Source organism: Nomascus leucogenys, chromosome 17 (genome assembly GCF_006542625.1).
Source record: "Nomascus leucogenys isolate Asia chromosome 17, Asia_NLE_v1, whole genome shotgun sequence".
NCBI lineage: Eukaryota > Metazoa > Chordata > Mammalia > Primates > Hylobatidae > Nomascus > Nomascus leucogenys.
Window position 1 is genome coordinate 59,650,873 of NC_044397.1, and position 288,358 is coordinate 59,939,230.

The 288,358-nt window shown below is 45.7% G+C and overlaps 3 protein-coding genes across 4 annotated transcripts; 1 reads left to right on the forward strand and 2 right to left on the reverse strand.

Annotated features, from left to right (window-relative positions):
• Positions 1 to 20,875: 20,875 nt before the first annotated feature.
• On the forward strand, positions 20,876 to 29,850 carry IGFBP3 (insulin like growth factor binding protein 3). 2 transcript variants are annotated; one of them, XM_030796189.1, is made up of 5 exons: positions 20,876 to 21,413; positions 24,729 to 24,955; positions 25,498 to 25,617; positions 27,229 to 27,369; positions 28,363 to 29,850. In XM_030796189.1, exons 1-4 carry the CDS (start codon positions 21,011 to 21,013, stop codon positions 27,352 to 27,354), a joined length of 876 nt encoding a protein of 291 aa, XP_030652049.1. In that variant the 5' UTR covers positions 20,876 to 21,010; the 3' UTR covers positions 27,355 to 27,369; positions 28,363 to 29,850. The 2 variants fall into 2 exon arrangements, with proteins under 2 accessions (XP_030652049.1, XP_030652050.1); XM_030796190.1 differs by lacking the exon at positions 27,229 to 27,369.
• A 17,730-nt stretch (positions 29,851 to 47,580) lies between these two features.
• IGFBP1 (insulin like growth factor binding protein 1) lies at positions 47,581 to 52,729 on the reverse strand. Its single transcript, XM_003268908.3, has 4 exons — positions 52,216 to 52,729; positions 50,509 to 50,678; positions 49,162 to 49,290; positions 47,581 to 48,265 (listed from the first exon to the last, which is right to left on the reverse strand). Exons 1-4 carry the CDS (start codon positions 52,562 to 52,564, stop codon positions 48,134 to 48,136), a joined length of 780 nt encoding a protein of 259 aa, XP_003268956.1. The 5' UTR covers positions 52,565 to 52,729; the 3' UTR covers positions 47,581 to 48,133.
• A 32,590-nt stretch (positions 52,730 to 85,319) lies between these two features.
• On the reverse strand, positions 85,320 to 232,711 carry ADCY1 (adenylate cyclase 1). Its single transcript, XM_030796191.1, has 20 exons — positions 232,073 to 232,711; positions 215,163 to 215,312; positions 197,610 to 197,728; positions 184,871 to 184,982; positions 158,488 to 158,615; positions 149,381 to 149,539; positions 147,079 to 147,220; positions 145,075 to 145,230; positions 128,646 to 128,840; positions 128,446 to 128,543; positions 126,916 to 127,000; positions 121,565 to 121,654; positions 120,463 to 120,716; positions 120,009 to 120,135; positions 104,240 to 104,356; positions 103,987 to 104,133; positions 103,123 to 103,221; positions 99,427 to 99,541; positions 97,236 to 97,360; positions 85,320 to 94,777 (listed from the first exon to the last, which is right to left on the reverse strand). Exons 1-20 carry the CDS (start codon positions 232,709 to 232,711, stop codon positions 94,475 to 94,477), a joined length of 3,360 nt encoding a protein of 1,119 aa, XP_030652051.1. The 3' UTR covers positions 85,320 to 94,474.
• Positions 232,712 to 288,358: the final 55,647 nt, after the last annotated feature.

The following is a 288,358-nucleotide window of genomic DNA, read 5'->3' on the forward strand; positions in this document are numbered from 1 at the left end:
AAGTCTTGCTCTATCACCCAGGCTGGAATGCAGTGGCGCAATGTCAGCTCACTGCAACCTCTCCCTCCCGGGTTCAAGCGATTCTCCTGCCTCAGCCTCTCAAGTAGCTGCGATTACAGGCGCACATCACCATGCCCAGCTAATTTTTGTATTTTTAGTAGAGACGGGGTTTCACCACGTTGGCCAGGCTGGTCTCGAACTCCTGACCTCAGGTGATCCACCCGCCTTAGCCTCCCAAAGTTCTGGGATTACAGGCGTGAGCCACCATGCCTGGCCAATTTCGTAATCTTAAAGTACCATGGTCATGTCAGATGAATGAGGGGAAGCTGAGTGAAGAGTATGTGAGAATTCTCTGTACTATCTTTATAACTCTTCTAGAAATCTAACATTATTTCAAAATTAAACGTTTTTAAAGAGTCAAGAGCAGTACAAGAAAGAAAAGTATGTAAACCCAAAAATCGTACACTAAATAATTAGCAAAGTTAGTGTAGTAATATTCAAAGAAGAAAGAAGAAAAGAAGAAGGATGAGAAGCAGCAGGAGCAGGAAAAGGAAAAGAAGGAGAAGAAGAAAAAAGATCAGGTTTGATAATAATCAGGAACCCAGATTGGTTAAACATTAGGAGCAAAATCAATGTCATTCACAACATTAATAAACCAATGGTGAGTTCATTTGGTCATCTTTGTAGGTGCAGAGAGAAGTATGTGATACATTTCAACGGTCATGCTTTTTTTAACTTAGCAAAATAGTAATAGATAATAATTTTATTAACCAGATAAAGGGTATCTATAGCCACAGAAAAAAATAACATCTATAGCAAATATCAGACTTCAGGAAGAAATATTGAAAGCATCTATTCAGTAACAAGATCTGTCCACAGTTAGAGAGACGGCTTCTGGCAGAGAAAGAAGCAAAACTTCCAACCCAGGGTTCTGACTGCAGTGAGCTCCAGTTCCACTCCCTGCCCCAGTCCACTTGCTTTCAACTCCTTGCTTTCTACCTATGCCTTGTAAAACAATAAAAATGTAGCCTCGTGGTGTAATTAAAAATAAACAATTCAACTGTCTGTTGGTTTGGGGTCATGTATAGGATGGAATGGCAACCGGAGGGTGTAAGAATATAAGCATAATTAAAATTAGGTTTAAATTCATTTTCATAAACTCCCACATCAGGAAATAAAATTTTACATACAATTGTGTCCGGAATTGGTTTCTTCCGGTGGGTTCTTGGTCTGGCTGACTTCAAGCATGAAGCCACAGATCCTCGCGGTGAGTGTTACAGTTCTTTTCTTTTCTTTTTCTTTTTTTTTGAGACGGAGTCTCGCTCTCTCACCCAGGCTGGAGTGCAGTGGCGCGATCTCTGCTCACTGCAAGCTCCGCCTCCCGGGTTCACGCCATTCTCCTGCCTCGAGTGTTACAGTTCTTAAAGATGGTATGTCTGGAGCTCGTTTCTTCCGATGTTTAGATGTGTCTGGAATTTCTTCCTTCCAGTAGGTTTGTGGTCCCACTGACTTCAGGAGTGAAGCCGCAGACTTTTGCAGTGAGTGTTACAGCTCTTAAAGGTGGTGCGTCTGGAGTTGTTTCTTCCTTCCGGTGGGTTCGTGGTCTCTCTGACTTCAGGAGTGAAGCCGAAGACCTTCACAGTGATACTGCTCATAAAGCTAGTGCGGACCCAAAGAGTAAGCAGCAGCAAGATTTATTGTGAAGAGTGAAAGAACAAAGCTTCCACACTGTGGACAGGGAGCTGAGCACATTGCCACTGCTTGCCCACGTGGCCAGCTTTTATTCCCTTATTTGGCCCCGCCCACATCCTGCTGATTGGTCCATTTTACAGAGTGCTGATTGCTCTGTTTTACAGAGTGCTGACTGGTCCATTTTTACAGAGTGCTGATTGGTGCATTACAAACCTTTAGCTAGACACAGAGCGCTGATTGGTGTGTTTTTACAGAGAGCTGATTGGTGCATTTACAATCCTTTAGCTAGACACAGAGTGCTGATTGGTGCGTTTACAATCCTTTAGCTAGACAGAAATGTTCTCCAAGTCCCCACCTGACCCAGAATCCCAGCCGGCTTCACCTCTCACAATCATATGACCTTTCTGCTAAAAAAAAATAGTCATCTTATTTATTGCAGTAACCCTCTCAGAGCATAATACTAAGAAAACTCTGATCCCACAAATAGCAAAACCCAGTGCCAACAAATGGGGGAGACCATGCTCCAATAAATCTTTATTTACAAAAACGGGTAGCTGGGTGTGGCCCCTGAGCAGCAGTTTGCTGACTCCTACTCTGAAGGGGATCAGTCCCCCCAGAGAGCGCTGCTGCCTCTCCACTGTAATTTGTTTTGCCCCGGCTCCTGCACCCCTCGACCTGCAGAGGACACAGTTGCACTCCTGTTTCTCGCTGACAGTTGCTCCTGGCTGAACCGCTCTTGTGTTAGTGGAGTCCTTCACCCATTACTGCTCATTGCTGCATGCTCTGCCGTCCCCCAGGGCCACTCCCCTTCTTTCCTGGGTGATTCTAGCTCCAGTGCCTCTGTCATTTTCTCCAAAACTCTGGCTACCTTAATTCTTGTCTACAAGCCTGTCCTATCTGACCTCCTTTTCTTCTTAACCTTCTTTTCTCCCAGGACCTTGTCCTACACCCACCTCGGCCTTCCACTCCCAGACTTCCATGAGCAATAACTCCAGCACTGCTCTGACAGGGTCTCATCATGGACCCCACTCTCTGATTACCATGCCCTGGCTTTCCAGATCATTCTTTCAGCCCCATCAGCATATATGACACATTCATCTTACCACAGTCCATTGCCCTGGACTTTTTGGTATCTTCCCTTTTCTCTGAGTGGAGCTTAAATTTCCTTTGCTTTCTGACATTTCCATTGCCAGAAGGAGCAGCGGCGAGGTTCTCGGGTTCCAAAAGGTGTAGTATGAAGAGGAAGTAGGAGAAGCCTGGTCATAGCCTCACACCCAGGGCCTGTTACACTTGAGAACTAGCCTAGGTTTGGGAAGAGAAAGTCCTGCTTTCTGACGTCCACAGGGCACAGGGGATCTGAAATCCGTCTCCTCCCGACACCCCGCCCCCTGCTCCTCTCAGGCTGCAGGTGCACCCAGTGCCTGGGCGGGTCTCGGAAGCAATCCTGTACCCCAGCCTTCTCACCGCTTTCCGCCCTCCCAGCATCTGCTCTGCCCTGGCAGCTGTTCTGCACTTTCCCTTCCTCTGTTTAAACACCTTTCACTCCCCTAGCATTCTGTGCAGACAATAACAAACAGCAACATTGTCCACTCATTCTTTTTCCTCTGAGCTGAGAACTGAATGGTGCCTCCACTCAAAGAAATAAGTCCACCCGAGCTGACCGAGCTGACGGAGCCGGCCTCGGTGATGCACCGGCCGGCTGCTCTGTGGCTAGCAATGGCGAGACTGTGCCTCTTCCTTCCTGGAAAAGACCAAGCTTGAGATGGAAATGATTTACTTAGGCCCATCACTGTCTTCCAGGTGATTACGAATTGCTCTACCGTGTGAGGATTTGCCTACACACTTGGGGGCTCGCTTGGCAAGTGGACTTCTCTCACCTCTCGTTGCCCAGCCCTTTACCCACGCATGCATGTCTGGCGACACTGACTGGGCAGCAAGACTGAGCACAGTGAACTGTGTCTCCCAAATGATGTAGGGCAGTGTTCCTCCTACTGAACCTACAGCATAGACTTCTGTAGGGCGGAGCATCCAGAATCAATCCCCAGCTGGGTGCTGCCACTGTGGATTTTTAGGAACTCTTAGGTTTATTCTCAGTGAAGCTTCCTCTCACCCCAAGCCTTTTGCATCTTCAACTTTCACAAAAGACCTTTGAATTAATCAGACACTTCCCTTCCTCTGGTATCCAGCAACCAGGTTTGAGATCCAGAAGGCACTTCCTGTTGTGTGCAAGTTTTACAAATATTCACCACACACAGCTCCCAATACACATACCACACAACACAACACACACCAAAACACACACACCTCACACATACAACATATATACAACACACAAAACACGGCACACAAACCACACACAGTTCACAACATACACCTCACACCCCTCAACACAACAAAACACACATACAACACATACACACAACATACAACATACACCACAACACACACATTCTACGCATCCCATCCACACAACACCCATAGACCACCACAGCACACACAGCTCACAACCACATACCATGCACACACGGTACACACAAAACACACACACCACAACACACGCACACACCACCTTCCGCTGTGCTTCCTGCTTGCTAATAACCTTTCTTCCTTGCTTGCTCCTCACCATAAAATACTGAAGGTGGTAGAGACACAAGAGTCTGCTGACTGCACTCATTCATTACACAAAGAAACCAGAGCATTTTAAGAGGGAATGATTGTCCAGCGTGGCGCACCAGTTGCTAGGGGACCGGACATGAATCGGGCCCTCAGATCCTGGGGAGAACACAGAGGTTGGAGGCCATGTGGGCAGTGGGGGACATCACAAGGCTCCCAGTTTTTGTGGCAGGTCTGCACCAAGTGCCACCGAGGCTAGGGACTGATTCTCTGAGCTGCCCTGGCAGGTTTGTCCAGAGGGGCTTCTCATGGTTCAGCCTGATGCTGGGCTTTGGCTGACATGAGTAAGCTCATCTTAAAAGCTCCTCTTAAAAGAGGAATCAAGATCATGTTGCACAACAGCCAGAGGCAAACGCCCTGCTGCTCTGTAGCAGACGCACGCCTGGGACTGAGAAAACAGCACAGCCCCATTCAGGGGATGGCAGTGCCTGCTGTTAACCACTCACCCTGGTTAGACAATCCCAGAGGGCTGGCCATGAGAGGGACTGATGTCACCCATTATTTGGTCCCTCAGCCTCAGGAGCATCCCAAGAACCTGTGGACCAGAGTGGTGCTGAGGGTCCCACTCTGGCTTCAGAGAGACGTGGGTCATATCTGGTTTTGCCTGTGACAACCTTAGACCCTCCACACAACCCCGCAGTGCTCCAGTCTCTCGTCTGTGAAATCATAAACTTCTAGGAGGTCTGGGAAGATGCAGTGAGCAGGTCAAGTTCAATGGGAGCTTCATGTGCTGGGACCAGGACTAAGTGCTTGACATGGAGCCCTTCAGTTCATTGCTTAGTTTTGTTTTTTAATGTTCCCCAAAAAAAAAAAGTTAAAAAAAAGAGTAATACAACAAGTGCCTGTGTGACCAGAACCCAGCCTGCAACTCATCAAACCTTCTGCCATGATGTCATTGTTTCATTGCATTGTGTGGCACGCCAGTTATATTCCTGGATGCCCTACATGACCCATTCCTCTTCTACCCTCCACAAAGGTGACCACCTTCCCAAAATTACTTTGCAGCTTTGACATGCATGTTCCCCTTCTTTGAAGACTTTGCATCTCTCCATAACAATATAGACTATTGTTTTCCACCCCTACTGTCTTGGATATAATGAACATATTCAATAACTTGCTTTTCTTGCTTATTTGATGTTTCTCAAATGTACCCATTGTGATACCTGTGCTGGTTCATTCCTCTTGTTTGTGGCACAGTCTGCCAGTGTCTGACGAGAGCTCTCTGCTCACTGAGGGACGCGTGCTCTTGCAGACCATGCTGTACTGTGCATTCACTTGTGTGTCTCCTTACGTGTCTGCACTGGAACTTCCCTCAGTGTAGACTGAGTAGTGGGGTGGGTAGATCACAGCAGCTTGGGAATCTGCAGCTTCACTAGGTTTTGCCTACTTGTTTATCAGTGTACTTGGGTCAGCCCAGGCCATTACTCCTTCACCTGCAATGTGGCACCACACACAATGCCACGAAGGCGCAGCAGAAAGAGAAATCAACCAGAAGGCAGAAAACACAGGTCCATGGAGACATGGAGACGCAGAGTGGGAAGGCACTTTGGAGGAGATTTAGAGTGACACTCCCAGCCTTTTACACTTTAAATTATAAATAGGAAATGCTAATATTTGTGAGAACACAAGAATAAACAAACAAGGATGACTGCAGCTGAAGGCAACTGGTCTCAGAATTCTGGTCCCCTGACAGCCTGCACAAATAGAGCAAGGGTGAATATACGAAAACACACTATATTGTACTGAACTGTACACTATAAAAGGATAAATTTTATAGTTTGTGAATTACATCTCAATTAAACAAACTGTAAAAATCTAGGCACACAAAATGAATCAATAGATAAGCTGAATTTCATATACATATATTTTAATTTGTAATTGAAAACCATCTCGGCCAGGCGCGGTGGCTCATGCCTGTAATCCCAACACTTTGGGAGGCCGAGGCAGGTGGATCACCTGAGGTCAGGAGTTCAAGATAAGCCTGGCCAACATGGCGAAACCCCATCTCTAATAAAAATATAGAAATTAGCCAGGTGTGGTGACACATGCCTGTAGTCCCAGCTACTCGGAAGGCTGAGGCAGGAGAATAGTTTGAACCTGGGAGGTGGAAGCTGCAGTGAGCCAAGATCACGCTATGCACTCCAGCCTGGGCGACAGAGCGAGACTCCGTCTCTCAAAAAAAAGAAAGAAAGAAAACATCTCCATGTGATAATCAAGGCATGGGTGGTCACTGGTTTCCAAGACCATGTCAGAAAAGAAAAAATGAGCTTAGTTCCAGGGAAGGGCTGCACAAGCTGCTTTGCACTTTAAGTACAAGTGCAAATGGTGTGCCTTTAACTCACAGAGGGCCAATCTTGCCCACATCCCTTCATAAAATTCAATGACCAGTGTAGTAGCAACAGCCACCTATGCTTCAATGCAGCCAGCACTATACTTCCACACATGCAAGGGGGCTGTGAGCATGAAAAGAATGGTCTGGTTCCAGGTAATATGGAGCAAGAACACTCCACCCTGTCTTTCCCATGGAATACAGCAATAAAACCAGCATGAAATGCATGGAGCAGATATGTGAGAACTCTAATAAGGAAATAGTAGTAAGCAAATTGGGAAGGAAGACCAGAATTCTAAATCCTAAACTATATAAGTGGTGAATTTCCCAATTTCCTCTGGTATATCTCCTGACCCAGAGCCAAGGCATCCCCAAATCTAGAATTGGGCCCTGGAGGTCAGAGAAATTTCTAGGATAAATCCTCTGGTTCTAGCTTGAGAAACAAGAAAGGAGCTAATCCTTCAGAGACAGTAGAGGAAACCCCCCACTTTTTCTTTTTGTTGTCTCATATCCGTGTCTTCAGATAACCCCATAGTAACAGACTCAGGGACAATTGCAGGGGCAGGTACCTAAAACCCTGAGTCGGTGAAAGCTTCCCTTGCAATCAGAGCAGTGGTGATCCAAAAAAAATTAGGACAAACTCCCATTGCTTTTTTCCCCCATCAGTCTCCTGCTGCTTGCCTAGACATGGGCACAATTGTGGGACGTATACAGTAGTAATACCCTTCCACCCAGAGTGAATAAAGCCACAGCTTTCCAGTTAGAAGACAAAAAATAGGGAGCTCAGCAAACTGGAGAGCTTGTGAGACATCATGAAGAAGGAGGACACTGAGAAGTCAACCCCATAAAGTCGTTTATGAACTCCTGAGCTCACACTGAAGCTGCACTGGCCACTTAGTGATGCATATGCAGGACAAATCCCAACTGTACTGCAAAGGCTTGGAAAATGGAAAGGGCATTAAAACCATAGCCTAAAGGAGGCTGGCCAGAGCTGGCCTAAACTCAACTGAGTAAATGGCCTGCTAGAATAAAAATAAGAACATTTTTAAAAATTTAAACAAGACGCGGAGTCTCATAACAAAATATTTAAAATGTCCAGGGAAGAATCCAAAATTATTTACAATACCAAAAAAGTCAACTCAGGTGGGAAACATCAGTCAACAGACACCAATGTAGAGATGACAGAGGTATTAGAATAATAAGAGAAAGGCTTTCTGTAGCTATTAGGAAAGTGCTCTGAAAAGTATGGAATAATAATCATGAAACAAATACAAAAATATAAAGTCTCACAGTGGGAGAAAATCCTCACAATCTGTACATACAGCAAAGGTCTAATATCCAGAATCTACAACAAACTCAAACAAATCAGCAAGAAAAAAACAAACAATCCCATCAAAAAGTGGGCTAAGGACATGAATAGACAATTCTCAACAGAAGATATACAAATGGCCAACAAACATGAAAAAATTCTCAACATCACTAACGATCAGGGAAATGAAAATCAAAACCACAATGCAATACCACCTTACTCCTGCAAGAATGGCCATAATCAAAAAATCAAAAACAGTAGATGTTGGCATGGATGTGGTGAGCAGGGAACACTTTCCACACTGCTAGTGGGAATGTAAACTACTACAGCCACTATGGAAAACAGTGTGGAGATTACTTAAAGAACTAAAAGTAGAACTACCATTTGATCCAGCAATCCCACTACTAGATATCTACTCATAGGAAAAGAAGTCATTACATGAAAAAGCAAGTTGCACACACATGTTTATAGCAGCACAGTTCACAATTACAAAATCACGGAACCAACCCAAATACCCATCAATCAACAAGCAGGTAAAGAAACTGTGGTATATATATATACGATGGAATACTACTCAGCCATAAAAAGGAATGAATTAATGGCATTTGCAGCAACCTGGATGAGATTGGAGACTATTATTTTAAGTGAAGTAACTCAGGAATGGAAAAACAAACATCATATGTTCTCGCTAATGTGTGAGAGCTAAGCTATGAGGACGCAAAAGCATAAGAATGATACAATGGACTTTGGGGACTTAAGTGGAAGGGTAGGAGGAGGGCAAGGAATAAAAGACTACAAACAGGGTATAGTGTACACTGCTCGGGTGATGGATGAACCAAAATCTCACAAATCACATTATAGAACTTACTTGTATAACCAAACACCACCTGTACCCCAATAAACCATGGAAACATTTTAAAAACTTTTTGCATGAAAAGCAAATTATAAAAATTATAAAGAAGGACTAAATAAAAAGTTTAGAACTTCAAAATACAATAACCAGAGTAAAAATTTCTCTAGATGTGCTTAGTAGCAAAATGGAGATGAATGAGTGTGGGTGGCAAGCCGCCCAGGTGCCAAGGCAAGAGACTGGGAATGAGGAAAGAGTCAGTGAACTGGATGATAAATAAATATTATTTAATCAGAAAAAAGAGGGAAAAGATAAAGAAAATGTTGACAGAGACTCAGAGACCTGTAGGTGATACAAAAGTCTAACACTCTCCAGATGAAAAGAGAAGGAATGTGGACTAGAAAAAAAAACTTGAAGAGATATTGCCCAGAAATGTCTCAAATTTAATCAAAGACATAGACTTGTGTAATAAAGTAGCCTAACAAGCCCCAAAGAAAAAAAAATAAAGAAAATAATAGTCAACTCAGAGTTGTGTTTCTAGGAAAAATATCATTCAGAAATAAAGGTGAAATTAATACATTCTCAAGTGAAGAAAAACAAAGAGGATCTTGTCCGCACATCTACTTTAAACAATTACTAAAGGAAGTCATTCAAACAGAATGGAAGTGTTATCAGAGGGAAACCTGGAATAAGCCTAAGTAAATAATGATAAATAAATGAAGCTCAACAGAAATAGTACACATCTAGGTAAATACAACAGACTATTCACACCCTGAGTTCTTTAAAATAAATGTAATACTCGAAAGCAAAAACACTCGGGTTTTTTATGCCTATGGATATAATCCATAAAACAACTACAACATAAAAAGGGGAGGGTAAAGGGACCTATAAGATGAAAAGATTGTACCTTCCTCTTTAAGTGGTAAAAATACTGATTCTAACTAGACTACCAAAGGTTAATTACATCTTTTGCAATTTTTTAAAAAAAACAACTAAGAAGAAATTATGCAAAAAGATAAAGTCAAAAATAGATCAGAAAATTAAAATGTTATATTTAAACAAAAGGCTCAAATAACCCTGCAGAAGGCTGAAGAAAGAAAGCAGACACACACACACACACACACACACACACACACACACAGGACAGGACAAAAAGACTGACCTAAACATGCAATGAAAATAGCAATAAGATTTTTTTTAAATCTAAAAAGCCTCTAGAAAGACTGACAAACAAAAGAGAGAGAACATACAAATTGCCAATGACAAAAATAGAATAGGAGATATCACCATAGATCTTGCAGATAGTAAAAGAATAATAAGTGAATACTACAACAACTCTACGCACATAAATTCAACATCTTAAAAAAATAGATCAGTACCTTGAAACCACAAAATACTAAAACTCACCCAAGATTAAATAGAAAACCCATACTAACTGTCATTATTTATACATGGAATTAATAGTTTAAAACCTTTCAAAAAAAGAAATCTCCAAGTTTCATGAGTGAATTCTAAAGAGAAGAAAATTATACAAATTATACATATGGTTTTCTAGAAAATAAGGGAATACATCCCATTTTATTCTACAAGGCCAGGATAGGCTTTATAACAAGCTAAAAAATTATACAATTTATATATATAGTAAAATATTACACTGTACCCCATAAATATGTAATTGTTTTATTTCTATTACAAACAAAATAAAACCAAAAAGGAAAAATATAGACCAATATCCCTCATGAGTATACCAACAAAAATCCTAAACAAATTCTTAGCAAATCAAAAATAGCAATATGTATTTTTTAGATTCCACCATAACCAAGGGGGTTAATCCTAGGAAAGTAGGGCTGGTTCAACATTATAAATAAATTAATGTCATTTATTATATTAAGACTTGAAATAAAAAATATTATCATATTAATCGATACAAGAAAAAAATCAATAAAATTCAACATCTGAACATGATAAAACTTCTCATCAAATTAGAAACAGTAGGGAACATCCTCAATTTAATAAAAGCATCAATAAAAATTCTACAGCTAGCATCATACTTAATAGTGTAAGAATGAATGCTTTATCACTAAGATCAGGAAGAAGGCAAGGTTGTCCTTTCTCACAGCTTCTATTAAACATTGTATTAGAATTTCTAGCCACTGCAATAAAGCAAGGAAAATAAATGAGTCAGAATGATTAGAAAGGAAGAAATAAAAGTGTTTATATTTGCAGATGGTATGACACTCCATGTAGAGTATCTCAAAGAATCTACAAAAAATATAGAATAAATAGATAAGTGTAGCAAGGGCATAGGATACAATGTCAACACAAAGAAAACTCCATCATATTTCTGTATACCAGAATGAGCAATTGAATTTTTAACTAAAAAAAATCATTCAAAATAGCTCCAAAACATAAAATATTTACGTATGAATGTAATGAAATACATACAAAATTTTTATGCTAAAAACTATAAACCCTAATGAAATAAACTTTAAAATATCTAAATATATAAAGATATACACCATGTTCATGGATTGGAAGACTGATAAAGATGTCAATTCTCTCCAAATCTATATAAAGACTTTACCCAATTCCAATTAAAATCTCAACAGAAAACTTGTAGATTAAAGTTTATATAAAAAGGCTAAAAAAAACTAAAATAATTTTTAAAAGGAAGAATAAACTTAGAGGAATCACAGTAAACAATTTTAAAACTTACTGTACAGTAATCTTGATTACTGTAGTAATTGAGACAGTGAGATATTGATAAGAGGACAGATAAATAAATCACTGGAACAGAATAGAGTCCAGAAATGAACTCATACAAATACAATAATTTTATTATTGATGAAAGGCTCAAAAGAAGTTGAATGGTGAATGACAGTCTTTCAATAAATTATGTTGGAACAAATAGACATCTATATGCAAAAAACAACCCTGACAAAAATTTTATACCTTATAATAGTTAACTCAAAATGGATCCTAGGTCTAAATATAAAATGTAAAACTATAAAACTATTAGAAGAAAATATAGGAGGCAAATTCTGTGATCTGAACTTAGAGACAACACCAAAAGCATGATCCATAAAAGAAAATAATGTTAAATTATATCAAATTCAAAAGTTTTGCTTCTTAAAAGACACTGTTAAGAGCCTGAAAAGACAAGCTACAGACTGAAAGTATTTGCAAACCACAGATGTGACAAAGAATTTGTATGCAGAATATATAACTAACTCAAATAAAAGAGTAAAGGGGAAAATGTTTGATTAAAATCAGTTAAAATATATAAACAGATACTTCACCAAAGAGAATATACAAATGGCAAATAAGCACATGAAAATTGTTAAAATTAATTACCATTACAGTAATGAAAACTGAAACTGCAGTGAGATGCCACTACATACTTATCAGAATGGCTAAAAAACAAACAAAAAATTTGACAATACTAAGTGCTGAGGAAAATACAGAGCAACTAAAACTCCCATATATTCCTGTGAATGCAAATGGCACATATTCTGAAATGATTTGGTGGTTTCTTATAAAGCTAAACAGACACTCACCATACAACCCAGCAATTGCATTCCTAGATATTTACCTTGGAAAGTGGAACCTTATGTTTGCACACACAAAAAAATCTGTACACAAATGTTTATAGTAGCTTTTCCATAATTACTGAACACTGAAAATAACCCAAATGTTCTTCAATGGGTGAATGGATAAACAAACTATGGTATTTTTATAAAATAGAATACTAGTCAGCCATAAAAAGGAATTAATTACTGATATTTCTATCCATGTGATGAATCTCAAAGGCATTACACAGTATCAAAATAGTCTCAAAGGTACTGTATGATTCTATTTTCATGATGGTATGATTCCATTTTCATGACATTTTAAGACTGTCATGAAACTATGGTGAGACAGAACAGATCACTAGTTAATAAGACTCAGGGGAGAGGTAGAGATGTGATTGAAATGGGTCAGCATAAGAGAGGTTTTGGGGGTGATGGAACTATTTTGTATCTTGATTGTGGTGATAATTACCACATGCACTAAGTTCTTAGGGCAGTCATAACAAATTACCACAAACTGGGTGACTTAACAGAAATGTATTCTCTCACAGTTCTGGAGGATATAGGTCTGAAATCCAGGTGTTGGCAGGGCTGTGCTTCTTTTGACAGTTCTAGGGAAGAATCCATCCTTGACTCTTCCTGGCTTTGGGGGATTGTTGGAAGTCTTTGGCTTTCCTCGGCTTGTAACTGCAACATCCCAACTTCTGCCTCCATCTTCACATCTTCTTCCTTCTGTGTCTGTGTGTCTGCAAACTCTTCTTTCCCTGTAAGGAGACTAGTCATTAAATTTAAGACCTACTATAATCTAGTATCACTTCATCTTAACTAATTACATCTCCAAAGATCCTAGTCCAAATAAGGTCACATTCAACATATCTTTTGGGGTACCATTCAATCCACTATGGTCTACCCTTGGAAGTCCCCCAAAATTGACATGTGTCTTACATGTGCAATATATTCACCCCACCCCAACAACCCTAGAACCTACTATGACATCAACTCTTAAAGTCTCATTTAAGTATCATCACTTCAAAATTCCCAAATCTCATCATGTAATTGTCTAAGTAGCCCAGATGGGTGATATTCTGGGTATGATCCAACCTGGGGCAAAATTCCTCTCCACCTGTGGACTTTCTAAACTAGAAAACATGTTATCTGCTTCCAAAACACAATAGTGGGACAGGCATAGCATAGGGAGTCCCATTCCAAAGGGATAAATTGGAAGGAATAAAAGATTTATGTGTTCCATGAAAATTCAGAACCTAACAAGGAAGATCACATTAGGTTTCGAGACATAGCGACACTCCTCTGTTGCTTAATGTTCCACCCTCTGGGTCTGCAGAGGCAAAATCGAAACAAAACAAAAGCAAGCACAAAAATCAAAATTTCCTACAAAGAAAACTGTAGTCCAAAATGGCTTCACTGGTGAATTCTACCAACCATGTAAAGGAAAAAATAAGAATTCTGCATATCTCTTCAAGAAAAAGACATTACAAGAAAATTACAGATCAGTGTCATTCATGAACACCGATGCAAAACTTTTTTTAGAATTTTTTTAAGTCTAAAAAACTAAGTTCAGCAATATATTTTTTAAAAGAATAGAATGATACATCCTGATCCAGGTGTGTGTAGTCACTCTATCTCAGGAATATAGGAAGGTTTAACATTCAAAAAATTAATCTGTGTAATTCACCAAATTAATAACCTTAAAAGCAAAACTTATGATCATTTTATCTATTCAGTAAAAGCATTTGACATATATCAACATCCTTTCCTGATCAACAGCTCTACCTGCAAAATAGAAAGAGAAAGTAACTTTCTTATCCTGCTAAATGTCATCTGTGACAAACCTACGGCTAACATCATGCTTGATAGTAAAAGACCAAATGCATTCCCCCTAAGGTCAGAAACAAGACAAGGATGTCTTCATCACTGTTCCTCTGAAACATTATACTAGAAGTCCTAATCAGTGTAATAAGGTAAGAAAACGAAATAAAGGTACCCATATTAGAAAGAAAGAAGTAAAGCTGTCTTTATTCACAGAGGACAAAACCCACAATAAAACTACAAAAACTAATGAGTGAGTTTTGCATGTTTTCAGGCTACAAGATCAGTATCCCACAATCAACTGTGCTCTTATATACTAGCAATGCAAACTTAGAAGTTTAAATCTTTAAGAAATAGTATTTACAACAGCACCAAAAATATGAAATACTTAGGAATATGTCTGACAAAAGAAGTATAAGACTTGTACACTGAAAACTACAAAACATCGCAGAGAGAAATGAAAGATGTCCTAAATAAATGAACACACATGTCATGCTCATGGGTATGAAGACTCGGTATAGTTAAGGGTCAATTCTCTCTAAATTCATTTTTAGAATCAATACAATCCCAATCAAAATTTCAGTGGCCTTTTCTGTAGAAATTTAAAAACTGATTCTAAAACCCATACGGAAATTCAAAGACCTAAAAGAGCCAAAACAAATTTGAAAAAGAACAAATGTGCAAGAGTAGCACTACCTGATTTTAAGATTTATAATAAAGCTATCATAATGAAAATTGTAACCGTGGCATAAAAACAGATAGCATAATAAATAGATCAGAACAGGGTAGAATGGAATGGAATGGAATGGAATGGAATGGAATGAATAGAATAGAATAGAATAGAATAGAATAGAATAGAATAGAATAGAATACCAAAAGCATGATTCATAAAAGAAAAAAATGACAAATTGCACCATATCGAAATTAAAATCTTCACTTTTCAAAGGCCTCATTAAAAACTGAAATGACCAGCCACAGAGCAGGAGAAAATATTTGCAATTTACATGTCTAGTAAAGAAGGACTTATATCCAAGATGTACAAAGCATTCTCAAAATTCAATAAGAAAGCAAATGTCTTAATTTTTTAAGTGGGCAAAAATTTTAACAGACATTTCACCAAAGAAAATATACAGGTAAAAAAATAGCATATGACAGCTGCTCAACATGCTTTGTCATGAGGCCAGTGACAAATTAAAACCAAGATGAGATGCCACTACCCATCTAATAGAATGGATAAAATTAATAACACTGTCCATTTCAAGTATTGCCAAGAATGTGGGAGAACTGGAACTCTGATATACTGCTGATGAGGATGCAAAATGGTACAATACACTTTGAACATTTTTGAAAACATCAAACACACACACACATATATATAACACATATTTCAAATAAAGCATATATATGTGCTTTTTATTTATATATTAAAAAATCCAGACATTCCACCAGCAGGTATTTACCCAAGAAAACTGAAAGCATACATCCATGCAGAGATTTCCACAACAATATTCAAGAGATTTCTACCCAAATATTCATAGCAGCTTATTTCTGTTTAATAGCCAAAAAAAATGAAAACAACCCAAATGTCCATTAACAGATGAATGGATAAACACACCGTGATATATCCATCCAATAGAATTCAACTCAACAAAAAGGAATGACCTATTTACACATGCCACAACAGGGATGAATCTCAAAATAATTATGCTGATTAAAAGAAACCAGGAGAAAAAAAGTAGATGCCATATTATCTCACTTACATAAAATTCTGGAAAATACAAACTAACCTAGTGTGACAGAAAGGAGATCAGCAGCTTCCAGGAGGTAAGAATGGAGAAAAGGAGGGTTCAAGATTATTAAAGGTCAAGAAGTTTTTGAGGATGGAAAGGTTTATTTGTATGTTAGCGATTTCCTAAATGTATACATATGTCAAAACCTATCAAATCATACACTTCCAATCTGTGTGTGTATTGTATGTTAATTATACATCAATGAAAAAGAAAAATCTATCTCTCTGTCTATCAAATTGGAGAGGCACCATGGAATCTGTGGATTATGATCTAGGAAATCCAGCAAAAAGGGTCTGCCTCTGTCTCTCCATCTCCAGTGAAAGGGATAGATAAGGGACTCTCAGGACTCTTCTAGCTATGATAGGAGAGCTACTGGGAATCTTCTCCTTTCTACCTGGACTTGCAAAGCTGGAAAAGGAGCTTGAAGTGGCACCAAAGATGCCCTTGGGTAAAGACACAGGAATGACACTGGTGCCAGGGACAAACCAGCTGAATGAAAAGTGCTCATAAAATCTTTCCTGTCCCCTTTTAAGACCTCACTGGGCAGGGAAAGACCATATTAGACTCTTGGCGAGTTTGAAGACTGTATGTCATGCCCACAGGTAGACTCAATTGTTAGCATGTTGACATTTGAACTGAGACAAGGTATGTGGGCTGTGTGCTAGGACCCATTTGAGAATAAAACCTCTAATTTAAGATTGTTCAGGTGGCTATGTGAACACAAGGATGAACTTTTATTTCCCATACACCAGGCAACACTGTGTCTAAGAGTTCATCCTTCCATCAGTGCTGTAAGATAGGTACTAGTGCCCTTACCTGGTCCTAGAATTGAGTTGCAGAACTTGCCCAATGTCAGAAAGCTATTGAGAGGAGAACTGAGCAAGCAGTTAAGAATAAACTATAGTCTACTGTGATCAAAGTCCCCAGTCTCTCTCATTGTTCTGAAGTTTCGACCTTGAAGAAAAGTTGGATGCTAGACATTCTGTTTGAATGACCAGGAGACAGAGAGGTAGCTCTTATCATGTAAATGACTAACTGTGTAGACAAGGGTGTGGGTGCCCACATGTAGAAGGTAGCACTATTGTGAGTGAAAGCCATGACAGGAGTATCACTGTCCTGAGCAGAAACCTCCCTTCCATGGGGTGGGGTCCCAATGTCCAGGCCCCTTCTCTGGAGGCCTTTCATCTATCTCCAGATTGTCTGACAACACGAGACAGCACTAACTCTGAGGAGCCCCTGTCTCTGGACCACGGATTTCCAGTGCCACAGGTACACTGTCCCCATCCAGTATATCCAGTTACCTTCTCTTCCAAATCTCGGAATTATGCCTTCCACAGGTCAGATGCACGATGCCAACACCATCCCCTCTGAGCCCTCCCCCTCATCCCTCCAGGCACACAGAATGACTCTCCGTGGATACCCATAATTTCTTCTTGCCTGCCTCTCTCAGCTGGACTCTCCCACATTGTTTAAGACTCAATTCAAATGCCACCACCTCTCAGAAGTTTTTTCTGACCACACGGACAGGTTTGCCATCCTTCCAGCAGGGTTATAAATGCACTCTGTGAACCTCTCTGTTCTCTCTGCTGTCACACTGCCTACCATTGTCTGGACTCTGGTGAGTCACTCCAGCCAGCCTGTGAAACCCTGCAGCTGGCACATGGAGGTGCTTGGTAATCACTTATGGACTAAGTGGACAGATGAACTCTTAATGATGTTATTTGTGAGTAAAAGTCATTTGCAGTGTTGTTAGCCACCGTGATGTTGGCAGTTGATGGTCCCCAATGCATCCCCAAGCCCAGTATACGTAATTCTGGGAGGCGCACCCAGTAGGCAATCTGATGGAGAGAAAATTAGGTTTCCTGTCCCCACCAATACTTCCCCTAAAGGGAAAAAAACCCTGAAGCTTATAGGGTGAGAGCCACTGAGTCCTAGCAACTGGGTCCCCAACATTGCTTGCCTTTGGAAGTTTGGCTGTTTCTGTTCTAAAGTCTATTGGTGGTCAGTAAGCCTGATAGCCACACCCCAGAGGACACTGAGAAACAGTAGTGCTGTCAGAAGGAGAGAGACCCTAGGTGGCTTGTCCAGCCGGGGCCTGAGCAGAAGAAAAGCAAGGGAGCCAGTATCACGCAGCGACAAGGTGCCCTTTAGCAGCAGGAGTGGGCTCAAAGAAATGAGTGGTTTAGGTCGCCTGGTGAAAATAACGAGCCTGACCCCAGGAAACACTAATTATAATCAGGTCAGCTGGACTCCGTTAGTGAAAAGAGATCCGTGCCGCCTCCTGACCTCTATTTGCAATGATCAGCAATTGTATGCCAAGCACCTTCACAGGGGGTAAAACATCTTTCTCACTAAACACTAGTTTATGTTAAAAACTACAAACACCAGATGAATTGGAAGTTTAACAGAATTAACGAGCATATCACAAAATTAAGTTTTATCCAGTCCAAATCCTTCCTGCAACAATTATGTTCCGGGAGGGGCAGGGAGCTTGCAGTTATCAAATAAAACTGGCTAAATAACAAAACACAATTCTCCCCGTGTCACTGCCTCAAATTTACTCTGCTGTTGCAAGATGTCATGATAAAGGAGATGGCAATCTATATAAAACATTGTTATCGGAATAGCCTTTGAAAGTTGCAGTGTGACTTAGTCTTTGCGTGTGTCCCGTGGTGCCTGAGGCCGGGCTGGACGCCTGGCGCTTTGGCGCCCCCTAGCCATTCGGCACTGAACAAGTTTCTCCAAGGGCAATGCGAGGGAAAAAAGAAGAGAACCAAGAATAAAACATATTTTTTTAATCCTTTCCAAAAAGACATTCTTTCTGATCTTCCCCTGTCCACTCTCCAGATGATAAAGCTGAATAAAAAGTGCTACACTAACCAGCGGTCAGTCCAGGCTCCGCTGTAACATTGCACTAACCAGAACTGCAGACCTGGGACCTCGAGAATTGCATCTGATGCCGAACCCAGCTCTAATTTCAGAGTCAAGGTCTCTGCGAGTATTTAAGGAACGGGTGTAAACCTGGGGGATTCGTTTTGTTTCCTTCAATTTTCCAATGAAATCAGAGATCCTGTTCTTGCGTGTCAGCGCAGATACTAGAAGGAGGTGATACAGGAGAAAGGAAACAGCAAGCGACGATTATGGCACGGTTTCCTGTAAACCAGGTTGAGTGTAGCCACAGCCTGAGCACTGTGGGAGAAGAGCTCATAAGAAAATGACGGTGCTGGGCCTTCGTCACCCCAGGGCCCTCCATTGTTCTTGTCTTTGGTCTCTTTTTCTTTGTAGAGGTCCAATTATTTATTTCTCTAGTACAAGAGGGAACGAAATTGATCTTTCCATTCTTAAAGGAGAGAATATACGTATAAAAGGAAGATGTATAGATATGGGGGAAGAGGTGGACGGGGGAAAAGGGGAGAGGACGAGAGAGAGAAAGGGAGGGAGAGGGACAAGGAGAGACACTGGGCGAGAGATCGATTAGAAGAGACAGAAATGATGAATGAAGATTAACTTCACCAAAGGCTTCGTGCTGGAGGGGAATGGAGGAGCTCCTGATTTGCTATTACTACCCCAAACTGCAAAGGGCTCCTTCAAGTCACCTATCCACCTCCTAAGGCAAGCGTCCAATTTCAACAGCGTTCAGGAAAGTCTCCTCCCGCGGAGGTCTCACCGCTTCCCACTCCACCCCCACAAACTCTGGAAAAGCGCCTTGAAAAATTTAATCCTCAATCCAATCCTGGACCACCAGCGTCCTCTGTTGGTCACCGAAGGGAGGGGGTGCGCAGACAAAATTGAAGACGCTCGACTGCCAGAGAAGGCTGACAGGAGTTACAGCGACCTCAGCGCGCAATTGCGCCCCCGAACTTTACTGGAAAGTGTTTAGATTGCAGACATAAGCGAGAATCCCAACGCATCAAGGAGAATACAGTAATGTGAAGTCGTCTTCAAAAAATGACAATGAAAATTGCCTATTAAAGGACTATTTGGTTAATTACGTTTCAGCAGTGCCCAGTTAATTGTCTTCATTATTCTTTTGTCGGGGGTGTAAACTCTATTTGAAAACATAATCAGGGAGAATACCCAAAACAAGAAGAACAGTTGTCATTTAAAATATTTGAAAAGCCTTGCCTTAAGGACTCATTCGCTTGCCGGTCCACTCTTAATTGGGGACTTGCGGTGTAGCAACACGTGTGAGTCTTCTTGCGCTGAGAAGCAAGCCTGGAAAGGGGCGAAGGCCCCGGGCGCATCTTCAGATGCGTATTTGTGGGCCCCTGGGGATGTAAACAGCCCAGCGGGTGTAAATTAAACCCCGCAGAGCCTTGGCTCCCTGAGACCCTAATGTAAGTCAGAAATGTCCCAAGACTTCCCCTGCCAACGGAATTAAATTTTAGAAAGCTCCACAAGGTACACACGAATGCGGAGCGGTGCAAGCCAGTTTCCCCGACACCCGCTCGCCGCAGGGCGACCTCACCCCGAGAACGGAAGGGGGAAGGGCAGCGGGGTCAGGGAGATCGGGGGTGCTGAGTTGGCCAGGAGTGACTGGGGTGACCGGGGGTGCTGAGGTGGCCTGGAGTGCCGGGGTGGCCGGGCACATCTTGGTTCTTGTAGACTACAAGGTGACCCGGGCTCCGGGCGTGCGCACGAGGAGCAGGTGCCCGGGCGAGTCGCGAGCTGCACGCCCCCGAGCTCGGCCCCGGCCGCTCAGGGCGAGGCACGCGCCCCCGCAGCCGTGCCTGCGCCGACCCGCCCCCCTCCCAACCCCCACTCCTGGGCGCGCCGTTCCGGGGCGTGTCCTGGGCCACCCCGGCTTCTATATAGCGGCCGGCGCGCCCGGGCCGCCCAGATGCGAGCGCTGCGGCTGGGCGCTAAGGATCGGCCTCTTCCTTCCTGGATTCCACAGCCTCGTGCCGCGTACTGTCGCCCCATCCCTGCGCGCCCCAGCCTGCCAAGCAGCGTGCCCCGGTTGCAGGCGTCATGCAGCGGGCGCGACCCACGCTCTGGGCCGCTGCGCTGACTGTGCTGGTGCTGCTCCGCGGGCTGCCGGTGGCGCGGGCTGGCGCGAGCTCGGCGGGCTTGGGTCCCGTGGTGCGCTGCGAGCCGTGCGACGCGCGTGCACTGGCCCAGTGCGCGCCTCCGCCCACCGTGTGCGCCGAGCTGGTGCGCGAGCCGGGCTGCGGCTGCTGCCTGACGTGCGCACTGAGCGAGGGCCAGCCGTGCGGCATCTACACCGAGCGCTGTGGCTCCGGCCTTCGCTGCCAGCCGTCGCCCGACGAGGCGCGCCCGCTGCAGGCGCTGCTGGACGGCCGCGGGCTCTGCGTCAACGCTAGTGCCGTCAGCCGCCTGCGCGCCTACCTGCTGCCAGCGCCGCCAGCTCCAGGTGAGCCGCCCGCGCCAGGTGCGCTGCGTGCAGCACCCGGCGCACTGGCGCCGGAAGGGCCTGGGGGTTGCTGGGTGCCGCTGCGGGAGACTCCGGTTTTCTTCTCACTGGAGATAGTATGTGGGGAAACTGAAGGCGCTTAGGGAAAGGTGAAGGCGCTCGCTCGAGGGACCCTCCCCAGCCGGCCCTCTACTTGCTCGATTCTGTGAGTGCAGAGTACTTGTAAATTGCAAAGCGCTTTCAGTGAAAATGGGTTAAAGGTTTTCGGAGCTGAGGGGAGCGGTACCGATGTTTAGCTGTTGGAAAGATCCTGGACACAGGAGATTATCCTCGCCCCGCACGGGGGTGTACACGGACTGCAATCCCAGGGATGCTTGGGGATGGGGGATATAGGCGGATTTGGACCAAGGAAGGTGGGCAGAGCACGTTGTAGGAAATAGTACCTCTCTTTTAAAATACTGACTTTGCACAGCCTTTTGGTTTGCAAAGCAATGTCTAGTCCCGGTGTGTCCAAAAACAAGTAAAGTGGATTCGGGTTTTGATATCTTCTGCGGTTGGAAAACCTGAAGCTGAAAAAGAAGTAACTTCTTAAGGTTACCCAGAGGCCGCAACAGAGTGTAGGTTTGAACTCCACGTGCCACTTTCAGTACCATACCATTCTCACAACTCGGGCCACCCCTGCACCTGTGCCGACCTCAAACAAACTTCCAGGTGCGTGGTGGGTGCGAGCAATGTGGACTAAGTCAATTTCAATGACACGGAAGGGAATTGGAATCAGTCCTAGGGCTGTCTCCCTTCTTAATCTGAAATGGGGGGAATGAGATGTTGTTAAGGGGAGCCCCAGAAGAGGAAAAATGCAAACATTTGGCAGAGTTACCCTCTTGGCTTAGCCACTATCAGTATCAGACAGGCAGCGACTCTGGTAAGGGCATCACATTGTTCCCTTAAAAAAAAGGAGCGGGGGTTGTTTAAATGGATTTGGCAGCTGTTCTTTCAAGCATTCTTAGCCAGCCTCACTTAGTTATATGAGAAATAAAGTTCCTGCCTTGTACAGCTGAAGGCTGGGAGAATTCTCCCCATCCTAATCCCCCCAACTCCCCAACGATCACGTTGGACAGATGTCACTGAGCAGGCCCCCATCTAGATCTAGGAGGATGAACAGTCCCTTTCTAATTTATGTAGCTGTAGAGTTCCACACCCGGGTGAAGTTATTTTCTGGCTAGGCAAGGCTGGCTCTGTTCACCCCTGAGAAACGCTGGATTCATGGAAAGGCAAGATGCCTGAAACATACACTGGCTCTGGTCAGCTGTTAAAGCTGCTGGAGGCATTTGTCTCTCGGGGCAAAGTTATGTCATTTGCCAAGTGTTGTACATTATTGTGCATTTTGGGATATTCAAAAAGTGATCTTAGAAATACTGATACACATAGTCATTCTTAGGCTTTAGCAATCATTATGATTACCACCTTAGTAGCTCTGTAGTGTAGGTTGGTGTGAGTTATAAGATTATAAAAAGATCTAAGTGACTTCTAGAATCCATTTGACAAAAAAAGGTAAATTTATGACAGTCAAAAGTCACAATTATCTGTTGCTTAAATAGAACTGTTTTCTCTTCATGCCCTAGACTGCAGCCCAGGCATTAAGAAGAAACCAAGGAAATTTAAGAAATTACTCAAGGTTCTTAGAAAAGAAGTATAAATATGTTTATTTACATGTTCTTAGAATATTTACATTCTTAGTATCTCTTTTATCTCAGTATTTCCTTGAAAAAGAAAGCAAGCTAAGATTAAAAGAAATTGAAACCAAATCCTCTCAGGTAGGGACCTCCTCTGTGAGGCTCTGGGCTGGACCCTGGGAATGTGTACTTCCCAAGGTATGAAACCCCTTGGGGAATTTTACAGCAGGACCTCAGTGAGCTGTTTGGCAGGTGAGGAAACTAAGACCCAGAGAGGAGAGGGACTTTCCTAAGGGCCTGGTGAGTGACCTGCCAGTAGCCACTTCAGGGGAGAGCAGAGCATCTGCAGCCAAATCATTGCAGCCCCTGGTAGCTTTCTAGAATAGATTGTGGACCAGATGGGCCACCTGAGCTCCCTGCTAGGGTTACACATTATAGCCCTGTTTGTTGTAGTAGAGAAATTTCATGACTGTCAATTGTGGACTTAAGCTGAAGCCCTTCAGAGGTCTGTGCTGGGCTGAGCTTGGCATGGTCCACAGGCCCTGGGAGCATGGGCTCTGAATGTAGCCTTTGATCCCCATAAGGGTCTTACAGCCCCTCCAAGTTCCTTCTGAAGAAGGAATGGAGTGAGAATCCTGGCCACAGATCCAGTCTTGAATTTAGTCATATACTTAAAATTCCAATTCAACTGTTAACATTCCAGCATCCATTTTAAGCATCAGACTTTCTTCATTTAGCACTTTGTATTATAAAAGGGAGACCTGCTGGAAGGGGATTTCTCCTACCCCACCCCCACCCAGGGAAGGAAAAGCTCTTTGGCACTTAGAAGTCTGAGCCATGAGTGGGACTTGGCATTGTCTGCATCTGTGCGCTCCTGTGCTCACCAGGGGTGAAGAGGACTCACTTAGGCAGGCACCAGCAAGATGCACAGGGTCTGTGTAGACCTTGAGTTTTAGAGATGTAAGGGGACCTAGAAAACAAGCCACCAACATGCTTGCATGATTCTGAGCTCCTGAGGCAAAACACTTTGCAGGTAATAATTCAGTTTTCCCACCTGAGCTGGACACCAAGCTCTTATAAGCCTGTTTACCTGGTAGCATTGAGGACGGTACTGGTCAACCTTGGAATTCCCATAACGGCTTGTTACAACTCAGACTGCTGCCGCCACTCCAGCGTTTCCGGAATGGAGAATGTGCATTTCTTCCAAGTCCCCGGGCTGCCGCTGCTCCCACGGGTGGGAGGACCACACTTGGAGTTGACTGCAAAATTTCTGAGCCAGTGCTGCAGCAGCCTCCCGTGGCTCTGGTCTGCCCCCTGCCGGTGGAAGATGAAGCATACTGCCTTCACCTTCTACTGAGGGGCACTTAAGCATTTGTCTGCCTTCTTTAGTTGCAGCTACTTAGGAAGAGCACCTGTCAGATTGACTTTCAAACAGATAACTTCTTGAGGTAGAGCAACCACCATGTAGTGAGTAGTATTATGGAATACTACTTCATAGAGGTATTGAAAAAAAAAAAACTTACTTGGATTGTCAACTAATACTGTCATTTACATGTGACCTGGTTGCAACGTTAAGATTTTTAAAAGACTGTGATAGATGTTGATGACTTTCATGTGTTTGTCTCTCTTGGGCGTTTTAAAGGAAATGCTAGTGAGTCGGAGGAAGACCGCAGCGCCAGCAGTGTGGAAAGCCCGTCCGTCTCCAGCACGCACCGGGTGTCTGATCCCAAGTTCCACCCCCTTCATTCAAAGATAATCGTCATCAAGAAAGGGCATGCTAAAGACAGCCAGCGCTACAAAGTTGACTATGAATCTCAGAGCACAGATACCCAGAACTTCTCCTCCGAGTCCAAGCGGGAGACAGAATACGTGAGAGCTTTTCCTCTTGTTAAAGGAGGAGGGCAAGACCTGCCAAGCCTGGGTACTCAGAGCCTCTTGAGGGCAATTCTTACTCAACAAACCCCAGCGTCTGGCTGATGGGTGGACAACCCCTAGCCGCTCTGTGCCTTACCTCTCCCCTCTCCTTACATAAAGAATATTGACCCTTTTGGAGAATCTTATGAGGATCATGCTGAAATAACACTCTTAAAAGCATATGAGATGTCATAAAGACCTCTGCAGATGAAAAATATTCTCATAAAGATAGTTTTATTTACTTCATCCTCTATGCTTGTTGACCTGCTATTGGTTCCATACCAGCTTCTGTGCCTTACTCTGGGAAGAGCAAAAGGGAGACAGGGAGTGATGGTTATCTTATTCGAGGGACTTTCATGCTACATCAGACATAAGGTATCTGAGGAGCAAATTACAGGTCCCACTTTTGGTAGTTGTGTGGCATCGTAAGATTTTTAAAGCACACATTCTAGAGTAATAACCATGACTCTGTTGCTCTGGACCTTCCTGATCCCCAGGGTCCCTGCCGTAGAGAAATGGAAGACACACTGAATCACCTGAAGTTCCTCAACGTGCTGAGTCCCAGGGGTGTACACATTCCCAACTGTGACAAGAAGGGATTTTATAAGAAAAAGCAGGTAAGTGAGGTCCTCGGTGTGTTTTCTTCCTCTTCTGGTTCTGTTGACACAGAGGAGAAACCCAGCTCACCAGCCCCCAGGCTCTTCTGGCCATAGCTCTAACTCGGAGCCTGTGCAGCACCAGTGCCCAGGACTTGGTGCCAGTCTCAGGAGGTGAGACCAAGGGCTGCTTTGACTTGTTGCTCTGAGTGCTGCTATATTGGCCATAATCCTCAACCCTAGTGCCTTTCCACCACCCATTTCCCACTCCTGCCCTTTCAATGGTTCACCCACAGAGCGGACAAGATGCTGCCCAGGGGCATGCTTTATAAACTGCAAGTGGACATGTTGACACATTTGTTAATGCTGCGTCAGGGAGTGACATTTCAAACAACTATTATAGTCAGTTTCCAAGAAGTGTGACATGAGGTCGTACCACAAAAAGCTTACCCTGAAATCCCACAATCGTCCCCTTTCCTACTGATGCCTTCCTGATAGTGAGCAGGTTGCAATATTAAGATTTTGAAAAGGCTGTTGCTAGATGTTGATGACTCCTGTGTCTCTGTCTCTCTTGGGCTTTTCAAGGAAATGCTAGTGAGTAGGGGGAAGACTGCAGCATGGCCAGCTTGGAGAGCCCAGCCATCCCCAGCACACACCAGGTGTCTGTCTTGGCATGGAGGGGATGGAACTTGAAATCAGACACTCGGTCCATGCTGGGGACAGCCAGGCTTTCCAAACTGGCCATGTTGTGGTCTTCCTCCGACTCACTGGCATTTCCCTAGAAAGCCCAAGTGAGAAGAAGGCATGAGAGTCATCAACATCAAACAACAGTCTTTTCAAAATCTTTATATTGCAACATAGTCCCATTCCTGGAAAAGGAATGGAGTGAGAATCCTGGCTACACATCAGCCCCAAATGTAGTCATATGCCTAAAATCCCAATTAAAGCTGAAAATGATCAAACAAATTTAAGATGTAGTAATATTAAGCTGTAATAAATATGCTTCTATAGACTTTGTGTTATGTGATGGCACTATTTCAATTGGCTTTCTAATTGGACAATTGATACTATGGTATCTACAGATTTGGCCTTCGGAGACCTAAGTGAGCCACAGTGGCCTCAGGGTGACCATATACTGGAATTCATAGTAGTGGCCACAGTCAGAAAGCCTAAGCTTTCCTCCATTGCCATTGCTTATTTATACCCACATTTTCTATCAGTCATTCATTCAACAAAGTCATACTGAGAAGGTGTCATGTGAGGCTGGATGTGGGCTCCAAAGGCACAGCTGTGACATTCCCAGGCAGCGGGGATGTTCTCAGTCCCACATTTGGCAGAGAAGTCGGCAGGCCCAAGAGGTTCTACAAGGGCTGGTGTCCACCTTACACTCCTAGAAACACAAAACTGCCCACACCTCTGCTTTCTGGGAGAAGGAAGTTACACCCACATGCATGCACGGGCGCACACTCAGCGGGCCTAGGCATGCGTGGCTCTTATGTTGCCTTAGCTGAAATTTCTGTCGTGCTTTCTCAGCATAGCAGAGTCACGCTGGCAAACCATCATGGGCCCTGCCCACCGACCTGACACCAGACCCAGGGCCATTCACTTCTGTCTTCTGTTTCTCTCCACCAGTGTCGCCCTTCCAAAGGCAGGAAGCGGGGCTTCTGCTGGTGTGTGGATAAGTACGGGCAGCCTCTCCCAGGCTACACCACTAAGGGGAAGGAGGACGTGCACTGCTACAGCATGCAGAGCAAGTAGACGCCTGCCGCAAGGGTGAGCACTCAGGAGGGGCAGCCTGGGGCTCCAGGGCCTCACTGTCCTTGGACCAGCCTCGGGCTGGGCGTGGCCACTGGCCCTTCCCCAGGCTTACAGACCCAGGAGCTGCAGCTCGGGGCCAGAAAGAGCAAAGCAAATAGGACAGAGCCCTCAAAAGGGTACAGGGAGAGGGAGACCCCATCAACCCAACCAAACAAGTGTGGGGAAGGAGGCCGGCCAGTGCGCCTCGGGGACGCTCTGCTTTATTTCAGATACCTCACAGCACCTAAGCTATCATTCATCCACACACGAAGTGAAGATTTTCAAAGTTAGCCTTTACCCATGAGGTCTGGAGGTCCATTTGTCTTCACAGGGAAACTGTTTTAATCCGCAAGAACCTGCTAAAGATACGTGCTTCTAAATTAAAGATGTGAATGTGAGACAGCTGAAATAGCTCAGCTGGGAGAGCATCAGTCTGAAGATGTGGCTTTTTTGTTTTCTGTAAAATATATAGTGAATAGTCTGTTAGTCTGTAGCTAATATGATTTTAATAAAGTTAATTTAAATCTGATAGAAAAATGAAATTTTAAACGATCATTTTAGAGAATGCTATTATATCCAGGATTCTTATTTCTTTTAATAAATGAGGGAACTATTGGGGGAAAGGAATAAATACATTTCTTTCATTTTATTAAGACAAATTTAGTAAGCAGAAATTTGCATGTTTAGTTATAAGGGTTTCTTTTTTCCTTACAAGTTGGAAAAAATAATTCTAATTTGAGGGTAACTCTTTGACAGTGAACACTCTGAGCAGCATATGGTACTCGTTGCCTTGTTTAAAAACATGGGTTGAGACCCCAGCCCTGCACTTGCAGGCCTAGTGCCATTAGCCTGCAGGCCGTGCTGGATATCTCAGGGCAAGAGTCAAGCCCTTTTGATTTTGGGGGCTTGATTTTTTGATTTCTGGGGGCTTTGATTTTTTATTTCAATATATTTTTCTTTTTGTTTTAGTTAATGTGGAGCTCAAATATGCCTTATTTTGCACAAAAGACTGCCAAGGACATGACCAGCAGCTGGCTACAGCCTCGATTTATATTTCTGTTTGTGGTGAACTGATATTTTTTTAAACCAAAGTTTAGAAAGAGGTTTTTGAAATGCCTATGGTTTCTTCGAATGATAAACTTGAGCATCTTTTCACTTTCCAGTAGTCAGCAAAAAGCAGTTTGAATTTTCTTGTCGCTTCCTATCAAAATATTCAGAGACTCGAGCACAGCACCCAGACTTCATGCCCCCGTGGAATGCTCACCACATGTTGGTCAAAGCGGCCGACCACTGACTTTGTGACTTAGGCAGCTGTGTTGCCTATGTAGAGAACACGCTTCACCCCCACTCCCTGTACAGTGCGCACAGGCTTTATCGAGAATAGGAAAACCTGTAAACCCCGGTCATCCGGACATCCCGACGCATGCTCCTGGAGCTCACAGCCTTCTGTGGTGTCATTTTTGAAACAAGGGCCTGGGTTCCTCAACCAAGAAGAATGTTTATGTCTTCAAGTGACCTGTACTGCTTGGGGACTATTGGAGAAAATAAGGCGGAGTCCTACTTGTTTAAAATACATATATCTAAGAATGTTCTAGGGCACGCTGGGAACCTATAAAGGCAGGTATTTCGGGCCCTCCTCTTCAGGAACCTTCTTGAAGACATGGCCCAGTTGAAGGCCCAGGATGGCTTTTGCTGTGGCCCCATGGGGTAGGAGGGACAGAGAGACAGGGAGAGTCAGCCTCCACATTCAGAGGCATCACAAGTAATGGCACAATTCTTCGGATGACTGCAGAAAATAGTGTTTTGTAGTTCAACAACTCTAAGACGAAGCTTATTTCTGAGGATAAGCTCTTTAAAGGCAAAGCTTTATTTTCATCTCTCATCTTTTGTCCTCCTTAGCACAATGTAAAAAAGAATAGTAATATCAGAACAGGAAGGAGGAATGGCTTGCTGGGGAGCCCATCCAGGACACTGGGAGCACATAGAGATTCACCCATGTTTGTTGAACTTAGAGTCATTCTCATGCTTTTCTTTATAATTCACACATATATGCAGAGAAGATATGTTCTTGTTAACATTGTATACAACATAGCCCCAAATATAATAAGATCTATACTAGATAATCCTAGATGAAATGTTAGAGATGCTATATGATACAACTGTGGCCATGACTGAGGAAAGGAGCTCATGCCCAGAGGCTGGGCTGCTCTCCCGGAGGCCAAACCCAAGAAGGTCTGGCAAAGTCAGGCTCAGGGAGACTCTGCCCTGCTGCAGCCCTCGGTGTGGACACACGCTGCACAGAGCTCTCCTTGAAAACAGAGGGGTCTCAAGACATTCTGCCTACCTATTAGCTTTTCTTTATTTTTTTAATTTTTTGGGGGGGGAAAAGTATTTTTGAGAAGTTTGTCTTGCAATGTATTTATAAATAGTAAATAAAGTTTTTACCATTAAAAAAAATCTCTTTCCCTTTGTTATTGACCATCTCTGGGCTTTGTATCACTAATAAAATAATCCTGAAAGGGGAAAATATTTTAGCTGTAGTGGAAAACTTCATAAACACAAACGTTTCCCTGCTTTCCCTTTTAGCAAAAGGACCCAAGTCAGTTTCCATGGCTTCGTGTGCAGCCTATGGAGGCATTGGGTCATATCTGCAAGACGGTCCAATTCTAGGAGGTTGTGTTGTTGGGACAGTCTGTGGCCCAGGTTTGATCAGGTCAGCAACGTGCACCTATGTGACTGGTCCTTGCCTTTTTTGGGTTGTGTCCTGTATTGTCCCATCTAACACTAGCAGCCATCCACAGACAAGCAGGGAAGGACCAGAACAGACACTCAGCAATTCAGTCTCGTGTCCTTTACCGCTTTGTCCCCTTCTCAACTCCAAGCAGAGAGTGGCCCTTCTCTGCTCCAAGCAGAAGGGGTTCTGGGATCTAAGTCCCCTATCTGTAGCCTTGGAACAATTGTTAACTTGTCAAAACCACATTAGACAAAACACTGAGCCTGTGGCTTCAGGGCATCCAAGGATAAACTGCAGTCGAAGAGTTACCTCCTGTCTAGCACCATGTCTGATTTGTTGATGAAACATCTAAAACGATACCCTTATCACATGTGTTGTATGTGATGAGCAGCAAGTTGGTTCTGCAAGTGTTCAGAGGACTGGTATTGTGGGGTGTGGTCTCAGGCTGATCACGTGAGAAACCAGGAAAAATGAGAAAGCAGGCCCCTTGGGGGTGTTGTGACTGCAAAGCTGTGAGGAGGGAGGGAGACAGTGAGCAGAGGGAGCCTATTGCAGGGAGCAGGCACCAAGCACCATGGAAAGTTGTGTGGCAGAATCCTGGAGCACCTGGGAAGCGAGGCCAAGTGTCTGGAAATCCAGGACCGGAACATGGCAACCCCTTGGGAGCTGTTGAAGAGCTATGAGCTACAAAATAATGCTTGCCTTCTAAGCCCACTGGGTTTGTTTTCCTGGGAGCCACCAACTCATGTGCCCTTTCTTGTCTTCATTTCTTAACCTCTAAATTCTGCTGCTTCCCACACTTCATGATGATTAATTCTATGTGTCAACTTGACTGGGCCATGGGGTGCCCAGATACAGCATCTGTGAGGGTGATACTGTGAGCATAGTATCTGTGAAGGTGTTTCCAGATGAGATTAGCATTTAAATCAGTGGACTCAATAAAGTAGATTGCCCTCCCCAGTGTGGGCAGGCATCCACCGATCCATTAAGGTTCTGAATAGAACAAAAGGCAGAGGAAAAAAGAATTTGTGCCATTTTTCTGTCTGCCTGAGCAGAATTGCACCACCAGCATTCCTGGTTCTCCAGCTTGCAGATTACAGACGATGAGACTTAGCCTCCATACTTATATGAGCCAATTTTTTGTAATAAATCTTTTTTGGTGGGTGATTAGAGATAGGTAGGTAGGTAGATAGACTAAATAGATGATAATTTGATAGATTCAATAGATAGGTGGGTAGATTAGACGGATAGAGATTAGATAGATAGATAATAGATGGATAGATAATAGATGATAGATGATAGATAGATGATAGATAGATAGATAGATAGATAGATAGATAGATAATAGATAGATAGACAGACAGATAGATAGATATAACCTGTTGGTTCTGTTTCTCTGGGAAACCCTGACACAATACCTATGATCAACTATTCCCTCTAAATGCTCTCCTGCCACTTCCAGTAAATACCTTAAAATTGCATACTCTCATTCTCCTCTGGACCCTCCAGTTCTTCTACCTCCCTGCCTTGGCCTCCCAGGTAGACTCATGGGGCCTCTTCTGATCCTCTGCCATCTTCCTCAGCCAACTTCTGCTCCCTCGGGCTTTTGCTTCCACTAACCCCTAAGGTCACATGTACCCAAGCAACCTGCACACACACACACAGAGAAATGAACAAGTAAGGGTGGTCTCCTCCATGGGAGTCAAGGCGATGCAGGTGCTACAACAACAGCTTCCTAAGATTAAGTTATCAAATCAACACACTTTAGGAAAAATAACAATCACCATTGTTGATGAGGGTACCCTAATGGGATTCCAGGTTCTCTGCTGTGGCAGCCTGTCTAGAGGGACATTTCTGATCTGATCAAACTCCTTGAACCAGTCATCCCACTGCAGAAACAAATCCCACAGGCATCATCAGAGATGTGCACAGACAGTTAAGGGCATTGTACACTGAAATGCATTGGTACAAAGGAATATTATGACACCACTAAAAATGTTTTTTTAATAAGAGTTACAATAAGAAAAATGTCTGTGGTGGGCTAAAAGAAAAGCAGAATGCAATTATATTGTGTACACACACACATAAAACCAAAATAAAATACACCAAAATATGAACCCTGGCTATGTGAGTGTAGATAATGTCCTTGCTTTATTTCTATTTTGATACAATCTCAACAATTTCCACAGTGGACATGATTTGTTTCTTTTCATTCAGAAAAACTTGCTGCATTTTTTATGCCCCTGCCTCTACTTCATGAATGAGCAATGAGCCTACATTTCCATCATGCCACTGGTCATCTCCAAGAAGTATGGAGCCCTGACCTCCTGGTCCAGCCACCTTCCCAAACCTTGGACATTGTCTCTCCTTGTCCCACATTCAGACATAATTGTTTATCTACTTTTTATGTTCTAGAAGGGCACACAGCAGTGAACAAGCCATATAAAATCACTGCCCTTGTAAATAAAGACAATAAACAAGATTAGTCAGTGGGATAGGTAGGGTGCTCAATAGTGTTAAGTGCTATGGGGAAAAATAAAGGGAAATGTGAAGTGTCAAGTATTGTTAATACAGGTTTTTTTTTCATCTTCTCCCTCCCTCCCTTCCTTCCTTCCTTCCGTCCTTCCTTCCTTCCTTCCTTCCTTCCTTCCTTCCTTCCGTTCTTTCCTTCTTTTCTTTCATTTTTAGAAAAGCTAGCCAAGGAAGCCCTCATTGAGAAGGTTACTCTTTTGTTTGTTTTTAATTGACAAATGATTATTTGTACATATCTATGGGGTACAGTGTGCATGTATATATTGTATAATAATCAAGTCAGGGTTATTAGTCTATCCATCATCTCAAACATTTATCATTTCTTTGTGGTGAGAGCATCCAAAATCCTCTCTTAGAACTATTTTGATATATGCATTATTGAGGAGCTCTCATGACCTAATCACTCTTAAAGGCCCCACCTCTTACCATCACATTGGCCTTTAAGTTTCAACACCCAAATTTTGGAGGGGACACATTCAAGCCATAGCAGTATGAAATATCTAATAGTTGAAATGAGAAATAAAGCAGATGGAATTTTTAAAAAATGATATAGCTAGGCTAGGCACAGTGGCACACATCTGTAATCTCAGAACTTTGGGAGGCCAAGGTTGGAAGATCACTTGAGCCTATGAGTTTGAGACAAGCTTGGGCAACATGGTGAGAACCTAGCTCTACAAAAAATAAAAATAAAGAGCCAGGCATGATGGTGTGCACCTGTGGTCCCAGCTGCTTGGAAGGCTGATGTGGGAGGATTGTTTGAGCCCACCATGTTTGTGCCACTGCACTCTTGCCAGAGTGACAAAGCAAAACCCTATCTCAAAAAAAAAAAAAAAAAAAGAATGGCTACAGCTAAAGACAATTTAGTGAAGGGGAAGAACAAGTTGAGGAACTCTCTTAGAAGGAAGCAGAAAGAATAATAACTGGGAAATACAAAAGATCAGTTGAGAGAAATGAAGAACAGAAACAGATATAGATAACAGAATTCCTAAGAAATACCTAAAGAAATCACAGAGATAATTTTCTCTAGGATTGAAAAAAGGGAAGACTTTTTATTGAAAGGCCCCATGGAATGTAAAAAGGGATAATTTCAAAAGCACTGCTTGGCAAATTACGGTGAAATCTTAAAATAGCAAAGTTTCAGCACAGAAAGAACATATCACAGATAAAGAAATGAGTATCCATTGACACCACATTTTTAAAGAGTGACTCTAGACACAGGAAGATGAGGGAAATAATTTAGAAGCTAGAGTTTTATACCCAGCTAAACTGTCTTTAAAAGTGAGGGCATGGTCAACTAGTTTAAACATTCTCACAAAGAAAACACCAAATTATTTAAGTTCTACCAAGTGCTTGAGAAACAGATCGTCCAATTCAATAAAAACTTTTTAAGAAGCTGTAAAAGGAAAGAATATACCTCGAGTTATTCTACAAAACCAATATGTATAACCCCAAAGCCAAAATCAATCAAAGACAAATACAGGCCTATTTTGCTCATTAATGAAAAACCCCAAGGAAATAATTAATAAAGCAAACTCCATAGTCCCTATTAAAAGCATTACATTATTTCCAACTTCAGTTTACTCCAGGCATATAAAATAATTTAATATTAGAAAACATATAAATACATATATCACAATATATTAAAGAGAGAAGTGATATTTAATGGAAACAGTAAAAGCAGTTTACAAAATTCAACCCAACAAAAACTGTTAATAAATTAAGAATATAGGGGAATGCCCATTATCTGATGCTGTGTATATATTGAAGAACAAAACCCAGCAAGCACTACTGTAAACGGAGCAACATTAGAAACAATCTCTTTAAAATAATAAATCAGCCGGGTGCAGTGGCTCACACCTGTAATCCCAGCACCTTGGGAGGCCGAGGCGGGCAGATCACAAGGTCAGGAGTTCAAGACCAGCCTGGCCAATATGGTGAAACCCTGTCTCTACTAAAAATACAAAAATTAGCCGGGAGAGCTGGCGGACACCTGTAGTCCCAGCTACTCAGGAGGCTGAGGCAGGAGAATCGCTTGAACCCAGGAGGCAGAGGTTGTAGTGAGCTGAGATCAAGATCAGGCCACTGCACTCCAGCCTGGGAGACAGAGTGATACTCTGTCTCAAAAAATAAAAAATAAAAATAAAAAAATAAATCAGACGAGGATATTCACTCTTACCATTTCCATTCAATACAGTATGAGAGAACTGAGCTTGTACAGTAAGACAAAAAAGAGACTTGACAGTTGAAAAATACTGTCACTACTTGCAGATATTTACATGGAAATAATAACAGAATCTACAAATTATTATAAATAATAAGAGTATTTAGCAGTATGGCCGGGTATAAAAATATACAAACGAATTTTATTTCTATTTACCAGCAACAACCAACATAAAAAAAGACAATGTAAAATCATCTCAGAGAACACGAAATACCAGCTCCCTTTGCCCTGCCTGGGCCACTCTGAGGTGTGACCCTCCCTATCTTGATGGATTGAACTTCTGTGGAGTTCAGTGTGGCTTGGCCTAGATTGGCCTTCCCACCTTCTGGGTCCCATTTCCTCATAACCATACTGATTTTTCATGAGAACGCTTCCTAGTAAGTTGCTTCCATGAGTTTCTCTTAGTATCTGCCTTCTGGGGATCTAATCTAAGAAATACACATACACACATGTACAAGAATATTTTTGCAGCACCATAGACAATTTTTTAAAACCTGAGGATAACCTAGTTCCCATCAGCAGCAGCCTGGGTCAACAAAGTGTGGTGTATTTTCAAGAGAGAGGACCCTGTAAAAGCCTAAATAAACAAACAGCAGGTGCATAAAACAATTAAAAGACTCATAGCTTTACAGCATCAGTTTAAAAGCCAAGTCCCTAAAGATCATTTTCTGCATGGTACACTTTTTATGATGTTAAAAAAGTAGCTGAAATCATCTAAAATAAAAATATATGTTTTAAAAATAGATATAGATAACACATATGCAAAGAAAAGCAGTGAGTGATTAATTCCATATAGGTTGTCAGAATTCTAGTTAAGTTGGATGGGTAGTTGATGGATCCTTATTGCACTATTAAAAAATAGAACAAATAAACAAGAGAGGACCAGGCGTGGCTCAATGAGAGTGTGTTATAAACCAATTATGATCATCTCTTGCAGTTGATTAGGAAGTGTTCAAAAGAGAATAGGAGAGAAGGTGGACTTAGCGAGTACAGGTGATTCTTTCCAGAGGTTGATTCTCCGTCCCTTGTGTACCCCAGTCTGCTTCCTTCTACTTTGATCTTCAGCATTTGCAACATAAATAAGTTTCACCAACTTCTATCTGGCTTTCCAATCTCCTTTATCTTCTCAAATCCCATGACAATCATTGCTCCCTGAGTCTTCTTTCTAAATCTCGACACTGACAGAGTTGCTCCTACTGAAAAATCCTTCATTTTAACAAATATATTGAGACAGAATTAACGTATCATAAAATTCACCCATGTTATGGCTTTTAGTATAGATTTAAATGTACAGCCATCACCACAGGCAAGTATGGAACATTTTCATCACTTCAACAAGAAACCCTAAACTCCTTTGCAGTCATCCTCCATCCTCCCTCCTCAGCCCTAAGCAACCATTAATCTACTTTGTCTCTATAGATTTCCCTATTCTGCACTTTCATGTAAATGGAATTATAATGTGTAATTGCATGTGACTAGCTTCTTTCACTTAGCATGTTTCCAAGGTTCATCCGTGTTGTAGCATTATCAGTACTTCATTCGTTTTGATGGTTGAATAATATTTCATTGTCTAGATATACCACAATTGACAAATGTTTATCCGTTTCTCCATTGATGGACATTTGGTTTATTTCCACCTTTTGGCTATTGTGAATAATGCCTCTATGATTATTTATATATAAGTTTTTGAATGGACATACATTTTCATTTATCTTGTGCATATACCTAGAAGTGGCATTCACCCAGGAGTAGAATTGTTGGGTCATATGGTAGCTCTATGTTTAATCATTTGGAAAACTTCCAGACTATTTTTCAAAGCAGTTGCACCATTTTACAATCCCACCAGTACTCTAGGAGCGTTCTGATGTATCCAGATCCTCATAAACACTTATTGTTATCTGACTTTTTGGTTCCAGTTATCCTAGTGGATATGAAGTGATAACTTTGATTTGTACTTCCTTCATGGCTAATAATGCCAAAGACTTTTTCATGTGCTTATAGGCCATTTAATACATCTTTTTTGAAGACATGTCTGTTCAGTCCCTTCGCCTATTTTTAACTGGGCTATTTGTCTTAATATTGTTGAGTTGTAATTATTTCTTATATATTTTAAATGCCAGTCCCTTATGAGATATATGATTTACAAATATTTTTGAGCATTCAGTGGATGTCTTTCACTTTCCTAGTGCTGTCACTTGAGGCACACAAGGCTTAAAGTTGAGCAAGTCCAATTTATCTATTAGACTCTTGTTGCTCATGCTGGTGGTATCATATCTAAGAATCTTTGCCGAGTTCAGAGTATTGAAGACTTACCCCTATATTTTCTTCCAATAATTTTTTAGTTTTAGGTCTTACATTTAGGTCTTTGACAGATTTTTGAGTTAATTGTTGTTATGGTATATGATAGGGGACCTCCTTCACTCTTTTGCCTATGGATCATTTGTTGAAAAGATTATTGATTACTTTTGGCACCCTTGTTGAAAATCAGTTAATTATTAATGTATGGGCTTATCAAGGGACTCTCAACTTGTCTATTTTTGTGCCAACACCACATTGTGTTCATTACCATTACTTTGTAGTAATTTTTGAAAACAGAAAGTATGAGTCCTACTTTGTTTTTTTCTTTTCAGGATTGCTTTGGCTTTTCTGTGTTCGTTGCATGCATTATGAATTTTAAAGTCAGATTGTCAAAGAAGTCAGCTGAGATTCTGATAGAGACAACACTTAATTTGTAGATCATTTTGGGGTATTTTGCCATCTTGACAATGCTAAGTCTTCTAATCCATGAACATGAAATATTTTCCCATTTAGTTAGAGCCTCTTTAGTTTCTTGTGGCAGTTGTTTTATAGCTTTCAGAATATAAATTTTACACTCTTTTTTCAATTTATTTTTAAATATTTTATTCTTTTTGATGTTGTTATGAATAAAATTGGTTAATTTTATTTTTGAATTATTTATTGCAAGCATATAGAAATACAAATGATTTTTTAATCTTGATTTCATATCCTGTAATGTTGCTGTACTCATTTATTAGTTCTAATGGACTTTTAGTATATTCCTTAGGAATTTCTAAATAGCAGATGGTGTTATCTTCAAATAGAGATTCTTTTACTTCTTCCTTTCCAATCTGAATGCCATTTATTTATTTTTCTTGCCTAACTGCCCTGAATATATCCTCCAGTACAGGTAGAATAGAAGTGGCAAGAGCAAACATCTTTGTCTTGTTCCAGATCTTAGGCAAAAAGCCTAAGTTTCTGAAGCCAGAGTTTGATATTTGTTCTGATCCCAGAGTCTAATATTTGTTCTGGAGCCAAGAGGACTCCTCCCAGCTGTCATCCCTCAGTACTCTCCTGCTATAGTCTAGGCTGTATCTTCATTAGATCTATAAATCCCCTTCCAATTGCCTGTCACTACAATCTCCACTTTCTTGAGAGTGCCCATAGATTTAAACTTCTCCAGGTTCTCCTGCAAGTGATGTTAGATTTCATGAGAAGAGAAAGGAGCTACCTGTTTCATGTCCTGCATCTCCCTTCAGGCAAAAATCTCAGAGTCAAGGCTCTGTACTGGGGGTAGGGACAATGACAATCTTCTCTCTAAATGATTCCCCTGCTCTAAGAGCTAAGTACTTCCTGGAGGGGGGATCACATCCTTTGGCTTGCCTCTTCTGGTGTGAAACCAGAGCCAAGGCAAGGGAAATAAGAGCCCTAGTGTTCTCAGCATGCCACATCCAAGGTAGAGACTCCATTCCATGACTTGGGGCTGGGCAGAAGTGAGCCCCCTTCCACTTCCCCTCTCCTCTTTTCTCCCCTTCCCCTTCCTTAGACTCCCCACCTCCTTGCTCTTGACTGCACTTGTCTGGAGCTTACCTTAGCAACAGGTAGCTGGGGGCAGGATGAGACACACTGAAGTCCTGACCCTCCTGGAAAGACAGCCCACTGACTGGCAGCTGGGAGGAGAGGAAGCTCTGTGTTCTTAGCTGCACCAGTCTGGAGTGTAATCCCTACCCACAGAGCTTAGAGGGGAAGGGAACAAGGGATTTTGGTTCATATACTACACTCTTATCTTTCTTAATGAACTTTCATAGATTTTCTTGGATAGATGTTTTTTCACTTGTTTGCCTTTAGAACCATTTTAGGACTCTTTGAATGGTTTTGTTTTGTTTTTTAATATTTTTCACCAGTTTTACTAGGGAGCAGGTTGGTGAAGCATCTCACACTGTCATGCTGCCCCCAAATCTCAAAAGTTCCCCATTGCCTTCCAACTAAATCAAAACTCTGAGCCTGACATTTACAGCCTATAGTGGAAATTCCTAGCACACCTCACCTCTCATTAATGCCCATAAACATACCCTGTGTTCTCACTACACCAAACAGCTTACTAAACCCAGCATGCGCAATGTACTCTCTGGTTCTTGTATTTTCCTTTGTTGAAACTAGTCCTTCCTCCATCTTGCTCAGGCGAGCCATCCTAACTGCCCATCCTCCAAAGTCATGGCCAGAAGGCCATTCCTCTGGGAGGCCCTCTTATCCACTGCATACAGAGTAGTTTCTCTCTCTCCTCTGAAAACCCCAGCACTATCTCAGTATATTTTAATGGACTTGACTCACTTTTGTTGTTGTTATTATCTTCCCCACTTCCTTCCCCTACAACTACCAAATCCTTTAGAAGAAAGATTCTTCCCTGTTTGATGTTGTCACCTCCCTAGCACCTATGTCATGAATAACATTCATTAATTATTTTTAAATGAATGCATGCATGCATAAATGAGATTGGGTATATACAGGGCAAACCAAGAAGGAACTGCTGCAACAGCCCAGTTGTGACATGGTAAGAGTTCAAATCAGAGGATAAAAAGACAAAGTAGGAGTCATTAAAGAGCAAAATCAGCAAGATTTTGTCTCAGTTTTAGAGTAGAGGGAGACTACAAGGAAACATTAAGGCCAGGGATGTACTATGGATAATTTTTCACTCCCTCTATAGCCATGATGTGTGGATAATTCTGGATTTGAACACATTTAACTCACCCAAAAGCTTGCCAATGTCTGTCCATTCTACTTGCTGTCTTGCAAAACAACACTATACTTCAACATCTTCTCACACAGAAAAAGGGTTGTGCTGAAGACATGAAGTATGGAAATTTGGAGAAGAAGCTGGTTAGGGGGCCAGGAGTTCAGATTTGACAAGCTGAGTTTCAAGAGAACAATGACCACGTGGAATATCATGTGGGGAAAAAAGAAATTTGAGGTAAGAGTGAGGTAAGAGTGCTGAAAGCTAGGTGAAAGCTTTGAGAGTCCAGAGTAGAACACCAGTGCAGGAGAGGGTTAGTATGTCCCACTGTGAAGGAGCACTTCTTTCAAGGAGAGAATGAGTTTTTTTATTTGTTTGTTTTTTGTTTGTTTGTTTTTAGTATTTCAGCTAATGTATGTGTCCTGTAAGCATTTCCTGACATTCCTACCATTCTAATAGGACAATAGAGTAATGACACTAACGAGATCTTTCAGACTAAATATTGGTCCTCCATCATCTCCGGACTAGAGTGGCAGTGACTCACAGAAGCTCCCACACTTTCCAAGATGCCACAGGGGCAGTCTATATTATTTCTCCTAGATCTCCCAGAGAATCCTGCTCTGTCCTCTTGTCTTACATCTCTGGTGGAAATCCTTTGTGCCAACAGTACCCAGATGAAGGACAGCCAACCATTTTGTCTAGAAAAGTGGCTCTAACTCCAAGTCACTGTTCTCAGACCAAGCCAGTATCTCTTCATTCTCTTTCCAAGGCCCCTTCCAGATGGAGAGACAGAAGCTGACAGCATCCTTCCTACTCAGCGGTGGTACTCAGCCCCTGTACCATGCTGGGGACACAACTCACATTGTAGTCCCTGTGAATGCCCTGTCCTGGAGCCCATAGAACACAACATGAAAGATGCCCCCTGGAGTTGTGCAAAATCTACTGTCTTGGCCAAAGAAGCAGTAAGAGAAAGGCAAGGTATGAGTGCACATGCTTCCTGGGGAAGCCAAAGAATTATTAAGGGAAGTAGAGCAATGGTTTTCAAAGTAGCCTCGGTAAAGTCTAAAGCTTTCGACCAAAGGCCTTAAGGAAAATTGTTAACGTGAGTCTCTGAGTTTCACTATGATTTTTTAAACATTTAGTCAAGTATTCTTAAGTACAATATAACAAGACTGGTGAAATTAATTTTATTTTCTAAAACTTTTCTTTCTTCTTCTCATGACATTTTAAAATATCATATATAAATACACATATTCAGTATCTATGTAACGACTGTCTATGAGAAATTCTTTGTTTTCTATTCCTACTGTAAATCTATTTTTCTCATATAAGAGTACTGTAACTAAAAGATAATTTTTTTTTTTTTTTTTTTTTTTTGAGACGGAGTCTCGCTCTGTCGCCCAGGCTGGAGTGCAGTGGCGCAATCTCGGCTCACTGCAAGCTCCGCCTCCCGGGTTCACGCCATTCTCCTGCCTCAGCCTCTCCGAGTAGCTGGGACTACAGGCGCCCGCCACCACGCCCAGCTAATTTTTTGTATTTTTAGTAGAGACTGGGTTTCACCGTGGTCTCGATCTCCTGACCTCGTGATCCGCCCGCCTCGGCCTCCCAAAGTGCTGGGATTACAAGCGTGAGCCACCACGCCCGGCCTAAAAGATAATTTTTATAGAAGGAAGGAAGAGAGGGAAACAAGGAAGAAGAGAAGAAAGAGGAAATGCCACCACAGCCCTAATGCTCCTACACAACCAAAGCTAAAATCTGAATGTTTTTCAGCCTGTTGTTTTTCCACTGCAGAACCAGTGTAAAACTACTAGCAATCTTACTACAACCTGGATCTTAGCATTATATCTTGGTGATATAGTATTCTTTTTATACATTGTTGGATATGATTAGATAACATTTACTCGAGAATTTTTGCATCTATGTTGATGAGAGATATTGATCTGTAGTTTTCACTTCTTTTAATGTCTCTATCTGGTTTTCATATTAAGATAATACCGACCTCATACAATTTGTTAAGTTTTAATTTGTATATATTTTGAGAAAGAGATTGTGGAGCATTGGTGTCATTTCTCCCTTAAATGTTTGGTAGAATTCACCAGTGAAACAATCTGGGGTTAATGCTTTATTTTTGGAAGGCTAATTATTGATTTAATTTTTAATAAATATCATTCTATTTAGTTATTTATTTCTCTTTGTGTGAGTTTTGGTAGTTTGTGTTCTCAAGGAATTAGTCCATTACATCTATGTTATCAAATTTGTGGGTGTAAGGTTTTCATAGCATTTCTTTATTATCCTTCTAATGCTCATGGTACTAGAACTGATGGCCTCTCTTTTATTTCTGATGTAGGTAAAATGTGCCTTTTATTTTTCTTGGTTAGTCTAGCTACTGGTTTATCAATTTTATTAATGTCTTCAAATAACCATATTGGGTTTCATTGATTTTCTCTATTGTTTTCCTGGTTTGGATTTTATTGATGTTTGCTTTATTTCATTCTTTATGCATGCCTTAGGCTTAAATTGCTCTTCATTGTCTAGTTTCCTAAGGTGGAGGTTTAAATGATTGATTTTAGATCTTTCTTAATTTCTATATGTATTTAATGCTATAAATTTCCCTGTAAGCACTACTTTAGCTGCATCCCACAGGTTTTGATAAATTGTATTTTAATTTTCATTTAGCTAAAAATAGTTTTTAATTTCCCTTGAGACTTCTTTTTTTAACCCATGTGTTACTTAAAAATGTATTGTTTAATCTCCAAATATTTTGTGATTTTCTAGCTATCTTTCTGTTATTGATTTCTAGTTTAATTCCATTGTGATCTGAGAGCAGACATTGTATTATTTCTATTTTTTTAAATGTGTTGAGATGTGTTTTACAGCCCAGGATGTGGTCTATCTTGATGACTATTCCATGCAATCTCGAGAAGAATGTGTATTCTACTGTTGTTGGATTAAGTCATCCAAAGATGTTCATTATATCCTTGATTGATGATGCTGTTGAGTTCAACAATGCCCTTGCTGATTTTCTGCCTACTAGATCTGTCCATTTTTGATAGAAGGGTGTTGAAGTCTCCAACTATGGTAGCAGATTTATCTATTTCTTCTTGCAGTTCTACTTGTTTTAGCCTCACATATTTTGATGTTCTGTTATTAGACATACACACATTAAGGGCGATTGTGTCTTTTGGATAATTGACATCTGTTTCATTATGCAATGCCCCTCCTTAATGCTGATAATTGTCTATGTTCTGAAGTTTTCTTTGTAATTAACATAGCTAATTCTAGTGTTGTAATTAGAGTTAGGGTAATATATATTTCTCCATATCTTTACTCTTAACCTATAGCGTCATTATATTTTAAGTAGGAATCTTATGAACAATATGTATGTTGATTTTGTTTTTCATTTTTTAAAGCATACTGACAACCTCTTTATTTCAGTTGAGACATCTAGTATGTTTAAAGGGAGTACTGATATATTTTGTTAAAGCCAACCACATTTGTAAATGTCTTCTATTCGTTGAATTATTATTTGTTTATTTTTCTTCCTCTTTTTCTACCAACTGTGGTTTTAATTGAGCATTTCATATAATTTTATTTTCTGCCTTCTCTTACATATCAATTGTATTTATTTAGTAGAAATTATAACTTGTTGTGATAGTTAATTTTATGTGTCAACTTGGTTGCCCCACAATGACAAAAATGGGGTCAAACATTATTCTGGATGTTTCTGTGAGGGTGTTCTTGGGTGAGGGTAACATTCAGATTGGTGGACTTTGAGTAAGACAGATGGCCCTCCATAATGGGGGTGGTCATCATCCAATCAATTGGAGTCCTAAATAGAACAAAAGACTGACCAAGCAAGAAGGAATTCTGCTGGCAAACTGCCTTTGCATTCTAATCGCAGCAGTGGCTCCCTGCTAGGTCTCCAGCCTGCTGATTTACCCTGTAGATTTTGGACTTTCCAGCTCCATAATTGCATGAGCCAATTCTTTAAAATAAATCTCTCTATATCCACATCTCATTGGTTCAGTTTCTCCAGAAAATCCTGACTAATACAGATTTTAGTACCTGGAATGGTTCTAAAAGAATTCAATCTTTTTTTAGATTTCAAAGTATTTATTTATTTATTTATTTATTATTTCAATAGATTTTTGGGGAACAGATGGTGTTTGTTTACATGAATAAGTTATTTAGTAGTGATTTCTGAGATTTTGGTGCACCCATCACCTGAGCAGTATACCCTGTACCCAATGTGTAGTCTTTTATCCCTTGCTCCCCTCCTGCCCTTTCCCCTAAGTTTCTAAAGTCCATTATATCATTCTTATGCCTTTGTGTCCTCATAGCTTAGTTCCCACTTATAAGTGAGAACATACAATATTTGGTTCTCCATTCCTGAGTTACTTCATTTATAATAATGATCTCCAATTTCATCTAAGTTATAGCAGCACAATTCGCAATTGCAAAAATATGGAACCAGCCCAAATGACGAGTCTGAGTGCTGAGTTTACAGCACTTCAGTCAATGAGTAGATAAAGAAAATGTGGTATATGTATGCATGAAATACTGCTCAACAACAAAAAAGGATGAAATAATGGCATTTGCAGGAACTCAATCTTAAGGGTGAGTTTTCTGAATTGGTTCTGGGATTTCTGGAATTGGCTACCTGTTTTGATTATATTTAAAGACACTAATAACTCTATTTCCAGTAACAAAGAGAATACTGATAGTCCATGGCATAATGTTGCATCAGAGATACGCAAAATATTACCATTGGATATTCTCAAGCACTTGTAAGAGGCAAGGATCAGGGTAACTATATATGTAGTATCTTCAAACATTTTTGTCTAACTAACAAGCATAATGACATTAGCTGGTTGTTTCTATTTAAGCTGGATAAAGCGGGGAAAGGAAAGGATGAGCTCAGGGATTCAAATTCCCAGCTCAAGCACTATACAAATGACCTGAAAGCTTAGATATCTACTCTGAGGGAGTCCCTTGTCTCCTGTAGCTCCAAGACTAGGATTGGTAAAAACGAAACCCTGTGAGTGACTGACTTACAACAAAAATTGAATTCCCAGCCTCCACTTTAACAGTGCTTTCTGTGAAAGTGAGGGCATTGATAGGGAAAGATGGGATCCTGAAAGTTGGAATAGATATGCATGGGAAGACCCTGATGAAGGTGGAGACATTGAGACACTAATTTCTGCTGAGTTTTCTTTTCCAGTAGAAGAAGGTTCTCCACCCCCATCTGAGGGGATTAACTTTGTATTGCCCAAGGATACTGTAATGGCCTCCCCTGAGGCAGTTGCCATGCAAGACAATATTGCTTCTCCTCAGGACTCACCCCTACCATCCTTCTTTGGTTCTAGACCAGGTCCCATAAGACCCCTAAAAGTGAGGTACAAAATGTAACCCACGAGGAGGCGCACCACATTCCGGAAGAACTACTTGAGTTTTCTAATATATGTAGAGAGAAATCCAGGGAACATGTGTGGGAATTGATATTAGAGGTGTGGGGTAGTAGTGAAAGGAACAAATTCAGGCTGAATTTATTGATATAGGCTTACTAAGCAGAGATTCTGTGTTTAAGTTTGCAATTCAGGAAGCTAGAAACGGCTCCAACAGTTTATTTAGTTAATTGGCTGAAACATAGACCAAAAGGTAGCATAGACCAACAGATCTTGAACTGCAAGATCTGCCTTGATTTACAGTAGAAATGAACTCAAGGGCTTAGGGACACTAGAATGTTAGAGGGAATTTGTCATTTAAGACCTTCTTACCCACGATGGGCAGGTCCAAAGGGCACACCTTGCACCTTGACCATGAGGAATACATTTGTGAGGGGAGCCTCAGCATACTAGAAGAGATCTGGCATTGCTCTTCTCTGTAGGCCAGACCATACAGTGGGAAGTGCAGCTGCTGAAATGGGAAACATAAATGCAATGGAAATAATGAGATCCCAAGGATGGCAGGGACCAAGTGGAGGCACTCAACCAACAAAGGCAAGGTGGGTGCAGCTACTCTAACGGACAGCAGAGCCAAGGCAGCACTCAGAATAGTCAGACTCCTGTGGATCTATGGCGTTGGCTACTTGATCATGACATTCCTAGAAGTGAAACTGATAGGAAGCCTACTAAATTGTTATTGACTTGTATAAGCAGGAAAGTTCAAGGACAAGTGAACAAAAATCTAATTTGAATCATAAAAACAGAAAGTCTTGGCACCTCAATAAATTCTCAGACTTAAGCCAGTTTACAGACCCAGAACCCCTTGAATGAAGGGGGTGCTGGGCCCCCTTGAGAAAGGACCCCAGTACCCTGTTGAAAATATTTCTCCCAGTGTTCTCCAAACGGACCTAGAGGCTTTCACCAAGGCAACTGTGGATTGAGGGAAAGGAAGTAATCAGACCTTTCAGGAACTACAGGGCACTGGCTCTGAACTGTCATTGATCAGTTCAGAAGCAATATTGCATTCCCAGAGAGATGGCAGAAATTAGTGCCACCATCAAGGACTTGAAAGATGCAGGAGTGATGATTCTCACCACATCCCCACTGAACTCTGCTATTTGGCCTGTGCAGAAGACAGTTGGATCTTGGACAATAACAGTGAATTATTGTAAGCTTAATAGAGTGGTGACTCCAATTGCAGCTGCTGTGCCAGATGTGGTTTCAGTGCTTGAGCAAATGAACACACCTCCTGGCCCTGGGCTGCAGCTATCAGTCTGTCCCTGTCCCACATCGGTCTGGCTGCTCCTCTTGATGAGTCTGAGTGCTGAGTTTACAGACCAGCCCTGGGGCCATGGCAGAGAGGATGGCAGCCTGGCAGCTATGGGGTTGGAGGGTTAAACAGGAGACCCAAGATAGGGAGTTAGAGCCTCCGGGAAAAACCAGAATGTCAGGGAGGCCACCAGCCCCACAGATGAGAGAAGCAGCCATGAATGCCCAGCCTCCAAGAGGTGGCCTGCAGCAAGGAGAAGTGTGGGCTTTCCCCCTGACAAAGAGCAGCGGGAGTCCAGGAGACAGGGCTGGAGGCAGCCAACAGACCGAGATGGAATCCCCTGGGATGGGCAAGGTGCCAGGAAAGATGTGGAGGGGAGGAAAGAAGCAGTCAACAGGGTGAGCAAGAGTTAGGAGGGACAGCATTGGGCACACCAAGCAGGGCACAGTGTTAAGGAAGAAGAGCTCTGAGGAGCGGAGAAGAGAGCTGCAATCAGGGCTCAGTCATGGAAACAGAAGTGACGAAAGGATGCTGGGAGCCCTGTGGAAGAAGGAGGCTAGCAGGAAGGGAGGGCAAGCAAGGGAAAGGCTAGGGAGCAAAACCAAGGAAGCACTTCTGTCTTGTGTTTAAGAGGAAAGAAACCCTGTTCCTATTTATAAGTTGAACGGAAGGGACAAATCAAACCAAGAGGAAGAGGCTGAGGACCCTGGGGAGGATGGGGACTAATGGAGAGGTGGGACACAGGAATGCCCAACCTGGCCGGGAAGAGGAGGAAGGTCCCAATGCCACTGGGAAGCGGAAACCCTGGGGCAGCCGGGGCAAGATCTAGGGTAGTTGGGACAAGGGGCTCTGCAGACCCAAAACACCATCTTGATATCACAAAAGCACAAAATGCATAAGGAAGGTGAGGGTGAAGGACAAAGGGATTTCAGAAACAAAGACAGTATCACTAAATAAACATCCACAGAGATAACAGTATTTCCATGCAGAATATTTATTGTAAATGTTTCCATTATAGACACGTGTTTGACAACATATCCAGTGTACATTTTAACAGGTGGCAACATCACCACAGGTAGCTTTGATTATGTAATCAACACTTTTTACTTTCCCTACACACGTACATCAAATGTGAATGGTGGAATATATAAGTTAATCGTCCTCCTTTAAACTACCTGAAAAACTACTCTCTCTTACTTCATTTTGCATTTTTCCATGCTCTTTAAAAACAGACACAGGAGCTTTGGAAGAGCAGAAATGCAATTACTTACATACAATATGATGAGAAGTGTTTCATGATACACAAGTTGACATAGTACACGTTATTAACATAGTACAAGTTTTTAGTGTGTAGAAAAAATAAACTTACAGTGAATAAATAAACAGCTTTCTATATCAAGTTATGTATGGAGTATAAAAAGTAGTTACTATATATATATACATATACATATATATAAATGTGCATGTTCTAGAGTATAAATATACTATATACTTAAATATTTCACGTGACAGAACATTATTTCATCTGTTTTCAGTTTTGTACATTAAAATACGTCTGGCAGTTGGGGTCTCCCCTGATCTCTGGAGACCCTGGGATCCTCTTCCCATTCCAAGGGTAGACACACCAGCAGAGTCCCGCCTCTCCGTCCATGGATGTCTCACACTGCAAAGACAAGACCAAGGTCAAGGGCAGCAGATGACAAGCTGACAGGGAAAGTAGAGCTATAGCTGGCCCTTTTCTCAGTGCAGCCGAGCACTGCAGAGCTAAGCCAAGAGTCCCGGCTGTGAAACCAGCTGCCCATGATGCAGGCAAATCTCACACCCTCCTGGTTCTCATCATAAAACAGAGACAATGGCCGAGTGGCACATGCAATAATGACTTCCCACATGTGTTAAACAGTACAGTGTGTGCACAGCTGTCTGCTTCATAGCCTGATGTCAGGGGAGCCCAACCCAGAGGGAACATGTCTCATGTGTGCCCCACTGTTCATTGCCTGTGAAGCAGGGCCTAGTCCTCAGTTTCTCCCAATAAAATCTACAGAACCTGTACTTCGCTGAGACCTAAAGCACTCCTCAATATGAAATCTTGGTCTGTTTGATCTCATTTATTATCTGGCAAGCCACAAAAATGTTGTTGTGTTTTATTAGACAGTTCAGGGAGAAAAAAGTGTAAGAGCTGTCCACATAGACACTTGCTTTCCTAAGTTAAGTTTGTTCCCTTCCTCTCTTATATAGGTGAGGAACCCGAGATCCAAGCGTTAGGGGGCCTAGGAAAGTCTTCCATAGCTATTGGCTTGCTGAGTGATGGAGCTCAGGCTTAGCCCCAGGGCCCCGGTCCAGTGCGGGCTTTCCTCCTCTGGTGGTGACATATTGGCCTGTTCAATAGGCTTTCTTCACCTAGATTTCCAGGTTCCCAGAGGGATGGATCTGGCTCAATACAACCACTTCTGGTGTCTACTTTGGAGTGGACATTCTTTGCCATGAATGACCGTAGCTTGGCAGGAATGTAGGGCAGTAGTCCCTTTCACCCTGACGACACACATCGGCAAGGCCACCTACCTGTCTGCTGTGATAAAATCCATTCTTGTTGCAGTTTGGCAGGTAAAATTTGGAAATTTCTTCTCCTGATGTCTCCTGTGCCTTGGCTAAACTCTCTACGACTCTGTAGAGTTCTATTCGGCAGGGCTCCTAAGAGAATAACTTGACATTAGGATATCTAACAAGACACAGTGAATTATCAGCCTAGACAGTGACTGATGGAAGAGGTTTTGTAGAAGCAGGAGTGGCCCTACGATCTGGCCACAGGGACCTGGGACTAGGTGTCATGTGATGTGCTCCCTCTGGGCCTCTTTTTCCCACCTGCGGTTAGTCTGTCTTAAGTTGTTCAGATAAAGAACAAGAACACCATTCTCTCCCTCACCAAACACTCTCTCAACACCTGCACAGAGACATCCCCTGGCAAGAGCCTCACCAACACCACAAAACTCTTCCCAACTCCTCCTGCCACTTACTGAATACTTTTGGCACCCGCCATCTGGTTAGAAGAAGAGTGGGCATAACTCTTAATTAAGAATTTAGCAGAAGAGATTTCTAGATTTTGAATAACTTCTGCAATCTACAAGGCTATTTTACATAAACTAAATCAAGTGAGGATTAAGGCATTCATTTGGATAATTTAAGAGTTAACTTTCCTCCATTTATCATTATTCTCAGATGAAATTCCAAAATGTTGAGAAAATGGTTAATCCTCCCTTTTTCTGGGTAGGCATGTTTGTGGAAGTAATTTTTTTCCTCAAATCAAGTCACTCCGACTTTGATTCTCTGTCGCCCTCAAGTGGTAGAATTCAAAACAGACATAATTAAGATAATGGGGAGTTGATGTTTAATGAGTTCGGAGCTTCAGTTTGGGAAGACGAAAATTCTCAAGGTAGATATTGGTGGTGGTTGCAGAATAACATGCATTACTTATTGTTACTTAATTCCACAGAAACCTATGCTTCAAAATAGTTAAAACAGTAAATTTTATGTCTATTTTATGACAATTTTTTTTAAAGGGAGGCAAATGATACAATGGGGGTGAAAGCAGTTAGGCCCTTGTACTAAGTTTTGGAACAATGTAACTCAATGCTCTGACACCCTTTAGAGAGGAGCTCAGAGACATGAAGTAACTTATCATCAGGAACTACATTTTCTTTGCATCCAGTGGGCTCCTCTCCTGAAAGTCCATGTGTTCACAGCTTGACAAAGTTTAGCTGAGAAATGGCCACTAGGTTTTGGGGGGAAAATCCTTTATTTATTTCCAGGGCATCAGGACCAGGAAGGAGTGGGCCAGGTCTGCTCGTCACAGCCGACTCAAGCTACATCCTCTGACAGGAGAGTTCCCACCACCCACCTGCTGGGCCTCACCTTCCATTTTTTGATGTTGGTGACATGGAGAGCCTTTGAGCCATCATAGGTATTGATGGCATCCCAAAGGATGGAATGATTCTCTTCAGAAGGGGCCATCAGATGGAAATTATCCAGGAGCTCCTCCTCAGTTATCTCTGTGCTCTCTGGGCTTTCAGGGCTCCCTGCCTCTGGAAAGGAAACATTGCAGACCCCATGAACCCTCCCAAAGCATCTGTACCTCTCGGGCCCCCACGAGATCACTTCCTTCCCTCAAAACCAGGCTGGGCCATGAGGATGGCCACATTCCTTAACCTGATTTTCACTGACTCTCACTGTAAAGGACCTTGTAATGGTTTCCAGGAAGAGTGATGACCCAACAGCAATGCCAGCTCTGTTCCTGACAATAGTAAGTTTCAGGGCCTGGCAAGGTGACCCACATTTCTGCTTTTAAAGCAGCAGGGGAGCAGAGCAACAAATGCATTTGCTGAGGCTGAGAACAACCCTAAAGAAGCAAGGATTAGAGTTCAGTTCCTAACTGCATTAGTGGAGAGCCTCGAAACCTCAGCTTCCCCATCCTTAAAATGGGGATTTTACTAATATCCCTGAATGGTTGGTACAGTTCATCTAGAAGTGGAGTCTAGAATGCAGCTCTCCTGACCCAGAGTATTACCCTCTTCTATTTTGGGGCCCCTGCCTTCCCACGTCCTAAGGGACTTATCTGCAACACCCCCTCCACCCCCGTGCCAAGAGGATCTTGCAGATAGAGTCCAAAGGTGCATGAACAGAATCAGCACACTAGCCTATAAGGGACCCCCTGTGGAAATCCATCTCCTTGAGGATCAGTGAGACGACTCCCTTTCATTTCCTCTAAAGGGCAGAGAATCTGCAGGAAATCCCTGTTCCCTCCTTGGAAGGGTCACTGACTCTCACGCACTCACTCTAACACCCTATCAGGGTATGGAAGTCCTAATTCCTCCAAGAATGGCACAGGACAGGACGTGCAAGCAGCCCAGATGAGGAGATAGGGGCTGGAGTAGAGAAAGAGGCATTTCCTCCACTTCCCGCTACAAACAAATGCCTGCTTAAATCCAGGAAAGAACCTGATTGTCATGTTCTTAGGGGGCAACATACACATCAAACATTGTTTTTCTATGGCAATGAATGGAAGTGAAGCTTTTAGCCTCAACTCTCACATTATGTTCTGTAAACATCTGGGAAGCACATACTGTATCCAGGACGTATATTACAAAGGACGTTCCAAACACCTCCTGGGGAGGCCAGCAGGAGGGATTCCCTTCTTAGGCCTTCCCGGATGCTCCAGCCACTGGGGCTGCCCACATGCTGGCAAGGAGACTGGTGGGGGACCCAGGGTGGCATCCCAACTGTGGAGGCAGCCCCACCGCCTCCCTCTACTCTTGCTGTCTGGGTCTCTAAAGATCCCTGGGCTACGAGGGCCAAGTGTGAACTTCCTCCTTGAGTCTCCACTAAGCTATGTGTGCCCTGGAACATCTTCCTTCTTTTCCCAGGGCACGTCCTGCCAAGACCATGCAATCATCGGCCTCCACTGGGTGACCCAAGCTCCTTCCCCAATTACGTGCTCTGGTTTCAAGCTCTAGTTGTGGACAAGCCCCTGCCTGGCTGCAGCCCCACCCAGTAGTTAGGGGAGTGGGGACGGGAGGTGCCGGCGGGGCAGGAGGTGCTGGAGCAGGGACGGGACTGTGGTACCTGCAGCATGGGAAGCGGAGGCGTCAGACTCCCGCACGCAGGCGCCTTGGCCGCGGGTGAGGGCTTGCAGAGGTTGCTGCTCCCCCGGCAGCGCGCGGCAACTGAGTCCCCGAGCGCAGCGTGCAGTGGCCACGCCGCACGCGGCGCCCAGAGGCAGGGCGCACATCGGGCAACAGCCGCAGCCGGCGGACCGGGTAACCTCCGAGCACGAGGCGGGCACCGGCGGGCAGAGCGCGAGCTTCTCGGCGGAGCAGGGCGCGCACTGCCACGGAGCGCCGGCTGTCACGCCGACCTGGACAGTCAGCAGGAGCAGTACCAGCCAGACGCGAGCAGCGGGGACCTCTGACATCTCCAGGCGCGGGCAGCAGACAGGGGCCGATGCTCTCTGGGCTGGTGGCGGCGGGCGGTGGCCTATACTCTAGGCAAGTGATGGTGGAGCGGTGGCCAGTGCTCTCTGGGAGGGTGGCGGCGGCGCGGCGGCAGATGCTCGCTGGATGGGATGGCGGTGGCCGATGCTCGCTGGACACAGCGCGCACCTTATAAAGGGCACAGGCCGCGCCACTTGCACCAGGAGGTTAATGATTGGCAGCGCGGCACGCTAGGAGCTGAGTGTTCAAAATAAGTTTGTTTTGCTAGTGCACCCAAGGCCCTACGCAAACCGCAGATGGGAGGAGGGTAAACGGTTTTGATTTCATACTGTTTGTCCTGTTGTTAGGGGGGTTCAGGCCCTGAGTTAAAGTCCAGTTCTAACAAGTGCTCAGCTGGGAGGGGGATGACGTTTGTTTTTGTCAAAAAGACAGCCCAGGCCCAGCTGGCCAGGCTCTTTAATTGACACAGAAAAAGCCCTAGAGATCTCCTGCAAAGCGTCTTCTGCAAAAATTAAAAAATCCTGGGTAACACCAGCCCACTCAGCAGTTCTCAAATGCAGAAACCAAGGCCCAGAGTGAGGAAAGGCGAGACGGGGTTAGAATCCAGGTCTCTGCAAGCCCTAGCGTTTTATCTGTGGAAAAGCCCGGAATTGCTTCTCTTTCTGCAGGAAAAAGCCTCCAACCTGCAAAAAAACAAAACAAAACAAAACAAAAACACAGTTCATCCTAGGGCTCTGCCAAGCTCCCCAATCTAACCAATCTCACTCTACCTCCAAGAGCCTTTCTCCTCTTTGGAGGGGCAGTTAAGAAGGCCTAACAAGGTCTTGTTAGCAGTGGAGCCAGAACCCCAGGGCACCCACGACTTTCCCGCGTAGGCCAGATATTTATCAGTAGCAAATGTGAAGTTTTTCTCTTTAGTTAAAATTCTCATTTCTCGGATATTCTCCTTCACAGGAAAGAAGTCACAAGAAAAAAAATCCTTCAAAGAAAGTCAGAATCAGGCTTATCTCCAGGAGTTGCAGGCTCTCCCCATCACTCCCTCCATGGCCTTCCAGTGGAGGGCTGTGATCAGGGAGTGTGCCATGCTCCAGGCCTGCCCCTTGGCCTCTCCTGTGACCCCCAAACCCCACATTTTCCCACCCACCTGCCACCATCTTTGCCTCCCATTCCGGGCACAGGCTCAGGGCTACCCTACCTCCAGGCCTGGGCCTCCTATTGTCCCTTCAGATCCTTTAGGAGTGGTGTTGCCAAACTGGGAAATTGGAGGTGGCTTGTCCAGCCCCTTGCTTTGTAGAGAACACTGAGGCCAGAGAAAGAAGGATATTGCCAGGTGAAAGTCACAGAGGCTATAATGGTGGATCCTGAACAAGAATTCACATTTCTGATGCCCACACAGTCCTGTTTACTGTAAGCAAGCCCTAAGTAAATGCATTTCTCTCTAATCTGGCTAAAACACTCTAAAACGCTAGAGCATTGCTGAATCACCTCAAGCGACAGTCATTCTTACATTCAAGGAAATGATCCCTGCTGCTCCCTTCAGGGACGGTGTAAGGGCAGGTGAAAATAATAACTGCCCTGAAATTCTGAAGCTGGAGCTAGAATGGTCTGTGCTAACAATGCCACCCTCAGCTGTTTATCCTACAGATAATGAGACAGACGTGCGAGATCATTTTAAACTTACGTGAAAAAATACATAAGCCAATCCCTATCCGGAAGCCATACTGCAAACAACCTAAATGCCCATCTCTAGGTGCTGGATACATAAATCCTGGGGCATCCTTCCACTGGAAGACAGACAGCTATTAACAAGAAAGAGCAACTCTGATTTTCTTATAGAGAAAAATCTCTAAAAGTACAGTGATTCAACTTAAGTAAAATCTCCTAGCTAAGTACAAATGAGAAAGTACAGAGTGTGGTACTGTTTGTGTACAATAAAAGCAAGATGAATGTATGCAACTGATTCTACATTTATTGAATGTTTTGGGAGGAATACATAAATTGATAGCAATGCCTTCTTGTAGGTGGTGGTGAAAAATGTGACTGAGGGACAGACTAGTTCTCCTAGCATACCCTTTCTTAACCTTCTGAATTTGTAGATGTATTTACACTGTCTATTACATTACCAATCTAAAGAATAACCAAGGGGCCAGGCGCAGTGGCTCATGCCTGTAATCCCAACACTTTGGGAGGCCAAGGTGGGCAGATCACCAGAGATCAGGAATTCGAGACCAGACTGACCGACATGGCAAAACTCCATCTCTACTAAAAATACAAAAATTATCCAGGCATGGTGTCAGGCACCTGTAATACCAGCTACTCAGGAGGCTGAGGCAGGAGAATCGCTTGAACCCGGGAGGCGGAGGTTGCAGTGAGCCAAGATCACGCCATTGCACTCCAGCCTGGGAGACAAGAGTGAGACTCTGACTCAAAAAATAAAAATAAAAAAATAACCAAGTTGAAATTAACTGATGACCTCCTTTTCTCACCACTTTCCTGTTTCTGTGGCCTTCGGGAAGTGACTTGGATTTGCCAAACTGGCTTTTGTTCTACCTCTAAAGTCTCCAAAAAGCAATGGCCCCAGCGTCTCCTGCAAAAATCAAAATAAGGCAGTGAGGTCATTGCAATTGGAAGTTTATGATTGTTTGTCATTATTTCTTTACAGAGCAGAGTTTGGTGTTTGGTAAAGGAACTGACCAACGGTTTTGAATTTTTTGACGTTATTTTTAGGGTAGATCCCTAAGCAATTTGATTTCCGGAAGAAGACTGTGTGCTCTGTATTTTCTCTCTGACTTCCTCAGCTTGCAATCAGTGCCCGCACCTGCAATGTTTTCTTAATGAAACACATGAAAGAGGCAATTCTTTGGTAAATATCTGGAGGCCACCTGCTGTGTGCCAGGCAGTGTACTCGGCCCTGGATAGTTGTGCACTTGCTCAGCATTCGTCCCACCCATCCTCCCTGAGGTCTCACTTGTCCTGCATGTAGTGAAAATTCCTCCCCTCAAGGATCGATTTCCCAAATGTTTTCCTTGCTTGCTTCATAGCAACAGCAAACCAAATAGCCCCCAAGTTGAGACAGAGCTCTCCTCCTACTCCTGATGCTCTGTCAACACAGCTGGAGCCAAGCCCCTCCCTACAGGCCTGTGTAGGCCGTCTGTCCATCCGTCCATCCTGTGTGGGAGTGAGCGGCCCTGCCCTGGCAGGTTGGAGTCACAGCCGATGATGTGACTGCTCATACAGCCATTTCTGGGAACATTCATGAATCCCCAAGCCCCACTGCCCCCTGGCAGGGGTCACAGCCTGGCCTGCCTTTGGTGCTCCCAGTGCTCTGACTCTCACAGCTGGCTGGGGAGGCTGGGGAGGTGCCCAGGGGAGACATGAAAGGATGTGCATCTCTCAGCTCTGGGAAGTGCAGGGTGGGCCCTGGGAGAGAGGTCTCCGGACCTGCTGCACCTCAGCCTCAGTTGGCCTGACCCTAACCCCATGACTTTGGTCTTGCTGTTCTCAGTGCCTGAACTTCCATCACCCTATCATGCTTATCAAGTCCATGGTCTCTTCCATCCATCCCGGAAACTCTTGCAGGACTCTATCCTGATATTCCCCACCTCCTACAGCTGCCCCCTCAGAATGAATTGCTCTTCCTTCCAGCTTCTCCATCTCAAGCTCCCAAGCTTCTGTCTGCATTCTTTTCCCTCACCAAACAGTGACCGCAGTGGGGTGGAAGGGAGGTACCCTTCCAATGTGGGGCAGGCACTGAGCTAGGTGTGGGGGAAAGGGGTGATGGGATGCCCTACACTGAGCCACAGTCTTGCCCCCATCTAGCAGGAGGATGGTCCATCAAGGGCGGGCTACTTACAACCTCACCCTTAGGATAAGTGAGGTGGGAAGAGACAGCAGGTCTATTTGTGTCTGGGTACGTCTCCATAAGCTGCTGGCCATGGCTGGTCTTGGAGGGTAAGTGGCCTTCCCCCAAGCAGCAAAGGGATGGGGTGTGCAATGTGGGAGAATAGAGATGATGGTGGGGTGATGGCAGACAGCTGGGAAGAGTGCAGTGTGTTCGGGGAAGAGCCAGTAGTTCTTCCTGCTGGGAGCTGGAATAACAGGCAGGGAGGGGCAGGTGAGCAGGCAGGGAAGCAGGCACAAAGAGGCCTGAAGGCTGTGCAAAGGGGTTTAGACTCCTCGTTAGGGCAGCAGGCCACCACCACAGGGGTATAAGCAGGCTAAGAGAGTGGATATCCTTAGAAAGGAGGTTCTGAGTCAGCCGCTGCTCATGCCCGTAATTCCAATACTGAGAGGCTGACGTGGGAGAATCGTTTGAGGCCAAGGATTTGAGACCAGCCTGGGTAACAAAGCAGGACCTTGTCTCTGTGAAAATAAAAATAATTAGCCAGGCACGGTGGTACATGACTGTAGTCCTAGCTACTCAGGAGGCTGAGGTGAGAGGATCACTTAAGCCCAGGAGTTTGAGGCTACAGTGAGTTATGATCACATCACTGTACTCCAGCCTCGGTGGCAGAGTGAGACCCTGTCTCAAGAGAAAAAGAGAGAGAGAGGAGAGAAAGAAAGGAAGAAAGAATGGAGGAAAGGGAGGAAGGAGAGAGGAAGGAAGGAAGGAAGGAAGGAAGGAAGAAAGGAAGGTTGGTCCTGGAAGATCACCAGGGAAGGAGCCGGTGCCTGGGGACCCCTCATTCCTGCACCCCTTCTGAGCACCAACCAGACACCCAGAAGCTGAGGATCAGCCATGAAGGAGGCAGAGCCCCACCCTCAAAGATGTAGAGGGGGAAAAATAGTAAACAAATACTTTAACAAATGCACTGCAGCTTGTGATTAATTCATGAAAGAAAGAAAAGAACATCAGGAAGGGGACTATGGAAAGATGCTTCAGATGGGATGGCCCACATAGCAACCAAAACTGGTGAGAGGAAGAGTTAGAGACAGATAAGAAAAGTCAGAGAGCCATAGACGAGGTCCATGCCTTAGCTCAAGGCCCCTTGGACTCCCTGGAGCCAACTGCACAACTGTGTGCTTCCGTGTGGTCTTTGGGAGTCGTCATCGACGCTAACAGGCCTTTGACCGCCCAAAGGTTGAGGACCATTCTGGGCTCAGTTATATCTTCATGGCACTGTTCCTTCCTCCTATGACCCCTTCTCCATCCCTGGGGACCCACCATAAATGTCCTCACCTCTGCACAGCCTGACTTCAGTGGCCCCCTGTGCAATCCTGATGCTTGATGTCACATTGGGTTATACTAATGCTGAAGAGCTAAAATAAATGCCTATCTACGTACTTCTGTGTGTGTGTGTGTGTTGGGGTGTGTGTGTGTCTCACCTGGTTTAGTGAACAGGGGACAAACACATAGATGTCCTTCTGTCCAGCACCACACAGGCACCAATAGGTGCCCCATGCCCATTTGATAAAGAACTATGAATCCAATTTCACAGGACACCTGGAATCAGAGCACGAGAGCAGGGAGGGGTGGGGGAGCTAGTGTTTCATAAACGTTTACTGTACTGGGCATACCTCATGCCAAGCCACACATGCCAAAATTGCCCGTAGGTCTCATCACCACCAACTGGAGGTGGAGCCCCTTCTTCACCCGAATCAAAGCCTTTACCCTTCCTGCCATACCATACAGGCATTTTATGTAGGCTAGGGCCAAAAATGTCTGTATGTGCAGGGGCAACTGGGAGCATATTTTGGGAGGCAGGGATGAACAGTTGTTTGGGGTAAGTGTGGAAAGCTTTCAGTGCTAAACATGGAATTTGTATTCAATCAACTGAGCAAAAAAGGATATTAAACCAGGGACCAGGAGACCTCCTGCCTCACTGCAAATTCTCTGTGCTGCAAAGAAAAGGAAACCACTATCAGTGATTCAGAAAAGGTGAGGGACACATAATCATAGCAGTCTCATTGTGTCACTCCGGGGGGTGCCTATGAATAGGGCCACATACGGCCTCTGCCAGTAATTTGATGGCACTTCATAACACATCTGTCTTTTTCTTGTGGGAACCGCAAGAACAAGTGTTGACCATTGCACTCAACAACTCAGCTCTGACAATTGTGTTAGCCCTTAAAGGGGAGGTCATGAAAGCTGGGAAGTATCAACAGCAGAGCAGCTCTGGAGCAAGACTGTTTGTTTTTGTGCCTTAGATTTCTATGTCCTAGCATGTTGCATAAAGCACCTGGCCTCAGTTTTTTCACCTGTAAGATGGGGATGATGGATTGCCTGCTTCATGAACAGGAGCTATTGTCATCCTGAGTTGCACGGTGGCTCGTTCCTGCCAAGGGCAGAGGCTGGGGCCTCTGGGGTGGTGCAGTCACACGGGCACTTCCATCATCTGCTCTTCCCAATCCTGCCTTCATGCAGTGTGCTGCTTACTCACTAGCAGCTGAAAATTGGGCAATCCATGCTCTGAAAAACAATACAAGAGTCAAGGGCAAAGTCAAACTTTCAAAGGGAAGAAATGCTGCAATCCAGGGACACCTCAGAAAGGAAGTTGTTTTTAACATGGGGAAAAAAACAAAGTGATGTTTTGCTTATGTTCCATGATCAACACAGGGGATGATGTAAATCTGTGCAAAGGCCCGACGTGCTGCCCTTATCTCCCAAGCTGATGAAGGACACCGCTTGGCAAACTGATGGGAAAGTTTGAAAAAATAGCTCTCGCCCACACTCCCCACTAATCAAAGTGGAAAAGTCACCTAGCTCTTGTCACGTCAACAAAACCCAGTTTCTAAACACAGGAGGAGCACAAATGTATCCAGGCCAAAGCCCAAGGGACCCTGTCAGAAGACCAGGGTCTGAATCTCAGTGTTGGTTGTGGAAGCGAGGCCATCCCGAAGCATTTGCATTCAGGGTGCAGTGGGTTGGGTGAAAGAGGGCAGTTATCAAGTGCAAACATAGGGCAGGTGCTCTTCGTCTTCATTCTGTTATGCTCCCCCCACATCAAGGCTGCTCAGGCAACAGACCCCTCCTAATTTCTCACCTCTGGTAAAGTGGGGTGGTTTAGACCACGGTCACTCACTAATTGGCATTTCTACCTAGATGAGTAGAAAGGCCCATCCCCAGGCCCTACACCAACCCCAGACTCCGGCCTCTGGGGGCGCATCCCACACTCTGTTATTTGGCAAGCCTCCTAGGAGAATGTGTTGCATGCTCAAGTCTGAGGCCATTGGTTCATGAAGCACTTCTGGGCCCGCACTTGCACAAAACCACTCCATAAGAAGTGAGAGATTAGGGTAATGGATACATTTGAGGGAAGAAACGAAGAGACAGAGCTATCATTGCTGCAGCTGGGTGGTGAGAGAGCCTGGGTGGTGGAGGGAAATGAGGACGAGCCACCAGGACACCAGAGCTCCCTGTTGCTCACTCCCAGGAGACACATGCATCTCATTCCCCCAAGAATCTTCACCACCCATATACAAACTAAGATGATTTGGTAGAAGATGACACTTACCTGGACCATGCATGGGCTTCAGGAAAGTCACAACTCTACTACGTTAGACGTGGTGTTGTTTGATTAACCTTGAATTCACTAGATGGTGGGAAGTGTCCATCACTTTGGTGAGGTGAAAATTCCCATACCAGGTTGGCCCCGTGAACTCATGCCATGACCCCCATGGGGATTCTGTCAGCAAGAAACCTCAATGTGCTTGTGAGGCCATCAGTCCAACACAAACACCAGGGCTGCCACTCACCCAGCCCATAATAGGTCACCCCACAGGGGCAGCAGGACCTCTCCCACCCCAGGATGGAGCTGTCAAATTACTCTTCTCAGGTCCCCAGGCCCTTGCTGCACTCCCTACACACACTGACTTGGAGCAAAGGCTGTCAATTACAACACAGCTGCAAGCACTAAGGACGGGTGACCCCGGCTCTGCAGGACTTTGTGACATGGCCAGGCAGCAATGACCCTGAGGTAAAAAGAGTGGGAGTCTCATTCCCCAAGTCACAGTGTGCCCATCACGTGGGGTACCATCACCTGCATGCAACATGCCCATCACATGGGGTGTTGTCACCAGCATACAGTGTGCCCATCACCTGGGGTGCCATCACCAGCATACAGTGTGCACATCACATGGCAGGCCATCACCTGCATACAGTGTGCCCATCACCTGGGGCATATGGTGTGCATATCACACGGGGTGCCATCACTGGAGTTACCGTATGAGGACCATGTGTTTATGAAAACCACAGCATGTTACTTTTGGGGGACTTGGACTGTGGTTTGTTCCCAACTTTTCTTCCTTACAAATAATGCTGCAATCATTTTAATCTTTCCTTTCCTAATGATATTTTCTCAGGATCAAATTCTAAGTTTAAAATAACTCAAGTTCAGACTTTTTAAGGCTCTAGATTCACAGGTTAAACTCCTCTTCATCTCAATTTAAACAGCCGACAACAATGTATGAGAGTATAAGTTTCACTTCAATATCAGCAGTATTGTATGTTGACGTTGTCATGTTTGCAGATTCAGTAACTTTATTTTTTTGTGTGTGAAGACAGAGTCTCACTCTGTCACCGGGGCTGGAGTGCAGTGGTGCAATCTCAGCTCACTGCAAACTCCATCACCCAGATTCAAGTGATTCTTCTGCCTCAGCCTCCCGAGTAGCTGGGATTACAGGCACCCACCACCATGCCTGGCTAATTTTTGTATTTTTAGTAGAGATGGGGTTTCACCATGTTGGCCAGGCTGGTCTCAAACTCCTGACCTCAAGTGATCTGCCTACCTCGGCCTCCCAAAATGTTGGGATTAGAGGCATGAGCCACTGTGCCCAGCCAGATACGGTAATTTTAAAGCAACACTGTGTTAGGTTATTTTGTACTTGGTTGATTATTAATGAAGTTTATAGTTGATATGGTTTGGCTCTATGTCCCCACCCAAATCTCATGTCAAATTATAATTCCCACTGTTGGAGGAGGGGCCTGGTGGGTTGTGATTGGATCATGAGGGCAGTTCCTAATTGTTTAACACCATCCCCCTAATGCTGCCTGTTTGAAAGTGTGTAGGACCTCCTCCCCACCACTCTGCCATGTGAAGATGGTGCTTGCTTCTCCTTTGCCTTCTGCCATGATTGTAAGTTTCCTGAGGTCTCCCCAGAAGCAGAAGCCTGTTCAACCCACAGAACCATGAAGAGATTAAACCTCTTTTCTTTATAAATTACCCAGTTTCAGGTATTTCTTTATAGCAGCATGAGAATGAACTAATGCAGAAAATTGGTGCCAGGAGTGAGGCATTGCTACAAAGATACCTGAAAATGTGGAAGCTACTTTGGAACTGGGTAAGGGGCAGAGGTTGGAAGAGTTTGGAGGGCTCAGAAGAAAACAGAAGATGAGGGAAAGTTTAGAACTTCCTAAAAACTTTTCAAATGGTTGTGAACAAAATGCTAACACTGATATGGACAATTAAGTCCAGGCTGAGGAGTTCTCAGATGGAGATGAGGAAATTATTGGGAATTGGAGTAAAGGTCAATGTTGCTATGCTTTAGCAGAGACTAGCAATGTTTTGCCCCTGCTCCAGGGATCTGTTAAACTTTGAACTTGAGAGAGACAATTTAAGGTATCTGCTGGAAGAAATTTCTAAGCAGCAAAGCATTCAAGACATGACCTGGCTGCTTCTAACAGCATTGGCTCATATGCATGTGCAAAGAGATTATCTGAAGCTGGAAATTATTTTTAAAAGGGAAGCAGAGTGAAAAAGTTTGGAAAATTTGCAGCCTAGCCATGTGGTAGAAAATAAAAACCCATTGTCTAGGGAGGAATTCAAAGCTGCAGAAATTTGCATAAGTAAGGATGAATCAAATGTTAGTAGCCAAGACAATGGGGAAAATACTTCCAAGGCATTTCAGAGACCTAAGGGGGCATCTACTCCCAACACAGGCCCAGAGGCCTAGGAGGGGCAAATGGCTTTGTGGGCCAGGCCCAGGGCCCTGCTGCTTTATACAGCCTTGGGACATGGTGCCCTGTATTACAGCTGCTCCAACCTCAGCCATGGTGAAAAGTGGCCAAGGTACAGCTCAGGCCATTGCTTCAGAGGGTGTAAGCCCCAAGTTTTGGTGGCTTCCACGGGGTGTTGGGCCTGTGTGTGCACAGAGGCAAGAGTTGAGGCTTGGGAGCCTCTGCCTAGATTTCAGAGGATGTATGGAAATGTCTGGATGTCCAGGCAGAAGTCTGCTACAGGGGCAGAGCCCTCATGGAGAAACTTTATTAGGGCAGTGTGGAAGTGAAATGTGGGGCTGAAGACCCCACACAGAGGGCCCACTGGAGCACTGCCCCGTGGAGCTGTGTGAAGAAGGCCAGCATTCTCCAGACTCCAGAATGGTAGATCCACTGACAGTTTGCACTGTGCAACTGGAAAAGCTGCAGGCACTCAATGCCAGCCTCTGAAATAAGCTGATGGGGCTGAACCCTGCAGTCCCATAGGGGAAGAGATGCCCAAGGCCTTGGGAGCACACCCCTTGCATCAACGTGGCCTGGATGTGAAGTCAAAGGAGATTATTTTGGAGCTTTAAGATTTAATGACTGCCCTGCTGGGTTTCAGACTTGCATGGGGCCTGAAGTCCCAATTTCTCCCTTTTGAAATGGGAGCATTTTCCAATACTTGTACCCCCATTGTATCTTGGAAGTAATTAACTTATTTTGGTTTTACAGGCTCAAGGTGAAAGGGACTTGCTTTGTCTCAGATGAGATTTTGGACTTGGACTTTTGAGTGAATGCTGTAATGAGTTAAGATTTTGGGGGACTATTGAGAAGGAATGATTGTACTTTGCAATGTGAGAAGGGCATGAGATTTCATGGGGGCCAGCAGAATGATACAGTTTGCCTCTGTGTCTCCACCCAAATCTCATGTTGAATTGTAATTCCCAATGTTGAAGGAGGGTCCTGATGGGAGGTGATTGGATCATGGGAGTGGTTTCTAATGGTTTACCACCATCCCCCTAATGCTGCTTGTTTGAAAGTGTGTAGCACCTCCCCTTCCTGTCTCTCTCCTGCTCCACCATGTGAAGACAGTGCTTGCTTCCCCTTTGCCTTCTGCCATGATTGTAAGTTTCCTGAGATGGCCCCAGAAGCAGAATCCTGTACAGCTTTCAGAAATGTGAGCTGATGAAACCTATTTTCTTAAAAATTACCCAGTTTCAGGTATTTCTTTATAACAGTGTGAGAACAGACTAACACAATAGTTTTCCCTGCCCTGTGGTGCTTTACAAAGAGTACTGACCGCTTATTTACATCCTGGGGTCAAAAGCAACCTAGAGAACACTGGTTGTGTAGAAAACAACATGTTATCTGTTGTGGTGGAGTTTCCACAAAAACATATTCAATGGAAATGGAAATGGGGGCAAAGAATGGAAATGCTGGTGGAAAATCATGACTGTAACAATGTAGGTAGAAGACGTAGAGATAGAAGGTGCTAAAAGTTGTTGAGTTTACCACATGCCACACACTGTCTTGAAGATTTTCTACACCTTATCACAAGACCCAGCGAGGGGTTCTCATTGTCCAGGGCTATGTGTCCCCTCCAAAGCCCATGTCAGCAAGATGACAAGAGCTGGGCTCTGAACCTAGTCCTGCCACCACTTCCACAAGCACTGTATGTAACCCTAATGGGGTTTCAACATGGCTGACTAGCAGCCATACCCAAACTGGCAGCTTGGACTTGGATCACATCTGAATTCAGAGCCTGCACGTCCTGTGCAGTGAGGGGTTTGGGATTCTGTACTGTAGAGCTTTCCTGGGATCCAGTGAAAAGAATGTGTCAGGCTCTAGGCTTGGACCCAGGAGCTTGCAGGTGCATGCATGGCTTCTCCCCTGGCTGCTGCCCAATGATGGCCATGACAGCATCTGACGGCTGCCACCCAGTGCTAGGCTAACACCACTCTGTGGAAACACACTTTGATTTCCCAATTAGACTATTCACAGACACAAACAAAATATCCTTACACTGCCCAAACCAGTGTACCTATGTGCCAGGAGGTCACAGAGACCTGAGATTCAGGAGGTTGGGGCAACCCTTAAGTCAAGAGGTCAGGGCAACCCTAGAGTCAGGAGGCAACTCTGGGGACGTGGAGGTCAGAAAGCCCTGGGGGTGGCCTGGTCAGCAGAAGGGGCCCTGGGAGTGGCCTGGCCAGCTTTGTGCTGCATTTTGGGACATGAGATGGGATCCGGGCTAGGTCCTTGGCAGCACTGTGATCTTGGGCAAGTTGCCTGATAGCTCCGTGCCGCAGTTTTCACATTGGCAAATGGAATAGCACCTGCCACATTAGATTTTTCTGTATTAGTCCTTGTGATAGAAAATAATTACACTGTAGGAGGTCAGGGTTCCTCACCAGGTAAGAGGGTTTTCATGGTAGTTATTTGAGTTACTGTTTTCTTCCTTGTGCTCAGAACGGCCCTCTGGGAAAGTCACTGTGGTTTCTTCGTCCTCTGCAAGATTCGACATGGCCTCACCCTGATGGCTCTCTGATGCTGTCTGCCCCTCTCTCCTGCCCTCTGACCCCTTCTAACCAGGACACACTCTGCTGTCCTCTGACTCCCCAGCATACTCTCCCAATTTTAAGGTCTGACCCTTAATTCCATCAGCAAAGTCTCTTTTCCCATGTGACAGAACAGATTCACAGGTTCAGGGGAATAGGGCGTGGTCATCTCTGCAGGCCACTATTCTGGGGCCAAGTGGTACTTCTGACAAATATTTGTCATGTGCATCTGTTTCATCCTTGCCTGGGACTGTTAAGGTCTTATGACAGGGAACTTAGACTCTAGTGCTTTCAAAAGTAATTCAGGACTCCAGTCTAAGAACAAACCACTCTGTCCTCAGTCACGCCCAGGTGGCATAGTGCAGGGAAGAGAGACCGGAGCAGGAACTGGGAACCGGGACCAAGCAGCCCCTGCTGCTTCACTCCAGTACTCTGGACAAGCCTCTCCCTTCTGCTGCCCTCAGTTTCCCTATCTGGAAAATGAATTGACTGTGCTAAGGGAGCTTTACTTTCAAACACTCTTATTCATTAGGTGTTGTTTTTAGAAAAATGCGAAGCAATTAAATGATGTTAAAGTTTATCCACCATCCTGCCATCTGGATATCACCAACGCTACCATTTCTGTGTGTCTCTTTTTGGATATGTGTGTACATATGTGCCTGTGTGAATTTTGTTCTTTTTTTTTTTTTTTTTTTTTGACTGAAGCCTCCTCCTCCTGGGTTCAAGCAATTCTCGTATCTCAGCCTCCCAAGTAGCTGGGACTACAAGTGCACACCACCATGCCTGGGTAATTTTTGTATTTTTAGTAGAGATGGGGTTTCACCATTTTAGCCAGGCTGGTCTCAAACTCCTGAACTTAGGTGATCCACTTCTGTTGGCCTCCCAAAGTGCTGGGATTACAGGTGTGAGCCACCGCTCCCGGCCCTGTGTCATTTTCAAAATGAGATCACACTATACTGCCTATTCTATAGCTTTTTTCTCCTTTAATAGATCACAAACATCTTGTCTGTAGTGTGTGTATGCACATATGTGTACATCCATGCACATACACATGTTCATACTCACATATTGGCTGCAAAGTGTTCCTTCCTTCAGATTCATTCTAATTTATTTCATCAGTGTCCTTTTCCTGGCTATGCACACTGCATCTACTTGGGCTTTTAAAGATAACACTCCATGGCTACCAGTTAACAGGAAATAAGGAACGACTCAGTTTAATTATCTCCTGACATACTCATACAAGCGGAATTGCTGGTTCAAGGCCATCCATGCTTTTAAGTGTATCATACATTCACATCAACTTGCACTCCAGAAAGGCTGTACCCCTACAGCCCCACCCCCAGGGTAGAAGACTTTCGAGCCACCCTCAGCACTTGAACCTGGAGTCAGTCACCTGGCTGTGTTGCTCTGTGCCAAACAGGACAAGTTGGGACGGCTCTCTGACAAACCCTTTCTAGTGCTCTCTGAAGCCTCAGGAAGAACCCAGGATTCAGGGATCTCAACCTCTCTTGCCACTGAGTGTTCTGAAAGCGGACAGTCAGAGGGTGAGGGTGAGCATCCGCCGCAGGCCTCAGCTCTGAGTGCTGTGCACAGGCCTGGGTGTTGAGAGCCCCTTAGCTCTGCAGCCGTGCCTCCTCATTTAGGTTCCTATGTGCAAATGTTTCAGAGCTGGGAAAGCCCTCACATAGCACTTCATTTTACAGAGAAAGGAGAGAGCCAGTGACAGCATTCATTCACCAAAATCACACGGCAACTTAGTGGCAAAGTTCAGAAAAACAATACAGAGCAGCAAGGGATAAAAAGCACTTATTTTGGAGTCAGATGGTCCTGGGTTCCTGTCTTGGTTCTGCTAAATACCACTACATGAACTCCAGCAATTTGCCCCACAACTGTGGGCTGTCTTTCCCTTATTAAAACAGGCTTACTGGCCGTGCATGGTGGCTCACACCTGTAATCCTGGCACTTTGGGAGGCCAGGGCTGGCAGATCGTGCAGCATGGCAAAGCCTGTCTTTACAAAAAAGTACCAAAATTAGCCAGGCCTGGTGGCATGCACCTGTAATCCCAGCTACTTGGGAGGCAGAAGCAGAAGGATCATTTGACCCCGGGAGGCGGAAGTTGCAGTGAGCCAAGATCACATTGCACTCCAGCCTGGGTTACAGAGCAAGACTCTGTCTGAAAAAAAAAAAAAAAAGTAAATGAATAATAAAATAAAATAGGCATACTAAAAACTTTGCTTTGGGGTTGTTAGAAAACGGAGATTGTGTCTAAGAACAAACTACCACAGATCACTCTAGTCGTTACTAGCTTCTGAATTGCTCTTTTTAGTTTCATTCCCCAAAAAACTTAAGGCGTGGTTAAAGATTACTATTAGTATAGATCAGCTTTAGTATAGATTGGTAATTTACCATTACTCTGTGGCACGTGTTGCCTTTCATTTGTGCAGTGGTTCCTAAGTAGACCTGCAGCAGAGCAACACCTGGGAGTCATTAGGTGATACCAATCACGGGTCCCTGCCCAGGCCTGCCCAATCAGGAACTGGGGCTGGCCCAGCGCTCTGGGCTCTAACAAGCCCTACAGGAGGTTCTGAGCAGCTCAAGTTTCAGAAGCACTGAATGAAGGACTGGTAAGGAGTCTTCTGCAGAGAAACATACTTTGTAGTCCAATGGTTGTGGGTCCTCTCAGCTTTTCTTGATATGGAAATGTGTTTGTTTTTTTTTTTTTTCAGTTGCCTTGTGGATTGAGTTGAGGTGGTAATTGCTATTCCTTTAGGTTGTTGTGATGATGCACATCAAACAGTATTTGGCACAGGTGGCTTGTTGCTGGGGTGTGGGGGGCTACAAGTGCCCAGCCAGCCTGCACTTCCCGCAGGCTCAGGTGCACACAACAGAAACCAACAAGGGGAAGGCCTAGAGGGCGAGGAAACCTGCCCCACACCTGCGCAATGGCGTGGCCATCAGGCTAACTTGAGCTCAGGTGGGCTCCCGCATACCTACCTGGGCCTAAGTGGGGACACGGCAGGTATTTCTTGGTGCTGAGGGCCACAGGGTGGGCGCTGTAACTGCCCGCTTGGAAGCCAGCCCCAGAGGCAAAGCAGGATGGAGCCTGGGGTGCAGGTAGGTGGGGAGGGTTGCAGCCTGGGAATGAGATCTAGCTGAATACAGTAAGGGGTGGCGGGTGGGTAGGAAGGGAGGGTACTCAAGGCTGCCGGAGCAAGAGATTGGGTGAGGACTGGCCTTAGGCCTGGCCCTGTCCTGAGCTGGCACAAAGCTGTGGCCTGGTCCTGGCTGCCTGTGGGTTGGGCAGGCTGGGCACTAACACCCTGGGGGTCCTCAGGAGCCTTGCCCAGAGTCTCCATCTCCTCTTGATGCCCACGATATGGCCTGCAGGAGAGATCTTCTGCCAGAGCCCCTGGGCTTCCACATCTCCCGAGCCTGGACTCTGAGGCCCCAGGTGTGTCCCAGGCCCTCCAGATTCCCCAGAGCCCATGCACAATCTCAGTGACATCAGGTGAGGTCAGGCATTGTCCTGAGACACTGAGCATTGGTCCTCCTCCATGTCCTCCCCTGGCCTGTCTCATGAGGCCTTTGGAACCTCAGCATTAAGAACCACTTTAGCCACAGCCCTTAGGGAAAGCCAGGCCACCAAGGGGACCAGCAGCCCCAGGGCACAGTGACAGGACACCTCATGCTCTAGATGCAAAAGGAAATGCCATCCTGCAGAAGTAGATCACAATCCCACCTGAAGCTAAAACCTGTCTTTAGCACCCTGCATTGCATACAGCTCTGGAGCCTACAGCTCTGGAGCCTACAGCTCTGGAGCCTACAGCTCCACCTGCTGGATGAAGTAACTCCCTCTCCCAACCCAGCAGCCCTGGGCGCCCCATTCCTAGTCTCCCCGTGCCGGGGCTTCTTCGTCAGAGAAGTAGGGATTCTTTTTCTATTTTTTTATTTATAAATAGAAAATGCATGCCTGTGGTTTCAAAAGTGATCAAAAGTATAAGAGCATAAAGTTTCAAAAGCCTAAGATGCACAGTGACCGCTGCTGTCCTCCAGCCCTTTCCCCACCATAAGGAAACATTGTTTTTAGCTGCTTTGAATATCCTTCTATAGAGTAACTCTCCAGAAGGGGAGTTGGTGTCCAAATAGAATATTAACTTACAAATTTGAGTGCTACCAAATTGCCTTCCATAGAAGATGTTCCAGTTTCCAAATTGCCTTCCATAGAAGATGTTCCAGTTTCCTCTCTGCGTTGTCTAAAGTTTTCATACTTCTAAATTTTTGAAGTCCAACAGATAAAACCAAATGGGAATTTGGGTTTCATTTTGACCTGCATTTTTATTACTGAGAATGAGGTTCAGCATGTGTATACTGAAGGACCAGTTTCTATGAACTGTTAAGCTTCGTGGATTTATCCATCAGGTCGTTGGATGTTTTTCTAAATAGGAAGATTCACTGCTTGTTTATTTTTTATAGAAACTGTAGTTCACCTTTTATCTTTGCATTGGTGTATCTTTTTTCTTTCCTTTTATTGTAGAAGTTTTTATAAGTTTATATGTAGTCTAGTTCTTTTATGGCTGCTGTGTTTTGAATCATAGCAAAGCCTTACATAAGTTTATAGATAATGCACTGATAGTTCCTTCTAATACTGTTATGGCTTTCTTTTCTACACGTAAGTCTTTAATCCACTTGGAATTTATCTTGGTGAACAATGTGATTTAAGAACCCAACTTTGTTGCAGATTTTTAATTTTTTTGTTTTTTCTGGTAATTCATGAATTTTTAAAATCTTACATTCCTTGTCATTTATTTTAGTGTAAGCCATGAGTTATAGGGACTTTGCTGTTATTATTTTTTCCCCAAGTGGCCAGCCAGCCAGAAGAAGATGTGATGAAAGAGAACAAAAACACATTCTTCTCATATAATTTGAGATGTACCTTCTGCCACATGACATCCTCATACGCATGTCTGGGTCATCTGTTCTGGGCATATATTTGTAAAACAATCCTAAATTGTTTTATTTGTAAGCTTTCAACATATTACAATATTTTCTCAGAAAACATCAAATTATCAACATTTAAGTACTGATTTTTAGTTCACTTTTATAAATAGATTAGTTAAAAGTAGTTTCTGTTAATAAAAATATACTTATGTTACCTTGCAGTTTCTGTTTGGTTAAAGTCCCAGTCTGTCTTCTCACCCCCATTTCTTAACTTTACTCTGAGATCTCGATCTCTTTTTTGAAGTTGAAGAATTTAAAGTCTTTCCAAGTGCTGATTATCCTCCAAGTAACAAGATAATCTTCTGTGGGATTTTGATTTTGTTGTTGTTGGTTTTTTTGTTGGTGGTGGTTTTTTATTCCCCCCACTGTGATCTAGCATGGGCTTAAAAAGGTGAATTAGTCTCAGTTACTACTTTATTTCTGATTTTCTGTATTTTTTTCCCTAAGATTTCGCTCTATGAATGTTGATGCTATATTGTCTGTTGTAATCATAACAGCTATGCATTTTGGTTTCTGTTTTTATTACAGCGTACTTCCAGTTTTGGTCTTGTTTCTTGTATTTTGCTATAAATTCAACCTTTTCCAATATAAATATTGATGTCCACATTTTTTCATTTGCACTTCTATGGCATTATCTTTGCCCATAATTCTACTTTGAAGCTTTCTACAGTACTTTGTCTTAGATATGTCTCACTGTATGCAATGTGTAGTTGGATTTTGCTTTCTAATCCAATCTCAGTGTTTCAATAGGTGAGTTTATTGTTTGCCTTTATTAACATGACAAATATATTTGGCTTTTAGTTCTTTCAGTTTACCAAAGGAGTCATATCGATGGTAAATAAATACATGAAAAGATGTTCAACTTCTTTACTCATTACAGAAACGCAAATCAAAACCACTTGCAAGTAAGATGCTGCTTATGCAAATGAGATGCACTACTAGACCGTCAGAAAACTTTTTTAAAAATTAAAAATTGGCAGTGTCAAATATGGGTAAGAATGTGGAGCAACTGCTGGCTGTGGTGGCTCATGCCTGTAATCCTAGCACTTTGGGAGGCCAAGGCGGGTGGATCACCTGAGGTCAGCTGTTCGAGACCAGCCTGGCCAACATGGCAAAACCCCATTTCTACTAAAAATACAAAAATTAGCTGGGCATGGTGGAGCATGCTTGTAATCCCAACTACTCAGGAAGCTGGGGCAAGAGAATCCCTTAAAGCCAAGAGGCAGAGGTTGCAGTGAGCTGAGATCGCGCCACTGCACTCCAGCCTGGGTGACAGAGCGAGACTCTGTCTCAAAAAAAAAAAAAAAAAGTGGAGCAACTAAACTGTAAAGTAGCAGTTTTCCAACTTGCCTGTACTATTCTTCCAACCCACCAGCAATGTAAGGGATGCTGGTTGGTGGGATGGAAACATGGTGCAGGCATGTTGGAAAGCAGCTTGGCAGTTTCTGATGCTGACTCATGCTCTGGAGTAAATCCTATCCTTCAGGTTATTTGGAGATCACACAAATCCATTTTTAAAGGCTTTGCTGAAGGAAACGATGTACAAAATAAACATACCCCAAGAGCAACACAGTAGAAGCTCTGTAAATGGTCATGATCAACTCATCATCCCAAAAGGAGGAGGCACTCCCTCCCTCCTTTCCGGCCAAGCCTGAGGGGTTTGGGATGTGAAGCCAGACCTCCAAAGAACAGTTGCTCCTGGGGAAGGCTTGGTTTCACCAACTCCAGTTCACACCTCATTGTTGCTGCTTCTGCTTCAGGCCAATAAACCAACTGGGTTTGAATATTTCCTTTGGTGACTTGACTACAATCATACTTACCTCATAAGAATGCTATAAGAAATCAATGAGAACAGATTTTAAATGTTCCAGCACACTCTACTGAATAGATGGTTCCAAGAAGAAACTTCCCTAGACCACATTTTTTTTCAAACCTCTTCTGCCCTGGCCTCATTCTAAGGCCTTGGTGGGAAGTTAAACACATAGCTCTTTCTATACTATCTCCTTATGCCACATCCAAATATTCTATTGTGCATGTTTTGTTCAAAAGAGTCAGTGACATGAGAAATCATCAAGGATGTGGAAAACTATGTAACAATGTGTGTTCTGATTCCATTTATGCGGATACCTAAGTTTTTTCCTTTATATGTGGAATGCATGTGTCATATTTGCTTACATGGAAGTATGCTGGAAGGAGAGGTAACATAGTGCTATAGGAAACTACCTAGAGGGAGAAGGACTAGAGAAAGGTTAAGACTGGACTTTCAACTGGACTTTCTAGTATAACTTGTTTGTTTCTATATTGTTTGGCTTTAACAAGATGAATTCACTTAGAAAATGAGAGCTGTGTTTAAGTGCCATAGCCCCTTCCCCTGAAAGCTGAGGGCAGGGTGGTTGAGGAAGGGTCCTCCCCAGAGTGGATGCAAAAACCATGTCAGAGTGCTGGCTTTGAAAAATACAGGGCTCATCTCCTGGGATCATGTAAGACTGTTTCCATTCTTTGTCCAGCCACCTGTGCTCTGAAGAGTGAGGGGAGTCCTGAGGCCTCACATTGGGGGTGAGGCAGGAGAAGCCACAGACAAGGGACTCTGGCTTCTCCTTAAATGCAATTTTCACTATCTCTTCTATGTCAGTCAGTCCCTAAGATGGCCATCGGTGACCATCACAATTTGGTAGTCATACCTTTGTGGGGTTCTCCCACACTGAAGAAAACTGACTGGTGCAAGCAATAGGTTTTGCAGAAATGAAGGAGTATGACTTCTGAAGTTAGATTATACAAAGACATTGCAGCCTCCATGCTGTGCTCTTTTGGCCCACTCTCCCTGGAGGAGACTAGTTCTGTATCTAGAGGACACTCAACTAGCCCCTGGAGAGGCCAGGCAGAAACAAACTGAGGCCTCCCACCAATAGCTAGCACCAAATTGCAGGGCATGTGGGTAGTGAGCCACCTTGGCATAGAACCTCCATCCCCAGTCAAGCCTTCAGATGAATGAAGCCAATACCTCAATGGCAGCCTCATGGGAGACCCCAAGCCAGAACTGCCCAGAGAGGCTGCTCCCAAATTCCTGACCCATAGAAATTACAATTACAGATGTCTGTTTTAAGCCACTAAGTTTTGGTGTATTTATTACCCAGTAAATAACTAATATAATTTCCCACCACTTTGAATGAATATTCCTAACCCATCTCAGGTTTAAAGCAAGTGCTCATCTATCTCTTTGTTCTAAGAGAAACTTAGCTCTCTATTACTTCACCACCATTAAAATGGTTTCTAGCTGTGCCTCCCCCAAAATTAACTACCAGATAATCCTCTCTGTGCACAAATGCATACAATAATTTAGCAAAGTGGTTGATGTCCTTGAACTTAAGACACAATTATCAGCCCGGGAAGAAGCCACAAGCCAGTCCTGAGCAGGTGGACTCCTAGGGGCAGCCCTCAGGCTTTCACCTTAGACTGGAGTGGACCTGTTTTCAGGAATGCTGATGTGCTTTTCTGAGTCTCTCCCAGGTACGTTCTGCATTCTTGTGATTGCTGGCTCTGTCCAGCAATGGACATGCACTTGCTAATCATACAGTATTGGCAGGCATGCATCAGGAAATGTCAAAATCATTCCATTTTTAACATTCTTTTCTTTTAGAAAAGTTCCAGTTTTTTCTACACCCTGAATGACAGTGGCTTCTTTAATAGATTTAGGATGTCACTGCCTGCAGCAGACATTGTAACTGGGCACTATTACTCCTACTACCAAAAAATAAATGCAGGAAATGGTTCCATTCAAGTGGGATTAAACATAAAATGAAAAATCTGGTATTGCTTTGGCAGTTACCTCAATTGGTAGCAAATCGGCCAGATGTGTGGAGATGCCAGTTAGGAGCATGCATGTGTGTGTCTGAGACACCGAGAGATCATTACAAAGCAATTGGACAACTCAATCTGCTGTCAGGTCACTTTGACATGGATGGACTTCAAGGGGCACTGCAGAGGCACATACCTTATGGTGAACACAAATGTGCTTGCTGGGTATAGTTCATCAGTATCTGAGAAAAGGGTGTGAGTGCAGGAGCATGATTCACTTAAGGCATTCTTTTGGAAGAAAACACTGGCTGTGATGGAATTGTTACAGTCCATCCTGGGGCTCGGGGTTGGGATGTTACCTCCAGGGCACACACCACCTACTGCAAGCCACCTGCCCAGTGTGCTTCACCTGTTCATAAAATACTACAACGTTTGTCAACAGTTTTGCCTTTTTATGTTGTGAGTCTACAAGTCAGGATGATTTCACTGACAATGCCTTACAAATTTTTCTTGGTGGAAAAATGTTTTTAGCTGAATGTTTTCTATGCTTCAATCCTATTCTTGAAAAATACATCTCTGACTAATGCTTACTGTTTTGACAATAATAACATCCATGAAAAGGCAAGCACAGAGGGGTGTGGTCTAGCCCTGTGCAGGGTTCCATCTCAGGGCCTGCAGTTCTGCCCCTGGGTTCTGCACACTCCCCTCTCTGGGCGACAACTTGGGTCTGCCTCATGGGGCCGTCATGCTTAAATAAGAATGTGCCTGGGGTCAGAGTTTAGTGCCTGTCTCAAGGGTCCCCATGACCTTCTAGGACTCAAAACTCTGTTTTTACTTTGCAGGATCCAGGATTGAGCTCCTCTGAGGATGACAGCCCCTCTCTAGCGATCAGAAGCCCCACCTTGAGAAAGCCCCTGAAACATAGCACCCCTGAGGAGGCAGCCCTAGGCTGGAGCCCAAGGCCATCGGGAGGTGCCTCCTATCTCAGTGGGTCCCCAATGCCTGCACACTTCTCTCAGGACCTTGCATCCCACCCAGCAGGGGTCAGCCCTCCAGCCACTGTCAGGAAAAGGAGGCTTTCTACTATCTGGGCCTCCAAGGAGTCCAGCTTGGATCTCTCAGCTCCTGGGGAAGAGCCGCCCACATCAGCCTCGTTAGCCCAGCAGCAGCAGCAGCAGCAGCAGCAAGAGTCCCTCCGGGCAAAGAGCTGGCCACAAAACCCTGGATTGCCTGGGATCCTGAACACAACTCGGAGGAAGAGACGAGACCCGAAGAGGCGGGCAGCTGCGGTATGCATTATCCCTGTCCCATCCCTTTCCCCCAGGACTTCTGGGTCCCTGTGGAAGATTAGGAGAGTGAGCACTGCTTGGGCCGTGGGGCGCTCAACACCCTCCTCCCCCCAGTTAATGCTCCCATGGTGTGGCATCGGGGGCCAACACACACTTACTCTGCACATGAGGTCACATGGGACAGGATCAATGCTGTCCAGCCTTTCTGACACCTGCTGCTGCCCTGTCCCAAGACAGCTCTCTGCTCTGAGGGCCCCCATGACTGATGCTGCCTGTGGTGAACATGAGCTTCCTGGCCTCATGGTCTGGCATCCAGACCCAGGCTGCCGCTGGCTGGCTGCTTTGTCATTGCTCTTTAGCTCACAGGAGACTGGGTGGTGACTCTTTCAGCTTTGGGGCTTCGCAGACATGTTGGGGGTGACAGGGAAGGTCTGATATGTCATCTTGTTACAGAATAGCAGAAAACAGCCTATTCTAGTAAAAATCTGCCTCGCTGTGCTGAGTCTCCTCGCATCTTCCTATGCTTTGAAGAGGGAGCTGTTACATTCCTAGAGCACTCCTGCATTTCTAAGGACCTGGCTAGGGTGGCTCTGGTGTCTTCCCATGGACCATTGTGACAGGGATGTCCCACCTTCACCATAGCCAGGTTTGTGGGCTCTTGCCACAGCTGGAGAACCAGCAGGGCACACACTGTCCGAGACGTACTTTTGACTCTCAGAGCCCATCTTCTTCTTTTGCTAGTTGGAGATGCTGTGAAGCTGAAAGGACCCAATAAGAAGAGGATTGCAAGGGCTCTGATCCCCAGTGTAGCAGGCAGTTGGGAGGTGCCCTGGCCCTCTCCTGGCAGAATTCTGCCTCCTTGCCCATTTGCTGGTTTATCCTCTGGCCTTGTTCTAGTAGCTTCCTGAGAAGGGGCACTTTTCCAGCCAGCAGTCTTGGAGCCCTTTCTCAGAACTGGAAGGCCCTGTGTGCTCCTGTCCCTGACTCCCACCTGCCCTAGCCTTTCCAGGTCCCTTTTGTGGTTCTTGGTGGTGCTGAGTTTCATTTTGGGTTGAGTAGTCTTGCTCAGCTGCTGGACACTCCCTGGGCCCATCTGACTCTGGAAGACCTTCCCGTACTTTTTCCTTCCTAACTTTGGGCTCTGTGTTCTTTCTCTGTCGGTGATCCTCTGCAGTTGGATGTTGGTCATCCTGATTGATTCTCTGAGTTTCTTTCCTATTTGCTATTTAGCCCTTTCTTCTACCTTTTAGGAGAGTTGCTCAGTTCTGCCTTCCAAGGTTACTGCGCGATGATGTTATTTTCTTCCTTGCCGCACTCCCTCATGTTCTTTACCCTGGCTTGCTTGCTGTCTTCTCTCACCTTCTGAGGGTGCTGATTTTGCAGTGGAGTTTTCCAGCCTCTTTTCCATGCCCTGCTGTCCTGTAGCTGTGCCTGGCTGCTGCCTCCCGATTTGGAGGGGGCCATCACAGGGCTGGGTGGGAGCTGATGGAAAGTCCCGAGTTCCGAGTGGGAACTGTCCACCAAGGGTCACCCGGGGGTTAACTGCTTCTTCACTGCACCACATCTGCCACTTCTTGCTAGTCAGCATCCCCATGGGTTAATGTTCCCACCTGCGGCCAGGAGAGGTGGGACTGGCTGGGGTATTCTGGGAGCTGAAGGTGAGAAGGGGCCTAAAGTTCTCACTATGGGTAGAGCTTGTGGGGAACAAACCATGTGGAAAGCATGTTGTGGATGCTCCTGATGGAGCATCCCAGCTGCCCCCAGCTGAGCCTGGATCCTCACAAGGCCCCTCTGTGGGATCAGAGGCTATTGCATCTTCCTCAGTCGCTGTGACAAACTGAGTTTCTGGGAGTCCGGACAGGCAGTGCCTGCACCACACAGCCCTCTGAGAGCCTCAGCTCTCAGCAGCCTCCCTGGAGGTCACCCTCTGTGGACGGACATGAACAGCGGGCACCAGGAAGGCAGCCCCCGCCTCGGGCAGGGAGGGGCACTGGGAATTCGCTGGTCCTCCTACCAGATGATCACGGGATCTTGCAGACCCCAGCCCGGCCCCTTCTGCTGGCCAGCAGTGGTGCTTGGAGCCTTGGCCACTCTGTCTCTGCTCCAGGATGCCTCCTGGTGGCTCCTGCTGGCTCTGGCTCAGGCCTTCTGCTCTTACAGCTGGCCCTCTGGAGGCTCCTCTCGTTCCTTATTCTCAGTCCTGTAGGTTTGCTTCTGTCTTACACTTTCAGGGCGTTAGGAAGACACTGACCACTGACCCATGGTGGGCCTGCCATTGTTGGCTGGCGGACCCCAGCCACACTCCACGTGATCTGACTCAGCCACGCAAAATCCCCAGGTTCCAGTCTCTATTCCATCCTGGCATCATGTTTAGTGTCAGGAGTTTACCCATCCTCGTCTTCCCTGTGCTGAATTGGGGAGGCCTCCTTCATTCCCTGCTGCAGCTGCCCTGAACACCCTCCTAGAAGAGGGGGCTCTAGAGAGCACAGTTACAAAATCCCATCTAGACTGACCTATGCACCTGTTCCCACACAGGCTTGTCTACTCCATGCTTGCAGCCTGTCTGCCCCTTCCCTGGCACTTTTTGTCCCTGTCCCCTCCTTTGTCAGACACAGACTTCATCTGCACCTTACCCCATTCACCTATACACTCGTCTGTCTCCACATCAAAAGTGGGCCCTCTGGGTGGCACAGTACCCCATATGAAGTATGTTTGAAGCACACAGGCAGAATTATATAGGGCTGGCTGGGCCAGCTGCAGACCTTGAGTGGGCATTTATTTTCTAAAGCACATTTTGCAGCAGAAGAGCTTGTCTCCAGTAAAGATGGATGCTGCTATGGGGTGATGCCTTTCCTTTAAACAGATGGAGCGAGTGCGACAGTGGGAGATCTACATGCTTCAGAACATCGAGGAAGCCACCCAGCACGAGCTCACCATCGATGACTAAGTTCTTGGTGCCAGGACAGGAAGGCAGGGTGCTCTAGAGCTGCCTGCCTTGGGCTGGCTTAATCGTCCACATGGTGCCCTCCTTGGGCTGGCCCCCAATGCTGTTGGCCTTCTCCGTGGGGTGGGAAGAACGGGTTTGAGAAGATCCTGTTGCTTAGACTGTAAATGTGTTTCTGGGAGGCAATGACATTGATGAGGGTCAGCAGAGGTGGCAGGTTAAAGAAGACAAGGCTCTGCATGGTGTGTAACTTGAGCCCTGGGTTTTCTACTGCCCAGCTCTGGCCTTGGGGACAGCTCTCTGCTTGTCTGAGCCTCAGCTTCCTTACCTGAAACATGAGGAAACCGCATCCCAGACTGATGAAATGAGTGTGGAGCTGGTATCTAGGCGAGGGTGGCCGTAGCCTGTCAGCCCTCTCAGGAAAGAGTTGGGCCAATGCCCCATGAGCATATTCTGAGACAGCAGGATTGAAGGCCTGAGGCAGGAACTGGAAAGAAAATCTCTGCACTGGATGGTGGGTTTCCAACCCTATGGTTATGGTGGTCTCATTGGAGCACCAATGGTGAGGGACATATGTTCCCTTCCTTTATGTGGAGAGGGACCAGGTTTTGAGAGGAGGGGAGTGCCCATAGTCCCACCCCTGGAGGGTACCTACCTCCTTCCTCAATAGGCTGTAGGAGAAACCAGACTGTGGGATCCCAGGATGTTTGCAGATAAAGACAAAGAAGCTTAGGGGAACTCAGAGGCCAGTCCACCCACACTGCATGGCTGGGAAGGCTCCAGGAGTCACCACACCTGGTATCAGGGGCAGGGTAGGTATCCTAGTGAGCCTGAAATGCCACTCTAGGAAAGCCCCAAAAGCATGATTCTCACCTGGAAGGCATTCTGGAAATCTGAGAATGCTGGCTGTGTTTGTTGAGTGTGTAGGGCTAGAGGAATTAACCTTTAACAGTTGCATGGGCCAACCCCCTACACTCTCCCTCTCCAGTGCTGTGCTCCCTGCTTAACATCAGGGTCCCACCCGAGTGATCAATAATATGAAGGTAATACATATTGTAAGGAAGAAGAAAGAGATGTCCAGGTAGCTTCAGTTTAACCCAAAGCCAACATCAATTCTCCCAAGTACAGGCATCTCAGCAAGACCTGTTTGTGTGGACATGTTATGGTTACTAAATACAGACCTAGAGTTTATTCATATAAATGTTTGCATCCTCCACTCTAAAAAGCTTGCTTTTTTTCTTCCTAAAAAGAATGCATACATTTCCAGCCTAGTCCTACATTGCCTCCCTTCACGTGTGTGGACAGGTGGGCTGGCAGCTAGAGTCAAAGTGAGAAGGGCAACCCCTAGATGAAATCTCAGATTGGCTTAAAAGATAGGACATAATAGATTCTAAGGGCATGTGAGGTCTAGAATGTTCAGTTTTAAGAGACAGGTGAAAAGTTTAGATCTGCAGGGTGGGTGGAAAATATTCCTGATCAATAATTGGGTTCTTCCTGGAAACACCCACATTTCTTTGGAAGTTTCCAACAGACAATGAGATTCTTCACAGGAGAGATTAGATACAGCGGCTGCAGTTGGACAGTAACTTCATATTTCGTTGGATGTTCTTTATGAGTGATAAAAATTTTACTGTGTAGTGTGTTTAAACATTTATAAGTTTTATGAACTAGTTCCTCCTGTATAAGCTATTTAAAAAGTTTATTTTTCTTTATAACAGATTATTGGGTTACAAAATTATCAGATTTATAAAATGTTTATTTTACAAATTAAAGAGTACAAAGAAGCAGAAGAAAACTGCCTATCTTGCACACCATAGAGATAAATACATCAGAGTAATTCTTTCCAGTCTTTACTATTAAAAATAAACTGTTTTCATGAGAACTATTCCCATGGTCTGTGTTTGATGCAAAGTGATTCAGGCATGTAGCCATGTGAATTCTCTCTTGTTTTTCAAAGAATGAAATTCAAAATGAGTCCCTGGAGGAAGAAAAATAATGTGAGTGATTCTGGGCAAGTGTGTCCTTGAAAGGTTGGGAATTACCAGCACTCAGAAGAGTGTTTTCACATATAAGATGATTTCCTAGATATTCATGTTGCATCTTCTACGTATTAGCAAAATGCACTTACTATGTTTTTACATATTTGGAGTATATGCAGTTATCCATAGGCACTCTAGTTAAAGTGTTCAAAATGCAGACTCTTGGATGTTTCACAAATAAGATGGTGCACATCACATGTTCCATCCATGGGAAGATACCTACAGGAAGCAACTAAAGACAGAACAAGTCTTGCTGCCGGAGCGCCTAGACATGCCTATGGAACCGCGTCTCTGTTTGGCTGCTACAAAGCTTTCCAAATTCTTGGGGACAGGAGACGATGAGAAACTTGGAAAGGGAGACAGGGCATTCTCAGACTGAGGGACACGGAGAAATGAGTGCTGCCCACTTATGTTAGACATAGGGCAAGATTTCTAAATGATCATCTTTGAGGAAAATAATAAACAGCTAAACAATAGCCCTGGCAATCACACCAACGATGCTCACTTAGAGGTAAGCATAATGTAACTTGCGGCAATTATTTGGGATAAAATAGATCTTAACTCTCACTGTGTATGTGAACCCATACATTTTGCAGAAAACACAGTTTTGAAACCTGTCAGGCCTCTGAGCCCAAGCTAAGCCATCATATCCCCTGTGACATGCACATATACATCAGATGGCCTGAAGCAACTGAAGATCCACAAAAGAAGTGAAAATAGCCTTAACTGATGACATTCTACCATTGTGATGTTTCTGCCCCACCCTAACTGATCAATGTATTTTGTAATCTCCCCTACCCTTAAGAAGGTTCTTTGTAATCTCCCCCACCCTTAAGAAGGTTCCTTGTAATTCTCCCCACCCTTGAGAATGTACTTTGTGAGATCCGCAAAACATTGCTCCTAACTCCACTGCCTATCCCAAAACCTGTAAGAACGAATGATAATCCTACCACCCTTTGCTGACTCCCTTTTCGAACTCAGCCCGCCTGCACCCGGGTGAAATAAACAGCCTTGTTGCTCACACAAAGCTTGTTTGGTGGACTCTTCACACGGACGCGCGTGACAAAACCTATGAGGAAAGGAAGTGCATTCTTGTACGGTTTCTATTCAACTTAAAATCGCCACAAACTCATCTTTATTGAAATCCAACCCTTTTTCCCTAAAATAAATATATTTACACACAATGCCTGAACCCTTCTGCCTCCTTGTAGCCAAGTGTGGTTCAAAGACCTGATTTCTGGGCACTGCCAGCATTGCATTATGTGACACACCTATGTTATGTGTTTAAATCATCTAACTTGTATATCAGTTTTCTATTGTGTACTACTTTCTATTAGTGTTTCTGTTGCATTTTAATTTTTTATGGCAACATAACAAATGACCACAAATAGCACAATATCCATTCATTATCTCACAGTCCTGGTGGCTCAGCTGGGTTTCTGCCTGGGCTCTCTCCAGGTGAGACGGTGGCTTCTTACCTGGAGAATCTGGGCAGGAATCTATCTCCAGCTTCCTTCAGGTTGGCAGGATCCAGTTGCTTGTGGTTGTAGGACTGAGGTCTGCTCCCTGTTCCCCTGCTGGCTATCAGCTGGGAGCTGCTCTGCTCCCAGATCCTGAAGGCCACTGCACTCCTCATCACCTGGCCGCCTCAATTTTCAAGTCACCAGGGGCTGAACAAAATGTTTTCGGGTTTGGAATCCCTCTGACTGGCTGTTCCTGCTGCCAGCAAAAGTTCTGTGTTTTAAGGGCTCATGAGAGGTCCGGCGTGCCAGATGACGGGGCCCATCACACTGTTGGAAGTGGTAGTGTCTCATCCCACTCACAGCTTCTGGAGACAGGGGGCATGGAATATAGAGGAGTGTCTTTAAAATTCTATCCAGCACTGTTCCCAATTTTTCCTCATTATAAATACCAGTGACAACCTTTGCATAAAAAAACCTTGTACTTGTGTCTACCAATTTTGTTAGCTAGGATTCAGAAGTTGACTGTGTTAAAGGATATGAATGCTTTATGGTCCCTGTTATGTTTCAATTAACAAAGTATGAATGCCCAGGAGCAGTGTCCAAGTGTGACCTCACTGTCATTTTGCCAGCATTATTGTCAGGCATTTAAACCAGAGCAACTCCATCTTAAATAGGAGCTGGGTAAAATGAGCCTGAGACCTACTGGGCTACACTCCCAGACAGTTAAGACATTCTAAGTCGCAGGATAAGATGGGAAGTCAACACAGAATACAGGTCATAAAGACCTTGCTTATAAAACAGTTTGTGGTAAAGAAGCCAGCCAAATCCCACCAAAACCAACATGGCTACAAGAGTGACCTCTGGTCATCCTCACTGCTACCCTCCCACCAGCACCATGACAGCTTACAAATGCCAGGGTAACGTCAGGAAGTTACCCTATTTGGTCTAGAAAGGAGAGGCATGAATAATTCACCCCTTGGTTAGCATATAATCAAGAAATAACCCTAAAAATAGGTAACCAGCAGCCCTCGAGGCTGCTCCTTCTATGGAGTAGTCATTCTTTTATTCCTTTACTTTCCTAATACACTTGCTTTCACTTTACTATATGGACTTGCCCTGAATTCTTGCGTGAGATCTAAGAACCCTCTCTTGGGGTCTGGATTGGGACCCCTTTCCTGTAACATAAAAACCTTTGGCACCTTGAAAGATGACTGTGGTCTATCATTCTTTTCAATTTGCATTTAACAGTTTCATTGAACATATATATGTTCATATGTTTTTTGCTTAGTTGTATTTCTCTGATAATTCTGAAACTGCCTCTGAAAATTCTATCAGTGAGAAAATTATGAAAGTGAAAGAGATGTGCGCTAACCCACACCCCATCTTGCCTTTCCCTTAATTATTCCTGGGCTATTGGGCCAAGCTAACTCTGAGAGACTTTTTTTTTTTTTTTTTTTTTTGAGAGTCTTGCTCTGTCACCCAGACTGGAGTGCTGTGATGTGATCTTGGCTCACTGCAATCTCTCTCTCCTGGGTTCAAGTCATTCTCCTGCCTCAGCCTCCGAAGTAGCTGGGATTACAGGCTTGCGCCACCATGCCTGGCTAATTTTTCGTATTTTTAGTAGAGACTGTGTTTCACCATGTTGGCCAGGCTGGTCTCCATCACCTGATCTCAGGTGATCCACCCACCTCAGCCTCCCAAAGTGCTGGGACTACAGGCATGAGCCACCACGCCTGGCCGAGAGACAGTTAAGTTATACTTTAAATGATAATAGGCCTTCCCCAAAACTCAGCTGCTTTTGTAAAGCTAATGGGAGGCCATCAGGCTGGGGGCAAGGAGAAGAGCCCGGGTCCTACTAAGGTGCAGACATAAACGAGTATCAGCCATTATTCTGGAGGTTTTAAAATATGCACCGTCCCCAATTACTTCTGCAAATCACACCACTATTGTAGATGGGCCCTTAGAGTATCTTTTTCAGGTTTTTTTTGCATGTCTGACACCCATGGCTCCACTTGGACCCGCCAACCCTGCTCCTATGGCTCCACCCAGAAGCCATTCAGCCTAGAGGACAGCTCTGATCCCCTGTGATTTCATACAATCAGCAGCAAGTAACTGTTACCTCACCATCCCCACCCCTTTCCCCAGACTGCCTTTGAAAAACTTCCAACCTGTGAGCACGAGATGATTCCAGTACAAACTCTGTCTCCCATGTGGCATGACCAGCCTTGGGTCTCTTAAACACTTTCTCTACTACAATGCCATGGTCTTTATGCAGCAGGCAGGAAGAACCCCTCAGGTGGTTACAATTCCGTATGTGCTTTTTGAATATTTTTCTACTGGTCTATTGCTCTCTTCATCATGATTTTTTAAAATTTCTCTCTATTAGGAATTGATTTCATCTGAAATTGAAGAGACAATCAGAGAAAAACTATAGACCACTTATGATGGTTAATGTTATATGTGCTTGGCTGGGCCATGGGTCCCAGTGTTTGGCGAAACACAGCAGTAGATGTCCCTGTGATTAGATGTTGCTTTGAAGGTATCTTTTAGATGCAATGAACATTTGTAATCAGTAGACTTTGAGTACGGCAGATAGCCCGTCACAATGTGGATGGGCCTCATCCAATTAGTTGAAGGCCTTTGAAAAAAGACTGAGATCCCAAACGAAGAAGGAATTCTGCCTCCAGACAGCCTTCCAACTCTAGTGGCAACATCACCTCCTCCCTGGGGCTCTAGCCTGCTGGCCTTTCCTATAGACTTCAGACTTGCCAGCCCCACAATCATGTGGGCCAATTCCTTAAAATAAATTCTCTGTCCTGTTTTTGCCCCCTCTGTCTTTCTGACAGCACACACATGCCCTCTTGGTTCTGTTTCTTTGAAGAACCCCAGGAAAACACACAAAGGAAAAACAACTTGATAGAAGATTCTTCAATGACAACAATGGAAGCCATCTTCACCATTCAACTAAACTTGAATGGGATATTATCAAACTTAAAAATTATCAACTGATCTGTAATCAGTTTTATCTTTTAAGACAGGAGATGAAATAAAGTATTTACAGATGAATGTAAAATGAACTTATCATTGCATCCTGAGCTACGGTAACTTCCGAGAGACCAAAGAAGCAATACTATCTCAGCAAGATATTCTAAGATACTAGAAAGGCTAGTAAAATGGAGAGTCTATATTACATTTTAAATATTATCTAAAATGTAATTGTGAGATTCAAAAAGGCACAGGATGAAAACACTGGATAGGAATAGCATGTAATGGGCTGGGCGCAGTGGCTCACACTTGTAATCCCAGCACTTTGGGAGGCCGAGGTGGGTTGATCACCTGAGCTCAGGAGTTCCAGACCAGCCTGGCCAACATGGTGAAACCCCATCTCTACTGAACATACAAAAATCAGCCTGGCATGGTGGCATGCGCCTGTAATCCCAGCTACTTGGGAGGCTGAGGCAGGAGAATGGCTTGAACCCAGGATGCGGAGGTTGTAGTGAGCTGAGATTGCGCCACTGCACTCCAGCCTGGGCAACAGAGCCAGACTCTGTCTAAAAAAAAGAATAATAATATGTAATGGGGGGATAACAGTTCATGTGTGGTTTAGTCTAAGTGGGGTCACATAGTATTTAATACTTTCAATAATAAAACTTCCCCCACAAGGTATGTGAAACAGGCAGGCATGTCTTCAAAACATCCACATAACCATTTATTTTTCAACTGAAATGGCCACAGAGTTTAGTCAAGCAATTTTTTTCCTTTATTTTTGTTAAATAAGATTCCAGAAAGTATAGTGCAAACACTCGGTAGAAAAGTTGCAATTAAGAAATGTACATTCACATTTAACATTTCAGTCCATTCACTTTTTTTAAAATAAAAATAGGACAAATTATTCAATTACTTGTCTCAATTTAACAATCTTGAAAAAGACTGGAAGGTACTCTACAGTGTTCAGTTGACATAAAAATAGACCCGTATTGATCATACAAATCTATCATGAGAAGTTACCCAGTGAGCGTGAGTTATTGTAATTCTGAATGTACTCATCGTGTTTCTCACTTCTACAGAAGCATCCTCAGTGAGCTGTATTGTGCGAGAAAATGACACCCTCGCCCACATCACTCTCCATTCCATAGAGGGAAACAACCCTATCCAGCCAAACCCAGAAGGACGCAGGCGCTTACACAACTTTTCTCAGACAGTCGAGAAAATCCAAAAGTGGGCTTTGGGCTTACCTTAAATAGGAATGGAATCTACCACTACGAGATGGTCATAATAAGGACATTGTTGTTTGAGCAGGGGGTGTGCAGTCAGTATAAATGAGGATGGTGGAGGAAGAGGAGTGGCGACTGAAGGGAGGTGGTGCATAATAAGTGCACGAGCTACACAAAGCTCAGGCTCCACGGGCCTCGCCGTGGCTCCCGGGGATGCTCTGCAGCCAGCAGGCGGATGACCTGAGGTCAGGCCTGGGCCTGTCCCTTTGTGCATTTGGCGTGATTTCAAATTCAAACTAAGTTCCATACCATTAGGAGTTTTCATGGCATGCAGTTCCAGAGTGCAAATGGCTTGCATATGTGCAGTTTTTACAGGTGGAAGGCAAGACCATACATCTCTCCCACACTGGGTGTGTGCCTCCTAGTGGACAGTTGTATGCAAGAGGCGGCGAAGGGCTCCCTCAGGATCCCCCAATGTGGGAATGGTCCCCTGAGACTTGTGCTTCATGTGCCTGGGGCCCAGAGTTGGGTGGGGCGTTGCTGGTGGGAGGTGAGAAACAAGTTCTGGCTGCCATCAGGCCAGCTTCCCACTGCGCTCACCTGGGAGGTGGATGCCCACAGGCAGGATGCTCTGGGCTACTGTTGCACAGTCCTGCACGATATTTATTCAGCCCACAAGATTTGATAGATCTCTTGGGAGTTCGTCTAGGCTATTATCTCTGTTTAAACATTAATTCTCAATAAGTGCCTGAAAGCTCTTTTGAAAGCAACCTATCTGAAGGTCTGAACTGCCCGGTACCAGCAGGAACCAATGCCCAGGAGAGGGTCAGAGCACATGTGCTCTGGTGGTTGTCAAATCTCTCACCATCCATCATAAGCCCTCTGAACACTCCTGCTGAAATCGGCCCTTTGAACATCCTCTAACCCCTGGGAAGGCACCCGGACCCACATTTACCTCACCAGTAGCATATGACAATAACATTAAATGGCTCTACAGCAGAGGAAGACGAAAGTAAAAGTAGCAAACCAATGGACTTCCCATAGCTCACAGAACCCCTGAGCAGAAGCTGAGCAGGGAAGAAATGGTGTGTAGTTTCAGGGTGTCTGGAGGTGCCACCATTTCTCCCCATTTGATGTCAGAGAGGCCTTACAGAAAAATAAGGCAACAGCTCTTCTTAAGGAGATTCTGTATATTTGAAATTAGACACAATGATAGGTTTCACTCAAATATAGTTTTAGAATACAGTCTGATATGACAAAGTAGGGATTTTTTAAAGCCTAACATTTTATTTCCTTGCTGGGGATCAGTAGTTAAAGAAGGACAAATTCCTCTTACCCAGGAGGAATTGCATTGCTTTAATTTAGCAATGTGAGGTAAGGCCTGCCAGTGCCAGGGAGGACTTAGGCACCTGCTCTGAGGGCGGGCAGTTGGAGCGAGTCTCACCCATTGGGGGGACAGCCTTGGCTGCATTCAGAACCCACCTGCTGAGGTGGCGCCTCCACCACTTGGGCACTAGCATGTGGATGAGCTAGAGTTCTCCATCAAACCAACACAAATCTTGCAGATGTTGCTGTTACCAAAGAGGCACTAAACGTCATGGAAAACACAAGGGCTTGGAACTGGATAGAGCAGGAATGGAACCCTGACCCTGCCTCTCAGGGCTGTGACTTCACTCAAGTCCCTAAGCTCTCTGGGCCTCAGATTCTTCAGTCAACATAAGGAGTATAATAATACCCCCCTCCATGGGCTGTTTGAAGTAGAGAGTGAGGTGAAGCACACAGAAGGTGCATAGTTACTGTAAAGCCCAACTTAGATACTAGTGATCGGTGTTTCCTTTATTTGTGGTCACAGCAAAAGGCCCATGGAGACTGTGGTAACCAGGTGGGAGAGTGACAAGTGCCCTTCCCCTGTGGTTATCGGTGTATTAATAGAACATATTGAATCTGGTGATGGGTAGAAGGAAACTCACTAATTTCACAAAGAATGAAGGAGTTGTGCCTAAAATGAGTGACCGCTGTCAGGTACAAAAGACACAGCATTAGGCCAGGTGGCTGCCACTGTGGTCGATTTTCTGATTTTTTTTTTTTTTTTTTTTGAGACAGAGGAGTCTTGCTCTGTCGCCCAGGCTGGAGTGCAATGGTGCAATCTCGGCTCACTGCAACTTCCAACTCCCGGGTTCAAGCGATTCTCCCACCTTAGCCTCCCATGTAGCTGGGACTACAGGCTCCCGCCAACACGCCCAGCTAATTTTTTTTGTGTATTTTTAGTAGACATGGGGTTTCACCATGTTGACCAGGCTGGTCTTGAACTCCTGACCTCAATGATCCACCCGCCTCGGCCTCCCAAAGTGCTGGGATTACAGGCATGAGCCACTGCGCCCGGCCTGATTTTCTGATTTCAAAGATGTTTTTCCCAGTCCATTGTGAAGCACAACCCAAGAAGGTCACCTGTCTATTGTTGCTCTTCCACTGCACAGCTGAGAGAGACCGAAGCTGACAGACACTCAGCTGGGAAGGCCCGGCCTCCAAATTGGCTCCCAGTAACTGGAGGGGAGCTAGAGGGCTGAATTCCTGCAGCTATCACCGCCCTGAGGCTCTCTCTACAGCCTCTGCACACTGAGAACCCAAAAGAAAAAAATCACTAACCAAATCAAAGAAAATGGAACCTAGTTAGTGCCTCAATGCTCCTGGACTTCAGTGCTGATGTAGTAGATGATAAAGTTGACTTGATGTCTGAGATGCTGCTGCCCCTGCCCAGACCTTCTCCTCTAATAACAAGGATTTTCTGAGGGAAATCACATCAGGGCACTCGGGGATGGTTCCCCAAATGCCCTGCGTGGCAGTTATCTGACTATATTCAAACTTAATTTTGTTCCTCGTATGAATCCCATGAACCAATGATTAATTTTCATTTGGCTTATGCTATGCAACACGCAGATATGCATGACACACACGACAGAAACACGTGTTCACACATGTAATGCAGGCACACACATGGATTTGAATTAAGCACGGCCTCTAGTGAATTATCTATTTTTTAAGGTAGTGAACAGACTTCATATGGAACAGAATAGATTAAATTTTCAGGGAAATTTAAAAATACAAATATATGCATCATTTCACAATGGCATGTTGTTTAGGGAAGTCTAGCCCCAAAATGCGTGGCACCTGAAATGGAATCTGGTGTTTATGGAATGGACCACGGAGGTCACAGATATCCTCACATCCTAGTACAGGATCTGCTTTCACTAAGTGTATGAACAAACGGAAGGATAAGGCAGGATGCCCCTAGAATACTTTGCAGTGTGTGCCCCAGGGCTCCCCTAGGTGAGCGGAGGGCTCCAAGCTCCCCATCGTGTCTGTCTGCGGCTGTGCTCATGGGCACTTGGCCCTGTGCAGGAGGAATGTCTATGTGCAGGAAGCAGCCGCCCTGGCTGGGGCTCTGCCCCCTGCTGCTGTCCCCCAGTCTGCCCTGTCTGCCTCCAGGGACCCCTCTGCCTTCACAGCCCTGGAAGCCCTGCATCCAGCAGCCCATGCCCGTGCTCTCTCCCAAGGGCGGGGCCTGCCCTTCAGCTCCTTGCTGTCAGTTCACACAGAATCACGGACACTGCAGCTTACGGACGAACCCCCTGTGAGGCATTCACTCCCCAACGGCAGGGCCTGACCACACTCAGATCACCCAAATCCATCTGTGGAAAACCACAACTATGAGAAGAGCCTTCCTTCTGCTGAGCCCACTGAGCCTTCCTCAAAGTCTACCCTGGGCTCCATCCTGACCTGCTCTCCAAGCAGGGGGAGCAGTCCTCAGGCCCTGCCCCTGCTCCTGATGCCCCCACCCAGGGGGGCTCCTTGGCTCCAGCCCCTCCCCGCCAGGCTCAGTCCAGCTGGGACACTGGTCTCAGCCCACCCAGCTCTGCTTGACTTGGTGGGTGCAGTGAGGGCTGGGACTGAGAAAGGTTGAAGCAACTCCATTTCCCCTACTGCCCATTTTTGCCAAATATGGACACCTGCCTGCAGCATCTCCTGTCTGGTGCCAAAGAGCATGGAATGATTTGTGCACTGATAGTTATTTGGGGTACGTGAGCTCCTCATATAAGACCCCTCTCTCGGACACCCCGAAGCTCAATTTGAAGGCCTGAGCCACCCAGTTTGACCTTCTCACGCCCAGGCAAGCCTAGCATGGGGCCCCCAGGCCTGAACAGGTGTCCTGTTCAGAGAGCTCTTCTACCAGGATGGTACCAGCATTGTGGAAGGTGAATGGGGACAGCCTTCAGAGTGCCACCGTTTCCTTAAAATGGCCTATCACAGGTAAGCCTTGATATGTTTGATATGCTATCATTTAGACTCTGCACCAAACCAACAAACTGCAGCATACCACCGTTGGTCAGTGTGAGGCCAGTACTGAGGCTCATCAATTGGAACAGATCTTGGATGGAGTGGGTGCCTTTGCCTCCTTCCTTCCTCATCCAAGCAAGGGTGTGGTGACAATGACCTGACCAGGGTTTAACGCTAGCTCTGTCTGCTCACCAGACCTGGGGTGCTGAGCTCTGACCAGCCTGGGTGGCCCAACCCACAAGAACTGCGGTTTCAGAGCTGGGTCTTCGGGAAGGGGTGGGGGCTTTGGGAGTGGCAGCTCCCCGCCTCCCACCACCCCAAGCCAGAGAATGGGGCAAACTTGTACGCATGGCTTATCTCTAAATTACCAATCTGCTTTGGACCAGACTCATCTCTACAGTATAGAGTTAGAGTTATTGCTTCTATGACAGGTGTTCCAGAAGCCCTGGTGGCTTTAAAGTCTGAGAAACACGGGCTGGCAACTTGGGTTTCTGGGTCTGTGGGGGCGTCCTCCTGCAGGATACAGGCACCCCGCGGCATGGACCACCCGGGCCGGCATGGTTCCTGCAGGCGACTGGAAGCATTCCGGGGCTGTGTTCTACTCTACGGCGTCAGGCATGAAAGGCATGCAAGGGTCGCGAGGGGAGCACACAGGGTCGTTTCCAAAGGGCCACAGCATGGCCAAGCAGGGGCTGAGGTGGGTGTGGGGCTTGTCTTCATTTTTGGTACGAGTAAACAGGCAGCACCTGTAACTGGTGCACTATTTACAAAGCCTCTTCAATAAATAATTTAGAGAGAATCCTACCCGAATGGCTCTAACATTTGTACATGAATATTGTACATGATTAAAAATAAATAAGGCAATATAATACAGTTTTCTCACAAATAAAAAGGAAGTTGTTTTTCACCAAACCCCAGGGAACATTATGGCTAAACACAGTTCCTGAACTCCCAGGAAGTGGCTGGGGTTTGGAGTTGCTGATGATGGAGATGTTTGCCCCTGAAGTGGAGACCTTGCCAAGTCTGCCATGGGGTCCTTTCCAGAACAGTCGTGAGCCCAGAGAAGGCAGCATGGTCCCCGCGACAGCTTCCTCTTGCTGCCCTACAAGTGGCCACACCTTGGGCAGCTTCCAGGACGTACATGTGTGACCTCCCGGCTCTGTGGACCCCAGGCACGGCACAGCGTGGCTGGCTCTCTTCTCAGTCTCACAGGCCAAACCAAGGTGTCGCCGGACTGGGCTCCACTCATGCCTGGAGGCTCTGGGGTGAATCTGCTTCAGGCTCACTTGGGTTGTTGCCAAACTCAGCTCCTTCTGGTTGTGTGAGCGACACCCGGCTTCCTTGCTGACTTTGGCTGGAGTTGTCGAGTGGCCTGTGGTGTTGGCTCCTGGCCCCTTGTCTTTAAGCCAGCAATGATGGCACCATCTCTGTGACACTTCAAATCTTTCCTGGCTCTCCTGCCTCCCTCAGCCATTCCAAGGGGTCACTGAGCCCACCCAGATAATCCAAGTTCCCCTCCCATCCTTCGATCCCTAACCGTAATTCCACCTGCAAAGTCCCCTTTGCTGTGTGACAGCACCTGGCCAAATGGCTTAGAACTGGGGCATGGACACCTTTGGGGTTCACTCCTCCGTCTACCCACTACCTGGATGACCGAAGGTGGGCAGCGGCACTGGGGGCAACAGGGTTGGCTGTGCCAGGGGTTCTGCACCCTTCTCAACAACTCGTGGGTCAAGGACAGCACCACGATGAGCTGGAGAAGCCAGGGCGGCTGCACTCACCACCACCACCACACTACGCCCTCACAGGCTCCCTATGGCTCCTGTCTGAACTGACTGCTTCAAGTCCGGCTGGGATAGACAGATGAGGACGAGAAAATCCTAGTGGAAAGCGGACCATAAGGACAAACCATTTGTCCTGAAGAGAGGAAAGCACAGGAGCAGGGACAAGGCAGGGCCTGGAGGAGGGGTTGACAACAGGGCCCCAGCCAGGATCTCAGCCCACAGCCGGCTCAGATGGACCCTGGGTCCTCAGGGTGAGCTCAGGAGCCCTCGATGGCAGCCTGGAGATTCCACATAAACATAAGGTCCTGCGGACACCCCAACAGCAGTGAGAGGCCCTGCAAGCACCTCCTTCTGCCCTAGGACCTCACGGGAGCCCAGCCCCCACCGGCACAAGGTGATGCCAGAACACCAGGAACATGAGCGGACAGCGACATGAGGACCACCCAAGGTGAAAGGTGCCCGAGCTCTGCCCTCAAAGTCTCCAGTGGGTCCATGGGGTCAGCCTACCTGTGAGGTCATGTGGCCTGGCCTGGGAGCTCCCTGTCATAGCCAGGGGAAGGTGCTGGAAAGGCATTGGTCAAAATCACTCGGCAAGAAGGTGTCTGGAGACCATCCTGCCTCTTGCACCATCACAGAGGCCACAGCCCTGACCAGAGAGAAAGGAGGGTGGACAGTGCTCCTGACAACCCTGTCTAGACACCTAGTCCACACCCTAAGGACAGGCAGACGGGGGCCCCTACATGCAGCCTCTACCCGCCTCCCCTGCCTGAAGCCATCCACCCTGCCCACCTCTGTCCGGACTCCTGTCTCAGCTGGAAGCACCAGGCATCATTTCACTGGCCGCCCTGCAAAGCCCTCAGGGTCTGGCCTCTCCCAGCTATGGCCCAGGCCCCTGCTGCCCCCCACACGGCCACACAGCTGAGGCAGGGTCAGGCCCTCCCTGTGCAGGGGGCTGCCTCTGATGGTAGCAGCCAAGGACATCACCGACTTGTGCGGACAGGGATCAGCCTGGAGCAGGTCTCACACACAGGTCTACACTCCAGGGAAGGAAGTCTGGGCTTCTCTCTGCTCCTATTCTGAAAAGTCGGGGCCCTCAGGAAAGGGTTACAGCTGTTGAGGAGCAGTGAGGAGGCAGACCCCCAACCCTGCTGGCTTTGAGCAGAGGCAGGGCTCAGGCCTCACCTGCAGTCCACAGAAACCTCTCTGACCACATCTCAGAGCAGTGGGTCTTTAGAAGTTCCCCTACTATGGTGCCTACCCAGAAGCTTCCCTCCCATTTCTAGCCACCTTCCTCCCTGTGACTGAGATCCAAGGTTTCCATATGCCAGACCTTTGCCCACTATTTCTGGATAGTGCCTTTCCACTGGCCCTCCTGGACCCCATCCCCCTCATCCTTATTTTCATCTTCATTATGACTATTTAGACATGCACGTAGGAGGTTGTCAGATGTCAACACTATCACCTGCAGTCAATTTCCCTGCAAATTACAACAGGGACACCTGCACTCACGACCATCAGCCAATTCTGAAACTTCGTCCTGGAGGGTTGGTTCTGCTGGAGAAATAGCATCTTCCATCAAGGAAACTTGCTCATGGGTGTGAGAGCCGCTCATATGCAGTGGAAGTGGAGCCTCACACTTTTGTTGCTAAATGTAAAGGATCCAAGATGCCACAGGGAAAGGAAGAAATAACACCCTTCGTCTTCTCTGAACAAACACAGTGCCGGTGCAGGATGGGGAATGTCCAGGTGTTTTAGGAGCTGGAAGCCATTGGCGGAGGGGTGGAGAATGCACAGGTGCAGCAAGAAGCCCATGCTGGCCATGGTTGTGGAGAGGGGGTCACAGGGCCCCCTGAGAACTCCAGAAGACCTGCCTCTGGCTCTTAGCAAAAAACCATGCTTGAAAGCCAGCAGCCACCACTATCCATGCAGTGAGGGGCAGCTTCTCAATTCTCCCCAAACCATCCAGTTCAAGAGTGGACAGCTCTGTATTGTGCCTGTGGTGTAAACAACCCCAGGCCTTGGGACCTTCCCAGAGAGGCCTGACTTCCCACTCTGGCTCTTGAAGCTGCTGCCCAGGGCTGGAGCCACCTGTATGTCAGGTACCACCTGGGTGGGGTGGACAGGGCTGTCTCAGGGCACACTCTCGCAGAGCTCCTCAGTTGCTCTGCCAGCCACACCTCAGCGGCTCTTGCTGTAACCGTGGTGGATGCTCTGAAGGTCCTTACATTGATGCCGACCTGGCCAAACCTCAACAGGCCTGCTGGAAAGAAACAGTGCTCCCTATGCCACAGAGGGAAGGATGGAGTAGACACCTCTCCGGGGAGGCCTGGAAGTGTGCAGAGTTGGGTGTCCTCCCCTCACCGAGTCACTGCTGTGCTCTGTCTGCTTGGTGGTTGGCCCTTGGGCCACAGGCCACGCCTGGACAATGCTCCTCCTCCACCCTGGCCAGTGGCTTCCTGCTCTGCTGGTCTGGCTGGTCCTGGCTGGAGCCACCGTGGCCTGTGTCGCCCCCGGAGCATTCCCACCCCCTGTGCACCCCAGAGGCCCATGTGGGCTCCACTAAGCCTCCTTCCCAGCTGCTGCAGGGGGCAGGTACTGGCCCGGGGAGTGTGGAGGGACCCCAGCCCTGACTGAGACGCCAGGCATGGGGCACACCGGGGGACGTCTGCCCTGAAGGCCAGCTCTCCCATATGGACACATTTTCCGATCCAAGCCCAGGGACCTGATTTGAGAGCCGTTTCCATCAGTCCTGCCTTCTAGAAAGTATGTCAACATCTCGCCTTTGCCCTTGACACTGACTTTGCCTCGGCACACAAAGTGGTAGGGGCACCTTCTCAGCAGCCGGTGGACTTCCTCAGTCACCTGTTGATGGAGAGAAGTGAGTGTTACTCCAGGGCAATGAGGGGGACTCCTCTGGGAAGAGACCAAAACATTCCATCCTGCATCTGTTGCTGTCCACCCTGACTGCCCAACCCTGGCACTGGGATGTGGCTTTCCCAGCTCAGCCTGGCAGCCAGGGCCCCTACTCTTGCTGAAATTGCTTGGGTCACTATGTAAAAAAGACATAGCCCTGCAAAGACAACCCAGCGGACTCAGAGAAGTCTAAGGGGCCAGCCCCAGGGCAGTTTCACTGCCTGTTCCCTTGACAATAGGAGGAGGCAACGTTCACTGAGCCAGAAAGGGTGGCCCAGGGAGCACCCAGACAGGCAAGCAGGGGGGGCAGGGCTTGTAGGGACCTAGCACCAGGGTCTGGATGTGAGCTTCCATGGTGGCTCCATGCACTCCATGCCAGAGGCTGCGTGGGACCCAGCTCCAGATGCTAGAACAGAGAAGAGCAGGATTGACTCTCTGGGTTCAGGACTCTTGGCACCTCAGCAGCCAGGGACATTTACAAGTAGGGCATACAGAATGTAGGGGGCAGAAGGTAGCCCCCTCAGCTGGAAGGGGCAGCAAAGAATAGAGTCTAGGGCAAAGCGTGACTTCCAACTCACTGCTAGGGGCAGCAGCGTGGTGTCAGTGGGGGTGCAAACCAGCCAGTTCACAGGACCCCGGCGCAGCTGCCCCTGCAACCCTGAGTCAAGGGAGGGAGGGACCAGCATACGGAGGGTAGCAGGCAAACTGTCCAGAGAAAACAGAGACATTTCTTGACAGGTTCGCAACCAGTATTTTAGCTCAAAGAATTTCTGCTTCACAAAGTTTGGAAAAAGATAAAGGATGAGAAAATAGTTTCTACTAGAAACAATGAGTCCTGTGAACAGAGGACACGACTGGTATCTCTGCGTTACGTTGCAGGTGTGATCTTGGAACTTCCTCTCTTCCTCCCTGTCTACCTGGCTGCTCCTCACTCCCCCACACAGTCCATTCAAACCCTGGCATCTTTCGTTAAAAGAACTAAATCAATGCCAAGCCCACCTTCTAATGCCCAGAGCTCGGGAGGGTGGCCCCCATCAGTGTGGCAGGGGAGGGAAGCCCAAGCAGGGGAGGGAGGACAGAGGCCCTGTGAGTGCAAGGGTGATATCCTGGGCAGCCAGGAGACACCTGGCTGGGGATTGGACAGAGGCCATGAGTGAACAGTCTGTGCGTGAGGCAGGAGCAAAATAGGACAGTGGCAGGCCCAGGTCTGATTTTAGAAACTTAAAAATGCAATGTTGGTTCAGGGCAGGGGCCAGGCTGGGGTGGGCAGGATGGGGCTCCCATGAAGTTCTCCCCTGGCAAGTCCAGTTTTGGGGGAATCCTGCAGAAGGGTGCAGGGAACAGCCATCGTAAAAAAAGTACATTGTAAAAAAAAGTAAGTATATATATATATATATATATTTACACTTCGTGCTGTATATATATACACACACATATGTGTGTGTATATATATACAGCACGAAGTTCTGGAGGTGGATGGTGGTGATGGCTGCACAACCATGTGAATATATTTAATGCCACTCAACCGTACACCTAGAAAAAAGATGACAAATTCTATGTATACCTTACTGTGATAAAAGAAATTTTAACAAAGAGAATGCAGAAGTGCAGCGCTGCTCCATGGAAGCCCCATCTATGTTTTGAACAGGAGAGGAGAGCTCCATGAATATTTTGGCCTACCTGTCCCTTAAACTGCCCCAGTGAATAGCTACTGTCACTCGCCTGGGGACCAAGCCTTCCCTCCATGGCCTCTGGAGGCCTGCGGTTCCCAGGGAGGGTGGCTGCAGGGCTGTGCGGCCCCTCACAATCTCCATCTTAGTTGTAAAGGCTTCATCCTGGTGGTCATCAAGACCGAGTCAAGTTTCAAATTTGTTCTAAGGGAAATCCCAGAAGCCAAACCACACTCCTCTACACTGAGGAAAAGCAGAGGCTGCTGCCTCTAAACCTTTCCATGGCTTTTAGAGGGTGTCAGCCACCATGTGTCAGCCCACCTGAGCTGCCCACAAGTTCCTCAGATGAGGTGGACACCCATAGCACCCTCCCTTCAAACACACAAGAAAGCCCTTCCTTCCTATGGCAGCTGGTGGAATCCGGAGTCCTGGGATGTGCAGAGTGAATGAGAGTCACCAGGCTGCTGGGACCAGCAGCAGGACCCAGTGACTCAGTGCTCCCACCTCTGCACCTGGTCACTCAGGAGCCAGCCCCCAAGGCTAAATGACAAATCAAACAGCAAAATCAAGATGCCCGGGCCAGGATGCCCTCCAGAGCAGACAGACCGAAATACGCAGCTCTTTCTGCCCTGCCACTTACGGGCTGCAGACTGGGGATTCAATTCTGGCCCCCTGTGCCTCAGTTTCCTCACCTGAAGAATAGGCACCCATGCCTTGGGGGTTTCTGGTGAACTGACCTGGATTCTGCCCTGGACCCCTGTGCTGTCCATCCGACTGGCCACGTTGACTGTGTTTCCCCAGATGTCGTACTGGGGCCTGCGAGCGCCAATCACTCCAGCCACCACAGGGCCAACATTGATGCCTAGAAAACAGCCAGCGCATGACCTGTCATTGGCGGGAAAAGTATAACTCACCCCACCAGGGCCACCAAATGCACCTGATGCTGCTTCTGGTGGAGAAAAGGCTGCTCCTTTCAGGGCTTTGTTTCCTGGGGTCACCTAGCACCAGGCTCCTTCTTGAAGCATCACACACAGCACCACAGAGAGGCAGCTGCCGTGCTGCACGGGCTTTCCTGGGCAAGGTCCCCTCACGACACTGTCCACTGCACTGGGGAACAGCACTGGCTGTTCAAAGAACAGCCTGATCCTAAAGAAAAGTCCCCTTTCCTGGAATAGCAGCCTCTGTGCTGAGCCCTACCAGGGGAGCCACTCAGAAGTGTGGCCTTTCAGTATCTATGATTACAGGGTATGTCTCCAAGTGCATCCTCTCTTCCAGAAAAATAGCAGCTCCGGACCTTTTCTTGGAATGTGACCTTATGGCTATTTTAGAGTATGGGCCCCAGAACTAAGCAAGATGGTGCAGACTGCTCTGAAGGGAGGAGAGGGAGTACCTTCTCTTTTTGTAGCTCAGTGTCCAACTGGCCTCTGGACAGCTGCAGACCAGCTGGACAGCATCGCAACAACCCAGGCACACTAGAACTTGAGTCACCCCTTGTGCAACTTTCCACAAAGCACTCACCCTCTCTGAGCCTGGTCTTCCTTCCCTGTAAGTAGGGCACATACCAGGCTGTGACGCCCGGCCCGTCCTTGGCAGGACAGAGGGGGACCAAGCATGCTGTCAGCTCTCCTGTTACAGCCTGCTGGCAGCCACCTCCTGCAACTGGGGCTTTCTGGCCTCGACCGAAGCCTCTTCCTATCTTCCCCTTCCACATTTGTGGACTAATTTTCCTGAGCTTGTCCTAGAAAATTCCTCTGACGTCCTGGGCAGTGGGCAGCTGGCATGGCATGGGAGGAGCCTGAGAGCAGGCGGCACAGTGGTGTGAGCTGGGGAAGGTGGGCATGGGAAACTCAGAGAAGAACCCCAAAGGACCACTTCCCAGATGGCTGGAGCTGGTGGGAGTTAGGGAGCACCCTCTGCTAACCCCAGATGTCCCACCCGCATAAAGAACACTAGGCTAGCACCAGCCTGACAGGCAGAAGGGCCCCAAGAGATCCTTGTCCAGCCCCACTGCATGACCAGACACTGAGACACAGGGCCAGGCTTGCCAGCTGGTCCTGTCACTGGAAAGTGAGGAGCAGAATTTCCCCAACCCACCATCAGATCGATTTCCAGGCACATCAGTAGCTCTGCTGACCAGAGCCCAGGGCCCAGCTGGCTCACTCTGCCCCTGCCCTCTGGCCAGACACCATGCCTAAAGCCGAGCTTGCTTTTCAGGACATCAGAACTCCATGTGCTCTAAATGGATCACCTACCACCCTTCACATTCACACGCAGCTCCGAGGTTTGTTTTTAAGGCTACCGGATGTTTCAATTCGAAAACAATCATGAACCTCTATTTTAACTGTATCCTGGACTAGTAAAATTTTTTTCTGGTAAACTGTCTACATCTCAAGAAAAAGTGAATTTATGATTTAAAAAAAAACAACAACAAATCATAGTTTTATAAAAGCTAGAAAGGAACTGGGGCATCCAGTGGTTTTTCCTCCTCACCACACAGGTGAGGGAAGGAGCCCAGAGAAGACACAGGGCGGCCGGAGTCCATGCAGTGGGGGTCCCGTCAAGGCCTCTTTCTGGACAGCCCATGTGGCCTCAACTATGTAGCCGTGGCCGGCGAACAGGGAAAAGCGCATTTTACTTCAGCTAAGTGTGGACTTGGAGGAGCATCTGAACGTCTCCAGGACAATCAAGATTTCTAATGTGTTTCCTGAGCTAGACAATGAATCTTCAAAGTCTAAGTCACTTTCTGAAGCATCTTCACTTCCACCAGCAGCTTCCAGGGGCAACTCGGTACACAGGTCCCCATGCCCTCCTGGGTGGCACCACCCTCCTTCCTGTAAGACCAGGGCACCTCATCAGCTGATCCCACCCCTAGGTGGGTGTAGGAAGGTGTTCCACATGGATGGACAGGATAGGTTTAGAGCCACGTACCAACTCGGAGGACGAAGTCGTTGTAAGACTGGTAGTTGATTTCATCCAGAACGTCAAACATTTCAATGGCAAAGTCCGCCAGCGTGCTCAGGTGGGAGGAGATGGACTTCTTAGCCTAGGCGCAAACAGACGGGGTCATTACATCTGGGGAGTGCTAGGCAAGAGGGGGCCAGGGACCAACCTGCAGTGGCCAACAGCTGCACTTTCAGAGGCAGGCACTCTGGGTGCCTGGCTATGGGCACATTTATCATTCCATTCTACAGGTAGGAGACTAAGAGAGAGGCAGGGTATTGGCCAAGCCCCAGCTCCCGAGGGGCAGAGACAGGGCCCACCCAAGGCTGCCTGCAGGAATGGGGTAGGGCAGCCCTTTTGAGTGGGAGACCAGGTGCTCAAACTCCTGCTTGGACAGCGTTGCTAATGCCCATTGCAAATGAGCAAAACAAGGACAGAGATGCATGCCAGGGACTAGGCAATTTCTCTCCTTGAGATTGAGGCTACATCGTCATGTATGTGTGTGACAAGGTCCTTTCTGTTGTGAAACAGTAACAGTTGTAAGATCTCTAATTTTTATTTTTAAAGGGAATTTTATTAGTCCTCACAATCAGGAAACTAATGCTTTTTTAAAAATTAACAGACTTTATTTTTAGGGCAATTTTAGGTTTATAGGTAAGTTGAGCGGATTATACAGAATTGTCATATATCCCTTCTCCCCACAGTTTCTCCTATTGTTAACATCTTACCTAAGTGTGACACATTTGTTACAACTGATGAACCAATATTGATATTATTAACCAAAGTACATAATTTAATTAGGGTTCATTCTTGGTATTGTCCATTCTACGCATTCTAAGTGCATGACATGTATCCACTATAACCTTTTCAGACTGGTTTATGTAGCCAATTGTATTTAAGGCTTCTCCATGTCTTTTCATAACTTAATAGCTCATTTCTTCTCACTTAATAATATTCTACCTTACGGATATACCAGAATTTCTTTATCCATTCACCTACTGAAGGATACCTAGTTTGCTTCCAGTTTTTATTATGAATAAAGCTGCTATGAATACTCATGGACATAAGTTCTCATTTCATTTGGATATATACCAAAAGTGCAATTGCTGGATCATATGGTAATATTATGTCTAACTTTGTGAGAAACTACCAAACTCTCTCCCGCAGTGGGTGTCCTATATTGCATTCCCGCCAGCAATGAAGGAGAGTTTCTGTTGCTCCACATCCTCACCGGCATTTGTCTTGTCAGTGTTTTGGATTGTAGCCCTTCTAACAGGTATCTAGTGGTATTTTACTGTTGTTGTCATTTGCAAAGCCCTAAAAACATATGATGCTGAGCATCCTTTCATATGCCTATCTGTCATCTGCATCTCTTTTGGTGAGGTGCCTGTTCGAATTGTTTGCCCACTTTTTAACTGGGGTTTTTTCTCTCTTGTTGAATTGTAATGGCTCTCTGTGTACTATAGATACAAGTCCTTTATCAGATAGGTGGTTTGCAAAGATTTTCTCCTAATCTGTGACTTGACTTTTCATTCTCTTAATATTTTTCACAGAGTAGGAGTTTTTAATTTTCATGAAGTCCAACTTACCAATTTTTTCTTTCATGAATCATGCTTTTGGTGTTGTATTTAAAAAGTCATTGCCAAACTGAAGGTCATCTAGATTTTTCTTCTATGTTATCTTCTAAAAGTTTTGTAGTTTTGCATTTTACATTTAGGCTTATTATCAATTTTGAGTTAATTTTTGTGAGGGGTGTAAAGTCTGCATCTATATTCTTTTTTTTTTTTTTTTTTTTTTTTTTTGCATGTGGATGTCCAGTTGTTTCAGCACTGTTTGTTGAAGAGACTATCTTTTCTCCATGGTATTGCCACTGCTCCTTTGTCAAAAACCAGTTGACTGTATGTCTGTGGGTCTATTTCTGGGCTCCCTAGTCTGTTGCACTGATCTATTTGCCTATTCTTTTGCCAATACCACACTGTCTTGATTACTACAGCTTTGTAAGTCTTGGAGTCGGGTAGTGTCAGTCCTCCAGCTTTGTCCTTCCACTTCAATACTGGGTTGACTATTCTGCGTCTTTTTACTTTCCATATAAACTTAGGATCATTTTGTCAACGACACAGAATATCGTGGTGGCGTTCTGATTGGACTTGTGTTAAACCTACAAATCAAATTGGGAAGAACTGCCATCCTAACAATACTGACTCTTCCTATGCAGGAACACTGACTCCCCAATTACTTAGGTCCTTCATTTCTTCCATCAGAATTTTATAGTTTTGCTCCTATAGATCTTGTACATAGTTTGTTAGAGTTATACCTAGTATTTCATTTTGTGGCTACTAATATAAATGGCATTTTGTTTGTAATTGCAAATTCCAATTGTTCATTGCTGGCATACAGAGAAATGATGAGCTTTTATATATTAACTTTATATCCTGGAACCTTACTATGATTGCTTCTTAGTTCCAGGGGCTTTTTTCTGTTATTGTTGTTGTTAATTCTTTGCGATTTTCTATGTATACAGTCATGTCATCAGAAGCAGATTCCTTCTCAGTCTGTATGCCTTCTATTTTCTTTCTTGTCTTACTGCCTTCCAGTAAAATGTTGAATAGAAATGGTGAGAGAGGATATTCTCGCCATGCTTCTCATCTTAGAAAGCATTTTGTTTCCCTCCATTAGGTATGTCAAGCTGTGGGTATTTTGCAAAAGTTTTTAAATCAAACTGAGGAAGTTGTCTTCTATTGCCAGTTCACTGAGAGTTTTTTTAAGAAACCGGGAATGGGTGTTAGACTTTAATAATTTTTCTGCATCGATTGATATGATTATATAATTTTTCTTCTTTATCCTGTTGATTTCATGAATTTCATGAATTCATTTTGGAATATTAAAAACTGCCTTGTATATCTGGAAAAAATCCAATGCGGTTTTAGTATATAATTCTTTTCATTCATTATTGAATTCAATGTGCTAATATTTGCTGGGGGTTTATACATCTATATTAATAAATATTGGTCTGTAATTTTCTTTTTCTATAATGTCTTTGTCTGGGTCTGGTATTCAGGTAATGGTGGCCTACAGAATGAGTTAGAAAGTGTTCCTTCTGCTTCTGTCTTCTAGAAGAGATTGTAGAGAACTGGTGTAATTTCTTCCTGAAATGTTTGGTAGAATTCACTAGTGTATGCATCTCAATCTGGTGCTTTCTGTTTCAGGAGATTATTAATTATTGATTCAACTTCTTTAATAAATCTAGACCTATTCAGAATAATTATTTTTATTTATTCACAGTTCTACTGTGGAAAAGGAGAATGCAGGGCTGATGGGAGGAGAAGAGAGGGCCAAGTGGGGAGGAAGGTGGGGGCTGGTGGGGGAGGGACTGGGCTGCTGAGGAGGTGGGCCAGTGCGGGGGGGTAATGGAGCAGGGGCAGGGTGAGGATTCTGGGGGGAGGTGTCTAGCAGGGCAGGGCTGGGGCTGGAGGAAGCTCCGGTGAGCAGCCTTCTGTGCTGACTTTCCCTAGGAGATTGTGTCTGGAGACAGCCAGCCATGGACAAAAACAGCACTCAAGCTGCTCCCGTAATCCAATGCAGAGGGCAAACAAACCCCAGTGTGGAAGCTACTCAGGGTCCCTGAGCAGTTTAGGGCAGAGCTGGGACCCAGTCCCCAAGCAGGCAGCGCCAGGCTGTACTCACCTTGGTCCCCGAGGTGGGCGCTAGCCCCACAGCAGCCATGTAGGTGCTCCCGATGGTCTTGATCTTCTCTATGTCCTTGTAAAAGTCTTTTTCCATGAGCTTTGTTTAAAACATAAAACTGTTAAACATGACATAACATTTGAGAAAAGTCGCTGCAGCCGTCAGCCCCCAGGAGCAACAGCAGAGCCGATGGACACATTCAGGAAAGCAACGTGTCTTCTTTGCTTTGGGCAGACAAGCTCTAGGACTACACTGGCAAGAAGAGGTGAGGAAGGACAGTACAGGACATATTCCTGTCCCCAACAGGTGAGCTTGCAGCCACCAGGAGAATCAGGTCCAACGACAAGGGGTGGTGGGGCTGCCACAGTGCCTGGCTGGCTGCCGGGGGGTACCTGGAGGCACCCACCTGTCTGCCCATCTGTAGACAAGGGTGCGCACCTGCCTGCCCATCTGTAGACACGGGCCTGGAGGTGCCTACCTGCCTGCCCATCTGTAGACAACGGTGCCCGCCTGCCTGTCCATCTGTAGACAAGGGCCTGGAGGTACCCACCTGCCTGCCCATCTGTAGATGAGGCTGCCCAGCCCTGGCCACTGTAGATGTCCCAGCCCTGACATTTACAACATGAGGATAAACACCCAGCCCCACCCAGTGGCCCTGGTCCCCCGCCCTAGAGTCAAGACCCCCTTCTCTCCTGTCATGGTTGGTCTGTATCCCAAAGGAGACAGAATGCCTGTGCTTCCTGGGATTTGCTTTCTCTCATTCCAGCTACAGAGAATGTGACATATTATGAGACACACTCTGCCCATGCAGCTGGATGCACCACCACAACCAGGCGGGGTCAGGATGGCGATGCACAGCCTCACCTCGTCAAAGTCAGCGATGATCTCATTGAGAAGCCGCAGACACTCCACCCCCATGTTGTTGCCGTCCAGCTCGATGTAGAAGTCGTTGAAGTTGGGGATGGAGGCGAACATGACGCCCACCTGGGAGTAGGACTGGTAGTAGAGGTCCTAGAAATTCAAAGGATGGGTCGGGAAGGGTCAGCCAGGTGAGCGCCAAGGGGGGTGGCCAGAGCAGTGCCGGGCTAGTGCTGGGAGGCGCAGGCTGGGTGCTCACCATGTTCCGAGGGTTGGACATGAGGAAGTGCTGGGCGACATGGGCCGGCAGGAGGTTGAAGAGGATGCGCCTGTTGTCCAGCTTCACCTTCTCCATGTCCTCTCGCTCCTCCTCTGCCTGGGGTAACATGAGCCTCCATTAGTCCCGTCCACTCATGCTGCCTTCACTTGTCCCCACCGCACACTTCCTTCTAATCATCCAAACTGGACTCCAGGTGTGCTGATGGTCTACATCCATGCTCCTGTCCCTCCTCCCCACTAGACACAAGACTAGATCCATGTTACTGGGTAGGGAAGATCTGCAGATGTCTGCCTAAGTCACCACCTCATCTACTAGAATGTCCAAAGAACAAACTATGGCTTCACCTCATTTCCAGGGTCTATCCTGCCCTCTGCTACCTCTTAGGGACCAGATGCTACAGCAACTCTTTCTCAGGCATGTGCCCATCCACAGGCTCCACCAGCCCCCAGGCAGCTCCTGATGTGCCCCGCAGGGCACCTGTCCTAGAATGCCTCACGCCCAGGCGGGGCAGACACCTTCCTAAGGCTCCTGTTTCCTCTGGAATCTCTCTGGTCTTCACTAGAGCCACATCCCTCTGGGCACTGAGACAAGTAGAACCCTGCAGGGACCTAGGGCAGGGGCAGATCCAGGGCCAATGAGCTCATCTGAGTGCTGACTTCCAGCTCCCTGGGGCAAGGAGTAAAGACCCAAAGGGTCCCACCATGGGGACACAGCAGAGCAGATGGCAGGAGCAGGTGAGTCCCAGCCCGCTTACTGCTAGCTGTAGGACCCTGCAGACTGACTAAGCTGACAGCAAAGGCCCCATTCATGGACCACTGTGAGGGCTCAAGAAGTGCTCTTGGCAGGGCCCAGCACAGCCCTAGGAGGCAGAAGCCACTGGGGTCCCTGTGTTTCCTCACACAAAACCCAACTCCTGAAAGGAGTGAAGCTTGGGGAGTATTCCAAGTATGTATCAGCATTTATGGAGGCATTAAACTCTTGAATGTAGTAAACACTGTGCAGTGATTGCCCTTGTGGAGCGGCCCATGGCCTGGCCACCACAAGCCATGGTTTGGAGGCCAACTCCCCTGATTCATGTCCCCCTAGGTGGCTGGTGACCCGGCCAGCAGATGCAGCCTCACTGTGCCGTGGTTTCCTTATTGTAAAATGGGTATAACACACCCACTTTTAGAGGGAACCCTTGTAGGGTTGTACTTAACAAGGGCTGAGGGGACAGCACGCCCCTTAGTAAGCCTAAAGAGCACAGCTGCTTTCTGGCAGTACTGATATTATCAGAGCTGAGCTGGCCAAGAACATGCCGCTAGACTGCACGCAGTGATTCCACCAGCTAAAACAGAGAAGTGGAGATTTCCAAGGATATAGGTGAGGAGGCCCCGAGCCTTGAGAGCCAGGTACGAGGATGGGGGTGTGTGTGAAGCCAGGCAGGGCATGCAGGGCAGGCCTGGTGCAAGTGTGTTCTGGGAAGACAATGCCAGCGAATCAGTGCGACCCATGGAGACAGACGGCACCAGGTGTTTCTTCCTGTCCCTTAAGGAGTGTAGACCAGAAGCAGACGAGGACAAAAGAAACCCAGGAACCATAACCTTCCCAGTCAGACCAGAGCTGGGGTCTGGCTGCCCAGATGGGCTGGAGCCACGCTCTGCCCACGCAGCGGCTGTCTGGGCACGGTGCTGACTTACTCTGGGTCATGCTCAAAGGTCAGAAACCTTCAATTTCCAGATGGTCTCTGGGGCTGCTTTCAACTCAAGTTCTCATGAATAATGACATTCTGGACAAACACCTCTCTATAGGACCCACATTATTAATTATGTGTTAACACATCAGGCTCCAATATACACAAAAGAAAGGTTTGTAAAGGGTGACATAAACAGAAAGTAAAGAATATTTCTAAAATAATAGCTTTGTTTTATTTATTAGTGGCACAAAAATCACGGCTCTCTCTAAAATACTATTGTTAGTGTTAATAGTATTTGAGTGAAAACAATGTAATTGAGTATGCTTTGATTAAAAACCACAGTCTAGGTTTATGGCATTGTGATTTAAAAATTTGCGTCTACATTCTGCTTATTTCCACATTTGGATTAATGGGCTATCAGAGCTGCTGTCCTTCCGAAATCATCATATATCTCTTAATCCATCCACAAATGCAAAGGTCTTTGGTGAAATTTGAATGAGAAACGGCCATCTTTCCCTGTGCCACTTATTTTCACAAACCAAGCAGAAGTTGTAATTGTTATATATTTTAACAAATGTGACGAAAATCCACTGAAATTCTCAGTCTATAAGATTTTCCCACCAGGAAACTCTATTTTTAAGAAAGAGTAGTGGGCACCACACATTATTCCTGTCAACAAAATCACGTGTCCATCCAACCTCCATGCTCTGAATGTTCTCTTTATGGCACAGTTTCTTTCAAAAGGTATTTCCCTTCTCAATTGTCCTTCTGTTTCAGAAATCACTGACCAGGATGCATCTAGTGATAGTTACATGATGCCTCAGAGAGGTCACAGCCTAGAGTGCTTGTCATTTGGAAAAGAGAACAAAATAACAAACAGCATAACTTGGCAACTCCCCGTGTGCCGACATGTGCTATGAGTGACTCCCACAGTCACCCCGACAGAGTCTTCTAACTAACAAGACCAGTAACCCCAGAACCTGGAATCAACAACATGTTTACTACAAGGGAACAGCCAAGGGAGGGTGGTCCTGTCCTCATTCTGTCTTGGAAGTGATGTCCCCACCTCCCTCCTGCAAGTGACACAGGGCATCTGGCCAGTGTCAGGTCAGCACTGCCAGTTCATTCTTCAACATCAGGAAAAAACATTTCTTAATTCTCAGATACAATCACTATAAATAGACTTTGTGATGCCCTCTCCCCAAACCTCGCTGAACCATCTGGTTTCCTGAGGGGCACACACCCCACTTTGTGGGCACCCCAGGTTCCACAAACACCTCCTTTTGGGAAAGTGCAGAGGGAAAGGAACTTCTCCAAGCACAGCAGCAGCTAAGACAATAGTCTTCAGCCCTCAAGTTAAAGGAACTTAGTCTCTAACTTTGGGGCTGAATTGCTTCATGTTCAGCTTCTTTGACACTTGGTTTTCCCTTAAGCAAGAGGCACTCTGTGACCCATGCCACCGGCGGGACACAGAAAGATCAGAGCAAGCAAGTAAGAAACTGATGCACGTCTCTGCATGGTGTCACTGCTCCAAGGACAGATGAATCCTGAGATTAAGGGGGGTCCTGGCTGGGCAGGCTGGGCAGGGTGCACATGTCCAGAGTAGTCCCATAACTGTTGTCAAGAGGGCAGAAACACCAGAGGGGCAGAGCCACATGCCCTGACCCAGTGAGTCTCCCCGGAATGGATGCCAGTGGCTTCTCTCCTCCCTGCAGGGCTCTGGGGTAGAAGTCCCTAATGCTCACCACTGACTTTCAGGGACAAAGAGGATTGTGCAGTCCCAGCCCTTGATAACCAGAGAGACCAAGGGGGGCTTCCGGCTGGACCCTCAGTGGCCAGCCTCGACTTCACAGCCCCCCTTCTGTGCTGCGGGACTGAGGAAGCTCCGGTGTCCACTGGCCTGGATCTTGGAGGACAACGATGACATGATCCTCTCGCTGAACTGCATCAGACACAGAGTGAGAAGAGGACTCGTCCTCTCTGATGAACACTACTGGCACCCTCAGGAGGTCTGCGACTGCCGCACAACCTAGCCCAACCTCAGAGTGCCAGGAGTAGGCAGCAACTCTACAGGGCTGAACTCTGGAGTATTTCCCACTTTCCACTCTCCTTCCCTCCCATGTAGTTAGGTCCCTGATGTGCCCCTAACAACTACCAGCCTCCCACCCTCCCGTCCCCCAGCAGAGGTGCACAACCACCACACGTTCTCCACCTTGTCCGCAGCTCTCACTCTGGCTGCTCGGGAGGCTGCCTTGATTATTTCCCTCAAATATCAGTATTCCAAGAAGCATTTTTAGAGGTAATCTTACCTCTAAAGTAATTAATGAATCCAGTCTACCTAATCTCCTTGGGCAGTTATCTGCATTTCCTTGAACACCTCACAGAGATGGGGGACTCACTACTGTACATGTCAGCTTCATCCAACCTCAAACTCTCAAGCCGCTGGACAACATACGTTGAATGAAAATCTCCCTCCCTGGATCTTTTGTCCAGAGGCCCTGGTTCTGTCCTCAGTGTGCCCCAGAGGCCAGCTGTACCAGGATGGGAGGACTGAAATGCCCTCACTCTACATCCTACTTTCAGTTCCTTTGGTCACTCCTCTTACTGGTGACTGGTTTGAAGGCACCTCTCTGCCTGGATGTTCAGGCTGAGCCCAGCAAGCTGGCTAAGGCTTCTCCCAGGCAGGGCACTGGCTGGAGGCAGGGCTTTAGCCAAATGCAGGGCTCCCAGCAAACTCCCCAGGTCTCCCACCATGAGCTGGTACTCAGCTGGCTGTATGATCAAAAGACTGTATTTTAAACACACAGTGACAGTTCAGTTTTATTTTGTCCAGTTTTTTTCTATCAATTCAGCGGCTGTAGTGAGCACGGAACCTGAGCCTACCAGGGGTCACTCTGGTGCCAGCTCCTACTCTGTGTTCTTCTCAAACCATAGGACCATGGTCATGCATGAAAATGACCAGCTTGATAGGAGGGTGAGGCATGGGGAGAGGTCTCAGCTCCCCACTGGGGACTCGAGCTTTGTGAGGCCACTTCAGAGACCACATAACATGAACACATGCCTGCTTTTCACTAATTATTTTTCCAGCCAAAGCACAAGACTTTACAAGCACTGTTTACAGCATGGGGCAGGCTGAGTATGGTGCTGGTGTTCTTAATCTGAACAGGGCCCCCAACTCAGCATCCTTGTTCACCTGGCACCCAACTCAGCACTTCAGATCCATCAAGTCCTGCCAGTGCAACAGGTGGCCATCCCCTAAACCCAGGCCTCTCACGCAGGCCTCTGCTGCCTGCTGCTCCAATCAGCCCCACTTCCCTTTTAGCACAGGACAGATGAAAAGCCCTTTTTAGATCAAAAATGCATTTCAGTTAAGGCTTCATGAGGAGAAATGTGACTTACATTATTCTACTACATTAAAGAGAAATCATAATTTTAAATTTGAACAATTCAATGAATTAAAAATGTTATCCCTGATCTTTATTAGAAAATGAGAGAATAAGCCTGCAAATGCTGCAGTTACAATGTGTGGATGCAGGCAGGCACATGTACATGTTCCACACTGCCCTGAGAAGTCTGTAAGTGGTGTGTGTGTGTGTGTGTGTGTGTGTGTGTGTGTGTGCATGCACACATGCATGTGTGGTTTTCTATAAAATACTTAGCATCTTGTTGCATTCCTCTTTCCAAGAAATAAAAAGGCAGACCACAGCCCTCATGATGTGTTTGTCCCATCCATGGCCCTGTGGTGTAAATGAGGCTGTGGCGATGTCATAGCTGGGGGAATCGGAGTTCATAAGCTGGAGGGCAAATCAGCTCGAATAAACCAGGACTATCCAACATCCACCCCCCACAGAAATGCTGGGACCGGCGGTGGTGAATGCAGAGGCTGGCTCTGTTTCTGACAATGAAGTCTTTACTTCTAAGGAGCTTCTGAGCTGAAAGTTCTGTTGTGCTGAAATGCTTGGTAGTTCTTCATTTCTTAGGATGAGTCAACAAAGTAGTTGAAGGCAGGGCTGTGTCCAGTGTTTCAGATAGGAAGCAAGATGGGGATGCCATTTTAAAAGGTAAAGAGGGCTGGGCGCAGTGGCTTATGCCTGTAATCCCAGCATTTTGGGAGGCTGAGGCAGGCAGATCACCTAAGGTCAGGAGTTCAAGACCCGCCTGACCAACATGGAGAAACCCCATCTCTACTAAAAATACAAAATTAGCCGGGCATGGTGGTGCATGCCTGTAACCCCAGCTACTCGGGAGGCTGAGGAAGGAGAATCACTTGAACCCGGGAGGGAGAGGTTGCGGTGAGCCAAGATCACGCCATTGCACTCCAGCCTGGGCAACAAGAGCAAAATTCCATCTCAAAAAAAACCAAAAACAAAACAACAAAAAAAACCAAACACAACAAAAAAAACAACAAAAACAGGTAAAGAGAGCTCTTGCTAACAGTGAAGCTATGAGGCTGCAGTGGGCACAGTTGGTCCTGTCCCTGGGAGATCTGCTCTCAGTGATTCACGAGGTCCACCGTCACTGTACACGGAGGGAAACCGAGGCTGGGAAGATAGCATCCAGCCTCCATAAGCAGAAGACGCCCTGTCTGTCTAACGAAGTGAAGGCCCTGTCAAAGTCCTCTTTCCTAGCTTTGAATTTCCACTTACGCCAATATAAAATGTGGGGGTAGGATCTGCTGGAAATTGATCAAGCTGTTTCAGTGACTGAAGTTTCCAGGGTAAAATGTTAGACATTGAAACCAGAGAATTACCACAATTACCCTTTTCAGAAAAGTCAGCATTTCTCGCCACAGTGAAAGTCCTGGTCCAATACTACCTCCTCCAGGAAGTCCTCTTCAGCTCCTTAGTTAGAATAAATTACTCCTTTCTGAGGAGCAGACAACACCTGCCCAGGGCCTTCACGACATTCTGTCTTCCACTCTCCTCTCCTCTCCCTCCCTCCCCTCCCTCCCCTCCCCTCCCTCCCCTCCCTCTCCTCTCCTCCCTTGACTAGCAGGAGCAGCCTGTGGGCAGAAAGCAACTTCTGGGGTCTTTGGAGCTTTTGCTCTACTTGCAAGATGCAGGAGAGTCTAGGGAGAAGCATAGGCCTCAGAGCTGGGGAGGCCACTGTGAATTTACCCACTCAGAATGTGAGGGAGGACATCCTACGGGGGAGTACTCTGAAGCTGAAAGGTCCCGGGGAGGGCTGAGAGCCTGACCCTGATCACGTGTTGCCAGCACAAGCTCCCTTGTTTCCACAACCACTAGCCAGGCAAGAGCGGCCCCGGTCACTCCACATGGACACTAACTGTGCTAAACATGGTCTTTGTGATTATAAATGTAACACAAACTGTTGCAGAAAATCTGGATTTTTCTTTTTCTTTTTTTTTTGAGACGGAGTATAGCTCTGTCGCTCAGGCTGGAGTGCAGTGGGGTGATCTGGGCTCACTGCAAGCTCTGCCTCCCAGGTTCACGCCATACTCCTGCCCCAACCTCCCGAGAAGCTGGGACCACAGGCGCCTGCCACCATGCCGGGCTAATTTTTTGTATTTCTTAGTAGAGACGGGATTTCACCGTGCTAGCCAGGATGGTCTTGATCTCCTGACCTCATGATCCACCCGCCTCAGCCTCCCAAAGTGCTGGGATTACAGGCATGAGCCACGGCTGTAAAATCTGGATTTCTCATTGCACACGCATACAGAAAAAAATGCAAAGGAGCCACACTCCATGATGGAAAGATGTCCTAGGGGATGTCCGGTGGGTCTGCTGTTTCAGACGGCCTCTGGTGCCTTAAAGCAGAAGGCTCCATTTCCTCATCAGAAAGTCTGGAGTTACGACGTTTCTCTATCTTTTCGAACCAGGGAGGAATTGAGGTGCTATTTTCCACACTCTTGAGAAGAACACAGAGGTGCCTGCATTAGCAGAACTGAGTTCTGTAGGCTGGTCATAGATAAGCAAAACTGTGCTGTGATCAAGTTAGGGCCTGCAGGTGAACTTCACGTGCTCGAGCCCAACACGGCATTGAGACACACCACAGACATCTTCTTTCTTGTTGCACGGTGACTACCACACTGCTACCACACTGCTCTTCACAAACAGTCCACACTGTGGGCAGAAAGCAACTTCTGAGGTCTTTGGAGCTTTTGCTCTATGTTGAAGTTATGCTGGGTCCTTCTAACCCAGATCTAACCTTTCAGAGAAACCCTCCAGCCACACATGCATATGAAATCTTGAGTGCTGTGGAGGGAGAAGCACAGGCCTCAGAGCTGAGGACTTCTAATTCTTGGCTGTGTTCACAGGATTCTGCCTACAGACAGCTCTCACCAGAATGCCATTCCACTCGGTGGTACTTAACTTGGCAGGAGAAGGCTTCTGAGACATGCTCTGCATGGCATCCATGAGAGTGCCCATTTAGGGTCTGGCAGATTTCAGTTCTGACCTTTGGCCATTTACTTTGGCCCTCACCTGTTACATGGGGATAATGACCAGTTTTGGGGTCAAAGACACTTAAATGGCCACATGAAGTTCCACTTCTGGAAAAGATGGAGTAACAGGGATTCAATCTGCCCTCCTACAAGCAACAAGCAGACCACACAAAATAGATAAAACAGCAGCTTTCCAAATACTGGACAGGAGGCAATGAAAGACAGTGATCCTTGAGTGATGGGAATGAGTGATGAGGCCTACAATGGCCCAGCATACTGCTGGGAGAGTTTCCAGGCCGCGCCTAGAGGCAGTGCATGTGGAGCCCAGATTTGACAAGCCTAGGCGGCTTGGAAGCCCCAGGCAGCTTGAGTTCAAAGGGAAAATACCAGAGAGGACAGTGTTCCAGTCTCTTCAAGTCTCTAGTTGAGTATTGATTAGCAAAGGCTAGAGAAAGAACCATCTAGGGATTAGCACAGGTTAGGGAAAGGACTGTAGGGAACAAACCCCAAACTTCATGCAATGCTGAGAATTGTTCCTGCCTCCACTGGCAAGAATAAAAAACCTTGTAATTCACCAGGCATCAGGTAAAGTACCGAAAAGGGTTTTGCCTCAGGAGTAGACAAAATTAGTCTGAGAATTAATGCTCCTCTGGTTCTTCCTAACAAAGGTGAAAAGCAAGACCCAAAGGATCTGTATCCTTCCCTGTAAGTTGTCAATTTTATTGAGATAAAATTGATTATAATACTTCCTTGTTATTTTATTCCTTAAACATTTATAGAAACTGGTCTCTATTATTTAATTTCTTCTGATTACTTTTGGTTTAATTTCCTCTTTTCTGGCTTCAGGTGATTTGAGAGAGACCTTTCTTCTTTTCTAATATAGGTGCTTTGTATTATACATTTTCCTCCAAGTACTGCTTTAGCTGAACCCCACAAATGTTGATCTCATATGTAGTTTCATTTGGCTCATATTACTTTCTAATTTTCCTTTTGATTTCTTCTTTGAACCAAAAGTTATTAAGAAGTATACTCTTTAGTTGAGGATTTCTCAGAGATCTTTCTGTTATGGACTTCTAATTTAATTATATTGTAGTTAAGGAACATGCCTTGTATGATTTGAAACCTTTTGAATTTCCTGAGACTTGCTGTACTGTTCATACTTATGTGTTCTTGAATAGAATATGTATTCTGTTGCTGTTGGATGGTGTGTTTTATAAATGTCAATTAAGTCAAGTTGGTTGACAGTGTTCTTAAGTGTTGCAATCTGTCACTGATTTTCTGTCTAGTGATTCTATCGCTTTTTGAAAGGAATGTTGGAAACTCCAACTATAATTATAGATAGAAGAATTTCTTGCAGTTCTATCAATTTTTACTTTATGTATTTTGATGATCTGTTTTAGGTACATAAATGTTTAGGACTATGTCCTCTTGATAAATTGACCCCTTTATTACCCTCTAACATTACTGAAAGACCCTTTTTTTCCTTTGACCAACATTTAATTTCTTGCTCTTGAGATCCAGATTTGGTAACTCTTAGTATTTTTTTTATTTTGAAATATTTAATTGACAAAAACTGTATATATCCAAGGTGTGCAATGTGATGGTTTCCTATATGTATACATTGCATAACCACTACTACGATCAAATTACTTAACACATCTATCACCACCCGCAGTTACCATTTGTGTGTGTCTGGGATGGGGAGGGGTGAGGACACTTAAAATCTGCTATCTTACCAAATTTCAAGTACACAATACAGTATTATGAACTGATTTTTTAAAATAACAATAAAAACAAGCATCTCAGGAGACAGACACACTTACCCCACCTAGCACTCTGCCCTTCCCTTGGCTAATTCCTACTCATCCTTTAAGCCTCAGGGGTGAGGTATTATATTTAAATGATATCACATCCACCTGCCTGGGTCAGGGTCCTGTCTACATTTTACATGGCACGCCCTTCACTGTACTGAAATTTTCTGTGGCTTGTGTTTGATTCCTTTAACAGCCCGTGAGCACCCAAGGGCAGGGGTTACACCTCAACCACGTGAGCATCCCCAGCACAGGATTAGGTATACTTTGGTGCCCAATAAGCACCTGTTGGATGGAGGCAGGTGGTAACACTTTGTGCGTAGGTACAGAGTGGATGCATGCCAGAGGCTGAGTGCACACTCTCAGATGGGCAAAGGGTGTGTTTCCAGTGGGCGTGGGGCCTGATGGATGTGGGGTCCTGAGGTTATGCACCAAGGTTTGGTTCCTCGAGGGTTTCCATAGAAGTGTGTTGCAGGATGCAGCTGGGATATATCTGGAACCATTTGTCCCTCCATAAAAGCTGTTTGCGAGGATGTACTCACCCAAAGGCCAGATGTGAAACCTATGGCCAGTAACAGAGAACAAGATGACGAATAACAAACGTACAACATTTCAGGGTCCACGAAACATGATGACCGTGGCTTTATATGACATAAACTCCTCCATAATCCCCTGAGAGACAAGTGTCACTGTCACATGTGTGGAGAAGACAAGTGACCAGAGTAAGAGGTGGAACCAGGTCTCTAACTTAGCTTCTGCCACCAGGAATTCCATGTCTGTGCCATGACCACATCTTAGGAAACCTTCCCTCTAAATGTTAATAATGGCAACTGCAAAATGGGAATTACCATTGAATTAAGCATTTATGGGTACAGAAATAAGTTGTTTTAACTGCATTCTATATTAAATAGCATAAACATTGAAATTATAATTCCTATGACGATTATCTACTGAATGCAAAGAAAGAAATGACACTGGAACAAAAGCATACAAGAGTTTACAGGTGAAAGGGCTGGAGATGCCTCCCAAGGGAAAAGCCTATCTGTTTGTGCAGGTTTGGACAATCAATCGAGTCTCTGTAAATAATTAACCTACCTAGTGTTTGGCCTGGCAATTTTGCAATAGTTTGAGGCACTCTAATGTTTGTACTACATACCTAAATGTCCAAGGGCAAAATAGGCAAAGTCTACAAAGTTCTGTGTTTTGCTAGGGTTATAGGAAAGCAGGTGGCATTTGTTGTTACCTATCTGTGGACAAACATGGCAGTGTACTCCATGTGAGCAACCCTTTCTTGTGACACACATGCACAAGGATCCACAGACTTGCCCGGGCTGCCCCAAGGCCCAGGAATGCATATTCTAGCCCTAAAATTACTGTTATGCTCATTGGGCATTGCTAGCGGGTATCACTGGATGGAGAACAACATGGCAGGGTCAAATACTGCATTTAATAACATTTCAAAGAACACCAAAGCCAAGAAAAAGCCATGTCAACCCAGATGAGAGAAAATGTCTCTCCCAGAAGTGTCCCTCAACTGGAAGAGTCATAGCCAAGGCCCAACTCTGCTGTCTGAGAATGAGGAGCTAACCAGGCACCCTAGTAAATAACCTGGAAACCCCAGATCTCATGGGCCTGGGCTGTTCCAGTCTTTCTAGATCATCCCAAGTCCATTCTTCTCAAGCTCTGAGTAGGTTTTTGCAACTAAAAGATCTGAACCCAGAGAGGCCAGCTGACGGCTGGGTCAACATATCCTCCCAGACCAGCCAGCTGGATCACCCTGGATAGCCAGCCGGAGCCAAACTAAGACCAAGTTCAGCAACACGGCCCATCATAAAGAGGCTCTTTTCCCATTACCTGGTGTGGCTTTAGCAAACTGCAGCTGGCCAGATCTCCCTTCCAAGGCAGGTACGTGCTGTATCTGCAGTCCATTCCCCACCGGTTCTGTTCCAGGGAGGCCAGTCCAAGGACTCTACCAACAGGGTCCTGGGCCTCCTACTTCCGGCCAGGTTTGGCCAATGGGGAGCGGGAGCAGGGGCCAGTAGTGAGGGAGGAGAGCATTCCCGGTTCCTCTTTGCATGGTTGCTGTAGACTGGCTGCGTCTCTCAGCTGAAGGTGGTGAATCCTGTCAGGCAGCCCTCTCTGTTCCCTGGTTCTAGGGCCCGTTCCCACTGTGGCTGCCCCAAGCGCCACACCAGCCTGGAGGTGCCCTGTGCCTGCCCCTGTCTTTCAAATAGTCCAAGGGCTCCTGAACTCACCCCCTTAGAGTGTGCCCTCCACTCTCAGCCCAGGCTGTGATACATGCACAGCCCCCTGGAGACCCCCTCTACCTCCACTACTGCACCCTCACTTGATGGCCAACTGTGGCCAGACTCCACACAACCACTTCCAAGGTGCCCTCCTGCCAGCCCCTGACCATGCAAGTTGCTTTCCTCAGGGCCCCTGTGGATCACAGGGCTCCCACCTGCCTCCTAGGCTCTGTGTCACACTCCACTGTCAGACCACCTTTGGAGACAGGGATCGGGTCCTATCGTCCTCCCTTTGCAGCTCCAGTGCCCACAGGGGGCCTGGAGGGAGCACTGGTCCCTGTGATTGGACTCTGACTCCTCTCACAGTTTTTGCTGAAGAACTCCCTCTTTCTGCCATGTTCCTCATCCCTTTCCCTTCAACCCCATCCCTCATCCTTCCATAGCCGAATCTGAAGCATCGTACAAGGCCCAGAGAAACACTGGCTCTTCCCCAGTATGCCTGGCTTTGCTTCCTCACTGTGGCCGCAGTCAGGCCTTCCGGTGTGAGGACTCACTTCCTGCCACAGCCTGCACTCCTCTGGTGATAAGTCAGACTCAGATGTTGATATGGTTTGGGCATCTGTCCCCGCCAAATATCATGCTGAAATGTAATCCTAGTGTTGGAGGTGGGGTCTGGTGGGAGGTGTGTGGGTCACGGAGGCGGATCCCTCCTGGCTTGGTGCTATCCTTTCTCGCAATAGTCAGAGTTCTCACAAGATCTGGTTGTTTTGAAGTGTGTGGCACCTTCCCCCCAACCCCTTGCTCCTGCTCTCACCATGTGACGTGTATGTTCATGCTTTGCCTTCTGCTATGAGTAAAAACTCCCTGAGGCCTTCCCAGAACCCAAGCAGATGCTGGTGCCTGTTGGTACCGCCTGTAGAACTGTGAGCCAATTAAACCTCTTTTCTTTATCAGTTACCCAGTCTCCGATATTCCTTTATAGCAGTTCAAGAACAGCTTAATGCAGACGTATTTATGCCCCCACCAGGGACCCCTCCCACTCCACAGCAGGAATTAGGGCCTGTCCAGACAGCCCTGCTGACAGTGAATGCACCACACAGCAGCACTTCCCCAGGAGAGGCCAAAGGGCGAGGGTTCTCAGCAACCCCTGCCCACTCCAGAACCTGGAATTCAGGTATGCAGTGAAGACAGCGCCAGATCATGAGTCCCTTGGGAATCTGGGTCTTCCCCACCTGCAAGGCTAGCTCAGAGCTCCATCTAGTAGGACACAGGAATGTCTTCTGCCCAGAACAGGCACTAACTTAATACACAGGCTGAAGAATAAATGAAATGGGAAAATCCACAGACAGGGGGTAGACTGGTAGTTGCCTAGGGTTTGGGGGTTGAGGAGAAATGGGGAGTGTTAACTGATGGGGATGGGTTTCTTTTGAGGGAGATAAAAATATTCTAATATTGATTATAGTAATGGTTACAGGACTGTGAGTATACTGAAAACCACTGTTCACTAAACAAGTGAATTGTGTTATGTGAAATATATCTCAATAAAGCTATTATGCAGTGAAGGAAAAAATAAGCCATGTTTTTCACCAAGCATTTGTGAGCACATGTATATAGATACACATATAGACAGTGTGTGTGTGTGTGTGTGTGTGTGTGTGATGTACGTATATGTTCTTTCTTTTGCTTACTCAAATCAACAACATAATTTCCATCACTTTAAATATGCATCCTGCCCTGTCATGCTGACATAAACCCACCGAGCTGCTTCTGTCTTTTCCAGATGAATAAAACTAGAGGAAACAATTGTGTTCCTTTTTTTCACGAGTGATAACTTGCCTCCAGATGCTCCTCACACCTACCCTTCACCCCACTCTAACCCTCCCTCCCAGAAAGAGATCCCCCCCAAAAATGGCTCATCACAGAGTAACAGGCTGCTAGACAAAGGGCTGCTCAGCCTTACCGAGCACCTACTTTGCACAAGGTCCATGGCCAATGACATCAGGAAGAGAATTTCAGTTATTTCTTGCACACCTGAATTAGGATTCTCACCCCATTTCACTGCTGAAGCAGAAAGACAGACTGACCTATCACTGGTTGAAGTCACACAGACCCTACATGGAGTTGCTGGAATTCAGGATGAGGACCACTTGATGCCAGGCCCAACCTTTGTCACCCCTGCTACTGCTGACCAGGGTTTCGGTCACTTAACTGCATGGCTTGATGCCCAGTCAGCCTCAGGAAGAAGGACAAAAAATCGACAGGCTTCCCAACTTCAGCAGCAAGCCTGGTCCTGCTTCCACAGTGAGCCCTCAGCTGGTCCTGGCCACCCTCTGGGCTGTGCCTGTCTGGTGTCTGTGCCCCAACTCTGGGCTGCACCTGCCTTCAGTCCTGGCTGCAGAGTAGGCCTAGGATGAAAATGCTCCTGTCCTGCCTGGCCCTAGACACAGCTCTCTCCACAGGTTCAGAGCCTACCCAAAGATCACACAGATGGCAGCTGGATCCCAGCTCAGCCACCTTCTGGCTGCCCGACTCTCGCATGTTACTTCAGTGGCCCCTGCTTTCTTGTCTGTAATTCCAGCTCCTAGGCAGTGCTGTTCTGAAGACTGAATGAGATCAAAGAGCTCCAACAGCGAAGACCTATTCTTAAGGTGTCAAAATAAGAAGACTATCTCTTGCTAAAGCTAATATTCATCAGCCTTCATTCCCGGTTCTCAGGGGAGGAAACCTAAGAGGAGAAATTTTCCCAGGGTGAAAGTTTGCAAATTCCACAAATGGGATTTGAACCCAGGTAGCCTGGCCCTAAATGCTTGACTGCCTCACCTCCCGGAGGCCTGTGGAGTATGGAGTTGGTGTGAAGATGCTCACACCAGCACCCACACGCTGCCTTGGCCCCTAGCCATGGGGTGGACACAGGTACGCGCCTGCCACGGCTCCGCGGCAGGAACTCAAGGTGAATATCTGGCAGTCATTGCCAGGATCACATCCAAACAGAAAGCCACCTACAGACCAGGAAAGCATGACTCCTCTCCAGCCTGGTACCCAGATGTTTGGGGCCTGAGCCCAGTTCACATGTTTGCTACTCCATGGAGTCTCCCAAAGAGAGGTGCTTATGCCTCTTGCGTCAGAATTTCCCAGGGTACATGTAAAAATATAGACGTCCAGCCCCCACCTGCTGACCTACTCAATTTGGAGTAGGTGGTGAGAGTTTTGGCATTTTCTTGTGTTTCCCAATGACCCTGATGAGACCTGCTGCCACTGCCCAGCCCTGCCGAGGCTGAGCCCCTCTGCACCACCACTGCACATGCTGTTCAGGGAGCGGAGGACTCACTGCCTCATGAAAGAGCCACACTCTGACCATCAGGCAGGTCTCCATCACATGGACCCCACAACCTTCTGAAATGTCTTCTCACAAGGCAAGGCTCCCACTCCCTGCATCCCCCAGCATAGGTTTCCTCCATCCCCAGACAGTGCCTGGCTTGCAGGCCGCTGAGGAGGGCCCTCCGAGGGCCATATGGCGTGTGGGTGTCTGTGGCAGCCCCTGTCATATGCTTGCTGAAGCCTTCTTCCTCCTCCAAATACCCTACCCCCAGGAAGCAGAAAGGGCTCGTCTTGCCTGTGCAGCCCAGAGGTAGTCCAGCCTCAGCCTGATGTCCACCTGCCTGGCATGCAGGGCCAGCGCACAGGAGAAGAGCAGGATGGCCACAATTGGCTCGTAGCTGCGCCCGGAGACGGCACCACCCCTGGGGGAATATGAGGAAGAAAAGCCAAGTCAGTGCCGAGCTTCCAGGGCAAACCTGCCACCAAACCCAAGAACCATTCAGAGTGACCCTCAGGTGGTGACACCCAAAAACAGCTTGCTGGGATTGACCTTGGCCAAGAGTCACTTATCATAGGGAAATCTGAGTCCTTTAGAACTTGGGTTGAAGAGAAGCAGCCACCAAACTAAAAATTGTGTATAGAATTCATCTTGACTAGTTCTGGACTCAGAAGCCTATAGTGCATATCTGTATACACAGATTCAGTAGCACCGCTGCTTAGGCCTTTTTCTCGAGGAGCCACACACTTACCCAGTCCTGGTGTATCCGCTGAGCTCCAGAACAAGGATGTAGGATGTGGTGAGCCCGGAGAGCAGGATCATTTTTGGCAAGGAGGACACCCGGAAAAATATGGCTAGCGGGAGGGTGCCCACCAGGCAGCAGAGCAGGGCATGGTGTGTAGACTCGCAGGGCAGGGTGGGCAGGGCTGTGCGCTGGCCCCCGGATGAAAGGACCACCAGGGAACTGTTGGGCTTGGGGCTCCAGGCCCAAGGCAGGCAGCCCACCTGGGAAGGGAGGGGTCACAGGGGCTTAGCGAAGGGCAGGTGAAGACCTGCAGCCCCTAAGCATGCTCAGGTGTCCCTCTTCAAGCAGGTCTCCCAAGGTTTTGCTCTGACCCACCCCCAGTGCTAACACACCAAGCCACAGACCTCATGGCAACTCACAGCACTTCAAGGCTCCCCACTGGCTGCCAGAGCAGGCAAGAGGCTCCAGAGAGGACCAGGTGGGATCAGCCCTGCCTGCTCCCCAGCCCAGCGGCTCCGACCTGTTACTCCTGCCTCCCAGCTCCATCCTGTTACTCCTGCCCCAGCTCCATCCTGTTCTTCCTGCCTCCAGCTCTGTCCTGTTCCTCCTGCCCCGAGCTCTGTCCTGTTCCTCCTGTCCCCAGCTCTGTCCTGTTAATCATGCCCCCAGCTCCGTCCTCTTCCTCCTGCCCCCCAGCTCTCTCCTTCCTGTTTCTCCTGCCTCCAGCTCCATCTTGTTACTCCTGCCCCACTTCTATCCTGTTACTCCCACTACAAACTCCATCCTGTTACTCCCGCCCATTTCCATCCTTTCACTCCAACCCCCAGCTCCATCCTGTTCCTCCTGCCCCGTCTCTGTGCTGTTTTTCCACCCCTGCTTCTGTCCTCTGCACTCTATGGAGAAGCCAGGCTCCTTTCACCAGGGAGAGTTTGCATTTTCCTCTGCTAAGTAAAGTATCTTGTTCCCTGGCTTCTTGGGGCCCCATGCCTGTTCCTGACGTCTCTGCTGACCTCCCTGTCTCTGTAGCCCCGGGTCCTGGCTTCTGGGCTGGTCCTCCATGCCACGCCCTCTCCCGCCCCAGTGCATGCTGCAAGCTGGAGATGCTCACCACACAACCTTGGGCTACTGAGTAGATTAAGACCACTATGAAAATACACAGGACAGTGCGAATCTGAATCGTCAGGCACCCTGGAAAACACTGAATAAGAAATGTCAATTTAGAAAATACCCTCGCGAATCTGAATTGTCAGGCACCCTGGAAAATACTGAATAAGAAATGTTAATTTAGAAAATACCCTCTGATTACCAAGGCAATTCACATGCACAGTTAATACTTCCTATAGCGGAATGTGCAGATGACCTGCAAGCTGCTAGGTCCACACCCGTTATTCACCCTCCTCACATGTCTCTTGGCTTTTTTTCATTTGTTTATTCTCCCAGGTGAAAAGCTTGCCAAAGTTAAAAAAAGAAACCTGAGGTCTTTAAATTAAAAATAATAATACTTCCCTTCCTTCTACCCGCATTGTAACTTTGATTGGCACTGAAGTTAACTGGATAGATTAACTTGGTATTTTCATTATACTGAATTCTTCCATTTCAGAAATGGTACAAATTTCCATTCGTGTCTTCTTTGATATGCTCTAAATAAATTGTATTATTTTGTTCATGTAGGTTTTATAGAGTTCTTAAGTTATTAGAAATTTTATTTTAAATCTATGTATTATACAGACATTTTGAAGTCTTCAAAAAATGATTTCATGGATAAAAGTAAGAAGTCCTTTTTATACTTAACACTTCTGAAAGTATAAACTAAAATTAATACACAGGGACCTTACAGAAAACAACTCACCCTGCTAGAGTCCCTGACTAGCCAGGGTGCCCTTCGTGGGCTACACGGTTATTCCTTTAACCCCCACGTGAGGTCAGATCATTACTAACTCCACTCTACAGTTGAGAAAAAGGTGGCACAAATCCACCCAGTCCGGCATCACTTCTTCTATGGACAAGGACAGGGCAGTGTGTCCCAGCTTACCCAGCTGGTGGGTTATGGATCTGGGATCCAGTTCTAGGTTTCCCAAGTCCCAAGAGACCACTGGGTATTTCACTAACCCAATGGTCTCTGCTGATCTCAGAAGAACCGCTGCTCTGCAGCGGCATGAGGTTCAAACACTTTACTGACTGTGGATCACTGTGCTTCCCTCCCAGTCCCAACTTGGCCTCTGGGCAAGACGCAAGTGCAAGTCCTTGATCCCCACTGCAGCCTCCCATCATCTGCTTCCCCCGCTTCCACCTGGCGTGAGCTCGGTGTGCTAAGGGAGGCCACCAGAGCCACTGGCAGACCCCCATGCAGGAGCCATACCACAGGCCTGGGAACAGGATTTTAGAGCAAGATCCTGCCATGTTTTGCAGGTAACTATTCTCCTTTTGAGAAAGGCTCTTGGCCTGCTGCTGGGCCTGAGTAGAGCCTGAACCCTTACCCGTGGGCCAAGTTACCATTATGACCTAAGCTGCCCATCGTGAACTGGGCGTTACCTGACCCACCAAGCCATGAAGCTGGATGTGAACAGCAGCCCTCCATCATCAAATCAAAGTGCTAATATATATGATCAGCTTCCAGCAGACCCTTAAAGCACAAGTAAGTGACATGACAAAGTGGCCCCAATGACCATAGTCCCCAGTCCTGCTACCCTGCCTTCTCTCTCCCAACCTGCACCTATGGCCTCATGGGGAGCTCCCTCTGATTAGGTGACAGAGTAAGAGAAGCTCAGGCCTTGTGGGCAGCTGCAGCACTTCAGCCCATGTGACACAGCCCTGAGGGACAATGGTGAAGGGAAATCCTCCCAGTGGGCAGAACTTTGGGCAGTTCCCCTGGGTGGGCACTTTGCTTCCAAGGAGAAATGGTGAATGTAGTCATATACCGATTCATGAGCTGTGGACAACGGTTTGGCTGGATGTTCAGGGAGTTGGGAAAGGCATGGTTGGAAAATTAGTGACAAGAGGGTCTGGGGAAAAAGTATGTAGATAAACCTCTCCGAGTGGGTGAAAAATGTTAAGATACTTGTGTCCCATATGAATGTTCACCAAAGGGTGACCTGAGCAGGGGAGAATTTGAATCCAGTGGATAGGACGACCCCTACTGTGGACACCAGTCATTCTATTTCCTCAGCCACTCCTGTCATCCCAATGGGCTCATGAACAAAGTGGCCATTGTGGCACTTTGGGAGATGATGTCACCTGAGGATGAGAGGGAGAAAAAGCAGGCACCATTTCCTGACCGTCTGCACTCACAGGGGCTAGAATGAAGCCCTGGGGCCCTGGGGCTGTCTCTGGTGGTGCTACACTCCCCTCTGTGCAGCGAGGCTCCCTTCCCCCCACCTTAAGGATCTCTGCCAAGGTTTTCTCTTTTCTTCAAAGCCATCTAGTTTAACTCGAGTATCATAACTGGTGCAAATCTTCCTTCCACCACCTCCCACTTTCCTTGGCTTGGGGATCTATGATGGGATGCGGCCTCTACCCTAGCCAGCCTGGGTGGGCCCAACATCCTCCTGAGCCTGTCTCATCCGCCTCCCTTAGAGCCCTAGGAAGAGGAGAAGGAGGATGGGGAAAACAGGGCTTAAATGCAGGTCTGTGAGCACCAGGCCAGGGTGGGGGAGTGGAAGTAGCTTATCCGAGGCACACCCAGCCACCTTGTGGACCACGTCATGCCCACATCCCCAGGGTCCAGCCAAGGGCCTCTGAATGTGCCTGACGCCTTGACCTCGGCCTGCCCCACCTGCAGCACCCCAGGGTCCAGCCAGTGCGCACCTCCTGGGCTTCCTCCTCTCCTCTGCCCGCTCCTGATGTTCTCCAGGCCTAGCCATGCAAACCTCAGCCTGCAACCCAGACAGAAAAAGTCCACATCCTGCCCCAGACATTCCTTTTCAACCCTCAGCAGGACCCTCGGGTCAGCTCTGCCGCCCTCTGCAGATGGTCAAGATGGACAGGATTTGGCACCTCCCCACCCTGATTCCCGGGATGAGCTACACCCACTGCCCCACCCCCATTCAGCCTTCTCTGTCTCATCTGACTTTAGAACACTCCACCTGAGCATGTGCTGTGCCAGGCTCTGCTCCAGACTTTGTACAAATGAGCTCACTGAATCCTCATGTCAAGCCAGTGAGGTGGGGGCCATCATCACTGCCATTTCACAGAGGGCAAGCAACCCTGAGGCCCAGAGAACTGGAGCCCAAGCCTGGAGGTGGCACACCCCCGAGGGATGGGGATGGGGAAATCAGGTAAGGGTGAAGGTCCCAAGGGGCCACGGAACTGCCACACTGCCCTGGGCACCCTGGCTCTGGATACTGTCAATGTCGGGGAGGGAAACATTTCTATCTGGCCTTCTCAGGGATGTGTTCTGGAACTAACTCTGTCTGCACGACCCACCGCATCCACTCAGGCCACAATGGCCTTCTGCTGGGTGGCCCTGACCTACCCCCTGCTGGCTTCCTGCAAACCTCCCTCACCTCCATCCCCACAGCCATTTGCACAGGCCTCTTCCCTGGTCCAGGGTCAGCAGGGATGCTCAGAGCCCGGTGCAGAGCCTGCAAACAGGAGCCTAAATACTTGTGATTCAATCAAACCCTGACCCAGTACACACTGGCTATGAGCTGAAACCCCTCTCCTGTCCTAGCTGAGAAGTCTGAGCGCTCAGTCTCCACTCTGCTTCCTCCACATCAGCCGCAAGCACCACTGATGGCGCTCCCAGGAAAGCTAGACCCCCACTGCTTTTCGAGCCTGGCACCTCCAAACCACATACTTAGGAAAAAATGCTCTATGCTCACTTATAGAAGAGGGTGAGAAGGGAGAGTGAATATTCAGAAGGAAAGGAGCTAGTGGCATCCAGGGCAGAGTCCACCAAGAGAACAAAACACTGGAATACAGAAGAAGCTTCATGGGGTAACTGCAGGCTAGCCTCTTTTAATGTCAGCACCTGGAATTATTCCGGCCAAAGTTCCCAGCCATGAGGGCAGCTCCCTTATTAACAAAAGGGGGGTGATTCTGGGCAGATGTCTCAGCATCCCAATCCCACAGATCATGTGTGTTTTACAACCAAGAGGTTTCTAAACTTGAATATTATTTTTATGGACAGATTGGGTGCAGACTTTGCTTCCTGGTTTCATGAGCGCACCCCTTAGCCTGCCTGAGCCCGCTTTCCTCACATGTGGGAAAGGGGCTGACCCGTCTCACCACCTGGCTTGGGAGGCTCTCGTGGAGTCACAGAAAGCAGTGCACGTCCACTCACAAGAATCAGTATTCCTGGGCCGGGCCTCTGGGCAGAGCTTTCCAGGCTGGTGCATTTCTTGGCTTCTGCTTTGTCATCGCTCTTCTTGCCCAATGGCTTTTCACACTTTCTGCATGTCTTATGCTATTTGTACACCATTGGGTGGGCATACTGGTTCCCACCATTGAGGACAAAGGAATAGCCTTTAAAAACTATCATCCATCTGTCCTGCTTTCACTTGAAATTATATGAAAAACAGCAATTTTACTTGAAGTGGTAAATTTTAAAATTTGTCAAACCAAATGTCACTCAATCTATACAAGTTGAAGAAATAGGAATGAAGTTTTAATAGTTAGCATTTTTTAAATTTAAAAACTCAAGATATTACCTATGAATAATGACAAAATTAAATGAACGAAACTAGATTTAATCTTTTCAAAAAGTTGCTGTTTTCAGTAATTATGCAAAAATAACACTGGGTCTGCCAGAAGTGACATCCCCAGGTCGGCTGAGGGAAACGAGTCATTTAGAAATGAAGGTGGAGAATGTGACGAAGGAATGCAGGACTAGGAACTATAGAGTCCTCCCAAGTGAGCCACAGATAGTACAAGGCCGCAAAGCTCAGGCCTTTCCTGCAAAAGCCCACAGAGCAAAGCAGATGAGGCATCAGGGCCCAGATAGCACAATGTACCTGGAAAATGTCACCCCTCTCCAAAGTCTGTGACATAAACACAGAATAAACATGCCCCTTCTGCCCTGCTGCTAGACTCTCCATTCCAAGAGAACAGGATCAGTATCTTGTGCTCATTTGTTTAATCAATATCAATCGCCAGTCTATTGTGCCCACCAGGCACACTCCCAAAGCAGTGCATGTGCCCAGTGCAGAACTGGGTCTTCATGAGCACCTGCTATGTGAGCAGACTCTTTCTTCCTGTCTAGGTGGGGGAGGAAACAGAACTGCCTCCCCCATCCCACCCCATCCCACCCAGAGGGCAGGCAGAGTCCACCCACATACATGGACCCAGGTAATGTGCAGGTACAGGACACAGGCCACCACATACCTGAACCAGGTGAAGTGCAGGTAGAGGACACAGGCCACCCTCATACCTGGACCAGGTGATATGCAGGTACAGGACACAGGCCACCCACATACATGAACCAGGTGATATGCAGGTACAAGACACAGGCCACCCACATACCTGGACCCGGGTGATGTGCAGGTACAGGACACAGGCCACCAGGAAGCAGATGCAGAATACTAGCAGGAGCAGGACGGCCACACTCCTGGGGGACAGAAAACATGAGGGTCACTGATAGGTGGGGATCAGGAGAGGCGGACCCAAGAGATGGCTGAGAATTGGCCCCTCCCTCCACATTCCCTGTGCCCTTAAGAGGAAGCAGCATCGTTAACCTGGATGCCTGCCACTCAGGTCTCTGGGGACTGACATGGCTGGTTCTCTTTCTTAGGGGAGGGCATCTGGGGTTCCTGAGTGAGAAGAGGGCCCCTCCTGAGTCTACCTCCCACTTCCCCTACCCCCACCGCAGAGATCTAGCTTAGGCTGAGAATCACAGAACTTTTCTGGAAGCCGTTTTCCTCATGATGGAAAGACAGGAGTTTCCCAGACTTTGCTGAGCTATTCTCTAGCTGGGCTTTGTCTGGGAAGGACATTTTTAGAAAACGCTTAAATCCCAAATAGGCCCATGAGGCAGGCTGCTGTGTTCAGTGTCTGTGGGCTGGGCAGGATGCAGAGCACCCAGGGCTAAACTCCCTCCTCCTCCGCAGGTGTGGGGTGGCCTCCGTGTGCTTTCAAACTCAGAGGAGGTAGTATTACCGTAGGTAGGTTTTATTAAGAAATGAGTATGCCTGAAAGTAAAGTGGCAAGTGCAGACTTAGTGGTGTCTTTCTTGCAAAAAAAAAAAACAAAAAAACAAAAAACAAAAACAAAAGCTGCCAAACTCACATTGACTTATATGATGTTTGAATGTTATTTAAATTACTGTTTTTCTTTCTTTTAAGAGGCCACTTTCCCTGATTTTAAGTTTTTGAAACTGACATGGATCTAGAAGCCAATGAGCTCATTAAGTGCAGTTTCTTCTCAAACGTTATTGTTATTATCATTATTATTATTAGAGACAAGATCTCACTATGTCATCCAGGCTGGAGTGTAGTGGTGAGATCATAGCTCACTGCAGCCTTAGACTCCTGAGCTCAAGGGATCCTCCTGCCTCAGCTTCCTGAGTAGCTGGGACTACAAGCAAGTGCTACCATGCCTGGCTAATTTTTCTTTTTTTTTTTTTTTTTTTGTAGAGATAGAGTGTTGCTATATTGCTCAGGCTGGTCTTGAACTACTGGTCTCAAATAATCCTCCTGCTTCAGCCTCCCAAAGTGCTAGGGTTACAGGCATGAGCCACTACACCCAGCCAAAAGTTATTATTACAGCAATGGTGCATGTTGCATGGATGAAAAAACATAAAAATATATGGTGTCTTAGAATTAAGTAAATTTAAAATGGAAAATGACCAGTCCCATGCCATATACCATCAAGGCTTGTTACACTACTGACTTGAGAAAATGAGGAAATAATGGCTGGCCAATGTCAGCCATGTTGGACACATTGGGACAGTAACCGTGGGAGACGAAGCTTGAGCATACAACAGAAACACAATCATGAACCCCAGAAACCGGGACTTCTTGGTGAGTTCCTCACCTCGTTGATAGAAATACTCACTGTGGGAATATTAGAAGGTAGACAAGGCCAAATAAGGCAGCCAGGATGAGGGTGAGGACAACGGCGCTGGTGAAATACTCGTCCTGAAGCTGGTGGTACTGTGTAAGACAGAAGTCAATCCATCAGGGCTGAGGGCCTCCTCCAGCCAGGCAGTGCCTTCGCAAGCAGCACCAGGGAAGCCGAAAACCAGAGCTGCTTACCTTTTGCTCCCGTTCGACATGTTTGTACTTCAGGGTAAAGAAGTTCAGGTCTGCCATCTCCAGCTCTGTCTGGCGGGCTTCTAAGAGGCGGCTGATGTACCTGTTGACGCGAGTGCCCGGGGTGGTGTAGACAACGTTGGTAGAAAAAGATGAGCGGTTTCTGAGTTTTTCCGAGGCTGTTCTTAATGCCCTCCGCTGGAGCCATCATGGAAATAAAGGAATATCATCAAATTCTCCACTTATTGAAGAAAAGCACCTGTACTCTCCCTCCAGCCAGATCCGCTGCAGGGTGGGATCGGGTTTGGGAATCTGACATTTAATAATCATGACTTTGCCCTGCTGGTGGTGAGATGGCAGGTGAGTCATCTCAGCAGCCAGTGTTGGGGTTCCCACACCTGTAATGGGGGTTTTATGGCCCCTGTGTGATGGCATGGCAGCAAGGATTAGGTGATTAAATACGAGTGCAGTGGGGAGAACAGCACCCAGTAAGAGCAGGTTCCTAAACTCATAAAACCCCAACAAATGCAGAAAGAGATTCCCCAGAGTTACAAGAGCAGGAGTCCAACCCCCTCCTTCTAAGAGAGAGAAACAGTGGCAAAAGGAGTGGCTTCACCAATCTCTCACTCGGGCCAGGGCTGATGGGAACAGAGAGTGAGCCTCTCCTCCACAGCTTCCATATGACACATGAAGGATACAAGAAAGCACCCATTTGCCAAAAGGAAAATAGAGTAATTCAAAACTACTTGTCATGAGCTCACTATCAGTGCTTCATAAACAGAATCTCTGGTACTTAATATACTTGAGAAGAAAATAAGAATATTAAAAGAGGCTAGTCATGCGGTTCCAGAAAAGATGAAATGAACACACTTGTTTTTATTCCTACTGAGTGATAAAAACAGTGACAATACATACAAAATAAGCACACAGACTGTGAAAGGTGGAAAGAAGAGGGTGATCGCAGGGACCTTGCAACTCAAAGGAAAACAGTGTGGGGTGGGTGGTGTCCCTTGAGGTTTCTTTCTGCCTTATTTATCCCAGATTAGAAACAAGAGAAGCCGACAGCCAAAAAATGCCATTGGATACAGATCAACTTTTTTAAAGCCCCCCCAAAAAAGCCTGTTGTTTCTAGCCAAAAGAAAAAAAAATGGGGCAACCTAGCAAAACAGAAAACTTTTAGACAATAACCACCCTATTGTAGCCAAAGACCATAAAAAAAAAATCTGTGGCCCCAGCTCCACCCAGGCCAGCAAAGACCATGCATGTGGGGAGCCTCAACTTTCATCTTTACTAGGCTGTGAGGAGGCACACCCAAAGCCCCACTGACATAGTGCCAGAAAAACCTCAATAGGGAGTGGAGATGTTTATCTCCACTGAGTGGTAATGAGCTCCTACCTGCATTGTCAGTGGACACTGAACAAGGACTCTGAACGTCCATATCTACTCAACAGTAACAAGGTGCCAGGTGTCACCTTGGTGTCAAATGCCAGGCTATCATGGAGAATGAGTGGGAAACCTGGAATTCCACCCACACTGCCCCAATGCTATAAAGTCTGAAGAGACTTGCTAAAACAAAAGATTTCAATAGGATACAGAGTATCACAACATAATACCAAAATGTCTAGGATATAAAAAAAAGGAAACCACTCATAATATCAAGCCTTAAAAAATGTCAACTTGAATGAGAAAGACAATCAACAGATACTAACTTCAAGATGATAGAGTTGTTAAAATTATCTGACAAGAATTTTAAAGCAGTCATTATAAAAATGCTTCAATAAGTAATTATGAACACACCTGAAACAAATTATAGAAAGTCTCAGAAAAAAAGAAAGTAAAAGAAAGAACAGATAAAAATTACAGACCTGAAAAATACAATAATCAAAATTTAAAACCCAATGGATGAGCTGAACTGCAGACTGAAGTGCACAGAGTAAAGAATTCCTGACCTAGAAGACAGAGTCACAGAAATTATCCAATCTGAACAATGAAAAGAAAACAGACTTAAAAAAAAAAAAAAAACAAGACTTTGGAACTGTGGAACTAAAATGGAAGATTTAACATTCATTCATGTCATCAGAGTCCCGGAAGGAAGAAAAAGGGTGTAAGATTGGACAAATATTAGAAGAAATAATAGCAGAAAATGTCCCAAGTTTGGCAAAAGATATAAACCTACAGATTGAAGTAAGTGAGCAAATCTCAAACAGGGCAAACTCAAAGAAACAGATGCCAACACACATCACAATCAAACTTCCAAGAACAAAAGACAAAGGAAAATTCTTGAAAGCAGCATGAGAAAACTGATATCTGATTTTCTGGGGGAGAAAAAAAGTAACGAGAATGATAGCGTCATTTCTTCAGAAACCATGGAAGCCAGAAAAAAGTGGGAAAACATTAGTCAAGTGCTCAAGAACTGTCAACCCAGAATTCAACATCTAGCAAAATTATACTTCAGAAACGAAAAAGAAATTATAATATTTTTAGATAAAGGAAAGTTGAAAGACTTTATAATCAACCTAAAGAATAGCAAAAAGAAATTCTTGAAACAAAAAAGAAAATAGTAAAAGAAGGAATGTTGGAACATCACAAAGACAAATAACAACAGAAAGGATAAAAATGTGGGTAAATGCAATATACTTTCCTTCTTCTCTTGAATTTTCTACATGTTTTCTGGTTGAACCAAAGATTATAAATTTGTCTGATATATATAGAGGAAATATTTATGATATTTATCTTATAAATGGGCAAGGATAAAGGGACTGAAAGAGAGGTAAGGTTTCTACACTAAACTTGTTAAAATGTTGACATCAGTAGGCTGTAATGTTATGTAAAAATAATATATATCTAGATAAACTACAAAAAATTGTATGCAACAAGATATACTATATATAAATCAAAATGGAATTCTAAAAATTGCTCACATAAACCACAGCAACATAGGGAAAAAAAACAGAGAAATAAAAACAGAAGGAACAAACAGAAAACAAAAAATAAGTTAAATAGCAGACTTATCAATAACATATCAATAATTGCATTAAGTGTAGATATTCTAAATATACCAATTAAAAGAGGCGGTAATAAATGATTTAACAAATATCATCCAAATATATGCTGTCTAAAGAAACTCACTTCAAATATAGCAATATACGTAGGTTGAAATTAATAGAATAGAAATTATACACCATGCAAACTTTAATCTAAAGAAAGTAGGAGTGGCTGTAGTGATAACAGAAAAAGTAGATATCAGAGCAAAAAAATTTACCAGGGATAGTGAGAGACATTACACAATGATTAAAGAGTCAATGTAAAAGGAAGACATAGAAATCCTAAATGCGTATGCATAAAACAATAGAAATTTCAATCACACAAAGCCAACACTGATAGAATTTAAGGAGAAAGAGCCGGGCACGGTGGCTCACGCCTGTAATCCCAGCACTTTGGGAGGCCGAGGCGGGTGGATTACGAAGTCAGGAGTTCAAGACCAGCCTGGCCAAAATGGTGAAACCCCGTCTCTACTAAAAATACAAAAATTATCAGGGCATGGTGGCGGGCACCTGTAATCCCAGCTACTCGAGAGGCTGAGGCAGAGAATTGCTCGAACCCAGGAGGCAGAGGTTGCAGTGAGCTGAAACCACGCCACTGCACTCCAGCCTGGGCAATAGAGAGAGATTCCGTCTCAAAAAAAAAAAAAAAAGAATTTAAGGAGAAATAAACAAATTCTCAATTATAGTTGGAGATGTCAACATCTCCCTTGAACAATCAGACACAAAATAAGCTAAGATATCATCAAACAACAAGATCTAATTGACATTTATAAAATACTCCATGCAACAATGGCAGAATACATTCTTTTCAGGTACCCAAGAGTAAGTATTAAGAGACCTTGGCCATAAAACAAAACTCAACAAGTTTAAAACAATTGAAATCATACACATTATGTACTCTCAGACCAAAACAGAATCAAACTAAAATTAGTAACAGTTAGATAACAGGAAAATTTCCAAGCATTTCTAAATTAGTAATAGGTCAAACAGGAAGTCTCAAGGAAAAAAAAATACATATATATGTGCATTCTCATCTGAATGAACATATGCCAAAATCTATGGGATGCAGCTAAAGCAGTGCTGAAAGGTAATTAATAGTACTAAATACTTACATAAGAAAAAAGAAAAAGTCTCAAATCAATAATCTAATTGCCATGTTAACAAACTAGAAAAAGAAATGCAAAATAGACTCAAAGCTAACAGTAGAAAGGAAATAATAAAGAGAAGAATTCAATAAAAAGAAAACAAAAAAAAAAAGACAAAATCAATGAAACCAAAAGCTGATTCTTTGAAAATATCAATGAAGTTGGCAAATCACTGCAAGCCTGAAAAATAAGAGTGAAAAGACACTAACAAATTCAGAAATAAAATGAAATTTTACTACATACTCTGCAGGCATCAAAAGGTTACTGAAGGAATATTATAAACAACTCTACACACATAAATTTGACAATTTAGATCAAATGAACTATTCTTTGAAACACAACTACCACAACTCATACAACATAAAGGGTAAATTGAAAAATCCTATAATTTCTAAAGAAATTGACTTTATAATTTAAAAATTCCTGAAAAAGTAACCTCCATGCCCAGATGGTTTCACTGACAAATTCTAGCAAACGTTTAAAGAATTAACACCAGTTTTAACCAATCTCTTCCAGAAAATAGAAGAGGAAGCAACACATCCCAAGTCACTTTATAAAGTCAGTATTACCCTGATACCAACACCAGACAAAGATATTACAAAACAGAAAACTAAAGGCCAATATCCCTCATGGATGTAGATATAAAAAAAATCTAACAAAATATTAGCAAATAAAATTCAGCAATATATAATTAGAATTATATAGAATAAACAATTCTAGGGATGAAAGGCTGGGCTGGTTAAATATTTGAACATCAATGTAACCCACCAGATGAACTGGTTAAAGAGGAAAGTCAATTAATACAGAAAAATCGTTTGACAAAATTCAATACCAATTCATGATAAAAATTATCAGAAAACTAGGAATGGAAGGGGAACTTCTCCAACTTGATTAAGAACATCTACAAAATGCCTATAGCTAACATCATACTTAATCGTGCAAGACTGAACGCGTTCCTTCTATGATCTGGATAAAGTGCAAGATATTGGCTCTCACCACTTCTATGAAGCATAGTGCTAAAAACCCCAGCCAGTGCAATAAGGCAAGAAAAGGAAGTAAAAGGCATACAGATGGGAAAGAAAGAAAATTGTCTCTAGTTTCAGATGATATGATGATCTACATGGAAAATCCCAAGGAAAATATATATATATATAAATCTCCAAGAACAAAGTAGTGAGTTCCAAAAGGTGACAGTATAAAAGACAAATGTAAAAAAAATGGTATTTCTTTATACTAGTGATGAAAAAAGGAAGACCAATATTAAAATGTAGTATCATTTATAATCACTGAGAAAAATAAAATACAAGATGTAAAATCTAACAAAACATGGCAAGGTCTCATATGCTGAACACCTCACAATGCTGATAAAAGGAATCAAAGAAAATCGAAATAAATGAAGAGGCATACCACGTTCATGCAAACAGAAAGGAAAAGGGACTAGAATAGCCCACTTTTCTTTAAAATAATAAAGTAAGAAGAATCACTCTACCTGATTTTAAGACTTATACAACTGCATTAATCAAGACAGTATGGTGTTGATAGACAGAAAGATAAATAGATAAATGGAACAGAACAGAGAACCCAGAAATAGCCTCACATAAGTATGGCCAACTGACTTTTGACAACAGTTCAAAAGCAATTTAATGGAGGAAAGATAGCTTATCAACAAATGGTGCTGGAGCAACTAGATATCCATAAGCAAAAATAAAATCTAAAAGATAAGTGAAACTTACACCTTATTAAAAAATGAACTCAAAATGGATCATAGATTTAACTATTAAATGTAAAACTACAAGATTCTTAGAGTAAAATGTATGTCAAAATTTGGGGACTTGGGCTATGTAAGAGGTTTTTAGATATGACACCAAAAACATCAATCATAAAAGAGAAAAATCAATAAATTGGATATCTTCAAAACTAAAAACATCTGCTCCATGAAACAGAACAGAAGACCCTGTTGAGATGATGAAAAGACAAGCTACAAACTGGGAGAAAATAATTGCAAACCACATCTCTAACAGAAGAATCGCTTCTAGAATATACTATGAACTCTCAAAAATGAATAGCACAAAAAAATCAAACAATCCAATTAGAAAGCAGACAAAAGACATAAAGAGACAGTTCACCAAAGGGCAAGAGAACATATGGATAAAAAATGAGCACATGAAAAGATGTTCAACATCCTTAGCCATCAGTGAAATGCCAAAATAAAATCGTAGTTAAGTATCACTACATACTTATTAGAACAGCTACATTTAAGAGAGAGAGAGAGAGAGACAGAGAACACCAAATGCTGGTGAGGATGCAGATGAACTGGATCCTTCATACATTGGGGATGGCGATATAAAATAGACACTCTGGAAAACAGTTCGGCAGTTTATGAAAAAAATCTAAACATGATCCATCAATCACACATCTGGGCATCTATCCTAGAAGAGTTAACATGTATGTGCACACAGAATTTCGCACAACAATGTTTATGGCAGCTTTATTTGTAAAAGTTAAATACTGGAAACAGAAATGTCCTTCAACAAGCAAATGACTAAACAAACAGTGGTCTATCCACACCATGAAGGTCTATTTAGCAATGAAAGGAAGGCACTATTAACACACACAACTTGGGGCATAATACACACAATTATAATAATTATAATAATACACTATTAACACACAAACTTTATTTGTAAAAGTTAAATACTGGAAACAGAAATGTCCTTCAGCAAGCAAATGACTAAACAAACAGTGGTCTATCCATTACCATGAAGGACTATTTAGCAATGAAAGGAAGGCACTATTAACACACACAACTTGGGGCATAATACACACAATTATAATAATCATAATAATACACTATTAACACACAATCCCAGGGGCATAATACTGGATGAAGAAAAAGCCAATTTCAGAGATCACATACTGTGTGATACCATTTAGAGGGATGATTCCAGGTAAAAACTTCCATTCTCAAGGGGACACTTTGTCCTGAAGCTAGAGATAATGAGAAAACCATGCTCAGAGTCCTTGCCAGTGCAAATCTCTGCTGCACCCAGTAGCTTTTCCATTGCCAATTCAGGCTACAACCCCAGACAAGCAGACCTTGACTTGAGTTCCCTGCCGGTCACTGGTTATCTACCTGAGGTTGGGCTTGTTCAGAAGACCAGTGGTCAGTGTCAACTGCTCCCTGGTCTGACAGTTCTGAGAGTTCACATGAAGGGTTGATGGACACAGGTCCACCTTGAGGTCAGGGATGATGGACACATGTCCAGCCTTAAGTCGGGGCAGATGGACATGGGTCCACCCTCCAGTTGGGGCAGATCCACACAAGTCTACCCTCAGGTCAGGGACTGAAGGACACAGGTTCACCCTCAAGTCAGGGACTGAGGGACACAGATCCTCCCCGTGATCAAGGCCAATGGACACAGGTCCACCCTCAAGTGAGAAAATGATGGACGCAGGTCCACCCTGAGATCAGGGAATGATGGACACAGGTCCACTCTCAGATCAGGGAATGATGGATCCAGGTCCACTCTCAGGTCAGGGGCCGATGGACACGAGTTCTCCCACAGGTCAGGGACTGAGGGACACAGATCCTCCCTGTGGTCGGGGCTGATGAACACAGGTCCATTTTCCGGTTGGTGCTAACGGACATGGATCTTCCCTCAAGTCAGGAGTGATAGACATTGGTCCACCCTCAGGTCAGCCACACCTCCAAACCCTGTCACCACCCAGCATCCTCTGCCTGTCAGCTCATCTGCTATGTCCTGGGTTACTGACTGTCCTCCACAGTCATAAATCACAGTACTGGGCTGTGACGGGCAGCCATGAGAGTGGCCAACACACTGAGAAGAAGGTAGCTGTCCTTCAGTGAGTAGACGATATACACATCTCCGAAAATGTACCAGGAACAGTCCGAGGCCACAGGGATGGACAGGAAGGTGAAGCTCCGACAATGTCAAAAGAACCCTGGAGGATGCAGTGATATCACTGACCATATTAACAGTCAGAGGGGGAACCACCAGGCTAAGCATCTTAGTACCTACTCAAGAGTATTTTCTAAAATTCAACATCCGCTTATTAAAAGAAAAAATTCAAAAGCTAACTCAAATGGATCACTTTCTTGAAATAATTAACCATACACTATTACTCCTAACCCAAAGCATCACAATTAGTGGTAAAATCCTATTTATTAAAGCCAGAACAAAAAAGAATGCCCACCCTATTGCAGTCATTTAACATAGGATGAAAAAGAGAAAGTAAAATTATCACGATTTGAAAAACATACTATTGTAGATCAAAAAAATGCAACAGAATTAAGTAAAACATTATTGCAATCAGTTTCAAAAAGTGTGGACCAAACAAGCTGAAATTTTATCTTCATTAAATTCAGATAGATATAGTAGAAGTTATATTTTAAAAAAATTTCTAGCCATGTTTAAACAAAATACCTAGGAGATGGGATAGGAGAGCCCCTAGGTGGATCAGAAACAGAGAAGAAAAGACGCAGAACTCTCCACCCCAAATCAACAGAATATACATTCTTCTCAGCACCACACCACACCTATTCCAAAATTGACCACATAGTTGGAAGAAAAGCACACCTCAGCAAATGTAAAAGAACTGAAATTATAACAAACTGTCTCTCAGACCACAGTGCAATCAAACTAGAACTCAGGATTAAGAAACTCACTCAAAACCGCTCAACTACATGGAAACTGAACAACCTGCTCCTGAATGACTACTGGGTACATAATGAAATGAAGGCAGAAATAAAGATGTTCTTTGAAACCAATGAGAACAAAGACACAACATACCAGGATCTCTGGGACACATTCAAAGCAGTGTATAGAGGGAAATTTATAGCACTAAATGCCCACAAGAGACAGCAGGAAAGATCTAAAATTGACACCCTAACATCACAATTAAAAGAACTAGAGAAGCAAGAGCAAACACATTCAAAAGCTAGCAGAAGGCAAGAAATAACTAAGATCAGAGCAGAACCGAAAGAGAGAGACACAAAAAACCCTTCAAAAAATCAATGAATCCAGGAGCTGGTTTTTTGAAAAGATCAACAAAATTGATAGACCCCTAGCAAGATTAATAAAGAAGAAAAGAGAGAAGAATCAAATAGACACAATAAAAAATGATAAAGGAGATATCACCACTGATCCCACAGAAATACAAACTACCATCAGAGAATACTATAAAGACCTCTACGCAAACAAACTAGAAAATCTAGAAGAAATGGATAAATTCCTCGACACACACACCCTCCCAAGACTAAACCAGGAAGAAGTTGAATCTCTGAATATAACAATAACAGGCTCTGAAATTGAGGCAATAATTAATAGCTTACCAACCAAAAAAAGTCCAGGACCAGACAGATTCACAGCTGAATTCTACCAGAGGTACAAGGAGGAGCTGGTACCATTCCTTCTGAAACTATTCCAAACAATAGAAAAAGAGGGAATCCTCCCTAACTCATTTTATGAGGCCAGCATCATCCTGATACCAAAGCCTGGCAGAGACACAACAAAAAAAGAGAATTTTAGACCAATATCCCTGATGAACATCGATGCAAAAATCCTCAATAAAATACTGGCAAACCAAATCCAGCAGCACATCAAAAAGCTTATCCACCATAATCAAGTGGGCTTCATCCCTGGGATGCAAGGCTGGTTCAACATACGCAAATCAATAAACACAATCCAGCATATAAACAGAACCAATGACAAAAACCACATGATTATCTCAATAGATGCAGAAAAGGCCTTTGATAAAACTCAACAGCGCTTCATGCTAAAAACTCTCAATAAATTAGGTATTGATGGGATGTATCTCAAAATAATGAGAGCTATTTATGACAAACCCACAGCCAAGATCATACTGAATGGGCAAAAACTGGAAGCATTCCCTTTGAAAACTGGCACAAGACAGGGATTCCCTCTCTCACCACTCCTATTCAACATAGTGCTGGAAGTTCTGGCCAGGGCAATCAGGCAGGAGAAGGAAATAAAGGGTATTCAATTAGGAAAAGAGGAAGTCAAATTGTCCCTGTTTGCAGATGACATGATTGTATATCTAGAAAACCCCATCATCTCAGCCCAAAATCTCCTTAAGCTGTTAAGCAACTTCAGCAAAGTCTCAGGATACAAAACCAATGTGCAAAAATCATAAGCATTCTTATACAACCAATAACAGACAAACAGAGAGCTAAATCATGAGTGAACTCCCATTCACAATTGCTTCAAAGAGAATAAAATACCTGGGAATCCAACTTACAAGGGATGTGAAGGACTTCTTCAAGGAGAACTATAAACCACTGCTCAACGAAATAAAAGAGGATACAAACAAATGGAAGAACATTCCATGCTCATGGACAGGAAGAATCAATATCATGAAAATGGCCATACTGCCCAAGGGAATTTATAGATTCAATGCCATCCCCATCAAGCTACCAATGACTTTCTTCACAGAATTGGAAAAAACTACTTTAAAGTTCATATGGAACCAAAAAAGAGCCCACATCGCCAAGTCAATCCTAAGCCAAAAGAACAAAGCTGGAGGCATCATGCTACCTGACTTCAAACTATACTACAAGGCTACAGTAACCAAAACAGCATGGTACTGGTGCCAAAACAGAGTTATAGACCAATGGAACAGAACAGAGCCCTTAGAAATAATGCCATACATCTACAACCATCTGATCTTTGACATACCTGACAAAAACAAGAAATGGGGAAAGGATTCCCTATTTAATAAATGGTGCTGGGAAAACTGGCTGGCCACATGGAGAAAGCTGAAACTGGATCCGTTCCTTACACCTTATACAAAAATTAATTCAAGATGGATTAAAGACTTAAATGTTAGACCTAAAACCATAAAAACCCTAGAAGAAAACCTAGGCAATACCATTCAGGACATAGGCATGGGCAAGGACTTCATGTCTAAAACACCAAAAGCAATGGCAACAAAAGCCAAAATTGACAAATGGGATCTCATTAAACTAAAGAGCTTCTGCACAGCAAAAGAAACTACCATCAGAGTGAACAGGCAACCTACAGAATGGGAGAAAATTTTTGCAATCTACTCATCTGACAAAGGACTAATATCCAGAATCTACAAAGAACTCAAACAAATTTACAAGAAAAAATCAAACAACCCAATCAAAAAGTGGGCGAAGGATATGAACAGACACTTCTCAAAAGAAGACATTTATGCAGCCAAAAGACACATGAAAAAATGCTCATCATCACTGGCCATCAGAGAAATGCAGATCAAAACCACAATGAGATACCATCTCACACCAGTTAGAATGGCGATCATTAAAAAGTCAGGAAACAACAGGTGCTGGAGAGGATGTGGAGAAATAGGAACACTTTTACACTGTTGGTGGGACTGTAAACTAGTTCAACCATTGTGGAAGTCAGTGTGGCGATTCCTCAGGGATCTCGAACTAGAAATACCATTTGACCCAGCCATCCCATTACTGGGTATATACCCAAAGGAGTATAAATCATGCTGCTATAAAGACACATGCACACGTATGTTTATTGCGGCACTATTCACAATAGCAAAGACTCGGAACCAACCCAAATGTCCAACAATGATAGACTAGATTAAGAAAATGTGGCACATATACACCATGGAATACCATAAAAAATGATGAGTTCATGTCCTTTGTAGGGACATGGATGAAGCTGGAAACCATCATTCTCAGCAAACTATCGCAAAAACAAAAAACCAAACACCACATGTTCTCACTTATAGGTGGGAATTGAACAATGAGAACACATGGACACAGGAAGGGGAACATCACACCCCAGGGCCTGTTGTGGTGTGGGGGGAGTGGAGAGGGACAGCATTAGGAGATATACCTAATGTAAATGATGAGTTAATGGGTGCAGCACACCAACATGGCACATGTATACATATGTAACAAACCTGCACGTTGTGCACATGTACCCTAAAACTTAAAAGCATAATTAAAAAAAAAGAAAGAAAAGAAAAGACGCTGCATTGAGCATACTGGTGATTTTTTAAACCATGCTAAAACACATAGCTGACTCCATTGAGGAAACCAAGGCTCAGGTGCATCGGTGGTGGGAGTGAGCACAGCAAGTGCCTGAGAGAGAACAATTTGGCAACAGCTATCCAAAATTAAAACAGACACACCATTAAACCCAGCAATTCCACTACAAAGAAATACCCCTAGGCTGTCCTTGTAAGATTTACTAAGACATTTGTGAAAAAAGATGTTCATGACATCAGTAGACATGAGATCAACCTCTAGAAATAAAGTCCCCAGCAACCAACAAGCCAGTGGTAAAGTCACATCCCTCCTTCCCTCCTTCCTGCAGTGGGAGGCCATCCAGCCACTTAGAAATGATTCCAAGATTTCTAAAGTCTGTCACCTAGTGAAAAGAGCATGGAAGACAAAATGATAAACTTCTGTTTGCATTAACCTCTGGTGCACACCGAAATTGATTTTCTAGAAGGAAATACAAAATGGCAAACATCTTGGAGGACTTAATTTTTGTATCATGTGTGCATGTTGCTTTTATTTTTTAATTCAAGCTTAAATATTTAAGTGTGAAGAGAAGAACAAAAGAAGCACTCAATAAAAAGAGAGAGAGACCGAATTGGGAGGCTTCTGGGTGTAGCTATTAGAGGAGACAACTGTGCTGCCAGGTATTAGGAAACTAGAATAGAGACATGTCCCACGCTGACTCGGGCAGGCAATGTCATGTTCCCCACCTGGTGGGCCCAGTGGGCAATGAGCATAACAACCCTAACAGGCTGCACACACTCAGGCAGACACTTGACTCTCTGGATTCCATTACACAAAACCATCAGAGAAGTAAACATACTTTCATGACCAAAAGCTCTGTCCACGATTTGCTTCATTTAAACATAACAGAAATAACCTAAATATCAATGGAGGTTGATTAAGTAAATGGTTTCTCTTTAGGCTGCAAATGTATATAATGATATTTAAAAATCATATTTTTTGCAGCCATAAAAAAGAATGAGTTCATGTCCTTTGCAGGGACGTGGATGAAGCTGGAAACCATCATCCTCAGCAAACTAACACAGGAACAGAAAACCAAACACCGCATGTTCTCACTCATAAGTGGAAGTTGAACAATGAGAATACATGGAAACAGGGAGGGGAACATCACACACCGAGGCCTGTCAGGCGGTGGGAGGAAAGGGAAGAGAGAGCATTAGGACAAATACCTAATGCATGCGGGACTTAAAACCTAGATGATGGGTTGATGGATACAGCAAACTACCACGGAACCTGTATACCTATGTAACAAACCTGCACACTCTGCACATGTATCCCAGAACTTAAAGAAAAATAAGGACCAAAAAATCATATTTTTGACAAGTATTTAATAATATAAGGAAATGTTTATGATATATTGGCAAGTAAAAAAAAAAAGCAACCAAACTGCCTGTGTATCACCCAGTCAAGTTTATTAAAAAAATACACACACACAGGCTGGGCGTGGTGGCTCACGCCTGTAATCCTAGCACTTTGGGAGGCCGAGGCAGGTGGATCACGAGGTCAGGAGATCGAGACCGTGGTGAAACCCCGTCTCTACTAAGAATATAAAAAATTAGCTGGGCGCGGTGGCAGGCGCCTGTAGTCCCAGCTACTCTGAAGGCTGAGGCAGGAGAATGGCGTGAACCCGGGAGGCGGAGCTTGCAGTGAGCCGAGATCGCGCCACTGCACTCCAGCCTGGGCGACAGAGCGAGACTCTGTCTCAAAAAAAAAAAAAAAAAAAAAAAAAAAAAAAAAAAATACACACACACACAAACTTAAGAAACTGGAAGGAACAAAATGTTCATGATAGCTTTTTTGTGGGATGGTAGGATTCCAGATAAATGCTTTTCATTTTCTCCCTTGTGCGTCTTTGTGTTTCTCCATATTTTCCATAATCAATTATGTTTATGATCAGGAGAGAGTGCTGAGAGAAAAAACAGAGCTGGCGTGAATGCCCTTGGGGATAAGGGCTGATGGCAGAAGCTCATCCTTGCAGCACTGGTGACAATGGCTGTTGGGCAGGACCTGAAGCTACGTGCACAGTTGCCCCCATTGCAGGGTGGGAGACCAAACCCCCAGGAGGACATCCAGGCCACTCAGTGAGGGATGGATCTGAACCTACAGGAGAGGTATCAGATGTGTGGGGTCTGACACAGTTTCTCTGCTTGACCAAATTTTAGCCAGGCTCTGAAACTTCTCCTAGGCCCAACGGTGCACTTCCTTGTAAAATCTAGTTTTAGCAGGAACACCCCACCTTCAATATCCCATCCCCCTCCTATCTGATCAGGTTCCTCACCCTCCACCAGCCCCCAGGGGAGGCCTGATCACCTAGGCCTGTCTTCAGCAAGAATCGTGCTAGGTCAGTTGGCCAGAATCCCCTTACCCCTATGTTTCCTCTTAGAAATTTTCCATCCACTGACCCTCACTCCCCTTCTGTTAGGAGCTGAGTCTAACCTCTGCCCCCAACAGCGTGACTCCACTGCTACTGCCGTGCTTCCTACCCTATAGCTATGGTCCCGCAAACAGACTATCTTACTGTGTTTTAGCAAGTGTCATTGAATAATTTTCCTTTTTTTTTTTTTTTTTTTTTTTGAGACAGAGTCTCGCTCTGCCATCCAGGCTGGAATACAGTGGCACGATCTCGGCTCACCGCAACCTCCACCTCCCGGGTTAAAGCGATTCTCTTGCCTCAGCCTCCAGAGTAGCTGGGACTACAGGCACGTGCCACCATGCCCGGCTAATTTTTGTATTTCTAGTAGAGACAGGGTTTCACCATGTTGGTCAGACTGGTCTTGAACTCCTGACCTCGTGATCCGCCCGCCTTGGCTTCCCAAAGTGCTGGGATTACAGGCATGAGCCCACCGAGCCGGCCAAATAATTTTCTTTAACAGGTCCCGCCCTCCTGGCTGCGACTGGGCCCTTGTGCAACACCGCCACCTAGAGGCCAGTCCCCTCTGCCCTGGCTCCCACACCCCTGAATGAGCACAGCTGGGGAACAGGGACCCTGAGGAAGAGGACAATTTGAGGTGGTCCTAGTCTGTCCAGGAGCCTTTGTAAGCCATTCCCCTGAACTCCGGACACGTTTGCTCACAAAAGCTGCACCAAGGTCACAGACAGCACAACGCACTCTCCCACCTGACGCCTAACTGCAGCTCCAAGGCTGGGCTCCATCAAACGCTGGGGCTGGCAGGCCTGGGCTGAGTCTGGAGGTGCAGGTAGCAGAGCCGGCGAGAAGAGAGTGTTAACAGGCCTGGACGCCCGCAGAGGGAGACTGCTGCAGGTGGTGGCTGCTGTGTGCACACAGACTGCACCTGTTCCTCTTGTCCTAGGCACACGCCCTGCTGGGACCACCACAGACATCCCTGCAGAGACCACCTGCCTGCCGTGTCCCGTCACCACCCTTTGATGCCTCCTGCAGTGGAGACGCTATTCTCCTTCCCATTTCTGACTTGCTTTCACTCATCACAAGGCAGCAGCAGTATGGAACCCTGTCTGGGGGGCAGATGGTGATGAAGGGGTGACACTGGAACTGCAAAAGCTCAGACTTCCAGGCTCGCCCTGCCCACAGCACCTGATGCAGAGCTGGGAAGCCTGGGGTCTGGGGGTGGGGAATCAGGCACTGTGAGTGAGGGGTCAGAAGTGGAGACGCTGAGAAGACAGTGTTTTGGTGTTTTGCCCGTCTGGGCATCCTGGCTGGGCTGCTGACCGAGAATAACAGAGGAAGGCCATCTGCAGGCAGTGCGCTCCTGCACAGAGAGGGAGCCAGGAAGCCGCACAGGCACAGACAGATGAGGCACAGGCTTGGACGATGGGGGCAAGGATGACAGGTGGGTAGGGCCAGCCTTAGTGTGAAATCTACCTAAGGAGGGAGGGCCCAGAATATCTGCCCAGAATGAATACCCTGAGAGGCCGTTTAGAAGCAGGTGGGGAATTTTAGCTTGAATTTATGGATAAACAGGAATAAATACATAGATTATGGACAAATACGAAGAATGCCAAGGAGCAAAAAAGTACACTATAATGACTTTTGCAGGAAATAAAAAGTAGCTCAGCTCTGAGCAGCATTTACAAAATTATCCACATGTAAACAAGGAATTCTGATCTAGCCAAATCGCATGGGGGCCATATTGGGAAGTAGGACAGAGATCAGTCCCTGGCAGCTCCAGCATGGCAGGCTCCCTGGCTGCTCCTACCTTGTCATCGTCCTCGCAGGTCATGACGTTGGAGAAGGGGATCTCGGCCTTGAACATTTTCCGGCAGTGCATGAGCTGCACCAGCAGGTAGCAGACGGTCTTGAACTTCATCCTCTTGGCCGGTTTTATATCTGAGAGAATTAGGCCTGGAAATATCTGTCCAAACACAGAAGGGGCAAGGAGAAATGCTGTGAATGAGACGCATTGTGCCTCTCGGGCTGGGAATGCCATCCTGACAAACACAGCCACCCCAGGGCACTGGGATTCATTTGCTCAGCGCCTACTTCAAGCCAGGCATTGGGGAACATGCCAAGAATAGAGCAGCAAACAAAACCACAACCCACGTCCAAAATGTTCGATTCTCAAACCGCACCGAAGGCCTCTAAAAGCCAACGTGATGCATGGAATCCTGAAGCAAAGTACGGGGGAAGGCTGGAGGCCCTAGTCAGGAAAGACAACCAGGGCTTGGAATAAAGGTCTTTGTTACCCCGTTCAGTTTCCAGTATGTCCCTTCTACAGACAAGGAAAGAAATCGCATGGGGAGGATGGGGAGGGCTGGGCAGTGCACCCAGCTGAGGCTCAGAACCTAAATTCCCTCACAGTCCTCATGTTCTGGGTGAAATTCCTCTGTAAAATCGGATGAACATCACCCACTCACCCGCTGGGGCCTTCTCAAGGTCAAATGAGGTGATAGGAAAGTGGGACCCCATGAATGCTCCACTGTCATCGTTCCTGCTGGCCGGCCTGTCTTCTGAGTGAGTCCAAAGTTCCTGCAGCCCCACAGCAGCTCTGACCCCATCTCCTCTCCAGGAATGCGGTACCCCTTCCTTGGCCTCGCTGCCTACCTCTCAACTTCACTTTCTCTGGCCCCTACAGGTAGGTACAAATCTCCACTCTTCAAAACAACAAAACCCCCTTCTTCTGAGCAATCTCACTCTTCCCCTCCCGCTATTCAAACTTCTCTAAAGTGGGGCTGTATACTGTACCTACCTTGTCAACCCCTTTTACCCTCAAACTACAGGACTGGATGCTATTGTCTGTGTCAGTGTGACAGAGCCCAGGGGCCTGCATCCACTGGGCTGCACAATGACTAGCTCCCACAAATTGTTTCTTTAAAACGAGCCAACACACTAATGGCTCTGCACCCTCACCTGAGCCATCGACCCTCCCCTGAGCCTGAACCCCTCACCTGAGCCCTGAATCCCTCACCTGAGCCATGAACCCCTCGCCTGAGCCCTGAACATCTCACCTGAGCCATGAACCCCTGACCTAAGCCCTACACCCTCACTTGAGCCCTGTACCCTCACCTGAGCCCTGAACACTTCACCTGACTCCTGAACCCCTCACCTGAGCCCTGCACCCTCACCTGAGCCCTGCACCCTCACCTGAGCCCTGAATCCCTCACCTGAGCCCTGCACCCTCACCTGAGCCCTGAACCCCTCACCTGAGCCCTGAACCCCTCACCTGTCCCCTGAACACCTCACTTGAGCCTGATCCCCTCAGCTGAGTCCTGTACCCTCACCTGAGCCTGACCCCTCACATGGACCCTGAAAGTGACTTGATCACTCTTGATCATGTCCAGACCACTTTTCTCTGGGCCAGGTGACCTCGAGTGCCCCATATAAGACGGTAACAGCCCACCTCTGTGCCCAGCACCCCTCAGTTCAGAGCTCCCCATCCCTGGCCCCCCTGCAGGGTTTCATGCCCACTTTGCAGGGGAGGCAGTGAAGGCCCAGGGAGGGGAAAGAGGACACAGAATGGCCTGCCCCGAGGTGACCCCAGATCTCTGACTAGGGGTTCTGGCTCCCTTACCTAGACCCTTCCCCACACCAGTAAGAGACAAGGCCCAGGACAGTGTCAGTGGGGACAACTCTCCTCATCTTAGCAAGTTCACAGCCCAGAGAAGCAGTGCTTGGAGAGGAGGCAGGAGGAGTCACATCTGTAAAGCTCTGCACAGGCCAAGCAGCTAAGGATCAACCAAATAAGGGGGGCTCTGGTGCCTACCTTTCGGCGATGGGATGGCACAATAAAAAAGGTTTCGATGTTATGAGTTTTCAAGAAACTGTTCCTCTCATGTCCGTAACCTGGTTCTACCTCGTAGTCCCCATTCAAGCACGCTAGGGTCGTCTTTGTGATATGAACCTTCCTACAAAAGGAGGAGGCAGAGGCTGGATGAGTGGGGAACCACTGCTGTCAGAGTCTGCAGGGCCTCACCAGAGGGGAAGGGGCACAGGCAGAGGCTTCCCCACACCAGGGCAGGCTCCACGGAGAGTATTCATGCTCCCATGCAAGTCTGCCCATGCCAGGAGGGAGGGCCCAGGCAGAGATACAGTAGGGCCATCAGGAACCATGCCCAGCAGGACAGCAGGGATGGCTGAGGTGGGGGACACAGGGCCAGAGGGAGAGCAGAGGAACCAAGGGAGAGAGAGAAAGAATATGTCAGGACTCATTAGGGAAGTTGAGGAAAAAAGTGGGCAGTAATGTGAAGAAGAGAAAGAGGAGAGGAGACATGGGAGTCCCTCCCCAACCACAGTCTGGTCTGGTCAGCACAAGGAGTGGGCAGACCCCACTGGGTAGCAAGAAGTCAGGGGTGGCCACGGTGTTCACACATGAGGTGGGGTGGGAAGCAGGGTGGTGAGAAACGCTGTGGAGCCCAGGCATTCACGCCTCCCCAACCCAATCTTATGGTGAGGACAGGAAAATCCCCCACAGTTGGCATCGTCTCAGCAGAAAACGAACACCCACAGTCTCTGCTCCTTAGCAGGGCACGCCTGAGCTCACAGGTTTATGGGGCGAGAAGCAAACTCCCCACCTTCCAAAACCATTCCCTGCAAACCCAATTCTTCACCGCGCAACCTTCTGAACTCTTCGCAGGGGAAAAGCGTGGGATTCATAATTAAACTCTAAGGCTGGCTGAGGACGAAAGCAGCGAGCCTGGCTCAGATGGGAGGCGGTTGAAGGCAGAGCTGCCATGCTCACTGGGATCCTGAGAGGGTGAAGACAGGGCTCGGGAGATCATGAGACCTTTTCCAGCAGTGGCTCCACCAGGATCCCCAGAGGAGCACGGGGGTGGGAGAGGGAGGAACAGGGAGGGACTGCCAGGCCAGGAAGTGGAGAGGTCGCAAAGGGGCCAGAAGGCAGCACAGGCAGGTTCTCTGACTCCAGCCTCAGCTTGTCCCTGTGCTGCCCCATCTACAGGGGCCGATTCCTGCCACCAACTCAGAGTGCTTGGATCCCCAGGCCCAGTCCCTGCTGGGATGCTCCCTGGGTGCCCCCATCAGCAGCTCCCATTGGCCTGGGGCAGGCAGGGCGCTCACGGCAAGCCTCAACCCTTGCTGCTTCCTGCCCCTCCGGAGGCACCCTGGAAGCACCTGGGGACACTGTCACCCCCATCAGCCTGGCCCTGAACTACAAAGGTCACCGAGGCTGTCTGGAAACTTGCAGGCACCACAGTCTCCAGAAAGGCAAGTGTCTGTGCATTCCTGTGTTCAGCTGATGCTTCGTCCATTCCATCAGCAATGGAGACAGCGGCTGCATAGCCCAGCCCTGGAAGCCAATGGGGAGAGGAAACACCAGCTCTCACTGAAGCCCCTGCTTTATGCTGAGCCCAGGGCACACTGAGGGCAGCCAGTGTTCTGCAAAAGTTGCCTGCTGAGGGGCAGCCAGTGTTCTGGAGAAGCTGTCTGCCATGATAGCCACTGCGAGATCATACAAAAGGGAGATTACAGGACCCAGGGGTGGCAGAGGGGTGCATGGAAATCTTCCTCAAGACAAGGCTGAGCCTGCCACGGAGCACAGCCGTCAACAGCCCATGGCCATTCTCAGAGAGCTCAAAGAAGGCATCATCTGTGACCCAGATGCCCATGAGCTCCTAGACGGCTGTGTGGAGCTTGGGGGTGGAGAAGGAGCTCTAAAGTCCAAGCACTTTCCATTTGCACGTTTGAGAAAATGAAACCAAAGACAGCAAAAAAAGAAGTGATGTAGTGACAATAAGTCATGAGGACAGCAACCATGCCATGGGCAGAGGTACCCATGCGCATCTGCTCTGGCCTTCTGGTCCAATGACAGCTTTATGTAGATGTGCGCCAGGCTCAGCTGGGCCCAGCACAGAGTGGCAGCCAGGCTGGGTGGGACGCATATCACAGGAAGTCTGGTTGGCAGGTGTGGCTGGGACAGGCAGGCTCCTCTAGGAGCACTCACACAAGTGCCCTCAAGAGCACAGCCCAGAACCTGAAGCAAGGATTTAGCCCAGGGGTGTGCAGCCACCACCAACCTCCCTCCCCTCCCTACCCCATCCCTGACTTACCCTGGCAGGCCAGCAGCTTCCATGACATTGGCCAAGGTCACATCATTGGACCACACATCGTACTGCCACTTGCGCAAGCCCAGGACGCCACAGAGGACCCTGCCCGTGTGCAGACCCACACGCATGTTCAGGTCCACCTCAGTGGCTTCAGCCACGGATCTGCAACACAGACACAGAGCGTGGGGCTGGGGCCCACCTTGTATCTGCCCAGGGGGCCACCTTGGTCTGCACTGCTAGGCTGTGAGCACCAGGGAAGCTGGGCCTTGTCCTTGCTGCATGTGGCCTGAGCGTGGAGGTCTCCTGACATAGTCAGTGGACACGGTGCCTTCCTGCCCACCTGTGGGCTGAGGGCCTTAGGCAGGAGTGGTGGCTCTGGCCCATGCTCCCAGCCAGCTCACACCATGTCCACACCAGACCCATGAGTTCCCTTCATGGCCTCCTAGAGGGCCCTCCCTGCCCAGGGCAGTCCCCAAATCCCAGTTGGACCTGGTCATTACTGTGGAGTGTGGCATCGCGACAGTTCAGATTAACATAAGGCTCTGTGAGGCCATTGCTCACTCGCTGGGACCCATGCCTGCTTGCCAGCCAGATGCAGATGACAACCCACTGGAAACATCCACAGAATCTGCAGCCCAGGCATCGGGCTCTGCCTCCCACCCCTTCCTGATGCACACTCGGCCTTAGGCCTCAATGCAAACTTATGGTCAAGGCCTGGAGGCCACATCCAGACATGAGAGGCTGGTGACATGAGGGGCATTCACCAGGAGCTGGGGTGGGGACAACAGAGTATGGCAAGGGGCATTAGGGAAGGGAACAGAGGCAGAGCAGGTGGTGAGAGAACCGAGGGCTTCTGGTAAAACCCAGGCAAGCCTGGCTGAATTTGGGTACATGATGCCCATCTCTATGCCTCAGTTTCCTCGTGTATACACCCAGCTCCAGCTAAATTCACTTTTACAAGCTTTGCAATCATTTAAACCCTAACCCAGTGCATCTCAAGGCTTAAGAGGCCAACCTCCTCTTTCTATTCCATCCAGGATGGAAATACTAACAAAAGCTCCTAGAAGGACTGAGGGGTGGGCCATCAGGTGGTGACAGCAAACCAGCTCAGCCTGGAGTCCCATTCTGGAGGCCTCTGTATATCACATTTGTCAATAACAACTCGCTATGTGCAAGGCAAGGCTGTGCCACCCACCCGAGAAGCCTGTGTGTGGTTCAACTTCACCCCAACTTCCCACTGGGGCCTCCTTCCTGGAGCCCCAGCCAAGGCTCAGGGAGCACCTGCTCAGCACAACCCCACTGCTTCCCCAGCCTCCACTCAAACCCTTGCCAGCTGCCCATCACTACTCACTTCATCCTCACAAGGGCCTGTTCCCAAAAACCATAGCACATGGAGGCCCCGGCAGTCACTCCAAGGCAGATGGCTGCCCAGACCGCAGAATCACACAAGTCCCAGCGCATGTTCAGAAACCTCAGTAAACTCAGAAGTATGCATGCCACAGATTTACATTATGTGGAAGTCAGACTACTGATATATCTTTAATACCTATGTAGTTTTATATATTTTGAATATACTTTTTTTTTTTTTGAGACGGAGTCTCCCTCTGTTGCCCAGGCTGGAGTGCAGTGGCGCTATCTCCCCTCACTGCAAGCTCTGCCTCCCGGGTTCACACCATTCTCCTGCCTCAGCCTCCCGAGTAGCTGGGACTACAGGTGCCCGCCACCACGCCCAGTTAATTTTAATTTTTTTTTTTTTTTTTTTTTGTATTTTTAGTAGAGTCAGGGTTTCACCGTGTTAGCCAGGATGGTCTCGATCTCCTGACCTCGTGATCCACCCGCCTTGGCCTCCCAAAGTGCTGGGATTACAGGCGTCAGCCACCATGCCCAGCTGAATATACTTTTGTATTTTAACTTTTTTTCAGTTGTTTGCCAATCTTCTTTGAGACACTGAAACCAAACGCTGAAATAAAAAATTATTTTTCAAAATTCACAAAACGAAATGAGTATGGGAAAATGTAAATAACAAAACATACTAATAATGTTTTTGTGCACTGTTAGTGTTTGAAATGGAAATAACAAAACATACTAATAATGTTTTTGTGCACTGTTAGTGTTTGTACCTCTGAAGCCATGAAACGGTAAATGGCACGGAGACTTCTGGGACCCATGCCCACCTTCATCCCCAGATCCCCTCGAGCTCACCAAAGCAAACCTTTAGACTCCCAGCAAGTGGCACCTCGGCCAGCCTCCAACCAAATCCACACCACCACATTCTACCAATACTCTCCATCTTCAATCTTTCCCAGTCGCTTCTGCCTCAAATATCTCAATTCTTGGTAGCATCAGATCTACAGTTAACTGAACAGTTACTTCTAAAAAAATGATGCATCCAGAACTGTTCTCACGGTGACTCCTCTTGGTCTCACCATTCCTGGGATGCCCAAGCTGGCTTCATCTAAATCCAACAGAACCTTTAACTTCATTTCCAAGGAACAGAATTTCCACGGACTTCCTTGGCTTTATTTGTACCATGTTTTTTCTTTATTTGTGCTCTCAGGTTCACTTATTTATTGCAAGTGTTTTTTATGCAGAGGAAAAGTCTGACACTTGCCCACCGCCTACAGCCCTGACCTTGGTCCTCTGAGCTGGATCCCAACAGGAACAAAATGAGGAAGTGACCTATCTCTAGCACAGGGGGCCGCTGTTGGCCCCTTGGCATGAGTAAATTCTGGCAGAGCTGAAACCTAGTCATGGCTGCACTGAAGCTCAGAAGTGAAAGGACAGGTAAGCATACGTTCCTTCATTTGTTCAACGAACATCTACTGAGTGTCAGCCATTATTTCAAGCACTGTAGCTACAGCTGTGCACATAACAGGGGAAAAAAAGAGGAGGGAGGACACTATAGAGGCCGATTTACTGTCACCTAGGCAGAATTTCTAGAAATAACAACACACATGCCTGCAGCAGCCTCCAAGCCCCCATCCTGTGTGGTGGGAAGGGCGGGGCACATGGTTTCAGCCTCAAGTGGTTCAAGCTCATCACCTCAACTTGGGCTCCTCCCTTCCCCACCTAGGACTCAGTTTCCCCATCTGTAAAAATGTAGCTTCTCAATCTAGAATATAAAGATTCAGAAGCTCCACATCCCCTAAAATTTTAGGGAAAACCATGTGGTGGGTGTATAAGTGTGTGCACACAGGCACCACCTCTCCCACAGAAAATCCATCCTTAAATTTATCAACAGGTCTGGCTCTGAAAACTAGAATCCAATAATAAGAGGAAGTAATTCTCCAAGTTTCTCCGTGCTGAGAAACTGAAGCATGCTCCATAGCTCACACACAAGCCCCCTTGTTAAAAATTAAGATACTGCTGGGGACAGCCCAAGTGCCAGGCGGACAAGGCCAGTAGGCATCCCTGCTCGCACGACCTCCAGGGATGCAGGCTGGGGGACAGTCGAGTTCTACTGATGACCGCAGCACACACAAGCTGAACTTAGCAGCTCAAAAGTGGGTCAGGGAGGAAAAGCACATGCCATTTACTTCTAATTTAATTCAATGTAGTAAACCAAAAATACACACTGCCAGCAAGGCATCTGGATTGAGTCTATTTACCAAAAATGGTGGCTTGCATACTTGGTGGTCATGTGGAAGAATGAGGTTCCTGTTCAAAATCTGATTCATGGTTTGCCTATCACCTGTGAGAGCCAAGGCTTCCCCCATGAAATGGACAGACAAATCCACATTCCTATGGGTACACAGAACCATGAACCAATCCTGCAGGATTGGCCACCAGCTCCCTCTTTCTGGGAGCCGATGAATCAATACTTGCAGTGGCTGCTAGAACCCAGTCTATGCAGGCCCATTTAATCTGAGATCTCATTAAATTATCAAAACAACTCAGAGATGCAAACACTATTTCTCCATTTTGCTGCAAAGAAAATTAAGGACTTGAGGAGCCTGAAGCATTGCCTGAAGGATGCGAGCCAGGAAGAAATCAGAAGCACCCCAGCCCACTCAGGAAACAGCAGCTGGGGATGAGGTAGCTGAAACCAAATGAAATGCCATTTTGGGAGGCCAGAACTGGCTGGCTAGGGGCAACTTCCTAGCGTGACCTAATACTCAGGGCATCTCTGGGAGAGCAGCAGAGCTGGTGGTATGTGTCAGAGGGGAGGGGTATGAGCAGAAGAAGGTGGGTGAGCACAGACCTCACACAGAGCAAAGCCCCAGTGGGGGAGAAGGACTCAAACCTGAGTATCCCCCAAGCCAGGCCCCAGGGAGGGGTTCAGGCCTCATCTGACTTCACCAGCAGGAGAAAATGTCACCTTCTTTCTGCCCCAAGGGTGTCACACATGACTTCCAGGTATGGAATACAGAGAGGGAGCATTGGGAAGCCTCAGACTGAGACTCTCATCACATGGAAGGTGTCAGATTGACAAAGGGACTGACGTGCTGCCTGTGTCCCTGCAGTCTGGGCATCGCGGGCAGTCCTGCAGAAATCCCATTGGAAATTCAAGGTCAAGGACTGGTCCCAAACCTCAGGACACAGGGCCTGGTCTTGTCAGCCTGGCTGCAGCAGCTGGGAGGCTGGTCTGGCCACCCTCATCTTTCCAATGCTCTGTGGGCTCAGAGACAGGATGTCATGAGGCAGAATCGGCCATTTTACAGAGGGGGAAAACTGAAGCTCCAAGACAAAAGGGACATGTCCAGGGTCACACAGCTCTTCAGGAGCAAGACCAGCACAGTCACCAAACTCACTGGACAGTTAGGATACTTCTCATCCCATCTTCATCTCTCCTATAGACAGGAACCACCTGGCCCAAACAAGGAATGTATATCACTTTTAAAGTATTCACTAAGAATCACACCGATAAAAATTAATGGGCATTTCCTTAAAATAGTATACCACACTCCTAAATAAAGCCCAAGTTTGAGAGAGAGGTGGAGGTCAGGGCAAGTAAGCTGGGGGCAGGGTCAGACTGCCCAGCACCAGACTGCCCAGGGCCAGCTGCAGGAGCCCAGAGCCTTGGAGACGCCCCAGCCCACTGCTCTAGCCTCGGGATGCTGTGGCTCCAAGAGGGCCAGGCTGGCTAAGCTGGGTGGCTGAGGAAGGTAGGGGCCCTGGGATCCCACTTTCAAGTCCAGCATTCTTCACCTTGTCATTACAAAGAGATGCCCCACGCTGCACTTCAGAGGGCCTCTCTCAGCCCCACCTGGATTCACACTGGAGCCTCACTAGGCCCACAGGCATTTGACAAAACGGGTCCTAGACTCTTCCCAAATGATCGATCTGCATGAAAAAGGACTAGATGCTAGGCATGGGAGGCCTAGGTTTACAGATCAGAAAAGGAAAATATGTCTATCCGTTTTTCCCATAGGAATAAACATTCTTCAAAGTGATAAAACAAGATCTTTCCCACTTGTTCAACAAGGGAAAGACTTTCTCCAGCCTCAGAAATCAAGACCCAGCTCTGGCTGCATGCTTGCCTGCACCTGCAGCAATTTCTTTCTTGTGCTACCAGCAAAGCATTGGCCTGAAAAGAGGCTGACAATGGAGCCCTAACCCCCACCCTCTATCAAAGCAGCCTCTGGGACCACGGAGTCTGCATGAGATGCTTCAAGAATCTTCCAACCAGCCAAACCATCCTGATATGATTTGGCTCTACATCCCCACCCAAATCTCATGTCCAGTTGTAATTCCCAATGTTGGGTGAGGGACCTGGTGGGAGGTGATTGGATCATGGGGGCAGATTTCCCCCTTGCTGTTCTCATGACAGTGAGTGAATTCTCATGAGATCTGGTTGTTTGAAAGTGTGTAGCTCTTTTCCCTTTGCTCTCTCTCTCCTGCCGCCATGAGAAGACGTGCTTGCCTCCCCTTTGCCTTCCGCCATGACTGTAAGTTTCCTGAGGCCTCCCAGCCATGCCTCCTGTACAGCCTGTAGAATTATGAGTCAATTAAACCTCTTTTCTTCTTAAATTACCCAGTCTCAGGTAGTTCTTTATAGCAGTGTGACAACAGACTAATACACATCCCTTATGTGCCTTAGAATGTCCTCTGCCCACTCAGAATTCCCCAAGCCTGGAAGAGACCTCTCTGTGAGCCTTGGAAAGGGACACATCTGACCTGCAGACCCCTCTCCTTCCTGGTCACTCAGGCACTGAGCCTGCCACCCAGGACTCTATTAAAAGAGGAAGTCAGTGGGCAACTACTGAAATTAGTGTCTTGGGGGCACGGCCCACTCCTTTGGAGATGGGAAGTGCTTTCTGGAACAGAATCAGACTCAAGACAGGAAAAAAATGCAGTTGAGAGTGCAGACCTCGCTACTGAGGAGTGGCGGGGAGCAAACAGAATCAGTGTGCACAGCTGTGAGGCCCAGCATGGAGCCCTGCAGGGAAAGGTTAGCTCTGGCCACTTCACCTGTTCACCTGAAACTTTGTGTTTCCAAAGTTTCAGATAAAACACTCCACTCCAAGGTAGGAGGAAGAGAAAGACATTATATAAAGTGTCCTCCTCTGCCTGGGCAAGCTTCCCCTGTTGATAAACATATTCCATCCTGCATGTGCAAGGCAGGGACACACACAGCCCAATGTGGCTGGCAGGGGATGCACCGGATGCCAAGACGGTCCCAGCAGGCCGGCCATGCAGAGCACACACTGGTGAGTCCCAGGGTCTGTGACAGTCTGAGGAGGAAGAAGAGTTTGTTTGGCTGGGAGGCATCTTCCGCACTCAGTCTTCGGTGGCTTTTCTTCCGGTCCAGAGCCAGGAAGCTGAGTGACAGGAACTCTGGCGTGTAGAGCTTCCTGAGGCCCTGGGAACACTCTGGTAATCAGGAGCCCAAGCAGACAGCAGCTACAGGAGGCCCAGGAAGATGCCCCTGGCACTAGACCAGTTTCAGGTAGCAGGGCTAGAGATGTGGAGCTGAAGGCACCAAAGCCTGGAGAATCTCACAGACTGACAGCCAGCAGATGGAATGCCAGGAGAGCTGGTCAAGAGGACACAGGTTCATGGAGCAAGTGAACCAGAAAGTAGAGCAAGCCAGGTGGGTTTGCAGCTCCAGGCATCTCCAGGCCAGGTGCAGAACCAGAGCGCAGACGCAGGGCTTCCTGGGCAGCAGCCAGTGAGAGGCACGTCCACAGAAACAGCTTATAACCCATCAACATGCAAGGCAGAGACAGGAGTAGAAGGAAGGACAGCACCCTTTAAGGCCCAGAACCTCAAGCAAGAGATGGAGTGTCACTGAGCACAGGAGCATACACAGGCCAGGTGAGGAGACCAGGGGCCAAGAAGAAGCACCAGACCCCTCTCAGGAGGACCCCTGTCGGTACAGCCAGGGTCACCAACCTTCAAGGGCACAAGGCCATCCAGTTCAACTCCACGAGCCACCTGGTCACCCAGGTCAGCCCACATCATTCAACTCTGCTTGTGTCTGTGCTCAGCACTGAGTGGGGGCTTCACAAATATTTACTAAGCAAATGGACTGACATCTGTCTCCTTAAAGCATCCACCTACAGAGCCTCATTTTCTCCCAAGGAGATCACACAAAACCAGATCTATTATCTATATACACACAAATAGCATATGATATGTGATGTGATATAATGTTATTTATGACATGTGATATGATGTGATTATGAAATATGACAGTTATATGATGTGTGATATATGATACAATATGTGATATGTTATATGGTAGATGATGTGATATATGATATGTGATATATATTACTTGAAACATGATGTGACATGTAACATATGACATGACATATGATATACAAGTGATACATGATGTAAGGTGATGTATGATGTCATCTAAGATGCAACATACAATATATATGATATGCTGTGATAACGTCTCACTCTTTCAGAGAACAGGTGATGGTCATCACCTCTAAGTCTTCTCCAAGCCAAGCATCTTTCCTTCCTTCCCGCTTCTGCCCAGCATCTCCTCCAGCCAGGCTGCTTTTCTCTGGGGCAATGGCTCTCTGTTAGGCTGTGTACTGAGGTCAGCTGAGGGGGCTTTTCCACTCTCAGTCCTAGACCACACTCCAGACCAGCCACCTCGGGCTCTTGAGGTGGAGCCACCATCAGGGACTTTGGTTCTCACAGGCGACTCTGACATGAAGCCGTGTTGGAGAACCGCTGCCCCGCAGGGCTCAGCTTTGCTCACGTGTCCCTGACACACAGGTGCCAGAAGTGGGCACAATGCTTGAGGTGCTGGCCTCCTCCCGACTGCCTCCTTCCAGTCACACTGTCTGCAGGAGCACTGCTGGGGCAGCCCACAAGGCAGTGATGCGGCAAACGGAGCCAGCAGTCTCGCCCCATCTCTCAGCCTAGCTGTGCATCCTTTCACCTGCAACTACCCATCGTCTCCCTACAAAATTCTTATGCTACTACTTTCCCACTCCAGGTATGAAGCTATGCCCCAATCCCTGTTGGCCCCATCTCACTGGAGCATACCCACCTCTCCACATTTTGAGATGTTTGTTTGGATCTACACTCCATACATTAGCTCAGCCTTCCAGCTCCACACCTTCCCTAACTTGACAAAAACATCTGTGTCTTCATCCCAGTCTCTGATAAGGACAATGACAACATAAGACTGACCAAGAAATGGGCAGGCCTGGCCTCACAAGTGTAATATTCATTCCATGAAGACTCACCTGCCCCGATCCCAAGCCTGTCTCCCCACACAGAGAGCACCTGAGACCCAGTCACCTTGCTGAGTGAAGAGAAACACACACATTTACTTCCTTTTATTAGAGAATTCAGCTAGACTGAGGCCAAACCTTCCTGAATGCCTTATCTGGCTAAGCTAAAAACTAATTTATTTTTGTATGACTCATGCATACCTGACAATATGCAGGATTCCTGTGGACAAAGAAATACAGTCACACATGAAATGTAAAGGCAGGGAATCACGGAAGCATCCTTTCACGCTTTCCTGAACCCAGCATCCTCTTAATGCTGGCATCACTCTCTGCAGCCTCAGACAGACCCACTAGGACAAAGCGAGGCCCTGAAAGGGGAGCCCGCATGGGGCAGAAGGTGGCTCAGCTTCCAGGATTTCAATGTGTAGATGCCCCAGGCCACTCCTCTCAGCCCCATGGGGTACTTACGTGATGGTATCAATCATGTCGAGTCCCATCTCCACACAGCAGTGGGCATGGTCAGTCTTGGGCTGGGTGAGGCCCGACACACAGTAGTAGCAGTCCCCAAGAATCTTGATGCGGCGACAGTGGTTCTCCTTCAGGGAAGGGCAAGGCACATGGTAAGAGACAGCGGTGCAGTGACTGTGAGCGCCACTGCTGGCTCCACCACCTCTAGACACTGGTGGCCACAGAGCACTGGCAAGACACGCTGGACCTGGGCCACCACCTTCCCGCCCAGGCCACACCCTTGCGTAGTCAGCACAGTCTTGAGGGCTGGGACCAGGCTCACATTGATCTCCTTCTCTCTTTCCCCATACCTCGCTCATGGCCTCTTTCCCCTTGGGGGGTCCATCCCTCCTGTCTGCTTCACTGAGCCAACCCTACAAGATGATCATTCAAGGTCCAGCTGGAATGCCACCTTCATGGGGCATCTTCCCCAACTCCCTTTATTCCCACGGCACCCCCCTTAACCGCCATGCAGACCATCACGGACAGCCCTCTGGAACGTGCTAGATTCCCACCAGCAGCTGCTTCTCCCCAGGAAGGGTGGACCTCTCACCCATCTGGGTGTCCCTGAGGCTTCAGAAGGTGGTCAGACCTCCCCACCCACAGGGCAGACTCCCAGGAGGCAGAAGGCACTGGCCAAAGCTGAATGTCCATCTGCTCATCTGTACAGTGGTATGAATAGAACAGCAGCACCAGCCTCGCAGGACACGTGTAAGGTGGAGAGAGTTAACTCTAAGACCCTGTATTGTCTTACTTGGATCAATCAGTGTCAACTGGGATTATCATCATGACTGTTGTGTTTATTTCAGGGACAACATTAAAACAGCAGCTCTAAAACATTTCCATTTCAGGACCCCTTTATGTCTTGAAATCACTGAGGACTCACTAAAAACAAAAACTTTTTGTGTAGGTGGGTTATAGCTACTGATATTTAACAATAAGAATTTTTTCATGTACAAATGCATTTAAAATAATAGTGAATCCACTGCATGTTAACATAAATAACATTTTATGAAAAATCATGACATTTCCCCAAACAAAAGACAATGAGTGAGAAGCACAGTATTGCAGTCCACTTCTGTGAGCCTCTGTGGTGCCGTTGTCTCCCGGGCAGACAGTGGATTCTGTGACCCACTTCTGCATCCAGGCGTTGTGCTGTGCTGTCTCTGCAGATGGCCGTGAAGGAACCAGCCTCACACAAGCACAGTGCTGGATGAGGAAGGACCTCAGAAGTCCCCTGAGATGGTCTTATAATGCCACAGAACTCCTCCAGCCACTCTGAGAACACACCGGTGGCTTATATTTAATGTGATCCTTTGGTTTCTTACAAATGACTGGGGCCCTGCAGGTCCTCTCGAATGCTGAGTTAACACAAGTGCATTTGGGATAAGAATTATCAGCTCTCATGATCCCTGTGCTCACCTGTGCCCCACATTCTTACAGAAGAGGAACCAGGGCCAGCACAGAGTGAGTCAGGACAGGGACAGGCCACACCGACCGCTGGGAGCCCCAGTTCCCAGGCTGAGCAGGGATTGGCCTAGCAGCTGAATGGCCTGTCCATGGAAGTATCTTCCCAGAGCTGAGCAGACAGCTGATAACCCTGCTGCTGTCCTGAGCTGCCCTCAGGCCTGGCGTTGCAGGGACCTTGAGAGATGGCCCTGGCCACCGCCCAGCATCAGAGGAGGGGGCGCTGTTGGGCATATAGTTGGCTCTCTGCCCAGCTCCTTCCACCACTGAGCCTCCCTCAGCACTCCAAGACCGTGGACGGGAGACAAGGTGAGGAGGTGATCAGAGACTTCAGTCTGTGAGATGGACACTGAGGCCAGCCTTGTAAAGCCTAGGATCCGAGTCTGCTCTGTCAGGGCCTCGCAGGCTCCTCCTGCTGACAGGGAGCTGGTCACAGAGAGGCTGGTGACAGTCCAAAGACATCCAGGGTCTGGCCACTTAGGGTCTCCTCCATCTCTGCATGACTGTAACAACTACTTAGCCCTTAGAACCCTGGCCTCCTCATCTGCAGAAGGGGGCTCTTCCCACCTGCCCTCATTCCCCAGCAGGCTGAGCTGCAGCTGACATGAGCCTGTGTCAGGGGCCTGGGAGCACAAGTTCAGAGCTGGATAGGTAGGTCTACTCCACCCAAGGGCAGGCTGCTTGGCCCCACAGCTGCTGTTTCCCAGGTGTCCAAATGTTTCAAAGGGCTCAGGATATGCCTGCTTGGAGGACCAGTGATGATCTGGGCAAGGGTCTCCGTGCAGTGGCTGGCACCATGGTTACTGTCACTGCAGCAATGACAGGGACTGGAACCACAGTCAGTGCTCACACAAAGTACCGTGTCCTGTACCAGGGAAGGTACAGCCAAGAGGCCACAGAAATGACCTGGACACAGGGTTGCTGCCTGGTTCCAGTGCCAGCCCCTCAGGGCGCAGCTTGAATGACCATTCACTGGTCCCCAGGGTGGGCTGCGAGTGCCAGTCTCTGTCCTGCAAAACTGAAGGCAGGGCCCCTCAGGGACTCACCAGGGATGCGACCGGCCAGCCTTCTCAAGCCATCCTCATCAGAGCCTCCAGGCCCACAGTCAGCTCTGGGCTCCCTCCTGGGACACTGCCCTGTCCCCATTGGCACTGCCCTGGAGTGCCCTGTGCATTCAGGCCTGCTTCCAAACATCCCCCAAATGTCCCCCATGGTCAGAAGCAGGCCTGAATGCACAGGGCACGCCAGGAAGGGGAAGCAGCCACACCTCATACTCAGACTTCCTCCACCCAGACGTTGCCACCTCCCACCCCCTCCCTGAGATTAGAAACCCCGTGAGCACTCACAACCTGTGATGATAGCCCTGACACATCAGGATTTCTTCTCAGAGGTCTCAGAAGAGGGCTCAAGACCCCTTTGGGAGCCCACAAGAGCCACAATGCCCACTGGCTGCTGGAACTCTTCTTGCACATGGTTTTGGGAGGGCCGCCAATCCCCAACTCTAAGGACCTGTGCTCTGGACGTCGAGGACTTTGAGGGTGATGCGGGTCCCTGATCATCCCTGCATCTCATGCACGTGAGTGGACTCAGGGATTGTGGGCAACTGCTAGTGTCCCTGCCCCCACCTCAGCTCTAAGCTGTGTTCCCAGCATCTTTCCAGGGTCCCATGGGTACCAGGGCCTCCTGGTCATCTCTGTGAGTCCAGAACAAGCCTAACCCTGGAGTGGGACAGGTGTGCAGGACAAGGCTGCTGAAGGGATGAGTGTGCATGAGTGAACAGGCCAGTCAGATCTGATGGTAGCAGGGCCTCCAGGGTAAAAGGCAAAGGTGGGGCCTGTCAGTACAGCTGCTCCAAACAGCCCACCCTGTCAACCCAACTATGCTATTTGACACCAAGACTTGGCATGGCCACTGCAGAAAAGGACATTGCTGTGGGGCTGGCTGGGGTGGAATCTTCAATTACCATCCCTACAGGAGTCCTATGTAAAAGGAGGCATAAATAGCACACAGGAATGAAGGCTAAAGAGACGCCCACAGAGCCTCAAGTGTGACCGTCACTGCATGGTGTGGGTGAGCTGTGAGTGGGGAGAACCTATCTCTGCATGAGGACCAAGGGCAAAGCCATCTAGCACAGACTATCCACATGCACATGGTCATGTGGCAACGCCTTACAAGCAGATGAGGGCTTGTGTATTCTAAAGAAATTGTCCAGAACAGTTGTCTTTAGAACAGCAATCCTCTCCTAGAACCTGAGCAACTCATACCATACACACACGTGTGCACAATTCCAGCTCACTCAGCATCACACATGAGTCTCTGGAAACTGTTCTGAGATGCAAAGCTGAGGACCCTCCTGGGCCCTCATGGCATCCCTTTCCCACCCACCTCCACCATGCTAGCACTAGTGGAGACAGCTTAGGACAAATGTTGACTATATTGCTTTATTTTGTCTTTAATCTCAGAGGCCCTGGCTTTTATTAGCAAGCTTAAGAGATCAAAAAAGGTATTTCTAATTGGTTTTAGTGTTTCTGATTTTAGACTCTTTTGTATAAATATGGAAAGTCAGCACCTAGAGTCCACTGCAATAACCACAGGAAGTGTTGTGTCTCCTCCAAAAGAAGAAAGAAGAAGATGAGATGGAGGGTTGGCAGGGGCTCAGAGGCATGTTCAGCCCTAAGGGACAAGAGCTGCCCCCTCCCTCCCAGGCTTGAAAGGGACAGGACTGCAGGCAGGTGACATGATAATAGAAGCTTCTCAGTACAACAGAGCCCCTGCAGGAGAATCCAGATAGGAAAGTGTCCTGATTCGCTCCAGGTGTGGCCTAAAGAGCTGCAGCCAGCTTGCAGACAGTCTGGGCCCATCATGGCCTTGCCTGAACAGGCAACCACAGAGAAGGGTCTAGAACAACAAGGGCTCACACAGGCCAGTGCAGTCTGACCCTGCCCAGCCCCAGGACCCGTCCCAGAAGGGCAAAGAGGTAATGTCTAGAAGAAAGCAGAGAGTCAGTGGCTCAGGAAGATCCACCGCCAATTCTAGAGCTCTGACATGCCCAGGCCGCTCTAGAGCCAGCTCTAAAACAGTAGAGTCCAGAGAGGCCAGAGGACGATGCGTGGACTCGCACACCGCATCCCAATTCTGAGAAGACAGATACCTGGGAGAAGGAGAGGATGAAAAGCCTGAATCAATCCAGTTGTTGCCCGAAAGTGACTGCATCCAAAACCCAAACTGGCCAAGTCCAATTAACTTTGTAAGACTGGAGTGTTTGGCTATCAGTGGAAGAACGAAATTAAGAAATTTTAGAAAACCCTAGAGGAAGCTTCCTGCTACAGAGATAGGGCAGAAGAGCTGAAACACAAGAACTCTGCAGATACCTGCCCATCAACAGGATCAAATCAGGTCCCTGGAAGCCTCCCTGCCTCAGGGGAGGACTGAGGAATCAGCGTGCCCTGTTGGGAAGCATTCTCCAGGAACAGTTTCACAGTGCATGCACTACCAGCATCAAAAAGGAACCAAAAGGAACCATGGAGGGGCAAGGGGAAACCCAGCACAAACGTCTAACTACACGCATGGGAGGAACAGTGGGCAAGGGAGGGGTCTCTCCATGTACCTCGACTTTGGTTTTTTACTGTGGAACTGAACCATGCAATTATGTGCCTAAAAAGAAAAATTAAAAGCAGTGATACCTAAAAGATCGAAACCAAAATGAAATAAACCTGTTACCAGCATGACCACAGAGAGAAGAATTATTCCAAGCGATGAGAAAATGCATATTTGACTGTATGTCTGGTAGAATATAATGCAAGGACAAAAATAACCACAAAGAAATCTCCAATTGCATTCAGCAGACTTATTGTTGAAAATAATATTGGCAATGTTATTTTGAGCCTACTATATATAGAAAGATGAAACAAATAATATTACTGTCATTAGAATTTTCAGCATCACCGAAAAGATACAAATATAAAAATCCAAGGAGTGAAGTGAATTGGAAATAGCAATATAAACTCAAAATTTATTTTTATTTTCCTAAAAAAAAATCCTATCTCAATGCCCTAAAAAGCCTTGGACCAATTACAACCCAGATTATGGTGTTGAAAAACCATTTCCCACTGAAAGAAACCAAGCCTTCTAGTAAAATGCTTAGTCTGAAGATGCTATTCAGAGGTGACTGACCTTAAAAAAAAAAAAAAAAAGACAGAAAACAGAAAGTAACCTGAAGGCTCCCACTTGCCAAAATAGGAAATTTAACACCAAAAATAAAAAAGACGGCAATCGATCAAAACACATCAAATTTTTAAAAATCCATGACTTCATAACGGGGTGCTGATTATTATTTTGAAAACTGATAAGTAAAAAGAATCAAATATTTACTATTTTTGAGAATAACCAAATAGCCGAATAAGTATTCTTTTTTATTAAAAAATCATGAGCTAATAATGCTGAAGAAATTAGGGAATTACAAACCTCCATCTTGCAAAGTCAAATGCAACAAAAAATGTCAGCCATGCTTGCAAGGCAGCTGCTATAAAACCATTGGGTGCAATGTGGATGGGAGACCATTGATGGACGGGTCTCACTGATAACCACTCCACCATCAACCTCAACCTGGCAAGAAGAAAAGTAGCCAGCACCTGCCTGCTAGAGAGAAGCAATGAGAAGTGCACAGCCACCCAGGGAAGGGTTATTAAAACAACAACAACAAGAACAAAAGCAGATCCAAGAAATTACTAAGTCTCCTGAAGATCTACCAGTTCATAGAAGCCAACAAGAGGGCAGGAGGAGCACATAAAAAAAAGTCACAGAGGATGGGGGGCCAAAACGGGAGGGGCACTGTTAAAGATTAAAAGGGAAATCCCAACACTAGCTAATTCCTAGAAACGGTAAATACTTTCAAATGCAAACCAACCCATCCCCAGTCCATGCCCTGACCACCCTTTGTCTAATCTAATTCTCACCTACCTGCCCTAAATCACCCCCTGGCCAGGTACACACCAGGGCCCACTCCTATAGCCCAGAGCCCATGCACATTATTCAAACTATCTAATCCTAAACCTGATAAGCTGCTTAACCTGCCCCATCCCTTCCTTCCCCTGAAACCACAATGAAGGCTCAAGGCCACACTGTCCCCTTCCTCCTTCTGCCTGCTGATGACCTGGTTGCTCACTGCGTGGCCCTGTTTGGCATGGCGTGCATACCCTCTGGTCTACAGGCTATAATAAACTTCCCTCAATGGCACGGGACTGTCTGTGTCATTGTTCAGTCACCTCCAAATATTAAAATCTCGCAAGACAATCAAGACATATGTCCATCTCATTTGTATCCTGGTTGGAATAAATCAGCCAGGATGAAAAGACATTTTTGAGACACAAGGGTGAACCAAGCCCAGATTGGTTTTAGAGATGATGTAACTTTCACCAGTTTGGTTGGGTATGATAATGGTATCGTGGTGGTGCCAGGTGAAATGTTCTCAGATGATAGAGTTAAAGGATTTATGGAGGAAGTGAGATGATGTCTAGGATTTGAGGGAAGGCAGAGGGTAGAGACCAAACAAGACTAACCAGACATTAACAATTGTTGGAGCTATGTTACGGATGAGAATTCACTTCAGGCCTCCAGTGTGGCCAGTTTTTTAGCAGCTCACAGAACTGGGGTATGGGAGCAGCAAAGGATGTATAGACTCTCCAGTGTCCTTTTCACATTTTATAGTCACAGAAACCAAGACATGAGGACGACGTGGGTGCAGTCTTTGCAGCTGCCTGGTGATTCTTGGCTTCGGAATCAAGCCCAGTGAAAGGATCCACAAGGAGAGCAAAGGCTGGGAGGGGCTCAGGAAGTATGGAAGTGAATACACAGCTCCATGAACCTGAGAGTTGACAGGGACAGCTCTGTCTCCTGGGCTGGCTTCCATGAGTCCCTTTTGGAAATATCCAGAGTAAACACAAAATAAACGAAAAATAATGACCTCACTAACACACACCATAATAATGTCATCTTTTGGCAATTAAAGGTTGAACAAAATGGTCAGATTGTGACATAGAACAGGGACCCCTCTTAGGGGTCTGCAGGACCCCACAAGCATGGAAATAAAGGAAAATCCTGAGTTCCTTCAAGGGAAATTCCAGGCTCCCAGCTAGCCCTGAGAGGTAAATGAGCAACTTGATAAGCAAGAAGGTAACAGTAGCTTAAAACAATAGCCAAGGAAGTTAAAGTCACTTTAACAATAGTTAAAAGTTAAAGGATGTTTGGTTCCCTATAGAAAATAAAGACAACATCTTAACATATGTCCCTGAGTTGTTTTTTAGAAACCTAGACCCCAAATGGATATGCTGGCGACCTCAAATAATGAAGAAGTGAGGACTGAACTCTGACTGCCAATCTTTGTCCTAAATTTCTTCCTTAAGGGCCTGGAGGAAGTCACACCCACAAGCCAGACCTGACATTCTTTTCTGTTGCCTCTGACATTTTAAACAAAACTTCCCTTCTTTAACCAATTAAAAATCAGAAAATCTTGGCCGGGCGCGGTGGCTCACGCTTGTAATCCCAGCACTTTGGGAGGCCGAGGCGGGCGGATCACGAGGTCAGGAGATCGAGACCACGGTGAAACCCCGTCTCTACTAAAAAATACAAAAAATTAGCCGGGCGTGGTGGCGGGCGCCTGTAGTCCCAGCTACTCGGAGAGGCTGAGGCAGGAGAATGGCGTGAACCCGGGAGGCGGAGCTTGCAGTGAGCCGAGATTGAGCCACTGCACTCTAGCCTGGGCGACAGAGCGATACTCCGTCTCAAAAAAAAAAAAAACAAACAAAAAAAAAATCAGAAAATCTTTGACTCTGACTCTACCTAGGAGTCTTATTCAAGATACCCCTATACAAGATATCCCATCTTTTTAGGCCAAACCAGTGTATAACTACCATGTATCGATTTATGATTTTGTCTGTAACTTCTGCTTTCCTGAAATTTATCCCTGCCTTTAAAAACCTTGCTTGCAAGCCATTGGAGAGGTTCTGTCTTAAGCGGGAGCTGCTCAATTCTCCTTGCTTGGCACCCTGCAAATGAAGGCCCTTCTTTCTCCTGCTGTAGATATTTCTCCCTCCATGTAGATATTTTGGCTTTACTGTGCTGGGCAATCAAACCTAGGTTCAGTTGAGTAACAACTGCACCATAAAGCCACGAATGTTCGCCTTGTCATCTGTGACCAGGAGGCCCAGTACTGTGTCAGCCTGTAGCAGGATTCTTAAACCCAGCACAACACTTGTCTTATATTTCCTTAAAGCAAATTATATGAATGCAAGCGATCCTAACTTAAACACTCATTAAATCATTGCTCAAATACTCCTCTGTGTTGGGTCACCATGGATCAGAATGTCTACTGATGTGTCCATGTTTGGGGTCAGCACAGTCTTTCAGAGGCCATCAGCTGGCTCAGCATATCCCACAGGATTACTTAGATCCAGGTAGCCTCAAGCCCAGTCCAGGGAATGGGAATGTCTCATGGGGGTTGTCTAACCTCACCACACTGACCAGTCTACTCTTGCACTGATCCCCATCAGGTACCCGCTTGTACCATCTGAAATCTAAATGCATCTCTGGCATGCACCAGGAAACAGTCACTGTGGGGCTGAGAACTTACAACAATGTGAGGTGCTCTCATTGGGAAAAAAAATGTTCCCAGAAGGGTTCTGGGAGTTATGACCAGAACTAAGGGGCTGTGTCCCCACCCACTTGAGGAATGGGATCAGGATGAGCCCCAGGCAGCCCAGCTGATAACCGGCCAAGCTAGGATTGTCTTATCTCTGCAGATGGCACACAGTGAACCCCTCCATGCTGCCCCACAGTCTTCTGGAAATGGATGAAGGAACTGTATGCTTAGTTCAGTCAGTTTATGTTCCTGTTAAGAAAACTGACATCCAGAGAAGGGGCCCTGTCCCTCCACAGGTGAAGATGGAATGAGACTGGGCCTCGGCAGGTGTTTCTCATCAATTCAAAGGGGTGTGGCCAGTCTTCCAAATATACATGGGTATTAAAGCAAATGTAAATCTAACAAGTATCCAATAAATGGGGAAAAGGTAAAAAATATTGTTCACATCTGTGACTATCAACCATGGCTAAGGAGGTAAATAAACCATTAGCTACTATCAAGACTAAGGCAAACATGTTCTGTGTTTGTTTAACTTCCCACAGAGACCTTCATAGAGAAAGATATGTTTGGACTGCAGCTGTGTGTAATTTTCCAAGCCTGCACTTCACAAGGGCCACTTGCATCACCAACACAAGGGCCTCAGACATATGACAAGTATATCTGTGGGACACACATCCCATGTGGTCCTACTTCATGGGGTCCACCTGCATCTCCAACACCAGAGACTCAGAAACAGGCCCTTGCAGCCATCAATTATACAACCTGGAGCCTACAGTCTAAGCATGACCCATCCTGGCTACCAGTAGGCTTCAGTATGCATGGACATCTGGCAGCCACGACTCACTATAAACCATTAGAAGGAAGGCAGCTCTTTCCTGCATATAATGCCCCTATGGAGACCAAAGCATTTAAAAGACATGCACCATTGCTGCCGCACTCCCAGACACAACATGAGCACATCTGAGGGACACGCATCTCACATGCTCCTACTTCACAGGGGCCACCTGCATGTCCAACACCAGGGACTCACACACAAGACCAGCACATATGAGGCACACACATCCTCTTATGTGCTCCTCAAAAACTGACTCAGGCAGATTAGAGTAAAACATACACTTGAAAAATACATAACACCAACAATGCACAAAGAAAAAACAAACAAGTAATATACAAAAAAAAAAGGAGCAAACTGGGTCATTCCAATTTTGAACTTTCAGGCAGTTACCTCAACAAAGGGAAAAAAGATTCAAATTGAACTTCTGAAGATGAAAACTAGAGTGTCTGAGATGGAAACTATACTGGATAGAATTAATGACGTGACATACACTGCAGAAGAAAATAGCTACTATCCAAATGAAATAGAAAGGAAAAGAATCCAAAAATTTTGAAGACAATAACCAATGAGCTACAGGCTCCCTCAAGAGTGGAACTCCCTAATACATGTGGAACTGATGTCCCCGAAGGAAGAAGAGGAGGAGTCATAAAATGTATTTGAAAAAGGATCACCCAGGTTTTTGGGTTTTGTTTTTTTTTTTTAAATTTGATTTAACTGTAAAACTACAGATGCAAGAAGCTCAACATAATGCAGGCATAGGAAACATGAAGAAAACTCAAATTCACATCAAAATCAAATTTCTTAAAACCAGTGATGAATAGAAAAAAAAGTAGACAGAAAAGACCTATTTCAAACAAAGAAAGAGAGTTGATGGCAGACTTCTTATTGGAAACAACATGAGAGAAGACAATAGAACGACATCTTTAAAGTTCTGAAGAAAACAAAGCAAAACTGTCAACCTAGAATTCTCCATGCGGTGAAAATACATTTTAAAAAATTAAGGCAAAATAAAGAGTCTTTCAGAAGTACAAAAATTGAAAGAATTCATCACCAGCATACCAGCACTACAAGAAATTTTTTTTTAATTCTTTTATTTATCTTTTCACACATACAGTCTCACTCTATCACCCAGGCTGGAGTGCAGTGATGTGATCACAGTTCGCTGCAGTCTCAAACTCCTGGGCTCAAGCGATCCTCCTGCCTTAGCCTCCCAAATAAGTAGGACTACAGGTATGTGCCACCACACCCAGTTAAGTTTTTTCTTTTTTTCAGTAGAAATGGGGTCTCATTATGTTGCCCAGTCTGGTCTCAAACTCCTGGCCTCAAGTGATCCTCCTACCTCAGCTTCCAAAGTGCTAGGATTACAGGTATGAGCCACCACACCCAGCCAAAAGAAATTTAGGCAGAAATACAAAACACAAAGAAATATAGACTGCATAAATAAATGAAAAGCAAAGGAAATAGTTACTACATGAATAAACAGATCAGATATTTTTACTGTTTAAATTGCTTTGAAAGAGAATTGACTGTAAATAAAATGTAAAATGGAGTTTATAATACTAGAAAAAGTAAAATGTATGGGAACAATGTCATAAAGGCCAAGAAGGAAGAAACAGATGTAAATAATTGTAAGTTTCTTATGCTGTAATTAATAAATCGTGATGGGAGACCGCTAAAAGTTAAAATATCTATTATAAACTTTAAAGCAACCACAAAAAATAACAAAACAAAGAATTACACTAGTAAGCCAATAAAGGCAGTGAGGTGGAATCATAAAACATAATAAATTGGCAAAATGGCCAAAGAAAACAAAAAAGAAACAAAGAACAAATGAGACAAAAAGCGAATGGCAAGGTAACAGACCAAACCTCACCACATCACTAATGCAAATAGTCCAAACACCCCAGTTGAAAGCAGATTGTCATCTTAGGTACAAAAAATAAAAGCAAAACTAAGAACAAACTTCAAATAAAAGGACACAAACAGGCCAGGTATGGAGGCTCATGCCTGTAATCCCAGCACTTTGGGAGGCTGAGGCAGGCGGATTCCCTGAGGTCAGGAGTTCGAGACCAGCCTGGCCAACATGGTGAACACCCTTCTCTACTAAAAATATAAAAATTAGGGCCGGGCGCGGTGGCTCACGCTTGTAATCCCAGCACTTTGGGAGGCCGAGGCGGGCGGATCACAAGGTCAGGAGATCGAGACCATGGTGAAACACCGTCTCTACTAAAAAAATACAAAAAATTAGCCGGGCGTGGTGGCGGGCGCCTGTAGTCCCAGCTACTCGGAGACGCTGAGGCAGGAGAATGGCGTGAACCCGGGAGGTTGAGCTTGCAGTGAGCCGAGATTGCACCACTGCACTCCAGCCTGGGTGACACAGCGAGACTCCATCTCAAAAAAACAAACAAACAAACAAACAAACAAACAAAAATATATATATAAATTAGCTGGGCGTGGTGGTGTGCACCTGTAATCCCAGCTACTAGAGCGGTTGAGGCAGGAGAATCTCTTGAACCCGGGAAGCAGAGGTTACAGTGAGCCAAGATTGCACCACTGCACTCCAGCCTGAGCGAGACTCTGTCCTAAAAAACAAAAACAAGCAAACACACACAAACAGACTAAAAATAAAAGGATGGAAGAAGACACAGACCCTCCATATCCATGGGTTCTGCATCTATGGATCCAACCACTGCAGATGACAGAATGTAGTTAGGCCTATCAAGGTTGCATCTATCTGAACATGTGCAACTTTTTTTCTTGTCATTATTCCCCAAACAATACAGCATAACAACTATTTACATAGCATTTACACTGTAGTAGATATTATAAGTAACCCAGAGAAGACTTAAAATATACAGGAGGATGTGTATAAAGGTTATATGCAAATACTATGCCATTTTTTATAAGGGACTTGAGCATCCAGATTTTGGTATCCATTGGTAGTCCTAGAACAATGCCCTGTAAGTATCGAGTGACAACTATTCTTTCTGACAACAGTCAAAGGAAAGTTGAAATGGCTCTATTAATATCAGACAAATGGGATTACAAAGCAAAAAATATTACCAGAATAAAGAAGGTCATTTCTTAATAATAAAATAGTCAATTTATCAAGAAGACATAACCATTACAAATATTTAAAAATTGAATAACAGTTTAAGAATACATGAAGTAAAAATAGAACTGAAAGAAAAAATATACAATTACGTTGGAGATTTTAATACCCCTCTCTCAATAATTGAGAGAACAAGTAGCCAGGAAATCAATAAAGATATAGAAGACATGAACAATTCTATCAACCAATTGACCTAATTGGTACTTACTGAACACACTCTTAACAACAGAATTCTACAAAATCAGAGTACTAAACCACCAAAGTAAGCCATATTCTGGGCCATAAATTTAAGAGGATTCAAATAATAAAAAGTATGCTCTCTGATCACAAAAGAACTAAATTAGAAGTAAAAAACAAGATCTTTGAAATATCCCTGAATCACATCTCTAAACAACCCATGGGTCTTAAAAAAAAAAAAAAATCAAGAGAAATTAGAAAGTACTTTGAACAGAATTAGAAAAACACAAAACATACCAGAAACTATGACATACTGCTAAAGTAATACTTTCAGGTAAGTTTACAACAATAAATTCTTATATTAAAAAACATAAAAAATGTTTAATTAATGGCTTTGGCATCCACCTTAAGAAACTACAAAAAGAAGAACAAATTAAACCCAAAATAGCCAGAAGCAAAACAATAATACAGATATGAAAAGAAACTAAATAGAAAAAATAGAGAAATCAATCAAATGAAAAGCAGTTATTTTAAAAAAAAATAAATGAAATTGATAAACCTCTAGCCAAAATGATCAGATAAAAGAGAAGACAAAACTTACCCAAACCATGGATAAAAGAGGTGACATCACTATAGATTCTACAGATATTAGAAGAAAAACAAGGAAATACTATGAAGAACTACTGCCAAGCTTATTTAAGAAAAAAAAAAAAAAAACTGACCTCACTAGCTCTATTTAAAGAAATTAAATTTGTAGTTAAAAACTTTTCCACAAAGAAAATATCAGGTCCAGATGGATTCATTGGTAAATTCTACCACACATTTAAGAAGGAAAGAATACCATTTCTACAAAAACTATTCCAAAAAATTCAACAAAAGGAAATGTTCCCAAACTCATCTATGAGTTAAGCATTATCTTGACACCATGTACAGAATAAGAAAGCCACAGACTAATATCTTTAAGTAACATAAATAAAAAATTTTCTAAACAAAATTTTAGAAAAGTAAAGCCAACAATAAATAAGGATAATGCAATACAAATCCTCCTCAACGGCCAGGTGCAGTGGCTCACGCCTATAATCCCGGCACTTTGGGAGGCCGAGGCGGGTGGATCACGAGGTCAGGAGATCAAGACCATCCTGGCCAACATGGTGAAACCCCGTCTCTACTAAAATACAAAAAATTAGCCAGGCGTGGTGGTGCATGCCTGTAGTCCCAGCTATTCGGGAGGTGAGGCCGTGGAATCGCTTGAACCCGGGAGGCAGAGGTTGCAGTGAGCCAAGATCGCACCACTGCACTCTAGCCTGGTGACAGAGCAGGATTCTGTCTCAAAAAAAAAAAAAAACAAAATCCTCCTCAACTTCTGATGGGGTTACAACCCATAAATGTATGGTAAGCTGAAAATATTGAAAGTCAAAACTGTATGACTGATTGGGAGCTGTGGTTTGCTGCTGTCTCCCAGCATCACAAGAGGAAGGCACTTTGTATTGAATGTGTATCATTTTCCCATCATCCTAAAGTCAAAACAGCATATGTCAAACTATCATAAGTCGGGGACCATCTTTATGTCCAAGTAGGGCTTGTCCAAGGAACAAAAGGATGTTTAAATATCCTACCATCAGTCAATGTAATTCATTATATGAGCTGACTAAAAAGAAAAACCATATGATCCTTCCAATAGATGCAAAAGAATTAGACAAAATTCAACATCCATTTCTGATTCAAAAAAAAAAACTCAGCAAACTAGAAATAAAAGGAAACTTGCTTGATAAAAAGTATCCACAAAAAATCCAACTGGTAATATCATATTTAATGACGCAAGACAGAATGCCTTCCCCTAATGTTGGGAACAAGACAAGAATGCCTGCTCTTGACACTTCTATTCAACATTGTACTGGTGGTTCTAGCCAGTAAAAGAAGGCAAGAAAACACAAATAAAAGGCACCCAAGCGGGAAAGGACGAAGAAAATCTGTCTTCATTTGCAAACAACATGATGATTTATGTAGAAAACGTATGTATACGGAAACCTACTAGAAATGAGTGAGCTCAGCAGAGTTTCAGAACAGTTTACCAATACAAAAATTCAATTGTACAGTTGGCCCTTGAACAAAACACAGGTTAGGAGTGAAAACCCCCCACACAGTTGAAAATCCATGTATAACTTTTGACTACCCCCAAAAACATAGCTACCAATAGCCTACCATTGGGCAGAAACCTTACCAATAACATTAACAGTTGATTAACACATAAATAGACTAGTATCTATTTAGGTTGATGCAAAAGTAATTGTGGTTTTTGCTATAAGTAATTTAAGTAATTATGGTTTTTGCTATTACTTTTTTTTTTTTTTTTTTTGCGATGATGTCTCACTCTGTCGCCAGGCTGGAGTGCAGTGGCACGATCTCGGCTAACTGCAACCTCTGCCTCCTGGGTTCAAGCGATTCTCCTGCCTCAGTCTCCCAAGTAGCTGGGACTACAGGCGCCCGCCACCACACCCAGCTAATTTTTGTACTTTTAGTAGAGACGGGGTTTCACCACGTTGGCCAGAATGGTCTCGATCTCTTGATCTCATGATCCGCCCGCCTCGGCCTCCCAAAGTGCTAGGATTACAGACATGAGCCACCGTGCCGGGCCTTGCTATTAAAGGCAAAAACCACAATTACTTTTGCACCAGCCTAAATACATAAATGCATAAATGTATAATCATTTATGCATTCATGGCATACGCAACCTAAATGTATAATCATTTATGCATTCATGGCATACGCAAACTTTTCTTAATGTCTTCAATATTTCTAGGCTACGCAGTTCATCTGTGAGTTTTTCCAAACTGTCACAAATCTCCAAAATATTTTCCGATATATTTATTGAAAAAAATCCATGTATAAGTGGATCCACAGAGTTCAAATCTATGATGTTCAAGGGTCAACTGTATTTTGCTATACTAGTAACGAACAATCAGAAATTAAAAGTTAGAAATCAATAGCATTGGCCGGGTGTGGTGACTAATGCCTGTAATACCAGGACTTTGGAAGGCCAAGGCAGGTGGATCACTGGAGGCCAGAAGTTCGAGACCAGCCTGGACAACATGGTGAAACCTCGTCTCTACCAAAAATACAAAAATTAGCCAGGCATGGTGGTGTGTGCTTGTAATCTCAGCTACTCCAGAGGCTGAGGTAGGAGGATCACTTGAACCTGGGAGGCAGAGATTGCAGTGAGCCAAGATCACACCACTGCACTCCAGCCTACGCAACAGAGCAAGACTCCATCTAAAAATGAAACAACTAGGAGCTACTTAGGAATAAATCTGATAAAATATATAAAATACATATACATTGGCCGAGCACGGTGGTTCATGCCTGTAATCCCTGCAACTTTGCGAGGCCAGGGCGAGAGTATCTCTCAAGCTCAGGAGTTCGAGACCAGCCTGGGCAACATGGTGAGACCCCATCTCTACAAAAAAAAAAATTTTTAATTAGCCGGGCATGGTGGCATGTGCCTGTCGTCCCAGCTACTCAGGAGGCTAAAGCAGAAGGATTGCTTGAGCCCAGGAGGTGAGCAATGACCTGTGATCACACCATTACACTCCAGCCTGGGTAACAGAAAGAGACCCTATCTCAAAAAAAAAGAAAAAAGAAATACATATACACTGAAAACTATACATTTCTGAGAAATGTATAGAATTTTTTCTATACATTTTCTTCGAGAAAAAATTAAAGAATATCTAAATCGATCTAAATAAACATACGGTGTTCGTGAATCAGAAGACTATTTTTTAAATGTTAATCCTCCCAAGATTGGTAACATAGATTCAGCACAAATCCCAAACAAAATTCCAGCGACTTTGTTACAGAAACTGACAAATTGATTCTAAAATTCACATGGAAAAGCAAAGCACCTAGAATAGCCAAAAATCACTTTGAAAAAGAACAATAAACTTGGATAAAGCACAGGACCTGATTCCAGACTATACATTATAAAACTACAGGGCCAGGGTGTGTGGTTTTTGATGTCAAGATAAACACATAGGTTAATGGAACAGAATTTTTTAAAATCCAGAAATACATTCAACTGCATATGGACAAGTGATTTTTCTAAAATTTTGGAAAGTGAATTCAGTAGAGAAATGATAGTCTTTTCAGTGAATGATTCTGGGACAATTAGATATCAAGATAACAACAAAAAAAAAATCCAACTTTGACCCATACCTCGAAACATACACAAAAATTAACTCCAAATGTATTATAAACTTAAATGTAAAACCTCAAACTATAAAACCCTTAGAAGAAAACACAGGAGAAAATCTATGACTGGTTAGGCAAAGATTTTTACTTTATTTTAGGTAGGTATATATTTATTTACTTTGCAACCTTACTCTGAGATGCAGGGATATGCAGGCTTGGCTTAGATAGCTGGCAGATGAAACAAATGATTGTGATTATTTGAGTATCTTTCTCATCTGAGTTTTCCTTAGGACAATGTGTATTTGTAAAGCTATGGAAATTCACATGCACACAAAAATTATGAATACACTATGTCGTGTTTTCACCTTATTAAATATTAATCTGATAATTGCATCTAATGCTTTGACTTTTTGTGGATGATGTTTGTTTTCAAGTTTGGATGCAGAGCTTATAAAATGGAGAATAAGCGACATAGTACTCAATTTACTTGTGATATAGTATGTGCTCTGTAAAACAAGTATTTAAGGAAAACTTTTGTTCCCCTGCTGGATTGTGAGGCAGACTAAGTCACAGATTGTATTCTCCTTAGATATGCACGTACCAGTGATTAGCAGTTTCCTGCACATAGCAGAATGAGAGGACATTTGCAGAGTTAAAATGGAATCCAATTGCATTATAACGCTAATAAGGACAACGTTATTTGACAATTCTCTAAAACAGACAAAGCTGATAAATGGACAATTTCTAGCATCAAATGTTATCTGGTTACATAAGAACTTGATGGGATTTTTAAAATGAGTTTATCATATCTTTATATTAGAGGGTCTCAATGATTTTCAAGTTGGATTTTCAAATACCTGCATAGTTTTAACAACACTGACCCCACTGATCACAACTTTCCTGGTAACAATGATAATTATCATACATTGAGTGTAAACCCTGTCCTAGGCACTGTGCTAGATGCTTTAGACTTTTTATTATTTTACTTTCCATTATTTTACTTCTCACTAACCAACCGAAATAGTCATATTTAGTCTTATTTTTTAATAAGGAGACTGAAATCTAGAGAGATTTTGGATGGCTGCTCTCGCTGTGTGGTAGGCTGAAATTCCATGCCCCCCCCGAGACCCCCAGAGATACCCACGGTCAAATTTCTGGAATCTGTTAATGCAAACTTACATGGCAAAACACAAAACAAAGCAAACAAAAACAAAGATCTTTCTAATGTTATAAATTAAGGATCTTAAAATAGGGAAACCATCTTGGATTATCCAGATGAGCCCTGAATACAATGACCTGTATCCTTATAAAAATGAGGCAGGAGGAAATTTTACACACATACAGAAAAAGGGAAAGAGAGAGGGAGGGAGGGGGAAAAGGCAGAGAGAGAGAAAACAGAAGAATGAAGAGGAACAGACAGCAATATGGACAGAGGGAGACTGGAGTGATGTGCCCACAAGCCAAGGAATTCCAACAGCCAACAGAAGGGACAAATTCTCCCTTGGAACCTTCTGGATGGAGTATGGTTCTGCAAATATCTGGATTTTGGCCAAGCAATACTGATTTCAGAATTCAGGCCTCCAAAACTGTGAGAAAAGAAGTTTCTGTTGTTTCAAGCCACCAAGTTTGTGGTAATTCACCACAGTAGCCTTGGGAAACCAACACACAGTTATAGCACTTTGGGCAGACTTTTTAAATACAACACAAAAGTTACAATGCATTAAAAAAACTGATAAATTGGACTTCATAAACACTAAAACTTTCTGCTCTTCAAACAACACTGTTAAGAGAATAAACAAACAAGCCAAAGTCTCAGGGATCATATATCTGACAGAGGACTTGTATGTAGAACATATAAAGAATGCTCAAAACTTTACAAAAAGAAAAAAATCAACCCAAATAAAAAGAAGTGGTCAAAAGGTTTCAACAGACACTTCACCAAAAAGATATATGAGTGGCCAATAAGCAATGAAAAGATGCTCAACCACATCAGCTATTAAAAAATAGGAAATTAAAACCACAATAAAATAGTACCACATGCCTATTTGAAAAAAACTAAAATTAAAAAGACTGACTACAGCAAGTGCTGATGAGGATGTGGAGCAACTGGAACTCATACACTGCTGATGGGAATGTGAAATGCTACAATAACTCTGAAAACATTGTGTCTGTTTCATAAAAAGTTAAGCATACATCTACCATGTTTTTTAGCCATTCTACTTCTAGGTATTTACCCAAGAGAACTGAATACCCATACATAGACTTGTACATGAATGTTCATAGCAGCTTTATTTGTAATAAACAACACCTAGAAATAACCAAATGTCCATCAAAAAGTGAATAAACAGACAAGCTTCAGTACAGCTACAAAATGGGATGCTTCTAAGCAATGAAAAGGAATGAAGTACTGACACATACAACAAGTTGGATGAATCTCAAAACAATTATGCTCAGTGAAAAAAAGCCAGACAATGTAGAGTACATATTGCCTTGTTCCATATATATAAGATTCTAGAAAATTCAAACTTATTTGTAGTGATAGAAAGCAGATTAGTAGTTGCCTGGACACAGGGAGAGAGTAAAATGAGAAGTGGGAGGAGAGAGGGATTGCAAAGAGTGTGGGAAACACTGGAAGATATGCTCAGCATCTTGACTGTGGTGATGGCTTCACACACGTGTACATATGCCCAAATGAACAGAACCATACACATATGCAGCTCATTATCAGTCAATCATACCTCCAAAGTAAGGAGCCCTCTGTGCCACCTGGGACAGTGGGAAGCCGAGGAAAGGTTTGAAACAGGAAGCAGAGCTCCTCATGCTCACCCCATGAGGAGCTGCTGCAGAAATCCCGGTGAGGTGTAACATACCCCAGAGGTAACCACAGAACTCACACGCATTATCAGAAGGCAGGCACTAGTTAGGCCACACGTGGTGCAGTTTGTTGGAAGAAAGAAGCATGCCAGGTTGCAGAAGACAGAGTATTATGTAAACCTTTCCTAGGAAAACTGACAGATTCCCTTTGTATTCAAAAAGTCATCCACACATATTTGAGAACTTTTCTTAATAAATAATTTTCCTAAAGACACCAAAACATGGCCCATGGGCTGTCCTGCCTTGGGGAAGGGCGGGGGTGCCTCCTCATATACTCCCCATGCTCCCCTTCCTCCAGAAACCACTCACCCTCCACCCCTGATAGAGTCTGGGCAGGTCACTCTGCAAGGATCCAAGGACAGGGAAACACTTTCCCTGCTGTGTGAACAAAGATGTGTTTCCATTCTGCGCATTATAAACTGTGCAGGGGTCTGGAGGGGCTAGAGCAGGGGCAGGAGCATGGAGATGGATGGCGGAAACCGAGGTCTTCAGGCAGGGAAAGCGAGAGGCTCACTTGGGGTGTGAGGAAAACGCATGGGGTCAGAGTGGGGAATGCCAAGAGACCCACCTCTGAGGCCCAGTGGCCTGTATACGAGCACAAGCTTTAGAGAGTGGCTCTCAGCCTCTGGCCTGCAAAATCCAGGGCAGTTAGCAAAATGCAGATTCCTTATCCCTAAGACTCTGATGAGTGGTTCTGGACCTGGCCTAAGAATCCACCTTAAGGTGTCCCAGGTGACATGACAATTGCTTCTCAATCATGTGCTGAGAAACAGCAAAGAACCTCCCCACCAGGAGCCTGCCAGGGGCAGCCTCATGCTCAGCCATGGCTGTGCATATGCGAAGTGGGTGTCGGGGGTCTTGGGGAGCTTGGTATCCACCCTCTATCCCCACAGGACACTCACTACCACCTGGTGACAGCCAGTCAGACTTGTGCTTGCTCTGCAGATGCATCTCCCCACGAGTGGATTCTGGAGCCTGTTTACAGCTACGGGGAGGGTAAGGAGTGGCCCGTGCTCTTCAGAGCCATCATGCACAGATAGTTGAGCCCTAAGGAAACCCAAAGCCAGCTCTCCCAGGTACTGATCGTGCTCCCAGCCCAACTCAGCTTCTCCAAATGAGGCTCCTGCTGGCCAAAAAGTGCCTGTTGTAGGCCACTCCAGCCCCTCCTCTGGCCATTCTCATATGTGGGCGACATCAGAGGTCCCCCAGCTTCAGGTAACAGGCCAAGGAGTCTAGAATCCATTGGAGAGGACACACTGGCATGGCACTGTCCCACTTAAACAGGCGGGGATAGCCATTGTGTGCCAGGCTCCATGGTCAGCACTGGGACTCAGTGCCAACTCAGACATATGTATGGGCTGTCCATAGGCCAACCCCTCCCTGGAAAACAGCCACACACACAGTGATGAATGAGTAGGGTTAGCTGGACAGGATGCACCTGTTCCACAGAAGGCTGGTGAAAGGTCAGAGGCTCAGTGGCCAGAGACCTAGAGAAAAGATGGCCTTTGGGGCTTTCAAGGATGAGTAGGAGTTCTCTTCCAGGGATACAGGCTTTGGAGCCATAATGACACCGTTTCCAATCCTGGCTGTGGCTCTGGGGATGTTGCTTTACCACATGAGCCTCATTCTGCTCACTCTTACAATGAAGATGACATCATGTCCTGGCCAGGATGTTACAAAGACTTCTGTGAGGTCAACAACTTGGCCTTTGTCTCCTCATGTTGCATAGTGCAGCCAAACTCCAGACTTTCAACTAAGGCTCTTAAAGTTCTACCCTGATTTTGAGGGCAGGGGTCAAGAGAAGAAACAGGCCCAGCCCCTTGTGCCTGCATCTGCTCACACTGGAGCATCTCGTTCTGGCCCTCTAGTGCTATAAAACAATTGCTGGTCAATATGTGCCCCCACCCACACACTGCCGAGCCCTCTGCACCCCAAGGCTGTCACTCTGTGGTGGCATTAGTGCACTAGGGCAAGGCCCTGTCCCCTTCCTGCCTGGCTGGCGAGATCCCTAATCGAGCTCCCCTCTGCTCCCATGTGGCCAAGGGCTTCATGCCCAAATGGATCCCATTTACAATAATGTGTTCCTAGAAACCAGAAAATATTCTTTTCAGCTCAAACTCAAATGTTGCTGGGAACTGAGCAGCCACTTTACACCAGAGTTGTAGTTATTGGGGGTGATGCTATTTATGCTGCTGCAGGGACTGCTGGTTCAATTCTCTCTGCTGTGCTCCTCGTGGGCACCTGGAGCTCTCAGCTGGCAGAATTCAAGGGCTGCATGAAGGCCTCTTGCAACTGTAATGATATCCTAACCTCTGCCAGCACTGTCAGCCCTGCTACCCAGAAACAGCATCCCCAAGAACAAAGGCGGCCAGCAGCACAACCTGGAGGCTCCGTGGGGCTGACTCCCAGGACACTTCACCGCCCAGAGGCCAACACATCAGCCGCCGCCCAGCTGCTGGGCAGGCACACGGCAAAGACAGGGCGTATGGATGTCTTTAAACGTAACACTGTTCAGGTGTCATGGTTTAGAGCAGAGGCTGGCACGCTGAGGCCGTGGACCACTCCTTGTTTTGTGAAGTTTTACTGGTGCACAGCCACACCCATTCGTTTACGTATTTGTGGACACTTCTGTGCTCCAACAACAGAGTTGAGTTGTTGCAACAGAAATGATATGTAACCCACAGAGCCTGAAATATTTACTATCTGCCCTTCACAGACCTAGTCAGCTAATCCCAGGCAGAGAGCCTCGCATTAGGGGCTGGTAGGTCCAGAGCCACCAAGCCTCTAGGAAGTAGCTGGTTCTCCCTGACCCTCAATCTCCTTCTCTTGGACATGGGGTAACACCACAATCCTGCATGGTCACTGGGAGAAGCAGATAGCAGAGCGCAGGGCTTTGTGCTTCAGCAGGTGTCTGCAATGCACACATCTGTGCACACATGGGCAGTCAAGAGGACAGACTCCCCTGACACAAAATCATGTCAGCTCAGTCCCCATTTCTCATGAGGTGACTGTGTTCTGTGCTGCCAAAGGTCTCCAAGAGAATGTTCCCAACCAAAGGTGGTGATCCACAGGGGACACACGGGCACATACATGCATGTACAGATGCACACTCACACAGGTACACACACACATACATATTCATATATATACCACATGCATGCTCGCCTACACACAGGTACACACGTGTGTTCATGTCAGCACTCACACATGCAACACACCTACACACATAACACACATATGCATTTGCAGGCACACAGGCTCACTCATGTACGTTCCCACACATGCACACCCATGCTCACACATTCATGCTTACACACATGTGCACATGCATGCTCACATATGTGCACACTCACACATATGTACAGGCACACACATCTCAACACATCTCTCACTCCACTTGACCCATCAGGCATCTCCACCACATACATCACCCACTCTCTGATGCGTGTGTGCATTCTTCTTGATAAAAGTATATAAGCCAGCATCCCAGGCATGAATCAGTATCCTGGCAAAAGAGCCAAGTAGGTTTCAAGGAGCCACTTGGAACATGGAAACATGAGATGACAGAGCATGTGATGATGCCTCGAAACAGGCCCAGAGCCCCCGCCCATACACCCTGGACAGTGGCACAGATAGAAAGGAACAGCAGATGCCAAGGCCTGGGACCAGGGTGACAGCCCAGCACCATGAGCAGCAGGCAGCTCTCCGTGACACCTTCAGCCTCTCCTAGGAGCCAGCACTTCTTTATCAAAGGAAGAAACTGCAAAGCAACTGGGCTGAAATAAGATGCCTCATAAAAGAACTAGAGCCCCAGGGAGTCTACAGCAGGACTGCAAAGGGCCTGGGCTGACCCAACGTGGGTCCTGTCCCCTCACAGACAAAGGTGCTGATCTCAGGACTGCCAGGAAGACAATCAGATGGTAAGAGTGGAGGGCCCAGCACCAGCTCCAAGCACAGTGAGAGAGAAAAGGCCCAGGTGGGGCAAAGCACGACCCTCCAGAGAAAAGCTCTCAAGATGACCAGCTTCCTGCTGAAGGGGTGGGAAGCAAGGAGCAGGCCCAGGCCACAACACTGGCTGCACAGTCCAGGGGACAAGCCTAGTGGACAGCCCAGACAAGACTGCAAGGGCATTGCAGACCAGAAGCTCCAGTGCCCAGCAGAAAGATGAAGTGGCCTTTCCCAAACAGGCTGCTGTGGAACTTTGGCCCAGGCTATCAAGGGGGTGTGACTGCCTGCAAAAATTCCTGTGGGGAAAAAAAGGTCTTGAGATCTAGTTGTAAAGTCAGTTTACTTTTCCACTATTTACTGGAAAAGTAAAAGGTGCTGATCTTTTCCACTGTTTATTGGAAAAGTAAACAGTGACTTTACAACTGGATCTCAAGACCTTTTCTTCCCCACAGGGATCTTCCAAAGGGAGTAGTGTCCAAAATCCCCCATGCCCACCCTCCTTCCCCCTGACCCTCCTACCTTAACCTCTCTCCCCAACCAGGTGTCTGCAACAGGCTCCCAAGTTTTCTCCCACCTCCAGTGGGTCCCCCTAACTGCTGCCAGGCATGGCAAGTCTCACCAGCCTCAGCTCGTGTGACTACCGCCTGGCTGTGTCCTGCCCAGCCCTGCCCTGTGCTCAGAATGCCCCTCAGGACTCTGCACAAGCTAGCCCCCCATCAGGGTGCCCTCCTCTCCCCTCCTTCATTAACGGAGCATCCACATTTTCCCGCAAGACTCTTCACTGTCACCTTCTCTGAAAAGGTGCTGCCTTGCTGAACAGAGCTCACTGCCCCTTCCTCTCACACTGACCTCAGCACCCCTCCCTGACCACCTGGAGTGAGGCTGGACAAGAGGTGAACTTGAACTTGGCTCCATCTCACTGTGCTCCTCCCACACCCTCACAGGGCAGGGGTGCTAGGTGTTTGGGGTCCAAGGAAACAGGTGGGTCAGTGGCCCTGAAAAGCATCACATCCTGGGTTCTCCTGACACCGGACTCCCTCCTCCCCTTCCCTTTTAGAAAGAGGAGACTTCCTGTGCCCATGGTCAGTCGTCTGCAGAAGCCGATCCTTCCTGCACAGTCCGGGAACGAAAATCTCAGGGAGGATGTGCCAGGTGAATGGCAAGAGGGGAAGTTCCATCACGTGCAAATAGGGCACATTCTAGCTTTCAATCTGATGGCTGATGAGTAGTACAATGTATCCATGGGCAGCGGAGGAAAACGAGGGGTAAGATATCGATGCCATGCAATAGATGTGCCCTCCCTGGGCCTGCAACGTCTGTTGGCTTCTGCAACTCAGATCCCAGCCCGAAATGTCCTGTCTCTAAACACAGCACATTCTGTGGGGATAAAGGGGGACAGTGGCAGCCCCTCAGGAGCCTTGTGGCCAATGTGACTAAGTCCCAGGAGGGCAAACCTCTGTACAAGGAGGTTTGGCTGCCTTGCTCATCTTTGCTTCCTAACATGCGCATTACAAGCCAAGGCTGTTGGTATGGCCTTGGCCCGACATTCAGCAGAACTTGGCTGCCAGATGTGACTGGTCCAAGGAAGGTCTTTCAAAACCCCAGCACACAGTGTGCTGAGGGCAAGGGTGGCCACTGCCTGCACCAGGCATCAGGAGGTGTCAGCAACTGGGCCCCCAGCTGACAAGTTTCAATCCCAGGAGGGTGGCAGACCCAGAATCAGGCCTGCTCCAGTAGAGCCCAGAACAAGGGGTTGCAACCACCAGCTCTGTCTACAGTGGGACACAAAGGCAGCAGGATGGTGCAAAGGACAGACCCATACCTACGTATGGCCTGCACAACGAAGCCTTCTGCCTGGAAGCCCTGATTCGACAGCATGCTGGCCATGCTTGTGCAAGCATTTTCTTATCTGGTAAATGCAAGGCCCCGGTCCAAGGAAAGGAATCAATGAACGGTGAGGCTAAAAACAACAGGTGATTTATAACCTTGCTGGAAGAAATGCTTAGCAATCAGTCTAGTTCATGGTCCAAATACAGGGAATCCACCTGGCATATCGTCACTCCAGAAGCAATTCTAATTTAATTTGAGCAAAGAAAAATGCTGCACTTACCGTGGCTAATTCGTCGAACTTGCCGAAGAGCTCATTGAGGAGTTTCACCAGCTCCTGGGCCGTGCACTGGGAGGCCAAGCCCGTGAAACCCACGATGTCAGCAAACAGGATGCTGCAAGAGAAAGGGGTGCCAGGCTGCCCTTCTCCCAGTCACTCAGGAAATAATCCCTAGAGATGTACAGATGCTTACATCTCCAAATCACTGTAGAATCAATTACCCCATTTATTCCTCAATGCAGACTAGAAATGAAGGCTTCCTGGTTCCCATCATACAGGTGAGAAGACTGAAGCTCAGAAAAGCCACAGAACGCCGGGGCTTGGCCACTGGAGGAGTAAATGCTGAGGCCATTCAGAGTTCGCCATCCCCCATGCTGACCCCTCACACCACATAGAGAAAGCCCATCTGCCCTCCACTAGACCTGCCTCCCTTGTTGGGGAGGTTACGAGACTGGGATGTGGCCAGCGGCACCGAGCAGAAGTGATGTGCTTTTAAGCATGTGGGCCCCTCCACACCCTAATTTTCCCCTTCTGCCAGCTAAATGCAAGAAACTCCCAGGCCCTGAGTGTGGTGTCAATGCTTCACAATGAAAAGGGAGGGAGTCCCCGAATTCCTGGGCAAAGGGGCCACCCCCTCAGTCTGCAATGAGAGCAGGAAACACACTGTCTTGGATCAAAGCCTCTAGGTACTGAGTGTCTATTTATCATAGCACTGGGGTCAGCCCTAAACAACACAGTGTCTATCCACAGGGCAGAACTTTCATATTTTCTGGAGATGGTAAGACTTTAAAAAGATGTTTCCTATTGTTTTCTCTTCTTGCAATATTAAAACATGCTCTTTGAAAATATTAGAAAAAAATTAATTATATATTTTTGTCTGTAAAAATGTTGTAGCTTTAAGGTATCTCTCCACAGGGTCCCAATCATTTATTCACATTTGTTCAAAGTGTTCTCGGCTTTTTCTCTAACTTTGAGGCTTCCTGAACCCAGAACACCCCCAGCACCACTACACGAAATAAACGCAAAGTAATTCGGACTTCAAGGGAACTATCCAGCTCCACTATTGACAGCAACGTATCCAACCATTCCACATGCTCGCCATGTAAAATGGGAAAAAGACTAGAGTCCAGGTCATACCTTGCCCCTAGTAAGAGCTCAGTGATTGTTCACAATCATTTATAATAATTTCTAAGTATTCTAATTCATTTATTCACTTGCTTATTCAATAAATATTTATTGAGGGATATATGTGCTGGCATTGCTCTAGGTGCTTGGGATTTAGCAGTGAATAAAAGATTCATGGCAGGGCATAGTGGCTCATGCCTATAATTCCAGCACTTTGGGAGGCCAAGGTAGGTGGATCATTTGAGTCCATGAGTTCGAGACCAGCCTGAGCAACATGGCAAAACCCTATCTCCACAAAAAATACAAGAATTAGCCAGGTGTGTTGGTGTGCACCTGTAGTCCCAGCTACTTGGGAGGCTGAGGTGGGAGGATCGCTTGAGCCTGGGAGGTGGAGGTTGTGGTGAGCCGAAGCATGCCACTGCACTCCAGCCTGGGAGACACAGTGCAACCCCGTCTCAAAAAAAAAAAAAAAGGATTTGAACAAACCTCACTGCCCTCAGAAAGACTCCATTCTATTCAGGAAAGGGGCAAACATGCAGAGAACATCAAAGGTGACACATGTAACTATGGAAAAGCAGGGAAGTCAGATATGGAGCTGTGTGTACTGTCAACTAGGATTGGTCACAGGGGTCCTGAAGGAGGGGAGGGGGGAAAGGGGCACACAGACACTGGGAGAAAAGGATTCTGCATGGTGGTAACAGCAGGTGCTGCTCTTGTGATTTTTGCTGGATACAGAATTATATTTTTATTTCAACCTTTGAACATGCCATTCCACTGCCTTCTGGCCTCCCTGGTTTCTGATGAAAAATCAGCTGATAACCTTGTTGAAGATCCCTTGTAGATAATAAGTCGTTTTTCTCTTGCTGCTTTCAAAATTGTTCTCATGTCTTTAGTTTTTGACAGTTTGATAATGACATGTCTCAGTGTGGGTCTTTTTGAGTTTACCCACCTTGGAGTGCACTCAGCTTCTTGGATGTGTAGGTTAACGTTTTCCAAAAACTTTGGGACATTTATGGCCATTATTTCTTCAGATATTCTTTCTGCCCCTTTTTCTTTCTCCTCTCCTGTGGGACTCTCAATATGTGTGTACTGATACGTTTGATGGTGTCCCTTAGGTCCCTGACACTCTCTTCATTTTCTTCATCCTTTTTTTCATTCTGTTCTTCACACTGGATAATCTCAACTGAGCTATCAAGTTCACTAATTCTTTTTAAAGTGTACTACACATTATTGTTGACTATAGGTAAAATATTGTACAGCAGATATCTACAGCTTCATGGCCGTTGACTGGTAACTCCCCATTTCTTCTTCCCCCAAGACCCTATAACCACAATGACACTCTTTAATTCTATGATTTTGACTATTTTAAATACCTCATATAAGTGGAATATTGCAGTATTTGTCTTTATGTAACTGGATTATTTCACTTATATAATATCCTCAAGTTTCATCTATTTCGTCACATATTGAAGAATTTCCTTATTTTTTAAGGCTTAACAGCATTTCATTTTATGTACATAACACATTTTCTTTTAACACCTTTATTGAGATATCATTGACATAAAAATTGTGTTTACTCATGTGTATATGTGGTATACAATTTGATGTTTTGATAAACCTACACAGGTTGAAATAATTGACACTATCAAGGTAATTAAAATAGCCATTACCTCTGCATAGCTACATGTATGTGAGCAAATTTCAAACATACAATACAGTATGGTTAAATATTGTGACCATGCTGCATGTTATATCTCCAGAACTTATTCATGCTGCCTAACTAAAATTTTGTATTCTTTTACCAACATCAGCCCATTTTCCTCTGCCTCCTTTCCCTAGCAACCACCACTCTACTTTGCTCCTATGAATTTGACTATTTTACTTCCACGTACAAATGAGATCATGCAGATATTTCTGTCTTACTTAGGTTACAGTAATGTCCTCCAGCTCCATACATATTGTTGAAAATGGCAAGATTTCCTTCTTTTTTGTTACTTATATGTGTATGTTGTATAAATATTTGTATATATGCACATATATATGTTAACTGACACATAATTGTACATACTTACAGGTTATGGTGTGACACTTCAATATATGTATACAACATGCAGTTATCAAATCAGGGTGATTAGGATATCCAACACCTCCCATTTTTATCATTTCTTTGTGTTGGTAACATTCAAATATCATCTCTTCTATGTACTTGAAAAGTGCAATAAATTGTTTACTATAGTCACCCTACATGCTATAGAACAATAGAACTTATTTCTCCTATCTACCTGTAATTTTGTACTCATTAACCAATCTCTCCCTGTGGCTTCCTTCCTCCTACTCTTCTCAGCCTCTAGTAGCCACTGTTCCACTGCCTGCGTCTGAGATCAACTATTTTAGCTTCCATATAAAAGTGAGACTATGCAGTATTTATCTTTCAATGACTGGCTTATTTCACTTAATATAACATCCCCTGGGAACACCCATGTTGACACAAATGACAGAATTTCATTTTTTTAATGCCTGAATAGTATTCCATCCTGTAAATATACCACATTTTCTCTATCCATTCATCTGTTGTTAGACATTTAGGTTGATTCCACATCTAGGTTACTGTGAATAGTGCTGCAATAAACAGGGAGAGCAGATATCTCTTTGACATACTGATTTATTTCCCTTTGGATATATACCCAGTACTGGGATTGCTGGATCATATAATAGTTCTATTTTTAGCTTTCTGAGAAACTTCCACTCTATTTTCCATAATGGCTGTACTAATTTACATTCCCACCAACCAGTACAAGAGATCCCTTTTTTCTGCATCCTCATCAGTATTTGTTTTTTGTCTTTTTGATAATAGCCAATCTAACTGGGGTGAGATGATTCTCATTGTGGCTTGGATTTGCATTTCCATGACGATTAGTGATGCTGACCATTTTATCATATACTTGTTGGCCATTTGGATGTCTTCTTTTGAGAAATGCCTATTCAGATGCTTCACCCAATTTAAAATCAGATTATTTGTTTTCTTGCTATTAAGCTCCTTGTATATTCTGGATATTAATCCCTTGTCAAATGAATGGTTCACAAATGTTTTATCCTAGCCTTCTGTTGTCTATTCACTCTGTTGATTGTTTCCTTTGTTGTGCAGAAACTTTTCAGTTTGATATAATCCCATTTCTCTAGTTTTTATCTTATTGCCTGTGCTTTTGAGGTCTTAGCCATAAAACATCTGCCCAGACCAATATCCAGAAGTATTTCTACTATGTTTCCTTCCAGAAATTTCATAGTCTGGGTCTTACATTTATGTCTGATCCATTTTGAGTTTATTTTTGTGTATGGTAAGAGATAGGGATCTAGTTTCATTTCCTGCATATGCATATCCAGTTTTCCCAGCACTATTTATTGAAGAGATTGTCTTTTCCCCAATGTATGTTCTTGGCACCTTTGTCAAAAATCAGTTGGCTAAAATTACATGTATTTACTTCTGGGTTCTCTACTCTGTTCTATTGGTCTATATGTCAGTTTTTATGCCAGTACCATGCTGTTTTAGTTAATATAGCTTGGTAGTATATCTTGAAGCCAGGTAATGTAATGCCTCCAGCTTTCTTCTTTTTGCTCAAGATTGCTTTGGCTATTCAGGGTCTTCTGTAGTAACATATGAATTTTGGAATTTTTTTCTATTTTTGTGAAGAACATCACTGATATTTTGATAGAGACTGCACTGAATCTATAGATCACTTTGGGTATTATGGTCATTTTAATAATATTCTTCCAATCCATGAATGTGAAATGTCTTTCCATTTTTATGTGTCCTCTTTAATATCTTTCATCATTGTTTTATAGTTTTTATTGTAGAAATCTTTTACATCCTTGGTTAAATTTATTTTTTGTAGCTATTGTAATTGGGATTGCTTTCTAGACTTCTTTTTCGGCTAGTACATTATTAGTGTATGGAAATGCTACTGATTTTTGTACATTGATTTCCTATTCTCCAACTTGATTGAATTCATTTATCAAATTCTAAGAGTTTGGTCCTGCCATGGGGAAAGTGGGGTCAGCCCCAGCAGTCACAGCCTTACCCAGCAGATGGGGTAAACACATCCCTCTCTCATCCCAGTCCCACCTGTCACAGCTGACCCTTCAGACCTGGGCAGTCCATGCCTAGCCTGCAACTCGGCCCCAGGCCATATGAGCCCCCACACAACTCAAGACCAAGACTCCATGGCAATTCACATCCTGCTTAAGCCCCAGGAGTGGTGCCTGCTTCCTAGTGCCAGAGGCTACAGACCACACCATGATTGCTTCTCAGTTACAGCTGCAGAAGCCCACCCCTGCTCTGCTCCAGTTCCACAAGCAAATAGCCCAAGTTTCCTGAATGCCTAGGACTGGCACTGCTGGATCCCAAAACAATGCACACTCTGCTAAAAGCTAGGATTTAAAAAATGGCATCTTGCTGTAGCCACGTAGGTTGCAGAATCGGTGTGGGACCCAGGGCAAGTTCCCTCCCTGGAGCAGTTCCTGCTTACAGCCTCCCAGCTGCTTTCTAAGATGGATTCAAAACTTGGGAGGGTCAAGGTGCCCTACCATCACCTGGATCTCCAGTGGGAAAGTGGGCTGCAGAAAGACTCTCACTTGCCCCTCCTGTGGGTTGCCTGTTTTCCTTCTGCTTCCTAGTTTTCCCCTTTCCATTTAGGATGCCTTTTTTTGTTGCTGTTCTTTCTTCTGTAATTGCTCTGGGCAGGACTTCCAGTACTATGTTGAATAGAAGTGGTGGGGGTTGATATCATTGTCTTGTTCCTGATTTTAGAGGGAAAGCTTTCTGGTTTTCATCATTGAGTATGATCATAGCTGTGGGCTTGTCATGTACATAGCCTTTATTTTGTTGATGGGTTTTTTTATCCTAATTTGTTGAGAATTTTTACCATGAAAGGGTGTCAAATTTTGTCAAATATTTTTCTGCATCTATTGAGATGATCACATGATTTGTATTCCTTATTCTCTTAACATGTTGTTATCACACTAATTGATTTTTGCATTTTGAACTATCCTTGCATTCCAGGGATAAATCGCAATTGATCATGGTGTATGGGGCATTTAATGTGATCCTGGATGCATTTGCTAGTATCTTGCTGAGGATATCTGAATCTATATTTATCAGGGATATTTGTCCATAATTTCTTTTTTTGTAGTGCTCTTGTTTGACTTTAGTATCAGGACAATGCTGGCTTCATAGTTTGAAAGTGTTCCCTCCTCTTCAATTTTGGAGACTTGGAGAAGGACTGCCATTAATTATTTAAATGTTTGGTAGAATTTACCAGTGAAACCATCTGGGCCTGGACTTTTCTTTGTTGGGTTTTGATAACTGATTCAATCTCCATACTATATATAGGTCTGTTCAAACTTTCTACTTCTTAATGACTTAGTCTTGGTTGGTTGTATGTTTCTTGACATTTATCAAATTTTCCTAGGTTATACAGTTTGTTGGTGTTCACAGTAGTCTCTTACAATCCTTTTTCATTTTTGTGGCCTCAGTTATAGTATCTCTTCTTTCATTTACAATTTTATTTGAGTCTTCTCTTTTTTTATTGGTCTAGCTAAGAACTTGTCAAAATCTTATTTAATGTTTCACAAAGCAACTCTTGGTTTTGTAGATTTTTTAATATTGTTTTTTATTTTGTATTTCATTTATTTCTGCTCTCATCTCTGTTATTTCCTTCATTCTAATAACTTTGGGCTTAATATGTTCTTCTTTTTTTGGCTTCTTGAGGTGCAAAGTTAATATTGTTAATTTGAGATCTTCTTTCTTTTTTAACATAAGCACTTATTGCTGTGAACTTCCCTCTTATTACTGCTTCTGTTCCATCTCATACGTTTGGGTATGTTGTGTTTTCATTTTCTTTTGTCTGAAGGTATTTTCAGGTTTTTTTGTTTGTTTGTTTTGTTTTGTTGAGATAGGGTCCTTCTCTGTCACCCAGGCTGCTGGAGTAGAGTGGTGTGCTCATAGCTCACTGCAGCCTCTACCTCCTGGGCACAAGCAATCCTCCCACCTCAGCCTCCTGAGTAGCTGGGACTACAGGTACATGCCACCATGCCTGGCTAATTTTTAAATTTTTTTTAGAGATGAAGTCTTACTATGTTGTCTAGGCTAGTCTTGAAATCCTGGGCTAAAGCAAACCTCCCACCCCGGCCTCCCAAAGCACTGGGATTACAGGTGTCAGCCACCATGCCCAGCCTGGAGGTATTTTCTAATTTCCTTTTTGATTTCTTCTTTGACCCAATAATTGTTCAAGAATGTGTTTTTAATTTCAACACATTTATGAATTTTTCAGTTTTCTTTCTGCTATTAATTTCTAGTTTCATCCCTCTGTGATCAGAAAAGATACCTGATATAATTCTTGAAACTGTAACGACTTGTTCTGTGACTTAACATATGACCTTTCCTGGAGAAAGATCCATGTGCACTTGAGAAGAATGTGTATTCTGCTTTTTGAGTTTTGTAATGTCCCCTATATGTCTGTTAGGTCTATTTAGTCTATAGTGTTATTAAAATCCTCTGCTTTCTTTTTGATCTTGTCTGGATGCTCTGTCTGTTATCAAAAATAAACTACTGAAGTCACCTATTATTATTGTTTTGTGATCTATTTCTTTTTACAGTTCTGCCAATGCTTGTTTTATATACTTAGGTGCTTTTATGCTGAATGCATATATATTTACAATTATTTTATCTTCCTGGGAGCTGACCCTTTTATCATAATAAAGACTTCTTGTCTCTTTTGGCAGTTTTTGACTTATAGTCCCTTTTTTCTGATACAAGCATAGCCATCTTTGCTCTATTTGGGGTCTCCTTTGTATGAGCTATCTCATTCCATCCTTTCACTGTCAGTTTATGTACATCCTTAAATAGACAGCATATAGTTAGGCTTGGTTTTGGTTTTGTTTTTATCCACTCAGCCATGCTATGTGTTTTGATTGGGGAGTTTAATCCATTTACACTTTAAGTATTGATAGGGAATGGCTTACTATTGCAACTTTGTTAAATGTATTCTATTAGTCTCGGAGTTCTTTATTTGTGTTTTCCTCTCTTTCTGAATTCCTTTGTGTTATGTTAATTTTTTTGCTTTGATTCCTTTTTCTTTCTCCTTTGTGTAGTTTCTATAGCCATTTTTTTTCTTTGTGGTTACCTCGGTGCTTATAAAAACTGTAACTGTCCATTTTGAGCTGATAACAACTTAAGTTCAATCACATACAGAAACTCTACACTTTAACTTCTTCATAATTTATTTTATGTTGTCGCAGTTTATATTTATTCATATAGTACATATTTTAACATACTTTCCAGTTATTTATTTTTAATACTTTTGTTTTCTTAACTTTTATGCTAGAATAAAAAGTGATTTATGCACTACAATTACAGTAATACAGTATTTTGTATTTGTTGATGTATAAATCTTTACCAATAAGTATTGTATCTTCTTATGCTATTGTGTTGTTGTTTTGCATCCTTTCATTTCAATGTAAGAACTCCTTTTTGCATTGCTTTTAAGGCAGGTTTAGTAGTCATGAACTTCCTCAGCTTTTAATTGTCTGGGAAGGTCTTTATTCCTTCATGTTTTTAAGGAGACTTTTGCTAGGCATAGTATTCTTGCTCAGCAGTTTTTTTCTTTCAGCACTTTAAACATATCATCCCACTCCCTTCTGGCCTGCAAGGTTTCTACTGGAAAATCCATTATCTTATGCTGGTTCTGTTGTATGTGACAAATCATTTTCCTTTCTATTTTCAAAATTCTCCCTTTGTCCTTGGCTTTTGAGAATTTGGTTAAATGTATCTAGGTGTGAATTTTGGGGTATTCATCTTTGGTGTCATCTCAGTTTCTTGTAGCTGGATGTCCGTTTCTTTAACCAGATTTGGGAATTTTCATTGTGTGTATACATATTCATATTTAATAATATATTTTTACATCATATATGTAATATATGATGGAAATATATGTATAATGTGTATGTGTTGTGTATACAAGCTTTCTGGTTCTGTTGCTCACTCTTCTTCTGTAACTTCCGTAAGGTGTATATTGGTCCACGAATGATTTCCCATAATTTTCTTAAGCTTTCTTCAGTCTTTTCCATTCCTTTTTCCTTTTGCCCCTCTAACAGAATTATTTCCAGTGACTGCAGTCACTTGTCTTCCAGTTCACTGATCTTTTATTCTGCTTGATCTAGTTTTCTGTTGAATCCTTCCAGTGAATTTTTCAGTTCAGTAATTGTGGTCTTCAGCTCCATGCTCTCTGGCACTTGTTAATATTTTCTATTTCTTTGTTGAAATTCTCACTTTGTTCATGCATTATTCTTTTGCCCTCCATAAGCATCTTTATGGGAGTTATTTTAAATTGTCTATCAGGTAAATTATATAACTCTGTTTCATTAGTCAGTTTCTGTATATTTATCTCGTTCCTTTGTTTGGAACATCTTTGCCTGGTTCTTAATTTTCCTTAGCTCTCTGTGTCGGTGTCTGAGATTTAGACAAAGCAGGCACCTCTCCCAATCTTCATGGACCAGTCCTGCACAGGAGGAGACTCTCACCAATCAGCCACAGATTCTGGTGCTTTACCAACCCTTTCTCTCCTGAGGGAAAAGCAGGTAGCTGTTATTTTTGTCTGTTCATTCTGTGCTGAGCAGGGGTTGGTGGGGGGAAGTTATGGTATCTATCACACCAAACTACCACCTCTGTTCTCTCCTGGCCAGACTGTACAAGACCTATTAAGAGATCCAGGGGAGAGATAGATGCTTGTTCTTCGGGCAACCCCATAAAAGTTGGGGCAGTGGTCACACTGACTCTTTCTCTCCCCAGAGGGAAGCTTAGAGCTGAGATTTTTCATCAGTTCACTGTATGCTGAGCAGGGGAAAGGGTCAGTGATGTCTGCCAGCTCTAGCTGTCAAAAGGCTCTTGACTTTTGATGCCTTTCCTGCAGTATGGAGAGGCTCTGGCTCCCCTCGAGGTATGCCCAGGATTATTCTGGTGGTCTGTTCTTCTCATCAGGGGACTGGGTCAGTGTGTCATGTCCTTATTTTGTAACAAGAGGCAGTGAGTGAAATGAGAAAAGTCAAGGCAGATATTAGTGTCAGCTAATCCCAGGTCCTATCCCAGCCTGCCACTCACTGGCCAGGGAGTCCTACATATCTTTCACTTTGTTGAACCTAAGTTTCCTCATCTATAAAATGGAGGTGACAATGCCAGCAGTTCACAGAAGCATGACGATATTAAACAGAACCAAGTATTTAGCAGAGAGGTTCTGAGCATAAATTCTGCAGTCATGCTGGGCTCAAATGCTGGCTCTTCAGCTACTTTCCACCCACATGGGCCTTCACCCCACACTACTTAAGCATCCTCCTCTGCAGAAGGAGGACAACACTGGTCCTTACTTAATAGCATGACAATGGGCAGTGAACACGTGTGCTCAGAACAGTGACTGCTGAGCTCTCAACCAGACAGCAATTAGCCATACTGGCTTGGCACAGAAGAACAACTGACTCTGATGGACCCACAAACCTCAACTCATTTCCAGTGAATGAGTGTTGGTTTGCAGGGACCCAGTCTGTGGTGCTCAACATAAGAAAGACTGAGAGCTTCTATTGACCTTTTGTGTCTTCAGAGGCCAAATGGGCAGAGAGGCCTGACACCAACAGCCAGAAGAATCAGCAAAAAACAGCAGAAAAGGAAAAGTGTTTCAGGTCCCTCAAACACCATCTCCTACCTGAGTGATATTTATGTAAAGCATTAATCCCAAATAGGCAACACTCAACCATTCTAAGCACATTATACTTGCATGAAAAGTATTTTTAAATGGAATCCACAATTTAATAAAATAAATACTTTTAAACAGAATCTTTAAAAAAAAAAAAACAAGCAAACCTCAGAGTGTCTAAAGCAAGTTGGTTCACTCTGAAGGCTTAGTTTCCTCACCTACAAAATGGGAACAATCCCTGCCTCCTAGGGCTGTCATGAAATGAAGACAGAAGAGCACACATATCCCAGACCCAGCATCAACTTGCATAATGCTCAGCTACTATTCTGACATGGCAAATTCTGAGCCCAAAATGTCACTGCTCAAAGCCAGTTCTAGGGACAGATTTTTTACCCTCTCCAGTCAACAGAGGAAGTATAAGAATACTGAAATAAGAAATAGGAAAGATAACTGTAACATGCATCACCCAAGAAGCCAAGAACCCCCCTACACGTGGGACCTGTTTCCCTGCTAGGCAGTTGTCCACCTGAACCTCCTGACCACATCTGCCCTCTCCTCCCTTCACAACTGAGACCCTTTGTCCACACTCCCCCTATCTCCCCACCTGCACCATCACCTCCCCGCCTCCTCCATCACCTCTTCACTTCCATCATCAGTTACTCACCTCCACCATCACCTCCACCATCACCTCCCCACCTCCACCATCACCCCCACACCTCCACTATCACCTCCTCACTTCCATCATCACTTCTCCAACTTCCTCATCACCTCCACACCTCCACCATCACCTCCACACTTCCACTATCACTCCCCCACCTCCACCATCACCTCCACACCTCCACTATCACCTCACCTCCAAAATCACCTCCATACTTCCATTATCACCTCCCCACCTCCACCATCACCTTCCCACCTCCACCATCACCTCCACACCTCCAATATCACTTCTGCACCTCCACTATCACCTCCATACCTCCACCATCACCTCGCCACCTCCACCATCACCCCCACACCTCCACTATCACCTCCTCACTTCCATTATCACTTCTCCAACTCCGCCATCACCTCCACACCTCCACCATCACCTCGCCACCTCCACCATCACCTCCACACCTCCACCATCACCTCAACACCTCCACTATCACCTCCTCACCTCCAACGTCACCTCCATACTTCCACTATCACCTCCCCGCCTCCACCATCACCTAACCACCTCCATCACCTCCTCACCTCCATCACCTCCTAACCTCTACCATCACCTCCCCCCCTCCACCATCACCCCCACACTTCCACTATCACCTCCTCACTTCCATCATCACTTCTCCAACTCTGCCATCACCTTCACACCTCCACCACCACCTCCGCACTTCCATTATCACCTCCACACCTCCACCATCACCTCCACACTACACTATCAACTCCCCACCTCCACCATCACCTCCACACCTCCACCATCACCTCCACACCTCCACTATCACCTCCTCACCTCCAAAATCACCTCCATGCTTCCACTATCACCTCCCCATCTCCATCATCACCTTCCCACCTCCACCATCACCTCCACACCTCCATCATCACCTCCTCACCTTCACCATCACCTCTACACCTCCACCATCACCTCCCCACCTCCACACCTCCACTATCACCTCCTCACCTCCACACCTCCACTATCACCTCCTCAACTCCACCTATCACCTCCTCACCTCCACCTATCACCTCCTCACTTCCATCATCACTTCCCCACCTTCATCATTACCTCCACATCCCCATTCTTTCCCCACCTCCATCCATCCCTTCCCCACTTCTGTCATCACCTCCCCACCTTCACCATTACCTTCACACCTCAGCTTCCCAGGCTCCCAGCTGTGCACCAGCCCTACCTCACATTGTCGTGCCTCTGGATGTAAATCTTGTGGAAAATCCTCTCAGGGGGCTTCAGGAAGTCCTCTTTCATCTCCATGGCAACGTTCCGGGGCAGGAGGCTCATGAGGAGCCGCTCCTGGACAGAAGAGAAGGGCCCGGGTTAGACAGCAGGGCCCCCTCCCTCCACTCCTCCTCACCTCACCCTCCCCAGTAAGGGTGCCTGGCCCCTGAGCCTGGGTAGGCCCACGTCCAGGCCTGGACTGCAACTGAACAAGCAAATCCCTCCGGGAGCACTAGACAGGGCTGGCACAGCCTCCCCAACGCCCCAGCCTCCCTGCGGCTCCCCTCACGCTAGTCCCTGGACACGCTCCTGAGTCTCGGCCTGTGCTTCAGTGTACAGCAGGGTTACAGCTGTGAAAACACTGCTGTCTCCACCAGGGCCCCAACCTGGCTTCTCTCCCTCCCCCTACTGCTCCAACAACACCCCAGAAAGAGTCTTTCACATTGGCTTAAAAAAACAAGCTGTCCTCCTGAGGTACCCAGAGAGTCCTCTTGTTCTTACACAGACAGGCAGGCATTCCATGGGCATTCTTTCTTGGTCTTTGACTTCTTATTTCTCCCTTAGCTGTGTAGGTCAAGCATTTTCTTTTCTCCCCCAAGAGAAAAGAATAAATGTTTGGATTTTTCAAAACAAACTATGCCATCCTGGAGAGTCCTTTCCCCTTCCTAGGCCTCAGTTTCCTTGTCTGGACTGAGGGAGTAAGTAGGACTTTGATTCTCATCCTCCAGTTGGATGTTCCCTGACCCCAGCCTCAGCTGGCCCTTGACCTGTTGGGCACACCCCTATGTCTGAGAGACCATGTTCCAGAAATGTGGTGTGAGGGTCCCCGCCTCAACCCTCAGTCCCTCCCATGACCCTTCCATTCTGCTTTGAAAAGAAAAGCAAAAGATTCTGCCTACATAGAATCAGGCAGAACGTCCCACTGACAAGCGCGGAAACAGGCTAGAGAGGGGAAGAAGCTCCATCCCTCCCACCGCACCCTCCAGCTCCAAGCCCCTCCGCAGCGGCCTGCCTTGCTTAGTGCCAGCAGCATTCCCTCCCTCCAAAGAGCCTCAGCAGGAGCCACGCAGGCACCCAGCACTGAGATGCTTCCACCTCCTCTCCATCCCCAGCCACTCAAGCCTGCCGGGCACAGCCCTGGGAGCCCCTCCTGCACATGCTACATCCCTGACCCAGGAGCAGCCGCCATCCTGTGTGACTTTCTCGGAAGGACCACAGGTGCCCAGACACCTTCACGTTCAGAGGCCATAGGAGCAGCCACAGTGAAAATAGTCACCCACATCCTGAAAGCCCAGATGATCTCTGGGAAGTGGCCATGAGGGCCTCACCCCTCTGCTCCACGTGGCAGATAGCATTCCATGAGCACAGCTCATTTTACAATGGGAGAACAAATTTGGCACACTTGAAGTTTCCCCTGGTAAGTTACTTCCACATAAACTTCGGAGGAGGAAGACCAGGTCCAGCTCTGCCTGATGCCAAGTGGGGCTAAGTCTATGTCTCAGCTGCCTGAGTCCTGGCCCCGGAGTCTGTGGCCTGGAGGTGTGTCCTAAACAAGGCCAAGGTCTACACTGAGAACCCACCCCCGCCAAGGGCCCCACTGCAGTCCCCACCCGAGCCCTCACTATAGTCCCCAAGTAGCTCCCATGAAGCTCTGCCGCAGCCCCCATGTGGCCTCCACCTTGGCGCCCACCTTCTGAGGAATTGAAAAATGCAGGATACTGAACTGCAAAGATCACAAAAATGTGACAGGTGATGGGGGAGCATCCAGAGCCACAAATGCTGATCCCAGGAAGGAAAGAAAGACTGCTGGGAAACCCCTGGCACACATCCTGACTTCCTGCACACAGCCCCCAGCATGGGAGACTGGAGCTCACGTGGACAACTCAGCCGTGGCATAGGGTGCTGCAAGAACCAGCTGTGGCAGAGTCACCCAGCCATCAGCTGGCTGTCCCCAGTAGCCCTTCTCCACTGCTGGCCTGACAAGAGAACCCCTTATTTTCATTGGGATTCTTGGCTACCTGGAATAAAGACCACATTTTCCAGGCTTCCATGCAGCTAGATGTGGCCAAGGAGACATAAGCTGAAAGGTCATGTGGAAGCTTTGGAAATGTTCCTTAAAACAGCTTGTTCTAGCAAAAACCAAATAACCTTCATTAAAAACTGGGCAAAGGATATGAACAGTCACTTCTCAAAAGAAGACATACAAGGAGCCAACAAACATGAAAAAATGCTCATCATCACTAATCATTAGAGAAATGCAAATCAAAACCACCATGAGATACTATCTCACAGCAGTCAGAATGGCTATTATTAAAAACTCAAAAAACAACAGATGCTGGTGAGGCCGTGGAGAAAAGGGAACATTTGGTGGGAATACACTGCTGGTGGGAACGTAAATTAGTTCAGCCACTGTGGAAAGTAATTTGGAGATTTCACAAAGAACTTAAAACAACACTGCCATCAAATCCAGCAATCCCATTACTGGGTACATATCCAAAAGAAAATAAATCATTCTACCAAAAAGGCACATACATGTGTATGTACATCGCAGCACTATTTACAATAAAAGGCATGAAATCAACACAGGTGCCCATCAATGGTGGGCTGGATAAAGAAAATGTGGTACATATACACCATGGAATACTATGCAGCCATAAAAAAGAATGAAATGATGTCCTTTACAGCAACATGGATGCAGCTGGAGCCCACTGAAGTAACACAGGAACAGAAAACCAAATACCACATGTTCTCACTTATGAATGGAAGCTAAACATTGGATCCATATAGACATAAATATGGGAAGAACAGACACTGGGGACTCCAAAAAGGAGGAGAGAGGGAGGGAGGGAGGCAAAGGTTGAAAACTAGCCACTGGGTACTATGCTTTAGTACCTGGGTTACGGGATCAATTGTACCTCAAACCTGAGTATCACACAGTATATCCACGTAACAAACCTGCACATGTACCCTCCATCTAAAATGAAGGTTAAAATTTAAAAAACAAAACAGCTTGTCCCTCTTCCCTTCTTCTCCTGCTGTTGTTGGGAACACAGTCATAACAGCCAGATCTCCACCTACCATCTTGGTTTAGGAGGATGAAGGCAACACACTAGGGACACAGGTGGCGAGCTAGATGGAGACTGCTGAGGGTTTCATGGATCACACCTGCCGCACCACCATAAAGTGCCTACCCTGGAACGTATACGTAAGACAAAAAGAGCTATGTTACTTCTGTAAGCCACTGTCACACGACGTTCCTAAGGACAACTGCATTTCCAACCAAGGGCTCAGCATTAGCTCTGTCCATTGGATTAGCAGCAGCACCTAAGCCAATGCAAGTTAATAACCACAGACTAAAGTACAAAACCTTTCCCACAGGAAGCAAGCAGCCATCTGATAAGACTAAGCATTCATTTCTGATCAAAAAAATAAATAAATAAAAGACGAAGTAGCTCATTCACATTATAAAGATTCCATGTGAAATTCACATCCAATCTCAAAACCCTCAAGGCACAAGCAGCAGTAAACATTAGTGTCAAGAACAGATCATATGTCAATAAGCTCTAGCCAACAAAATAATTTAAATAGCCAGAAATCAAAAGTATAAAAGCTAATATGAATATGGGTCATACAAAGTACCTCAGTGTCCTATAAAGGCTATATAAAAATCTTAACGCATTTATCTTGATTATCAAAATGTGACTTAAATGTACTCTTAACAAAAACTAGATATTTCAGTGACAATTGTGAAGACTCTACTTCTGGGAAGATGGAGAAGTATTTTTCCCTATTCCTCCTGCTGAACACAGCTGAAAGTCCTGGATGTTATACATCAAACAAGCAAGACTAAAAGTCAGAAGGAAGAAGGCAGAAATCTTGAAACCAAGAAATGACATAAAGGTGAGTTCCTGAGGTTTCTTTAGCCTCATATATGCCAGACTGAGTGCTGGAGAAGTGGGCAAGTCAGCAATACCAACGGGCACAGACCAAAGGAAAACACAACAAAAGCAGCTCTCTTCAGCCAAAGGCCCAGGACTGGGCAGCCTCACAAGAAGAAAACTTTCAGACAATAACTTACCTACTCCAGGCCAGAGACACTGAAAACTCTGTGCCCCAACCCCACCCACACCAGCAAAGGCCAAGTAGAGAGGCCAGACCTCCACCCCCACCCCAGGCTGTGAAGGAGCCCCCAACCAACCCACCCACTCCCAGAGTGAGCCAAGCCTGCTGGTAACAAGCATCCCCCAACTCTGCAGAGTCAGCGGGAACCAAGGGGATCTCATTCTCCTCCCCCAAGCCAGGTACTATTAGTGGGGACCATGAGGGACTAGAACTCTCACTCCTGCTCAGCAGTAAGAAGGAGCCCTCCCCACATGGTGTCAACAGAGGCCCAGTGTGGAGCCTAAATTTCTAACCCCACCTGGCAGTAAAGAGACAGCAACCCCTCTTTCCCAGCCAGAGTCATGTCACAGAAAATCATCAAAAACAAAATGTCCAAATAACATACAGAGCCTCATACATAACATTCCAAATGCCTAGGTTCCAGTGAACCATCACTCATCATACCAAGAACTAGAACAAGCTCATCAAGTGAACAAAGACAACCAACACACATCAATACCAAGACAGAGATGCCAGAATAACCAACAAAGACTGTAAAGCAACCATCATAAGAATGACTAAATAAAGAACTACAAATGCACTTTAGAAATATAGATATAAAAATCTTTTACAAGATAGCAATTCAGTGATATGCAACAAGAAGTATATACCCCAAACACATGGGGTTTAATCCAGGGATGTAATGCTAATTCAAAATTGAAACATCAATCAGTGCAACACACCATGTCAACAGAATAAAAAAAAATCACATAGCAATTGATATCAAAAAAGAATTTGACAAAATTCAACATCTATTGATGATGAAAACTTCCAGAAAAATTAAAATAGAAAAAAAATTTCCTCCTCTTGATAAGGAATATTCAGAAAAAGCCTACACCTAACAAACATTGAATGCTTTCACTGAGAACAAAGCAAGGATGTTGGCTCCCATTACTCATATTCAACATCTCATGGGAAGGTCTTATTAGTGCAGTAAGTTGAGAAAAGGAAAGAAAAGGCATACAGATTGGAAAGAAAGAAATAAAAGTAATATGATGGTCTACATGGGAAACACAATGGATGTTACAAAAGCAGAAACAAAAGAAAATTGTACCAAAAAGACTCCTAGAACAAAATTAAGTTTAGAAGGTCACAGGATACAAGATCAATATACAAAAGTCAATTACATTTCTATATACTAGCAATAAACACATGGACACTGAAATTTAAGATACAATACCATTTACAGTTGCTCAAAAATGAAATACTTATGTGTAAATCTAACAAAACATGTATAGGATTTGTATGTTAAAAACCATAAAAGACTGATTAAAGAGATCAGAGAAGTTCTAAATAAATGGAGAGACATACCATGTTCATGGATTGGAAGACTCAACTTAGTAAAGATGTCAACCCTCTCCAAATTGATATACAGTTTTAATATAAATCCTATCAAAATCCCAGCAAATTCTTTAGTACCTATGACAAAATTATTCTAACACTTAAATGTAAAGGAAAAGGAATAATACTACTTAACATAATTTTGAAAAAGAACAACAAGGTAGAAGAAATCAGTTTACCTGATTTCAAGGCTTGTTATAAAACAACAATAATCCAGACAGTGTGATGTTGGTTGCCAGATAAACACATCAGACAATAAAACAGAATCTAGAATCCACAAATAGACCATACAAATATGCACAACAAATTTTTGACAAAGGTTCAAAAGTAATTCAATGGAAGAAGGGTAGTCTTTTCAACAAATGCTACAGCAACTTGACATTCATAGACAAAAAAATAAATCTTAACCTAAACCTCATACCTTATGCAAAAATTAAATTAAAATATGTTATAGATTTAAATGTAAAAGATAAAACTTTTAGAAAAACACATAAGAACTAGCGCTAGGCAAAAAGTCTTTAGACTTGATACCAAAAGTACTAAAGGAAAAATTGGTGAATTAAACCTCATCAAAATTAAAAATATTTGCTCTCAAAAAGACTCTGCTAAAAGAATGAAATGATAAACTATAGGTTTTAAGAAAATATTCACAAACCACATATCCCAAAAAGTACTGTTACCTAGAACATATAAAGAACTCTCAAAGCCCAGCAGTTTAAAAAATCCAATCAGAAAGTAGGCAAAAGACATGGATATGTTGCTGGGTACATAAATGGTACAATCATTCTGGGAAAGTTTCACTATTTCTCAGTAAACTAAATAGGCAACTTCCACATGACCCAGCAACTGTACTTTCAGGTATTTGTGCCAGAAAAATTAGTACCTATGTTCACACAAAAACCTGTGCATGAATGTTCATAGCAGCTTTATTCCTAACAGGCCAAAACTGGAAACTACCAAGACATTCTTCAATGGGCCAACAATTCAACAAACTGTGATACAGCCACACCATAGAATGCCACTTAGTAATAAAAAGAAACAAATATTGATATATTCAACAATATGGATGAACTTCCAAATAATTATGCTGAGTGAAAAAAAAAGCCACTCCCAAATGTCTACATATTGTATGATTCCATTTATATGAATTTTTTGAAATCACAAATTTATAGAAATGGGTAACAGGTTAGTGATTCCCAGGTCTTAAGAATGAAGGTGTTGTGGAGGGAAGTGGATGTGGCTATTTAAAGGGAACATGAGGGATCCTCAGGGTGATGGATGTTCCATATCTTGGCTGTCCCAATGTCAATATCCTGGTTGTGATATTGTACCACAGTTCTGCAGATGTTGCCATTGGGGAAGCTGGGTAAAGGGCACATGGGATCTCTCTGTGTTATTTCTTACAACTAAATGTGAATCTACAAGTAGTTCAAAATAAAAACAGTTTAATTTAAACAAAAAAAAGATTCTGAATATGGAGAAACTAGAGGCTTTGCATACTCCTGGTAGGGATGGAAAATGGTGCAGCCGCTTTGGAAAACAGTCTAGCAGCTCCTTAAAATGCTAACCATAGAGTTACCACAAGACCTAGCAATTCTACTCCTAGGTATTTATCCAAAAGAAATGAAAATGTGTTCACACAAAAACTTGTACATGATTTTTTATAGTAGCATTACTTATTATAGCCAGAGTAGAAACAACCCAAATATGTATCAACCGTGAACAGATAAACAAAATGTGATCCATCCATACAGTGGAATATTATTTGCCCATAAAAAAGAATGAAATACTAAAACATGCTACGATCTGGATGCACCTCAAAGACATTTTGCTAAGTGGAAGGAGCCAGTCACAAAAGATCACCTATTATACGATTCCATTTGTATGAAATGTCCAGAACAGGTAAATCTATGGAGACAGAAAGTAAATTAGTGGGTGCCTATGTCTTGCTGGAGGGCAGGTGTGGGTATACATGGAGAGTGACTGCTAATGGATATGAGGTGTCTTTGGGGGATAATAAAAATATCCTAAATTTAGATTGTTGTATACTAATTTTCTATAATAAGATCATTTGACATATGTATTAAATGAGATTAATGTGTAATAAGATTAAGATTCTTGTATAATTCTATATAATAATAACAACTCTATAGGAAAAAGCATTTAAATGAACTTTATTCAATTGGACAAAGTTTATTTAATTGAACTTTAGGGCATATAAACTCAATAAAGCCGTCTAAAAAATGAAAAATAAATCACAACTGTAGTGGTTTGAGAAGGTGCTGTCCATGGGCCAGCCCCATTTAAAAATCCATACTGCATCACTTAAATGGAAGCCTTCTTTCTCTTGATAAATTTCTTCACATGATGAGAACTCAAAATTGTTCCATTTACCTTGTTAGGATAACAAATTGAGTGTGTGCTTTAAATAGCTGCATATTATTTTTGGAATTCTGGTTTAATAATGGCATCTGAGGAACAGCCAGGGCTCTGGGAGGGGCCAGCTCCATACGATGGAAGAGGGAGCTGAACTCAGGGATACAGGGCTTCCTGGACAGGGTGCGGGCAGCGGAGGAGGAAGCTGAGGGTGACCTCCTATGCCTCTCACCTTGTGCTCTCCAGCTGTGACAGGCACAGACCTCAGGCTAGACCCTTGTGGGGGACCATGAACACCCTGAAGCCCCCAGGTGGTCTTTACCACCCAGTGGAGCTGCACTTCCAGCCCATATCCCCTTCCTCTCCAAAAGCAGAAGGAAGGCAGAGCTCACGCTTACCAAAAGTAATACCTGTGACCACCTCCACCTCAATTTGCTGCCTGAATGCCTCCTCCAGTTCCCACCTCCCTGCCTCTACCTGGCAAACCCCTACACATCCCTCAAAGCCCTGATGACTCTTGCTCTTCCCCATAGTACATCCCTACTTGGTTCAGTCAAGGCCACCTCCTGAAGCCCTGGCACCAGTCACTTCTGAGAGCATCTCTACAGCCAGAGCAGCCCTGGTGCCCTCTGCCCTGCCCCAAGCCTGGTTAGTGTTCTCAGCCATGGCGTCCTCCATCCACACTGCTGGAGGGGTTCAGGCCCCTTCCCTTCCCCTGGCACCAACTCCAGGCTGGACATGTCTGGAAGGTGAGGGCCATCTCCACTTGTCCTCACCCCTACCTCTCATCCCGAGTTCACTGGCAAGGTCACAAAAGCATGTGTATGAGATGCACACACAAAGAGGCCACCGCTGGGAGCGCTGGGCCAAAGAAGCTACAGGATCAATTCTCCAATCACACTCAATTGCATTCATTCACTACACACCTATTAACGAGGACTTATGACTGCGCCTCTACCAGCCATTGCTCCACAAGGTAAAATCACCATCAAGACAAACCAGAAGGAGGATTGGAAAAAAAAACAAACAACAGTAGCCTCTAAAGTTGTGGCAGTACTGCGAAAAGGAGTCTCCTTCCAGGGTGGACAGCAGGCCCTGAGCAGAGGAGCAGGCTAAGGGTGCAGTGTGCTCAGGTATGGATACCACCGCCCCTCATCACCCACAACCAGCCACACTCAGGGCTGGTGGATCCGAGGCCTGGAGCCAGTTGGGGAGCTGCCCAGCCACAGTCCATCAGAGCCAGCTGAGAACCTGGCAGGATCCCCTCTCCTGCCTCCTGCCACATGCAGTTCAAGTAAGAGCGGGGGCGGGGAAGGGAGGAAACCCAGCAGGAAGGGACCGTCCCCCAGCCCAGGCCTGCTTCTCCACCAGCTGCACAGGGGTGGCCATATGTACTTCTATTTGCACTCAGCCATCCAGGGAGCCCAGAGCCAGGCACTCACCAGTCCAGGCACACTCATCCAGGACTCACATGCAGCATCTCCTTATTTTAAAATCATACACTTGACTTTTATTTGAAATAAAATAAGATGTTGTTTCATGGCTGCTATGGACTAAATTGTGACCCTCCCCTCCACATTCATAGGTTGAAGCCCTAACACCCAATGTGGCGACTATATTTGAAGACAGGGCCTTCAGGGAGGTATTAAATTAAAATGAGGTAATTGCGTGGGCCCTAATCCAATGTGGCTGCATTCCTCTTCTCCTCCTAAGAGGAAATCAGGAGACACAGAGAGACACCAAGGGTGTGCGCACAGAGGGAAGACAATGTGAGGACACAGGGAGAAGATGGCCATCGGTAAGTCAAGGAGAGAGGCCTCAGATGGAACCAGCCCTGACAACACCTTGATCTTGGACTCTGCAGCCTCCAGAACTGTGAGGAAATACATTTCTCTTGTTGCAGCCACCCAGTCTCTGTTACGCAGCCTGAGCTGACCGCACCAGCCCCGGGCTGCCTCCCTCCAAATTTCTGCCCATGAGAAAGACAATTTCTATTTTGTTTAAGCCACCATTTTCCAGGTCAGTTACTAGCAGCCAAACCAGATTCTAACTGACGTGCTGTCCCAAGGGGCCACTTTACTCCAGACAGGCTCTCCGAGCTCTGTCTTCCTCAGCGGGTGGGGCCAGAGCCTGCCTTCCCATGGCTGCTCTCCCCAACTTGTGGCTCTGCTCCTCGGGCTCTTCCCGGAAAGGCCAGTGGGAAACCGCAAAGCTCCCTGCAGCCTGCAGCTGTGTGTGCCGAGTCCCTCACCCTGTCAGAGGTCCCCTCCATGGGTCACTTCATGTCACTATACTAGACATAGCTGGGCCCAGTTCCCTAATCATCTGAGAGCCAGGCTGCAGATCCTGGACTCCTTGAAGTGGATCTGCCCTCTCCCTCGTAGACCACCAGATGCCCACAGCACAGCAGATCCCATGTCCTCACCAGCATGGAGGTGGGCCCTGGTGGGCTCAGGGACCTTTCCTCTCCCAGCCACACCTGGGCTCTATATCTTGGCATGTGGCTTCTGAGCCTGGGCTGTTCCATCAGGGAGAACCAAGAGGACCAGTGTGTCCAGGAGCCACACGTTGGCCACCACCTCCATCTGCCACGCAGACTTCAAACAAACTAGGAAAAAGACAGATGTGGCAAGACCACTCAAAGTGGCTCACACCTTTAATCCTGGCACTTTGGGAGGCTGAGGTGGGCAGATTACAGGAGGTCAGGAGTTTGAGACCAGCCTGACCAACATGGTGAAATCCCGTCTCTACTAAAAATACAAAATTAGCTGGGCGTGGTGGCACATGCCCTTAATTCCAGCTACTCGGGAGGCTGAGGCAGGAGAATTGCTTGAACCCGGGAGGCGGAGGTTGCAGTGAGTCGAGATAGCACCACTGTACTCAAGCTGGGGTGACAGAATGAGACTCTGCCTCAAAAAAAAAAAAAAACAGATGTGGCAAGCAACAAACCTCCTCACAGCCCCCCAGGAAATGCCACAGAGCCTCCCACAGACTAAGGCGACAACAGCTCCGGCATCTTCCTCAGCAATATTGCAATGACAGGGAGGAGACTCTGGGATTCCCGGAGCTGATACAAAGCAAACTGTGACGCACAAGCCACAAAAACCAAGCACAAGGCGGTGACTGGGGGGCCCAATGTAGTGTTCCTGGAGAGCTAAGGAGACTGAAGAATCCAGCGGGCTGTGCCAGCCACAGGAGAACAGGATGCCTCAGCATGGAGCCAGATGTGTGACATCCACGCAGGAAGGGGATGCCCCCTGACACCACTTTTGACAGTCCCCAGAAGAGATGCTGGCATTCAAGGCAGGAAGGAGGCTGGGCAGGGGCTGCTCCAGGAGGCCTTGGAGCAGGTCACCTCCACTACCCTGCATATGACCAACAAGTTGGGAGCTGGGAGCATTCTAGAGCCTCTGATGCTGACCACAAACACCCTGGACCTCAGTTCCACTTGCAGGGGTGTCCTGGCAATGGCAGGGGGCTGACAGCACACAGGAGTCATTTCGCCCCGACCAGGCAGCATGCCCTTCCCCTCGTTCCTAGAACCTGGTGCATGAAATAGCAGCAGGGCAGGGACCAAGCATCCACCTGACGCCCGCCCAGTCCACTTCAGCACCAAGAAGCCAAACCACTAATGAAAACAGAACTGAGAAAGAGGCTTTCCCTGCCGTCCACGTGACAGGCCTTTGTGAGTTGTGGGAATCCGAGCTCCGTCCTCCATAATCACCAGCCAGCTCGACCTGGGCTCAGAGAGCGAGCTCTCCATGCTGTGACTGATCAAATTGCAATCGCGTTTTCCTTGAAGTTCTGTCTAACTCATCTGTAAAACCATCTGGGCTTGCTGTTTACTTTTTGATGAGCTTGTAAATTACTGAATCAATCTTTTTAATAATTATAGGATTTTTCAGGCTTTCTTTTTCTTTGCGGATCATCTTTGGTAACTCACACTTTTTCTGGAAATTTGGCCATTTTGTCTCTCTTCAAATATACTGGCATAAAATTATTCTCAGCATTTCCCTATTATCTATTTTTAATCCCTGCTTTATCTGCAGCCTTTCTCATCCTTCATGCTCCTTATTTGTGTCTGCTCTTTTTCTTCTTGATCAGTCTCTCTAATGCTTTTCTATTTCAAAGAACCAACATTTGACATTTTTGTTCAGAAACAGAAAAAGCCCTGTTAAAAGAAACTTCACACCCCTTTGGAGCATTTTAGCTCAGTTATTTGTAAGCCTAAAACGTCTGTGTGAGCATTTTTTAGCTGAGGAGGTCTGTGGCCACGAAAGGAGGAAACAGCCATGTGGTTCCCTTGGAAGATCCCGGGCTCACCCTGGCTCTGATGCTGGTGACTGTTATTCACTCCGTTATCTTTCCTGGGTTATTTAAATTTTCAGAGCCCCAGTTCTCAGATTTATTAAGCAGAATAAAGTCCTTACATTCCTAACCATGATACAGAAGGCTGAAATTAATTTTAAAGAGATCTGGCAACTCAGAAAGAACATCTTAGTACCTTGACCTTCTTCTATTCCACCCAGACCCTGCAGGCAAGGACAGATGAAGGGCAGGGGCCCAGGGTGACCCTTTGTTCTGTTTCTTTGTTTTGCTGTGTTGAGAGGAGGGGTCATTTTGGCTCATTCAAATCCCCCCAAAGGAATCAGCCTCAGGCACACGGACAATTCAGGTAAACCTTTCCTAAGTACAGCAGAGAACTTTCCAGACAGACAGGAAGCAGTGCAATGAAACAGACAAGCCCCCATCCCCACTCCACCCTTCTCCTCTAGAGCCTCTTGTTCTATGGGCTGCCCGGAGAAGGTGAAGGGGAGGAGAGTGAGGGCTACTGTAATATTTCCCCTCATAAGAATGTTGGCAGAAGCCTCGCCCCTTGAGACTAGCACCTGCCTCGGCAGGAGCAGACCAGACTCTTAAAGCCTCAAAGATTCTGCAGGGCAACCGCAGGGCTGTTGACACTAAACAGTACAGGAGGGGAAGGAGAAAGCTCCTAGTGTCTGTATCTGTTGTCAACTTCTTCATGGGTTGCTGCAAAAGTTAGCAGTAAGTAGGCACAGAGCACCCAGGGATGCATCCTGGCTGGTAAAAGCCAACACTGGCATCATAAACCAGGAAATTGAGAGGTGCTCCCCAGGGCTTAAGGTGAAGCACACCCCACTACTGGTGTCAAAACATAACTTATCAAACTGGGCAAGAACAATCTGGCATTGGGGAACAGAGGCATCCAATGTGTAAACAAAGTGGAGAAGAGCATGAAAGCCGGTGGCCTCCATCCCTGGCACTGCCAGGAGGCTCGGAGCAAGGGCACTGCTGCTACAGCCATCTCCATCTGTTCCATCAGTTCCCATCCTGGGACGAAACTGGTTCAGCTGGGACAGGATGAGGTGTTTTAATGTTGGGAGTTTTCATTTCAGAACAGCGGTTCCCCTGCTGTGCTCTCCTGCAAACCCAGGCAGTCAGTGGGGACCATAAAGTGCAGACCTGTCCACACTGGGAGGTGTTTTCTGAGCCTCCTGAGCCAAACTCCTATTTGTGAACTGAGCACAATGCTCTCTCTACTCACAAAGCCACTGACCACAGTGCCTCTGAGTTATGCATTCATCCTCCAGGAAGAAACAAAAAGAAAACCACTGCCAAACTCCCCAGTGTGTCTGCTCCCCTGCCTCCACGCACTTACCTGTGCACTGACCCTCAAAATGTGTTCATGATGTCTCTTTCCTGCTAGGTTCAGGAGCTCCCCTCTGTGAGCACAGAAACACAGGAGCCAGCCCTGCCCCCCTCTCCACCGGTCAAGCCATCTCCTTCCAGCTGAGGTCACAGGACATGAAATGATTTCCCTCAAAGCATTGTGCATGGGAGCGTAAGGCTCGGAGTCTGCCCACACGCCTTCCCTCAACTTGACCTCACTCAGCCCCCATCTTCCAGTCCCTCTGGACGTGCCCTGCATTCCACCACCTCCTACCAGTGATGCCCACATCGGCTCCCAGGACCAGAGTGCATTGACCCAGAATCCCTCTCAGGACTGGGTTGTGTCCCCCCCAGATCCCATCCCGAAACCAAGATGTGTCCCCCAGATCCCCTCTTAGGACCAGGGTACATCCATCCACCCAGAAGCCCTCCCAGACTGGGGTGTGTCCACACCCAGATCCTCTCCCAGGACCAGGTGTGTCTCCCTGGATCCCCTCACAGAATCAGGTCACATCCCCCCATATCCCCTCTCAGAACCTCAGTGCATCCCCCAATCCTCTCCCATCACCCATTGTGTTGCCTGGACGGTCCAAGTGGCTGGAGAAGGCTCTGGGAACAGGTGCTGAATGGAAATGTGTCATGAATGGAATTAAAACATGAAAGGCAGATGCTCACAACTAGCCACATGGTAAGGCTCCCTCACCTGTCATTCAGGAGACTGGTGTTTCATGCTGACACACGTGAGGCCTGGGCAGGGCTGTCATGGCCACCTCCAGGCTCTCTGGATGGCCAGGCAGTCTCCAGGCAGATGCTGAGGGGCAAAGTGCCTGTGTAGCTAAGAGACCCAAGAGCTGGCAGGGCCCTGTTGAGCCCCAAGTGCTCCCCTCTGCCATCCCAAAGAGACAAGGCTCCCTGCACTGACATCGGGCAGCAGGTGGCCAGGAGGAACCTGAGTGCTGATTGTCAGCCCATCTAGGCAGACAGTTATTGTGAGATACAACCCTGCAGGCTCAAAGGGAATCGACAGAAAAAATACAGCAAAAGTCAGGACAGCTGAGGTCTGAGGATATATTTGGTCAGGGAAGGCATGTCCTCAATCAGAGCTCATGTGTCAAAACATCAGCTCAGCTTTGAAGCAACAGAGGAAATCATGAAAGAAAATGATGCTTCCATTTGAAAATATAAAAGATTGAATTTTTACACAAGGAAAAGCAAAGCTAGAAGAACAGACCTGGGGAAACGTGGGGATGAGGCATCAGTGTTTCTGTTATACAGTGAGCAGTTCACCAGACTGCCAGGAAAGTCAGAATATAACCAGACGGAGGGTTGGAGCGTACTAGTCACAAAGAAATACAGAAGGTGAACAAGCATGAAGGAGTCGCCATCAGCCTTAGTAAACAGAAAGGGGCAGGGGAAACAGGAGGTGCCAAGTCCTCACAGAGAGAGACGGAGACAGGGAGGGAGAAAGGTGGAAAACAATAGGCAGAAGGAGAGGGAGAAGGGGAGAAAGACAGGGACTGCAGAGCAGCTCATCAGAACCCCAACCCCCCTGGGCCCCACCCCGGGGGCTTTCCCACCTACAGGGCTAGGTGAGGCCTGGTAATCTGCATTCCTAACAGGCTCCCCACTGCTGCTGATGCACTGGTTGGCCTGGGCTGCCATAGAGAGCAGAGTGTAAGCAGACATCACTTATAAAGATGTAAAAGAGCACAAGCTTGGGAAAATACCTCAGAAAATTGGGAGAGAAATGACATATTTACACTGCTAAAAATGCTACTCAGTGAATACTTCACGTGCGTGAAGAAAAAACTCTTTTAGAACGTGGTATCTAAATGTCAGACACTGAGAACACTGCAGAACATGCATTAAGGGGAAGAATAAGCAGATGTTTTAAATCACATTTATCACACCAGTAGCTATGTCTGTGCAAAATGATAAGACAGAAAATAAAATTATATATACACCAAAATGACAATCACGTGGGAGAAAATACACATAAAGACAAAATCCAAACAATAAATAGCATTTGGCTGGGTTAACTGGATTGGGTGACATTTTGAAAATGTCCTGCTTAAGAACGTCCACTCTGCAGTTAGAACTTGGACACATTTCTGAGCCTCCCTGAGTGTGGACTGCCTCCTCCATAGGGCTGAGGAAAAAATCCCTTGCTCACATCTCTATAAAACCCAGTGAAATGCTGCACATCAAGCAGCAAAGGCTAGACTCAACAATACTGGGAGGAAAGAGAGTCCTTAGGAGAGGCAGCAAATGTCAGAAAATAAATGAAAAAAGACCAACACAGAAGTAGGAAAGGAAGGTATGGAAAAGGAAATGGGAGGGAGATAAAAGAGGAAAAGAAAAGGAAATGCACACAAGCAGGGCCCATGAAAAGAGCCTTTGCCTTCTCCACTACAGACGATGTAGTTAAGGGGAGAACAGGGCTTCCAAAGATTCATTTCTGGGATCTTACGGAGGTAACAAAATAAGGCTATAACACCTCCCAGAAAGCACAAAGGAGATATCTCTCCCAGTGTGACTGACTCTAGTCTAAGAGAAAATGCTCAGGGTTCAGCCTCGAAAGATGCTCAATTTATACACACACCGACACATTCATGCACACACATAGACAACACATCAACACATGGGCATACACACATATACACATATCCCTGCATATCACAGACATACACACACATACAGGCATGCCCACACAGACAGACACATCTACATGAATACAAAGCCACACACACATGCAACCACACAGACGTACAGATAGGCACATACATGCACACATACACATGAGCACAAGCATTCACAGACACACATGCACACATGTACAGAGGCAAAAGCAACATATCCACACATGCATCTCCACAGGGATGCCCATGTACATATACACAGACACATACCACTGCCCACATATCATCCCCATGGACACGCCCTCCTATGTGTTCACATAGACGGCAATGCACACACCACCTAAACATACATATGTGATCTATTTCTCAACTATATCCTACTTTTATTGTAACTATTAGGGATCATAACAATGTCTATACATGAAATGTGTTTGTGAGTTTTTACATTTATATTTGGTATAATACCTTGTATTCACATCATTGAGAAAGAGATCCTGTATGTCAGCTACAGGCCTGAGACATCAGCAGTTTGGTGTCACAGAGGCCTGTAAGCCCCAAGGCTAGGGGAAGAGTCTCGATTCTTCCAGTGAAGGCACCTGGAATGTGCCAGGCTTATCCCAAGGGCTCCCAGATGGTCCTTCCTAAGCCCACATGCTGGGCACAGGCCCTGGGCAGCAGACAGGGAGCACAGAAGATGGGTCATAGAGGGCGGTGGGAACCTAGGTATGGCTCCTTCCAAGCCACTGCTCTTTCCCTCGCGGCTGTTTCATCCTGAAAATGGGGTGATGCCAGCCACTGGAGGAACCCCAAGGGCTGTGGGTGCTGTATCATGACCACTGTGGCCCCTCTACAACTCCCAGCACAAGGGCATCTCTGCCTTCCAGAAGTGCCAGCGTGCTCTGGGGTCAGCTGAGCCAAGGGCAGAGCTGGTGGAAGCCTCAGGCCAGTGGATCAGGGCCACCTGCACGGTCACATTCACTCGAGGCCCAGCCAGGACCTGCCTTGTCCTCCCTGGGCAGCTGACCTATTCCAGCTGCAACCGGAAGTCCATGCGCCCAAATGCTGTCCCCAGAGCAGCCCCATCCCAGCACTATCCCATGGGCAGCAAACCCAGCCTGCCTCTCCATTTGCTAACTATAAAACCTCAGGGCATCTCCTCCACAGCCTCAAATACCAACATGTACCACTGGGAATTGTGGCCCATGTCACCACAAGGTAAACTGAGGCTCAGGAAGGCAGCTTCCTCCACCTCCCCAGCCCCACAGCCAACCCCTCTAGGCTGACTGGCCCAAGCCACTGACCTGCTTCTCGTTCTCATCCTCCAGCCTCAGTCGGTCCTCGATGCAGCTCCGGGCCTGCAGGAACGCCTTCCTCTGCGAACGCTCAGTCAGAATCCGCACAAAGACCCCATACATGTTCACACCGACGAAGAGCAAGGCATTGGCGCCGAGCTGCAGGGAGAGAAGGAGGCAACATGTGGAGCCTGACATCCCACACCCACGAAGAGGGCCCAGGCCGCCTGGAGAACATAGCAAGAACTTTCCAAAAGCCACGCCTCCCGGGCCAAACCCGCAGCGCAGGGCCAGGGACACAGGCAGTTGGCCAGGCAGGAGCTCGTCCTCACCCTGTCCGGGCGGCCATGAGACAGCATGTCAGGTGACGAGGAGTAACCAGGCCTAGTGTCAAGGTCAAATTGTGTCCCCCAAAATGCATAAAGTCCTAACCCCCAGGACCTCGGGATGTGACTAATTGAAAACAGGGTCTTTACAGAGGCAATTAAGTTAAAATGAGGCCATCAGGGTGGGCACTAATCCAATCTGCCTGGTGTCTTTATAAGAAGGGAGATGAGGACACAGACACCGGCAGTGGGAAGACTCTGTGAGGGCACAGAGAGAAGATGGCTGTCTGTAGCCCAGGAACGAGGCCTCAGGAGAGCCCAGCCCTGCCCACAGCTTGATCTTGGACTTCTGGCCTCCAGACTGTGAGATGCTCCATTTCCGTTGTTTAAGGTGCCCACTCTGTGGTGCTTTGTTATAGCAGCTTCAGAAAACCAAGATCCCTGGAGAATACATATGTGTAGAGTGGCTGTTCCCACAAAGCCTGCACAAACTCCTCTGGAAAGATTCAGGAAAGGTGAGTTCACAAAAAAAAAAAACAAAAAACAAAAACAGCCCAGATGTTGATTTGGGGACACAGTGAGCACCAGCACAAGATGGGGAAATGCAGTGTCCAGAGCCCGGTCTCTGCACCCTCCCTTAGTCCCGTCCCCAGTTCAGCTTCAACAGATGAGACACAAAGAAGGGGCCAGCCTGAGAAGGAGCCAGCGCTAGCAGTGCAGCCACACTCCAGGCTCAGGACCAGGCTCAGACCCAGGCATCAGGCACCTGGCACCAGCCTGACCCAGGGTTCCCCTCCACAATCACTTCCCGCTCCCCACTGCCTGCCGCCGGTCTCCTCATCTGATCTGTCTCTACGTCTTGCAGACCACTGGGTCTGGACACAGGCAACTCTGATGAGCCATGCAGGGCCATGGCATGTCCTGCCAGAGGCTCTGAAGAGGGGATGCAGTATTGCATGAAACAGGTGTCCCTTGGTCACTCGCAAAATTGGAGAATTTCTACGTCTGATTAAGCCCAGGCATTTCTACCTGTCTCCCAGGGAGCAGAAACCTGCAGGCTCCGGCACCTGAACACGACCATTTAGCTTCCCTCTCGGTGCATTTGACAGAGCTGTCATCATGGTGTGGATACCACTCAGATCCGGCTTTTTCCACAAACAAAATGCAGAGCATGTTAGGGTGTGTTCAGTGCTCAGAATCACCGAACACCATGGATGTCTGGAAAGGGTCAGGGCCAGAGCAGGGAGCTGGAAGACCCAGGGGCCATCAGACACATGGGGCGCTGGAGCTGCCAGAGCTAAGCCAGCGAGGCCTGCGGAGGAGCCTGCACAGGAGGCCGCCACCCACTTTCTAAAGGAAGTGAAAGACAGGTGGACCCCAGCCCTTAAAACAAAAACGATAATTAGGAACAACAAAACCTCCCTTGGAGATTTTCCACATCTTAGCTTCCTTTCTCCCCTGGTTTCCTCCTGGAACACAATAGGCTTAGATTACAAGTGTATGACAAGGAGTCCATGGGGGGTGGGGACATAGCACAGCTGGCGGGTCAGTTGTCAAGATGACCGACCCTCCCCGTGTGCATCAGAGCTGTTCCGTGTGGGGTAGCAGGCTGTGGAGGCTGGGGGGAATGGCAGCCAGTCCCCCTCATCTCTGCACTACATGGAGGTGCCCCTCCAAGCCCTCCCAGGGCCCAGGGAACCCTTTCTCAGAGGGAACCAGCCCCTCCTCTCTTTTCGTTAGCTTGCCTCCCCATTTCTGTTAACTACAATCTGTCCTCACTAGAATGGGAACCATCACTACCTGCCCTTGGGACATCTTGAAGGGCACTGTCACCAGTGAAACCAACACTCCCACTGGAAGCTGCAGACCCCCGTGGCCCCTGGAAAGGAAAAGCGCCATCAAACAACCCAGTCCTCTATAAGCTGGGCACTGTCTCCCTTCAAAAAGAAAAAAACCCACGGAGGAGGGTGGTTGAGAAGGGATTGCTGCAGAAAGGACACTTCAGTAGGGCTGGGTGTCATCTGCCAAGTGCCCTACACCCGCTCATGAGCACAGGGCTCACCCGCCGAGACACCCACGCCCCCACATTTTCCCAGATGAGCATCCTCAACCACCAAATGCATCCACTGTGTTGGAAATGAGAGTTCCAAACCTGTCCCCAAGGTCTGGAACTCTCGATTCTCTCCATGAAGCTCTCCGAACTCACGGCTAGAGGGGCATTTAGATCCAAAAGATGCATGTCCCAGGGGCAAGGCAATCGTAATGTGGCTTAGCACATGTCACAATGACAACAAAGGCAGGCTCCGGTCACCATGAGCTACTCAGAGATGAGGGCTCCAGGGGTGGCAGGGGCCTGGGGGACAGGCGGCCTCCCTACCACAGGCTGCTGGCCACTCCTGGGGCAGGGGATCCAACCCTGGCCCGGCCCAGGCCATCTGCACACCACCGCCATGCTCCCTGACCACATGGTGGCCCAGAGCCACATGCTGCCCACACCAGCCAGGCCCTGGGTGGTACCAGGCTGCTGGTCTCCCAGTATGGACACCCTCTCGGGCCCTCATCCCAGCAAGGGCTGTGCTGGGCTGCGAGCGAGGACAGGAGTCCAGATGTCCTCACCAGGGTCAGACCTTGCCCTAGCCCTGCCTTCTGCCTGCACCATCACTGTGCCTCAGTCTCTCCATCCACCAGATGGGCAGATTGGTGGCAATTGTAGTACCTACCAAATGAGCTTATCAAGGAGACCTAAGGAGAAACCCAACAAAGGACACTGCATGGGACACAGGTTAGACTCTGAGGCATCAGGGTGAGCCTGGAGCACCATGCAGTGCCAGAAAGTAAGGAAAGTGTTACACACACACACACGCGCAATGATGGGGGTGTGTCAAAGGACACAGCAGCCAACTGAAAGAGCCCCCAGTGGCCAAAGAGCCAGCACCTGGAAACACCCTGAAGAAATCTTCATGGGCCAGACTAACTCAGCTAGACACCCAGGAAGAGAAGGGCTTCCCAGGGAGTCTGCTGGACTGAGCACAGGCATGCTCGGAAAAGGCAGCCAGGAGGAGCAGGACCTGTCTGCAGGCCCTGGGGCATCTCTACTTGACTGTGCACCACCTGAAAACATCACCAGGGCCAGCTCCTCACTATGGGAGGCAGGTTAGACTCTGAGGCACCAGGATGAACTCGTGTTTGGCTTAATTCACAGACGGGTACATATGCAAACGTTTATAGAAATGTGTGTGCACATATATGTTCTAGCTCTGCCTAATGAGAGAAAACTAGAAGCAATGGCTCCCCAGGACCAACGAGGACAAGAGAAGGCCAGGTAATGGTCTTTAATAAAATTCTCCAATAAAAGGAACTGGGGCTCCCTGGAGAAATGACTGATTCTTGGGCTCAGGCAGAGAAAATATTTGCTAATCAAGCAGATGGGCCTGGAGCACCTTGCAGGGCCAGAAAGTAAAGCAAGTGTCACACACACAAATACACACACACACACACACACACACACACACAAATAATAGGGAGGGGGTGTGTCAAAGGACACAGGAGCCAACTGAAAGAGCTCCCAATGGCCAAAGTTGGAACAATTTGAGCAATACAAAGCAGTATTGAATTGTAACCCAAAGTATAAAATAAACATCAATACTAATATAAATCAATGATTAAATGAAAAATAAATGAAGGATAACAGACGAATAGGCAAAAATTTGGAGCACTCCAAATCATTTATAGCTACTCCGCCTTCAAGAAGGTAAACTCCCCACTCCTTCAGTATGGGCTCAGCATGGTAACTTCCTTCGGAAAAGCACAAAATGGAAAAGGAGGAGTAAAGAGAAAACCTTTACGGAGAAACCTGCCAATACCACCTCAGCCAGCTGGTAACTGCCAGCACTGGCCATGATGAGTCCTGTTGACAGATGTGCCCTGACACAATGCGGTGAGGGCATGTCCTCTGAGGCCTCCTGCTGAAAACCAACACCCCAGTCTAACCATGAGAAAATCATCAGACACTGGGGGGGTCACTGGACTAGCATCCCTCATGCTAGACACCACTCGTGGTCACTAGACTAGCACCCTGGAGGAGCCCTGGGCCCCTCCCCCAACCCAAGACGTCCCATAGTCCTTGGAGAAAGTATCCCAATTTGACATCATCATCCGGCATCCCCAGGTACCTGTCCTTCCTCCCCACCAGAGACAGGTGCCACCGCCCAAGCCAAACCTGCAAGTCCTCTGACCTTCTCTCTCAGTCCTTCTCAAGCCATCAGGCCCTGCCCCTGACAGCCCTATGCCACCAACTTCTCTCTAACCCCACTGCCTGACACAACCCACAGTCAGGCTGTAGTCAAAGTCCCCGTGAGGCAGACCCTCCCATCATCCCAGATTCTGGAGGGAGCGCCACCTCCCTGGCACACAAGAGACCCGCTGAGCCCTGGACTCACCTCTGACCTGTCTGCCATGCCATGCACATACATGGGAGCACATGCCCCAGCCATGCCACAGCCCTGGGCAGAGCATGCTCTCAGACCCACAACCCTCACTGCAACCTTGGCCCAGAGGGTTTTCCCTCCTTTTACAGAGCAGCCTCCTGATCCCTGGACTGGTCTGGGTGGTCCCTTCTCACCCCAGGATCACTCCTATTGGGTATGAAAACCTCTCCATTGAATTTGCTCCCATTTTCAACATGCCATCACCCAGGCTGCCCCAGCACAGTCTCTCAGCCTGGGTGGCATTCAGACTATCCATGGGGACAGGAGAACCACTGCAGGACAGTCCTCCAAACCAGCCTCTCCTGAGCAGAGCGAGAGTGCAGGCACAGGCGGGGGGCCTGCTGGAGGGAGTGCTTTCTCACATGAACCAACAGCACTTGGGCCACAGGCCAGTAAAGGAGCTGACTCCACACAACTGCTCCCTGCACAGCACTGGGCATGTTCTCACTGGTAAATTCCCGACTGCGATCAGCCTGCCATCTCCCAGGTGTCTGGATGGTGGGGTGGTCCCTCTGTCCCCCTCCCTGACTCGGCCCCCAGTGGACACCACTCAGTCCCTCCACGGTGCTCACCAGCGGCTGAGTGCTGGTGTGACGTCATTCTCTTTAAACTGTGGCTGCTTCTTCAGTGTCTCACACAAGCAGGTTTTTAAATTAATGTAATTGCTTGTTAGCTTCTGGTGTTTGAATTAATAAAAGCATTTTAGAATTAACATCGTTTGAAACAGGGCCGGGAGAATGCTGATAATTGTTGGAGCCAGTGATGGGTACTCAAGAAATCACTGTGCTGGCCTCTCTACTTTAGTGTGTATTTGAATTTTCCATAATAAAAATAAAATAACACAATTTTTTAAAAAATAATTTGACAGGCTCTCCCTGAGCTCCCGTCATCAGGTTTCTAATGTGTGAAGCTATGTTCAACAGACCTGGGAAAGGATTCTCATGGGGACCTGGAGAAGCAGCCGTCTTTGGTGCTTCCTGTGTAACCACTGGCACCTCAGTTCCAAGGGGGTGTTAGGGCCGCATGCAGCCTGTTCCTCCATGGTGCCCCTCTCCAAGCCAGCCCAGCCTCTCCTCCCAGGTCATGCACACACACGAGGTCAGCTTAGGAGGGAGAAAGGAAAAAGCACTGGTAGAATCTGACATAAGGACAGCAGCAGGAAAGTGAGGAACACAAGGCAGGGAAGTCAGGAAGACAGACGCAAGCCCCCAGGTGGTAGAGCACCCTGGGGACAGCTCCCATCAAAGACAGTCTGCTCCCCATGTGTCTCAACACATCCCTGCCCAGAAGATCAATGAATGACACAGTGACCATCTGAGCCTCCCAGAGAGGGTGACACCAGAACCTCAGAACAGCGCCACTTCCAGCTTGTCCACCCCCACCCACCCACAGCACCTGTGACACCAGCCAAAAGGAGCCACACCATCAGCTGAGCTCTCAGGCACTGCCCATTTCTGACCCTTGAACAAACTGAAGCCAAGGCGCTTGGCATAAAAGATGTGCCCACCTGGGCCAGGCGTGGTGGCTCACACTGTAATCCCAGCACTTTAGGAGGCCGAGGTGGGTGGATCACCTGAGGTCAGGAGTTCAAGACCAGCCTGATCAACATGGAGAAACCCCATCTCTACTAAAAATACAAAATTAGCCGGGCGTGGTGACGCATGCCTGTAATCCCAACTACTCAGGAGGCTAGGCTAAGGAAGGAGAATTGCTTGAACCCAGGAGGCAGAGGTTGCAGTGAGATGAGATCGTGCCATTGCACTGCAGCCTGAGTAACAAGAGTGAAACTTCACCTCAAAAAAAAAAAAAAAAAAAAAAAAAAGATGTACCCACCCAATGGGAACCTGCCAGTGACAAGATCCCACCCAGCACCAGGACGTGGTCAGTGCTCATGAAACAACTGTGATGTCTGCAAGTACAGATTTTTAAAAATTAACTATCAGAGATATTTCAAAATCTTTAGGCTAAGCCAATGTTTCCTAAAATACATTCCCTCAGTTAATCACTGACACTGCAGGGCAGATAGGGTTTGAGAATACAGCTGTCACAGAAAACAAGTTCAACGAACAAGTATTTAAGATCCCTTTTTGAGGCCACGGTTGTTTCAGAAAGGCAATGCGTTCTCTTAAGAGGCTATTCCTCTCATAGGGGAATGAAGGCAAAGGCACTCATGACTTCTGGGAGCATCACCACTGAGCATGGCTCCAGCACAGGCTCACTGCACTGGCCAGCACATGGTGCACACCAAGGTGACCCACCAGAATGCTCACTGCCACATGCTCCCTGGGGAACAGAATGTTCCAGAGCAGGCTGCCCTGAGGCTTCCCAGCGCATGCCTGCAACTGCCTGGCATCTCCTGAGCTTTCCACCATCCTCCTAAGCAGACTCACCCTCATCAGCTGCATGCTTACTACAATAATGCTGCTTCCAGAGACTGGATAGTAGAGCTGAGAAAACCCACAGGTGCCCCCACAGGCTGGGAAAGAAGCCCTCCTGGAGTGTAACCAGGTGACACTTTACATGGAAAGGCTGGATGCTGGCCACAGGCTGGGACCTCTGGACCTGGCTCCAGACTGTGTGGTAGGTAGGGGGTACGGGGGGCATAGAATGCAGTATTAAACAGGTTTATCGAGAAAGCACTGAGCCTAGTTGCGAGGGAAGGGTGCTAGAAGGACCATGTCCAGGGACAAGAGGTCAAGTGAGTCCTTAGGGCTAGTGGGCAAGAGCCAGCCAGAGAACCACAGTTAGAGACATACAGCAGGGGGCAACGGGAGGCTCCGTCCCAGGCACGGCCCTGCTGTGAAGTGGCCATCCTCTTTGTCCACAGTGGGTGTCTGACATCTCCACACTCGGACACGTCATGCGTTGGGCCCCATGCCACCTGTTGTGTAAATAACAATTCCCCATCCATCGGAAGCATCGATGCTCCCAGGAAGTGGGGGCCACCAGCACCAGGGTGTGCCACACGCAGCAGGACGGCAATCAGGTGAACCAGGTCAGTAAGAAAAGGGCACTCAGGGCCTGGCATGGTGGCTCACACCTGTAATCCCAGCACTCTGGGAGGCCAAGGTGAGGTATCACCTAAGCACAGGAATTCAAGACCAGCCTGGGAAACATAGTGACACTCCATCTCTACAAAAAAAAAAAATTAGCCAGGCATGATGGTGCACTCCTATAGCTCTACCTACTCTGGAAGCTGATGCAGGAAGATCAATTGAGCCCAGGAGTTCAAGGCTGCAGTAAACCATGATAATGCCACTGCACTCCAGCCTTGGCTATAGAGAGAGACCTTGTCTCAAAAAAAAAAAAAAAAAAAAAAAACCAGGGCACAGTGGCTCACACCTGTAATGTCAACACTTTGGGAGGCTGAGGCAGGTGGATCACCTGAAGTCAGGAGTTCACGACCAGCCTGACCAACATGGAGAAACCCCATCTCTACTAAAAATACAAAATTAGCCGGGCGTGGTGGTGCATGCCTGTAATCCCAGCTACTCAGGAGGCTGAGGCAGGAGAATCGCTTGAACCTGGGACTCGGAGGTTGTGGTGAGCCGAGACCGCGCCACTGCACTCCAGCCTGGGCAACAAGAGCGGAACTCCATCTCAAAAAAAAAGAAGGGGGAAAAGAAAAGAACACTCAGGTGGCCAAGCACCAGGGAGCCAGGCCAGCCAAGCACCATGCATCTGCATTTTCTCAGGCTGAGCCACTTCCCGAAGGCTGAAGAGTCTACCTCAGAGAAGAATCTACTTCAGAGAAGGAAACAAGGAAACACTGTACTCTGATAAAAGAGCTGCTCTGTATTTTTAGAATCAAAACAAAAAGTTGTGCTCAGATTCAGAATGTGCTACCAGCATGGACTTTCTCCTCTGCAGGGCTCGGAGGCTGTAGTGTAGGGCTCCCAGCACTTCTGGGGACCCCATCACACTGCTGGCAGCATCCTGCCCATCTGCTCCCAGGTTTCTCTAAATGTTACCAATGCTCTTGCACTTGTATGCACACACAAGCATACACGCATGGAAACACATGCACATGTAAGAACACATGCATGCACACATGCACATGGGCATGCACCGACACACAAACATGCACATCCACACACGATGTGTCCACACAGTCACACGTATCCACATGCACATGTGTGCACACAGGCACATGCCCACACAGAGGCCCCACCCAGAGAGCTGTGTTCAGGCTCTACGAAGTCACACCCAAGCTCTGGGAAGCAGACAGCTCTTCTCAGCTCCAGGCTTTCTTCCCAACCCAAACTGAAGACAGAGAGAACACTAAAGCCTGCAGATCAAAGCAGTTCCTGCCATCCCTTTAATCCAGGGAGATAGGATTGTTCCAGGGACTGTGCTGCCTTCAGCACAAAGCCAGAGCTAGGCTGCTGTGGTGGGCTCCTATTCTCCCTGCCCTGCCCCCAGGGATTCCCCCACACCTCTTATATCCTTCCTGGGCATCTCGGCATGGCAGAGGGAAACACACGTGGGGTACGAGGACAGATGGGACCCCCTTAGCAAAATAATGCAGAAGACACCTCATGCTCCACTCAGAAAAGAGCCCAGATCAGCCTGAAGAGGGCACAGGGAGCTGAAGGGTTAAAGGGGACAGTGGAGAAACACTGGGAGGCAGAACAGGAAGACTTGGCGGTGGAGGCAGGCCTCCCACCCCACCCCCCATCACCCCCCCACCCCCGCCAGGTGCCTGCCCTGGCCTGCACTAGAGAGGGGCACAGCTGAGTGGCAGGCAGCCCCACTCCCTTCCCTAAGGAAGGCTTTAGAGTCCTAGCCCCGTCCCTGCCTCCACAGCTCCCAAGGGGAGTCCCATGTGGACATGCCTGCCCTCCCACCAGCCCTCACTACACTTCCATGATGCAGGTAAGGCTGGCAGCCTGGCTTCCCTTCATGGCCAGATTCTGAGATTGCCAAGGTCACAGAGCTGGAGGTGCGGGAACTGGGCTTCAACCCAGGTCTCTGTGGTGGTGCTGCTGAGACACAGGGCACAGGCTGCCCTCCCTCAGAGACCAGGATGGCACATCTACTCAAAAGACCCACATACTAGTAACAGTGAAGTGAGTGTAGGTGAGCATGAGCATGTGAGTGTGCATTAGTTTATGAGTGTGCATGTCAGTGCACTTATTGTGAGTGTGCAAATGTGCATTGCTTTGTGAGTGTGTGAATCTATAAGTGGGTGAGCATGCATGTATTTGTGAATGTACTGTGTGTGTGAGCTAGTGTATAGGTACAAAATGAGTGTGAGGGTGCATGTGAATGTGTAAGTGCAAGCACGCAAGTGGGTATGGATGTGAGTATGCACTGGTTTATGTGTGTGTGTTTCTGTGTGATTATGTGCATGCATGTTTGGGGGGAGAATGAGTGTGAGTGTATGCATCTGGGAGGGTTTTTGTGTGGGTATGTGCATGTATGTGTGTGTGTGTTTATGCGTGTGTATGAGCATGTGTTTATGCATGAGCATGTGTGTTTGTGTATGTTCATGCAAAGAGGAGGGATGGATATAACTCATATGCTCAAATGGAGAGCAGGAAAGGTCTCTTCCCATTACCTTGCTCAGCCCCTCAGGGTAAAGGGAGGAGCCTGTGGTCGTGTGAGCTCCCCAAGGGGGTTACGTGGACATGGCTAGGTGGCCAGGCTGCTTCTCCTGCCCAAACCATTGCCCCTGCCACTTCAGCCCCCATGCTGCTTGGGGCTCAAAAACCTGGCTGAAAAGGGGTCAGCCTGGCATGATGGCCACAGGGATGCCAGCCTCCACTGTGGACACATGGCCACCTCCGACTGGGGCTGTTCCACAGGGTGTCTAGTACAGTTGTCAGAGAACACTTGGGCTAAACAGACTATGCCTGCCACCTGCATTCTGGGGGTCTCTCCCAACATTTGATCAAGACCAGCGCCTCACTGCAACTATTCAGTTTTACTAAGTCAGAGACTAACTAGTAGGTCATCAGCTACATACAGCTATGTATGTAAGTGACGGTAAGGAGTAGGTCCCACTTCACTAAGCCCAGAACAGTGTGGGGAGGACAGGGAACGCCTCCCAGGCACAATCCATTCATATTAACTGGTGGATGTATCTGTTCTACAAAACCACAGGAGGGAGCTACTGTTCCCTTTGGTGAGGGAGAAACTGAGGCATGGGGATCATCCCAACCCAAAGCCACACAGAATACACTAGAGCCCCTGAAATGCCAGAAGAGTCACCCACCTCACATGCCCACCAGCTTCCGTCTGAGTCAGGAAATGGTCCAAGGACATTTCCAGGCATCTGCAGGAACCTGTGAACCTAAGGAGTTGATCCTTCGCCCTCTCAACCTCAGAGATGTGACAGGAGAGGGACATCGACCTAAAACCACCGTGAGCCCCAAAAGGGCAGGCAAACAACTCTAAAAGCCAGTGGTGACAGTGGCAAGCGGACATCACTGACCGCAGCCTGCTGAGTGGTGCCCTCAGGTCCTCACACAGCCCCCAGCACACTCCCACCTCCTGGTGGCCACACTCGGCACTGCTCTTGGGAGAAAGGGCAAGTCCACAGTGTGGTTTTGCCCCACTTGGGCCTTTGCGGGACTCGCCCCACTACTCTCACTCGCTCGCAGCCCTGTGCTTGGTCCAGTGATCCTGGCTGAGCGCCCAGTCCACGGGGAAGCTGCCTCAAGCGGTTAGGCCTGGTCTGTCCCCTGTGTACACCTTCTAAGGTCACCTGAATGCCCTGCCCTGTGGGACTACAGTCTGAGTTATTGACCAGGGTCTCCCCAATAGACTGCAGCTTCCCAGAGGAAGGGAGGTCTTCTTATCCCGGTACCCCAGCCCCCAGCTCAAGCCTGGCACCTAAACACCGTGGGGTCATGGGAACCAGCGTAGAGAGGCAGGGAGGCCCCGGCAGCTGCAAACTCCACCCCTGTGTCTGCTCCCACTCTTCTCAGGTCCGTGGAGGGGCTGCCCCCCTGCCCCGCAGCCCACTGTCCATCAGTGCGACCAGACTCAGCGCATGTCTAGGGCTCCTTCCACAGTGCAGCCCCTGCTGGGCACATTGTGGAGGGGCAGAGAAAAGCCCCTGGGCCCACTGGACCACCTCAGAGGTGGAGTGAGTGGGAGCCCCTGGCCCCATGCCCAGGACCATTCTCCCTCTCTTTTGTCTAGACTCATTTCCTGCTCACCCTCATCCCAGCTGCCCTGACAGGGGCAATTCTAGAAACTTTTTATGTTAAAGTTAACTGCCCTTGAGGGAGGATAAGCCAGGGGGTGAAAGGAAATGGACCAGGGGACCACCCACCCCTACAAGAAAAACAAAAACGGGGGGGGGGGGTGAGGGGGAGGGGGAGGGCAGGTTCCAGGGGCATGGATGTCCCCTGCTGTTGCTCCCTAAACACTAAACACAGGCCTGTGGGCAATGTGGAGCTGGAGGAAGCAGCGAGGCTGCGACAGGACTGAAGCCAGAGTCGGAAGCACACTGTGGGGGCCATGCCCAGGACAGCAGCAAAACTGACCTCAGGAAGAGCGTCCAGCCAAGGACAAGGAGACTACCTTCAGGTCTCCAGGCCACCACGCAGCAGGGGGCAGAGAAGCCCACTCCCTGCCTTCACACAGCCTGACCCCTGTGCCAGGAGGAGCACCCCACCTGTCACCCTCCCTGACCCGGCTCTAACCCTAGCCCTGTCGCTGTAGGCAGTGGCTCCACCAAGGCAGATGGATGCACAGCAGATGGGTACTCCATGGTGACAGGACCAGGCTGTGGGCCATGAGGATAAGGGGGCCAGTGGGAGGGGAAGTGGAGGAGGGGTCCATGGGGGAGTAGGGGCCAGCCACAGAAGGTGGGGCCCAGCCAGGGGAGGGACCAGCAGCAGGAGGGGCTGGTGGGGGAGGAGGATCCCAGCTGGGGAGGAAGGCCCAGCCAGAGGAGGGGCCAGCAGGGGAGGTAGGGCCAGCAGAGGGAGAGGCTGGGGAAAGGGAGGCAGGGCATGGGGTTAACTGGGAATTGACAGCATGTTGGGCAGTGGGCACAGGGCACACAAAGGCATATGGGGCACAGCCTGAGGGCTGGCAGATTGGCATCACCAGCGCACACCTAGGCCACGAGCTTTGCTATCAACGACCAGGTCATCCAGGGCCCTTGCGCCCTAGGATTCTGCGTGCTGTGGTTAGGTTGTTTCACCTCCAAGCAACCAAGCCATGGTTCTGAACCAGAGCTCAGATATAACTGGGGCTGCACAGGGAAATTTCAGCTGACTCCCATTTCTCCGTGATAATCGTGATTTCTGTTATCCTGCCTACAGCTAAGAACTCGGCAGAAACTGAAATGTATTTCATTTACATTGATAAGCAACCAAATTGAAAGCATATAATTTGCACACTGCAATGGATCCTTACTACCTCAGAAAAAAATTAAGTAAAAATACAATATCCTGATTCCCACTGGTCAAAAAGTGGGTATTTCGAGGCAGTGCAGAGTAAAGGAGCAAAGGGAGGAAGCTCAGAGCTGGCAGAGACCAGGTCTTCCTCTTGCACACATGTGCTGCACCCTGGTTCTCCCCAGGCAATGCAGGGCGCAGGGTGGAAGGCAGACCCCTGTGGGAAGGACTGGGGTCCTGCCCAGGCCCCCCTTTCCCAAGATTCCAAGCTGCTCCCTCTGAGGCTCTCTGAGTCAGTGAGTGGCATCACAAGAGGCCAAGCCCAGACATCCAGTGTCTCCCTTTCTCCGCCTTCCTTATCCCCTATGTTCCTTGGCACTCACCCCTACCCCACCCCCATGATCTTCAGCCCACCCTGGCAGGCCTTGCCCCCTACTGACTGTGAGCAGCCATGGATGTCTTGAACAGGATGCTTTCAGTTCTGACAGGTGCTCAGCTAAATAAAAATGGATTGTATTTCATACAGGTACAATCAGTGACCCAAAAGCAAGGGGCTGGGAGAGGAAAGGAACTCAGTTCTGGCCACTTAGCACATATTTATGGATACCTCCTCAGTGCTGGCCCAGGTAGGAACGAGGCTGTTTCCCCTAAAGACCTCTCTGCTCAGGGACATCAGCATCAAGCACTTCTCCGGGGGAGGAGCTAAGCCCTAGCTACTCAATTCCACCTGTGCTAATAGTCATGCACGCTAGCTTTCAGCGTTCTCTCCTCTGCCCCCCAGAGTCCTGGGGCAGCTTGGGCTTTACAGGAGAGGAATCAGATGCCCCAAAGCACCCAGGCTGCCTTCCCAGAGCCCTGTGCACCAGAACTGGAACATGAATGCTGCAGGGAACCCTGAGAGCCTTGCTTCGGAGGGGCAAAGATTCTGGAAATAAAACACAAGAACTTTCTCCATAGCTCAGAGCAGGGACTCGAACCCAGGCCTCAGAAAGCGCAGGCTCTTTCCAGGCTTCCTTGGGGCTATCCTTGACAAGAAGGCATTTGGGTCTCAGAGAAAGGGGCGGGATTCAAGGGAGGGAGCTCCTTTGCCCCATGGAGTTAACCCGACTCTGGAGCTCACTGGGCTGACTAGTCACTGGGCTCAGCACCAGGAGATCACCGTGGAGATCTCAGACTCTGAAGCAGCATCCTGCTATGTATGCAGTGAGGGAAATCCCCTGCAAAGATTCCTTCGTTCATTCACTCCATTTTTCGTCCTCTTTGGGGCATCCACTCCATGCCCAGCATGGCTACTACCTGCCCAAAACGCTGTATGGAGGACAAGGTGCTGTCAACGAGTGACTGCACTGCACAGTGACACAGGTCTGAATAGAAGGTGGATGGTAAAGCAGTGAAGAGCAGCAGAAACATCAATGCTGTGTAAATGTGTGTGCTGTCTTCTTCACCATTGCAAGCACCAAATTGCAGAGCTCATTAAGGGCAGATTTCACAGGCTCCTGGAATTCTCTAATTGGAAAACAGAATCCCTGGGAATCATCTGTCCTGCTCCCCCCACTGTAAGTTTCCCTGCATTGATGCCCCATGTTTGTCAATATCACTACCACCTGTATAGACACGTGGACTTGAATAGAACATTCTAAAGAGGCCAATATGTGCTTTTCCAATAGGAAGTGTTTGTCTTCACTAGAACCCTGCAGGGGCGCCGTTCTGCCCTTTACACAGGTGAGAAACCCAAGGCTCAGTGAGGGAAGGCTTTGGATTGCCCAGAGAGTCACAGCTAGCAGAGAAACCCAGATGTCTGCTCCCTAAGAATCCTTGCTCCCAGGATGGGCTTCCTTGCCCACTACAGTGACAGTCACAGGGGCTCATCTTATCCCAGGGGGAGGGGCAGAGCTCTCTGTGTCCAGAAACTCCTTTATAGACTCTCTCCCCTCTCTCTCTTTTTTAATCTTTGATTCTCTAAAAGAAATGACTAGAGGCTATATAGGAAATGTCTTTATTTTAAAAGGGAAAGACAATAACGCAGCCTTTTATTACACCAGCTGACTCCCTGGTGTAATAACACAGAGAATGCAGTGTGGTTGGGATCCCTGGGCCTGCCCAGGGACCAAGCTCAGCCCCTCCCTATTCCCGAGCTGCCCTGGCATCTGGTGAGATTGGGGAGGCTGTCTTGCGGTTGCGGGTCTGGCTGTGGGGGCCAGCATGAGGCCCAGGCTAAACACAGACAGATGGGGGGTGGGGGCCGTAGGAGATACAGGAATGCCCCCTGAGAATGGTCAGGCAAGGCCCACGTGCTGCCCACAGGAGGCTGTGGAAGAGCCTCCTTCACCTCCAGGACATGAAGTCCTCTGGCTCCTTTCCCCTTTCCTCAGCCTTCAGCCATCCTTTTGTGCCTCTGCCCTTCACCTCTACCTCTCTTCCTCTCTTCCTCCGACGCCCTCTTTGACAATTCTCCATGTACTCTTGTCTTCTTCCCTCCCGCCCCTGCCCACGGGTTGAGCACATGCTGGTCTCTCTCTGACCCTAAGACACAAGTCCAGTGATGTGTCTATCCCTGTGCCAGGTTGAGCATCTCACGGCTCCTCTGACTGTGTGCTGCCCCTGGCATCACCGTCTAAGGATGCCTCCTTAGATCCTTGGGTGCTGGTCCCCTGGGGCCGGGCTGTGGGACTCCTTACCACCGCCCTCCAGTTATTCTTCCCTAATCTCCCTGGATTCAGCTTCCCCTCCGACCCCTTACCTCTCCCCAATTTGCTCCCACCACGGCTTCCTTTCGTGAGATGGGCTCCCCCACTCCATTTGATTCATACCATCCCCCTGCTAAACCGCTGCTAGAGGCAGAAACAAAACCCTCCTCAGGGTCTTCCAAATCTCCCCATCCCCCACTCCCCAGCCCCATCCCCGCGGCCCGTTGGAGATGGGCACAAGGGGAAGCTCTCAAAGCCCCGCTGTGGGGCAAAGACCTCTGGTCCACGTCCACCTCCGGGCAGTTGGAAGAGCAGGCTCCTCCAGGGCCCAGGAAGAGTCTGCGGGAGGCAGACAGCGTCCCCGTCCTTGCAACCATCTCGCCCGCCCGACTGGGAAGACAGTGACAAAGTTCGGGCGCAGAGAAGGCAGGGTCAGGGCAACCGCCGAGTGGCAGCGGCAGGGACTAGACTGTGTTTGACCTTGGCAAACCCCACTCTTTCTGGGCCGGAGGCATGTCCACAGTAGGGTGGCCAGCAAGGCTGGAAATGCCGAAGTCCTTTCCCACCAACCATATACTCCCCTCGGGTCCGCAGGGCTGGGAGGCGAGCCCAGTACGCGCTATAGGTGCGCAGGAGAAGAGCCCCGCGCTGCGCGCAGAGCCAGCCTTGGAACTTGCCCTGGGGGTCTGCTCTCCTCGCCCACTTTCACTCCCTGTGTGGGGATGGGTGCGGCAAAAGACCGGCGGACGCCTCTGGCCGCCGTCTGGCCGCTCATCAGCTCCCTGACCTTGGCCAAACCTTTCTCTCTCCACACCTGTCTCCCCTCTCCACACTTCACGCCAGGGGCGCTTCGTGGATTGTAACTCTGAAGAGAGCCCTGGCCGGGGGTGCCAGCCCCGACTGCGTCCCCAACTCGCTGGAGTGACCTTGAACACACCCCCACTCGGAGCCTCAGTGTCCCCACCCGCCGCATAGGAAAAAGCGCGCCCGACTGCGGGCAATCCCAGCATCGTCCCAGCAAGTGGGTCCGAGACCAGATGAGGGGTGCGCGGCTGCACTTACCGTCCTCCAGAGACGTGGGCGCTTGGCGGGGACCAAGGTGGCTGTGACCAGCAAGTGCGACGCAGCCACCACGAGCCCAAAGCCGATGGCCAGCAGGCTGCGCACGGGCAGCAAGGCATAGGACACGAAGGTGACCAAAAGGAGCTGCCAAACCCCTTGTTCGGCCGCCGCTGGCCCCCCAGCGGCCCCGGCGGAACCCCGGGCGGGGCCGCCCAGCGCGAAAGGACAGCAGAGCAGCGCGAAGGTGAGGCTGAAGAGCAGCGCCAGCTGGCCGACCTGCTGCAGCTGGGGCACCTGCAGGGACCGGACGTTGGTTACCACGAGCAGCGCCAGGAAGAGGACGCAGTGCACCGGGTGCGAGCCCTTGGCCAGGCCGGGCGCGGGCCCCGGCGCGCCCAGCAGCTCCGCCAGCGCCAGAGCGCCCGCCAGCAGGCTGAGAACGGCCAGCGCCTTCAGCGTGGCCGCCTGCTCCAGCCGCAGCGTGTAGCCGCGGAACAGCGCCTCCAGCTCTGGGCAAGCGAACTCCTCGTTGCACGCCCGGAGCCCGCGCCGGCGGCTTGGCCCGGCCGCCCGCTCGGCGCCCCCGGGCTCGCCCGCGCCGCCTCCGCCGCCGCCTCCGCCGCGCGGCGCCCCCGCCATCTCAGCGCCATGCAGCGGCCGCGGCCGCGGGCGCGCCCCTCGCCGGCCCGGGGCGCCGGGGCGCGGGCGGCGGCGCCGGGGCGGGCGGGCGGCGGGCGGCGAGGCGCCGGGGCGCGGGGCGGGCGGAGTTGGGGCGCCGGCTGCCCCGCGCGCGCGCCCAGAGCGCGTCCCCTCCCGCCCGCCGCGCCTGCGCACTGGAGCCCGCCCGCGCCCCGACCGTGGTCCTCGGCGGCGACCGCGCTGCGACAGCCGAGCCCTCGGAGCCGCGAACCTGGGCGCACACAGCCCGCGCCCCAACTCCGCGTCCTGCGTTCCCGCCCGCCGGAGGAGCCGCGTGACCTCGAGTCCTGCCTTGTCCCCTCCGAGCCTCAGTTTCCCCACCGTGCACAGTGGAACCCACCCTCTTGGCGTCACCTGGGGAGTCGAAAATGCTGAAATCCTGCGAAATTCCCTGTTGCTGGGCAGTTAATCCTGGAAAATATATGCCTTCCCCCCTCAATAAAACCAGGCCACTCGATTTGAGAGCGGCCCGCGTCTGACTGCAAACCCAGGGCCCTCGCCCCTGCGAGACGGAGAATCGACGTCCAAGGACCCCCGGGGTCAGGAGGAAGGTGGAGGCCTGGGGCGTACGTCCCTTCCACGCGCACCCGGGACCCCCTGCCCCTTGGCAATTCTTCCCTAAGCTCTAGGGTCGCAGAGACCCTGTGGGCGGGTGCAGGCTGCGGGAGCTGTGCTGGAGAGGCGGCGGTCGTGAAGTCCAAGAAACAAAGTCCTGGGAGTCGGCCCGAGGGATTCCTCCTGAGTACTGAACTGAACCAGGATGGGCTCCTGGCAGTGCTGTGTCCCGGGAAGAAGGTGTGAGGCTGTAGGTGCAGAAATGGGGCAAGAGATGAAAGGAAAAGGGGCGCTGCTGTTTGCCTTAACGATTAGCTGGATGCCCAAGAGAGAGCGAAACGTTTTCTTCTAGCAGGACAATTGGGAGGGAAGGACCTGCTGGCCCATGGGGGTTAAAACCTGCGAGTCGAATTCCACTGCTTACATTCATTCACTATGAGGGAGACAACTTTGTGCTGGTGCTTCAAGTACATGATGTCATTTGGTGCTCAGACGGCCCCTGGGCTGCCTGCATCCTCCTTACAGTGAGGATCTCTCATGATCAGCTCCCTCCAAGGGGTCTAGAGAGGAGTAGCCACTGCAAGAACCCCTGCCTCCTCCGTTATCCCGGCTGCTTCTCGTCCCCTCAATATGGATAGACCAGGAACTGGGATCCCATGAAATAATGGAGACCAGGAGGCTAGGTCCCCTGCAGAAGGCCCCACTCCCAGAAACCCGGATTTAAGGGATCTCGCCCAGGCATTGGTCTATTTTAGAAATGCCCCAGGGATTCCATTACCTCTCAGGGATTCCACGTGTTGTTATACGGAACAAAGATTAGAATTTGAGGCATTTCCATTTTATCTGGAATTGGTGTCAGGTTGAGCCATACAAAATTGCCATTTTTGTAAAAGGGCCAAAGTTCTCACATGTCAGCTCTTTCATATGCTTCAACTTAATAGTTGCAGCTGATGACACCTCTAGGCTTTGTCTAGAATAGGGGCACTTTCCCATCCCTTGTCCCCAATAGCTCACACCAAAGGCCCCCAGCAGACACTTGATGACAGCTGGTCCCTCCTCCTGGAATAGCATCCCCAACAGAACATCCTTTCTGAAACCTTTCTGGCTCCTTCTGGCACAGCTCGTTGCTTTCTCCCCAGTCCCAGTCTTCCGTGAAAATTCATACCTACCACTCTGCAGCCTCGTTTTCTGTTCATTTGCCTTCCTCCCCTCTTTGAGCTGAAGCCTTCAGAGGGCAGCACTGGCTCTGAAAAGATGGCATGGCCCACCCTCTGTCACTGACTTGAGAAAGCACCTTCTTCTATCCACTAGTCCCCTGCTTATCCCCAAATAGTAGCAAAGGCTGCAAGATTTTTCTTTTCAAGTGTTAAGATTGAAGTGAAGATTTTCTTGTTAACTGGTGTGATATATTTTTGGATCCTAACAATTTTATTAAAGAAAAGCTGAATAATATCCAAAAATGATCAAACTACATGAAAATGAAAAGCGTATGATAAAGTTATCTGGGTGCAAAGTTTACAAATAAATGGCACCTTCTTTTACCTGTTTTGGCTCTCAACTCTGTCCTCACTCAAAAAATGACATTCAGACAGGTGCAGTGGCTCATGCCTGTAATCCCGGCACTTTGGGAGGCCAAGGCAGGGGGATCACTTGAGTCCAGGAATACGAGAGCAGCCTGAGCAACATAAGAAGGCCTCATCTCAACAAAAAATTTAAAAATTAGCTGAGCGTGATGGTACATATCTTTAGTCCCAGCGGCAAATGAGTTTTAAGGGAGGCTAAGGTGGGAGGATTACTTGAGCCCAGGAGTTTGAGGCTGCAGTGAACCATGATCTTACACTCCAGCCTGGGTGTGACTTCTCTTTTAATAAGAGCCTGTCTCTTTAAGAAAAAAAAAAAATCATTGGCAAGATTGGCAGCAATTGCTTTCAAATGAGGTTAGAAGGATTTAGATTAGGGTTTGGACGGAAAGAGGTTCACTCACAGGTACAGTACCCTTTGCTTACTGCCACACATGCTTGTCCTAATATGAAGTCCTAATAAAGTATCCAGGGCTACATGGTGTGGTGTGGTTTACATGTCATTCTCATGTCTGTAGTTCTCACTGATGCTCCATGGCATCTTGGAAGGCAGATTTTATCACCCTCATTTTGTTGATGAAGAAACAGAGACCTAGAGAGGCTCTGGACCCGGCCCCAAGGCACAGAGAGGAACAGATTCTGGTGGGAATCTGGGGGTCCTCTAACTCGTGTTGTTAAACCTGGGAGAGGCAAGAATTGAAAATTGTTATTGTCAGTGGTGTGGACTTGAGCTGTGAATATGTTAATACTGTCTCTGCATTTCCCCGGTTGGAAGAAGGAGGCCTTCAAACGGGCAGTTTGCACCAGGCATAACGAGGAAATTATCTGAGACACGACAAAGTGATTGCAGGGTGTCCTCTTAGTGGGTGTCAAAAGTTGAATTGTGGTCCCCTCTCCCCACCATTCATATGCTGAAGTCCTAATCCCTGCCTCATAATGTGGCCTTATCTGGAAATAAGGTCATTGCCAATGTAATTAGTTAAGATGAGGCTATACTGGAGTAGTGTGGGCCCCTCCTCCAATATGACTGGTGTCTTATAAAAAATGTGGACACACAAACACACAGGGAGAACATCATGTGAAAATTGGAGTGATGCTGCCACAAGCCAAGGAACTACCAGAAGCCAGGAGAGATGCTCCCCTGGAACCTTCAGAGCAACCAGCCCTGCCCACACCTTGATCTCGGACTTCCAGCCTCCAGAACTTCAAGACCATAAATGTCTGTTGTGTAAGCCCACCCAGTCTGCAGTGGGTTTGTATGGCAGCCCAAGCCAACAAATACACCTAACATATAGTCTACCCTGGCTAAGGTTTCATGTTGCACTGGGTAAATAAAGAACAACAGCCAAGGGTGGGAGAGGGGGGTGCTGTGAGGACCACAATGAGCAATTCTGCTCTTCTGGGGAGCACCTGCCTCCTTCATCAGAGGCCAGCAAATAGCAGGGCACCATCATCCGCAGCATTGTGTCTGCACATCTGAGAGAATGGGCATGCAATTACTTCCATATAGCCACAGATACACTTTTTCTCAATAAAAACAAACTCATTGGATAATTTGAGCCTGCTTGTTCACATGGTGGAGGCTCTAGTTCTTTCCCTCTCTCTCCCCAATATGGGAAGCAGGTGCCTTATTCAAGACATGACTGCAATGCTACTTTTTTTTTTAACTTTTTTTTTTAGATTCAGGGGGGTGCACGTGCAGGTTTGTTACATGGGTATATTTCATGATGCTGAGGTTTGGGGTACAGATCCTATCTCCCAAGTAATAAGCATAGTGCCCAATAGGTAGTTTTCCAGTCTATGTCCCCCTCCCTCCCTGTCTAGCAGTCCCCAGTGTCTATAGCTCTCATCCTTTTGTCCATGTATATTCAATGTTTAGCTCCCACCTATAAGTAAGAACATGGGGCATTTGGTTTTCTGTGCAGTGCTTCTTGCTACAGTAACACCACTGGGTGTGGCTTCTCACCATTTACAAATCTCTCTAGTCTACCTTTGCATTGGAGCCCCATAACTGTTTAAGGTCCTGGTCTTTGTAGAAACTAAATGAATTGCCCAGATCATGGGGGTGGTGCAGGGTGCACCCAGCCTGGAGCGTCAGCCCATCTGATCCAGTTCACAGCCACCACAGGGGGAACTACATGATATCATGGCTAAAAGAGTGTGGACCCCTGAGGTGGGTTGTTGGGCTAACATCTCAACACCACCCCTCCCAGCTGTGACTTTTAGCAAGTTACTCCACCTCTCTGTACTTCTCCTCTTCTGCAGATTGGGAATTTAACACCTAACCCCCAGGGTTATCATCGGAAGAGAGGCCCGCATGCACGCAGAGCCTATACTTTACACGCACAAAGTGTAAAGCAGAGCAACCAGCCCTGGCAACAATTTTTCCTCTAACAATTCAGTGTTCTGGGTAGACAGAAATGGGTGAGTGCCATTCAAACTCTTAGAGCGAAATATATGCATTTAGGCATCTGGACAGCAGCCATGACAGCCAGGGAAGCCAGCTAACCAGCTTCTGCCCTGGGAGAGCTCATTGATTTCCACTGACTTCGGTCAGACATTTGGCTTCCAGATGAGTGTGTATCGTACTCCACTCCTGCTTTGTCTTTTGGGACAAATTTCCCTTGTGAATTTGTAAAAGAGAGAGCAGCCTCTATATGGTCGATTGACTCTGAGCCACTTGTGGAAATGAGGCTGTTTAGGAAAGAGGTTGTTGATTTGTGTCTATAGGATAGTCAGTAAAATTAATTTTGTCACAGCAGTTTCTAGGTAATCAAATGATCCACACAACAGGCTCAAAACAGTGAAACACTGGAAACCAGCTGACATCAGTGGGGCTCAGCCCAGACAGATCAGACCCTAAGATGCAGCCTCCTCCCCAACTCTCCCCTTCATAGGGGCAGCTCCCAACTCCTAACTTCGTCTGATGCAAGACACAGTGTGGGACCCAGCCCTTCTGAGTATTTCCTCTTGGAGCATGTGGGGACAAATGAAGGGGTCTTTAATTCCCTTGCAGATGGCAATTAGAAACCATGGCATGTATATCTGTTTAGGACTCTTCCAGTCGAAAACGCCAACTTAGACTACCTTAATCCAAAACTATGACTGTGTTGGCTGTCATAATAGAAGGGCCAGCAATGGCAGAATCACATCTACACTCAGCAGGGAACAGCTGAGCTCAGTCAGACCCACAGCTCTGGGGTCTGGGGAGGGCCACTGGGTGGTGACTTCTGCTACTGGCCCATGTCACCCTGCCCGGCCTGGCCAGGCTACGTGACCACGGTGGGGGTTGCTGGTCACCCATTTCCTCCACTCCTAGAACCTGGGAGGGAGGGCACCACCCAGGCAGCTGGAACCCAGTGGAAGGGTCCTAGAGCTAAAGGCAGGAGCTACAACTGGATAAAGGGGCTGGAGGGTGAGTCAGCAGCAGCCTGTGTGCACAAGGGCAGCAAGATCTGATCTCACTAATTTGGCCACTCCAAGCATCACTGTTCTGCACTGTGTGGTGTTCCCTTGCATCATGGGAAGCAGACTGAGAGGACTGAGCGAGGCTTCAGGGCTCGCTTTGCCATTCACCTCCATGTGACTGTGGGTAATGCTCGTGGGAGGATTACCCTGGAGGTCTCATTGTCCTCAATGCCATGCCAGGGTGTCAGGCTGGACTAAGGTACATCAGGAGTCAGATAAATATGATTGTGTATCCTGCCTTGCAGGGAGAACTGGTTGGCAGGAGGAGGTTTATGTATAGTCATTGTCACTTATAATGCAGTATTGAGCACAGCAGGTGGGGTTCACTCTATCAGGAACCCTGGCCAGGTGGGAGAGGCAGATACTAACCCAATAATCCTAAATATGTGACCATAAATATACCCGGTGCTTCTAGAGAAAGGAGCCAGAAGAGCATGGCTCTGGCATGGCTTGGGTGTACCCCAACATGCAGAAAAGCGGTCGTGGTGGTGAGGTGGTGGCTGGTCAGCATCTGGCCCTCACACTGCTCTCTGAGAAGACTGGATGAGGAAGCTATTGCCAAGGTCGGAATGTGGGAGGTGGGGGGGTGGGGGCTGCACCAGGGTAAGGCGGTGCAAACAGAGGGAATGCAGCAATGGATTTAGGAGATAACAGTGCATGAGGAGCTGCAAGTTGTCAAAGCCATGCTGGGTTATGTGAGAGTGCCCAGCCCCCAAAAGGAAGGGCTAGAGGCAGCAGCAGGGAGACCTGTATTCCCAGAGGGGCAGGATGTGGTACCCCGACACTGGGTGGGCAGAAGCTGCTCTCCCCTCCTACACAGAGCTGGAGTCCCTGTGAAGTTTCTGTGTTGCACTGCTGAGACAAGAAGTGGTCTCACAGCAGTGGATGTCAGCCATGGGCCAGGGTGGAAGGGTCTGGATGACCCCAGGATGGGGACCACGGTGGATGGCTAGAGGCTGGACCATGGTGGATGGCTAGAGGCTGTGCATCAGGCCAGGCCTGAGTGCTGGACATTGGATTGATTACTGTAAATATGATCTCACTCAACCCACAGCTAGAGGTGCCTCTGGAAACTCAGGCCCCATGTGGCATGAGGGCACTGATCTCCAAGATTCCATGAGTAGCCATCGCTGGCATCCTGTGGTCCCCAATCCTGCTGGCTTACGATATGACCTTCTCCCCTGGGGCCAGCAGAGGGTTTTCCCTTGTATTCAGGGAAAACCAGTGTCCCCAACATCTGCAGGAATGGGTGGGGCTTGCATTTCTTTGATGGCCTCTTTCTTCTGTCTTCTCCCACTATACACCTTCCCCTCATTCCTTTATCCTCTAGGAGCAAAGCAAAGCTCTTCTGCACAGCAAACTTCACAGAGGATGTGAGAAAGGAGCACAGCACTGCTCAGGGGAGATATTTTCAAACTGAACATAAGATACAGATGTCCTAAGACTTCGTTTTCCAGGACTCCATTGGCCCCAGTACACTAGGACCCTGATGTCCCACAAGTCCCTTTGAGACCCTTTCTTTTTCCCCCACCCCATTTCAGGCCTACTGATGCCCCAGCTTCTTTAACTTACAGCAAAAACTTTAACACCCCGATACTATCCTTATGCAGAGCCCTGAAGCCTGTCTGTTCCATTCTGTCCAAACTCTTGGATGGAGACAGCAGGTAATTCCAGCCTAACCCCACGCCCACTTGGGTTTTCCTAAGGCAGAGCCATCTTCCCTGATGTACGTCGCACACCACTCAAGAGCCCAAAGCAGGTGCATCTTGGTCTTGTTCTTTTTAATTGCAATTTCTTTCTACTAGATTCAAAAGAAATTAGATTTACAGCAGGTATGCTAAAGAACTGCAATTCTCCACTCCTGAGAGTGAAGGTGAGCTCTCCTACCTGGTGGAAAACATGGCGTGTGGTACATGCTCTGTCCTTGCTATGCTCCCTGGGATGCTGCAAATTAGAAACTATGGCATGTATATCTGTTTAGGACTCCTCCAGTCAAAAAGTAGAGACATCACCCTCATAGGGGACTTCCTGAGGTCCGTCCCTGTCCATGTTCTATGTGGCTTTCGATCAAGGATGTCAGCCTTGAATGTGGATTCTTGGGACAGGATTTTGCTCGTCCCAGATGGACTTGGGAATGACTGCTGACTTTATAAATATTGCCCGGTCTTTGCCACATATCCTGTTTGGGTGTGTTTTCAATGGACAGCAATTCTTGGCTGGCATGACCAGGATGCCCAAAGGTACTCAGGGAATGTGGCATTGAGAGAAGCAGCAGCTGCTCTAGGGTTCTTCCCTGCTGAGCATCATGTCACTCAGGAGCATTTGTACAACCAGGCCACAACTTGCCCGCTTTCTTCCAGCACCTCCTGGTTGATTTTGAAACATGTTCACACAGCTTTCTCAGGAAGGACACTTTGTGGTGATATCTGGAGTCTGCTGGACAAGGGGAGTATATTAGTCAGGGCATCCTAGAGAACCAGAACTAATAGGATGTGTGCATATCTATATATACATACATATATATACATATGGAAAAATAGATTTATGGTAAGGAATTGGCTCGTGTAATTATGGAAGCTGGTAAGTCCAAAATCTGCAGGGCGAGCTGGCAGGCTGGAGACCCAGGGAAGAGCCCATGCTGCAGTTCACATTCAATGCCCATCTGTGGGAGAATTCCTTCTTCCTTGGGGAAGGTTGGTCTTTTTGTTCTCTTCAGGCTTTAGCTGATTAGATGACGCCTACCCACATTAGGGAGTGCATGCTGCTTCACTCAAAGTCCACTGATTTAAATGTGAATTTCATCCCAAAACATTTTCACAGAAACATCCAGAATAATGTCTGACCACAAAGATATCTGGGCCCTGTGGCCCAGCCAAGTGGACAATAACATTAACCATCATGGAAAGTTTGGCCAAAGTCAATAGAAGGGAAAAGTTATGGATACGGTGACTCTGTTTTTGTGAATCAAAATCAAGCCACATCCAGAGACTACCAGTGGTCAAATTGTTTGAAACTGGGAATGTCTTCCCAAATCCAAGACTTGAGGTTTGTGAGGTAAAGGTGAAATTGGTCTGGTGTCCTTCTTTTGAGTGTCTCTGTGAGGGTGGGACGTGGGAAAGAACCTTCCAGAGAGAGCAGAGTCTCACTGTGGACACAGCCCAGAGGAGGGCTGTTGCTCAGCAGAGGCTGCTGAGGGGTAAAGACATTGTGGGAAAGGCTGGGCAGGTGATAAGAAACCATGGACACCCTGAGCCTGCCTCCCTTCTCACCAGCATCCTTGCTTTTAAAGAAACAGGGCTGGGGCTTTCCTAGCCCTGGTCCCCTTGGTGATCGGCTCAGCATGGTGGACTCTGAACACATGCACACCCATACCAAACTTAGCTCGTGCTCTCCCTGGCCCCTCAAGCTGAGCTGAGATGTGTGCATCTCAAACAGGAGCTGGAGCCAGGGTCTCCCCAGGCAGAGGCCCCCTGAAGACAGCCTTGTGAGAAAGGTCGGTTACTTGCCTAGGACACACTGTGCACAGTTGCAGAGACACAGAGATAGAGGCAGGGCCCACCCTGCCCTCCAGGAGCTCGCAGTGCAGGGGTGGAGGTGGGGAGGCGGGAGAGCAAGCAGCACCCAGGGCGGTAAAATCTGACACTGGTGAGGACACTGATATTAGGGCTTGGAGAAGGGGCCACTTCCCACTTGGAAGCACCCGAGAAGGCTGCGGGCAGGACTGGGGGGCCTGCGTGCATCCTCAGAATGGGCGGAGTCCCCTGGCCAAATGAGGATGGCAGAAAGGAATTCTCCAAATCCCCAGTGAAATTCAGGGTCAGCAACGCTCTTGGTAACAGAAGCTGGGGTTGTCTTTCTGCTGTGTTACGTGTCCTTCTCCCAGGTGGATCACCCACAACTGGGACAAAAGGCAACAGGAATGGGGAGGGCTCAGGTGCTTTCCCCAAGCTGGCCGCCTGGACTTGGTTATTTGTGGTAACACTGGGGACCTAAGCTGATGAGCGCTAAATGGATTTGTGTAAGCCATCCTGGGGGCTGAAGATGGAGAGGAGGCCAGGAGGGCTGGACAGTCAGGCCTACCCTGAAATGCAATGGGAAAATATTCAAAATAGGGTCTGGCTCGGGAGAGCGGAGTGTGGCGGAAAGTCGGCTCTGACAGCTGCGTCTGAAAGGCCGGAGGAGCTTCAGCCTGAGGATTTGCACTAAAAATAGAATCGCTGGCTTGTGGGTAGAGAATTTGACCCAATTAGAGATTACCAGTTTCAGGAATTACTGGAAAAGAAATCTCATTAGATAGGTTAAATATAGGAGCCAGAAGCTTAAAAGGCCATTTGGGATTAAAAGGAAAACCAAAACCTCAGAAAGATTTTAAAATAAATGTTGCATCTCCTTTAAGGGAAGGGGACTTAGACTGTATAAATGCAGCGGCTGCACTGAAGGGACCTGAGAGATGAGCCGTGAGGTTCACAGAGAGGGCCAGCAGCTCGGCAGACCGCTCGGCAGAGCCTCACTGCTGTCCCTGGACCTGTGCCCAGCGTGGTCCCTGCTGGCTGCTTTTGGGGTTCTGGCTAAGCTGGCCCTTCTCATGCTAAAGAACCAGGAAAGGGTGGCAGCTCCGATCACATTGAAGGTTCGTGACAACGCCCATGTCAGCATGTGGCCCACCCAACCCCTTCTGGATTCTTTGCATCTCCATACACCACCTAACCCCAGCCAGGAACCCGGCAGCCACACTCCACGCCTCCCTCTCCTCCCCACACCCAATCTGTCACCAAGTCCTATAGATGTATCCTGAAATAGCTTCCTCCTGTGCGTCTCCACCCCTTGCCCACCGCTGCTGCCTTCATTCAAGTCTTCGCTAATTCCTGCCAGGACCACTAGAGCTGCCGCCAGTTGCCCTCTGCCTCCAGCCTCCTCTCCCTCTGCCACTCAGTCACCAGCACATTTTTCCTAAAATGTAGAGAGGGTCTTCTCCATTTCTTGCTCTAAAAAAATTGCTGACTTCCTAGTGCCTCAAAGCATCCCCTAGAGTGTGTTTTTACAGCACACAAGTCCTGAGGAAAACCCTAAAAAAAGAAATGCTGTGTTTGAATGCATTGGAGGGATGCTGCAGCCAGGAAACCCACTTATGGGAATCCTGGTGGAATCCTGACAGTGCTATCTCAGCCCCGGGCACTCCCTCCCCCAGCACACCTGCCTTCCAGTCACCTGCATCCCCCACTGGGGACTCTTGATCTGTTCCTTGCCTTCTCTATATGTACCTTGCTGTTCTCCATGGGAGACTGGGTCCCCTCCAAATCACTTGTCCTCCTTGCAAAGTATATAGGAAAATACCACTATTTTCCCCAACTGTGTATTTAAACTCAACACAGAATACTTCTGGTTATCAAAATGTATGAGTTTTTTCCGCACCACCAGCTGGGATGGAACAATTCAACTCAATTCTGACACTATCTAGCTGGAGTTGACCCCAGACCCCGTAAGTTAAGGTCTTGGTCCCATAGACTGCCACTACTTCAGGCACCAATCTCAAGTAATAGGCCCCCAGGTCACCCACACCTTCCATCCAACTTGATTACAAATTGGAGGTTCTCACAACCCCTCACAACCCCTGTCTTAGTTTCCATCATTTGCTAGAGTGGTTCACAGAGCCCAGGAAAACAGTGTATTTATTAAGTTACCAGTTTGTTACAAAAGATATATGAAAGGATACAAATGAACAGCCAGATGAAGAGATCTGAAGGGTGAGTTTCGGAAGGGTTCCGAGCACAGGAGCTTCTGTCTCTGAAAAGTTTTGGGGAGTGCCATCCTCTCAGCACCTGAATGTGTTCTTGTTCACCAGTCCATGAGCTCTCTGAACTCTGTCCTTTTGGAGGTTTTATTATGTAACCAAGATTGATTACACAGTTGGCCATTGGTGATCAACCCAACCATCAGCCCCTCTCCCCTCCCCAGAATTCAAAGGTAGAGCTGAAAGTTCGAACACTCTAACCAGTGTTGGCTCCCCTGGCAACCAGTCCCCATCCTGAAGCTATGCAGGTGTCCCCAGCCACCAGTAATCTCATCAGAATACAAAGACACTTACCACTTCAGAGATTCCAAGTGTTCTAGGAACTGTGTGCCAGGAACCATGTATGCATGGACAGAGACCAAATATATATATTTCTGTGGGGCACAGTGGCTCACGCCTGTAATTCCAGCACTTTGGGAGTCTGAGGCAGATGGATCATCTGAGGTCAGGAGTTTGAGACCAGCCTGGTCAACATGTTGAAACCCTGTCTCTACTAAAAATACAAAAATTAGCCAGGCATCGTGGTGCACACCTGTAATCCCAGCTACTAGGGAGGCTGAGGCAGGAGAATTGCTTGAACCCGGGAGGTGGAGGTTGCAATAAGCTGAGATTGCGCCACTGCACTCCAGCCTGGGTGACAGAGCTAGACTCTGTCCGAAAAAAATTACATATATATATATTTCTTATTAATATTCACACATACTTTTACCATTGCATTTGCCAGAAAACTTTCACTTGCAACTCAAAGGAGTAGAAGCCCAGAGCACTGGGGTTGGCTCATGCAAACCTTTGCCAAGCCCTGACAAACTTCTCCTGACAAACTCTCTGTCTTTTCTTTCACCAGCTTTTCTTCTGGTGCTTTACACAGGCAGGGGGTAACTGGTTAGTTATCGCTCCTTAATTAACATTCACAGGGAGAAACTGCAAGAGTCAAAATTCTACTGAAGTCATCACGGGAGAATTAAAACTCCAAGGAGATGCCACTACATGTGTACCCAGGAGAATGGCTCAACTCAGAAGTGCTGACAAAGGTGCAGTGATATAGTTTGGATATTTGTCTCCTCCAAATCTCACGTTGAAATGTAATCCTGTGTTGGAAGTGGGGCCTGGTGGGAGGTGTTTGGGTCATGGGGGTGGATCCTTCATTGTTTGGTGCTTTCCTTGTGATGGTGAATAATTTCTCATGAGATCTGGTTATTTGAAAGTGTGTGGCACGCTCCCCCATTCCTCACTCTTGCTCCAGCTCTTATCATGTGATGGTCTCTGCTCCCACTTCACCTTGCATCTGAGTAAAAGCTCCCTGAGGGCTCCCTAGAAGCAGATGCCAGCACCATTCTTCCTGTAAAGCCTGTAAAACCATAAGCCAAATTATCCAGCATGGGTATTTCTTTATAGCAATGCAAGAATGGCCCGACCCATGCAGCGACATCAGATCATGCTGGCTCTTGGCTAGTGGGGTGGGAGAGACATGGCCCCAAAACCCCAGCCTCCTGTGCCCCGGCCCTGGGCCACACACCTGTGCCCTTGAGCATGCCAAGCAGGCCTTAGAGATATTCCTAGGTGCTGTACCTTAGTTTTAGAGGGAGTTACTTGGAGGGGGCATTCACTTTATGAAAATCTGCCAAGCTCAGTGTCTGCCAGTGCACACTCTGCAGGTTTATTATTTGCCCTTGACCTTGTCAATCCAAAATAATCAAAAGGGCCAGAATCCCATTTTAAAGAGTTCTTGAAGCAAAAAGCTGGGGATGGCCACACCAGGACACACAAACTCCAGAAAAATGGGGTCTGTGCTCCCTAGTTAAAGGCAACATTTTTGCTTATATAGGAAGAAGATGAAGAAATTTTACAGCATTACAACATTTTCTATACAAGGCTGGTTTATGCGTTACAACAAACTGTTAGTTATAGTTTGGCGCTTTTTTTTCCATGTGGTTTGTTTTCTTTCTAGCTGGTTTTCATTTTATTTCCAATTTAAAAGATTGTATTTAGCTGGAGTGCCGTGGTGTGATCTCAGCTCACTGCAACCTCGGCCTCCCAGATTCAAGCAATTCTCCTGCCTCAGCCTCCCAAGTAGCTGGGATTATGGGCATATGCCACCACACCTGGCTAATTTTTTTGTATTTTTAGTAGAGACAGGGTTTCACCATATTGGCCAGGCTGGTCTCGAATTCCTGACCTTGTGATCCACCCGACTCGACCTCCCAAAGTGTTGGGACTACAGGCGTGAGCCACTGCACCTGGCCTTTAAAAAAAATTTTGTTTTTTAATCAATGTTGACCCGGTTGACCTTGAACGTGTAGCCTCGCCTACCCCGAGTGCCAGGGCAACTGGCCTGAGCCACTGTAGCTCCCTTAGCATTCTATCTTAACGCAATGTGATAGCCAAGAAGTTTTGGGTGAGAAAGGTAAGAGAGAGGTTAATCTACAATGAAAATCAGCAGCAGAGAGAAAAGGGGTCTTCCTGGTGCCCTTTGGCCATTTACAATGTTTTACAAAACAATGCAGCTAATAGAAAGACTTAACTTTGTAATCAGAGGAACAAAAGTTTGCAGCTTCCTCGGTTACAGCTGTCTGTTACATGACTCAGGCCCCATAATAAAAATAATGTAGAGTTTTGATAGCTTGAATTTTGAATTACTTACTTTCACCGCCTCTTTCTGCTCAACTGTCCAGGTGAGACCCTAATCTCTAGGTCTCAACATTTTCATCTGTAAAGGGGAAGGTGACTCTCAAATGAAGTGATTAATTGACCTTTGTGGAAGTGCTGAGAGACTGGGGAGTGAAGGAAGCCAGATTGTCGCAGCCAGGGCCTTCTGAGGAGAGGATCAGCCACTGAGGGGGGTGGGAGATAGGAGGAGGAGAGGGTCAGCCCCAGGAGTGGTAACAGTTGGGGAGGGGAAGAGGAGAGCATCAGCCCCACTGGGGGGAGGGGGCAAAAGAGTGGGTGAGGGGAAGAAGAGAAGATGAGCCCCACTGCAGGGAAGTGGGCATGGGGAGAAGTGTAATTGCCTGATGGATTCTTCCTGCCTGCTGCTCAGATAAAATCAATTCACTGAGACAGTGGTATTGCAGTAGAGAAAATGTTTAATAATCACAGGGATAGCCAAACAGAAGGGTGGGAGTAATTACTCAAATCAGCCTCCTGGAGAACTTAGAGTCTAGGGATTTTATGGATAATTTGGTGGGCAGGGGGGTAGGGAATGGGTGCGGCTGATTGGTTGGGGATGAAATCATAGGAGTGTAGAAAACCTGTCCTTGTGCGCTAAGCCAGCCTCAGGACCAGTTGAGTCATGAGTCATGGGTTCAGGTAGAGTCAGTTGGCCACTATAATGCAAAAGTCTGAAAAACATCTCAAAAGACCAATCTTAGTATCTACAAGAGCACTTAGGAGAGTCACCAATTTTGTGACCACTGGCCACATGACTCCTGAGCAGCAAAGGATGATGGAAAAGCAAGCTGGAAAACAATGGCTGGTTATCATTTAACTCTGCCTACATTTTAGCTGAATTCAGGCCCCTTCCATAATCCTAATCCTGTGGCCTTCCATTAGTCTTACAAAGGGAGTTTCAGTCCCCAAACAAGAAGGGGGTCAGTTTTAGACAGAAACTACTATCATCCTTGTTTCAAAGTTAAACCATAAACTAAATTCCTCCTGTGGTTAGCTTGGCTTCTGCCCAGGAGTGAGCAAGGAGAGCCAGCCTGTGAGGCTAGATGCAAGGTGGAGTCATCCATGCTAGCCTTCTCTCACTGCCATAATCTGCAAAGGCAGTTTCAGCAGGAGAGGGTTGGCCCTACTGTTGTGGGGCGGAGGGTGCAGAAGGGTGCTTCTTCCACTCCTCCTTTCTTCCTTCCTGATGTCTGGTAGAAAATGACAACTGGAGCCACCACTTTGGACTCAGGAATGGAATTCCATGATGTAGGTGGATGAGCCTGCCCTAGACCACCCACTCCTATTTGGATGATTACATGTGAGGGGAAATAAAACCTTCTATTTTATACAAAAAGGCATGAGGACTGTTCTGGAAAAAAAGAAACATACTGATCACCAGTTGCAATCCAAGAATCTTGATTGGATCCTAGTTTATATAAGCAAGCCCATAATAGAGCCTTTGGGGAACAGTGATGGAAATGTGAGCATGGCTTGGTCTTGAACAATATTAGAGAATGATTAAGTGGCCAGTGGACTTAATTTTCTTAAGATTGATAATGATACAGGGAGGATGAACTAATGTCCTTATTTTTAGGCAATGCATACTGAAGTGCTTAGGGATGAAGTTTCACTGTATCTATAACTTTCATGGAATTGGTTCAGTCAATGAAAACTCTTTCCACTTTTTGGTATATTTGAAAGTTTTTGGCCAGGCATGGTGGCTCAAGCTGTAATCCCAGCACTTTGAGAGGCCAAGGCGGACCAATCACCTGAGGTCAGGAGTTCAAGACTAGCCTGGACAACATGAGGAAACCTCATCTCTACTAAAAATACAAAAATTAGCTGGGCATGGTGGCACGCACCTGTAATTCCAGCTACTCGGGAGGCAGGAGAATCTCTTGAACCCGGGAGGTGGAGGTTGAGGTGAGGTGAGATCACACCACTGCACTCCAGCCTGGGAGATGGAGCAAGACTCTGTCAAAAAAAAAAAAAAAAAAAAAAAAAAAAGTTTTCATGTCAGAGGTTAAAAGGGAAGAGGGAGGGAAGAAAGGAAAGACTCTGCCTAGAGAATCAGATCAGAAGTACCCTTGGCTATCAGTAGAAGCCTAAATACTCTCTGTGGGAAAGCATCCAAAATTTAGGCCCCCAGTACTCCACAGATTAAGATAAACAAACTAGAGATCATCAAAGATATAAGGGAACAAACTACTGAGAATGACAACCAGCAGAAAAGCAAATGATAGATTTAGATCTTCAAAGACCCCAGATGTTGTAATTATCAGATAGTGAATATAAGATAATAGTGACGCCGGGCACATTGGCTCACGCCTGTAATCCCAGCACTTTGGGAGGCCAAGGCGGGCAGATCACCTGAGGTCAGGAGTTCAAGACCAGCCTGGTCAACATGGTGAAACCCCTCTCTACTAAAAATACAAAAATTAGCCAGGTGTGGTGACGGGTGCCTGTAATCTCATCTACTTTGGAGGCTGAGGTGGAAGAATGGCTTGAACCCGGGAGATGGAGGTTGCAGTGAGCTGAGATCATGCCATTGCACTCCAACCTGGGTGACAGAGCGCGACCCTGTCTCAAAAGAAAAGATAATGGTGAATCACATTTTAAGGAACCAAAGGTGTAGTAACAAAAGTGAGCCACCAATAGAGAATGCAGTAAACAAGGTATCATAAGAGCAGCCAGAAGAGAAAGACTTGTCAGCTATGCAAGAGCAACAGGTGAACTGAAAACAAACTTTTTGACAGCAACAAAGAGAAGTAATAAAACATGGATTATAAGTTCAAAGAACTGAGAAAACAATACCTCTCAACCTAGAACTGTGCAATTTGCAGAACAAATGATGTAAAAGATAATAAAGACATTCCAAGAAAATCAAAGACCAAAAGAATTGCACCAAAATATTGCACTACAATAATGAAACTTCTAAAGAAGTACTCCAGGAGGAAAATAAAATGAACCCAGAAAGATGATCTGTATTGTACAGTGAACTAAAAGATAAATACCCAGGGCTACAAACAAAATTAAGCAATATATTATTTGCAAGAGCTCTACAGATAATAATGCACACACATTGTAGGTCAAGAAACAGGAAAGCAATGCAAACTCTGGTCAAAGAATGCTGGCTGGCAGTATTAGTGTAAGGCAAAATCAACTTTAATAATAAAAGCATTAAGAATACAGAAATTCACAACATAATGACCAAAGCTTCAATTTGTCACAAAGATATAATAATTCTAAATTTTCATGCTAAGAGTGAACTCCATGTATATAAAGTAAGAATTGTTAGAATTACAAGGAGAAATTGACAAACCTATCATTAGAGTGGTATATTTCAATCCACCTCTCTCAATTACTAATGGATAAAGCTGACAAAAAATTAATAAAGATAATGGAGATTTGAACAACACCATTAACAAATTTGTTTTATTTATCGTGCATCAAGAGCTGTGTTGTACACAATTAGAGAATACACATTCTTCTAGGCACATATGCAACATTTACAAAAATGTAATACTAACTCACAAAGCAAACCTCAAAAGTCTCAAAGACTCGGATTCCTACAGACCAGTTATCTGGTCACAATAAAATTAAAATGTATTTTGTTAAAAAAAATTGCTGAATCCCATTACTGGGTATACACCCAAAGGATTATAAGTCATTCTACCACAAAGACACATGCTCACATGTTTATTGCACCACTGTTCACAATAGCAAAGTCTTGGAACCAACCCAAATGCCCGTCAATGATAGACTGGATAAAGAAAATGTGGCACATATACACCACGTAATACTATGCAGCCATAAAAAAAGGATGAGTTCCTGTCCTTTGCAGGGACATGGATGAAACTGGAAGCCATCATTCTCAGCAAAGTAACACAAGAAGAGAAAACCAAACACCGCATGTTCTCACTCATTAAGTGGGAGTTGAACAATGAGAACGCATGGAACCAGGGAGGGGAACATCACACACTGGGGCCTGTCGGGGGGTGGGGGCGCTGGGGGAGGGATAGCATTAGGAGAAATACCTAATGTAGATGACAAGTTGATGGGTGCAGCAAACCAACACAGCACATGTATAGCTATGTAACAAACCTGCACGTTGTGCACATGTACCCCAGAACTTAGTGTATAAAAAAAATTGCTGAGATGTTCCTACATATGTATAATTTTTAAACACATTTCTAAATAAATCATAACTCAAAATGGCATAACAGAAAAATCATAAATACTTAACACTGAGCAAAAATAAATGAAAAATATCAAAACTTAGAAGATGCAATGGAAACAGTACTTAATAAGAAATTTATAGCTTCCAATAGTTAAATAGGAAGAAAGAAGGCTAAAAATAAAAAAGATAAGAACCCAACTTCAGAGGTTAAAGAACTACAGAATAAATTTAAATGTCATATGAGAACCATGTTAGTAAAGAAAAGTCTGAAATTAATTAAATAGAAAACAAGTAAACAAATTTTCCTTTAGCTTTATTGAGGTGTAATGGTCAATTAAAAATTGTATCTATTTTACATGTACATGTTTTGGTATATATACATAGTGAAATGATTGCCACAATCAAGCTAATTCATATATCCATCCCCTCATATAGTCACCAGTTTTGTGTGTACAGTGAGAACACAAGATCTGCTCTCCTAGCAAATTTCAAGTATACAATACATTTTTTTTTTTTTTTTGAGACAGAGTCTCGCTGTCGCCCAGGCTGGAATGCAGTGGTGTGATCTCGACTCACTGCAAGCTCCGCCTCCCGGGTTCACACCATTCTCCTGCCTCAGCCTCCCGAGTAGCTGGGACTACAGGCACCCGCCACCACGCCCAGCTAATTTTTTTTGTATTTTTAGTAGAGATGGGGTTTCACCGTGGTCTCGATCTCCTGACCTCATGAGCCACCCACCTCAGCCTCCCAAAGTGCTGGGATTACAGGCGTGAGCCACTGCGCCTGGCCTACAATACATTATTATTAACTACAGTCACCATGCTGTACACTAGATCCCCAGAACTTATTCCTCCTACACAATAGAAACTTTTTACCCTTTGACTGACATTGTCCCATTTCCCCCTCCCCTCAGTCCCTGGAAACCACCATTCTACTCTCTGCATCTATAAGTTCAACATTTTTGGATTCCACATATAAGTGAGATCACTCAATATTTGTTTTTCTGCCTGCCTTATCTCATATAACATAATGTTCTCCAGGTTCACCGATGTTGCTGCAAATGACAGGATTTCCTTCTTTTTATGGCTGAATAGTATTCGATTGTGTACATATGCTACATTTGCTTTATCCATTCTTCTGTCGATGGACAGTTAGGTTGATTCCATATCTACTGTGAATGATTTCATGTTATTGTGAATGATACCCCAGTAAACACAGGAGTGCAGATAACTCTTTGAGATACCGATTTCATTTCCTTTGACTATATACTCGGAGGTGAAATTGCTGGATCACATGGTAATTCTATATTTAGCTTTTTCAGGAATCATAATGGCTGCGCCAATTTACATTCCCACCAACAGCATACAAGGGTTCCCTTTTCTCCACAACCTCACCGGCACTTGTTATCTTTTGTCTGTTTGATAACGGTCACCCTAACAAGCATGTGGTTGTATCTCATCGTGGTGTTCATTTGCATTTCCCTGATGATTCGTGATGTTGAGCATGTTTTCATATACCTGTTAGCTATTTGTACATCTTATTTTCAAAAGTGTCTATTCAGATACATTTTCCATTTTATAATTGGCTTGTTTTTCTTTCGTTTTGTTTTTTGCTGTTGAGTTGTATGAGTTCCTTATATATTTTGATATTAAACCCTTATTGGATATATAATTTGCAAATATTTTCTCCCAATTCATGGGTCGCCTTTTAATTTTGTTGATTGTTTCACTTGCTGACCAGAAACTTTTTAGTTTGAAGTAGTCCCATTTTTTATTTTGGCTTTTATTGCCTGTGCTTTTGGTGTCAAATAAAAAAAAAATCATTGCCAAGACCAATGTCAAGAAACTTTTCCTCTATGTTTTCTTCTAGTGGTTTTATGATTTCAGGTTTTGTGTTTAAGTCTTTAATCCATTTTGAGTTGAAGCGTGTGTATGGTGTAAGAGAAGGGTCCAGTTTCACTCTTTTGCTTGTGGATATTCAGTTCTTTGGCACCATTTATTAAACAGACTGTCCTTCACTCATTGTGTATTCTTGACACCTTTTCAAAAATTTGTTGACTGTATATTCACGGGTTTATTTCTGGGTTTCCTATTCTGTTACATTGGTCTATATGTCTTATTTGTGCCATTACTATGCTTTAAAAAAAAAAAGTCTATTGTAGCTTCAGGGCTACATGTGCAGGTTTGTTATATAGGTAAACTGTGTGTCATAGTGGTTTGGTGTACAGATTATTTTACCACCCAGGTAATAAGCATAGTACCTGATAGACAATTTTTCTATCCTCACCCTCCTACCACCTTCTACCCTCAAGTAGGCCACAGTGTCTCTTGTTCCCTTCTTTGTGCCCATGTGTCTTCAATGTTTAGTTCCCACTTACAAGTGAGAAGACACAGTATTTGGTTTTCTGTTCCTGCATTTACTCACATAGGATAATGGCCTCCAGCTCCAACCATGTCCCTGCAAAGGACATGATCTCATTCTTTTTTGTGGCTCTGGCTCCGCAGTATTCCATGGTATATGTGTACCACATTTTCTTTATCCAGTCCATTGATGGGCATTTAGGTTGAATCCATGTCTGCTATTGTGAATAGTGCTGTGATAAACATATACATATGTATGTCTTTATGGTAGAATGATTTACATTCCTTTGGGTATATACCCAGTAATGGGATTGCTGGGTCAAGTCATAATTCTGTTTTAAGTTGTTTGAGAAATTGCCAAGCTGTTTTCTACAATGGCTGAACTAATTTATATTCCCACCAGCAGTGTATAAGCACTCCCTTTTCTCTGCAACCTCACCAGCATCTGTTATTTTTTAATTTTATAATAGCCATTCTGACTGGTGTGAGACAGTATCTCATTGTGGTTTTGATTTGCATTTCTCCAATGATTAGTGATGTTGAGTGTTTTTTCCTATGCTTTTTTACCATGGGTATGTCTTCTTTTGAAAAGTGTCTGTTTTCATCCTTTGCCCACTTTTTAATGGGGTTGTTTGTTGTTTGTTAATATCAGTTCCTTATGTATTCTGGATATTAGACCTTTGCTGGATTCAGAGTTGGCAAATATTTTCTCCCATTCTGCAGTTGTTCATTGATAGTTTCTTTTGCTGTGCAGAAGCTCTTTAGTTTAATTAAGTCACATTTGACAATTTTTGTTTTTGTTGCAGTTGTTGCAGTTCCTTTTGGCATCTTCATTATGAAATCTTTTTGAGAATAGTATTTTGTAGGTTACCCTCCAGGGTTTTTGTACCTTTAGGTTTTATATTTAAGTCTTTAATCCATCTTGAGTTGATTTTTGTATGGTGTAAGAAAGGGGTGGTCCAGTCTGAATCTTCTGCATATAGTTAGCCAGTTATCCCAGCCCCATTTATTGAATAAGGAGTCCTTTCCCCATTGCTTGTTTTGTCAACTTTGTTAAAAATTAGATGGGTGTAGCTGGGTGGCATTATTTCTGGGCTCTCTATTCTGTTTCATTGGTCTATGTGTCTGTTTCTGTACCAGTGCCATGCTGTTTTGGTTACTTTAGTCTTGTAGTATAGTTTGAAGTTCAGTCATGTGATGCCTCCAGCTTTGTTCTTTTTGCTTTTAGGATTGCCTTGGCTATATGGGCGCTTTTTTGGTTCCACATGAATTTTAAAATAGTTTCTTTCTAATTCTGTGAAGAATGCCATTGGACTAGCAAGGAGAGCCAGTCCAAGTCTCAAAACTGAAGAACTTGGAGTCCAATGTTTGAGGGCAGGAAGCATCCCGCATGGGAGAAAAATGTAGGCTGGGATGCTAGGCCACTCTTGTCTTTTCATATTTTTCTGCCTGCTTTATATTTGCTGGCAGCTGATTAGATTGTGCCCATCAGATTAAGGGTGGGTCTGCCTTCCCAAGCCCACTGACTCAAATGTTAATCTCCTTTGGCAACACCCTCATAGACACACCCAGGATCAATACTTTGCATCCTTCAATCTAATCAAGTTGACACTAAGTATTAACCATCGCAAGTCCACCCCTTGTCAACTTAAACCCATACACATCTCCTGAGATCATACATAATCTTCAAATAAAGACAATAATAAGGTCATAATTATGCCTAACATAATACAACTATCCTTTGTACAACCAGAAATGCACCATCCCCAGGCCAAATACTATTATATAAGGTCAACTATACTTAAATACTAATATGAAGTCAATAAATCTTATGTCACATGATAAAGGAAAAGGAAATAAAATGAAGATATTTTATTAGCACAGTGTTTACATGCACAAACATGTTTTTAACAAAAGAAGGAGGAAATACTCATGACAGTTACAGTTCTCATTTCTGCAGCTGGTCACGTAGTCGTAGCTGGTATTGATGACTACCTTCTTCTACTACCCATTCTATATTCCCTTTGCCTTCAGCAAGCACCTCAGCAGGTTGTGTTTTTTCCTGGTGGAGTGACCCAAACCTTCATTCCTGAAGGGTCTGGACCATTTGGGGTCCTGCCTGGACTGGGCTGCTGTCGTTTCCCATTGACCTTAATCACAGGGCATGGTAATACTAAGAGCCACCCTAACGGATCTCCTGTATTCCATGCATACTCTTCCTTACCTCTGTTATGGAGTAGTAGAGTGATTTCATCTTAATAGTCCGGGTCAATCACCCCAGCCAACACTGTAACTCTCTTCTTAGCCTGTTGACTTAAAGGTAGGAGCAGCCTACAGTGGCCAGGTGACAATCTTTACTTCCAGTTTAATGGAATCATTGTTGGGTCTCCTGGTGTTAGCGTTCTTCCCTCTGGAACTAAGACCTCTAGGCCAGCAGAACATAATGTTGCAGGAACATGAAGCAAAAATTTTGCTAGTGTATCACTAGGGGTGATGGTGAGTGGTGCCACTTCCACTTCCACCCCTTGATTCCTGGACCTGTGAATCCTAGCTATGGGAAAAACAGTGCCATATATTGGACACTGATTCAGAACATACATAGCCTTCTGGAGAACTTTGCCCTAGCCCTGCAAAGTGTTGTCACCTAGTTGGTGTTGTAATTGTGACTTCAAAAGGCCATTCCACTATTCTATCAATCCAGCTGCTCAGGATGTTGGGGAACATGGTAAGACAAGTGAATTTCATGAGCGTGAGCCCACTGCCTCACTGCTTTAGCTGTAAAGTGAGTGCCTTGGTCAGAGGTAATGCTGTGTGGAATACCATGATGGTGGATAAGGCATTCCATGAGTCCACAGATGGTAGTCTTGGCAGAAGCATTGCATGCAGGATAGGTAAACCCATATCTGGAGTAAGTGCCTATTCCAGTGAGGACAAACCTCTGCCCTTTCCATGATGAAAGAGGTCCAATATAATCAACCTGCTGCCAGGTAGCTTGCTGATCACCCCGAGGAATGGTGCCATATTGAGGACTCAGTGTTGGTCTCTGCTGCTGGCAAATTGGGCACTCAGCAGTGGCCATAGCCAGGTCAGCCTTGGTGAGTGGAAATCCATGTTGCTGAGCCCATGCGCAACCTCCATCCCTGCCACCGTGGCCACTTTGTTCATGGGCCCATTGGGCAATGAAGAGGTGGCTAGGGAAAGAGGCTGAGTGGTGTTCACAGAATGGGTCATCCTATCTACTTGATTATTAAAATCTGCCTCTGCTGAGGTCACCCATTGTTGAGCACTCACCACTCAGAGAGGTTCATCCACATACCTCTTCCCCAAATTTCTTTGTCATCAATTTTCCAATCATGCTTCTTCAAAGTCCCTGACCATCCAGCCAAACCATTGGCTACAGCCCATGAATCAGTATATAATCGCACATCTGGCCATTTCTCCTTCCATGCAAAGTGCACAACCAGGTGCACTGCTCTAAGTTCTGCCCACTGGAAAGTTTTCCCTTCACTGCTGTCCTTCAGGGATGTCCTAGAAAGGGGCTGTAGTGCTACAGCTGTCTGCTTTCAGGTGGTGCCTGCATATTGTGCAGAACCATCTGTGACAAGGCCCTAGTCTTCTCTTCCTCTGTCAACTGATCATAAGGAACTCCCCATGAGGCCATTGGTGCAGGCTGGGGAAGAGAAGGCAGGGTGGCAGGAGTGGAGAACATGGGCATTTGAGCCACTTCCTCATGTAACTTATTTGTGCCTTCAGGACACGCTTGAGCCCAGTCACACATATGCCACTTCCATTTCATGATGGAATGCTGCTGTGCATGACCCACTTCATGGCTAGATGGGTCAAAAAGCACCCAGGTCATGATAGGCAATTGAGGTCGCATGGTGACTTAATGAACCACGGTCAAACATTCAGTTTCCACCAAAGCCTAGTAACAGGCCAAGAGCTGTCTCTCAAAAGGAGAGTAGTTATCTGCAGAAGATGGCAGGGCCTTGCTCCAAAATCCTAGAGTCCTCTGCTGTGATTCACCTATGGGGGCCTGCCAAAGACTCCAAACAGCATCCCTATCTGCCACTAATACCTTAAGCACCATTGGACCTGCTGGGTCATATGGCCCAAATGGCAGAGCAGCTTGCACAACAGCCTGGACCTGTTGCAGAGCCTTCCCTTGTTCTTGACCCCACCCAAAACTGGCAGCCTTTCAGGTTACTTGATAAATAGGACAGAGTAACACACCCGAATGAGAAATGTGCTGTCTCCAAAAATGCAAATAGACCCACTAGGTATTGTGCCTCTTTCTTGGTTGTAGGAGGGGCCAAATGCACCAACTTATCCTTTACCTTAGAAGGAATATCTCAACAGGCCCCACACCACTGGACCCCTAGAAATTTTACTGAGGCAGAAGGTGCCTGGATTTTAGTTGGATTTATTTCCCATCCTCTGCCACACAAACGTCTCATCAATAAGTCCAGTGTGTTTGCTACTTCTTGCTCACTGGATCCAACCAGAGTAATGTCATCAATGCAATGGACCAGTGTGATATCGTGCAGAAGCAAAAAGTTACCAAGGTCTCTCTGAATAAGACTATGACGCAAAGCTGGAGAGTTGATATACCCTGAGGTAGGACAATAAAGGTATATTGCTGGCCTTGCCAGCTGAAGGCAAATTGCTTCTGGAGGGCCTTATGGACAGGAATGGAGAAAAAGGTATTTGCCAAGTCAATGGTTGCCTACTAGGTACCAGGAGATGTGTTAATTTGCTCAAGCAATGAAACCACATCCGGTACAGCAGCTGAAATTGGAGTCACCACTTGGTTAAGCTTAAGATAATCCACTGTCATTCTCCAAGATCCATTTGTCTTCTGCACAGGCCAAATGGAAGAGTTGAACAGGGATGTGGTGGGAATCACCACCCCTGCCTCTTTCAAGTCCTTGATGGTGGCACTAACCTCCAGGGATGTAATATTGTGTTTAGTTTACTATTTTTCTAGGTAAAGGCAGCTCTAATGGCTTCCATTTGGCCTTTACCACCATAGTAGCCCTCACACTACCAGTCAGGGAGCCAGTGTGGGGGTTCTGCCAGCTGCTAAGTATTTCTATGCCAATTAGGCATTCTGGAACTGGGAAAATGACCCAGGATGAGTCTGGGGACCCACTGGGCCCACTATAAGTTGGAACTGAGCTAAAACTCTATTAATTACCTGACCTCCATAAGTCCCTACTTTAACTGGAGGACAATTACATTTTGGGTCCCTTGGAATCAGCGTCAGCTCAGAGCCACTGTCCAGTAGTCCCTGAGATGTCTGATCATTTCCCTTTCCCCAATGTATAGTTACCTTGGTAAAAGGCTGGAGGTCTTCTTGGGGAAGGATGGGAAAAAGATTCACTCCATAAATTGTTGGTAATGTAGTGGGGTCCTTCCTCAAGGGGACCCAGCCTCCCCTTCATTCAATGGGTTCTGAGTCTGTAAACTGGCTCAAGTCTGGAAATTGATTGAGGAGCCATGGTTCTCTGTTTTTATAATTCAGAGTAGTCTTTTGTCCATTCAACCTAAGTTTTCTGCTTATATAAATTAAGTGGGAATGCAATAAACTTCCTACCAACTTCACTTCTGGGGACACCATGATTAATTAGCCAAAGCCAGAGCTCTACACAAGTCAGACTATTCTGATTGCTGCTTTGTCTTTGCTGTCCATTACGGTAGCTATGCCTACCTTACCTTTAACAGTTGAGTGCCACTACTTGGCTCCTGCCACATTGGGATCTAATTATTCCCATCGTATTTAAATTTTGTAGTTGAGGGACTGCAGTTCCCACTCTGACATACAGAGAAGAGCAATTAGAGGCCTCTTCAAAGATGCAGGTGCTGCCCTCACAAATCTACTTTGTAAGGCATTGGTCAAGGGTATATCTTCTGGACCCTCCCAGCTGTGATGAGTAGGAGTAAAGTGACTAATCCACTCCACCATCCCAATCTCCCTAAGCCTTTGGATCCCTTCCTCTACATTAAACCAAGGGAGATAAGGCATTTCCAGCTCACTCACAGTGGGCCATCTTTTCATCCACATTTCAGCTAACCAAGCAAATAAACTATTAGAACCTTTTTTAACTCCCTAAGCTGCAACATTAAATGCAGAGTCCCTACTTAGTGAACCCAAATCAATAAATTCAGCCTGATCCAACTCTATGTTCCTTCCACCATTATCCCGCACCCTTAATATCCATTCCCACTCCTGTTCTCCAGATTTCTGTTTATATAAATTAGAGAACTCAAGCAGTTCTTTTTGAGTGTAGCATACCTCCTCATGAGTAACACTCTCAACCTCACCTCTAGGGGCCTACTAGGACTTTAGTTATAAGTCTAGAAGCAAGCAGGGGTGTTGGGGGTAGCTTCTAAGGAGAATCAACATTATTTTGCCTGGCAACTGACTCGGGGAGGCCATCACTGTTACTTCAGGCAGGGGAGAGTTTATCTCCTCAGACAAAGGTGACAAGGCTGATGGCAGCATGGGTTGGGGAAGGGATGTAGCCACTCCTGGGGATGGGGAAGCTGTTTCTTCTGGTAAAAATGGTTCATCAGAGTTTGCAAACTCAATGTCCCCAGCTTCTTCAGGGTCCTCCTCATTCCAAGTTGCAGGGTCCCATTATTTTCCAATCAATGCCCTCACTTTAACAGTAGATGCCTGGCGAGGCTGTGCATACACCTTTCGTTGCAGGTCAGCCACTCACATGATAAGAGCTTGTGTCTGTTTTTCCACAATTTCAGCTCTTTCTCTACAGGAGATAACACTGTCACTCAGGGCAATCTTAGCAGATTTGAGGCTCGGTATCTGCTTCTGAAGCCAGGAGACAGAATCCCTGAGTTCATCATTTTCTTTCTTTCTTTCTTTCTTTCTTTCTTTCTTTCTTTCTTTCTTTCTTTCTTTCTTTTCTTTCTTTCTTTTCTTTCTTTCTTTCCTTCTTCTTTCTTTTTCTTTCTTTCTTTCTTTCTTTTTCTTTCTCTCTCTTTCTTTCTTTCTTTCTTTCTTTCTGAGGCTGGAGTGCAGTGGTGCAATCTCGGCTCACTGCAACCTCCGCCTCCTGGGTTCTTGCAGTTCTTCTGCCTCAGCCTCCCGAGTTGCTGGGACTACAGGTGTGTGCCACCACACCCAGCTAATTTTTTTGTATTTTTAGTAGAGAGGGGTTTCATCATATTAGCCAAGCTGGTCTCGAACTCCTGACCTCGTGATCTGCCCACCTTGGCCTCCCAAAGTGCTGGGATTACAGGTGTGAGCCACCACACCCGGCTGAGTTCATCATTTTCTTTCATCACTTTATCCACTGAACTTAGAAGCAACCAACCAGCTTCATTATGTTCCTTAGTTCTCCACATATGGCCAAAGGTATTATGTATAAAGTCACTAAACTCCTTGCCTCTCACAAGCGATGAATCAGGAGTGTCAAATGCATTTATTTTGCATAAGTCTCTGAACAGTTCATGTCAAGAACTATCGGTGTTCTCCATACTATTAGAGTCCTTAACATTTTTGGGTCTAATCATATTAAGCAGCCAACTCCAGAAACCCCAAAATCAATGAAAAAACTCCATCCTTAATATTCTGTTCCTCTAGAACCACTCCTGGTACCAAAATCTGTATTAGTTAGGGTTCCCTAGATGGACAGAACAGATAGGATAGATATATCTATATGAAGGGGAGTTTATTAAGTATTAACTTACATGATCCCAAAGTTCCACAGTAGGCTGTCTGCAAGGTTGAGGAGCAAGCAGGGCCAGTCCAAGTCTCAAAAACTGAAGAACTTGGAGTCCGATGTTTGAGAACAGGAAGCATTCAGCATGGGAGAAAGATGTAGGCTGGGATGCTAGGCCAGTCTCACCTTTTCATATTTTTTTGCTTGCTTTATATTCGCTGGCAGCTGATTAGATTGTGCCCATCAGATTAAGGGTGGGTCTGCCTTCCTCAGCCCACTGACTCAAGTGTTAATCTCCTTTGGCAACACCCTCACAGACACACCCAGGATCAATACTTTGCATCCTTCAATCCAATCAAGTTGACACTCAGTATTAACCATCACAAGTCCACCCCTTGTCAACTTGAACCCATATACATCTCCTGAGATCATATATAATCTTCAAATAAAGACAATAATAAGGTCATAACTATGCCTAACATAATACAACTATCACAACTATCCTTCACACAACCAGAAATGCATCAATCCCCAGCTCAAATACTATTAGATAAGGTTAACAATACTTAAATGCTGATATGAAGTCAATAAATCTTATGTTGTATGATGAAGGGAATAAAATGAAGACATTTTCTTAGTACAAGTGTGTACATGCACAAACATGTTTTTAACAAAAGAAGGAAATACCCATGACTCAACTTGGACACTGTTGGTGTATAGAAATGCTACTCATTTTTGTACATTGATTTTGTATCTGGAAACTTTGCTGAAGTTGTTTCATCAGATCTAGGAGCTTATGGGGTTTTCTCAATATAGAATCATATCATCTACAAACAGAGATAGTTTGACTTCCTCTCTTTCTATTTAGGTGCCTTTTATTTCTTTATCTTGCATGGTTACTCTGGCAAAGACTTTCAGTACTATGTTGAATAGGGGTTACCGGAAAGAGCTCCCAATCCAAACCCCAAGAGAGGGTTCTTGGACCTCTCACAAAAAAGAATTGAGGATGAATCCATAAAGTGAAAGCAAGTTTATTAAGAAAGTAAAGGAATAAAGAATGACTACTCCATAAGCAGAGTCATCCCGAGGGCTGCTGATTGCCTATTTTTATGGTTATTTATTAATTATATGCTAAATAAGGGGTGGATTATTTGTGAGTTTTCCAGGAAATGCCTGGGCAATTCCTGGAACTGATGGTTTCTCTCCTTTTTAGACCATATAGGGTAACTTCCTGATCTTTTCATGGCATTTATAAACTGTCATGGTGCCGGTGGGAGTGCCTTTTTGCATGTTAATGTATTATAATTAACTTGTAATAAGCAGTGAGGATGACCAGAGGTCACTTTCATCTCCGTTTTGGTTTTGGTGGGCTTTGGCCAGCTTCTTTACCACAGCCTGTTTTATCAGCAAGATCTTTATGACCTGTTTCTTGTGCCAACCGCCTATCTAATCCTGTGACTTAGAATGCCTAACCTGGGAATGCAGCCCAGTAGGTCTCAGGCTTATTTTACCCAGCCTCTATTCAAGATGGTGTTGCTCTGGTTCAAACGCCTCTGACAGGCTGAGCCATCACTCAGCCAAAACCCTGTGGAAGGTCACCAATAACAGACTGGGCTGGGGCTGGAAGGGATAGCATGCACTGTCAGACCCCAGGATTCAATGATGTCCTGATTCAAAATCTGGGCAAATCTAGTTTCTTAGTGAACTGACAGGTTGGCATGACCCTGTTTTTACAGACAAAAAAATCGAGCTGCAGAAAAGTTTAGGCTGTCATTCACAGACTGAACCTGTTCTGTGAAGGTCTCAAGAGAGCCTTAAACTATTTTTGTATGTGTGTATTATGTATGTTTGTGTACATGTGTGTATATGTGAATGTGTATATGTATTATGCATGTGTATGTTATGCGGGTGTATGTGTTTACGTATGAAAGTGTATTATGTATGTCTGTATATGTGTGTATGTATTATATGAGTGTATATTATGTTTGTATGTATTTTGGGAATCACAGAACCAAGAATATTACCCCAATTTTTTTGCTGTAATTCAGAGTCCTTCTCAAATGTGAGCCAGCATCAGAATCACCTCACCTAGAGGTCATGCAAAAACTTGAATTGCTCCCTACGCCCTTACAAGGTTTCTCTTTTAGTGGGTCTGTGGTGGAACCAGAGAGTATGCATTTTAAGTGATTTCCCAGATGATATGATGCCAGGTACCCCATTTTAAGAACCCCCACTGTATTTGTTATAAACCTTCTGCCTAAAGAGCCTATATCTTATCCATTTCCTCACTCTGTTTAAAAGATTAGAAGGACTAAAATCTAATTGAAAAGCTGGGAAAATACTTTTAAATAGTTAAAATTTGCATTTTCTATTATCTGAACAGGAATAAAAATTAGCAATTCTATTTGACAGACATAATCTGTTCTATTTATAACTATGTAATTATAGAAGCAATAACTCTTCCTATTAAAATTCCCAGTGGTATATGTGTTTACTCTCATTCTGAGCAGGTCAGCTGGGATTAAACCGTCCTGACCCAATCCACACACACACAACCACCAACGAACCGAGGACTCATAATTCATGTCACTAAATTGATTTAAAAGCTGGAGAAAGGACTTTAATGTTTACCTAAATGCTTTGCATAACCCCAAAGAGTCACGTTGATGATTTAAATGAGTTTTATATTATAGAGCTATAGGGTGAGTAGAGTTTCCATGGGAGAAGTACTCATTCTCCCCACACTTTCTAGCTCACATACTTATATGGATGAAAATGTAGAGCTTTTGGTGCATCAAGAGTCTTAAAATAATTAATGATATAGACAGGCTTTTATGAACTAATGTTAAATGGAAAAAGAAAATTGTACACTCAGTATGATTCTAAGCAAGTTAAAATATCCAGTGTACAGAAGATATGGCTTCCTATATAAATGTTCATGTTTTATCTAATAAGTAAAAATCACAGTCACTGACACTCAGAGCCTGCACTACGTGCCAAGCCCTGCTCTAAGCATTTTCCGTATTATAGCTCATGCTGTGCTCATGGTGTTCCTGGAGGTAGGTGCGTGTAGGGACACTGAGTCACAGAGCTGTAGGTAACTTGCCCAAGGCCCTGCAGTGGTAGCCCAGGCCCCACATTCTTGCTGTCACCAGCCTCTTTTTAATGTGGCTAACTGTAAAGATGCAAGTATGCTGGCCAGGTGTGGGGGCTCACGCCTGTAATCTCCATGGGGACTTTTCTCCGAGACAGATAACAGGCAGGAAAGGCCTTCTTAGCCCCTTGGCCCCAGGACAGGGGATCCTTCACACCAGAACAGCACTGTGCAGGTGGTTACCTGCCCCCAGGAGACCCACACTCGGTTTTGGGATGGAGTAGCCTTAGCTCCACTTTGTGGGTCTGTAAGTTGAGGTCCAAAGAAATGGATATTGCCAAGGCCACACAGACAGTGAGAAACCTGTGTTCTGATGCAAAGCTGCCATTGACGCACCCATGGTCTCATGTAGGTTCCGATGGATACATGCAAGCACACACATACACACACACCCAAACAGGCATACACACACACATGGTCTGGCAATCATAAGGAGGAAGATTCTTGTGAAGCCATATCCCCTCCTGATGGGTCTCCCCTGTCAAATGCACTCCCCCATCCCCAAGAAGCATCCCCCTCCACTGTACCTTGGCAGTCTCCACTAGGTCTCAAATCTTTGCTCCAATGTTTCTGTTCACAGTTGGTGGTGGCTGCTTTGGCCTTTGGGTTTCTTAGAGTCAGGGCCTTTTGTCTCCAGTTTTCTCCTGGGCTCTTCTGCACCTGTGGGGTGCACATGAAGGGCTGCTTCCTTGCTGATGTGGTACATTGTTTATCTTCTGCCTTCATTCCTGTGAGAGGGGCTGTGGGGCTCTTCATCTTCATGGAGCCAGGTCCCGGCTACCTCTGAGCCCTCCACCAGCCTGGGTACTATCCTTTGGCCTTGGCTTAGGAGGCTTCTGGGATGTCTGGACTCAGATGGCTTCTGGTAAGACTCCTCATCTCTAAGGTTATGTTGTCAGCACAAATGAAGAAGGGAGTTCCTGGTGCTTCCTGGAGCAGGAAGGAGCATGACTTTGGGGGCTCCTAGTTGAACCCGCATTCCAGGTTATTTACTAGTTATTGACATGTGGCCCTTGGTGAGTTCCATCGTGAGATGGGCCTTAGTTTCTCCACCTGTAAAGAGAGGGTTGATATACTATTATAGGATTAAAAGGGACTGCCAGTGTAATGCACCTACCAGGGCATGTATAGTCAGAGACCCTCCCACCTGCTGATGCATCCGCTGCCTGAACATTCTCCAGGGGCTTAGGTTAACTGCATTATATATCTTTTTAATGAACTTTTCTGATCTAAAATAGGAAACTAACACACAGTGCAGAAAATATTTTTTAAAAATAGAGAACTATAAGAACATCAACAATGATATCCTCTTTTAATTTGAACTAATTTACTAGTGAGACAGATATTTCTTTATCTACTTCTTACCCTTTAGTTTTTTTTTCATTTTATGTAAGAATGTTTGCTGTGTTTTCTTATCTTTTGCCAACACATGGTGTTTTAAAGATGAATTTCGAGAGAACTTTATGTATCTTAAGGATAGTAACATTTTATTTGTTGTTAAGATTGCAAATAATTTTCTGGTTTGTTATTTACGTTTTAATTTTACTTGGTCTTTACTTTTAAAAAGATATCTACCATTTACCATAAAATTTATATTTACCATAAAATTCATCATTTGAAAGTATATAATTCAGTGGTTTTTAGTATATTTACAAGATTTTGCTATCACCACTAATTCCATACTATTTTCATCACCCCAAAAAGAAACTCTGTACCCATTAGCAGTCATTCTCTGTTCTCCCCAGCCCCCAGGTCCTGGCAACCACTAATCTACTGTCTGTCTATGGATTTGTCTGTTCTAGACATTTCATATAAGTTGAATAATATGTTCTGTGGTCTTTTGTGTCTGGTTTCTTTCATTTAGCATATGATTTTCAAAGTTTGTCTGGCTTGTAGCAAGTGTCAGTATTTCATTACTTTTTATGCCTGAATAATATTCCATCATATGGATATAACACATTTTATTTATCCTTCCATCAGTTTATGGGCATTTGGATTACTTCCACTTTCTGGCTATTGTGATTAATGCTTTTATGAACATGTATATACAACTTTCTGCCTGAACTTATGTTTTTGATTCTCTTGAGCACATACCCAGGAGTAGAATGGCTGGGTCCTCTGGCAACTGTTATGTTTAATATTTTCAGCAACAGCCAAAATGTTTTCGAAAGTGGGTTCACCATTTCTCATTCATACCAGCAGTAAATAGGGGTTTCAATTTTCCATATTCCCACCAACACTTGTCATTGTCTTTTTTATTATAGCCATCCCAGTAGGTGTGAAATGTTATCTCATTGTGCTTTTTGAGTTTTCCGAATCACTAATCATAATGAGCACTTTTCACGTGCCTAGGGGCTATTTGCATACATTATTTGGAAAATTGTTTATTAAAATCCTTTTTTAGTCCAGATGTGGTGGCTCATGGTTGTAATCCCAGCACTTTGGGAGTTTGAGGTGGGTGGATTACTGAAGCCAGGAGTTCGAGACCAGCCTGGACAATGTGGAGAAACCCCATCCTACAAAAAATACAAAAATTAGCCAGTCTCATAACCCAGTCTCAAAATAAATAAATAAATAGATAGATAAAAATAAAAAATACAAACAATGCTGTATTCTGTTAATTTTTTAAAAAATCCTTTTTAGCTGGGTTATTTAAATTGTTGAGTTGTAAGAGCTCTTTGTATATTTTGGATACTAGACAATTATCAGATATATGATTTGCAAATAATTTCTCCCATTCTGTGGACTTTCATTTTCTTAATAATGCCCTTTGTGGCACAAAAGTTTTAAATTTTGATGTAGTTCAAATTACCTATTTGTTCTTTGGTCATTTGTGCTTTGGGTGGCATAAATAAGAAACTGTTGCCTAATTCAAGGTCGCAAAGACTTACATCTGTGTTTTCTTCTTAAAGCTTTATAGTTTTAGCTCTTACATTTAGGTGTTTGATCCATTTGAGTTAATATTTGTATATGGTGTAAGGTAAGGCTCAAAATTCATTCTTTTTCATGTGGATATTCAGTTGTTCCAGTGTCATTTATTGAAAAGACTATTCTTTCCCCTACTGAACTACCTCGACACCCTTGTTGAAATCAATTAACCGTAACTATGTGGGTCTATTTCTGTACTCTCAGCTCTATCCCATTGATGTATATATGTGTCCTTATGCCAGTGCCATACTTGCCTTATTACCACAGGTTTGTAGTAACTTTTTGAAATCTGGAACTATAAGTCTTGTAACTTTGTTTCTCTTTTTTAAGGTGTTAGGGCTATTTTGGATCCTTGTATTATTGTATAAACTTTCAGATAAGCTTGTTGATTTCTCCATTGGAATTTTGCTAGGGATTGCATCAAATCTGTAGATAATTCAGAGTACTGGCATTTTAACAATAATATGACTTCCAGCTCATGAACACAGAATGCCTTCCCATTCCCATTTATTTACATTGATTTTGTATATTGATTTTGTATCCTACAAATGTGCTCATCTTGTTATTAGCTCTATTAGTTTGTGTGTGTGTGTGTCTATGTGTGTATGTTTCTTTCTTAGGATTTTCTACATACAAGATCATAGTATCTTCAAACAAAAAGTATAAAGAGTATAGTTTTACTTTTTTCTTTCTAATTTCAATGCCTTTTATTTCTTTTATTGCTCAATTTCCCTGGCTAAAACTTCCAGTACAATGTTGAATAGAAATGATAAGAGCACACATTTTTGTTTTATTTATGACCTTAGAGGAACGCATTCATTGTTTCACCATTACATGTGACATTAGCTGTGGGTTATTTCTTAGATGTCCTTTATCATATTGAGGAAGTTTCCTTTTATTCCTAGTTTGTTAAGTGCTTTGTTATGAAAGGGTGTTGTATTTGGTTAAATGTTTTTTCTGTAATTATGAAATGATCATGTGTTTTTCTCTTGTGTTCTGTTAATGTGGTGTATCATATTGTTTGATTTTCATATGTTGAACCATCATTGCACTCCTGGGATAAATCCCATTTGGTCATGGTGCATCATCCTTTTTATAAGCTGTTAAATTAAGTTTGCTGGTATTTTGCTAAGGATTTTGCATCTTATTCCTAAGGAATATTGGTCTCTAGTTTTCTTTTTTCTATCTGGTTTTGGTATCAGTGTAATAGTGGCCCATATAATAAATTAGAAATTGTTTTATCCTCTTCTATTTTTAGAAAAGTTTGCAATGCATGTGTGTTAATTTTTCCTTAAACATTCAATAGAATTCTCCAGTGAAACCATCTGGCACCAGGCTTTTGTTTGTTGGAAGTTTTTTGATTACGAATTCAATTACTTTATTTGTTATAGATTTATTTAGATGTTCTTTTTCTTCTTGAGTCAATTTGTGTGTTTCTATGAACTTGTTCATTTCATCCAGCTTAACTAATTTATTGGCCTGCAATTCTTGATTTTCATAAATTAAGCCTTTTTCTTTGTCATTGTAGCTAAAGGTTTATCAGTTTGTTTATCTTTTCAAAGAACCAAATTTCAGTTTTAGTGATTCTATGTTTTTCTATTCTCTATTTCATTCAAATATTTATTATTTCCTTCCTTCTTCTTGCTCTGCATTTCGTTTGCTCTTCTTTTCTAGTTTATTAAGGTGGATTATTAGGGTGATTATTAATTTTATGTATCAACTTGGCTAGGCCACAGCACCCAGATAATTTGGTAAAACATTATTTTACATGTTTTTGCGAACATATTTTTTAGATGAGATTAACACTTAAATCCATAGGCCTTGAGTAAAGCACACTATACACTCCATAATGTAAGTGTGCCTCATCCAGTCAGTTGAAGACCTTTAGGGGAAATTTAAAAAGCTTTTAAACTTCCCCCAAGAAGGAGAAATTCTGCATCTATGCCACCTGGATTTGAACTTCAATATCAGCTCTTCCCTGGGTCCACCCTGCTGGTCCACCCTGCAGATTTTGGACTTGCCAGCTCCCACAATCATGAGAGTTAATTGGATTAAATACATTTCTCTCTTTCTTTCTTTCTCCCTCTCTGTATGTATGTTTGTGTGCTTATGTGTATATGTACACACACACACACACACACATACATATATGCATATATATGTATATATATATACACACACACACACATACATATATGCATATATATGTATATATATACACATACATATATACGTATATATATACACATACATATATACGTATATATATACACATACATATATACACATACGTATATATGTATATATATACACATACATGTATATATGTATATATATACACATACATATATATATGTGTATATATATACACACATCCTAATGGTTCTATTTCTCTGGAGAACCCTGAATAATACAGTTTGTTTATTAATTTTTTTAAGTATAGGCATTTACAGACAGAGATTTCCCTCTAAGCAATGATTTCACAACATCCCATCAGTTTTGATATGTTGGATTTTCATTTTTATTCATGTCAAAGTATTTTCTAACTTCTCTTGTGATTTTTTTTTACCTATTGTTTATTTAGGAATATGTCTAAATTTACACATATTTGTGAATTTCTCAAATTTCTTTCTCAGGTCAATTTCTAATTTTATTCCATTTTGGTCAGAAAACATATTTTGACCTCAATCGTTTAAAAATTATTGAGAACTGTTTTACAGCTTAATATATGGTCTAGTCTAGAGATCATTTTATGTGTATATGAGAAGAATGTGTATTTTGCTGTTGTTGGATAAAGTGTCTTTACTTTGTTAAGTAGCCAAATATGCACCTTCTTTTTTAATTTATTTTACCATTTTTATAACTAGAAATCTTTACCCATGGTGAGAATATGTAAATATTTACCTCTGTGAATTTAGCTTTTAACAATCACTTAATTGAAATATAGGTATATTTTCTCAGTGGGGCACCAAAGAACCCCCGAATACCTCCCAAGAATAAGAGTCCACATTAAACATCCACCAAGCATGTCAAAGCCTAAAAAAGAAGCCAACGTGGTGACTACTCAATCTTCAGTAAGTTATTTAATGGATAATTAATCTCTTTCTTTTACTATGTCTTTGTAGGTAGCAAGGTAAGGGAATTGTTTTGGAAGCTGTTAGACAGACATTAAAATTGGGGGTATAGCTTGTTTATTAGTTGTCTGGAGCTGTAGTAACAGTAACAAAGTGTCACAATCTGGGTGGCTTAAAAACAGAAAGTTGTCTCACAGTCCTGGATGCTAGAAGTCCAAGATCAAGTTGTTGGCAGGGCCGGTTCCTTTTGAGGTCGTGAGGGAGCATATGTCCCAGGCCTCTCTCCAGCTTCTGGTGGTCCATTGGCTTGTGACAGCATCACTCCAATCCTCACACAGCATTCTTCCCATGTGCACTTGCATCCATATTTTCCCTTTTAACATGGACACCAATCGTATTTGATTAGGGGCCCATTCTGATTATGTATAACTAGTTAAGTATAAATTAATTACATCTGCAATAACCCTACTTTGAAATAAAGTCCCATTATGAGGTACTGGAAATTAGGATATCGACATGTGAATTTGAGGGGCACACAATTTAGCCCATAACAGCTTGAATTCTTTAGGAAAATGTGTAGACAGTAAGAATATGGATTGGTTAATTTGTACTTATATAAACCCATGTAACCACCACTCAAATCAAGATAGTTAGTGAACATTCCCAGCACTCCAGCTGGCTCCCTCACATCCCTCCAGTTAATTCTTTCCCCAAAATAACCACTATTTTAGAGAGACTTTATTTTAAAACCAACGATCTATTTTTATTTTCCAATGTCTGTTTGAAACGATCTCACCAGGGCCCTGCATTCTCCCATTGCCCGGCCTTTCCTAAGCAAAACGTCCACTCCCAAGTCTGCCTGTTCTGTGGCTAACGCCAGAAGAGATACCAATGTTTTCAAGTCAATCAGGGGCTATCCTGCCTCGCTTCCCTGCTGGCACTGAGGCACTGTTCAAGTAACAGTCTTCATCTGGTGAATGTCTGGGTTAATAGAAAAGCCAAATTAACTGGCACAGTGTTCCAGAGCCAATGCTTCCTATTACATTTCCCTCTGCACACCACCTCCAAGGACATTTCCAGTGACCAGGTAATGGGGCTGTTTTAAGAATGTGAGAGAATTTACTCCCATTTATCCTGAAGTATTTACTCATATTGGGGCTCACACTATCATTTTTAATGCTTTTTGTTGTTGTTGTTCTCCAGTCTGTTTATTCTTGCTTTTTATAGATCTTCATAGCTGAATCATCCAAAACATAAAAAGAAATTCAGCAGCTATGATAGCAAATCTCTTGCCACCTCTTGAAGAGTCCTCAACTGTGCTCTGTGCTCCACTGACGTGTCTAAAGACCCTTCATCTGGTTAACTCAAAAGCTTCTCAAATTCGGTCAGCAAAATTTAAATCCCTGTGTGTCTCCCCTAAACTGTACAGTTTTGTTATAATTTGTTGTGTTGTGTCGTGTTGTGTTTTGTCTTAGTCTAGTAAATCACTCCTCCACCTACTCAGTTACCCAAGAAAAAATCCTGGAAATTATGTTAATTGTTTCTCTTTTCCTAAATTCACTCATATACCTAACTATAGTACTCCATCTATATGACCTCCTGGTTCCCCCACTTCCAGGTGCAGACCCAAAAGGGAAATCATGCTCTGGGTTCCAGCTGTCCTTTTGGCTTAACTTCCCCACTGACCACTACCCCCACCCCACTCTCCATCTGAGAAAGTCTCAGTTATAAATTTCACCTTAGGGAGTCCTACATGGATGATCCCCTCCCCTGGATAAGTGGGCCCCATCCTCTGAGCCCAACTCACAGACACCCAAACTCTATTCCCAGAGTAGCTCCCGTTCAGTGGTCAAGAGTATGGGCCATGGGGCTGTGCTGCCTGGCTCAAGACCCCTTCAACCCTTGTAGCCAAATGACCTTAAACAAGTTGATTGACTGTTCTGAGCCTTGACATCTTGTCTTAGTCCATTTTGTGCTGCTGTAACAGAATACCACAGACTGGGTTTACTTAGAAAGAACAGAGGTTTATTTCTTATAGTTCTGGAGGCTGGGAAGTCCAAGTTTGAGGGGCAGCATATAATAAGGGCCTTCTTGCTGTGTCATAACATAGCAGAAAGCATCATATAGCAAGAGAAAGCAAGAGATGAAACAGCCTCAAGCCCTTTTATAATCAGTGGACTCCCCATGACCTAAACACTTCCCATTGGGTCCCGTCTCCCAACACTGCTGCATTGAGGATTAAGTTTTCAACACCAGCTTTTGGAGGGACACATTTAAACCATAGCACTGCTCCATCTGTAAAATGGGGTCATAATAGCCTACCTCAAAGGATCTTTATGAGGAATGATGTTTTCCTACGCTAGAACAGCACCAGCAAATGGTTACTTAGAACAGCACTAGCAAATGGTCACTGCTCAATAGATAATAGTTGTTAATATTCTGTTACATCTTTCTATTGAACTGTTAACTATGGTGGAGCATCCTCCATTTAAATATCTTCATTTCCCATGAGGCTGTGACTTCTCTAAGAGTAAGAACTGCTCTCTACCATCCCTCTAGGCAAAGATCCAAGACAAGGAAGGAATCCTTCTTGACCAGAAGAGGTTGATCTTTGCTGGGACACAGCTGGAAGATAGATGCACTCTGTCTGACTACAACATCTAGAAAGAATCCACTCTGCAGTTGGACCTGCACTTGAGGGGAGGTGTCTAAGTTTTTCCTTTCTTTCAAGCTTTCAAGAAGTCTCATTGCACTCAGTGCCTGATGCATTGTCAGCAAGAAGTAACCATAAAAGACTCCCCTATATTTATTCCATTATTCATATAAGATGGTTGGGTGAGCTAATTTTTTTTGCTTTGAATCTTGTAAATTGTAGATAAGAATGAAACAAGGTGTGTGCTTGGCCTCACCCATCTTTCCACTGGACAGTCAAATGACGTGTGACTCTGTTGGCTCTGCAAGCTCCCATACCCCTAGCTGGACCAGAGAATCAGGCAAAAATCATTTGGAGTCTAAGGATTGCTGCTTTGAATAAATGATCCACTAACTGCAGTGTTGATCTTCATCTGAAGCTCGAGGCTGTAACTACAGGTGGGAATTCTGACCGTTGCATTTGGAAGCCCAGCTCCAGCCCTATTCTGACATTCTTAGCTCCAAGACCCTGACTGGGGCTGTAATTTAGGCCTTGGGAGAGTCCGCTGAAAATGAAGTCACAAAATCTCACCTCATTGAGGTAGGGCTTTGTAAGCAACTCATAAATATAATACAGAATTAGAATTCTTACTTAAAAGGAAAAACATTTAAGCTATAAAACATGGCCCTGACTTAGCCAGATGCATAAAATAGACTCGGGAACAATGATAAAGGGACTTTGTCCTTAAAGCTGGCCCTAAATTCCCTATGAAAAGATGTCTAAGGTTTTACTGGATGAATTGGAGAAGACCAGCAATGTTCCTTGAAGCTTTTCCTGTGTCTGTATGAGCCCTGTAGCCCCCTGCAAGTTGCACGTCATGCTGGCCCAGCAGCTTCTGTAGCTGATAGCCCCTGACCCTGAAGCCACCAGGCCTTGGTACATTGTGGTCAGGAGATTCGCCCTGAACAAAATTTTCCTTACCCAAAACAGAGCCCCACCTTCTGCGTGCCCTGCATCCCCACCTCCACCCCTGGAGCCAATTTTGCCTTAAAGAGTCAAGCACAACAAGGTGACTTGTCTTCTACCTGGCAAACTTTCCAGTGTTGGCCTGGGACAGCCGGAGCTCAAGGAGCAGCAGTGAGAGTGAGAGGAAGCCTCTGTGTTTTTCTCCTGCCCCAAGTCCTCTCTCTCTCTTAGGCGCACTCCTTCTCTTTTCTACCCTACCCTCTTTTTTGAGGGTAGAACAAATCCCCATTTTGTGGAAATGTTCCCATTGGTAGTGCCCCTGTAGAAAGTACCTGATGGCAAGGACCCTGCTGTGGCTGCCCCACAGGGCCAAGCATGGTGTCACCTCTTCACCTTCACCAGAATCAGAGCCTAATATTGCATTTGGGGTTCTAGTCCCAGCAGGCCATATTCATGTTCATAATCAGCTATATATGGGCTCATTCTATTTAATCCAAAAAAAAAGTGGCTGCCAGCATCCATCATGACTCAGAACTGAAGAAGCTTGGATCTTAAAGGTGGAGAAAGATGGGTTGCTAATCTTTATGAGATATAGCTAAGCAGAAGTTTGCAAAAAGTTTAAGACTGAGTCTGGCTTCCCTGAAGAGGTGACATTCAATTTGGGTTTTGAAGAATGAGTAGGAGTTTTTCCACTGAAAAGAGGCATTTTATGTGGAAGTGAATGTGAATATCTTGCTAGGGGTAAAAAAACAGAAGTATATGATTAAATAGAACATGGTAGAAATAGCATAGCCTTTGGAGTCCGCCGTTACTCTTTTTTTTTTTTTTTTTTGAGACGGAGTCTTGGTCTGTTGCCCATTCTGAAGTGCAGTTACTCTTGAATTCTCTTTGATTTCTCAGTTAATCTCTTTGCTACTCATACTCCCAAGCTGTAGAACAGGGAAATGATACTTCTTAACAGAGTAGATTTTTCAATGAATTAATACATATAAAATTTTAACTGTAAATTGTTATAAAGCCATTAGTTTAATAATGTGTTATGAGACATTCTGGATTCTAGTTCCTCTCACTGATAACACCTTTCTCCTTTGAAAACAGGTTTCTGACCATCAGTTGATTACTTCATTAATCAATTCATTCATTCCCCATTTTCTGATTTCTCCTATATTAGCTTTTGGGATGCAAAGGTAAATGAGACTCAGTTCCTGGCCTCAGGGAGCTGCCAATCTAGCAAGGTTGTAAGTGTGAACGGACCATACCCATGTGAGCTAGCATGGCTTTGCATGATGAGCTTCTTAGCCAGTAGGTACCTGAGCCTTGCTCTGGGGTTGGTGAGATCCCCATTGAACTGTTGGAGTCTGCGGGTCTACTGGGGCTCCTGGGAGACTTTGGGCATCTGGGAGAGTTGAAAGCTAAAAACTGGTCTAATCAATAATAAATTCACTTCAGTAGCATTTATTGAGTAGGTGAGAAAATAGTATTTCATGTAGACTGGAAGCATTAATAGACAGCCAGAGGGAGAAAGTGACATTCTCTCTCTCTCTGTCAATCTCTCTCTCTCTCTCTCTCTCTCTCTCTCTCACACACACACACACACACACACACACGCACTTAAATGACAATTATGGACTACCATGAATATACTGGAGATAACCTAGGTATCTAATAATCCTTTCTAAAGCAGGATTTGGTGCCTTAGCTTGTCTCTCTTCTCTATTGTTATCTTAGTAAGGAAGGAGGGATGCATGCTTGCCTCCCATAGCAATACAAATGCCCTCTAACCTTAGTATTATAAAACAAGAGTGGTAGGCTAAAGATGGAGTTTAAGTCAGTATCTGATCTGCCTCTTAGAAGCTGTGCAAGTGTTGGCAGCTCACTGAGGCTGGTACTTGCCCTTCCTACATCACTAGGTTGCCGTGAAAAGTAAATCTGTTTCCGTTGCGATCCTCTGGTTGTAAGTTACAAGAAGCAACTCAAATTAAGTTGAGTAAAAAACAAAAGGGGAAAGGATTTCATTATCAGTTTCAAGGATATCTCATAGAAACCAAGAGCAAACAAGGAGCCAAGGTGCAGAAAGGAGCCACCTGGGGCACGGATGGCACCTGGGGCCCACCCCAATTCAGTGTGAGGGAGGTTCTAAGCTAATAGCCTATAACTAACTGTACATTACAGTCCACACCCTGACTGCACTTGTGAACACTCATACCTAACCTAACCACCTTACCTCTAACTGTGATTGAGTCCACCTTTCCATAATGAGAATCAGTCCAAGGTCACATCCACAGACAAAGCCCTACAGCCATTGCTCTGTGCCCTCTCTCTCTCTCTCTTTTTTTTTTTTTCGAAGTCTTGCTCTGTCACCCAGGCTGCAGTGGAATGGCTGTGATCTCGGCTCACTGCAGCCTCCACCTCCTGGGTTCAAGAGATTCTCGTGCCTCAGCTTCCCAAGTAGCTGGGATTATAGGCACCCGCCACCACACCCTGCTAATTTTTGTATTTTCAGTAGAGACGGGGTTTCACCATGTTGGCCAGGCTGGTCTCAAACTCCTGACCTTAAGTTATCTGCCCACCTTGGCCTCCCAAAGTGCTGGGACTTTGGGCATTGAGGCACCATGCCTGGCCGCTCTGTGCTCTCTCCAGGGATGAATGTTCATCCTCTGGTTTGATCTTCATCCAGAAAAGGGGTCACACTTCACCATCCTGAAACTTGTGGAATAAACGATAGAATTTTACCATTCAAGAAGAATATAATGGCCACAATAATCTCACTTCTTAAAGAAGAAGCCATAAAATAAACCTTAACAAATTTAAAAGAATTAAACATCAAACGAATGTGTTCTCAGATCACAATGGAATTAAATTGGAAATCAATACTGAAAGATAACAGGAATTACTCCAAACACTTGGAAACTAAACAGCACACTTCTAAAGTAATAACAGTCCAAAGAAAAAGTCTCAAGGGATATAAAAGCATATATGGAACTGAGTGAAAATAAAAAATCCAACATATCCATACCCATGGAACCCAGGGAAAACAGCGCTGAAAGAGAACTTCATAGCACTACACACTTATGTTGATAAAGAGGAAAGTCTCAAATCAAGCACCGAAACTCCCACCTCAAGGAAAAGAAAAATAAATAAACCCAAAGAAAGCAGAGAGGGGAAACTAGTAAAGAAAACAAGAGAAATTAATGAAATTAAAACCAGAAAAATAAGACAGAAAATCAATGAAACAAAATTGGTTCTTTGAATAATTAGTAAAATTAACAAACCTCTAGGAAGACGGATAAAAAAGGAAGACACAAATTATCCAAATTCGGAATGAAACAGAGGAGATCACTACAGATCTTGCAGCCTTCAATAAGAAAATTAATATGTACTACAAAGTTCTATACATATGAATTTAAAAATGTAGATGAGGTGGCTCTCAAAAACCAGAAACTACAGAACCCATGCATTATAAAATAGATAATTTGGATAGCCCTGTAGCTATCAAGAAAATTGAAATTGTAATATAAAACTTCCCAGCAAAGGACATTTCCAGTCCCAGATAGTTTCATTGGAGAATTTTTCTAAATATTTAAAGAATTATCACCAATTTTACACAACCTTTTAAAGAAAATAGAAGAGGAGTGAACTCTTTTCAGTTAATTTTATGAGGAAAGAATTAAACTGTTGCCAAAACCAGATAATGACAGTACCTTCCCCCAAAAAAACTGATAAATAAATAAACAAATATCCCTCATGCATGTAGATGCAAAAAATCCTCCACAAAATATTACCAGACAGAACTCAGCAATATATTAAAAATATATACCTTATGACCAAGTGGAATTTAATCCAGTTTTCCAACGATAGGTCAATATTTAAAAACTCAATCAATATAATCACCATATTAATAGGCTATTGAATTAAATCACAAGATCATATTAATTAATGCAGAAAAAAGCATTTGACAACATTACTAGTTTCTATAAAACCTAAAAAAAACAGAGTACAGAGGAACTTTTTTTTTTTTGAGGTGCAGTCTCACTCTGTTGCCCAGGCTGGAGTGCAGTGGCACAATCTCAGCTCACTGCAAGCTCCGCCATTCTCCTGCCTCAGCCTCCCGAGTAGCTGGGACTACAGGCAACTGCCACCATGCCTGGCTTAATTTTTTGTGTGTTTTTAGTAGAACAGGGTTTCACTGTGTTAGCCAGGATGGTCTCGATCTCCACTGACCTCGTGATCCACCCGCCTTGGCTTCCCAAACTTCTGGGATTAGAGGCACAGAGGAAATTTATCAACTTTTAAAAAAATTTCTCAACTTGATAAAAGAATTTATTTAAAAAAACAAAAAGCCTAAAACTAACATTATACTTACTATGAAACAGTGAATGCTTTTCCGTTAAGGTCAGAACCGAAGATGAACCAAAGATGTCTGCTCTCATCTCTTGTAGTCAAGAGTCAAAGCGCTAGAGGTTCTACCTGGAGCAATAGGGTAAAAAAGGCAAATGAAAAGCATGAAAACTGGAAAGCAAAAAGTAAAACTATCTCTATTTGCAGATGACATGATTGTCTACGTGGAGAATCCCAAGAATCTATGAAAAAACTTAGAAATTAATAAGTGATTTTAGTAACATGATAGAACACAATATTAACTGCAAAATCAATTGTATTTCTTTATGCTAGTAATGAACACATAGAAACCAATTAAAAATACAACACCCACTTATAATTGTTTTAAAATAAAATAGGTATGTATAAATGTAACAAAACATGTACAAGGCTTTTATGTTGAAAACTACAAAATTCTGGTGCAAGAAATTAAAGAAAACCTAAACAAATCAAGAGACATACAATGTTTTGTATTGGAGAACTCAGTATAGTAAAGATGTTCCTCCTCCCCCAGTGGTATACAGGTTTAATGTAATTCTATCAAAATCTCAGCAAGACTTTCTAGATATGGACAAGATTATTCTAAAATTTACACAGAAAGGCAAAAGGAACCAAAATAGATAAAACAATTTTGATAAAGAAAAATAAAGCATGAGGAATCACTCTTCCTGCTTTTAAGACTTACATAGCTACAGTAGTGAAGATGGTGTGGTCTTGGCAGAGAGACAGACACACAGATCTATGGATCAGAATAGAGAACCCAGAAATAGACCTACTCAAGTAGAGCCAACTAATTTTTGAGAAAGATGTAAAACCAGTGGAGTGGAAGAAGGATAGTATTTTTGACAAATGCAGCTAAAGTAATTATACACCCATAGGCAGAAAGATAAACCCTGACCTAAGTCTCACACTTTACACTCTATAAAATTAACACAATATGGATCCAGATTTAAATGCAAAATGTAAAACTATAAACCTTTTAGTAGAAAATCTTTAGGACTTATGGTTTGTTACAGAATTATCAGACTTGACGCTAAAAACACAATTCATTACAGAAAAACGGATAAATTTAACTTAATAAAAATTAAAAACCTTAATTCTGTAGAAGACTCTATCAGATGGATTAAAAGGCTATAAGCTGTGTAAAAAAAAATGCAACCACGTATCTGACAGAAACTAGTATCTAGAACATATAAAAAACTCTTAAAACTCAAGAGTAGAAAATGGACAAAAGATATGAAGAGGTAGGAAATCATGGAAGAGGATACTCCAAGGGTAAATAGGCACATAAAAAGATGTTTGACATCTCTAGACACTAGAGGAAATGCAAATCAAAACCACAGGGAGATGTTGCTTTACACCTATCGGGATGGCTAAAATAAAAAATAATGATGATAACAGATGTTGACAAGGACGCAGACTGGATCTCTCATGATGCTGATAGGAAGGTAAAATAATACAGCTACTCTGAAAAATAGTTTGGTAGTTTCTTTAAAAACTAAACATGCACTTAAAATACAATCCAGCAATCACACTCCTGGGTATTTATCCCAGAGAAATAAAAACTTAAGTTGACCCAAAAACCCGTACATGAATATCAGCTTTATTTGTAACAGCCAAACCCTGGAGACAACCAAAATGTCTTTCAACAGGTGACCAGTAAAATTAAATGTGGTTCATCTGTTCCAGGAATATTACTCAATAGTGAAAAAGTATGAAATAGTTTGGCAAGATCTCAGGGACATTGTGCTGAGTGAGAAAGCAACCCTAAAAATCACATTCTTCATGATACCATTTCTATAATATATAATTACAGTGTATAATTATGTTACATATATATAATTCTGAAAATGACAAAATTATAGGGATAGGGAACAGATTAGTGGTTACCAAGGCTTAGGGAAGGTTGTGGGAGGGAGAGAGTGCTGTGACTATTAAAGGGATAGCACAGAAAGATCATCCCCATAATGGAATATTTCTATAATTTCATTATGGTGACATTTACATGGATCTATACACGAGATAAAGTGATACAGAACTATATGCACATGCATTGTACTGATGTCAACTTCCTGGTTTTGATATTGCTCTACAGTCAGGTAGGATGCAACCAGGGAAACCAGCTGAAGGGTACAGGAGACCTTACTGTACTATTTTTGCAACTTCTTGTCCATCCGCAATTATTTCAAAGTAAAAAGTTTTTTAAAACCCAATACTGTACAACTTTTAAAAATAAAAGCAAACTACTGCCTTTTGCAGCACGTGGATGTGTCTCAGAAGATTATATTGAGCAAAAGAAGTCAAGCATAAAGAGCACCTGCTGTATGCTTACATTACTGAGAACTCAAAGAACAATCACTACTAATCGATGGTGATATAAATCAAACAGCAGTTACCTTGGTTTTGGAGAGATGAAGGAACATGAATGAGACATAAAAAATAAAAATGTTCCATAGCTCTTCACTTGGGTGCTGATACAGTAGTACAGGGTATGTAGGTAAAAAGAATTAGTAAACTGTACACCTAAGACAAATGTGTGTATTCATTACATTAAAAATAAAAAGAAAGGAATAATTCTTGTCTTGTTTTGTTAATTTCTTAACTGCCAGGACTGGACCTTCCCTGAGGGGCAGGTCATTCTTCCTACCCACCTGGAGCCATTTTTCTCTCTTCTAGGTGTTGATCTCAGGCCACAGACAGGGCAGAGGAACTGCTTTTTTGTCTCTTCCCTTCTAGAATGTTCCCTTGCTCCTACACAGTATTTCTGTGCTAATCATTTGTATTGCTATTTTTGAATCAAAAGCTTCATCATATCTGTCTAGACCAATGAATCTCAAATGTGGTTCCCTGCATCAGCAACATCTAGGAACTTGTTAGATATGCAGATCCTGGGCCACACCCCAGACCAACGGGAACAGGAAGTCTAAGGGTGGGCCCAGCAATCTGTTTTTCAACAGGCCCTCCAGGCCATTCTGTGGTACACTGAGAAGGCCTCTGACCTCAAATCACTATTGCAGGTTGGGTCCCCAGGAAGCCAACTCTGAGACAGGGTCAGCAATGGGAGGTGCTTTGCAGTGGCCTTGAAGTTGGGAGCCCCTTAGCATCTCCAGGTATTCCAGTGTGTGACCCTTCTAGTCACCAGGATCACCCATTTCCAGGTACCTGCTGGAGCTTCACCTGCAGGAAGGGGTGAGCAGAGAGTTTGACACTTTATCAGGGAACATTCTTAGATCTAGACATTGGCAGATCTTGTTTGATGGCCCTGCTTCCTCTGACTTCCTTCAATTGAGCAGCTTTGCCCTTGAGCTGGTCTCCTCTCCATTATGCTTTACTGAAGGCTGCGGGAAGAAACTAGCACATTTTGCTGTCAAGGTGGCCTGAGTCCTTACTTTACCACCTTGTGGTAGAGGCTGAGAGCTTGTCAGGCTGTCCAGGAGGAATTCATAGGTCTCTCTACCTCTCTTAAGGTCTGGGCTGTAGCCCCAGTCCTGAGAATGGTTTCCGGCTTGGTTAGGAATTTCTTGGGCCAGGCACAGTGGCTCATGCCTATAATCCCAACACTTTGGGAGGCTGAGTTGGGAGGATCATTCAAGCCCAGGAGTTCAAGACCAGCCTGGGGAATATATCAAGACCTCAACTCTTCAAAAAATAAAACAAATTAGCCAAGTGTGGTGGTACACACCTGTAGTCCCAGCTACCCAGAAGGCTGAGGCAGGAGGATAGTTTGAGCCCAAGAGGTTCAAGGCTGTAGCGAGCCATGACCACACCACTGCACTCCAGTGTAGGCGACAGAGTGAGACCTTGTCTCCAAAAAGAATTTTTTTGGAAAGTTCTAAGTACTAGAATCCAATTTAAACAGGCTTAGGAGCAAAAGTGTTGAGGGCAGAAGTTATAGAGAGAGAGTGGGGTTTCTCAAGGAACTCAGGAGGAGACACTCAGCGACGCACTGGGGATGGACTGTAACCAGCAAGAAGAGGCAGCCAGAGCCCAAGGGACCTTCTTCCTCACCTCCATCTCTCAGCCCTTTTTCTCTTTGCACATGTGTTTCGCTCTTTTCTTTCTGAAACCCATATTTTTCTCTGCTTCTAGGGGTTTATGAAAGGTCTAAAGAAGGCCACTCAGCCCAGAGTTTAAAGTTCTTTTACGTTTACTGCAGTATCACTGTCTGGCTGCTGTAGACTCCCTATCCCTTTCTCTACTCCCAACAATGAGATTGTACTTTTGGTCAGGTGCCACCCCTCCCAGTTATCCAACCAACTGCAGCTGGGATTGGGGTCAGGAAGCAAAATCTCTGGGGGTCCATCTTTCAGGATGATGAGGCAATTCTTAAAGAATTGGGGCAGGGCAGACAACCCACTCTTTACTGCCATATCCTGTAAAGATGCATGCAAATGTGCTTGGAGAGTTTTATGGCTCTCAAGTGCAATGTTTTCTTCTCATTAGAAATGATAGAATCAATTTTCTTCACTGGATCTCTGTGATGTCTAATTCATTTTGAAAGGGAAAACAAAATTATTTAATTTTCAGGGGTTTCAGTGTGAAGGGTAAATTAAATAATAACATGGAGCACATCATTTCTAGTCATTCTTTTGCCTTCGCCCCTCTCCCAGAAACCACTTTTCTTTTCCACTCATTAGAGATTATTTCAAATTATCTTAAGAAGAAAAATGCTGCTCTAACAACTATAAATGGCTTATATTGTCGCTCTCAACCTTTTAAAAGATGTTATATTTTGCAAAAATTAAATTGCATCAGACTCAGAATCTCTGGGAACTGAGCAGGCAGACTCCTCCAATTAAGCCTCCTTCCCACATCTGCTGCAATATTTTGCCAATAAGTCATTCCAATCCAAATATAGTTCTGATTCTCACAGCACTTTCTGTAGCAATTAAGTGTGTATTTTTTAACATCCCCATGTTGTATTTGGCACTTACTTCCCGCTGGCCTCTGCTCTGTGACCACCTGCAGTCTAATTCTGGCCTCCCCCTGCACTCTCCTCAGGCTCTAACATGGTTGCCTGCTTGCCCTTGCCTTGCTTTGCAAACTACAGCAAACAAAGAAAATCAGTGGCTTCTGTCCTTGGCCACCTGGGAGATAAAGCAATCACTCTCTGTGCCCCCTCTCCACTCATAAGGAGGGGAGTCACTACCTCTTTCCTAGACCTCCTTCAGTGGCCCCACACTAAATATTCATCTGCCTACTCCAGAGCTCTGCCTGGAAAATGATGCCCATGGTCAGTTACACCTGCCAGGGGTTCTCAGTATCCTACAAACGCTAGCTCAGTTTCTCCTCACAACATTCCAGGGAATGTTATCACTACCAGGCGCTGATGCCGGTAAGGGGCCCCTGAAGCTGCTTCTGAGATGGGGACTCATGTGCTGATTGCTTTTGGCAGGGGGGAGATAACCTGGGGAGAAGAAAGGCAAGCAGGAGGGAGCAAGGGACCCATACAACACCCCCAGGGCACCAGGGCCCCACAGAAAGCTAAAATCCACATGGCCCCATGGAGGTGTCTCACTTGGGCTGAGGGAGCAGGTTGTCATCCCTATATCAGTCAGTCACTGGATGTGGCATAGCACGCGACCACCACTGCCTCTGGCAAGCAGATGGCTGGGGCTAAGGTCATGCAGTGGGTGAGTAGAGAAGCAGGTTTAACCTCACACTCTGGCTCCATATGCTCCCCTGGTGTCCCCTGCTACCTGCCCCACTCCTGCCACTACCCCCCTGAGCCATCAGACCATGTTTCCATGCTGCGAATGCACCTTCATCTCCCTTTCGCCACAAATCCTAACCAAATCCTATTGCGTTACACTTCCTGGACACACTACCACCCACCACCCTGCCTCTTGCTCTGGTGTCATGGTCTCACCTTGCACTCTCACCAACTCTCATCTGGACTAAGCAAATAACCCCCAAACACCCAGCCCTGATTTGAGTTTCTCCCCTCCCTCCCTGCTGCTCCGTACCAGGTACCCTGAACTGCAGCTCAAAGCTCTGATTAGGCTTCTTCCCAGAAAAGTCCAGGGCCTCCAACTGCCTAGACCTGTGAGCAAAACCCAGCTCCCTGGTCTGCTCTCTAATTTCATCCATCACTGATGCCATTCCTAAGCATGAGCCATATGGGCCATTCAGTGTTCAGATGCCTTTTCCCACAGCTCCCTCCCCATGGAGAGTGCCTGTTATCCACCCTGCTGGCCTCTTCTCTAGAATATCACTCAGAGGCTACAAGTCAGGAGAAGAGGCCATTGCAGATGAAGCTCAGGCCTTGGAAATATTGCAGTGCATCCCAGGGTAGCTGGAATAGAAAAAAGAGATAGACTTATAAAAAGAAGAAAATTATTCAGAAGTGAGAAGAGGAAAACACACTATAAAAATTGATAGATAAATGCAACAACCTGCCTCTCATTACCTTGCTACACTCATTTTACCTTAGTTAAACGGGCTAAGGAACCTAAGATCAAATTTCTAAGAAAAGGTGAAGTATTGACTAATATTTCTTACCTATTACAGGGGTTGGACAGTGTCTCCCCAAAATTTATGTCCACTCAGTACCTCAGAACATGAACTAATTTGGAAATCAGGTCTTCGCAGACATAATTAGTTAAGGACCAGTATAAGGACTGGTGTCCTTGTAAGAGGAGGGAAATTTGGACTCAGGCACACAGGGAGGAGGAGACCATGTGACGACAGAGGCAGAGGTTGGAGCAATGCAGCCACAAGCCAAGAAACACTTGGAGCCATCAGAAGCTGAAAGAGGCAAGAAGGATCCTCCCCTAGAGCCTCTGGAGAAAGCACTGTCTTGCCCAGACCTTGATTCCAGACTTTGGCTCCAGATTTGTGAGAGAGTTCATTTCTGTTGTTCTAAGCCACTAAGTCTGTGGAAATTTGCTATGGCAACCCTAGCAAACTCATACATCTGTATATCAAGAATTGCCATAAAACAAATAATGCATGAGCATTGACTCAACATAAGCTAGGCCCAGGTCTAGATTTGACAAAACATCTCACGAGACACAAAGCAACCCCACATAAGATGTCTTCGCTTTAAAGGAGGCACTGCAGGCAGGCTGAAGATGGCACCCCACACAAGGCAGGCACCTTTGAAGAACTCAGGGTATCTGGAGTGGAGGTCCAGACTCCTCCAGTGTCAGGGACTTGGCCAGTGCAAGCCATGGAGGCTGAACTGGTGTCAGCCACACCCTGCATCCCTTGCACACCCTTATTCTGGGCATGCATTGTGTCATTGGATGAATATTTGTGTTCCTCTCCTTCAAAATCCATACACTGAAGCCCCAATTCCCATTGTGATGGCATTTAGAGATGGGACCTTTGAGAGGTGACCAGCTGTAAATGAGGACATGAGGATGGAATGTTTATGGGTTAGCATTCCTGTGAGAAAAGGAAAAGACACCAGAGCTCACTCTCTCCACCATGTGGACACAGCAAGAAGGTGGCTGTGTGCAAGCCAGAAAGAGAGCCCTCCCCAGGAATTGAATCTGCCCACACCTTGATCTGGAATCCATCCTCCAGAACTGTTAGAAGTAAACGTCTGTTGGTTAAGCCCCCCAGTCTGTGGTGTTTTGTTTTGGCAGCCCAAACAAACTGAGACACGCCACAGTCATCCTGGAGGTCTCAACCAAATGGCATCCTGGGCAGAGCAGCTGCAGCCTATTGCCAGGCTCTTATGAGGGGCAGTGCAATGGGTGCACTTGATTCAGCACTCCATGGCAAGCTTCTCACATCCAGCATAACCTTCTGTATTGTAGACAGCAGTGTTCTAGGAAAGGACGTGCAGTTAGTTACGCATGGTCTGGAGCAAGCGTTCATACCAACTGTTGGCATTTTCCTTGCACCATGACTTTTCTAACTTTTTTTTCTTTTGTGACTATTTCTGAAACATACCTGACTTTATCCACTCTAAAGATAGTTAAAAAAGAAATAAACTGCGATGATGGCTAGTATTGCTTATTACCTTTTGAAGTATTAAGAATATGTAGATTAGGTCGATGATATTGCAATCATTTTTACGAATGGACTTCTCAATTACTTTCTCTACAGATTTTCATATAAATTGTTCTCTTGGTATTGAAACTTCCCTAAAGAAAAATGCACATCTTGGGGATTATTCTACATGTCCTCTTAGTAACAAATAGACTTCCCAAGTTTAAGTACAAAATTTTGTCCTAATGATTTTTTAAAAATTATTATTGTAAATATAACAGTCCTTCTTCTCTTCCTATTCACATCTTATTTTGCCTTCTTCTTCTCCTCTCTCCAAGACATGAAAAATTATTTTATCTTTCAAAGAGGAAGAATATTAGAATTATTTTCCATTTACCTGTGTTTCACTTAAAAAATAAATAGGGTCAGGTGCACTGGCTCACTCCTTTAATCCCAGCATTTTGATAGGCTCAGATGGAAGAATCACTTGAGCCCAGGAGTTCAAGACCAGGCTGAGAAACATAGCAAGACCCCTATCTCTACGAAAAATGAAAACCAAAAATTCTCCAGGCATGGTGGTACATGCCTGTAGTCCCAGTTACTCAGGAGGCTAACGTGGAAAGATCACTTGAGCCCAGGAAGCCGAGACTGCAGCAAGCTGTGATTGTATCACTGCACTCCAGCCTGGGTGACACAGAGAGATCCTATCTCAAAAAATAATAATAAATTAAATAAATAATATGTAAGTAAAATCAAACTCAGTATCTATTTTTAATTTTCAAAAATGTTCTTGAACTAGTAATAGAAGAAAAGCATTGCTTAACATAATAAATAATCCATTTCAAATGAGCATCTAACATTTTACTTCATAGTGACTGAAACATTGGAGACATTTTTATTAAAATCAGCAATAAGATAAGAATATTTGCTACCACTAATAAATTTTGAACTTTTCCTGGGCATTCTAACTAAAGCAGTATAAAAACAGGGGTGGGGCAAAGTAGAAACATTATAAAGGAGGAATCAAAAATTTTACAAATGATATAAGGCTAACTTAGAAAATGCTTGCTTTGGGTTTATTTTGCTCTTTTTTTTCTACTTTCCTAATGTGGAAGATTAGGCAGGGCCTCATTCTGTCTCCCAGGCTAGAGTGCAGTGATACAATCATGGTTCACTGCAACCTCAAACTCCTGGGCTCATGCAATCCTCCCACCTTAGCCTTCCAGGTAGCTGGGGCTACAGGGGTGCACCACCATGCACAGTTAATTTTTTTATTTGTGATCCTTCTGCTTCAGCCTCCCAAAGTGCTAGAGTTACATGTGTGAGCTAACACCACCTGAGTTCTTTTTTTAATATAATCATTTAATCATATAAATTTCCCTCCAAGCACTGATATAGCTGCCTCCTACAAATTTTAATGTTTTAATTTTTGGTCAGTTTAAAATATTTTCCTGTTTCCTTTGAGACTTTCTCTTTGACTAATGGATGATTTAGAAGCATATTGTTTAATTTCCAAGTATTTGGAGACTTTCCTCTTTTATTTCTGTTTTTTATTTCTAGTTTAATGTCATTATATACAGAAAACATTCTTTGTATGATTTCAATTCTCTTAAATTCATTAAGGTTTAATTTTGACCCAGGATATGATTTTTTGTGGTGAATGTTTCATGGACACTGGAAAAGATGGTGTATTCTTCTATTTTGTTTTTCTGCTTTGTTTTCTTTTTCTTTTTCTTTTTTTGAGACTGGGTCTCACTCTTGTCACCTCCACTGAAGAGCAGTGGCATGATCATAGCTCACTGCAGCCTCAAACTACTGGGCTCAAACAATCCTCCCACCTTAGCCTCCCAAGCAGCTGAGATTACAGGTATAAGCCACTGCATTCAGCTCCTATTCTGTTTTGTGACAGAGTGTTTTATATATCAATTAGATGCCATTGGTTGATTATGTTGTTCAATTCTTTTATATTCTTGCTGATTTTCTATTTGTTTTATAAGTTACTGAGAGAGGAAGGTTGGAATCTCCAGCTGTAATTGTGAGGTTGTTTATTTCTCATTTTTCTCCATATATTTTTAATTTCTGTAATTTTTAAAAATGCATGCACATTTAGGATTGCTATTTTTCTTAGTAAATTTACCCTTTTTTATCACTATGTAATGCCACTCTTTGTCCTCAGTAGTATGTTTGCTGTGTCTGAAAATAATATAGCCACTACATTTTTCCTAACTGAAGCTTTTATATGATATT

What these genes read in the sequence shown, in the direction of transcription:
- IGFBP3 (XM_030796189.1), top strand. Translation starts at nt 21,011, where the DNA reads ATGCAGCGGGCGCGACCCACGCTCTGGGCCGCTGCGCTGACTGTGCTG. An exon ending in CCAAGCGGGAGACAGAATAC is followed by an intron (nt 24,956 to 25,497) that starts GTGAGAGCTTTT and finishes CCTGATCCCCAG; the next exon opens with GGTCCCTGCCGTAGAGAAAT. An exon ending in GATTTTATAAGAAAAAGCAG is followed by an intron (nt 25,618 to 27,228) that starts GTAAGTGAGGTC and finishes TCTCTCCACCAG; the next exon opens with TGTCGCCCTTCCAAAGGCAG.
- IGFBP1 (XM_003268908.3), bottom strand. Translation starts at nt 52,564, where the DNA reads ATGTCAGAGGTCCCCGCTGCTCGCGTCTGGCTGGTACTGCTCCTGCTG. An exon ending in CTCCGCTTCCCATGCTGCAG is followed by an intron (nt 50,679 to 52,215) that starts GTACCACAGTCC and finishes TTTCCTTTCCAG; the next exon opens with AGGCAGGGAGCCCTGAAAGC. An exon ending in CCAACATCAAAAAATGGAAG is followed by an intron (nt 49,291 to 50,508) that starts GTGAGGCCCAGC and finishes TTATTCTCTTAG; the next exon opens with GAGCCCTGCCGAATAGAACT.
- ADCY1 (XM_030796191.1), bottom strand. Translation starts at nt 232,711, where the DNA reads ATGGCGGGGGCGCCGCGCGGCGGAGGCGGCGGCGGAGGCGGCGCGGGC. An exon ending in GACATGATTGATACCATCAC is followed by an intron (nt 149,540 to 158,487) that starts GTAAGTACCCCA and finishes TCTGTGTTGCAG; the next exon opens with ATCCGTGGCTGAAGCCACTG. An exon ending in CGACTTCGTCCTCCGAGTTG is followed by an intron (nt 97,361 to 99,426) that starts GTACGTGGCTCT and finishes GCTGTTTTCTAG; the next exon opens with GCATCAATGTTGGCCCTGTG.